Here is a 283,998-nt window from a genome sequence, read left to right on the forward strand (position 1 = left end):
AGGTCAATAGGTGAGGGCATATGAATAGAAATAGCCTGGCTTTTGTTCCCTTTAATTGTATATTGTCTGTTTTTGCATGGAATATGATTCCAAATCCATACCTGTTCATTGTCTTCAATCCAAAACTACTCATTTCCTGTGAAATTGATTTTTTTTAATTCAGGAAGAAGAAGTGTTTGGATTTATATCCCACCTTTCTGTCCCATAATGAGACTCAAGGTGGCTTACAAGCTCCTTTCCCTTCCTCTCCCTTAACAGACACCTTGTGAGGTAGGTGGGGCTGAGAGAGTTCTGAAGAACTGTGACTAGCCCAAGGTCACCCAGCAGGAATGCAGGAGTGCAGAAACACATCTGGTTCACTAGAGAAGCCTCTGCCACTCAGGTGGAGGAGTGGGGAATCAAACCCGGTTCTCCAGATTAGAATCCACCTCCTCTTAACCACTACACCACGCTGACTGATAGATTTTGCCTACCTGGCAACCCTTTAAAAGTGTGATGGCAAAGGAGGGGCCTCTAAGGAGGATGGTCCCTGCCCGAAACTTTGGCAAGGGTTTGGGCTGGCTGTGCCTCCGGAGGGTTGTAGTGCAGGAGGCTGGAGGGGCTGTGGGGAGAATGCCTCCTCTTGCAGGAAGCTCCCTTGGGCTCCCTTACTGAGGCTGGTGCCTGGTTTACTGTTTCCGGCTATGCTGCAAGCTGGTCTGACAAAGCAGGATGAGATGGTTTGATCCCGAGGAGCTGTGCACAGACAAGCGGCTACCAGAGAATCTTCCTTGGCTCAGGGCCAGATATGGGGGGGGGGTGAACCTATAGTGCACCCTGCCTTGGGCTGTGTGATGACGTCTGCTTTTCTGGCACTTGGCATCAACTTCAACCACCACAGACCTCTCTCCCTAGCAATCTCATGCCCTAGTTCCGGTCTTAACTTCGTTATTAATCCTTATTGTTTACTTTGCTCCCCAAGCAAAGTTTGACTTTTTTTTTTTTTTGGTCTTTGTTCAGAGTAGGTGGGGTTGACAGGCTGCCGGATGATTTGCACCAGGCCTTCCGTGCATGACAGTTTTGGCCTGTTGCCTGATCCATTCTTGCTGCCTCGTAAGAATGGCTTTACACTCTTTTTTACCCTCTGTTCTTGAATAATCCACATGTGCTACAGTGACACTTAGAAGACAGAATTAGTAGACAGAATTAGCCATTCTTTGCTTACCAGGTTGTCTTCTGATCTGCTCAGTTTAGAGAGCCGGCGTGGTGTAGTGGTTAAGAGCAGGTTCACTCTAATCTGGAGAACCGAGTTTGATTCCCCGCTCCGCCACTTCAGCTGTGGAGGCTTATCTGGGGAACCAGATTAGCTTGTGCACTCCCAACACATGCCAGCTGGGTGACCTTGGGCTAGTCACAGTTCTTTGGAGCTCTCTCAGCCCCACCCATCTCACAGGGTGTGTGGGGCGGGGGAGGGAAGGGAGAGGAGCTTGTAAGCCCCGTTGAGTCTCATTACAGGAGAGAAAGGGAGGATATAAATCCAAACTCTTCTTCTTCTTCAGTGATCAGAATGTTAGGAGGCAATTTTAACTTGTAGATTGCCATCACAAGTAAGCACCATCCACAGAGTCTTCATATAGTACTTTTCCAACAGGCAATTCATACATTTGCCAGTAAGCTATGCGGTGACAAAACACCAAATGATATACCTTTAAGTGGCACTCATTCCCGTTTGAGTCAACCCTGATACACGTTGACATCAAATTTGTTAGAAACGTGGGTCCAAGGACCCTCAAAATAATCTGGACAAAGTTGGTGAAGCAGGTAACAAAGCTTTTATTGGTTCTCGGTCTTGCAAGCCCGGGTGCCCTCTCAGAGAGAGAGACACAGTTCCCTGGCTGTGCAGCAGCTTATATTTCCATTTTAGGACCACCCAATCCCTCCCTCTCGTCTCCATTGGCAGGAGATAAGAGGGCTCAGCCTATTACAATTCATCTGGACATATTATGTCATATACCAGGTGGCATCTCCTCCAATTAATATTTCTTTATATGGTCAATTCCTGCAATTAGTGTCAACCCTGTTAGTATCTTCATGATATATTTTCTTTCTGTTAGGACATCGTAGGTTCATCCAAGGGTTGCTTATCAGCAGGTGCCTCTCTTGACACAAGGACCCAGGCCTACTAGTTGGAACTTGGATCCCGGGTAACCCACCTTCCTATAACCATATTAGAACTGTGGCTTCAGCAGCATCTTGAAATGTTTCTTTATAAGATTTGTCAAAATATTGGATTAAACTGGTAGCTATCAGTCTAAAAGGCTTAATCGGATTCCTCAATAGAGTTTCTGTGGGTCAGCTGGCATTTAGGGCCCTCTCTAAAGAAGCAAACTGCCTTATGAACTGAGAAAAAGACATTTCCTAAGGAATTATACAAAGATTCTCACAAAGCACACTCAAAATACATATATCCTTTAAGTTCCATTACTTAGTTACAATATAGAAGCATTTTAAACGTAAAAATGTATTATGAACTTTCCCCTACTAAATTCTTAAACCCTTTTTCCTGCCAGCTCATTAGAGCAAGTATACCGGCAAACACACGTTATCATTACACTCCCTTTTTCTACTAACGGACTTCAAAGAAGGAGATATGACAGTCAAGCCATTAATCTCTCCTTCTGTTCCAATTAGTATCGTTCAGGTGGGGTATGATCCCAGAGCAGGTGTGCTTTCCAGGTCACTATGCTCCCCTCCTGACTGACTTCAAAAGAGGAGACATGATAACCGTGGAGTCAACTGGACTTCTAACATTTTTAAAGTGAACTTTATATGAACTCTACATAAACTTTTATAAAGCTAAATTATAGTCAGTGTTCAACAACCTTTGTATTTTCTGTGAAGGCTATATTCTTTGTGACTTCTAACTAACGCCTATATTTGTGCACTAAAATATGTTTATCTGTGAAAATACTTACTATAGTCTTACATTTTAGGAAAACACTTAATAATACCTTCTTTGTGTAAAAGCAACATGTTGCCATCTCTTACAAATTCTCCCTTTGGGGAGCAGCAGTGGCGTAGGAGGTTAAGAGCTCGTGTATCTAATCTGGAGGAACCGGGTTTGATTCCCAGCTCTGCCACTTGAGTTGTGGAGGCTTATCTGGGGAATTCAGATTAGCCTGTACACTCCCAATAATACGCCAGCTGCTGCCAAGTGACCTTGGCCAGTCACAGCTCTTTGGAGCTCTCTCAGCCCCACCCACCTCACAGGGTGTTTGTTGTGAGGGGGGAAGGGAAAGGAGATTGTAAGCCCCTTTGAGTCTCCTGCAGGAGAGAAAAGGGGGATATAAATCCAAACTCTTCTTTGTTCCCACAAACCGTAGTGTTCGTGCAAATCATGTATGACCCCTTTTGTGTGTGTAAAATGCTATCAAGCCACACCAGACTTACGGCCACCCCAGTGGGTTTTCAAGGTTAAAGAGTGATCGTTGGCCTTTGCCTTGTCTCTGCACAGTGACTCCTGTTTTCCTTGGTGACCTCCTGCCCAGCAATAGACAGGACCTGCCCTGCTTAGCTCCTGCAGTTAGATAAGACCGGCCTGGGCTGGGTCAGGCCAAGAGCTCCTTTAGGAACAGAACGAAAGTATCTTCTCCAAGCGATGCATTTCCCTCTCATCTGCCAGCCAGCCTTACTACCCTGTCCTTTCCTGCAAATCGAACTGGTTTGAAGCGAGTGTGCATTATATGTTCCCTTCCCTACTCAAAATCAGATTGAGACAGCGGGTTGCTGAAATGGAGACTTTTGCCTTGAATGTGTACATCAAGTTTTGAGATTCTACTGAGGAATCTCTTAACCAGTACACCACACTGGTATGTATGCTCAGAGATAAATCTCATTTTATTCCAGGTTGCTTACACCTGGGTAAGAGTTATTCCTAGGTAACTCTACAGCTAGTTTCTACTCCCACAGAGTAATCCTTGCTGTCCTTTGAAATGCTTCTAACATATTTCCTTCTCTCTTCCTACCCGCCCCTCCCTGACAGAGCTCTTGAGCAGCAGTGGCGTAGTGGTTAAGAGCAGGTGCATTCTAATCTGGAGGAACCGGGTTTGGTTCCCAGCTCTGCCACTTGAGTTGTGGAGGCTTATCTGGGGAATTCAGATTAGCCTGTACACTCCCACACACACCAGCTGGGTGACCTTGGGCTAGTCACAGCTTTTCGGAGCTCTCTCAGCCCCACCTACCTCACAGGGTGTTTGTTGTGAGGGGGGAAGGGCAAGGAGATTGTAAGCCCCTTTGAGTCTCTTGCAGGAGAGAAAGGGGGGATATAAATCCAAACTCCTCTTCTTCTTCTTCTTCTTCTTCTTCTTTGTACTTTGGCAAATTTTCAACAAGTGAGTTGGATCAGGGCTCTGCAACCTGTGGCTCTCCATGGACTACAGATGTCCATGGACTACAATTCCCTGCCAACACACCCCTGCCAATTGGCCATGCTGGCAGGGGCTGGTGGGATTTGTAGTCCATGGACATCTGGAGAGCCGCAGGTTGCAGACCCCTGATGTTTGCCCAGCCAATTATTCACTATTCTTTTGGTTTCTGTGGTGTTATCAGTGCCGGGCTGGCTACCAGAAGGTACCTCTGAAGGTTCATACTTTATAACATGCAGCAGAGAAAGAGAACCGGCTGTACTGAACAGTTTGATGCAAGTTACAACCTTGTGCTGGGCACAGAGAGATTATGCTCAGGCTTCGGTGGGGTTCGGTTCAGCTCCGTGGAGTGTGCGGCAGGGGGAAGGAACGCCAGGCATCTCGTCCTATTTCCTTGGTTGTCTCGAAATTAGTCGCTGTTGTGTTGATGCCGGGGCGTGTTGGCCCACTTTGTGCTGGGTGGGCTCAGCAGCGCCGTGTTGTGAAAATGAGAGTTTCCATGGCAGGGATCCAGAGCTCAGGCCGGGTGCTTGTTTATGTTCACGGAGTGGAAACAAATAGCATAATGACAGGTTGAAGGAGTGAGAAAAGCTCGCCGCCCTTCTTGCCAGTCTGGATCCTGGCTGGTAGCCATAGGTGGGAACGGTTAGTCAAGCACGGCAGGCACATGCGTAGTAAGGAAGGTGTTTAAGTCCTCTTCCCCTTTCACGGGACCTGCCATCGATGAATAGCTGCGTTGTGGGGAGGCTGAAAAACCGGCTAAACAATTGGAAGGAAATCAGTAATCCTACACAAAACGTCCTCTAAAGGAAATCAGTAATCCTACGCAAACGTCCTCGAAAGTCCTTTTGAAGGGCTTGGGGTTTACTTCCTGCATTCATTAGGACCTCAGTCACCACTCCAAAAGACATCGCTTTTCTACAGCCTGGCTATAATAGTAGGAGGGGAAACTTCCTCGGGTGAATATCTGCCTGCCGTGCAGTTGTCAGAAGAAGAAGAGTTTGGATTTATATCCCCCCTTTCTCTCCTGCGGGAGACTCAAAGAGACTCCTTGCCCTTCCCCCCTCACAACAAACACCCTGTGAGGTAGGTGGGGCTGAGAGAGCTCCGAGAAGCTGTGACTAGCCCAAGGTCACCCAGCTGACATGTGTGGGAGTGCCCAGGCTAATCTGAATTCCCCAGATAAGCCTCCACAGCTGAAGCAGCAGAGCGGGGAATCAAACCCAGTTCCTCCGGATTAGAGTGCACCTGCTCTTAACCACTATGCCACTGCTGCTCAAGAGCTCTGTCAGGGAGGGGTGAGTAGGAAGAGAGAAGGAAATATGTTACAGTGGTAGGAAGAGAGAAGGAAACATGTTAGAAGCATTTCAAAGGACAGCAAGGATTACTCTGCTGGGAGTAGAAACTAGCTGTAGAGTTACCTTGGAGTAACTCTTACCTAGGAGTGAGCGACCTGGAATAAAATGAGATTTATCTCTGAGCATACATGCCAGTGTGGTGTAGTGGTTAAGAGCAGTGCACTATAATCTGGAGAACCGGATTTGATTCCTCCCTTGAGCAGCGGACTCTTATTTGGTGAACTGGATTAGTTTCCCTGCTCCCACACATAAAGCCTGCGGGGTGACCTTGGGCTAGTCACAGTATGGTCAGAACTCTCTCAGCCCCACCTACCTCACAAGGTGTCTGTTGTGGGGAGAGGAAGGGGAAAAGAGTGGGTAAGCCTGCTTGAAAGGGTGGGGGATATTAATCCAAACTCCTCCGCCTTCTCCCTCTGGTTTGGAAACATTATTGATTTATTTGGGTTACTGATCATCCTCCCATCTCACAGGGACTCAAGGCGAAATATACAAAGCCAACCGAAGCAACTGACAAAATAGGGCAGTCGATGAACAGGGCCTTAGGATGACAGAAGTCTGGAACCAACCAGACATCTGGAAGCTAGAACTAAGGCATAGCATCAGTATTAACAGATTAAGCTGTGCAAAAATGGCACAGTCCGTGCCCATTTGGATTTTTCGCAGCCCCTGAAGGGCACTGTTGGGAAGCTGGGGCATAGAACTCTTTGGAGGATGAGCAGGTTGATGGATCTCTTGGTGGGCGTCTCTGGGGTGACGGGGGCCAGTTGCTTGTCTGGATAAGGGGACAGAGGGAGCACCTGGATTTGGAACCTGCCACGGTGAAAGGTCTGGAATCCAGCCAACTGGGTATGTTTCGTTTGGTGAAGAGAAGGTTAAGAGGTGACCTGATAGCCCTGTTTAGATATTTGAAGGGGTGTCATGTTGGTGAGGGAGCAAGCTTGTTTTCTGCGGCTCCAGAGACCAGGACCAGGAGTTCAAGGTGAAGGAAAAGAGGTTCCACCTAAACATCAGGAAAAACGTATTGGCAGTAAGCGGGCTGTTCGACAGTGGGATGCACTACATAAGAACATAAGAACAAGCCAGCTGGATCAGACCAAAGTCCATCTAGTCCAGCACTCTGCTACTCGCAGTGGCCCACCAAGTGCCTTTGGGAGCTCACATGTAGGATGTGAACGCAATGGCCTTCTGCGGCTGTTGCTCCCGATCACCTGGTCTGTTAAGGCATTTGCAATCTCAGATCAAGGAGGATCAAGATTGGTAGCCATAAATCGACTTCTCCATAAATCTGTCCAAGCCCCTTTTAAAGCTATCCAGGTGAGTGGCCATCACCACCTCCTGTGGCAGCATCTTCCAAACACCAATCACACGTTGCGTGAAGAAGTGTTTCCTTTTATTAGTCCTAATTCTTCCCCCCAGCATTTTCAATGAATGCCCCCTGGTTCTAGTATTGTGAGAAAGAGAGAAAAATTTCTCTCTGTCAACATTTTCTACCCCATGCATAATTTTGTAGACTTCAATCATATCCCCCCTCAGCCGCCTCCTCTCCTTGGAGTGTGCTGGAGTCTCCTTCTTTGGAGGCTTTTAAAGAGAGGCTGGATGGCCATCTGTCAGGAGTGCTTTGGTTGTGTGTTCCTGCATGGCAGGGGGTTGGACTTGATGACCCTTGGGGTCTCTTCCAACACTCTGATTCTATGGCGCGTGTGTGTATGTGTGGGGGGGAGATATGAGGAGGGACTGCCGGGCAAGAAATAGGAAGGCAGAGCTTACTTTTTGGCTCTGCTCCCACCAGGCGGCCCAAAACCCATTTGCAACCCCTGGGCAAGCTTTGCAGTTGGTGAGTTAGCAGTAACAAGAATGCAGCTCGACCTGTGCAGAGGAGTGAGTCTTGGCACCTCGGGAAGCGGCAGATCCCGACCTACACGCACGGGCTTGGGCTTGGGGGAAGGCTGACAACGGACAGGGCTTGCTTGGCCGCAAGAGAGGCCACGTGTCCTGTCTGTTCGGGTGCCGGTTCCCAATTCTGTTAACGGGGAGCAAGTCCCCTTGAAAACAGGGCAGCTCGCTTCTGCACGCCCACGTGGGAGGCTGACGATCACTGGATCACTTCTGCGTAAATATGCCCGAGCAGCAGCGTGGCCCTGACTTTCTGGGGAGTAGTAAACCTAAAGTAGGATTTAGGAGCGGGCACGCATGTCAGTTTCCACCGCCGCAGCCTTCTCTGCATCCTTATCGGGAAGCCACTCCTTCGGGCTCTCCGTGATGGATCGTTAAGCGCCCAGGAGCGTCTGCGAGCGGGTTTCCCTCTGGGTTGCGACGGGGGATACTCTCGGGGCGGACGCGGTCCCTTTAAGAGGCGTGGCCTCGGCTCCCCCCAGCCCCCGCCTTCCTCAGGAGCCGAGTCTGCACGGCCGCGGAGCAGCCAATGGGAGCGCGCGGACGGATAGTGTGCTAGGGAGGGGTCTGCCCTCGCCGCTAATAGGCTGCCGGGGGGGCGGGGCTTGCGCCGGGCGATCTGCTTGCTGCCGGGGATGACGGCTCCGCGGAGAGGGGACCGCGCGGGACCGCCGGGCAGGTATGCGGGTGACATCATCCCTGCGCAGGAGAACGTGGGAACGGGGCAGAGGCGCGACTGCGGGTCAGGGTCAAGGGCCGGGATGCTCCCAGGCTTGGGGGGAGGGAGAGGGGCGCTGGTGCCCCCCTCCTAGGGATTGGGGCGTGCAGCCTTTGTGTAGAGTAGACCCAGGGGGCGATGCTGGCTCTTCCTTGGCTTTGGATCTAATGAGGGCACGTGGTTTTGGGGTCCAGTCTCCTCCACCTGAGCGGTGGGGCAGAGGCGGGAAGCTTGGCTTGTGAAGTCCTTTGGGGTCAAGGGGTCAGCACTGAGATCTGGGAATCTCCTGGCGTCGCTGATGCCCCAGCTGTGGACGTTGCTTCTTGACTGTGGGGGTACAGCCGTCTGTTCTGGCGGAGGGGGGGGTGAGCTTAGGAACAGCTGCTTGACCCTGGGGCCAGTCAAAGGTCACAGTGGCCGCACATCTGTGTGCTGGGGAGAGGACTGGGTTTTCAGCCGGGTTGCCAAATGCTCAGGGAAGAGGGATCCCCAAACCCACCCCGGCCAGCTGCTTTGTCTTTTGCAAAGGCTCGGTGGCCCTGAAGCTTTTCAGGCACAGGAGCAAAACTTTTTATTGCTTACCGATCGTGCCTCGTAAAGGCACACCTGCCGGGCCTGGAACCCGTGGATGGCACACATTCCTGATGCCTCTAGTAGCGCAAGGGTGATTCTGCCTACTGGGTCGCCTCCCTCTTAGCTCTGTTGAGTTGTCAGCCCTAGTATAGTTTTTCTTTTCACTTTCCAGCTGCTGCAAAGCTCACCTTCTTGTCGACTGGTTGGGCAGGGCTGATTTTAGAACTTTTCCTGAACTGGCGTGCAGTTTGTAACATCTGTTTGCTTCAACTGTGCCCCCAGGAGAGACCCCCAATAGGTGGGGTGGCGGCGGCCAGAATTATCACCCCTTTTAAAATGCCTTCTCTTTCTCCACAGCTGTCCTGTAAGGCAGGATGGTTTTCTTTAAAAACAATCATGTGTTACTGATGGGGAATCTAAGGCCAAAAGATTCGCCCAGAGCTAGAAGAAGAAGAAGAGTTTGGATTTATATCCCCCCTTTCTCTCCTGTGGGAGACTCAAAGGGGCTTACAATCTCCTTGCCCTTCCCCCCTCACAACAAACACCCTGTGAGGTAGGTGGGGCCGAGAGAGCTCCGAGAAGCTGTGACTAGCCCAAGGTCACCCAGCTGGCGTGTGTGGGAGTGCACAGGCTAATCTGAATTCCCCAGATGAGCCTCCACAGCTCAGGCGGCAGAGCTGGGAATCAAACCCGGTTCCTCCAGATTAGATACACGAGCTCTTAACCCACTACGCCACTGCTGCTCCTGCACTTCTGGGGAATTCAGAAGAGGCCTCGAGGGTCATGTCATCCAATCCCTTGCACAATGGAGGAAATTCACAGCTACCTTCCCCTCTACTGCCTCAGTGACCCCTGCTCTATGCCCACAGGAGGCAGAAAAAACCTTTACGATCCCTGACCGGTTGGGCCTGGAGGAAAATTCTTTCCTGACCCCAAGCGACGAGTTGTAAGAAAGGTCCACGAGGACTGAAAACTGACCGATTCCTTCCTGCCTTCCCTCTCACAATCTGCCTAAATTCACAGAAAGTGGAAGGAAGCCACTACAAGGTACTTAATTTTTGTCAGAAGTGGCCGCAGGTCTACCTTTCCTCTTTGCTGGGAATTCCTTGAAGCAGAATGTCAGCAAGGCATTTAAATTGCTTTTGCCCATGACTGGGAGATCGTGACTTGCTCGGGGGCCACACAGTAGATTGAGGATTTGAATGGGAATTGCACGTCAGGAACATATGGGTATGAGATGCAGGTATGAGATGAACGTACTGGTTTTGCTAGAGGTGTCTGGCTTCCGTTGCATTGACCTCATTTGGAGAGACTGGGAAATATTGACGTGGTTTCCCGATGCTTGTGACCAATGGGTTTTCCTAGGACAGTGATGGTGAACCTTCTCAAGAGCGAGTGCCCAAATTGCAACCCAAAACCCACTTATTTATCGCAAAGTGCCAACCCGGCAATTTAACCTAATACTGAAGTTTTAGTTTAAAAAAAACGGTCGGCTCCAAGGCATGCGTTACTCAAGAGTAAGCTTGGTGGTAGACGGTGGCTTTGCTTTGAAGCAACCGTGCAATTCTTCCAATGGGTGAATCATGACCCTAGGAGAGTTTACTCAGAAGCAATCCCCATTGCCAGCAACCGGGGGTTTAACAGCACTTAACAGGGTTACCTACACTGCTCCCCTAAAACTAGGTCTTAGGTTTAATGCTAATAGTTGAGCCCAGCGGCCCAGGCCAGCCTAGATGTGGGGGGGGGGGACTCTTTGCACTTGCCCACAGAGAGGGCTCTGAGTGCACCCGTGCCAGAGGTTCGCCACCACTGTCCTAGGAAGCAAGAGAGCAGGCTTGCAGATGTGAGCCCAGAGACAGAAGCCCAGAGATCGAGGATTAGTGCCGCGCTGTCAAAACGCACACCTTTCAAATCCTTCAAATTGCATCATATGACTCTGTCTTGGCAGGGAGGGGTGGAACGGCATATCCGGAACCTGTGGGTTCCTTGACATGTCTCCATATACAATCCCGGCTTTGTTGGCGGTAGCAGCTAACGAGTTGCAGAACTAAACGGAGGGGAAGTTTTCCCCTGCTCCAGATTTGTTTATCGCTACCTCGGTGTTTTGATTCTTCCTGAGCCGAGCAGGGAGAGACGGCAGGCGTGCCGAGTTGCATTTTGCCACAGATGCTTTTCAGACTTTTCTGTGTTCACAGTTCTCAGGTGGGGGTTTTGTAAGCACTGTAGCTGGGGAGTTGGGCATCCTTTCTGAGTTTTGCATTTGGCACGTGGCGTTCTGCCCCATCTGCCGCTGGAATGTGGAGATTCTCAGTTGCCTCGTAAGAACATAAGAAAGAGCCTGCTGGATCAGACCAGAGTCCATCTAGTCCAGCACTCTGCTACTCGCAGTGGCCCACCAGGTGCCTTTGGGAGCTCACATGCAGGAGGTGAAAGCAATGGCCTTCCGCTGCTGCTGCTCCTGAGCACCTGGTCTGCTAAGGCATTTGACAGATCAAGAAGGATCAAGATTTGTAAGCACTGATTTGTAGCTGGGGAGTTGGGCATCCTTTCTGAGTTTTGCATTTGGCACGTGGCGTTCTGCCCCTTCTGCCGCTGGAATGTGGAGATTCTCAGTTGCCTCGTAAGAACATAAGAAAGAGCCTGCTGGATCAGACCAGAGTCCATCTAGTCCAGCACTCTGCTACTCGCAGTGGCCCACCAGGTGCCTTTGGGAGCTCTCATGCAGGATGTGAAAGCAATGGCCTTCTGCTGCTGCTGCTCCCGAGCACCTGGTCTGCTAAGGCATTTGACAGATCAAGAAAGATCAAGATTTGTAAGCACTGATTTGTAGCTGGGGAGTTGGGCATCCTTTCTGGGTTTTGCATTTGGCACGTGGCGTTCTGCCCCTTCTGCCGCTGGAATGTGGAGATTCTCAGTTGCCTCATAAGAACATAAGAAAGAGCCTGCTGGATCAGACCAGAGTCCATCTAGTCCAGCACTCTGCTACTCGCAGTGGCCCACCAGGTGCCTTTGGGAGCTCTCATGCAGGATGTGAAAGCAATGGCCTTCTGCTGCTGCTGCTCCCGAGCACATGGTCTGCTAAGGCATTTGACAGATCAAGAAAGATCAAGATTTGTAAGCACTGATTTGTAGCTGGGGAGTTGGGCATCCTTTCTGGGTTTTGCATTTGGCACGTGGCGTTCTGCCCCTTCTGCCGCTGGAATGTGGAGATTCTCAGTTGCCTCATAAGAACATAAGAAAGAGCCTGCTGGATCAGACCAGAGTCCATCTAGTCCAGCACTCTGCTACTCGCAGTGGCCCACCAGATGCCTTTGTGAGCTCACCTGCAGGATGTGAAAGCAAGGGCCTTCTGCTGCTGCTGCTGCTCCTGAGCACCTGGTCTGCTAAGGCATTTGCAATCTGAGATCAAGGAGGACCAAGATTGGTAGCCATAGATCGACTTCTCCTCCACAAATCTGTCCAAGCCTCTTTTAAAGCTATCCAGGTTAGTGGCCATCACCACCTCCTGTGGCAGCATATTCCAGTATTCCATATTCCTCCGTTCTCTTTCGGTTTGCTTTGCAGAAGAACTCAGCTCCTGAGACATTCTCCAATCAGCTCCCTTGTTGCACAGGCCTAGACTCTCTGCCCTGCAAATTGGGGAGGGATTGTTTGGATGAAAGTATTTGTGAGGCCTCTAACAGTCTTGGCATTCTTTGCGTCACTCTGTTACCCGCCTGCCTTTGCCAGTTAGGACAGAATGTCTGATTCCCCTCTCCCTCCTTTTTTTTTTTTTGCTACATTTGGGCCCGTTAATTACTTTTCCCCCCCCATGCTTGCCGAGCGGTTTCTTCTGAATGGAAACTGTGTGCTGTGTGACAGATGCTGGGGAATGAGAGAGGCAAGAGCATCACATAACCTTGAAGTTCAGGGAATGTTATGCAAGGGGAGGGGGGGGATTGTTTGGTTCTGCAAACAGGCTGCCTATCTCTAAACACCTTGCCGAGGCTTTTGGCTCGCCGTCATACGTAGCGCCTTCTTCAGTGGCCGAGTCAAGAAATGGCCTCCTCGTGAGTCAGGGGATGCTTGGTGCGGAACTGTTGCTTCGATGGGCAGCCTCTCCTCTGACCCTCTCCGAACAGGTCTTGGTTTTTTGATTGCACAGTTACGCCGAGATGATAAGAACCTCATCGCTACCCTGTTTCCCCGAATATAAGACATCCCCAAAAAATAAGACATAGTAGAGGTTTTGCTGAAGTGCGAAATATAAGGGATCCCCCGAAAGTAAGACATAGCAAAGTTTTTGTTTGGAAGTATGCCCGACGAACAGAACACAGAAAAATAAGACATCCCTTGAAAATAAGACGTAGCGCATCTTTGGGAGCAAAAATTAATATAAGACACTGTCTTATATTCGGGGAAACACGGTAGATACGCACAGATGGTTTGCTTATGATTCAAAGAAACTCCACAGCTGGCAAAAGTTAAAACTTGAGCAGTCTCTCAAACCGCAGGGGGCGTAATGGCCACCGTAGGTTAAGTGGGGTGGATGCAGTCAACTTTTATTAAGGTAAAAATGTGGGGGAAAGCCCCCCCATCCTTTAACCGTTCCGAAAGCTTTGCTGGGAATCTTGGGACCTGCGTGAACAGCAGTGGCGTAGCGGTTGAGAGCAGGTGCATTCTATTCTGGAGTACCGGGGTTGATTCCCCGCTCTGCCGCTTGAGCCGTGGAGGCGTATCTGGCGAACCAGATTAGCTTGTGCACTCCAACACACGCCAGCTGGGTGACCTTGGGCTAGTCACAGTTCTTCGGAGCTCTCTCAGCCCCACCCACCTCACAGGGTGTTTGTTGTGAGGGGGGAAGGGCAAGGGGATTGTCAGCCCCTTTGAGTCTCCTACAGGAGAGAAAGGGGGGATATAAATCCAAACTCTTCTTCTCTTCTCATCTACATGAGGTGTTGGCTGAGGTTAGGAGAGCGACTGGGAAAAAGTCACAGCCGGAAAAGGTGACTGGAGCCAACCTAACATTTTTGTCTTAAATGGACCTGGTTTCATTAAAATTCATGAGTTTTGGCCAAGTGCTTCCTATTGGCCACTATGTCTATGTATAGATCCTGTATTTATATCTGTCTGTATTGAGCTAGCTAAAAATACCACACAGATGGCTTGGTTGTTAATGCACAGAGGAGTTGTGCAGACTTCCGCAAGTCCACAGCTAGCCCTCAGGTGTGTGTCGAGCACGGCTGCCACAGATATGTATATTTTTTGGCACGACGCTTTTTGGCTTCCTTTTTTTTGCCATGATTAGTATCTGCTTTCCACTTTATGGCACTCTTAGGCAGGCTCCTTGTGTGGAATGGGTTTTAAAAAATTATAATTAAAAAGTAGTATGTGTAAGGATGCACGTGCGTGTGGTGCGTTCCGCGGCTGTCAACCAACAGTGCCCCGCTGTTCATTTTCAAAAATTTCCAGAAGTGAAATCGACCGGACTGGAAACTTTTGCCACGTGGTCCACTGCTAATTTCACTGCGGCAGCTAATGTTCCGTATACTTACAGCGAGGCCACTAGTGGCACGACGGAAACGAAGGGGAAGTCATTCCCGCCGCTCAGTGGGATGAATGAACTGTACACAACCTAGGAAACCAGGTGAACATCGTTCTTGCTTGGAGATATTTCCTGTATGGTGCAGGGCAGGAGATGACTTGCCAAAGGTGAGGTCTTTATTTCAGAACGATTGCTACACCCTGAGGCAGATTCATAGGGAAAAGCTTTAGAAAGAGAGAGCAGGCAGGGCTGGGGGGCAGGACGCAGAAGTGTACGGTGAAGCACCAGGGATGGAGGATAAGAAAAAAATGTGGTGAACTCTTGTGGCTAGTTGCCATGTTGTTTTTTAATTGTTACGCAGGGCATATTTTTATCCTGCCTCCCTTCCAGGGAACGCAGCATAGCGTACACAGATGTCCTCTCTCCATTTTATCGTCCCAACAACCTTGTGAGATAGGTTAGGCTGAGAAGAAACACCTGGCAGAGGCCTGCCGAGTATACTTGGCAAGCAGGCATTTGAACCTAGTTTTCCTCTGCCCTCCTAGTCCCTATTCTAACCACTGTACCACGCTGGCTGCCAGTTTGTTATCTACTCTGGGCTTGGTCCTCTAGCAATTTGGGAAAGACGGGGTAGTAGAGTGTCATTTTTTTGTCCCAAAGACTCGTAGTCTTAATTGCGGCGCATGAGGAGGAACTCGGTACGATCAGGGAGGTAGTTTCTGCCAGTCTGAACAGGCGTCGGCAAAAGCTTGACCTCACACGCTCTGCGTCTTTTTAAGCAGCTTTCTCCGAAACGGTGTGAATCATTTTTGAAACGGAATGCAGGTTGGGCAACGGAGCTGTGCCCGATGCAAGGAAATGAGGTCACTGGAGTTGGAGCAGGGCTACGTCCTGCATTGACGGCTGTAAACCCTCCAGATCTGGCAGGGGCCTTTTGTAGCTGGGGCAACTCTCCGTGTGGAGACCTGGCTAGGGTTTGACCAAGCTTCCCTGCATTATGCCTAGGAGAGGGTGATTTGGAGCCCCTGAGTAAGGGGCATTTTGGAAGAAGAAGAGTTTGGATTTATACCTCACCTTTCTCTCCTGTAAGGAGACTCAAGGTGGCTTACAAACTCCTCTCCCTTCCTCTCCCCGCAACAAACACCTTGTGAGGCAGGTGGGGCTGAGAGAGTTCAGAGAGAACTGAGACTAACCTAAGCAGTGGCGTAGGAGGTTAAGAGCTCATGTATCTAATTTGGAGGAACCGGGTTTGATTCCCAGTTCTGCCACCTGAGCTGTGGAGGCTTATCTGGGGAATTCAGATTAGCCTGTACACTCCCACACACGCCAGCTGGGTGACCTTAGGCTAGTCACAGCTTCTCGGAGCTCTCTCAGCCCCACCTACCTCACAGGGTGTTTGTTGTGAGGGGGGAAGGGCAAGGAGATTGTAAGCCCCTTTGAGTCTCCTGCAGGAGAGAAAGGGGGGATATAAATCCAAACTCCTCCTCCTCCTCCTCCTCCTCCTCCTCCTCCTCCTCCTCCTCCTCCTCCTCCTCCTTCTTCTTCTTCTTCTTCTTCTTCTTCTTCTTCTTCTTCTTCTTCTTCTTCTTCTTCTTCTTCTTCTTCTTCTTCTTCTTCTTCTTCTTCTTCTTCTTCCTCTGTCACCCAGCAGAAATGTGGAAGTGCGGAAACACATCTGGTTCACCAGATAAGCCTCTGCCACTCAGGTGGTGGAATGGGGGATCAAACCCGGTTCTCCAGATTAGAATCCACCTGCTCTTAACCAAGACTCCACACTGGCTCTCTTTTCTATGTGAATCCCCACCCCCCACCCCAAATCATCTGAGCGAAAAGGAGAAAACCATACTCAGTCATGTGTTAAATTGCTGCCGGTGTTCGTTATCCTGCTTTAGAAAATCATTATGTGTGAAGCCGTGCCGAGGGTGCTCCCAAGGTGTCTCTGCGATTTGTTCATCACCTCAAATCCCTTGGCTTGGGCGCTCCCACCCTTTTCCTCTCCCCCTTCCTCTTCGTCACTGAGCTGCAATCAAAGACTTCCCAGTTTAGGAAGTCTTAAGTTCATCTCCTGTTTGTGCCTTCGCCACCCTGCCTTTATTCCTTTGCCGGTTGTGGAGCTCTGCTGGGCCACTGGTGTTTATTTTGTACATTTGTATCCTGCCCATCGTCAGGGTTGCGCATATTATTCTCCACTCCTCCGTTTTACCCTCGTGACAAACCCATGAGGTGGGTTGGGCTGGGAGCAATGACTGGCCCCAGGTCACCCAGCGAGCTGCCACAGCAGGGTGAAGAAGAAGAAGAAGAGTTTGGATTTATATCCCCCCTTTCTCTCCTGCAGGAGACTCAAAGGGGCTTAGAATCTCCTTGCCCTTCCCCCCTCACAACAAACACCCTGTGAGGTAGGTGGGGCTGAGAGAGCTCCGAGAAGCTGTGACTAGCCCAAAGTCACCCAGCTGGCATGTGTGGGAGTGCACAGGCTAATCTGAATTCCCCAGATAAGCCTCCACAGCTCAGGTGGCAGAGCTGGGAATCAAACCCGGTTCCTCCAGATTAGATACACGAGCTCTTAACCTCCTACACCACTGCTGAAGATGCAAACCTTGGTTTTTTGGGGTCCTAAATTCAATATACTGACCACTGCAGCATGCTGGCTATGGTGTAGAGGTGTAGTGAGGGTGGCCAGTTCGAGAAGAGGAGAAGTTTGGATTTATACCCCACCTTCAGAGGTGGGATCCAGCAGGTTCTCACCAGTTCCTGAGAGGGGGTTACTAATTGGGTCTGCTTTTCCGTTAGAAATTCCATTAGGTCCAAAAAATCATAAAGTCCTGTTGTTTCCTATGTGGCTGGTTAACGAAGGTAGAAAACGGGATAATTCTCCCTGTTGTGCTGTTTTAAAAACAGGTTTTAGAAATATGGTAAAGTTCCTTGTTTAAGGAAAGTCTCCTTCTTTTGATTTCTAGAAACAAAATTAAGTATTTGAAAGTATAAAGTATTTGACAGGCAGTCAATTAGAGGAGAAGTAGTTGTATCTGTTGGCAGTAGACAATAGGACTTGCTATAATGAGTTTAAATTATGGACAGAAAGATGCCAGCTGGAAATTAGGAACTTTTTTTTACAGTAAGAGTTTTTTACAGTAACAGAGAAATTATTAATGCCCCGCCCCCAGAATGCCTGGCCATGCCCCTGTCGTGCCCCACCCAGCCCCATTGGCGCTACGCCACTGTTTGAATCCCACCACCATGGGAACCTGTTACAAAAATTTTTGGATCCCACCACTGCCCACCTTTCTTTCCTGTAAGGAAACTCAAGATGGCTTACAACCTCCTTTCCCTTCCTCTCCCCACAACAGACACCTTGGGAGGTAGGGTCCTGCCCCCTCCTGATGCCCCCCTGTATTATACTTTATACTGTCTCTGGCTTTGCTATTATATTTTATACCATCTTTGGCATTGCCGGTTCCCTCCCGGCCTTAGCATGGGATGCCGTCACTTTTTCTGATGCTGCTAGGGTGATGATTTTAGGGTTTTAAATGTTTAATCATTTGTATTGTTTTAATTTATATTTATTGTATATCGTCGTATTGTTTTTATTGATGCACACTGCCCAGAGCCCTTTTGGGATATGAAATATAATAATTAATATTATGGAATATGAAATATAATAAATAATAAAATTATAATGATAGGTGGGGCTGAAAGAGCTCTGGAGGGCTGTGACTTTCCCAGGGTCATTCAGCAGGCTTCATGTGTAGGAGCAGGGAAACAAATCCAGTTCATCAGTTAAGAGTCCCCTGCTCAAGTGGAGGAGCAGGGGATCAAACCCGGTTCTTTCGATTTGAGTCCCCCACTCTTAACCACTATGCCATGCTGGCTCTCAGTGTGCCGGCAGCCTCCTCGGTCATGAGGTCAACAGCTGTTTTCCCTCCGAACCGAGATTATCTTGTTTTCGAAAAAAGAGGGGAAATATCTGCTTTAGTCTAAGCCTCGGTATCCCTCTGCCGTGTTACGTAACTGCGTCACGTTTGGATTAGGGTGGTTTTTAGGGGCTGTGTTAAGTGTTCCAGGCTTGGGATATGCCTGTTCTTTAAAATGCTTCCGCTTATTCATCTTGACTGGCATTGTGGAGAAACTGGGGCAAAGAGAGATGCGGGATGCCCTTGATATATATCTGTTGGTTTGCATAAAAGGGAGTCTGCACAGTTCCAAACGGAAGGGCACAAGAAGGAAGTGGAATCGCAACTGTGCAGGCCCACACATGTGCATGCACATTACGTCACTGGCTGCAACCTGCGGCTCTCCCGATGGACATGCTGGCAGGGGCTGATGGGAATTGTAGTCCATGGACATCTGGAGAGCCACAGGTTGCAGACCTCTGCGTCTAAGCCAGGGGTCTTCAAACTATGGCCCTCCAGATGTTCATGGACTACAATTCCCATCAGCCCCTGCCAGCATGGCTAAGTGGCAAGGCTGATGGGAATTGTAGTTCATGAACATCTGGGGGGGGCATAGTTTGAAGACCCCTGGTCTAAGCCGAGAGTTGTGGGTCTCCATGAGGCAAGCAGGTATGTCCATTTGTGGGCGTGCAAAAAGTGGTGTTCTGGGGTAATAAAAGCACTGCATTGCAGGACAAAGTTCGCAGGGAAGCATCAGGTGGGAAGCTAAAAATATGCGCCGTGGGGGGAAGGATCCGCGTGAGCCCTGTACGGGGAAATCTAGTGCAGGTTGCATCGCGGTGGAGAACGAGGAAGGAAAAGATTCCGGGAAAAGAGGAATGAGACATGGTTCAAAAGTAGCACAGGCAAGGACAGTGTGGGAAACCCACGCGGCTTTCTTTGCTAAAAATGCAAGAGCTAAAAATGCTAATGAGACCAAGCAGAGATATTATTTTTTTTCTCAGGGCCTGTGCTGAGTAATGTCTTGTTCGAGTCATAGCTACTGTAGAGCGAGTTGAGTTGGAAATACCAAGATAACTTGCCGCGGGCCTTGGAAATGGCTTTGATAGTGTCTCTGCTGATTACCGTCATCCACAGCCCGAGACTTCTGCTTCGAAGCCCCTGGGGCCCGGAGATGATTGAGGTGAAACAGAGAAGAGTTTAGATTCATGTCCTACTTTTCTCAGTTGCCAGGTGGCTGACAAACTCCTTTTCCCTTCCTCTCCCCACAACAGACACCTTGTGAAGTGGGTGGGGCTCAGTGAGTTCTCAGAGAACTGTGACTAGCCCAAGGTCACCTGGCAGGCTTCATGTGGGGGAGCAGGGAATCAAACCAGGTTTCCCAGGTAATAGTCTGCCGTCGACGTGGGCGAGTGGGGAATCAAACCTGGTTCTCCATCTTAGAGTCCCCCACTCTTAACCACTACACTACACTGATGGTGTGAGACCAAAGTCCTGAACAATTACAGCTGTATAATTTTCTTTAGGAACACATGATGTGCTTTGGGGATATCACTGGTGTTCATGGGTGACTTTGAAAAGCATACTGAACTTGAAGAAGAAGGAGAAGGAGGAGAAGAAGAAGAAGAGGAGGAGGAGGAGGAGTTTGGATTTATATCCCCCCTTTCTCTCCTGCAGGAGACTCAAAGGGGCTGACAATCTCCTTGCCCTTCCCCCCTCACAACAAACACCCTGTGAGGTAGGTAGGGCTGAGAGAGCTCCGAGAAGCTGTGACTAGCCCAAGGTCACCCAGCTGGCGTGTGTGGGAGTGCACAGGCTAATCTGAATTCCCCAGATGAGCCTCCACAGCTCAGGCGGCAGAGCTGGGAATCAAACCCGGTTCCTCCAGATTAGATACACGAGCTCTTAACCTCCTACGCCACTGAGGTACAATTGCACACCTATCTTTCCCGATTTTCCCTTTGGGGTGCTGGGGGTTGCCCTGGAACATGGGAGAAGAGAGCTAAAAATACGTGGACAGCCAGTGTGATGTTGTGGTTAGAGTGTCAAGCTGGGACTAGGGGAGACTTTTGTTTTGGTTATTGTAGCCACAAAACACATGGTGTGTCTTTGGGTAAGTCAGTCTGCCTGTTGGCCAACTCTGCTGCACAGAGTCATTGCGAGAATAAAATGGAGAAAAGGACAACCACCTAGGCAGTCCTGTGCTAGATAATGGCAGAGGTAAACATGCCGTAAGATTGTAGCCTGCTAGGCGAAGTCTTGCCCTATTTGGCAGAAACCCCATCCTCTAACCCAGGGGTAGGGAACCTGCGGCTCTCCAGAGCTGTACCAGGGTCCATACATTCCTCATCAGCCTCTCGTCAGCATGGCCAATTACTGCCGCGGGTTGGTAGGGGCTGATGGGAATTGTAGTTCCTGAACATCTGGAGAGCTGCAGGTTCCCTACCCCTGCTCTAACCCATTCATTAGAGGAGCAGCAGTGGCGAAGTGGTTAAGAGCAGGTGCATTCTAATCTGGAGGAACCGGGTTTGATTCCCCGCTCTGCTGCCTGAGCTGTGGAGGCTTATCTGGGGAATTCAGATTAGCCTGTGCACTCCCACACATGCCAGCTGGGTGACCTTGGGCTAGTCACAGCTTCTTGGAGCTCTCTCAGCCCCACCTACCTCACAGGGTGTTTGTTGTGGGGGGGGGGGGGGAAGGGCAAGGAGATTGTAAGCCCCTTGGAGTCTCCTACAGGAAAGAAAGGGGGGATATAAATCCAAACTCTTCTTCTTCTTCTATCCGTAAAGAACTAGCGTGGTGAAGTGGTTAAAGTATCAGACTTGGATCTAGAAGACCTGGATTTGAATGCCCACTCTCCCACAGAAGTCTTGACATAACCTACATCTGCAGCGTTTGGGGCTCTTTAGTTTGGAGAGGAGACATCTGAGGAGGAATATGATGGAAGTCTATAAAATTATGCATGGGGTAGAAAATGTTGACAGAGAGAAATTTTTCTCTCTTTCTCACAATACTAGAACCAGGGGGCATTCATTGAAAATGCTGGGGGGAAGAATTAGGACTAATAAAAGGAAACACTTCTTCACACAACATGTGATTGGTGTTTGGAATATGCTGCCGCAGGAGGTGGTGATGGCCACTAACCTGGATAGCTTTAAAAGGGGCTTGGACAGATTTATGGAGGAGAAGTCGATCTATGGCTACCAATCTTGGTCCTCCTTGATCTCAGATTGCAAATGCCTTAGCAGACCAGGTGCTCAGGAGCAGCAGCAGCAGCAGAAGGCCCTTGCTTTCACATCCTGCAGGTGAGCTCCCAAAGGCACCTGGTGGGCCACTGCGAGTAGCAGAGTGCTGGACTAGATGGACTCTGGTCTGATCCAGCAGGCTAGTTCTTATGTTCTTACCTCGCAAGATTGTTGTGAGGATGACATGTAGGAGTGGAGAACAAGGTGAGCTGTTTTAGGTCTCCGTTGGCTAGAAAGGCAAGATGTTAACAAAGTAAATAAGTGTTGTTATCGTATGTTCCAGTGAATACATTTTGATGGCCTTGGATGTGAACTATTCTTCAACCAGTTTTGGCCAAGCGGAGCTGCCTCAAACAGGCCCAGTGACAGCTCCCGGAAAATGCTGCCAGGCTCCCTGCAATATTTATATAGCCAGACTGATGAGACTTGGGGTAGCAACCTGGCATCAGGTCTCTCTGGCCTCTGGCTTCCTGCCCAGGAAGAGAGAATGAACCTTCTGTGTCCCGTGGACTCTACCTAAAAGCCATCACGAGTGAGTGCCGTCCTCTGTAACCTTTTCCAAAAAATACAAGGAACTAGGAAGGGATCCAACAAAATTAATAGGCCCTGAGTTTTAAGCCGGAGAAAAGAAGCAATTTATTATAAATGTTTTTCCCCGGTGGTTTATCCTGTCTGACTACTGGCATAAAATACTGCGGCAGACGATAGCTTGAAAGGGTTTTTTATATGTCGATTCCTTCGTGTGAGACCCATCAGGGATGGCTGGCTGAAATAGCCTGGGATGGAGAGAGGAGGTGGCGTGATACTTGGACTGAGCATACTGTTAGAGAAGGCAGGGGGGTGGTCGAGCATCCATGTTCAGAGGCAGGATACCTTTGAACATCAGTTCTGGAGGCAGATAAGGCTTTGCGCTCTGTGAACCCTACTTTTAAGCCTTCAAGGGTCGGTCCCTTTGGAACAAGAAGGCAGGATAGCCGCTCTCATTTCACCCACCTTGGCTGGCAAGGTCTGGGTTACCGTTAAAAGGTAACCAATTGTCAAATTTGGCTCTCAGTTGAGTTCCGAATCATCTTCAAGGTATGGGTGTTGACCTTTGGCCTTACGCGGCCTGGGATCCTCGTACCTCCGGGACCGCGTTACCCCCTATGTTCCTACTCAGCCTCTGCGTTCTGCAGAGAAGAGTTTGAAGAAGAGTTTGGATTTATATCCCTCCTTTCTCTCCTGCAGGAGACTCAAAGGGGCTTACAATCTCCTTTCCCTTCCCCCCTCACAACAAACACCCTGTGAGGTAGGTGGGGCTGAGAGAGCTCCAAGAAGCTGTGACTAGCCCAAGGTCACCCAGCTGGTGTGTGTGGGAGTGTACAGGCTAATCTGAATTCCCCAGATAAGCCTCCACAGCTCAGGCAGCAGAGCGGGGAATCAAACCCGGTTCCTCCAGATTAGATACACGAGCTCTCAACCTCCTATGCCACTGCTGCCGAGAGGCCAATTTGTTGGTGGTCCCCAGGCCCTCGATGATGCGGCTGGCCTCCACTCGGCCAGGGCCTTTACGGCCCTGGCCCCTGCCTGGTGGGACACTCTTCCTCCAGCTGTCTGGGCCCTGCGGGATCTTGGTGAGTTCCGCATGGCCTGTAAGACTGAGCTGTTCCACCGGGCCTTTGGAGTGTCCAGCCGTTGATAAGTGCCCCCTTTATTCTCCTGCGTTTGGGGTCCCTTTCACATCTATGGGACCCTTCTTTCCCTCCTCCTTGGGAGGGTTTTAATAAGGGTTTTATTGCTGGACGCCGTTTTAGTATATTGACCGCTGTGTTTTAATTTAATGGGTTCTAGTTGTATGTTGTTGTGAAGCTATGTGGTGTACTGCCCGGAGCCCTTCGGGGGTAGCGCGGTATATAAAAACCAATAATAAATAAACTGTTTGATTCATTATTATTCTTTTTGTCCCTACAATGGCTGGGGTTGAAGAAACGGATGTGAATTTTCTTCTTCTGCCGTCCATGCAGCCGTCTCCGAGGGATTCCAGTTTCCTTGTGGGGTTGATGATATCTGGGGACGAAGAAAATAGCTGTCTTTCTGCTCCTGGAGTTGCTGCATGCCAGCGTGGTGTAGTGGTTAAGAGCAGGTGCACTCTAATCCGGGGAACCAAATCGCGGTCACCAGATTAGAGTCTGCTAGGGACTGGAGCACCTTCCTTATGAGGAGAGGCTGCAGCGTTTGGGACTCTTTAGTTTGGAGAGGAGACGGCTGAGGAGGGATATGATTGAAGTCTATAAAATTGCACATGGGGTAGAAAATGTTGACAGAGAGACATTTTTCTCTCTTTCTCACAATACTAGAACCAGGGGGCATCCATTGAAAATGCTGGGGGGGAAGAATTAGGACTAATAAAAGGAAACACTTCTTCACGCAACGTGTGGTGTTTGGAAGATGCTGCCACAGGAGGTGGTGATGGCCACTCACCTGGATAGCTTTAAAAGAGGCTTGGACAGATTTATGGAGGAGAAGTCGATCTATAGCTACCAATCTTGATTCTCCTTGATCTGAGATTGCAAATGCCTTAACAGTCCAGGTGCTCGGGAGCAACAGCCGCAGAAGGCCATTGCTTTCACCTCCTGCATGTGAGCTCCCAAAGGCCCCTGGTGGGCCACTGCGAGTAGCAGAGAGCTGGACTAGATGGACTCTGGTCTGATCCAGCTGGCTTGTTCTTATGTTCTTATGTTCTTATGCTCTTAACCACTACAGCCAGGGGTCTGCAACCTGTGGCTCTCCAGATGTTTATGGGCTACAAATCCCATTTGGCCATGCTGTCAGGGGCAGATGGGATTTGTAGCCCATGAACATCTGGAGAGCCACAGGTTGCAGACCCCTGATTGCTGGCTCTCTAAGATAGGATCAGGACCACAGGGAAAGGGGATTGGAACCTTCTCCGTTCTCCTGACCCGAAACGAGCCCAGGGATTGATCCCATTTGGGAATTGTGTCCCTCCTTAGTTTGCACAGAATCTCTGTTCTCCTTGGCCACCAGCACGTGGGACTCTTTTGCGTCCAGGTTCATGTCAGTCAGTCAAGTATTTATTGTTTGAGCCACTGGCTGTAACAATACAGAGATACATGCATACGTCCAGGTTCATGTGAGAAAAGTTGCCGCACGGCTGGCTGTGAAGGTGGAGTTTGTTTGGACTGCTGCTTGCCGAAGTATCAACCACAAACACAATCTGTGGAAGCCTCAACCACAAACACAATTTGCAATTCTCTGGGCGGAGAGGGAGAGCGCAATACTCTCAACAGATGGAACTGCAGCAGAAGTTGGGCACGGGCCGGGAATACGCAACCTCCAACAACAGGTGGTGTTGTCTTTCCGGGCGGTGTGACTGCAAATTCTTCGCAATCTGCTCCTCTTTATATCCCCCCCCCCCGCTTCTGCAAGCTATTCAGAGCCAAGCAGACGAGCATCTCTACCTTATAACATAATCAGGATGCAGGAAGATTCTGAAACAGATCTTCTTAGTGTCTTTTTACGCTGAGTTGCGCTTTCCCCCGATTCAGACAGATTGCATTCAAGCATCACCCCGGCACCGTTTCACAAACTGAAACCAGGCACATCCCTGTTCTGTTATATCCCCTTAACGAAAAGGACAGGTGTTTAATGTATTGTCAAAGGCTTTCACAGCTGGAATCACTGGAGTGCGGTGTAGTTTCCGGGCTGTACAGCCGTGTTCTAGCAGCATTCTCTCCTGACGTTTCGTCTGCATCTGTGGCTGGCATCTTCTGAAGATGCCAGCCACAGATGCAGGCGAAACGTCAGGAGAGAATGCTGCTAGAACACGGCTGTACAGCCCGGAAACCACACCGCACCTCAGGACAGGTGTTTGCTTCCCCCCCCCCCCCCCGCTTTTGAAAGGTCGGTATCGGCACTGGAGGAGGGGTGGTGGTTTTGATTCGTGAAACCATGCAGGGACAGAAGAGATAAAACCCACCTATCCTCTTTGCATGGCCCTAATCCAAATCGGAGGCCTATAAACAATTGTTAGAGGTCCCTGAATTCAGACCCTTCTGGGAACCCACTACCGTTTTCAATAATCTGAGAGACAGCGTGGTGTAGTGGTTAAGAGCAGGTGCGCTCTAATCTGGAGAACCGGGTTTGATTCCCCGCTCTGCCACTTGAGCTGTGGAGGCTTATCTGGATAACTAGATTAGCTTGTGCACTCCAACACATGCCAGCTGTCACAGTTCTTCAGAGCTCTCTCAGCCCCACATACCTCACAGGGTGTTTGTTGTGGGGGGGGGGGGGGGGAGAAGGGAAAGGAGATTGTAAGCTACCTTGAGCCTCCTTACCGGAGAGAAAGGGGGGATATATATCCAAACTCTTCTTCTTTTTCTTCTCATTGCCGACCGAAAGGTGGCTGCTTTGGTTCAATGATCATATCCAGCAAGCCCCTTGCAAGTTAGGGGAAAGCAGTGGTGGGATCCAAAAGTTTTAGTAACCGGTTCCCATGGTGGTGGGATTCAAACTGTGGCGTAGCGCCAATGGGGCGTGGCGGGGCACAACGGGGGCGTGGCGGGGCATTCCGGGGGTGGGGCATTCCTGGGCGGGGCTGTGGCAAGGACGCAGCCGCTGCGCCAGTCCTTGGGCGGGAAACGAATGCACGCAGGCGCAGGCTGCCACGCACGCCAGTGCACCTCCTGCTAGACTGCTTCAAGTTCTGCGCGCTACTGCTGAGAGGAGGGGCGTAACTAAGGCAAAAATCATGTGGCAAAATCACCAATTAGTAACCCCCTCTCGGCACACACAAATAATTAGTAACCTACTCTTGGGAACCTGTGAGAACCTGCTGGATCCCACCTCTGGGGGAAAGGGTCACAGTGTTGCCAATCCAGAACTCTGATTGGAGCTTCCCCGTTGCTTGTGGTGGCCGCAGGACTTGCACGGCCACCATCCTTTGCAAAGTCACTGACTGGTGGGCCAGCCACTCTGAAGCTTGGGTTAGGGCAGGGGTCTGCCACCTGCGGCTCTCCAGATGTTCATGGACTACAAACCCCATCAGCCCCTGCCAGCATGGCCGAATGGGAATGGTAGTCCATGAACATCTGGAGAGCCACAGGTGGCAGACCCCTGGGCTAGGGAAGTCCTTGCTAGCTGGAGAGCTGCAACTCGCAGAGGATTAGGACGTCCGGGCGGTAGCATTAGCTTGGGATCAGCGCTCCCGGTGATCAGGCACCGGTTCCCTTGATCCTTTCTGCCTCTTCCGTACCAGGAGGAAAAACTGCTCCGCTTCCCAGAGCTTCTGTTCTCTAGCTGCCAGCAGGGATCCTACACTACAGGGAACTCTGGAGGTGCAGGGCTATGGATGCGCTGCCTCGCCTTGCTCAACAGAGAATTCTTCCGCTTGTTTGAGAGCCGCTGAAGGAGATCACCCCGAGGGCTCTAGTGTGACTGCTGGCAATGCTGCATTTTCATAGGGCCAGCTTCCTGCTTCAAAGACGTCCTCCTGCCGGCTGAAGCTTTGCTGAATGAGGCCAGTGTGGGAGGGCCATGGAACAGCTCTCGGCATGGGGCAGGTAAGCGGCGCTTCTCCAAAGGCTCCCCAGTGAGGTATCTTTTCCATCTTCCTCATTTCAGCAGCGTGTCTTAATAGGGAAAAGAGGGAAGGTGGGGGGGGGGGCACTGGAGTGACTGTGTTTTCAGAAGTGCTGAAGTGTTCTGATGTGCTGGCATGGTGGTTAAGAGCAGGTGGATTCTAATCTGGAGAACCGGGTTTGATTCCTTCAAGCATAAGCATTTTATTGTCATTGCGCACGCACAACGAAATTCACAGCAGCATTCCTCAATGCACACAATTTCAGACTCATACTCCATCCTCACTTTCCCCTTCCTCCACCCATCCCTACACAGCCCCAAATACATCAACACGAAGCCACAGAGTTCAGCATAGCCACAGCTCCAGAGTAGAAGCTGTCTCTAAGCCTCTTTGTCCTAGTTTTGATAGACCTGTGTCGTCTGCCAGATGGTAACAGTTCAAAAAGAGAGTGTGCTGGATGAGACGGGTCTCTCAGAATATTTTGGGCTTTCTTTAGGCTTCGGGAATTGTAGAGTTCTTCCAAGAAGGGGAGAGGGCAGCCGATAATCCTCTGTGCAGTAGTGATCACCCTTTGGAGCGCCTTCCTATCTGTAGTGATCACCCTTTGGAGCTCCTTCAACTCCAAACGAGAGGTGCAGTTTAATCTGGTGAACCAGATGAGTTTCCGCACTCCTACATTCCTTCTGGGGGACCTTGGTCTAGTTTAAAGAAAGGGAAAGAACCTGTCTGGCTCTAGTGCGAACTATACAAATCTGTTTTAATGAAAATGATTTAAACATTTATATACCGGAACCACAACTCTTAATCAACAACATATTATAATCAACAACAACAACAACAATAAAACAATGAACAATATATACACAGAGGATCCCAACTAAAATAATATCAAGTCTCTGTAATGGAGTCAGAGATCCACTAATGGTGTTGAAGGATATCAATATCTGATGCTTTTAAAAAACTCGACTTCCGTTGATAGGTTTCATGTATATAACACAAGACATGCTAGCTGGGTGACCTTGGGCTAGTCACAGTTTTTTTGGAGCCCTCTCAGCCCCACCTACATCACAAGGTGTCTGTTATGGGGAGAGGAAGGGAAAGGAGCTTGTCAGCCACCTTACGGGAGATAAAGAAGAAGAGTTCGATTTATATCCCCCCTTTCTCTCCTGTAAGGAGACTGTAAGGAGGGCTTACAAACTCCTTTCCCTTCACAACAAACACCATGTGAGGTAGGTGGGGCTGAGAGAGCTCCGAAGAACTGTGACTAGCCCAAGGTCACCCAGCTGGCGTGCTTTGTCCAAACTCAGTGTGTTTGTTGTGTGGGTGGTGGGGAAGGGAAAGGAGATTGTAAGCCCCTTTGAGTCTTACAGGAGAGAAAGGGAGGGGGCTATAAATCCAAACAACGTGTGAGTGCGCCGCTGGGGAAAAGCAGCCGCGTATGACGGGCTCGTGCCATTCAGCTGTCAGACTAGCCAGCTCATGTGTGGGTTGTGGAGAGTACAGCTTATTCTGCCTTTGAGCCCCTCCCACTCACCTACGCCCGTCTGTGTCTTAGGGTGAGGAAGGCAAAGGTCTGACCCGGCGCTTGTCTCTCCGGCCTGCGCTCCTCCTCGTCAGGAAGCCCACTCCGAAAGCTGCGGAATCCAACCTTTGCCCAGATGGGCAAATCTTTCCCTTATCCTCCCTTCAGAAATCCAGGCTTAAAATGCGTCTGAGCAAATCTGGTCCGGGCAGCGAAATCCACTTAAGGCCTTGCCTCCCCCTCGCTCCCCACCCCCTCTCTGTGCACAACTGCTGGCGGTGCCAAAGGAAAGGGGGGGGGTTGCTTTGTCATGGGGAACAACCAAACGGCGCAGAGCTGGACAGCTGGTACTGTGTGAGCTGGGGCGAGCGTGGTTCACAGGGTTCTTGGCATCTGCAGAGGCACAGAGAGGGCAAGGCACGGAGCTGCTGACTTCCAGGCTCCAAATCTCTTTCCCTCTCGGCATAATTGGGCCTTTTGGGTGGATATTTGGGCCTGGTGTTGTAAGAAGGACCCATCGCTGTCAACTTAGGGACCCACAGCTAGAACAATCACAATGTACCAGAGAGCCCTTCTCTCTGGCGTGCAGGGGTGGGCCCATATCCGATCCCATGTGGAGATGGGGGCAGGCCAAGCCCCACTTGCTGGTTTTCAGCTTCGCCCCTATCCCCAATCGGGCAGGGGTGCAGCTGTGGGGGTGTGCGGCGCCCAGGGTGAGCCCCAAGTGCCTTTGTAACAAGCTAGCGTGGTGTAGTAATTAAGAGCAGGTGCACTCTAATCTGGAGAACCAGGTTTGATTCCCTACTCTTCTACCTGAGCGGCAGAGGCTTCTCTGGGGAACCAGATGTGTTTCCGCACTCCTGCATTCCTGTTGGGTGACCTTGGGCTAGTCACAGTTCTCTCTGAACTCTCTCAGTCCCACCTACCTCACCAGGTGTCTGTTGTGGGGAGAGGAAGGGAAAGGAGCTTGTAAGCCACTTTGAGTCTCCTTACAGGAGAGACAGGTGGGGTATAAATTCAAATTCAAATCCGGGGGAGGGCAGTATATAAATATAATAAATAAATAAACGCTTCCTTCCTTCCTTCCTTCCTTCCTTCCTTCCTTCCTTCCTGCCTGCCTGCCTGCCTGCCTGCCTGCCTGCCTGCCTGCCTGCCTGCCTGCCTGCTGCTGCTGCTGCTGCTGCTGCTGCTTCTTCTTCTTCTTCTTCTTCTTCTTCTTCTTCTTCTTCTTCTTCTTCTTCTTCTTCTTCTTCTTCTTCTTCTTCTTCTTCTTCTTCTTCTTCTTCTTCTTCTTCTTCTTCTTCTTCTTCTTCTTCTTCTTCTTCTTCTTCTTCTGTCACCCAGCAGAAAGTGGAAGTGCGGAAACACATCTGGTTCACCAGGATAAAGCCTCTCTCTCTGCTCACTCAGGTGGTGGAATGGGGGATCAAACCCGGTTCTCCAGATTAGAATCCACCTGCTCTTAACCAAGACACCACTTTCTTTCTTACTTACTTACTTACTTACTTACTTACTTTCTTTCTTTCTTTCTTTCTTTCTTTCTTTCTTTCTTACCTACTCTTCTACTCTACTCTACTTACTCTAATTTCTTTCTTCTTTCTTTCTCTTTCTTTTCTTTCTTTCTTTCTTTCTTCTTCTTTCTGCCTTGCTTACTTTCTTTCTTTCTTTCTTTCTTTCTTTTCTTTCTTTCTTTCTTTCTTTCTTTTTTCTTTTCTTTCTTTCTTTCTTTCTTCTTTCTCTTTCTTTCTTTCTTTCTTTCTTTCTTTCTTTCTTTCTTTCTTTCTTTCTTTCTTTCTTTCTTTCTTTCTTTCTTTCTTTCTTTCTGCCTGCCTGCCTGCCTGCCTGCCTGCCTGCCTGCCTGCCTGCCTGCCTGCCTGCCTGCCTGCCTGCCTTCTTCTTCTTCTTCTTCTTCTTCTTCTTCTTCTTCTTCTTCTTCTTCTTCTTCTTCTTCTTCTTCTTCTTCTTCTTCTTCTTCTTCTTCTTCTTCTTCTTCTTCTTCTTCTTCTTCTTCTGCTTCTGCTTCTGCTTCTGCTCCTGCTCCTGCTCCTGCTCCTGCTCCTGCTCCTGCTCCTGCTCCTGCTGCTGCTGCTTCTTTGTGGCTGCTTTGTGGCTGCACCACCTCCTGTGGCAAAGGAGCCTTCAGACCTCTGCCCCCTGCCTCGTTCGTCTTTATAACTTATTCATCCTTTTCTCCTGCTCTTCTTCCCGAGTGGCTTATCTTACAGGGCTCTTGGAAACCTTGCGAGAGGAGAGTGGGAGCAGCTGACCTTGTGTAACCGAGTGAGGCTCATTCCGCACATGCAGAATAATGCACTTTCAAACTGCTTTCAGTGCTCTGCTCTTTGAAGCTGTGCGGAATAGCAAAATCCACTTGCAAACAGTTGTGAAAGTGGTTTGAAAACGCATCATTTTGCATGTGCGGAAGGGGCCTGAGCTTCATAGCAGAGTTTAGGTTGGAGTCTGCCCTTTCACAGGGTCTGTGACAGAGTCTGGCCGGCCTTATAGCAGCCCTGCCTATTTTCTGAAAAGCTTGGCGTGTTCCAGGGAAAGTATTGGTGGGCCCCGTGATGGTTCCCTCGGGCACCATCTTGAGGATCCCTGTAGTAGACAGTTAATGTTGCTGGTATTGTTCATGTTATTGACAAATGTTTTACTTTAAATACCTCCAGAAGTTTCAGCTGGGAGCAGGAACTGACATTATTTACAAATACTTTGGGACGTAAAAAGCACAGACTGTTGACATTAAACTAGCAAAGGGCGAGTTGCTGGAGGCATCCTTCTGAAACCACAGAGCCCTTCTAAAGGGCAGGTGCTCCTGGCCAAAAAAAAAAATAAGGAACAAAAAAGTCAGCTTATCAGGCTGGGATGTTGTTAACCGAGTTAAGGGGAGGATGTTTGAATGGGTTCTCTCTTCCAAAGCTGCAGGAAGGAACCATTTTTTGCATTTACAGATTGCAACGATTCCCCCAACCCGAGCACTCGCAGTCAACAGTGCTCAATCCCTAGAAACGCATTCCTAAGCTGATACTGGAGTGGCAAACATCACTTCCAAAAATAAATGCAAAGATGAATCCTCAGACCTGGAAACCAGTGTAGAAAAGTTTGACTCTGCCCTCCTGCAAAGCCCTTTTTGGCTTCCTTCATTTACACGTTGTCTTCTCCCAGCGTGTTAGGAAATGGCCACTTTTAGTGCTGTCCTTACCCCATAGCTGAGTTAGGCCAGTGGTGGCGAATCTATAGCACAGGTGCCAGAGGTGGCACTCAGAGCACTTTCTGTGGGCACGTGCAAACAGAAGAAGAAGAAGAAGAGTTTGGATTTATATCCCCCCTTTCTCTCCTGCAGGAGACTCAAAGGGGCTTACAATCTCCTTGCCCTTCCGCCCTCACAACAAACACCCTGTGAGGTAGGTGGGGCTGAGAGAGCTCCGAGAAGCTGTGACTAGCCCAAGGTCACCCAGCTGGCGTGTGTGGGAGTGCACAGGCTAATCTGAATTCCCCAGATAAGCCTCCACAGCTCAGGTAGCAGAGCTGGGAATCAAACCCGGTTCCTCCAGATTAGATACACAAGCTCTTAACCTCTTACGCCACTGCTGCTCTCACTGCTGCTCTCATTAAACAGAGTGTCCCCCCCCCCCCCCACATCTAGGCTGGCCTGGGCCGCTGGGCTCAATTATTAGGAGGAGGAGGAGGAGGAGGAGAAGGAGGAGTTTGGATTTAGATCCCCCCTTTCTCTCCTATAGGAGACTCAAAGGGGCTTACAATCTCCTTGCCCTTCCCCCCTCACAACAAACACCCTGTGAGGTAGGTGGGGCTGAGAGAGCTCAGAAGAACCGTGACTAGCCCAAGGTCACCCAGCTGGCGTGTGTTGGAGTGCATAGGCTAATCTGAATTCCCCAGATAAGCCTCCACAACTCAAGCGGCAGAGCGGGGAATCAAACCCGGTCCCTCCAGATCAGAGTGCACCTGCTCTTAGCCACTACACCACTGCTGCTCTCATTAAACTTAAGACCTAGTTTTGGGGAAGCAGTGTAGTTAAGCGCTGTTAAACCCCACTGATTTTCATGCGAAGAACTAAAGCGCGATCCTTTACCTGGGAGTAAGCTCGGTTGCTGGCAGTGGGGCTTGCTTCTGAGTAAACCCTCCTAGAGTCGTGATTCACCAGTTGGAAGAGTCACATGGTTGCTTCAAAGCAAAGCCACCGACTACCACCAAGCTTACTCCCGAGTAACGTACAACTCGGAGCCAACTGCTTTTTCTAAACTAAAACCTCAGTATTCAGGGTAAATTGCTGTGTTGGCACTTTGCGATAAATAAGTGGGTTTTGGGTTGCAATTTGGGCACTCGGTCTCGAAAAGGTTCGCCATCACTGAGTTAGGCTGAGGAGGAGGGACTTGTCGAAAACCACCCCTTCCCTGCAGGCTGCTTTGAAGCTCCTTGAGGCATCGATGTTTAATTTCCTTACCTCACAGGGCCGTTGTGAGGATAAAATGGATTCCCCCTCAGCTCAGTGGAAGAAACACAAGATGAAGCCGTGCTGAATAGAGGTGATAGTTTTCCACAGGTGCCCATCCTTGGGAAACTGGATTTCTGAATGATTTAATTCGTTTGTACCCTGATTTTCTCCCCAATGGGTACCCAAAGCAACTTACGTTATCCTCCTTTGCTCCATTTTATCCTCACAACCACCCTGTGAGGGCACTTCGGCTGAGAGATTGTGTCTGGCCCAAGGTCACCCAACAAGCTTCCATAGCACAAGTGGGGATCGGAACTCGGGTCTCCCAGATGTTGGTCCCGCATTCTTAACTCTACACCACACTGGCTGTCCACACACATCCATAGAGAGCAGGAACAGGTTCCATGTATTTTGACTTAAAATACACAACTGAACCCTTGGCGTTGTGCAACACAGGAGAGAATCTGGAACTGATCTGCAGTGCTGTGTGGCTTCCATCTTTTGTGTTAGTAGCCAAATGAAGTCTCGTGTGTCCAGATACCCCCATGGTCTTGGTGTAATCGTTAAGAGCAGGTGCACTCTAATCTGGAGAACCGGGTTTGATTCCCCGCTCTGCCACTTGAGCTGTGGAGGCTTATCTGGGGAATGCGCTCCAACTCTTGCCAGCTGGGTGACCTTGGGCTAATCACAGTTCTCTGGAGTTCTCTCAGCCCCACCCACCTCACAGGGTGTTTTTTGTGGGCGGGGGCGGGGGAAGGAAAAAGCAGTTTGTAAGCCCCTTTCTTCCTTCTCAGCACGTCTGTCTCAGGAATGGGCTCTTCTTTGATTTTGGTTCATGGGTGGAAAGGATTGCGTGAGTGTACAGTCAGGGTCCTTTTTGCCAACTTTGCACTTTCCGGGATGACCCCGGCCAGTGGGTGACCTAAAAGCAGCCACACAGCTTGTCCTGAAATAGCTCTAAGAAAACAGCTCAGGGCTCGAGATGAAACGTCTTTTGACCTTTCTCTCTCTGCGTGCTGGAAACTCTATGGAACGCCTGCCAGTCTGGCAGTTCTGGGCTAAGTGGGCCAGTCTCTGGATTGCTTCACATCTTCCTGGATCCTCTCTTTAGCTGTTCAGTCCAATATTATGTTATTTTTCCTCTCAGGAGCTCAGGGTGATGCGCATGGCTCCCCTCTCTTTCACCCCAGCAACCCTGTGAGGTAGGCTAGGCCAGGGGTAGGGAACCTTTAACACTCGAAGAGCCATTTGGACCCGTTTTCCATGGGAAAAGAAAACACTTGGAGCCGCAAATAATTTTTGACATTTAAAATAAAGATAACACTATATATAGGTTTCTTTTAACCTTTTACTCCGCTCATTCTGAGAAGCGCATGGATGCGCCCACCCTGCTGCCTGCAACGGGGCGGGCGAGAGGGGAAGCCTGCGGCGGGGCCTAGCCGATCGTGGGCAGTTGGTGAGCCCGCCCTGCTGCCTACAGGGCGGGCAAGGATGGGGCCGCGGCTCGGCTCGTGGAGCCACAGTGCAAGGGCAGAAGAGCCACATGCGGCTCTCGAGCCACAGGTTCCCTACCCCTGGGCTAGGCTGAGCAAAGGAACTACCGGCCTAAGGTCCCGCAGCAAGCTTCCATGGCAGAGGAGAGATTTGAATGTGGGTCTCTCAGGCCTGACACTAAAACACAACTGGAAAGTACAGATGGAAAGTGCAATAACTGAATATTGTGCTGACACTTCATTTTATTTATTTTAGAGCATTTCTATGCTGCCTGCCTACCCAAATAGGACCCCCAAGGCTGCAAACATCAAAACATTCCAAAATGTTTACCACCTCTCCCCTGTTTTGTTAGAATTCCAGATATGGGGGTCTTAATACCACCGTGTCGAATCCTGAGAGCAAAGATGCTCAGAGAAATGCTTATGAGGCCCACCCACCTTTCATAGTGTGGTGGTCTCTCCGGTTACTGTCTGAGGACCAACTGGAAGAGACTGGCCCAGAGAACTGCAATCCCTGGAGGTTTTAACAATCCATTTTTATTATTGCTGGCATAGCACCTGAGATCTATTTCTGTATTAGCTGATTGACAGCATTTGTACCTGAAAACACTGCAAATAGCTTGGGTGGCCCTTCCCGCCTTCTCTTTTTTGTCCTCCTCTCTTCTTGTTTTCTCCTTTGCCTTTCACTTCCTGGTTCTCTCAGTGTGAAAGTTCGTACCTTTTGTGTCTGAGGGCTGGTGAGACTTGATCTTGTTCAAAAGCCTCTGGTGTCCTTCACCCTCCTCCTCCCCTCCCAGAGTTGGAGCCCGTTTCCTCTCTTCAGCTATTCCCACCTTCCTTGTGTGTGTTTGTTTATATTTTTGCCCGGCTTTTCAGCCGAAAAATTGGCTCCGGAATGGCTCCCGAGTGCCAATGCAAAGGACAATTAGAATCCAGCACAAGATGTTCCGAGGGGAAGGGATTCTGGCTGGAGTAGAGCTCGGGCACAGTGGGGGGTGGGCAGATTCTTGGCTGTGTCCAAACCTCCCTCCAGTAGGCTTGCTGGTGGAGGAAAGACTCAGTGGAGTTGGATCCTGGCATAATGGCCAAATGCCTGGCTGCTGGTTGCCCTTTTCGTTGTGGCCTCCTGGAAGTTGTTGCTCCTCTTTCTTTCTTTCTTTCTTTCTTTCTTTCTTTCTTTCTTTCTTTCTTTCTTTCTTTCTTTCTTTCTTTCTTTCTTTCTTTCTTTCTTTCTTTCTTTCTTTCTTTCTTTCTTTCTTTCTTCCTTCCTTCCTTCCTTCCTTCCTTCCTTCCTTCCTTCCTTCCTTCCTTCCTTCCTTCCTTCCTTCCTTCCTTCCTTCCTTCCTTCCTCTCCTGTATTTCCTTCCTTCCTTCCTTCCTTCCTTCCTTCCTTCCTTCCTTCCTTCCTTCCTTCCTTCCTTCCTTCCTTCCTTCCTTCCTTCCTTCCTTCCTTCCTTCCTTCCTTCCTTCCTTCCTTCCTTCCTTCCTTCCTTCCTTCCTTCCTTCCTTCCTTCCATGTATGTATGTATGTATGTATGTATGTATGTATGTATGTATGTATGTATGTATGTATGTATGTATTTATTTATTTATTTATTTATTTATTTATTTATTACCTATCTGCCTGCCTGCCTGCCTACCTGTTACCTAGCTACTTCAGCACTCTCCCCTCCTTGGCCCTCCTGAGTAAATGTACTGGTTTGTCTATGGGGGCTGCTGGCACCTGCTGCATTAGTTAAAGCCTGCAAATCCAAAGCAAGGAGCAGACCTTAATCCTTGGGGGGTGGATGGGGAGAGGGCAGCACAGAAGAGCTAGAAAGGCACACAGAGTACCAGGCCAGTGTGGAGAAATCTTTGACCCTCGTGCACATGTAACCTCTATCTGTGGGTTCTGTGGGGCAGAACTTGGAAGAAGTTGCAAAGAACTAAATTCAAAACAAAATGGTTTACTTCCTTAACAAATAACACTTTTAACATTAACATTTAACACTAGCGGGACCCGGCCACGTGTTGCTGTGGCTTATTGTGGTGAAATGGGAAAGGAACAGTAGCAGCAAATCAATTGCAGAGGGAAGCAGTACATGCTCATGCAAACACGCAGCCTGATACTGTGCGATGTCAGTGATGTGTGTGCCCGCATTCCTGGGGCGGGGGGATGGAAAGGTGCCCCTCCCACACATCTAGGCTGGCTGGTCATGATCCTTTACCTGGGAGTAAGTTTGGTTGGTGGCAATGGGTGTCGCTTCTGAGGAAACCCTCTGAGGGGCACGACGCAGCCATTCAAAGTATGTCACGGTTGCTGTACTGAGCTTACTCCTGAGTAATGCGTGCCTGGTTTTCTTAACTGTAACTGCAGTATTCAGGGAATCTAGGGTTCCTGGCCCCTCCCTCCTGTCCCTTGCATGTCGCCCCTCACTCTCTTCCCTCCCTCACTTCTCTTCCCTTGCATGCCACCCCTCCCCCTCCCTCCCTTCCCTTTCCCTCTGCTAGGGTGGGTGGGTCATATCAAGATGCTGGGCCCCCTGCCTCCCCTCCCTTGCATGCCATCCCTCACTCTCTCCCCTCTTTCACTTCTCTTCCCTTGCATGCCTCCCCCTCCATCCCTTTCGTCTCCCTCCCTCTCTTCCCTTGCATGCCACCCCTCCCCCTCCCTCCCCTCTCCCCTTGCATGCCTTCCCCTCCATCCCTTTCCTCTCCCTCCCTCTCTTCCCTTGCATACCACCCCTCCCTCCCTCCCTCCCTCTCCCTCCCTCTCCCTCGTGTGTACGTGTGTGTATGTGTTTCACTTCCACTCGAGTTACTGCCTGTGTACTGTTTCCACTGCTCATATCTGGCCGTCTGAGTGAACATTCTAAGCTGCACGAACATTCTAAGGGTGACAGTTACACACAGGCAGCTGCATGTCCTTCACCATGGATCGCCAGGAAAAAGGCGTTTTACCTGGGCCAGGTGTGAAATTTCAGGTATGTGAACATCTAAAAACACTCTCGCCTGGCTGACTATAGTGGGAATTTTCAGAGGAATTGGCCCAGCAGTTACTGAGGTATAGTATCACCAACAAATACACGGTTAGCTTTTTATATATATAGATTAACAATTTACAGTCCTTTTAGGTTGCATTTCAAGTCCTTATATTTATAATCTACTGATAATGCCAAGTCCAATTCTTCCTGCTGGTGGTTGGCTTATGAAGACTTCAGAGGCTTGGTGAACGGGATCCAAGATGATGAAGGTCCCCAAAAGAACTCCCATCAGCTATATACATAAACATTTACAATATAGCAAAAATAAACAACTCCCTTCCCGCTAGTTCCCAACAACTTTGCAGTTACCTTAAACAAGGTGTTAAGAGCTTATAAAGAATTAAATCAAGGTCCCAGCCTGGTAGCCTGGCTTCCTCCAACTTCATCAGTTTCTGCAGCCTTCTGCTGCTTTGAGTCTCCACCCCTTTAAGGGTCAACCCATTCTGAACATAGGGGTTACACACACACGCATGAACACTGCTTGAACCCTCAACAGACTGGTGGTTTGAAGGTGTGACCAACTGCAAGTTGGGGAATTCCTGGAGATTTGGAAGGAGGAGCTTGAGAGGGTGGGGTTGGGGAGAAGAAGAAGAAGAGGAGGAGGAGGAGGAAGAGGAGGATATCCCGCCTTTCTCTCCTATAAGGAGACTCGAGGTGGCTTACTAGCTGATCTCTGTCATCTGGAGATGAGTTGTAATTCCAGATCTCCCGGCCACACCTGGAGGTTGGGAAAGCCAGTGAACTGCCCCTCACTGAATAACGGTCCGTTCATCTGAGTTGCAGGTTCTCCACAGTTCCCGTACGCGTGGATCTGGATTGCAGGGTGATGGAGAAGGGGATCCAGTGCCCCTCCCTTTGCGCTGGGGGAGGGGAGGGGGGGCTCTCATTTGTTCATGCAATTCAGAGAGAGAGGGAGAAATGCTTAACCCTTTCCTGCCAGCTGTTTTTTTTACTGCTCAGTGTCCTCCGACTTATTTAACCTGTTTATCCACAATTGGGGTTCCAGAGCGTTAGATATTGGGGTTCCAGAGCGTTAGAAATGCACTTCTGGGGAAGCCGCAACAAAAAGGATGGTGGGGGAAATGGTGAAGTCACTCCTTCCACCATTTGCTGCTCCAAAATATTGGGAGGGGGGTGTTTTCATTTACAAAGTGCGGGGCTTGGCGTGCATACTCATGCCTGTCTGATTTGTCATTCAGTGTCATTCAGTGACTTAAGCAGAGAAACCCGTGCGAAAAATGCCAACCCGCCAGTCCATCCTACAAGGTATTCCCTCCAGAACCAGCTTCCAGGGTCCCCATGCGAACAGCGTGTGATTCTCGGCAAGTCCAGGCCTGCCTCCAGATTTGTGCTGCAGCTGTGTTTACGGGAAATGTGTCTGAGTGAGCGCGTGTGTTTGGCCCTTCGATCTCTGTACATGTGCAGATGGCTTCAGCCCACACCACTTGAGGCGGGGGAGGCGGTTGTACTTCTCACGCCACAATTCCCATTCTCCTGTTTTTGTACAGTGGCCGCTCCCACTAGAAGAAGAAGAAGAGTTTGGATTTATATCTGCCCCTTTCTCTCCTGTAGGAGACTCAAAGGGGCTTACAATCTCCTTGCCCTTCCCCCCTCACAACAAACACCCTGTGAGGTAGGTGAGGCTGAGAGAGCTCCGAAGAACTGTGACTAGCCCAAGGTCACCCAGCTGGCCTGTGTGGGAGTGTACAGGCTAATCTAGTTCTCCAGATAAGCCTCCACAGCTCAAGTGGCAGAGTGGGGAATCAAACCCGGTTCTCCAGATTAGAGTGCACCTGCTCTTAACCTCCTACGCCACTGCTGCTAATGTGGCAGGTTTTTTCTTGCCCAAAGAACTGCCTGTTTCTCTCTCCCCCGTTTTATCCTAACGACGACCCTGTGGAGTTGAAGTGGCTGAGTGACTGTGTATGTGACTGGATATTTTTGAACACCAGGGCATCAAGCTCTAAATACAGTCCCGTGTTGGCGCTTATCTGACAATGGGAGCTGAAAATCTTGTGGGTCTCTAAAGTGCTACTGGATCTAGGTGCGATGGATCCAGACGTGTCTCTAGGGAAAATGCAGCCCGGTTCCAAATCTGAGTTTTACACACGCCCCGTATGGACAGCCGCCTTCCCCCACCATGACCAGGTCTTGAAGTCAGTGTATGGACTCAGGGGGAAGGAGGAGGGGTGCGGGGAGCGATTTTCCCAAAAAAAACCACCCATGTGACTAAATGGCCGCAGCCCGGGGACATTTGACCCCATATGTCCCCCTGGGTGGTATGCACCTGGATGGATCTCAAAATCCTAGAACCATGGTGGCAAACCTATGGCACTCCAGATGTTCATGGACTACAATTCCCATCAGTCCCTGCCAACCGTAGGCCATGCTGTCAGGGGCTGATGGGAATTGTAGTCCATGAACATCTGGAGTGCCATAGGTTCGCCACCACTGTCCTAGAAATTGTTCTAAGAAATCTGGAGTTCTGTTTGCAAGAGTGGAGGGGGGGGGGGGAGGACCAAGGGAGAAGGTGTATAGATCAGGTGGCCGACTCCGGGAAAGGAAAGTTCTGGTGATTTGGGGGCGGAGTCTGGGGAGGGGAGAGTTTGGTGAGGATGGGGGGGGAGTTCAACAGGGATGTGGTACTGTAGAGCCCCCACCCCCCTCTCCAAAACTACCATCCCTTCAGCTCTATCCATAGTCTGGAGAACTCCAGATCTTTCCTAGATGCTGGCAATGATAGATACAGTTCATTTATTCTAAGGCATGATTCAAGGAAATCAGATCCAAGTATGTGAATCTTACTCCTTTACATTTACCCGATCTCCCCGATTTAATTAGATTATACTACTTGCTGGACAACCCTGATCCTTCTCTCTGTATGATAGTGGCAGACTTTCTCCTGGAAATTACTAAACGCCAGTAGATTTCCTTCGTCCTAACATGTATATCCTGTATTGTATATGCTTTTTAATCCGTTTTTTATTATTGTTGTACTGCTGTCTATGCCAATAAAGGCTTGCTTCAAATATTCTAAGGCACAGGTGTCAAACTCACGGCCCTCCAGATGTTATGGACTACAGTTGCCGTCATCTCCTGCCAGCATCATGCTGGCAGGGGATGATGGGAACTGTAGTCCATAACATCTGGAGGGCCGCAAGTTTGACACATATGTTCTTAGACACTTTTCCTTTAAAAAAAAAATTATTGTATAGTTTGAAATTTCATTACATTTATACAATATATGCATTCTTGTTGACATACTCCAAACCATACTTTCCCCCCCTCCCCACCTCAATTTTCTTTCCCATTTATTTAAGTAAGCAGCAGTAAGCTCATTCTTTGTACTCTCTTCTCCCATATTTCTTCTTTGACTCCAATGTCTTTCATCCTGAGGCACTTTTCCTTTGCACTGGAAGGTGAAAACCGGGGGCCAAGAGGGGAACGCACAGCGCTTATTCATTCCTTTCAAGGTCCTGTGGAACCTAGGATCCCCCCAGAGATATTTTCCGAGCAGACAGTCGGAGCTGATTCAATTCCGCACCTTCTTTTAAAAAAATGACGGTGGAGGGAGAGAAGCCTCGCTGCTTTTTTTTCTTCAGACTTACCTCTTGTCTTGAATCGGTTTACAAGATGCTCTATATTTGACAGGCCCAGTTCCCGGCAGAGACGATGCAGTTATCGGGAGGACCTTTATATAGACAGCCTGTTTCTGTGGGCCGAGAATGGCTTTTATGGTAAAAGATGCCGGTTTAGGGACTTGACGGTCCGGGATCTGAACTCAAAGGCTGCCGGCCACATTAGCGAGGTGCGCTCAATAGGATTTCCCCCTCAAGATACTGCAGATTAATGTAGTGGCGCGTTTCAGTTAGAAGGGATTCTCTCCCACCTTGGGCCAGCCACAACAGAATGCGGGGTTGCGATCAGCCTCTCGCCCGAGGCAAATGCCTTTCACTGTGAAATAAAATGGACACGAGGCTGACATTTCGTGCTCGCACAGAGATTCTCTGGCACTCGTTCTGCGGACAGCCGGGCCAGCGGTGCCGAGAGCCAGAATGCTTTGGGCTCTGGCGGAGTTTTCCATTTTTAGTTTCCTGCTTCTCTCTTGGGACATCCTATTTTAGAGCGGAGGTGTGCGAGAAGAGACGGGCGAGGGATGCAGCTTGAAGACGAGGCAGCCTTCCCCTTTGCGAGGGGCTGCGCGTCTCTGGGTCGCAGTTGGGGTTTTGGGGCTGAAATGGGGCAAGACTGGGACTTCTCCGTTCCTGCCTGGGGGTGGGAGGAGACAGGCTGCACCCCCCCCCCCAAAAAAAATCCTCACATGGAAGAAGAGGAAGAGTTGGATTTATATCTTCCCTTTCTCTCCTATAGGAGACTCAAAGGGGCTTACAATCTCCTTGCCCTTCCCCCCCCACAACAAACACCCTGTGAGGTGGGTGGGGCTGAGAGAGCTCCAAAGAACTGTGACTAGCCCAAGGTCACCCCGCTGTGAACATAATAACAATATAAACAATTTAAACATTGAAAGTGATGCTGTTTCAGGGTGGGGGAAGAATCCACCCCCAAACAGCATCACTTTCAATGTTGTTTGAACTGGGGACCCCAGAATTTGGGCTCTCTAGTTTGAACACCATTGAAAGTGATGCTGTTTGGGGGTGGATTCCAGCATCACAGCGGCCGCCCATGGGGGTGGGGGTGGGCACAAAACTCAGATTTTGCACCGGTCTCCATTTTCCCTAGCTACGCCTCTGGGAATTGGTATTGTCTTGGTAGGCATGGCTTTGTGGAGAAGGACGCATACAATCCTTAGAAGCATTGTTTCCTTTCCTGTAAACAGTAGTTGAAGTGGAGACCTTGTGACTTCTCTTTTCATCAGGCCTGTCTATAGGGTGTGCTCGGAAGCATTCGTCCATGACTACCACAACACTCTGCTAGGCAACAGAGGACTAAGTCTACGGTCTCCTCTACACGTTTCACACAGAGAGACGGGTAGAACGGAACGGTAGCACAACTGAGGAATGGAAGGCTCAGACCTGTCAAATGCTCCTGCGTATGGAAAAACTCCCTGCAAGCAGAAATGCAGTGTGGCAGGGAGTGAGCGGGATTACTAGCCAAGTTTTCCTTTTGAGAGCCAGAGTGGTGTAGCGGTTAAGAGCAGGTGCACTCTAATCTGGAGAACCGGGTTTGATTCCCCACTCCTCCACCTGAGTGGCAGAGGCTTATCTGGTGGACCAGATGTGTTTCCGCACTCCTGCCTTCCTGCTGGGTGACCTGGGGCTAGACACAGTTCTCTCCAAACTCTCTCAGCCCCACCTACCTCCCAAGGTGTCTGTTGTGGGGAGAGGAAGGGAAAGGAGCTTGTAAGCCACCTTGAGTCTCCTTACAGGAGAGAAAAGCGGGGTATAAATCCAAACTCCTCCTCCTCCTCCTCCTCCTCCTCCTCCTCCTCCTCCTCCTCCTCCTCCAGGGGAGCTGACCTCTCTAGTCAGAAGATCAGTTTCAATTCCAGAAAAACTGTAGGCCCCACCTGACGGTTGGCAGGTATAGTATGTGGCTTCCTTGTTTGGGGAGGGAAAGAGGGAAAGGAAAAGAAAGTGTTTCTGTTGAGAGCTCTGTCGTCTAGCAACGGAAGGTAGATCAGACCTGGCTGCTGGCTGGGAAGAGGTCAGCCATTAAAAAGTTCTCCCTGGAACGCAAAGGAGGCCCGTCCTGAGGAGCTGCCTTTCTGCCTGAGATGAAATTCTTCCGTCTGAAGAGAAGGAGCCCTGTGTGAGCCGCAGAGATTGCCTTTGCTTGTGTGTTTGTGGCGGGTGAGGGGGTTCGGCATCCCTGCTCTGAACTCTTCTTTTCTCTCTGCCTTTGCTGAAAGCCCCATTGTTGGAAAGGATGGTTGGTCCCCAGAACCCTATTGGGGCGGCGGCGGCGGCGGCCGGGGGGGGGGGGCAGGGAGAGAGACCTCTGTGTGCACCCCAGGTCATCTGTCTCTTCCTAGGATCATACTTTGCCCCCAAGATAATCCTGACGGGCCTTCATGGAACTGAGGGCTCAAAATTTCTCTCATGCCTTGACCTTGGGAATTGTTTTAGACTGCTTGGCTAATCTTGATGTGTCGCTCCCACCCCCCTGAGGGCCAGCGTGGTGTGGTGGTTAAGAGCAGTTGGATTCTAATCTGGAGAACCGGGTTCGATTTCCCCACTCCTCTCCATCTGAGTGGCAGAGGCTTATCTGGTGAACCAGATGTGTTTCCGCACTTCCTGCTGGGTGACCTTGGACTAGTCACAGTTCTCTCCCAACTCTCTCAGCTCCACCTACCTCACAAGGTGTCTGTTGTGGGGAGAGGAAGGGAAAGGAGCTTGTCAGCCACCCGGAGTCTCCTTACAGGAGAGAAAGGGTGGGGTATAAATCCAAACTCCTCTTCTTCTGCCCCCAAATATAAGGCTTGACTGTGAATTATACGGCAGATACGTGATTAGAACTGGCAGCCACATTTAGAAGAAGAAGAAGAGTTTGGATTTATATCCCCCCTTTCTCTCCTGCAGGAGACTCAAAGGGGCTTACAATCTCCTTGCCCTTCCCCCCTCACAACAAACACCCTGTGAGGTGGGTGGGGCTGAGAGAGCTCCGAGAAGCTGTGACTAGCCCAAGGTCACCCAGCTGGTGTGTGGGAGTGCACAGGCTAATCTGAATTCCCCAGATAAGCCTCCACAGCTCAGGCGGCGGAGCTGGGAATCAAACCCGGTTCCTCCAGATTAGATACACGAGCTCTTAACCTCCTACGCCACTGCTGCTTCCTCACCTACCTCACAAGGTGTCTGTTGTGGGGAGAGGAAGGGAAAGGAGCTTGAGTCTCCTTACAGGAGAGAAAGGGTGGGGTATAAACCCAAACTCCTCCTTTTCTACCCCCAAATATAAGGCTTGACTGTGAATTATACGGCAGATGCGTGATTAGAACTGGCAGCCTCATGTAAAAAAACACACACCTTGATGGAGGCACAGAGGGAGAATACAAATTATTCTGGTTTTTTTCCCAGCGGGGCCAGCAGCAATTTGTAGGACGCGGTTGGTTTTGATGTGCCGAACGGTGTCAGCTGTGAGGAGCTGCAGACTGAGCAGATGTTATTTCAGCAAAAACGTGGGTGGAGTCGAGCCCCATTTATCAGATGCCTGGAGTGGACCTCGCTGGCCACACCTGACAAAGTGGCCCCTTCTTGTCCATAGAAGCCTCACGCCAGAAGAGAATCTGATTAGTTCTACAAGCACATGCAGAATAATGCACTTTCGATCCACTTTCACACTTGTTTGCAAGTGGATTTTGCTCTTCCGCACAGTATAATCCAGCTGTAAAGGGCATTGAAAGTGGATTGAAAGTGCATCATTCTGCATGTGCGGAAGGGATCTCATGTCCGGTGTTTTGCTCTCCCGGTGGGTAAAGTAGTGCTGAAACGCGGCTGAACTGAGACAGCCTAGTGCTGTTGTCACTGAAATGGGATTGCTCTGCTCCCCATCAAACCGGTTGAGCAGAAAGTCCGGGCCGCCCGTCCTTCGTCGGATCGATTGGATGCTTTTGGCGCCGGGGTGTAAGCGCTCTGCTGGCGCAAACGGCCGGTCCTCGTCCACCTCTGGCTAACTTACCTGCCACCCTCGGAGTCCGGCCAGACCTCCTGTTAGCTCTGCCTGAGCCTGGCGGTTTGGTTTCTTGGGCCGCCTTCAGCTCTTTTGCCTGGCTTATCTTGAACGGCTTGTCTATTCTGAGCTGTTCGGGGCTGAGATGGCAGCACATCAAAGACACTGTTGATTTCCCACTCTGGACAGGATAACCTTTTGGCCCGAGCGCTGTTTGCTCAGGGCGTCCCATCAGCTGCCGGCTGAGCTGGTTAACTGATAATCCAGGCCATCAGCTAGATAAAAGACCCACAAGTGGAAGCTGAGGGAAGCCTGCCATATGTTCCCTTTCCATGGCACACTTGTATGCCTCCGAGGTAGAGACCAATGCCCAGATAGCTACTTATCTCTGGCACAACCCAAGGGACACAAGCCATCCTTCTGAGCTACCTCTGGTTCCCCCCCTTCCCACTTAAGCTTGTGCGATTTCAAAGTTCGAGGGCTCTTCTGCCAACTACCGTGTTTCCCCGAATATAAGACAGTGTCTTATATTAATTTTTGCCCCCAAAGATGCGCTATGTCTTATTTTCAGAGATGTCTTATATTTCTGTATTCTGTTCGTCAGGCATGCTTCCAAACAAAAACTTTCCTACGTCTTACTTTTGGGGGATGCCTTATATTTCGCACTTCAGCAAAACCTCTACTAAGTCTTATTTTCAGGGGATGTCTTATATTCGGGGAAACAGGGTACGTGGTAGCAAAACCAAGGTTGTGTTGAGGTGTGCACACAGCAACCAATTATGTCAGGTGTTTGATACAGTCATTACGTGTTCAGGTGACAGATGGGAAGTACTGGCAAGTCGTAGCCAGTTTATGGCAGCCCCGTAGGGTTTTCAAGGCGAAAGATGGTTTGCAATTGCCTGACTCTGTGTAGCAACCCTGGATATCCTTTTCCTTCTCCTCCCCCCGCCCCCCCAACAAACACTTTGTGGGGTGGGTGGGGCTGAGAGAGCTCAGAACTGTGACTAGCCCAAGGTCACCCAGCTGGCGTGTGTTGGAGTGCACAAGCTAATCTGGTTCACCAGCTAAGCCTCCACAGCTCAAGTGGCAGAGCGGGGAATCAAACCCGGTTCTCCAAATTAGAGTGCACTTGCTCTTAACCACTACACCACGCTGGCTCTCCTGGGGGAACGTGCACAGTCATCTCCCATCTGGATCACACCTTCATGTGTAGAAGTCCTGTCTTCCCAAGCACTCAATTGTCAGTGGGTTAGCAGACATTCTCCTAGCAGCCAGTATTTCCATTCCATTAATGCTTAATTGGGTGGAGATGGTGGAGAATGAACTTAACTATAAAGTAGCCTGTTTACAAACAGACAGAGGTGGAGAGTTCACCGGTAATCAATTCCAGACATGGCTGGAAAGAAGGGGTATTCAGCATCGTAAAACTAACCCATTTTGCACTTTTGAGAACGGGGTTTCAGGTGGCTGTCGCAGGGGTTGACTGGTTAGTGTCCATGCTGTTGCTCTCGATTGAGAGGATACCTTTCTTTCCACCAATGGCTTGCCATTTCCAAAGCCGTCTTGTTTGCTCAGAATGCTGTTGCGCCAGAGTGTACCGTACTGCATTAGGATAAGGGGAGAAAATCAGCCTAGCTCAGAAAGAAAGCTCGCACGTATCAACTCCTCAGGTCTTCCCTATAGCAGCTACCAGCCAAAAAAGAGTTCATAGGTGCTCTACCAGTACTTCACAAGAAATCTGTGGTTTGGCACACACAGAAAGCTTCTGCGGATAAATCTCCGCCATTGCAGCGTGGCTGAACGGGATGTCTGCAGTGGTGGGATTCAGCCGGTTCGCACCGCTTCGGCAGAACCGGTTGTCAAAATGGTGCTGGTAATCAATCAATTGTTAAATTATCTGAATCCCACCACCGGAACCGGTTGTTAAATTACTGGATGTCTGTTCCTAGTGGCAGCGGCTACACCCTGGATATCTTGACTTTCAGACAGCCTTCTCTGCCTAGTGGAACCACGCCTATTTTACCTTCTCCCCTTCTGTCTCCCTGCAGCACAAAACCAATGCACGAGAAAACGGGACCCATGCACAGCTCGGACAAGTTGGAGGCACTGAACAGGGAAAAGAGTGTGGAGTCTCCGAACGGCAGGTGAGTGTGGAAGGCTGGGTCTGAAAGGACCCGATATTCCAGGCCAAAGTTCAACCTCGACGCACGCATCTTCTGTTTGCTGCCAGGGTGATATCTTCCAGCCCCCTTCTTGGCGTTCTCCAACAAAATGAGATTAAAGTAGTTTTATAAGAACCGTCCCTGACATCCATCCTTGTTCCCGTTCCTCGTTGTCGCCTGGGTCACACGTAGGAATAGTTTGCCAATCTCCAGGTGACACCTGGCGATCTCTTGGAATTATAACTCATCTCCAGACTGAAGGAATCATCTGCTTTGGAGAAAATGGGTTAATGGGTTGACTGTAGAAGAAGAAGAGTTGGATTTATGTCCCCCCTTTCTCTCCTGCAAGGAGTCTCAAAGGGGCTGACAATCTCCTTTCCCTCCACCCTGTTAGCAGGGTGGGGCTGAGAGAGTTCTGAAGAACTGCGACTAGCCCAAGGTCACCCAGCTGGCGTGTGTTGGAGTGCACAAGCTAATCTGGTCCGCCAGATAAGCCTCTACAGCTCAAGCAGCAGAGCGGGCAATAAAACCCGGTTCCTCCAGATTAGAGTTCACCTGCTCTTAACCACTAAGCCACTGCTGTCTAGCATTATGCCCTCCACTCTCCCAGGTTGACCGCCCAAACCTCAAATAATTCCCCAATCCACAGTTGGACATAAGAGGGTAACGGTTAACATTTCATCATTGACTTGCGTTCTCCCCCATCCACAGAGAACTGAACCTCTGCAGCTGAGAGTCTGAAACTCTTGGTTCCCTGTGATGGGTTGCTTGGCTGCCGGTAGATTAGGGCCTTTTAATCGAATAGACACTGGCTGTATGTCCCCTTCTGATCTGGAGAGCCGTATTTGATTCCCCACTAATTCTAATCTGGAGAACCAGGTTTGATTCCCCACTCCTCCATCTGAGTGGTGGAGGCTTCTCTGGTGAACCAGATGTGTTTCTGCACTCCTACATCCCTGCTGGGTGACCTTAGGCTAGTCACAGTTCTCTCTGAACTCTCTCAGCCCCACCTACCTCCCAAGGTGTCTGTTGTGTGGAGAGGAAGGGAGAGGAGTTTGTAAGCCACCTTGAGTCTCCTTACAGGAAAGAAAGGCGGGGTATAAATCCAAACTTCTTCCTAATGGGGGTCAGCTCTGAGTTACTGGGAAGCAGGAAAGGTTTCAAAGCGAATCTCTGTTTTCCTTTCAGCCTATACTTGAGTGATGCTGTCAAGGAGGAGGAGCTTAAGAAATGTCACCGAGAAGTTGTGAGTTTGGTGAGTCTGCTACTTGTCACAGCATCCAGGGACGTTATATGGCAGTGATGGCGAACCTTTTCGAGACCGAGTGCCCAAACTGCAACCCAAAACTCACTTTTTTATCGCAAAGTGCCAACACGACAATTTAACCTGAATTCTGAGGTTTCAGTTTCGAAAAAATGGTTGGCTCCGAGGCATGTGTTATTTGGGAGTAAGTTTGGTGGTAGAAGGTGGCTTTGCTTTGAAGCAACTGTGCAACTCTTCAAACGGGTGAATCACGACGCTAGGAGGGTTTACTCAGAAGCAAGCCCCATTGCCAGCAACTGAGCTTACTCCCAGGTAAAGGATCACGCTTTAGTTCTTCGCATGAAAATCAGTGGGGTTTAACAGCGCTTAACAGGGTTGCCTACACGGCTTCCCCAAAACTAGTTCTTAGGTTTAAGGTTAATAATCGAGCCCAGCGGCCCAGGCCAGCCTAGATGTGTGTGTATGTGGGGGGGAAGGTGTGATCCCCCCCCCCACATGATGAACTCTGTGCGTGCCCACAGAGAGGGCTCTGAGTGCCACCTCTGGCACCCGTGCCATAAGTTCGCCATCACTGTTATATGGGATCAGGGTGTGGCCACGTCTCTCTACCCCGTAGACCAGGGGTCCCCAAACTACGGCCCGGGGGCCAAATGTGGCCCCCTGAAGGCATTTATCCGGCCCACCAGGCATGGCGGCGATGGCTCCATTCATGTGCAGTGGGGGCTCGAGGGAGAGGAGGAACCGGCCCCAACGGCTGTTGATTGCAGTTACATGATGGCACCCCCAAATCTCCAAGAATTTTCTGACCCAGAGTTGGAAACCTTACATGTGGCAACGCCTGCTCCGCCCTTCCCTCTCAGCTACTCCATGTGTTGCTCTCAGGCTTTCTGTTCCGCCTCACTCCCATTGGCATCAGCCAGGCTGCTTAATGCAGCTTCGCTGGCTGCTAGGAGGAGAAGAAGAACCCAGGAAGATACCTGATCCTGGGTTAGATGGAATGCTTCATTGGGAAAGTTCTGCTTTTTTTTTTACAGGGGAAGGTATTCCACAGCCTCCCCAGCAATATTTGGAGCCCACCCTGTACTTGACATAGTTTGGTCACTGTTCTAAAAATAGACCATGACAGAAAGGCTGAAAGGTGAAATCAAACATTTTACAATCATTTGTGCATAGGAATTTGTTCATAGCTTTTTTTAGTCCGGCCCTCCAACAGTCTGAGGGACAGTAAACTGGCCCCCTGTTTAAAAAGTTTGGGGACCCCTGCCGTAGACCATCTGCTTTGCAGTACCAGAAGCAGCTACCTTGATATCCCTTCCTGCTGTTTCCCTTCCTGCCTTTGGCTTGACGTTCACTTAGTGACATCTGCTGTGTTTTTTTTTTTACCTTTCTTCGAGCACTCTGCATGCGTTGACAGCTTTACTGCAGCGGAATGCAGTTTTCTGCGGAAGGACTAAATGTATTTGCAACTGAATGCCGAGTTCCTGAAAAGCCCAGAATAGCCACCCTTGCATAGAAGAGGGAGGGGCCGATTGTTTGGAAACGGATGATTTGATGTCGGGGCCTCAAGCTATTCGTGTTCTTGATGGCTCTGATCAACCTCATCTCATAAGATTTACAGCCTCTGGCACGATCATGGGACTTTGCTTAGGGAGTTTGGCCTCAAAGGTCCGCGTGATTGGGTAGCTTAACACTGGTATCTCTAAGGGGCCCTTTCTGAGTTCAGACTTGGAAAAAGGGGCTTCTTGCATTCTTCACGAAGAGTGCACATTTCGGGATTGCTTAAGACCTGTTACTTTAAGAAGGAAGCCAGGTTGGTCTACTGTAGAAGATCTAAATCAGTGATGGCGAACCTTTTCGAGACCGAGTGCCCAAATTGCAACCCAACCTCCACTTATTTATCACAAAGTGCCAACACGGCAATTTAACCTGAATACTGAGTTTTTAGTTTAGAAAAAAACGGTTGGCTCCGAGGCGTGCGTTACTCAGGAGTAAGCTTGGTGAAGCAACTGTGCAATGCTTCAAATGGGTGAATCACGATCCTAGGAGGGTTTACTCAGAAGCAAGCCCCATTGCCAGCAACTGAGCTTACTCCCAGGTAAAGGATCATACCCAAGCCAGCCTAGATGTGTGTGTGTGTGTGTGGGGGGGGGGGTGATTTTCCACCCCCCTCCCACATAATGAACTCTGTGCAACGAAGAATTGCCTGCACAGAGAGGGCTCCTGAGAGTGCCACCCTCTGGCACACTCCATGCATTACATAGGAGTTAAACGCCACCACTGATCTAAATTTTAATTCAGTAGCACCTCAGAGACAGAAAGATTTTTGGGGTATAAGCTTTTGAGAGTCAACGCTACCTTTGTCAGGTATCTGATGAAGGGAGCGTTGACTCTTGAAAACTTATACCCTAAAAAAATCTCATGGGTCTCTGGGGTACTACTGGACTTGAGTCTAGCTCAGGGGTAGGGAACCTTTAACACTCAAAGAGCCATTTGGACCCTTTTTCCATGGAAAAAGAAAACACTTGGAGCCGCAAATAATTTTTGACATTTAAAATAAAGATAACACTATATATATAGGGGTTTTTTTAACCTTTTACTCCGCTCATTCTGAGAAGCACATGGATGCACCCGCCCTGCTGCCTGCAGGGCAGGCAAGGATGAAGCCGGCGGCTTGGCCTCGCTGGCCGCCGGGAAAGCGGCCACCCTGCTCCAACAGGGCGGGCTAGAGGGGAAGCCCGCACCGCGGCCCAGCCGACCATGGGCAGTTAGTGCGCCTGCCCTGCTGCCTGCAGGGCGGGCAAGGATGGGGTCGGCGGCTCGGCTCGTGGAGCCACAGTGGAAGGGCAGAAGAGCCGCATGCGGCTCTCGAGCTGCAGGTTCCCTACCCCTGGTCTAGCTCTTCCTGCCAGTTGGTTATGCTTTGACAGTTGAGAGGTACCAGGCATGCATTGTCGCTGTACAAATCTAAAATAATTTGGCACACCTTCGGAGTTTTAGTTCAAAAGACGGAAGTAGGACACACAAGATTCCAGTCGGTGAGTCCCGTTCAGTTTGAGAGTCCTCGTAAAGGCAGAAGCGCAGTTTTAGTTGATTCTGAAGTCGCTTCCACATGGGATGGGTTTGTGTGGTTTATTCATTACTGATATGGCTGCTAATAAAAGGCAGCATTTATAAAGCATCCAAGTGGCAGGTTTCCCTGCTCCAGCCCCCACATCAAAGGCCGCCCACCCCCTTCTCCTGGGTCACTGGGGCTTTGTTCTATATATATATCCCCTTCCTTTGTGGAGACATGCCTTTCCCTTTGTATCTCTGCAAGGGAAAGGGCTAGAAATTCTGCTTTTTTAAAAGACAGGAATTGTGCATTCAGAGAAGAAGAAGAAGAGTTTGGATTTATATCCCCCCTTTCTCTCCTGCAGGAGACTCAAAGGGGCTCACAATCTCCTTGCCCTTCCCCTCTCACAACAAACACCCTGTGAGGTAGGTGGGGCTGAGAGAACTCCGAGAAGCTGTGACTAGCCCAAGGTTACCCAGCTGGCGTGTATGGGTGTGCACAGGCTAATCTGAATTCCCCAGATAAGCCTCCACAGCTCAGGCGGCAGAGCGGGGAATCAAACCCAGTTCTCCAGATTAGAGTGTGCCTGCTTTTTACCACTACACCACACTGGCTCTCCTCTGCCACAGACCTCAGAAAGTGGCTGCCAATAGAACGGGATGCTGCTGAGCTACATGGCTTGATGCAACTTCATTGGACCAGTAAGGTCACCGATGCAACATGGCAACAAAGAAGGCTTCCTGGCAGTGGCGTACCGCCCATTGGGCAAAGTGGACAGTTGCCCAAGGCGCAGAAATTTTAAATCACATGGGGGCACCTGATTTCTAAGCCCCACCCACTCTGGCTAAGCCCCGCCCATTCAGTACAGTGGCCCACAAGCCACCAGAGGCAGAGCAGGAGGACGGGGAGCTCTGCCTCCAGTGAACTTGGGCTGGTGGGGCTGTCCGGGAAGGGTGAGTGCTGCGACTGGGCTACTCCGCCTGGGGGGGCTCAAACTCAGGTTTTGCCCAGGGCGCCAGTTTGCCTAGATCAGGGGTAGGGAACGTGCGGCTCTCCAGATGTTCAGGAACTACAATTCCCATCAGCCCCTACCAGCATGGCCAATTGGCCATGCTGACAGAGGCTGATGGGAATTGTAGTTCCTGAACATCTGGAGAGCTGCAGGTTCCCTACCCCTGGCCTAGATACACCACTGCTTCCTGGTCCACGTCACCTCTCTCCCAAACAAACGTGGGCTACTTCAGTGTCAGCACAAGTGCCACAGAATCCCCAGTTCCTCCAGATTAGATACACGGTACAGTGATATATTGAGCTTACAATATTCTACTGCTGATTTTTTTTTTAAATAAAAAGCCTGTCAGTGGTGGGTGTGAAAAATGGGTGCCGCAGGACAGTATCAGGGACCAGAAAATGTCTGTCTTGTGAGCAGGAAAATCTGAATTTTCCCACCTGCATGGCAGCCATCTAGGCTTCACTGAGATCTTTCTCAAAACTGTAGCAAAACAGACTTGAAGAAGAAGAAGAAGAGTTTGGATTTATATCCCCCCTTTTTCTCCTGCAGGAGACTCAAAGGGGCTTACAATCTCCTTGCCCTTCCCCCCTCACAACAAACACCCTGTGAGGTAGATGGGGCTGAGAGAGCTCCGAGAAGCTGTGACTAGCCCAAGGTCACCCAGCTGGCGTGTGTGGGAGTGCACAGGCTAATCTGAATTCCCCAGATCAGCCTCCACAGCTCAGGCGGCAGAGCTGGGAATCAAACCCGGTCCCTCCAGATTAGACACACGAGCTCTTAACCTCCTACGCCACTGCTGCTCAAAAGATCAAAAACCAGGGGAGCATCTCGACGCGCAAGAGTTCTTTTTTGGGGAAGCACGGAAAAACCCTTCTGCCCAACAGCATTGAGCCTGGGACAGAAAACCCCTCTGGAAATGACCTCAGTTGGGAGAGACTTCTCTCATCAGTATTCTCCTTCAGGTACGATTCAAGGTAGATCACGTGCCGTGGGCCAATTGGTAATGGGGTCACTTCATTCCTGCTTCTCAAATTGTGAGGCAGGCCTGACTTGTGGCGTAAGGAAGATCTGGAAGGGCACCGGGGCGGGTGGAGCCTCCTTTCTCTTGCCAACCGAGACGTCCCGCTTGGCAGAGATTCCTCCTGGGTTTAAATTGGACCTGTGGGGGCGAGCGCTCTCTATGACGCACTCCGTCATCAAAATGCAATTAGCTTCTGCTTTGCTATCGGGGCGGCTCCCCGCGAGGAGGAGTCAGAGACGGCTTGCCCTTTCCTTTGTAACGCTGTCGCTGGAATCGTTCCACGTAGCCGCGCACACGAGCCTCTGCACGTTCCGGTGAAGAATGGTGTCCTTGGAGAGGGAAGTTTAGAAGGAAGGAGAGGCCCCCCAAAGTCACGGATTTGGACTCTGCAAGTTCTTATTCTGCCAACAGATTTTGAGGCCCCTTTTCTGCTCCAGTCCCCTCGGAGCCATTTTCAAAGGAGTTTTCTTCCCTGCAAGATGTTCCCCCATTATTTTCCTCCTCGAGCAGGGAGTCCTCTGTTCGAGGTTTCTGCACTGGATCCACGAGCTGCTGTATTTTGTGTTTTGTTTCATTAAAAGAGTTGCGACTGGGAGAAAAAACCAAAACAGCAGTTGGTTGTGGTGGGTTTTCTGGGCTGTGTGGCTGTGGTCTGGTGCATCTTGTTCCTAACGTTTCACCTGCATCTGTGGCTGGCATCTTCAGAGGTGTATCACAGAGGGAAGTCTGTTACACACTGTGTCCAGAGAGAAGGGAATGTTTGGGGTATATATTGTCCATGTCCCAGGGTGGGGAACCAAGTTCCACCCAAACACTTGCTGATTGGTTCCTCACCCTGGGACATGGACAATATATACCCCAAACATTCTCTCTGGACACAGTGTGTAACAGACTTCCCTCTGAAGATGCCAGCCACAGATGCAGGCGAAATGTTAGGAACAAGATCCACCAGACCACGTCCACACAGCCCGGAAAACCCACCAGAACCAGTTGAATCTGGCCGTGAAAGCCTTCGACAATATATAAAACAGCAGTGTCTAAGATTATCATTTGACGTCCATGTACTGGTGGGATCCTTGGGAGCATGGCTGTGATTTCCTGACTCCTCTTCTCTTGTTTGATTCCTAGGCTCCAAATAAGTACAATTCCCAGTACCACAAGTTATTCAAGGACATCCCTACGGAGGAGAGTGTTCTGAAAGGTGAGTGGGGGACAGTGGGAACAGAAAGTACAAGATGCCACCTTGTGGCAAAGAGGGGAAAGTGCATGTTCCGAGTCATTCCTGGGCTGGAGATATTTTCAGAGAAGGTGAAGGTGATATGGCTGTTGCTTCCCAGGTGCACACTTTTTTATTTCCCCGTGCCATCTTTCTTCAAAAGGGCTTTGCAAGTTTTTAAAGCATGCAAAGAGACCAGAAAAACCTGAGAGCAGAAATGAAAGTCAGAGAGAGTCAGCGTGGTGTCGTGGTTAAGAGCAGGTGCGCTCTAATCTGGAGAACAGGGCTTGATTCCCCGCTCTGCCACTTGAGCTGTGGAGGCTCATCTGGTGAACCAGAATAGCTTGTGCACTCCAACACATGCCAGCTGGCTGACCTTGGGCTAGTCGCAGTTCTTTGGAGCTCTCTCAGCCCCACCCACCTCACAGGGTGTTTGTTGTGGTGGGGGGGGGGGGGAGGAAGGAGATTGTAAGCCCCTTTGACTCTCCTTACAGGAGAGAAAGAGAGGATATAAATACAAACTCTTCTTCCTCTTCCTGAGATCTGGTGCCTGAGATTAATTAACTAGATATGCCAGGACCGTCTACATGAAGGTGCGTGTTCTGCTGTTGAACCACAAGCCTTCTCCTTCCCTTGGACTGGAGGATGTCCCTTTGAGACTACAATGCGCCCAACTCTGCTAGTGGATCATGCCTAGGAATTCACTTAATTTGCAAAATCAAATTAATCTGGAGAACCGGGTTTGATTCCCCGCTCTGCCACTTGAGCTGTGGAGGCTTATGTGGGGAACCAGATTAGCCTGTACACTCCAACACACGCCAGCTGGGTGACCTTGGGCTAGTCGCAGTTCTTTGGAGCTCTCTCAGCCCCACCCACCTCACAGGGTGTTTGTTGTGGAGGGAGGGAAGGGAAAGGGGATTGTAAACCCCTTTGAGTCTCCTTACAAGAGAGAAAGGGCTCCTCCTTCTCCTCCTCCTCCTCCTTCTTCACCACCACCACTCCCTGAGTATTTACATTGTGAAATTCACAGCCAGTGGATGCAGCCATGGCCACAAGATGGTTTAAAAAGAGGGCGTGACAGGTAAATGGTGGAAGGCAAGGTCTGTCGATGACTACTGGCTGAGAGGACTAAAAGCAACCTTCATATTCAGAGGCAGAAAATACCATTGAAGGGAGTAGCATCAGGAAGAACCTTGAACCACCATGCCTTCTAAATCACTTTTTGGGCCATTGTGATACAGGATGCTGGAGCAGATGGATCACTGGGCTGATCTGGCAGGGCTTTTTCATTAGGTGTGTGCAGCACAGGTAAATAGTGCACCTGTCATATCACCTTGGCTCCTCTGAAGAACTGGCAAGCTACTTTCTCACCTTCATTCTCCTTACCAATTCAGTGCTGGCTGAACTGGGACTGTTTCTGCTTATATGGACAAAAGACTCACTGCAGGCTGTGTTGCCGTTGCAGTTTTCTTGTCCCGTGTGGTGATCAGTGGAGGATTTGGGGAGGAGGGGCTTGGGGTGACGGGCAACACTCATTCCTTGACGTTGATGCCCAAAAGCTGCTCCGTTGGAGCTGAGCAATTGACTTGGTCCGTGTCTGGGATTTTGGAGTCTGGTTTAGAGATTAAAGCTGCCGCAATCCTCCTGTTTCGTTGCAGTCTGCTCCTGCGCCCTCCAGAGAGACATCCTCATCCAAGGCCGGCTCTACATTTCCCCAAACTGGCTCTGTTTCTATGCAAACCTTTTTGGAAAAGATATCAAGGTAAGCTAGCAGCAGCGAGGGCAAAGCAGGTGGTTTGTTACAGAACTTGGTGTGAATTTGGAAGAACTGCGTGGAGGGCAGGCCACCAAAACCTGTATGCACCACCTCTGTGGTGACTGAAGAGTTTGGATTTATATCCCCCCTTTCTCTCCTGCAAGGAGACTCAAAGGGGCTGACAATCTCCTTGCCCTTCCCCCCCCGCCAACAAACACCCTGTGAGGTGGGTGGGGCTAAGAGAGCTCCAAAGAACTGCGACTAGCCCAAGGTCCCCCAGCTGGCATGTGTTCGGAGTGCACAAGCTAATCTGGTTCCCCAGATAAGCCTCCCCAGCTCAAGTGGCAGAGTGGGGAATCAAACTCGGTTCTCCAGATCAGAGTGCACCTGCTCTTAACCACTACACCACGCTGGATGCAGTGACCGAAATTCAGATTCGCTGCTTGAAAATAAATAAATGAGGGACTCTGAAAAGGAAGGTTGAGGGAGAGGACAGTAGCCAGCAAGAGAAACATGGCAGAAGGCTTCTGTCTAACACAGTTGGGTGGAAACCTGTCCGTCTTTGCGGTCAAAAGGTTTGTGCAGCCGCGGTTGGAGGCTGGACTCTGCCATAGGTCATGGGGTGTCAGACCACACCAGCAACTTTCCATGGCTGATTTGAGTGGGAAAGCTCCTAATTCTTGTGCAGTCATAGTCCGGATGGAAAAGGTGTAAGGCAGTGGTGGCGAACCTTTGGCACTCCAGGATGTACACATCAGGACTACTCAGCATAATTTGCCATGCTTGCAGCCCTACCAGCATGGGAAATTGTAGTCCATGCTTGCGAGACTGATCTGGAGTGATCCAAAGCGTTCACAAGGATTCACCACGGGTGTAAGGTCACCACTATCTCTAAGAGTGCAATGTCAACACCAGCCTAAATACTAAGAAATACACACCTTGCACTCTGGCTGTATCCAATCTTATATATCGATCTTACATATAATTAATCAACTTAACACTTCTACTTGTATTTACATTTCCTCCATTTTACTGACAGAGTTCTTCAAGATACAATATAAGTCTTCCAACATTTATAACTAAACATCAATAACCACTTAGTCCATTCAATTCCTGCCAATCCTTTTTTCAGAGACAAAGCTTCAGTTTCATATAGTCCATATTCCATATTCATATAGTCCATATTTCTTAGTATAAAGGTGTAAGGTCACCTGGTGGAAGCAAACACTTTTTTTTTGGCCTGTATGTTTATTTCTCTGTATATTTAAGCCTTAAAGCTAAAATGCTTTCGAGGCAAAGGCCGTCTCTGTGGCGAATGGGAGAATCCACCTCTGCTTTCCAGTCTCCCTACGAGACTTGTACCTTTTTGGAAGTGATCTGCTCAATGCCACAGTTGGATCGGGAACTTCCTCCTATTTTTAGCACAGACTTCCTTTAAAAAAAGCCCAGCTATTCATATCAGACGCTCTGCCTATTTAGATGAAGATAAAACAGGAAGCAGGCTGCTTTAACTCCCCAAATTCTCCCGCTGGTTGATCGAGTTTGGGTGCTGTAGCTTTGAAGGTTGTAAGAAGAGCTTCGACAGCCGCTATCAGGCTGGCACTTTCTGTGGTGATCCTCTGAAGATGCCAGCCACAGATGCAGGCGTAAACGCCAGGGAGAGAATGCTGCTAGAACACGGCCAGACAGCCCCGGAAACCACAGCACTTCCAGTTATTCCGCCGGAAAGCCTTCAGCTGGACAATATTATTATTCGGGGCCGTGAAAGCCTTCGCTTGGCATCCCTGTGTTGTTTTTCACAGCACCCTTGAACTTCTTATGCGACTGCCTGGATCATTTCCTTTGCTCTATCGGAGGCCGATATGTTTGCTTTTCCCGCCTACATCCTGGACACTGAGTACTGACTTCTAACCCCGAGGTCCTTCTTGGACCATCAAACAATCTTTAAAGCTGTGAAGGGATTATTATTTATTTCTGGGGAGTAATCTGGCTGACCAAACACTCATGGTGACCAGCTGTTCTCAACCCAGTCGCGACTTTGGGGCTGGAGACCCTTTTCACAGGGTCACCAAGACTCTCTCTGCCTCAGTGTTCTCCATCTGTAAAATGGATAAAAGGTAGGTTTGGGGGTCACCACAACATGAGGAACTGTATTAAGGGGTCACGTCATTAGGAAGGTTAAGAACCACTGCACTAGACGGATGCATTTTGGCACTAGGAGTGTTCGCTGCCTCGCTTCTGCCTATCTGAGAAAAACCTTTTCCGAACAGGATAATTGTTGACGAACAAACCCTTTGGCTGGGACTCACATTTCCTGGAGAGTGCTTGAGGTTGCAGCCTGGAGCATGTGAAATCTAGGCCTAAAGAAATCAATGTGATTTACATTTAAGTAAAAAGGGTCAGAACATTTCTCTTCTGCAGATAATGGTCACCAGCGCCCCTGGAGCAGCAGTGGCGTAGCAGGTTAAGAGCTCGTGCATCTAATCTGGAGGAACCGGGTTTGATTCCCAGCTCTGCCGCCTGAGCTGTGGAGGCTTACCTGGGGAATTCAGATTATCCAAACACCTCAAGACACGCCATCTGTCTGGTGACCTTTGGGCTAGTCAGCTAGCTAGCCTCGGAGCCTCTTAGCTCCTGGGCTTCACAGGGTGTTTGTTGTGAGGGGGGAAGGGCAAGGAGATTGTCAGCCCCTTTGAGTCTCCTGCAGGAGAGAAAGGGGGGATATAAATCCAAACTCTTCTCTTCTTCTTCTCTGTTGTTCTCTCCTTCCATTTGTGCAGCACCTGCTAGCTTCTATTATGGTATTACCGCTGTTTTTAATGAAATTTAGTATATTTTAACGATGGAGCTTCTATGGGTTGCTGTTGTTTTAATTGTATAGTTTTGCTCCCGAACTTGTTTTGTATTAGTCTGTTGTACACTACTAGAGCTCGGGTAGAATTGCGTTTTCCAGATACCATTAGGACTATATTCTATCAGCTTACCAGCATGGCCAATTGGCCATGCTGACAGAGGCTGATGGGAATTGTAGTTCCTGAACATCTGGAGAGCCGCAGGTTCCTACCCCTGCCCTAGGGGATAGGGCGGTATAAAAATCTAAATAATAAATAAATAAATAAATAAATAAAACGTTTTCTTTTCCATTTGAGGTGGTCATTCCCGTCGTCTCCGTCCAGTTGATCAAGAAGCACAAAACGGCCCGGTTGTTGCCCAACGGATTGGCTATCACCACCAACGCGAGCAGAAAGGTGAGCAACGTGGACCAACTGTGGGACTGACCGGATTTAGATTTTCGTACTCACTACACTGGTGACTCTGTGAATTTAGGACTTTTGGGGGCGGAAGGGGTGCCCCCTGCCCGGCCTCCCATCCTACAAACTTTTTTTCCTCCTTTCATGACTTTCTAAAAACTTCCTTTTTTCTTTCCAGTACATCTTTGTGTCCCTGATCTCAAGAGACAGTGTGTACGATGTGTTACGGAGAGTCTGTACCCACCTGCAGGTAACCCCCACGCAAAAGTCCTAGCCCAAACAAACTATCAGTCACTATCTGGAGAACATTTCATTCCCTTCTTGATAAGCCAGCAAAGTGGCACACGTGGAGATTCCTTTGTTCACTTTTCAGCAGGCTCGCCTTGTCTTATTGGTCAGTCCATAAAGTGGACACAGAGCTGTATTATATAGCTCAGCCACACAACTGTATTCTATAACTGACCACAAGCTTCAGGCCTATGGAGATGGGAGCAGCAAGGGCCAGGCTTCGATCCAGCAGTGACGTAGTGGTTAAGAGCAGGTGCACTCTAATCTGGAGAACCGGGTTTGATTCCCGGGCCTGCCCCCCCTTTGAGCTGTGGGAGGCTTATCTGGGGAACCAGGGACAGCTGGTGCACTCCAACACATGCCAGCTGGGTGACCTTGGGCTAGTCACAGTTCTTTGGAGCTCTCTCAGCCCCACTTACCTCACAGGGTGTTTGTTGTTGGGGGGAGGGAAGGGCATTGTAAGCCCCTTTGAGTCTCCATACAGGAGAGAAAGGGGGTAATATAACTCTGGCAGGAGCTAATGTGAATTGTAGTCCATGAACATCTGGAGTGCCATAGATTTGCCACCACTGACATGTACAGTTTCTAGGGGGGAAATAAAGAAAATGGAACCATTTTGCCTGTGTGGCTTTTATTGACAAGTTGTGCTTATGTGGCGCCTCCCAAATCTCCGCTAGGGAACGCTTTCTCCGCCCCACCGTCAGCTGACAACTTTTTAACTGGGATTGTTGGGGCTCAAACCTCCCCCTTTTTTGCGTGCAAAATGTGTGCTTTTTGACCGAGCCGTAGTTCCTTGTTCCATTCAGGGGCTTGTGAGGCTCTTCCCGGCTTTCTTAAAAGCTCAGCCAAACTCCCATAGAGAAATAGATTCTGGCTCTTGTTTCGTGATGTGGAGCCATTTGTCATTCCCCGATGAAGTGAAGCCAACCTGATTGGAATGCATTGGCCTGAATGGTGCGCCTGGATATTATTTATAAGTTCGCCATGGCAACACTTAAAGTTTTGGCACGAGGAGGGTTCTGTATTGAACTTTTTAGTCTCTGGGATAAATGCCATGGTTTTAAAAAGAACCCTTGTAGAAAAAGAAGCCTCCAGCCTGCTTTGTTGATGATCAATGAAAGTAGCCCCATTACGCCCAGTTCTGTCACCCAAAGAAATCCTCTTATTACATAAATAAACATAGAGCATAGCTGTGACCTACAGCTACGGGGCTAAAGAAAAGTGTAGTTAGCATTTTTTTAATGGTCGTTCTATTAAAAGTACTTCCTTTCTGGACACCAGCCAGATATTAGAACAGTGATGGCGAACCTATGGCACGGGTGACAGAGGTGGCACCTATCTCTGTGGGCAGCACAGAAATAGAGTTTTGTCAAATTGCCCCCCCCCACATCTAGGCTGGCCTGGGCTGCTGGGCTCGATTATTAGCATTAAACCTAATTTTGGGGAAGCAATATAGGTAACCCTGTTAAGCACTGTTAAACCCCACTGATTTTCATGCAAATAAATAAAGTGCGATCCTTTACCTGGGAGTAAGCTTGGTTGCTGGCAATGGGGCTTGCTTCTGAGTAAACCCTCCTAGGATCATGATTCACCCATTCGAAGAGTTGCATGGTTGCTTCAAAGCAACGCCACCGACTACCACCAAGCTTACTCCTGAGTAACACACGCCTCAGAGCCAAACGTTTTTTCTAAACTAAAACCTCAGTATTCAAGTTAAATTGCCATGTTGGCACTTGGTGGTAAATAAGTGGGTTTTGGGTTACAGTTTGGGCACTCGGTCTCGAAAAGGTTCGCCATCACTGTATTAGAAGCTAACGGGTTTAGTGTGCCAAATTCTATGGTAAAACCATCCCTAACCCTGAGTGAGAATGTTACCATTCTTACTGCACCGAAGACAGAATTGGCTGAGCAAGTACTGGACCCCAAACTGCAAGATCTAAGTTGTTCTGTCAGTCTTTGGGGGGTCGGGCCATTGAAGGTGCCACTTGGCCAAGGGCTCCATATTCCATTCAAAATTTGGGGCTCCCACTCCGATTTTTTGCAGATGGAGGTTGGAACTGCTGTTGTTACCGCGCTTACCTTGGTATTTAAAAATGTCGTTTTATTGATCATGATTTAATGTGATTGTTTTATTGGTTGTACATCACCCAGAGCCCTTTGGGATGGGGCAGTATATTAAATCTGATACATAAACAAAAATAAATAAATCATTGGGGTTCAAGACCTTGAGGGAGGACAGGGTTGGGAGGGTCTTCAGGAGGAACCAGGAATTATTTATTCGCTTCGTTTATACTCCCAACGTCCTCCCCAGTCAGGACCCAAAGGGGCTGACATACTTCTGGTTTTTCCTCACAACGACCCTGCAAGATAGGTTAGACGGAGATCGAATAATTGGTCCAAGGTCACTCAGCAAGTTTCAGTGGCAGAGTGGGGACTCGGACCTGGTGGCCCCACATCCTAGAAGAGAAGAAGAAGTTTGGATTTATATCCCCCCTTTCTCTCCTGCAAGGAGACTCAAAGGGGCTGACAATGTCCTTGCCCTTCTCCCCTCACAACAAACGCCCTGTGAGGTGGGTGGGGCTGAGAGAGCTCCGAGAAGCTGTGACGAGCCCAAGGTCACCCAGCTGGCGTGTGTGGGAGTGCACAGGCTAATCTGAATTCCCCAGACAAGCCTCCACACCTCAGGCGGCAGAGCTGGGAATCAAACCCGGTTCCTCCAGATTAGATACACGAAAGCTTTTAACTCCTAATGCACTATAGTCAAGGTAAGGGCAATCCTATGGCACTCCAGATGCGTTCATATGGACTGCTAATTCCCATCAGCTCTGCAAGTTCACAGATGGTGGTTTGCAGTAGGTGTGGCGACTTTATCTAGTTAGCAGGGCTCATAACCTCCCATCAGCCCCTGGCAGCATGGCCAATTGGCCGTGCTGGCAGAGGCTGATGGGAATTGTAGTCCATAACAGCTGGAGTGCCAAAGGTTCGCCAACACAGGCCTATAGGTTCGCCATCACTGGCCTAATCTGACACTCTTAACGATGTGGAGTGCAGAACTTTAATTCACTGTGAACAACCCAATCAGGCATCTCTGCTGGGCATGCTCCAAATGTGTCGGCTACACATCCAAGATCCTTGATTCAAGAGTTGCCAGCAGGCCTACCGCAGGCCTTTCGGTCCTCAGAGGACCCGCCTCTGGCCACGGGCAAGTCGCGTCATTTGCATCTTTGTCTTCGGCAGGTCTCGAGCAAAAAGAGTCTGAGCTTGAAAGAGCTGACGGAAGAGCCGGACACGGTGTCGCTGGTAAGACCCAGATCCCCACGTGCAGAAATCAAACCACCCCAACTTACATCGGTGTCCGCAACGGGATGGATAATTTCTACCCCAGTGGTATGGCTTAATCGGCGTGATGGCACGGTGCCAGAGGTGGCATCTAGGGAGCCCTCTCTAGGGCACGTGGGTAAACAGAAGCCCCCCCCCCCCCCCCCCCCCCACATCTAGGCTGGCCTGGGCCACTAGGCTCGATTATTAGCATTAAACCTAAGACCTAGTTTTGGGGAAGCAGTGTAGGTAACCCTGTTAAGCGCAGTTAAACCCCACTGATTTTCATGCGAAGAACTAAAGTGTGATCCTTTTCCTGGGAGTAAGCTCGGTTGCTGGCAATGGGGCTTGCTTCTGAGTAAACCCTCCTGGGGTCATGATTTACCCATTAGAAGAGTTGCACGATTGCTTCAAAGCAAAGCCACCGACTACCACCAAGCTTACTCCTGAGTAACGCACGCCTCGGAGCCAACCGTTTTTTCTAAACTAAAACCTCAGTATTCAGGTTAAATTGCCGTGTTGGCACTTTGCGATAAATAAGTGGGTTTTGGGTTGCAGTTTGGGCACTCGGTCTCGAAAAGGTTCGCCATTACTGCCCTACCCCGTCCTTTAGCTCCATCTTGCAAAATTTGGCGCTTTCCTCCGGCTTGAGTCGCTCTTCCGTTGGTGGGCTGACGGTTCGGTTAAAGCCTTGTCGCTTTCCGTGGTCGGTGACTCGCGTCCTGTGCTTTCCACAGGAGGTGATTGTCCCTGAAGTGAAGTGGAGGAAAGGCTCCCCGGCGACGCTCTCGCTGGCCCTCCCGGACGCGGGCTTCCAGTGCATCCACCGGGCTTCCATCAGCAGCCTCAGCACCAAGGAGAGTTCGTGCAACTCTGAAGAGCCTCTGATATCAGGTAGCGGGAGGGGCTGTGGTTCAGTGGCAGAGTGCCTGTTTTGCATGCATGAGGTCCCAGGTTCAATTCCAGGCAGCTCCAGTTAAAAGGATCGGGGATCGAGTGGTGTGAAAGGCCTGTCCCCGAGACCCTGGAGAGAGGCTGCCGGTCTGAATAAAGAATGCCAACCTGGTGTAATCCAGTACAAGGCAGCTTTGTGTGTATTTGTGTGTTATGTGTAGGACCAGGGGTATCGCAGTCCTTGGCTGGGAACTGCTCTCCCCCTCCCTCGCCTCCCTTGCATGCCACCCCTCATTCCATCCCATCCCCTCCCTCACTCCCCTTCCCTTGCATGGCACCCCTCCCCATCCCTCTCCTACAGACATTTCATAGATCAGTGGTGGTGAACCTATGGCACGGGTGCCAGAAGTGGCACCCAGAGCCCTCTCTGTGGGCACGTGCAAACAGAGTCCCCCCCCCCCCCCACAAACACATCTAGGCTGGTCTGGGCAACTGGGCTTGATTATTAGCATTAAACCTAAGACCTAGTTTTAGGGAAGCAGTGTAGGTGACCCTGATAAGCCCTGTTAAACCCCACTGATTTTCATGTGAAGAACTAAAGCGCGATCCTTTACCTGGGAGCAAGCTTGGTTGCTGGCAATGGGGCTTGCTTCTGAGTAAACCCTCCTAGGGTTGTGATTCACCCATTGGAAGAGTTGCATGGTTGCTGCAAAGCAGAGCCACCGACTACCACAAAGCTTATTCCTGAGTAACACACGCCTCAGAGCCAACTGTTTTTTTCTAAACAAAAACCTCAGTATTCAGGTTCAATTGCCGTGTTGGCACTTTGCGTTAAACAAGTGGGTTTTGGGTTGCAATTTGGGCACTCGGTCTCGAAAAGGTTCGCCATCACTGTCATAGATGAACTATTTATGGTGGTGAAGGATCACACAATAGTGAACTCCCTGCTTAACTGACTTAATTCTTTACATGACACTATCCAATTTATCAGTTTGAAAAATTCTAATGGATTACCATTCTCTGGGATGTTCAAATGCATTGCCCGGCCTGACCACTCTTTCTATTTATTTTTATTTATCTTCAAATTTATATACCGCCCCTTCCCCTAAGGGATCTAGGCGGTGAACATCAAAATTAATAACAATATGTGAAACAATTAAGAACATAAGAACTAGCCTGCTGGATTAGGACCAGAAGTTCATATCCGTTCAGCACTTCAGTTAGGCTCGCAGGAGTCAGGTGCCTTTGGGATTATCATTTGTAGGAGGTGAAAGTTAGGGCCTTTTGCAGCAGCTGCTCCTGAGTTATCTGGTGCCTGTTATAAGGCATTTGCAATCTCAGATCAAAGAGGATCAAGATTGGTAGCCATAGATTGACTTCTCCTCCACAAATCTGTCCAAGCCCCTTTTTAAAGCTATCCAGGTGAGTGGCCTCCTGTGGCAGCATGTTCCAAACAGCAATCACAGGTTGCGTGAAGAAGTGTTTCCTTTTATTAGTCCTAATATTATAAACAATACATAAATAACATGGGCTCCTTAAGCCATAACAACAACATTAAAACCGTAAAATACAGCGTTATCGCCTTTTGGATTCACCCCCCCCCCCCTCCTGTACGGAGATTCAAGGCGGCTTACAAACGCCTTCCTTTCCTCTCCCCACAACGGACACTGTGCGGTAGGTGGGGCTGAGAGAGTTCTGAGAGAACTGTGACTAGCCCAAGGTCACCCAGCAGGGATGTAGGAGTGTTGAAACACATCTATTTCACCAGATAAGCCTCCGCCACTCAGGTGGAGGAGCGGGAGAACAAACCCAGTTCACCAGATAGGTGTTCGCCACTCGTGTTGGAGGAGTGGGGAATCAAACCTGGTTCTCCAGATCAGAGTCCACCTGCTCTTGACCACTACGCCACGCCAGTTGTCCTGTTGTGCCTATGATACATACATCTTTCTGTCTCTGCTGTTGTTCCAGAGAGTGCAATAAACACCGAAGAGGAGGAGCTAGAGGTGGAGCAGAGCTACAGAGCCGAGCTGAGGGCGTCGGATTACCAGTTGCTGAAAGTCTTCCTTGTGTTGTAAGTCGGTTAGTCTGGACCCAGCGCCTGCACCGAAAGCCACAAGCAGAACGCTAAATGTAAACTAGTTCAGCTCCGTTTGCAAAATGGAACCTGGTGTGGTTGGGGGAGGAGTCTGCTTTTCTGCCAGTCCAGGATTTTCTAGTCTGATGCTGCAAAATTATTCTCCCTCCTTTGTCCCCACCAGGTATGTGTGTGTTTAAAATTCCTTGCTCGGCTTTTATGCCAATTGGCCGTGCTGGCAGGGGCTGATGGAAATTGTAGTCCATGAACATCTGGAGAGCCGCAGGTTGCAGACTACTGATCTAAACACTGTCTTTGCTCTCAGGATCTGCCTCCTGGTCGTGTCCTCCTCCTATCTGGCATTCCGCATCTTCCGCCTGGAACAACAGCTCTGCTCTTTGAATCGGGACTATCTCTCCCGCGTGCCCCAGAGGTAGGGAGGCTCCGAAAGGGCTCAGAGGACCCATTCTCAGTGCCTGGGAACTGGGGAGTCTGTGTTTACACTGTAGTAGCCCACGTTTGTTTGGGAGGGAGGTGACGTGGACCAGGAAGCAGTGGCGTATCTAGGCAAACTGGCGCCCTGGGCAAAACCTGAGTTTGAGCCCCCCCAGGCGGAGTAGCCCAGTCGCAGCACTCACCCTTCCCGGACAGCCCCACCAGCCCAAGTTCACCGCAGGCAGAGCTCCCCGTCCTCCTGCTCTGCCTCTGGTGGCTTGTGGGCCACTGTACAGAATGGGCGGGGCTTAGCCAGAGTGGGTGGGGCTCAGAAATCAGGTGCACCCATGTGATTTAAAATTTCTGCGCCTTGGGCAACTGCCCACTTTATAAAGCAGTGGTAAGCGATCACATTCTGGAGTCTCGTGTCCAGTTCTTGGTCAGCCTCCGATCTCAAAAAAAGGATATTGAAGAGATAGAAAAAAGTGCAGAGAAGGGCAACAAGGATGATTGAGGGACTGGAGCACCTTCCTTATGAGGAGAGGATGCAGCGTTTGGGACTCTTTAGTTTGGAGAGGAGACGGCTGAGGGGGGATATGATTGAAGTCTATAAAATTATGCATGAGGTAGAAAATGTTGACAGAGAGAGAGAACTTCTTCTCTTTCTCACAATACTAGAACCAGGGGGCATTCATTGAAAATGCTGGGGGGAAGAATTAGGACTAATAAAAGGAAACACTTCTTCACGCAACGTGTGATTGGTGTTTGGAATATGCTGTCACAGGAGGTGGTGATGGCCACTAACCTGGATAGCTTTAAAAAGGGCTTGGACAGATTTATGGAGGAGAAGTCGATCTATGGCTACCAATCTTGATCCTCTTTGATCTGAGATTGCAAATGCCTTAACAGACCAGGTGCTCAGGAGCAACAGCCGCAGAAGCCATTGCTTTCACCTCCTGCATGTGAGCCCCCAAAGGCACCTGGTGGGCCACTGTGAGTAGCAGAGAGCTGGACTAGATGGACTCTGGTCTGATCCAGCTGGTTTCTTATGTTCTATGTTCACTTTGCCCAATGGGCGGTACGCCACTGCCAGGAAGCCTTCTTTGTTGCCATGTTGCATCGGTGACCTTACTGGTCCAATGAAGTTGCATCAAGCCATGTAGCTCAGCAGCATCCCGTTCTATTGGCAGCCACTTTCTGAGGTCTGTGGCAGAGGAGAGCCAGCGTGGTGTAGTGGTAAAAAGCAGGCGCACTCGAATCTGGAGAACCAGGTTTGATTCCCCACTCTGCCATTTGAGCAGTGGGGGCTTATCTGGGGAACCAGATTAGCTGGTGCACTCCAACACATGCCAGCTGGGTCATCTTGGGCTAGTCACAGTTCTTTGGAGCTCTCTCAGCCCCACCCACCTCCCAGGGTGTTTGTTGTGGTGGGGATGGGGAGGAAGGAGATTGTAAGCCCCTTTGAGTCTCCATACAGGAGAGAAAGGGAGGATATAAAGCCTTCCCCTTCCCTTGGACTGGAGGATGGCCCTTTGAGACGACAATGCGCCGAACTCTGCTTGTGGATCACGCCTAAGAATTCACTTAATTTGCAAAATCAAATTCCACTTCTGAACATATTGTTCTTTCACAGGATTGGGGTTTGGGACTTTGAGACACTTTAAATCAATTGGGAGATGCAAGGGAGTTTCCCATTCTTTAGCTTGATAAAACTCTCCTCAGCCCCCACCCACCTAATCTACAGGGAAAAGAGTTTGTTAGCCCCTTTGAGTCTCCTACAGGAGAGAAAGGGGGATATAAATCCAAACTCTTCTTCTACTGAATCAATTTTTTAAAAAACAAAGAGCCGGGAGAGTCTGCAATTTTAGGCTGCATTTAAATACCCTGTTTCCCCGAATATAAGACATCCCCGGAAAATAAGTACTGATAGTAGAGGGTTTCTGCCGGTAAGTGTGTGGAAATATAAGGCATCCCCCCTAAAAAAAGTAAGACGTGAAAGTAAAAGTTTTTTTTTGTTTGGAAGCATGCCCACTCTGACCTAACAGAATGTACAGAAATATAAGACATCCCTCTAGGTGAAAATAAGACATAGCGCATCTTTGGGAGCAAAAAAATCAATATAAGACACTGGCTCCTTAGTATTCAAAACACGGTATGCACTCTTCCATGCCAGACAGAAAGCCAGTAACATGGCTTAGATGCAACTTCATTGGAAGTTGACAAGGTGTCCAGTTCCTAGGTCAGCCAGATCTCAAAAAAAGGATATTGAGTGAGATAGAAAAAAGTGCAGGAGAAGGGCAACAAGGATGATTGAGGGACTGGAGCGCCTTCTTCCCAGCGAGGGGAGAGGGCTGGGCAGTGCTTTGGGACTCTTTAGTTTGGGAGAGGAGTAGGCTGAGGAGATGGATAAGGATTGAAGTCTACAAGTGGGGCTCAATTCATGCATGAGGGTAGAAAATGCCTAATGGAGAGAACTTTTCTCTCTCTTTCTCACAAATTTTACTAGAACCAGGGGGGCATTCATTGAAAATGCAATTGTGGGAAGAATTAGGGATCGTTAATAAAAAGGAAACACTTCTTCACGCAACGTGTGATTGGTGTTTTGGGAATATATGCCGCCACAGGAGGTGGTGATGGCCACTCCACTAAACCTGGGAGTTAGGGCTTTAAAAGGGGCTTGGACAGATTTATGGAGGAGAAGTCGATCTATGGCTACCAATCTTGATCCTCCTTGATCTGAGATTGCAAATGCCTTAACAGACCAGGTGATCGGGAGCAACAGCCACAGAAGGCCATTGCGTTCACATCCTGCATGTGAGCTCCCAAAGGCACCTGGTGGGCCACTGCGAGTAGCAGAGAGCTGGACTACATGGACTCTGGTCTGATCCAGCTGGCTTGTTCTTATGTTCTTATGACCAGTAAGGTCACCGATGCAACAGGGCAGTCAGATTTCCCTGCGGGATTGGTCTACGTCCTGCTAACTTGAGCCTTCTCTGTTTCCAGGTGACTGTGGTTCCAGCAGGGGCACTCAGAACCTAGCCCACCCCAAGTAGCTAGCCTGGCCGCCGTGAGTACAGGGCAGGCGTATTCCTTGTCCGCATCACTCCTGGACCAAAATTCTTTGTTTCCGGCATCGTAGAAGTGTCTCTGTCTGAGTCCCTGTACTTGGCCCGGAATGCAAACTCTGGGACAAATTTTCCCAGACAGCCGTGGTGCTCGCAGTTGTTGCCAAGAGCTCGACTGTCCAGGGAGGGCGGCCCCTCATCCCATCCCTGAAAGTCTTTTCAGCCACCGAAGACCTGGGAGCTGTTTGTCTTCTGGCGCCAAAAGAATCGGAGGGGGGGATGACCAGCGTTTCTTCTGAGGCGCCCACAGGTGTTGCGGGACGGCGGCTTCTTCCTTGAACCTGCGTTCTCCTCTAGGGGCACTCCCGCTTCAGACTGCTGCCGGTTCTCTCCACCTATCAAAAAAAGAAGAAGACGAAAACACCTGGATCTTGGTTTTGGTGCAAAATGCCAATAAACGAAGCACAGATCGTTTTTGCCAAGGATGGAGGTGCCGGCTGGGGCCTGTCCCCTCTCTCCGCTTCCTGACAGAAGGAAATTGTTTCCATCACGAGCGATCTTCTTGCACTAACAGGATTCCTGTTCCCTGCCCAGTGCACGGCTGAGAAACGCCGCTGGGCTGACTGTCCGTGTACCCCCCAAATTGCCACTTTTAGCACTGTTCCGGGGGGGGGGGATAAAGAGGGGTCCTGGGAGCTGCCAGGCAGGCCTGAGCTCTCGTGGATTGGGACCTCCCCACGTACTCAAACATGGGAGGAAGTTACACACGCAGCACTTTCCGTGGGTCGTCCTGACTGGGCTCCAAAAACCAAGGCGGGGAGGATATAAATGATTGCTGCTGAACTTTGTATTCCCGGAAACGTCCTCCTGCCCTGAAGATAAGGCAGTTCTTCTAGCTTCAGAGGTGAACTCATGGCTCTCCAGGATACTGAACGAGCCACATACCTATCAAAGTTCTTCTACCAGCATGGCCAATTGGCCATGCTGACAGAGGCTGATGGGAATTGTAGTTCCTGAACATCTGGAGAGCCGCAGGTTCCCTACCCCTGTTCTAGCTGAAGGCGACACAGGAGGAGGAAAACAGGCGAGCGCGGCAGCTAGGTCCCGTTCTTGTGTTCCAGGCATCACTCTCTGGGATATCAGTAGAAGGAAGAACACCCCAGCCTACAGAATCCACTGGAGGGTCCTTGTGCACTCTCTGAGAGCCAGCTTTTGTGGGGGGGGGGGGGGGGCTCCCAAAATGGATGGATGGATGGATGGATGGAGTGCAGCGAACTACCGCTGCAAAATGGGTGCAGTGAACTACCGCTGCAAAATGAATCTGCTAGCTGAGCGAAAGACGGGCACCAAAAAATGGATTGTGTTGGCACACAAGAAAACACCCGGGGGTGAGGGAGAGCAGCCTGCGTTGACAAGCTGAAATCTCTGAGCATTGCTGTGGAGAACTGAGGCACCTGAGTGAAAGATCTCAGGGCGTGGCTTAAGGCAGTAGGGGGCGCGGCCCATTGGCAGAGCGCACAGTTTGCGCTTGGAAGCCCCCAGCAATTTTGGCCCTCCCGCTCAAAGGATTTTGGGGTAGCTGGTGTGGGGGGTGACGGTTCTCTGCCTGAGACCCAGGAGAGCCGCTGCCAGTCGGAGAAGACAGTCTCGAGCGTATAGAGACCAGCAGTTGGACTCAGTAAGGCAGTTTTATGCATCCATGTACGGTCACAGGCCCTGCAGTGGACAGCAACGTACATCTTTCTCCACCAACTTGGGAATGGTCCTTCGTGGGACCACTGAACCAAGGCTCGAGGCAAGGGCTGGGCTTCTGGGCGGGATCCTCTTGGAAACAGAAGTGTTTTTTCTCTCCCCCCCCCACATTTTCTGTTTTTAGGGAACTCTTTTATTTCTGCATTGGCTTGCACACACACCTCCCATGCGACTTCTGCATTGCTTACGTTGGTGCAGGAGAATCCCGCAGCATACGTGCCAAGGCAGGCAAGCTGCCGAACCCTCGTGCTGGTCGCGGGGCCTGGCTGGTGTCTTGGGGGCACTCGGAGGATACCCAGGAACACATCTCAACACTCCCCTGCGTCCATCAGGAAAGACCAGTAGCAGCAACCAGGCGGTCTTTCCTGGTAGGCCTTTCCACCATTGTCCGGACCTCTCGGACAAATCCCAGTACTGTGCCAGCGTTCCCCCAAAACACAAAAAACCCTACCGAGTGACAGGGACCCAGGCTTGCATGAGCGGACGTCGAGAGACGCAGGCCAGGTGGGTGCGGAAGAGTTATTCCGGAAAAGTACCCTGCCTTTGAACCTCTTCAGTTCTGCCCTACCTGTGCCAGAAGTCTACTGAGCTGCGGGCCGGCCCAGTTGACTTCGTATTTAGCAATAATGTCTCAGGTGTTCCGTGTCTGGCTTTCCAGACTTCCCACGCTATGTGTATGAGTGAGGGGTAAATGTCATATTTGTTGCTGATTTTGGGGGGTGGGGTGGGGGGGTTGAAGCACCGCTAAGACAGAGTCCCTTCTTCACTGGTGGGTTGTCTTGACGGAACGGTCACAGTGCCCCGGGCAGCAAGGGTAAATAAAGGGGTGGGGCGGGGGGAGTTAACCCTTTCTGGGAGCTCCAAGAGAACCTGGTTGTGGCTAAGGTTGCTCTTTGGAGCATTTTCTGTCACTCCCACGAGTTTGCGCTCTGGTGCGGGACGTGAGCGATGAACCAAAGCTCCCCCCCCCCCCCCCCAGTTCAAGCCTTGGCACAGCCACGGATTCGCTGGTTGGCCTTTGGTGAGCCGCTGACCCTCTGCCTGGGGGGGGGGGAGGGGTCCTCCGCCTGCGATATGGAGATAAGTACCGGCCTACCTTACAGGGTTGTTGTAAGGATCGCTGAAATGCTGTACGTGAAGCGCTTTGAACCTGTTGGGAAAGCGCTATAAAAATACCAAGTATTATCATTAACGTTGCAAGTATGTGAGTGCTGCTTCTCCCTTTTCTCCCCTTAAAATACACGCCTCTTCAGGAGACTGACAAGAATCGTTATGTCCTGCCTCTGTCTAGTAAGGGACTCATGTTGGTGTATGTGTTTGTGGGGCGGGGGGGGGGGGGTTCTCCTAGGACCTAGTGGAAGCACAGGTTTCCACACTCCTGCTGGGTGACCTTGGGCTAGTCACAGTTCTCTCCGAACTCTCTCAGCCCCACCTACCGCACAGGGTGTCTGTTGTGGGGAGAGGAAGGGAAAGGAGCTTGTCAGCCACCTTGAGTCTCCTTACAGGAGAGAAAGGTGGGGTATAAACAGTGGTGGGATCCAAAAATTTTAGTAACAGGTTCCCATGGGGGTGGGATTCAAACTGTGGCGTAGCGCCAATGGGGCTGGGTGGGGCACGACGGGGGCGGGCATTCCGGGGGCGGGGCATTCCTGGGCGGGGCTGTGGCAAGGGACTTGCGAAAGCCGCCATACGCTCGGTCTCCATGGGCGGGAATCACGTAATGCACGCAGGCGCAGGCTGCCACGCACGCCGGTGCACCCCCTGCTAGACTGCTTCAAGTTCTGAGCGCTACTGCTGAGAGGAGGGGCGTAACTAAGGCAAAAATCACGTGGCAAAATCACCCATTAGTAACCCCCTCTCGGCACACACAAATAATTAGTCACCTACTCTCGGGAACCTGTAAGAACCTGCTGGATCCCACCTCTGGGTATAAACCTGAAACTCTTTTTCTCTTCCACCGTGACTTGCCCAGCTTCTAACTGGAGCCCAGCTCCACGATCCCGTACTTTTGACGGGTTGCAGAGGCCTGGCCGGAGCGCCTTGGCTTTCAGCCACTCAGGAATCCCACAAATGTCCACTGCAGGGCAACCGACCAGTCGAATCCCTCCATGACTAAAAAGTGTGGCTAAAGAGGTTAGGGGGTTCTGGGATGTTGCTCCAGCAGTCTGGGGCAGGCAAGGAAATCGCTTTGTTCTGGCTGCCCTGGTCCCACGGCTGGGGCGCCAAGGGAGATAAATCGTGCCCTGGAGCAAATTTGCCCATTGGATGCAGTGGAGGAGAGGGGCCGGTGGAACTCTGCTCGCTTAAAAGCCCTGTCGGAAGAGCTCATTCCGCAAAGCAGGAAAACGGTTCCGCAGCCGTTTTGCAAGCGTCTTGTGTGCCTGCAGCTCGTTGCGCTGAACCCAATGGTGGGATCCAAAAATTTTAGTAACAGGTTCCCATGGTGGTGGGATTCAAACTGTGGCGTAGCGCCAATGGGGCTGGGCGGGGCACGATGGGGGCGTGGCCGGGCATTCCAGGGGCGGGGCATTCTTGGGCAAGGACGCAGCCGCTGCGCCAGTCCTCGGGTGGGAAACGAATGCACGCAGGCGCAGGCTGCCATGCACGCCGGTGCACCTCCTGTTAGACTGCTTCAAGTCCTGCGCGCTACTGCTGAGAGGAAGGGCGTAACGAAGGCAAAAATCACGTGGCAAAATCACCACTTAGTAACCCCCTCTCGGCACACACAAATAACTAGTAACCTACTCTCGGGAACCTGTGAGAACCTGCTGGATCCCACCTCTGGCTGAACCTCTGGAATTTTTAACAGCTGCTGCGGGTTCAGGAGGTCGCGCTTCAGCTGTTGCAATCCTCAGGCCGAGGGCCAGGAGGAACAGGCGGCTGGTGGTTCGGCTGGTCCTCCTGGGGGAGAGGAGAAAGGATTGCTTCATCAATGGGAGGTGAGCCCAGCGCCGTGGGTCAAACTGCTGCTAGGCAAAGGTGAGCAGAAGGGGACGGCGGCGGGACTCCAAGGGCTGTGGTCTGAAAGTCAAGGGCCAAGGAAAGCACTGACCGGACCAGCTTTGCTGCTCTCTGCTTGCCGTGTTGCGCAGCTGTGTGTTTTTGCGGCGCCTTGTTCGTGTGGTGTGTGCTCGTGTGTGCCTCCCGAGGAGGGAAAACTGTAGGAGAGACGTACTAGCCATTGCACCTGCAGACACCGCCAGGGCACGCTGCCACGAATTCCAGCAGCGGCTCAGCAAAACGGGAGGAATCTCTGCTGCTTCGCGCCTCTTAGATACGCCGGCGAGATTGAGATCTCCCAGTCCTGACCCTGTCTAATCCTTTGTGGTTCTGTAAGACTGAGAACGGTGCCAAATGGTCGGTTTCCAAGCGGGGGAACGAACCGACACCGTCTTGGGTTGCCTTTTCCCAGGACTTCTCCTCTCCGTTCCTATTTGCAGCCAGAAAACCGACAGCTGGCTGAGCTCTGTCACTTTGGACCTGTTGTGTGTGTGAAAAATGAAGCTTAACTGGTTAGGGTTTTTTTTAGGGTAGCAGGGACTCTGCTGTGAGCACCAAATCATAGCTTCCTCTGGTGTGTGAGGTTGAGAGCTCGTGTATCTAATCTGGAGGAACCGGGTTTGATTCCCAGCTCTGCCGCCTGAGCTGTGGAGGCTGATCTGGGGAATTCAGATTAGCCTGTGCACTCCCACACATGCCAGCTGGGTGACCTTGGGCTAGTCACAGTTCTTCGGAGCTCTCTGAGCCCCACCCACCTCACAGGGTGTTTGTTGTGAGGGGGGAAGGGCAAGGAGATTGTCAGCCCCTTTGAGTCTCCTGCAGGAGAGAAAGGGGGGATAGAAATCCAAACTCTTCTTCTTCTTAACTGATTTACCAGTTATGTAGCTCACTAATCCAGCTGTGGCTGAGCTGTCTCACTGTCCATCATGCTCCCACTGGACAACCTCTGGTATTTTAAGAGGCCTGCCTACCAGGTCGTCGTGCAAAGGCATTCGAGGCCTGTGGTAATAATCGTGTGTTTGAAAACGGGGCCCCTTCCGAGTTGGCGTTTGCCTTCCCAAGATTTTTCAGCGCCGAGGAAGTTTTCCCGTTTTGCATGCAATCACGTATGCTGCGGTCGGTGCGATTGTTAAAGAGTGTCAGACCAGATTCAAACCTCCACTCTGCAATGAAATCTTGCTGGGCGACCTTGGACCAATCCGCCTAACCTACCTTGGAGGGTTGTTGTGCGGGTAAAATGGAGGAGAGAACATTGAAAGCCGCCTTGGGTCTCTCTTGGAGAGAATGGTGGGGTATAAATGAAGTGAATACATAAGACGAGTCCAAATTCTCTCCCTCCATCACCATTCAATTTGGTGTTTGTTTCCAGAAACTGACATAATCCGCTTCCACGTTACGTCCTTGAAATCACTTACGAGAAACTGGAGTTGGACACCCTGTTCTTTGGTGACTTTTTGAAAGTGACGGCTGGGTCCCTCTTCTTCCTTCCTTTTAAGTTAAGTTAAACCAAGTTGAAAAGCAGGAAGATGGCAGAATGGACGACAAAGAGATTTATCATATAGTGGTTTGGCTGCCTTCGCTATTATTGTTAGCCTTCACGGTTTTCTCTCTTGGCTTTTGTTCTTTATCTTTCCACCCCCTATTAATTACCTTGTATACTCGTGTATAAGTCTACTTTTTCAGCACATTTTTTGTGCTGACTTATAAGCGAGTGAGGGTCTCACTTAATTTTTGTATGGCATTCCCCCTCTCCCGTCTTCGCTCTCTACTGCCTTCTTATCTGCCTCCCCCCTTTCAGCCGCTTTCTCAGCCTCCTTCTCTGCTTCGCTCTCCTCTGCTTTCTTCTTGGCAGCGGCCAGCCCCTAGCTCTTGGCGGGTGACAGCCAGTTGACCTGGGTGAGCTGGACAAGCTGCGGGATGGAGAGGTCGGTGGCAGAGACCTTGGGATTGGTGAGATGGGGGGGGGGGTCAGTGGCAGAGACCCCCAAATAGCACCCGACTGTATCTATTTTTATTTTTGAAATTTACCAGTAGCTGCTGCATTTCCCATCCTAGACTTATACTCAAGTCAGTAAGTTTTCCCAGTTTCCTGTGGTAAAATTAGGTGCCTCGATTTATATTTGGGTCGACTTATACATGAGTATATACGGTACACTGCCATGTGTAGCTTATTTAGGCTGACGCACTGGGATTGTTAAAAGCTAAGCCGGGCTGGAAGAAGTGAGGTGGTGGGTGTTTGGGACTAAGAAGACATGAATTTGAATCGCTGGATTAAGAGAGATTAAATAGAAAAAGCACTTGATCCATTTGATGCCCACTAGAGGGCAGCACCATCCAGTGCTGCATGAGGGAAAGGAAACGCGTACAGATTGTTCCTGCTGTCCAGACATCATATCCGACCTTTGAAGCTGCTTTAACTGTGGCGGAAAGTAAAGGCCCAGGATGCTCAGGTAACAGCTGGAGAATCTGTCCCAAAGGGGATGGGGGGAGCTGCGTTTTGTGTCGTTAAACGACTGCACCCACATCACAAAACAGTGAACTGTCCCTGTGAAGCATAGGTGTCAAACTCGCAGCACTCCAGATGTTATGGACTACAGTTCCCATCAGCCCCTGCCAGCACTGCTAGCAGGGGATGATGGGAACTGTTGTCTATAACATCTGGATGGCTGTGAGTTTGACACCTATGCTGTGAAAAAACTAACTAAAAGGGCAAGAACCAGAAAGAAGAAAAACAAACATTTGAGGTAGGCCTCAAATGTTACTGAAATCAGAGACACACAGGTAGACTGTTGTGCTATCCATGGATTTCAATGAGCTACTCGTTACCTGCCTGGGGTTGTCCTTTCCCCCTCCTTACCCTTCAGACAGGACAAGGGGATCCCCAATTTGCTATTGGGTTCACCCCCATCCTGGCATCATCTGTAACAATAAGAATTACATTGACAAGGAAAAAAAATATGGTTGGGTTGTCTGTTTTCACAGGTTGCAGAAGCTTAGTTGCTACGCCTGCCTTAGTCTGGGGGCCCAGCAGGACTATGGGTAATTCTGCCGCCAGGGGAAAGCAACGCCTCCAGAAGACATCCAGGGCCAGAGATGTCTGATCTCGATCCACTGTGTTTTCTGTCCCCTGCACTACATTTGTACTTATAGTCCACTCAGATGCCCACCCTAAGGCACTCCAGATGTTCATGGCCAATTGGCCATGCTGGCTGGGGCTGATGGGAATTGTAGTTCATGAACTTCTGGAGTGCCACAGGTTCGCCACCACTGCCCTATGCTCTCCCTTCTCCTGGGATCAGCTGAGGATAGCCGGAGAAAACCCCCACTGTCATAAATCAGGACACAGCTCTTGAGTGAGAAATCTCTTCATTTTCCCCCCCACAAAAAAACAGAACAAAAGTTATTCATGCCTCCTCCCTGTGCAAACGAGAACACGATCAACACTCTTCTGTCCCAAGCTGCTGCTAAAACAGCTGAGAACTGATTTGTTCCTGAAAGTCTATTGGATGTCTTCCTTGACCCGTGTTAAAAATAGGGCTGTGTGGTTTAGAATGCATCCCTGGGCAACAGCAGGGGCAATGAACTAGGGCCAACGGGAAAAACAAATGGTTCAGCCCACCTGGTCATAGACAACCCAATAGGACTGGGTACTTCGGCAGAGCCGTGCAGTTACTGAAAGGGAAGGAGTTCTGTGTTCTCCAGCAGTGCCAGGATTCTACACTAGGTTGATTAGGTGTTAGAACACCATGCGCACCAGATGTTGTGGATCCAGACTAGCGAGTTCTTCCATCATCCCCTGCCAGATGCTGGCAGGGGGTGATGGGAACTGTAGTCCACAACATCTGGAGGGCCGCGAGTTTGACACCTAGGGGTTAGACGATTTTCCCCGTCTCTTGAAAATGTTAACAAGTACTGATAAGCTGGGAAGGGAAAGCGAGAAGTTTAATGAGCTCGGTGCCTCCTCCTGCGGCTGATCTACAGCTTATCAAAGATCCAGTTAAAGTGGGGCACAGGTGAGGCGGAAGAACGTGCCCATGTGCCTTTGTGCCTCCATCCGGTTTCAACTGAGTCATGGGCATGCAATCCCACTGAGAGGGGCAAGGTTAGGCCAGATGGGTGCTGTGCTGGCATATTATGGATCTCTGGCACTGTACAGCACAGGTGTCAAACTCACGTCCCTCCAGATGTCGTGGACTACAGTTCCCATCATCCCCCGCCAGCATGATGCACAGGTGTCAAACTCGCGTCCCTCCAGATGTCATGGACTACAGTTCCCATCACCCCCCTGCCAGCATCATGCTGGCAGGGGATGATGGGAACTGTAGTCCATAACATCTGGAGGGACGCGAGTTTGACACTTGTGCGGTACAGTGTCTGAGAACACATGCATGCAAGGTAACACGAGAAAGTTCTCCTCTCCTACACGCATCACATTTAAAAATCAGATTTCAGGAGCTGTGACCAGGTTCCAAATTGCCTTTGCTGTGGAAACGAATTTCCATCTGAAGCCGGCAGCCGGACCGGGCTTCAGGAATCTAAAAGCCGCGCGACTCTGCAGTGCCTCCAGGGAACAACGTCAAGTCAAGCTTCCCGCCCGTAAGCAACATCGGGTATTAGTGAAGCAAGTTTCCTCCTGCTTGGCTAAGCAGGAGCAAAAAAAAAAAAAAAAAGGTGAATGACGTGATCACAGGCACCGTCGGGAAGAAGGAAGTCCTGCCGGCCTCTTTGGAACTAGCCTCTCGCACATTACATTCCAGATGGGTTGTGCATTTAGTGAGCATTGCAGTCATTTTTTTTCCAGCGCAAAGGTGTTCAAAGTGATGTACAGAAAAAGAACCACACTCAAAACGCACCCGTGTTCAGCCCCTACAGATTCCCTGCCATTCTCTCTCTCATTCTTTCCTGCCATTCTCTCTCACCGACGTGCCCCCCCCCCCCGCCGCCACCTGTGAGTTCCGTCACAGTCTCTATGAAGAGGTGCTGGAATGGATAGATGATGAGATAAGCAGCAACTGGAAGCTGCTGCAATTATACACAAAACCACCTTCCTTGAGCTGCCAAGATCTGCGTTGACCAAAGTTTGCTCTGTCACGTCTTCGGGGGTCAGCGCTGTTTTGCAAGGTCGCCAAAGCGCTATGTACAACCAAGCAGTCTATTTTCCTACAATCCTTCCTCAATTGGGGGCGGGGGGGGAGCAATAACCAGAATCGTTCGGTTGCTTTTTCAGAAGGCTTCGTTGCAGCGGCGTAGCGTTGTGCCGCCTCATTTGGCTTCCAGAGGCTCGGGCGTGATTTCAGGGCTGCCAAAAATCTGCTCAGCTAAGTCGAAGCAGAGATATGCTCTGGCGTTGCTGAATCCGCTGGTACAGTTTGCACAGGCAGACAGAGAAAGAGAAGTTACGGGGAGCCTTTCTGGCAAAGGGGATTTTTAAAAACGGCCCAAGCGACGACTGTCCGCCTGAGAGAGGACATTTAAGCTTCTTACAGCTCGGCTCGGAACAAGGCGGGGTAAACATTCAAAGGCAATCTCTGCTTGAGCTTTTTCTTCTCACGACTTGGCTCAGAGCAAGGCGGCGTAAAAACCCAAAGGCAATCTCTCTGCTTGAGCGGCTTCTTCAGGCACTGGGGTAGGGCAGAGGCCAGTCACTTCTGGGAGAGCTTCGCAACGAGATCCTTCCATTCTTCCCTCTTCTGCGTGATGTAGGAAGGAGTCAGGAGCTGCAGCAGCGGCTCTTGCTTGGCCTGGAAATAAGCCCGCGTCAGGGCCTCTGTGTTGCAGATGACGTACATCCCGCAGTCGTAGCTGTTCTGCTGGGCGGGAGCCTTCTCCTCGACAAAGGAGATTCTGCCTCTCTTGCCCAGAAAGGCCTCCAGCTTCCCAGCGACCTGTCTGGCGTGAGCGGAATTGCACCTCGTGTGGGAATCGTAGTGGGCAAAGCAGTTCTGGTCCCGGAAGTAAACCAAGAGGCTCCAGTGGGTGCCCCCGGCGGCCTGGTTGGAGTTGTCGTTGATGGCCAGGAACACGACTTTCTTTTGGGGCAGCTTCAGGGGCTCCAGGAAGAGGCCCATTTCCTCCTGGCCGGTCGCGCACTTGATGAACTGGGCCACCTCGGGCCCGATGAAGCACACCTGGTCGGAGAAGTCGCGGAACTGCTCGGTGGCGAAGTACTCGAAGGCGAACCCGAGGATGTGGTCGTTCAGCCAGCAGGGGGGGTCCAGGAGCAAGACATCCGATTGTCTCAGCAAACTGTCCATGTAACTGAGGACAACCGGGTCCATCCTACGCCGGCAGAGTCACCGAAGCACCGGGGAAGCCAAGGCCTGGAATGATCAGGGGTGAGAAAAGGGCAGAAGACGGTCAGAATGGGTCACTTCCTTTTCCGCTGTGGACAACAGAGTCACGGAATGAGAAGACGACGACTTTGGATTTATATCCCCCCCTTTTCTCCCCTGTAAGGAGACTCAAAGCGGCGTGCAAACTCCTTTCCCTTCCCTCCCCCCACAACAAACACCCTGCGAGGCGGGTGGGGCTGAGAGAGTTCAGAGAGCACTGCGACTAGTCCAGGGGTAGGGAACCTTTAACACTCAAAGAGCCATTTGGACCCGTTTTCCACGGGAAAAGAAAACACTTGGAGCCGCAAACAATTTTTGACATTTAAAATAAAGATAACACTATATATATAGGGTTTTTTTAACCTTTTACTCCGCTCATTCTTGGAGAAGCTGCGATGAATCGCGCCCGCTCTGGCCTGCCTGCAGGCTGCTGGTGCAAGCGATGAAGCCGGGCGTGCTCCAGCCTTGCCGGCTGCTGGGAAAGCGCCCGCCCCGCTCCAACGGGGCGGGCGAGTGGGGAAGCCCGCGGCGCGGCGCGGCCGACTGTGGGCTATTGATGCACCCACCCTGCTGCCTGCAGGGTGGGCAAGGATAGGGCCGGCGGCTCAGCTCGTGGAGCCAGAGTGCAAGGGCAGAAGAGCCGCATGCGGCTCTTGAGCCGCAGGTTCCCTACCCCTGGACTAGCCCAAGGCCACCCAGCTGGCATGTGTGGGAGTGCACAGGGTAATCTGGTTCCCCAGATAAGCCTCCACAGCTCAGGCGGCAGAGCGGGGGATCAAACCTGGTTCTCCAGATTAGAGCGCACCTGCTCTTAACCACGACACCACGCTGGCCTCCCGATAATGTTTCAGAGGGTAGCCGTGTCGGTCTGCAGAAGAACAGCTAGACTGAAGTTCCCCAGCATCTTCGAGACCATCTTTTGCAGTGTGAGCGTTAGAGAGTCAAAAGTTCATACCCCCAAAACCTTGTTGGTCTCTAAAGTACTACTACCCTGTTTCCCCGAATATAAGATATCCCCTGAAAATAAGATGTAGTAGAGGTTTTGCTGAAGTGCGAAATATAAGGCATCCCCCGAAAGTAAGACGTAGCAAAGTTTTTGTTTGGAAGCATGCCCGACGAACAGAACACAGAAAAACAAGACATCCCCTGAAAATAAGACATAGCGCATCTTTGGGAGCAAAAATTAATATAAGACACTGTCTTATTTTCGGGGAAACACGGTAGACTCAAATCTAGCTGGCTTAATTTGTTGGGGGTTTTTTTTAAGGAGAACTGGGTTGCTCAGGAAGAGCCCTCCGCAAAGGAGCCGGCTTTATGGACAGGAATATGATTACCATTAAGGCTTCCTAAACCAGCTTTTATCTCTGGCAGCCCAATGAACAAAGGCTAACGGTCACAGTCAATAGCAGGATCTGACAGATCTCCCCAAAGTTTTTGCTACTGCGTGAATGTGTAAGGCTGTGAGGGTCTATGGGGGGGGGAGTATCCAAAATACCATCTGTTCTTTTCCTACCGCTAAAGAGAAAAGTAGATCAAATTCGTGACTAACGTCTGCCTCAGCCCCCGAATAAGCCTGCTCAAGAATCCGCTGGCCTCTTTAAATACTCAAGGACATTTTTGAAAATCTGAGCTGGCAGATAACAAACGTGCTACAGAAATGTACTCCCGGCAAGTAACGACTTCTGGCGGTTCTTTTCTGAGCAGCTCTGAAGAGAACTGCCTGTCTTTCTTCTAGGAAAACCCACGGGAAAGGGGGGGGGGGAAATTCCACAGCCGCCTTCTGCTTGATTCAATAGGGCTGTTTGATTTCTTCGGAGCTCGCTTCCAGGATGGAACTCGGCAGCATGCTGGAGTCGTCAGCAACATTTAGGAATTCTCGTCAGCAACAGCTAGGAATCCTTATCTGTATCCTTTCCCCCTTGTTTTTCTGCCCCTACCAGGCCCAGGAAACGGGGAACATACTCCAACGGGCAAATGGATATTTGCAGAGAAAAACAGAGGGGAGAGAAAAGTGTACTGGGCACGGCTGCAGGTCTCGGCAGCGCTCTCATATCCTTTGCAATTTTCAGAACTGAATCCCATCCACCCGCCCCATTTCTCCAAACTGGACTATGATAAACTGGAAAGGATCACAAGGTGCTTATTTTACCAGGTGTGCAACAGACAGTCATTCCACCCGCTGTAGGAAGCCCAATCATCTATTGTCGATTACATTTAAAAGAGGGCTGCTTTCTAACCGGCTGTCCTGAAGATAAGTGGGCAGGGCTCCACTGCAGCCCTTCAACTAGCACAGGGGTCTGCAGCCTGCGGCTCTCCAGATGTTCATGGACTGCAATTCCCAATTGGCCATGCTAGCAGGGGCTGATGGGATTTGTAGTCCGTGAACATCTGGAGAGCCGCAGGTTGCAGACCCCTGGACTAGCAGGCGAACAGCTCTGGAAACTAGAAGGCAATTTTCCTCCTCACCCTTTGCAGCAGCCGGGTTTGGAGCTGGCTCTGAAGCAGGCGGGCACAGAAGTGCAGCCCTGAAGTTCTGTGGGGTCGTTCCTATTGGCCAAGGCCAGGCCTCCGAAGGGCATCAAAGGCACCGACAACCAACATTCTCACTCGGGTTAGACTCTGTGCAGCTTCCATCCACTGCAGCATTAAAAACAACAAAAACTTGCTGGGTTTTTTTCCCTCATCGGGAAGGAGTGGCCCTGAATTCATATCTGAACAAGCACAGCACAAAGCAAACTCAAACACTTTTCCGGCTCAGGTATGCGCCTCTGAGGAGTGTCAACCTTGTCAAAAATGAAACAACGCAGCTTGTAAAAGTATGATAAAGGGAACTAAAATGACACCTATAGCAGGAGGAGGAAGTTCTGCCATGAAGACGGGCCTTCCCCTCCCCTTTCTGCATTCAGGATTTTCCTTAAGTCAACGTGAAATGCCTTATGATCCAAAACACACGGGGCTGATTATCCCTACAAAGAGTAAACCACCACGGTCATTAACAATGGAAGGGGAGCAGCTTTGGTTACATCAGTTGTTTAGTTATCTGAGCATAATCTGCTTTACAGTCAACCAACCACTAATCATTAACTAGGCCATTTTTATCTTGTCCTTCCCCCCATGGAGTTAAGGGCAGACAGATCAAATTAAAAAAAAAAACCTTTAATGGCACCAACAAACACCCTGCGAGGTGGGCTCCGAAGAACTATGACTAGCCCAAGGTCACCCAGCTGGCACGTGTGGGAGCGCACAGGCTAATCTGGTTCCCCAGATAAGCCTCCACAGCTCAAGCGGCAGAGCGGGGAATCAACCCCAGTTCTCCAGATTAGAGTGAACCTGCTCTTAACCACTACACCTGGCTCTCTGAGCAGCACATTGTAGCTAAGCCTCCCATTTTCGGTCCTCGGACATGATTCCCTCAGACGCCATGAGTTCCATTAGCCAACAATGGGAGAAAACCAGCCAACTCCACCACCATCTGAGAGTGACATCATATTTTTCTAATGGTGACAGAAAATAAGATCCAAGGGCGCTAGTTTGAAGCCCTTCGCGTTAGTCCCAGATGCGAGGGAGATGCACGGAACCACTCGCGGGGGAAGGAAAAGCTATCCTCAGAGCCACAAGGTTTACTGACATGAAATGCTGCAGAATTGTGCCTCCGTGTTAAGAGACCTTGAACAATACCTGAAAACACTGAAGCAGAACAAAAGCGGCAGGCAGGTGCAAAGCGCGGCCCCGATCCCAGCCCAGAGAAACAGCCACCGGCATCGTCTGTCTCAACAGGTACCGAATTTCCGGCTATTATCTGCTCATCTGTGAGGCTATCTGGAAGGAGAACGGCGGCTTTGAGTTTTCAGGAGATTATGGTGCCGCTCGGTCGTGCCAGCAATCTGTCCTTATCTCTTTAGATTGCAGCGGAAAATATTACCGTGCCGGTCTTGCAGAGATTAATCGCTGCAGAGTGAACTTTACCCTCTGCGCTTTCTGAGTTTCCCTGCGACTCTCAGCCAGGGGGTTGCTGCTGTTATTGTTTTTCTGCTTTTGTCCAAGAGCCAGCCGCAAGCAGCCTTCTGTGCAGATTATGCCTTCCCCACAGCAAATAAGCCCAGCTCGTTTTTACTGTCAGCTGTGACTAGGACACTCTTGATGGGGATTCACTGCACGGAGCCCTGTTCCTAAAAAGAATATCCCCAGCTCTTTTTCCTGGGAGCTGCTCTGCCCAAGAGCCATCCTGTACATTTAACACATCCAAACACGGCCTCCCACTAGGCAAGGTAATCAAGAGTTTTTATTTAGGCACGGCAACTTTCCCTTCAAGCCACAGTGGTGTAGGGGCTAAGAGAAGGCGCACTCTGATCTGGAGAACTGGGGTTGATTCCCTGCTCTGCCACTTGAGTTGTGGAGGCTTATCCTGGGAACCAGATTAGCTTGTGCACTAATTGTGCACTAATCTGCGCCTTGGGCAACTGCCCACTTTGCCCAATGGGCGGTACGCCACTGCCAGGAAGCCTTCTTTGTTGCCCTGTTGCATCGGTGACCTTAATGGTCCAATGAAGTTGCATCAAGCCATGTAGCTCAGCAGCATCCCGTTCTATTGGCAGCAACTTTCTGAGGTCTGTGGCAGAGGAGAGCCAGCGTGGTGTAGTGGTAAAAAGCAGGCACTCTCTAATCTGGAGAACCGGGTTTGATTTCCCGCTCTGCCACATGAGCAGCGGAGGCTAATCCTGGGAACCAGGTTAGCTTGTGCACTCCAATACATGCCAGCTCAGTGACCTTGGGCTAGTCACAGTTCTTGGGAACTCTCTCAGCCCCACCCACCTCACAGGGTGTTTATTGTGGGGGGGAGGGAAAGGAGATTGTAAGCCCCTTTGAGTCTCCTTACAGGAGAGAAAAGGGGGATATAAATACAAACTCTTCTTCTTTTTCAAAATGGAAGCCACAAGGTGATGGGGGGGTGGGTGCGCAGAGCAAGGATATGCTAACTTTTAATCGTTACAGGAATAATAAAAAGGGCTTGGACAGATTTATGAAGTCAATCTATGGCTACCAATCTTGATCCTCCTTGATCTCAGATTGCAAATGCCTTAGCGGACCAGGTGCTCAGGAGCAGCAGCAGCAGCAGAAGGCCATTGCTTTCACATCCTGCATGTGAGCTCCCAAAGGTACCTGGTGGGCCACTGCGAGTAGCAGAATGCTGGACTAGATGGACTCTGGTCTGATCCAGCAGGCTAGTTCTAATGTTCTTAATTTTGTAACTTAGAGCAATTTATTTAGAATTACGGCGGCCCCATTTCAAAGGCTTCGGAAGGGAAGGAGAAGGGGAACGAAAGGCAAAAGCCACCAGTGGAAGGGAACCAAGTGGCATTAGAGCCACTGACATTTCTGTGAGGTTGCTTTACACTGTCAGCCTCTTAAAATATTCTCTGCTAGGGCTGGCTGGATTATTTCCAGTCGGGGAACTCTTTCTCAGCTACAGCCATGCCTCTAGAGCAGGGGAGGCCAACCTATGGCACCCCAGATGTTCATGGACTACAATTCCCATCAGCCCCTACCAGCATGGCCAATTGGCCATGCTGGCAAGGGCTGATGGGAATTGTAGTCCATGAGCATCTGGCGTGCCATTGGTTGGCCACCGCTGCTCTAGAGTAGCCCAACAGCCCGCCTCACTATGTTGTCTTGAACGCGGTCACCAAGGAACGCAAAGCTCCATGCCGATTAAAGTCCTGCATAGAAAGGATGCTGATGCAGGGGACTCCTCATCCGTTTTCTTGCACCACCTCAAAATTTTTGAAGCAAAGCTGTTCTGAAACTTCCTATCAGGAAGCCGGGGGGAGGCTTTCGGTTCTTGTTTCACAAGCACAAAGAACATGCAATGATTCTGACCAGAAAGGGCACCATCGATCAGAATAGTTTACCTTTGGTTAATTTCAGCATGGTGAAGAGGTTAAGAGCAGGCGCGCTCTAATCTGGAGGAAACGGGTTTGATTCCCCGCTCTGCCGCTTGAGCTGCGGAGGCTTCTCTGGGGAACCAGATTAGCTTGTGCACTCCAACACATCCCAGCTGGGTCACCTTGAGCTAGTCACAGTTCTCTCTGAACTCTCTCAGCCCCACCCACCTTGCAGGGTATCTGTGGTGGGGAGAGGAAGGGAAAGGAGCTTGTAGGCCACCTTGAGTCTCCTTACAAGAGATAAAGGGGGATATAAATCCAAACTCTTCTTCTTCTTCCTCAGTGGCTCAGGAACCACAACGCACCTCTTCTGAGCACTGTTCACCAACGTGTCACCTGCACTATGTTTCAGGAAAGTGGGGAAGGTCCCTGCTCGATGGCCTTGTGGTTTGTAAGCGGTCCCCGCTTTGAAACAGCCATCGTCTAAGCAACAGGCAAGCTGTGGGCCTCCCTGAGGTGAAAGCGTCATGCCAAGGGACGGAAACAGCTGCGGCTCTTCTGGTTGCTGGTAACGGAGAGCGTGGCGCTCTGTGAGTTGTGAAATGAGTGTCACTCATTCACTTTTAGGAAGAAAGAGGACATACAGACCTTACAAATCTTTCTCCATGCAGTTGTTATTATGCAAATTATCATCAAGGGTTTTTTTTTGGAGAATTAAGGTACAAAGGTCAGTTGAAAACTAGCAAGTTTTTGAAACACAAAGCCTTGTGAAAGGCCTTCCACAGGTGTCAAACTCACGTCACTCCAGATGTTATGGACTACAGCATCATGCTGGCAGGGGATGATGGGAACTGTAGTCCATAACATCTGGAGGGCCACGAGTTTGACACCTGCGAAGGGAAAGGAACAAGGGGAAAAGAATCATCTGAGACGCAGCTGACTCACGACATGTCCATGGAGTTTCCCAGAGAACTGACAGGCAGAAATGGTTAGCCATAGCATTCCTCTGCTTAGCTAACTGTCTCCCTTATGTTATGAGCAATTCAAGCTAAACTGACCTACTCAGGTTGTCGGGGGGTCCCCACGAATGGAAGCGCGTTGCTTGGCTGGCGTCGTTCCATGTTGATCCTTCACATGGAGATATATATGAACCTGTTGGACAGATACCTGTCTTGAAGTTATTCATTACGCTGGAGCAGCGCCAGGGGTATAAAAAGAAGACAGTTCCGGCCCGAGGGCCTCGGTGCAACGAAGCGGAGACAGCCATAAGGTTGCCTGCTCGGAAACGGCTTGATTGGGTCCCTCCTAAATTATCATCCAGGTATGCTCTATAAAATGTGTCAAATTCCTGAGGAAATAGGAACATTACAACTGGCAAGGAACGGAGATACTGTGCATGCCTTGAGGGTAACCTCTCCCTTGCAAATCTTGTACGGAGGTGCCTTAGCCATATCTAACTACATGCGGACTCCAGGAGGGGTTGCAGCAAAAACTAAACTACCGTATATACTCGTGTATAAGCCGACCCGTGTATAAGCTGAGGCACCTAATTTTACTGCCCAAACCTGGGAAAACTTATTGACTCGGGTATAAGTCGAGGGTGGGAAGCCGGGAGGTAGAGGGAGCTCCTTATTTGGGCAGTGACATCCGGGGGAGTCACTGCCCAAATAAGGAGCTCCCTCTGCCTGCCGCTAGCTGGGCTTTGTCAAACCCAGCCAGCAGGCAGAGGGAGTTCCTTATTTGGGCAGTGACTCCCCCTGATGTCGCTGCCCAAATAAGGAGCTCCCTCTGCCTCCGGGGGTTTGACCAAGCCCAGCCAGCCAGGGTGCCTTGGGGTTTCCCCTTCACCCTCCCAGGAGGGCAGCAACAAGCAGCTTCCGGGTGGTGGGGAGGTTGTCCCGGCCCTGCCCCCAGCCTCCTTGTGATGGATAGAAAATGGTGACTCGCTTATAAGCCGAGGGGGCTTTTCTCAGCCTTTAAACAGGGCTGAAAAACTCGGCTTATACGCGAGTATATACGGTAATGGCGCCTTCTAGACGAATACATTTATTGTAGTGTAAATATTTGGGGGCTGGGGTATATGAAGTGTATCCTGTATTTCGAGAGATTTGTACAGATAAATAGAGACAGAGAGAGAAAGAGAGAGAAAATGCAGACAATGGAAACAGAAGTTTATGAAATGGAAAATGTTCAGCCTGTGACATTTCTTGGCTGTATCGCTTGCATTGCAAAGACTCCCTTCACCAAGACTATTTTATCTCCATGCCCAAATCCATGTCTCACTCACAGCCACACTCACGAACCAGTGTTGAACGGCGACAGTCTCAAGACAAGGGAATCCTGGTTCAAAGGTTTGCTTGTCCAAAGACGACGAGTTTGGATTTATACCCCACCTTTCCCTCTTGTAAAGTGTCCCAAAGTGGCTTACAAACACCTTTTCACTTCCTCTCCTCGCAACAGACACTTTGTGAGGCTGAGAGAGTCCAGAGAGAACTGTGACTCGCCTAAGGTGACCTAGCAGGCTTCATGTGCAGCAGCAGGAAAACAAACCTGGCTCCTCTGAAATCCGTCACTCAAGTGGAGGAGTGGGGACTCAAACCTGATTCTCCAGAGTCCACGTGCTCTTAACCACTACACCACGCTGGCTCTCAACCATACAACCCCCGGCAAACTACTGTCACCACACAGGATTATTGTGGCGATAAAAAGAAGTAGGTAGAACAACATACAATACCCTGAGATCCTCACAGGAAAAAGCATGATGAACACATACACACACAGTACACTGCAAGGGAAGAAAATACACAAATTTGCCAACCAAGGATGACCCTTCAATAAGCAGGCACCACAAAAATACTTGTGCCACAATTAATCAGTTACTCTTCGAAGGCACCACAACTCTGTTTTTGTAATAGTGTATATGTTGTCACTCCAAGGCTCAAAGCTCACTACTCAAAATCAACCAAAGCCAAAATAAAACCAACTTAAGTAAATGACAGACTGGCCAATCACCATTAACCAGAAAACAGACAAATCTGGTGGCTGCAGGCCTTAAGCGGAAGCAGCTTTACTGATACCAGGGGAGTAGGGAGAAAATACCCAGCCCCGGTGCTCAGACAACCACGTACGCTGTCACAGGCAACTTGGCAGAAGGGTGAAATAAAAGTATCCTGAAGAAACAGTATAAAGGACATGGGTCTGCTGACTGGCCACCTGGTTAGGCTGCCACAGACAGGAGGGGCTGATACTTCCACCGCCTGCAGAAAATGAGGTCGTAAAATGCTGAAGGAGTATCATTTATTATCTTAATTCCTAGACTGCCCCCCCCACCCCCCATGCTGGGATTCAAAACCTTTTCAGCCATTCAGTGTCACGAGCGACAATAACATTTGAATCTAAGCAGCCGGATTCCTAGTGAGCCAAAATGATGCAGCTGCACTGGTGTCAGGCCTGGCCTGACAGGCCTTGCCTTACATCGGCTGGCTGGAGCCAAGATCACACCTGCACTGACTATTACCTACATATATCAATGGGCTTCCCTGTCTTAATCATTAGACTTTACAACTTAATAATCATACCTCCCTCACTCCTGCCCCCCCCAACCAGAATAAAGACTATCACTCATCCTTGAACACTTGGGACACACAACAAAACTACTCTCAACCTTTTACTCCACTATTCATTCTACTGTAGGAACGAGGGAATATTTGAGAACAAAGGGCCAAACAGAAGCCATGATCATTCAATCTGACTTCTGATCATTTTAATAACTAACAGAATTCAATAAACGACTGCTAAGACACATCTACATTCTCAATTATTGATTATTGTAAAGTAAAGTTTCCCCTTCAGTCGTGTCCGACCCTGGGGTACCACTGCAAGCAGTGATTTCATAGGCAAGCTGTTTTTGTGGGGTAGTTTGCCATTGCTTTCCCCGGCTATTCTTTACCCCCTAGCTATGTGCTAGGTACTCATTTACCGACTAAGGAATGGATGGATGGCTGAGTTGACCATGAGCCAGCTGCCAGGATATCTGACCCACAGGGGGCTCGAACTCCTGACCATGTGAATAACAGTGCAAGCACTTGACGACTACGCCACGCTGCTCCTATTGATTATTATACCGGAACCTTACAACTGGGGGGGGGGGGGGGGGGGGAGAGAGATCCCCAGAACAATGCAACTCCAGAGGCAAAGTTTCAGCCCACCTTCTCAGCTCCTACACCTGCCACTGCTTCCCAGTACTGAATGGGCTCGCACCTCTACAGACTGTAGGCGGGACCCTCCTGTTTCGATTGCTCTTTAGCATTAAAAGCACACCTCTCTGCAAGTAGAAAGCTAGCACCGCAGGGAGAAAAGACGTTTCCCTTCCGTTCCTTTCGCAGTTTGCGTGGATAAGATCGGCCAAAGCTGCCTTGGCACAGAAAGCGCAGAGTTGAGGGCACGGGGGGGGGGTCGCCATCATCATCTCCCCCTCCTAATTTCTGCCGTTTTGTTTTTAAATATCACCTATAAAATCCCCCTCTGCGTTGCTCAGCGTGGCCGCTGACGCCACTCCGCACCCTTACCTGTCGCGCCCGCCTCATCCTCCCTCGGTTGCTAAGCAGCGCCGTAAAGAGCCTCCGCTCTACGCGTCGTAAACGCCCCTCGCCGTCCCTTCACGCCCCGGCCGTTTATCCCTTCAGCCAATGCAGGGAGAGGGAAGGGAAAGACAGGCGGGGCGTCGACGGGCTTGCTCACGCATGCGCACGCGAGTCAGCGCAAACAGGGCGGGTTTTTTGGGGCGCGTCACTCACGTCAGGATTAGGGGGCGGGGAGGGGGCTGAGGAGGAGAGGGACCGAGGATTGAGGCGGGCCTGGCGCGCATGCGCGGGGGGAGCGCCGCGGCGTTTCCTCAGAGAGGAAAGGAGCGGGGCGGGCGACGGAGGAACGGGCGAGAAGGCGGAGACTGCGGCGGTCGCCGTTCCTCCTCCTCTGGTCGGTTTCGGGAAGGGAGAGCGAGCGATGAGCCGAGCAGGGATGCGGCGGCCCCGCCCGACCCGCAGGTGAGCCGCCCCCCTATCCCGCCGCCTCGGAGCCCGCCGTTTCCCTCGCCCGCCTCCTTCCCTCGCCCGCCCCAACGGTCACTCGGCACCTGCGGCTCGGCTGGACGGACGCCCCTCCTTCAGAACCTGGTGGGCGGGGCGAAAGAGGGGGGCGAGTGCGCGCGCGCGTCTCTGCGTGTGACAGTTCCAGAGAACAGCCCCCGACCCTGGTACTCTTTCAGGGTGGCAACCGCAGGATGCTCATTCATTCCCATCCAGACCCAGCTGCTTCCCCTTCTCTTTTTTTTCACACACCCCTTCCCTCCCTCCCATTTTATTTTTTATTTATTTATATTTTGCATTTCTACCCCGCCAATCTCCCAAGGGACCTTGCAATGATCCACTCCCGGGGAGATCTCTGGGATCTCCTCCCAGCAAGCCCAGCTAGCTGGTCCATCCCCTCCTTCTACCCCCACCCCACCCCTTTCCACAGACCCTGCAAGGTCATGTCGAGATTTCTGCTTCCCTTTCTCTCCCTCCACCCCTGTCTCTTTGCGGTGTTGAATGTAGCATGAGATCATCCATTTTTGGAACCCCGCTGCAGCCTCTTGTGTTTCTGGCACTGGCCCCCTTCCCTTTTGCTGAAATAAATGACGGTTTGCTGCTGCCTCGCATGTGTCTGGGAGCTGGAAATCTGCGCCGCAGCTGCTCTTTTGTAAGGGGAACGAAGACCGCCCCGATTAGGAACAACTTTTCTTTTTTCTTTTTGCATTGGCAGGTTCAGATCGCTTTTGCTCCCAGGCTGCCCAGGCTCGCTGCTTCCTTGGTGAAAAGGAACGCCGCTGTCTAAATTTAGGGGAAAAGAACCAAAACTCGGTCCTCCGTTTTTTTTTTAATAGATGGGCAGGATTTGGGAGGTTGCAGACGTTGTCTTTGCCGCTCTAGGTTCCTGGTTGCAGCCCCTTGCAAAAAGGTATGCTTTCCCCTCTGCTAGGTGCTGTCTGTGCTAAAACTGCATCGCTGCAAAGCTTGTCGCGAAGGCTACACTGGATCGGTTCTGCCTGTGTTTTCTTTATGGGTGGTTTTCGCCCGCTGCACCACACATACTGGATTTGTGGTGGAGCCAGGTTCCACTGGATCAGCATTGGAATCTCTGAAATCTTCAGTGTAAGAATCTGTGGTTGAGCGAGTGATGCTTTTGAGGCGGAAATGTTGTTTTCTGATTCGGGCTTGGAAGGCTGCAAAGCGGAGTTGACCAGCTTTTGTCTTATCTTGCCCTGACGAACTCAAGGTCTCCGTTTCTCACCCGTTGAGACCTTTTAAAAAAGAGCTATCTAAAAAGTCTTGAGTACCTTCCTGATCTAGTTCTTAACTCTGATCTGTTCTTAACTGGCTGAAGCAATACTTTCCTCCCCCTTTTCTCTTCTTCCCTCTCTGCTTTCTGCGGATCTTTGTGCCGCTCTTGTGTCGCAGTGACAGCCCATCTCCCTCGGCTTGTCTTTTTTGAAAAGGGTCGGTTCCCCCTTCATAATGCAAATGAAATTGACGATGCCCCCCTCAAGACAGGGGGGATGGACAAGTGGTACAGCGGCAAAAGCGATGCAGCAGCGTGACTCGTTCCCCTCCCAAGCAACAGGGTGTCTACCACAGCACGGCATTCCTTCTCCATTCCACACACACTCACACACACACACCCGCCCTCTGGGGATAAAACACAGTGCTTGAAGGAGGCTGCAGGTAATTCTTCCCCAAAAGAGGGGCAAATGTGCTATATGCATGCCTTGCGGGATTGATAAACCCACACCTTTATTTACATGGCATTTTCTCAGGGTTTGTGGTGGTGGTTAGCGAAAGTAGGAATCAAGCCAACTGTGACCAGTGTGCTGCAGAGCTCATTTGCATATTTTTGTCTTTGAAAAAGCACACAGGGAAAACCTCCACAAGCAAGGAAAACAAACGGCTGGCAATATGTTTGTAACATCAGAAATTATGAATTTCTTGGTCACACCATATCTTGATTTGATTCTATGTGTCTTTCACTTTTTTAAAAAAACGAGAAGTTTATTTCTGATTTGTACACGCTGAGTTTTGCAGTTCTTATCGTTTGTTGAGAACGCGCTAAACTCCTCTTGCATTGATTAAAAATAGGTTTCCTCCAGTGGATTTTAGCTCAGCAGACTGAATATCAATTTTCGCTATGTTTTCGGCAATATCTTTTAGAGAAGCGCTTGTTGCAGGGAATAAGAGAATTGTACATCCAGCTGTTGCTTTAACTTGTAGGACTTTCAGCCAGCCATGCCATTGTGTGATGAAAATAATCTTTTGTGTCTGCGTCAGGTCCAGATTTCATCCATTTTATTGACAGCAGGTAATTCTGTTCATGTTAAAACAGAGAAAGAGAAATCAGCATACATGGTTATGAAAATATTGGCTGAATTATACAGGTGTTTTTGTATGTTCAAGGGGGGAGTGTTTCTCAAGAACAGCTCCACCCTTCCAGTATGACTTATAGTAAGCCAGACCTTGGCAGATTTTCTCTGGCGGTGGGAGCTAGCCCAGGAACTTCAGAGCCAGAATCCTCAGAGCTTTGTATGATCACATGTTATTGGTACCCCAATACCTAATCTCTTCCATTTCTTGTAATTTTATTAACACTATGATGAAAGCATTTTTCATAAGTCCGTTATTTCTTTAGAATGCTCCGTTTTTATGGGAACAGCATATCCAGTACATGAGGCTATGAGCTAGCATGGCAGAGCGGTTAAGAGCAGTGGACTCTAATCTGGAGAATCGAATTCCCCATTCCTCCAATCAAAGGCCCCTTCTGCACACGCAAAATAATGCGTTTTCAAACCACTTTCACAACTGTTTGCAAGTGGATTTTGCCATTCCGAACAGCTTCAAAGAGCACTGAAAGCAGTTTGAAAGTGCATTATTTTGCATGTACGGAATGAGCCAAAGTTACGCACCTCTAAGCTTTGTTGGTTTTGATGAGAAAAACCAACCATGTTTGTACTAGTTCGGTTAAGTTATTAGGATTTAAATGTGCTTAACATGGACTAGATTGCGGTTCTGTGCTCGCTTCCCTCCTATATAACAAATCAACCATATATCCTTACATGGTACCAAAATTATTCATACAGTGTTTTAGCTTGTGGTTCAGACTTCATTCTGAAACTGTTTGGGTCATTTGTGCTGATGGTTGGAAAATATATTGTTGCTTTTATGTCGATCTTTGAGTTACTGGCTCTTAGAAATGATTATAGATGGTGGATGGATCTAGCTTTCTCGGGGGCAAAAGTACTGAGGGCAGTAATTTAGATCAAGACTACGCAAAGGCTTTGTCATGCTTTTGTGCAGTCTGCATACTGCTGTGGCTACCAGATTAAAGCGCCGCAGTTAAACTTTTTGAAATGACTCAATCATGAAGTACCATTGATTATTCACAGTTATTTTTGGACTGTTGCTTTTATAGTGTCGTAGGGCGGCGGCAGCGCCAGTGAAAGCTGTGGTGGAAGGATAAATACAGAAATTAGATTAAAAATATTTACTTAAAAGGAAACGGAATGCTTTGTTAAATACTCGGGGTGGGCTAAAGCAAGTTATCCTCCAGGTCTTCTTTGCTTTGCTAACATAACTGGAACACTGCTGCAGAGACTTGAGGTGTCTTTTTACCTTTGGTGCAGTTTTCACAGGTCATCTTTAGAGAGGGAGTTATGGCTTCCCCACCTTCTTTGCCAGTTCTGCCAGCCCTTAAGTAGTGGAGATTCTATGCAGATCTGTCTTACGCTGGAAGATCTCTTTTATTCTATATGCAGATCTCTTTAATGTTTGGCGCATAAATGGTGGGAAAGGGGCAAAGCGGACGCTAATACTTTAATTCTGGAAAATATGTCGTAAGCATCTATGCCATCCCCGTGATGGAGTCTGAGCATCTTTATGAAGGATAGAACCATGGTTAAATTCAAAATGACCCCGGTTCAATTTTAGTTAAAAAGCATCTGTTAGTGATGATAGCAAAAACTCTACCTGAAATTTTGGAAAACTGTTTGTACTCAGAGCTGACAGTGTTGGCCTTGATAGACTGATGATCTAATTAGGCCAGGGTCTGCAACCTGCGGCTCTCCAGATGTTCATAGACTACAATTCCCATCAGCCCCTGCCAGCATGGCCAAGGGGCTGATGGGAATTATTGTCCATAAACATCTGGAGAGCCGTAGGTTGCAGACCCCTGGATTAGGCAGTTTCATGTATTAATGTCATGGCATCCACCTTACATTTAGCCATCTAGAGTAGTTGTTTAAGCGATGCATAAGTTGCAATACAGCTTCACGTTGTATCATTGCAACCACTCTCTGAACTTAGAGCATAAGTTTACGTATTCGATGCGGATGTCTATCTGAATCCTTTACCAAGAGCCGAATTATTCAAATATGCTTCACGGGTAGGAATGTTTTGCGTGTGCGTATTATAAAGAATGTACTGTGGTTTTGACGCTGAGCTAAAAAGTAGCTTGGTCATTTAAGGAAAGAGACTGAATTTCTTGCTTCAGGTTTCCAAGATCAATAGATTTTGCAGTGTTGGGTTTCTGTTTCTGAACTAGCTATGGGAATTGCAGCGACAGTTAAATTGTGTCATATTTATTGGAAAAGGGATAAAAATTTAATCAAGTCCCGGTAGTTAAATTACCAGCTTCTGTAATGTAGATATTTATATATTTTCGAAGTATTTAATTTTCTTGGCTGTGTTTCCCCCCCATGTGTGTTCTTTCTGAATGATAGTGCTTTTGATGTGTTCTGCAAGAATGATGAGCATTTCCATCCAGTGTACATTTTTTTCACACGTGAGATGCTCAAAGAATGTTCTGTAAGGGGTCCAGAGTCGTTTAGATGCTGAAGCCAAGTGGATCTCTCCGGTTGACATACAGATCGGATCTCTAGTTTACAGCTCTGAGCATCTTGGAGGAGTTGATTGATTGATTGGGTTGTGGAATATAAACCTAACGTGCCTCCGATACTGATGGAAATGTTTCCCTTAAGAGAAATTACTTTGAAAGGGTACATTCTGATTATATTTTTATGCGGTAGTCTATTTACTTTACAGGCAGCCCAGTCCAGGGGGCGCTGGACCCCCTGTGGAGCCGGTGCAGCTCTGTGCCGACATGGGGGCCTACCCTACTGGTGCAAAATGCCAATGCTCTGGTGGGCAGAGGTTTACTTACCCAGTGGCCAGGCACCACACAACTCTGCTGTGTCTGACCCAGAAGCCACCGCCCTTGCCTAGGCTCACCAGCACAAAAAGTTGTGCCAGCGTGCCCTTTTGGGTGGCATAAGCTGATAAAGCCCAATGGAGGGCTCTTCAGCAGCATGGAGGATGTTGTTGTTGTTGTAAACGTTTTTAGCCTCCCTGTACTGTGGAGAAGCGTTCCTGGAGGCAGTGGGGCAGAGCCCTGCCTCTCCACAGGGGCTCTAGATTGGGCTCTTATACTGGTCTCCACAAATGGGAACCCAAAATGGCTTATATCACTTTTTTTCCATTCATTGTATACTCACAAACCTTGTGAAGTAGGTTAGGCCCAGGGTTACACAGCAGAATTGCAATTTGACCCTGGGTCCCCCTGATCCTAGTCTGACACTCTAACCCAGGGGTCTGCAACCTGTGGCTCTCCAGATGTTTATGGACTACAATGCTGGCAGGGGCTGATGGGAATTGTAGTCCATGAACATCTGGAGAGCTGCAGGTTACAGACCCTTGCTCTAACCACTGCACCAGGCTAGCAATCATAATTGGGTTTATTTCCTCCAAAACCAGTGTCTTGGGGGGGGGGGGGACCACGTTGTCAAGCCTCATTATTATTATTTTCATCAAGGTGTGTGTTGGAGAGAGGACAGTCATGTGATTATATTAAAATCTTTCATTAGAAATATTTTCCCATCCTTCTGGTTATGAAGAAAAGCTAGATATGCGGGTAAAGTTTCATTTGACTTTCTTTGAGTTCGAGTCATTTGACCACAGAGGGATTGCAGTTTCAATTGCAAAAGAAAAAACTGGTCCAGACCAAGAGCTTCTGCCATCAGCTCCTGAAGTCTTCCGTGGCCAGAGAATTCTATTCATAGAACCTTGGAAGAGACCCCAAGGGCCATCCCAACCCCCTGCAATGCAGGAACACACAGTCAAAGCACTCCTGACAGATGGCCATCCAGCCTCTCTTTACAAACCTCCAAAGAAGGAGACTCCACCCCACTCCAAGGCAATGTATTCCACTGTTGAATAGCCCTTACCGTCAGGAAGCAGTTCTTAATATCTAGGTGGAATCTCTTTTTCCTGTACCTTGGATCCACTACTCCTTGTCCTAGTCTCTGGAGCAGCAGAAGACAAGCTTGCTCCATGTTCATCGTGACATGAATATTCTTTTATTCTGCTTAATATACCTTTATTTTATGGGCTGACGTTTTAAATTGTCAGCTGCTTTGAGTTACTTGCTGAGAAAAAAATAAATACCTCCCAAATATCTATTCAGGTTGTGAGTAAATATCGTTTGGATCTTGCTGGACATCTGTCCATCCCTCCTGAGAGCAGCCGTGGCCCTCTTCCTTTGTTATTACATTACTAGAGAATTAACGATAAGGGCTCATGATGTGTTCCCAAATTAAATTGTCTGCAACTCGAAAGTAAAATGGAGCACTGCACCACCTAAATTATGGATGAGCTTTCTCAAAAAAAAAATGCTGTCTTTTGTCAGACGAATATATATGACCGAGTCAGCCTTGATCTTCAAGCAAAGAAGCGCAGGGCAATTATGAAAATGTGAAACATTTCCCGTATGGAAGTGAACTTGCAGTCTAAAAGAGGAAATCGATGTGCATTAAGTGTGTGTTGCAGGGGAAAGGATTTGGAAATGGCCGGCTGCCATATCGTGACTCATCTCCGCAAGCAGAGCCGGCCCCAATTAATATCAATGGGAGATTTGCCACAGGTCCAAGGCGTGGTTAGTCGTTGGATCATGATGGGTGCTCAGAATAGTTCATTCATTTTATCTGCCAGGTCGCTCTTGAAGCGATTTCCTATTTAGGGATGCAATTGTAAGGAAGAATTAATCAAATATGCAGTGTCTACGAAGAAACAGGAAGTAAAGGTCTCTGTCCCACATTCTTTCCTTGTATGCTGTCCACATTCACCACAGGAGGCAGAGCTGAATCAGAACTTCCTGTGCCATTGTGAGTTGCTAAACTGTGTTCACAAGACGTGCTCATGTTTAGGACTACAGGGTATTTCAGCCTTGTGAGAACAGGCAACAGTACTCTTCCGTGTGGGATCCCCCATCCTAAATTTTAATCCAATGTGTATGCTATGCTACGCCCCTGTTCCAATGCTGTGGAACAGTCTTCCTGTGCTATTAAAAGATCTACTTCCCTTTTGCAGTTTAGGACAGGATGCCTTTTGAAGAGAAAAAGGAAAAGTGGTTTTCACTGCACTTTTAAGCGTTTGTTATCGCTGGCTATTTCAATTGAGATTTTGAGGGTTTTATGATACATTCACTTTATTGTTATCTGCCTTCGGTCCCGCTGTCCTAGCAGACAGGCAGTTTTCTAAATGTTAAATGCTATTTTTTTTTGCATACAAGGAGAGAAGCACCATTCTCTCGATTGAGGCCTGAAGGATTCTTGCCGGGAGAAAGATGCGACCCCAGCATCGGCAAATCTATCAAGTGCAGGTTGCTGTCGGTGTCCATGTTTCTGCAGTCAGCGTCGTGGGCAGTTCTACGTTTTTCTGCCAGCAGCAGAAAATGAATCTACTAGCCCAAAAATGTAATCCCTGTTCTAAAATGAGTCCTGCCTCATTTATTTTGCTTAAACCTCCGAGAAACATCTGCAGTAGAACCCTGGGACTGTACTTCCACCTACATTCCTGCCTACGTTTCTTAACTTGTGGCTTCATGCATATGGAAAAGGGCCTCTTAGATGCCCATCTTTGAAATAAGCCTTCTGGGAAATCGTTGTGCTAGTTCCCACTCGGTCTGATACATCTGAAACTGTAGAGGCGGGGGCGGGGGTTGTTTTAGGAAATGGTAAAGAGTTATAGGATTGATTTTTCTTTCTCCAGGACTGGCTGAGCTCTTATGACCATTATCTGATTCGACGATCCACCTGCACTTCTGTTCGGACTTGACAAAGGTATCTCAAGTTCAGCTAGCTCTGGCATACTAAGAACGTACAGAGCTTCAACTGTATCACATTCACTACTGTCCAGGGTACTTGTGCTTTTTTTCATCACCAGCCATTATACCCAGTCCTAAGAAATCCTCAAGGAAAAGAAAACCCTGCTTGGTTGGCAAAGTCAATTCTCTGTTGTCGGCAAGTTCCCACTATGTGTCTGCAGAGGCATAGCAAGAGGGGGAGTGCCTGGTGCACCGGTGCATCCTCCCACCCTGGAACGCCCCCTCCGTGCCCCCGGTGCATCCCCCCCGCCCTCTTGGAGCTACGCCTCTGGGTGTTTGGGTTTCCCTAAACTTCATTCCTACTGTAATAGCAGGGTTGTTGTTGTTTTTTTTAATGATTGTATGGCTTCATATGGTGGCCCTGCTTCATTTTGGATGTCATGGACCATAAGTGTCAAACTCATGACCCTCCATGTTATGGACTACAGTTCCCATAATGTGCTGGCAGGGGATATGGGAACTGTAGTCCATAACATCTGGAGGGCCGTGAGTTTGACACCTATACCATGGACGGACATTTTTGGGCCTCTGGAAATACAGGCGTGTGCTTGCTGATAGGGTGGTGGGGGGCCCTGGTTTGCCGTTGGAAAGTGGGGTGCTTGTCTGACAGAATGCTGTGTTTGTGTTTTTCCTCCTTGCCTCAGCCAACAGCTCATGCACCCTCCCAGTGGGTTTCTGCGTGCACATTTACTCCCTCATCAGTTGCACAGGTATCTTGTCTTCCCAGGAAGCCGGTCATTTCCGGCATACCTGTTGAGGAAAATAACGACATCGGCAGGCCTTTGTTTCTCCCAGCGGCGCTTGCTGCATCGGAGCGTCGGGGCCTGCTTCATCCGCCGCCTGTTCTGCTTCGTTTGGTTTTGCAAATTGCACGTCTGCCTTACCTGTGCGTCTCCCGGCTCCTTTCACTTTTCTGCAGGGCTCGTTCTAGCGTCATGTTTGCCTTGAGAGAGTGTTCTTGGCGTGATGCCCATAGAGGCTTAGGTTGGGGGAAATCTTTTTTCCTCAGGAAGTATCTGTGAGCAGGCTGCTAGATTCCTGCCAGCTCCCTTGCATGTCCCTTTCTTGGAAAATCCTTTTGAGTGACTGGTTCCATTCATTATGATGTTGGTGCAGTTCCGTGTGGAATAATGTGGCAAAACAGAGTATTTGCCACTGCCCTAATCTTTTGCTGATTGTGCTGAGTCCTTTCTTTTCCTGGAGAAAAGCAAGATAAAATTGCTTAAATTTTTAATAATGCTATCCTAAGGAAAGTTACCCCAATTCAACCCATTGAAATTAATGTGCTTCGACTGCAGTAGCTGTCTTTAAGATTGTACTGCAAGTTAGTTAGATATTGGGTAAATAGGGGAAATTGTCTACACGGATTTTGTTTGGTGGAGGAATTGGTAACCAAAGGAAGCTAGACTGCACTGTTTGTTGCCAACTTCCAAGATGAGTATCAGCTGTGGTATCGGTTATAATGGTCTTGGTTAAGGGCCGGGATCTGACTTTAAAGGCACCTCCCAGCCCCAAACCCTATGATTCAAAATGCGGTGGGTTTCAGGCTGTTCCTCACAGTATCACAGTAGTTTGTATTCATTGGATGCGTGCCATGAAATTTTGTGTGCGAGGAGTAGTGGATGACATAATTGTAGAAGAATGTAGTCCCACTATTGTTGGAAAAATTCAGCCGCTACTAGCATATGCAGCATCATGTGAACTGCAACATTCGCTTTGTTGACATCAACTAATTTGAACTTCAGAAATGTTGCTTTTGCTTACGGGATGGACAAAGGGCCTCCTGTTTTTGTCTGTTTTTAAAAAGACCAAGTTCTGCTATGTGTTGACATTGTTCGAAGACGCGTGATGATACCTGAAATGATCCCACTTGGGGTTTCAAGATGTGCAACTTTGGGAGATGATTCCCAAGCACTGTTCTTCGGCTGTTTTGTCGAGCCTTTTGAAACAGTTCAGTCTCCTGGAGGCGGGGAACATCTTGCTGGGTGGTTTCCCAACCCCTTCCTCAGGGAAGCAGGATCTTGAATTCTGTCATTTCCTGTGATGGGCTTCCTCCCCAGTATTTTTCCTGCCTCAACAGGTAGAGTAGCCTTTTTCAGCGAGCTCCAGGACTGGAGCCCCCTCATTCTTTTCTTTTTACCATTTAGCACCTAATCCTTGAGCGTTTCTCTCCTTTTTCCTCCCCCATCTGAGCCTGTGCTCAGGAGGAGAGGAGAAGGCTCCAGCAGCCCTTCACAGCCGCTTTTGAATTTCGCGCCCTTTTCTTTGGCGCCTGAAAGGAGCTAGGAAATGGAGTCCCACTCTTTCTCCCCCCCCCCCCCCAAGAGACCTTTGCCAAGTCCTTGGTGGAGGCCACGAGGGGCGCGACCCGGAAGGCCTCGCAAGCTGCAAGAGCCCAGGGCCCGAAAGTATATGTGCAGGCAGTGATCCAAAATGTCCTTATGACTTTCTGAATGTTTTGTAACTATAAGCTATCGAACGTATTAGATTCTTGGAAACAGAACATAGAGACTTACCCAGAAAGTTTCTTCTTATAGGTAGGGAGGATATCCTATATGGACAGACACTTCCATCCAACAGTAATTAGAACCAGAAAGCCGGGTACAGCACTGACTTTGTCACCATGGAGCGCCCTTCCTCTGCAGCTCAGAAAGTTGCACACCTGCCCACCAAAATATACATTGCACACCTATTCCATCAGATCCCAAGAAGTATTGAGAAGCTACAACTGAAATGGGTAAACACCAAAAAAAGGGGGGGAAGGTGTGTGTGGGGAGGGGGAATTGTTCAATAATTCTTGTGTCGGCAGTAATTCCTGATGGTGACCTGTCTCCCTGTAAACCGGCAGGGCTGGATCCAGACTACATTTTCCAGTGGCAAAGAGGGATTTTCCTGTCTCTCCCGACCCACAGCTGCCCACTTCCTTAAGTTCTGCCCCTGACAATAGGGGGCCAGAGGAATTGCATAAGGAAAATCCACAGTGGGAAGGAAGGGGATCAGTGGAAATGGCCAGTTGAGTCTGGACCTTGCAGAAATTTCCTCTGTTGCCACTTCTCCTGTTTTAGTCCTCAAGATGAGCCCTTTCAAAGACTTTTGGCCTATTTGTCAACAATGAATTGGCCATGTGGCCATATACATATATATTTTAACGGGCCCAATTTATTGCAACAGAATCTATGTTTTTGTTTGTTTATTTTATGCCAGTAAAGGTACTGGGCTGATCTGAGTCTGGATCCGGCCCACAGGGTGGACGCAGGATGTCCTACTTGCTTTCAGGCAGAAGGGCTCTTCTCAGTAAGTGTTTTTGTTCAGTTCTTACTCGGAGATGGAGACATCTTGTGCAAATAGGACGCTGTAAAGCTATGAAGCCAACTCGAGAGAGAGAAGTTGTCGGCTAAAACATATTTAATTAGACCGCTCCGCGCTTGGAGACTGCATCAGCCGAGTTAATGGAATGCAGCTTGGAGCGCCTGACAAATGTGGAGGCCGAGGCCTTGCGTACATCTGTGAGGGATGCGTTTGTGTCAAAAATTGCTGACTTGGCTGCACTCCTAACTGAATGCGCTGTAATCCCCTCAGGGGGTCCAGTTTGTCACATAAGCCAAACTAATACATTCCCTCAACCATCTGTTTAAGTCGTATTTGAGACCTGTTTGCCCTTGAGAAGACAATAGAAAAGCCATGAAGAGAGTCTCAGACTTCCTAAAGCAGACTGCGATCTCCCACTGTAAGTGCGGAGGCTCTGTGCCGGTCCTGCATCTGCCGTGCTTTTTCCTTGGAGTGATTTTTGGCAGAGGAAGAGAAGGTGGATCTGGGGTGGGTGGGGGTTAAACCAAATTTGTCTTTGGCTTGAAGCTAAGGTCTGTTCTCAGGACTACTTTGTTTTTATGGAAGAGGCCTGTCCTAGCACTGATAGAAATGAATATGTCCCACGCCGGTCTCTGCGTTCTGCGGAGGCCAATCTGCTGGTGATCCCCGCCCCCTCTATGATGCGGCTGGCCTCCACCAGGGCCAGGGCTTTCACGGCCCTGGCCCCTGCCTGGTGGAATGCTCTCCCTCCAGCTGTGCGGGCCCTGCGGGACCTCAATGAGTTCCGCAGGGCCTGTAAGACTGAGCTTTTCCACCGGGCCTTTGGGGAGACCAGCCGCTGATGTGTGTGCCCGAAACAAACATGCTGAGAAATACTCTAGACCCACTGTCCCTCTCTTAAGAGGAGGTTTTAATAGTCGGATGCCATCTATTTTTAAACTTAAATAAGGTTTGATATTTGAATGCTGCATTTTAAGTCTTAATTTATTTTTATCTTGTTTTATTGTCTGTTTTGTTAGTGTTGTACACCGCCCTGAGCCCTCCGGGGAAGGGCAGTATAGAAATGCAATAATAAATAAAAATAAATTTTAAAACATTTATTTATTTGCTTGCTTGCTTTGCAGTCTGCCTTTCTCATTGCGACTCAAGGTAGATTACACAGTCCATGCAACCAACAGGTTGGAACATCCAGTAAACAATAAAATAGGAGTTGGTTGAATAAATCTTCCGAGGCGTAGCCCTTGGGGGCGGGACGAGGTGTTCCAGGATGGGATGGGGGCGGAGGACGCACCAGCGCACCAGGCGCTTTCCCCTCTTGCTATGCCTCTGTAAATCTTAATATGGTACTTTGTGGCCTGCCCACAAATGCCCTTTATTTGGTGCGATTCCCGCCACACTCCTCTTTTGCCTTTACAGTGAAAGTGCAAAGGGGGCCTGGTTTTGACCTACGGGCCAAATTTCCTGCCTTCTCAAGCCGATCTCATTCGCCTGTCTGGGGCTTGTGACCTGGCCTCCACGCTGATGCTTCAGCTCTGCAACCTAATGGGTTTAACCGGCAAATAAGGCTTTGGAAGCAACGGGATACAATAACTCTGGGGACCAGCTGCAGCAGTGAGGTACGAAAATGCTTTCCAGAAGGTCTCGGCAGGCAGATCGGAGGGCTGACTTTATCTTTTCAGAGTCCAGATGAGGAATCGGGGTAATGAATTGCCTGAAACCTCTGTGACTCATTGTTTCTCTTAAGTAAAATAGTAAGCTTTAAAAAAAATGCACGCACACACGCACAAAACACCACATGATTAAAATAAGGCGCAGATGAAATTGTTTTGAGTGCTATATAAGGCCCTGGGCCATCATCCATTCCTAAATTTTAAAATCAAAGCAATCATAATGATTTACAGCCCAACCCAGAGCTGACGGGCGGCGACAGAGTCACTCCAGCACTGCTCCGCCAAAGGGCTTTCTCATAGGGCGGGAAGCCCCAAAAGGTCAAAACAATCCCTCCACCCCAGAACTCTCCCGTAAGGGAGAAGAGAGATACATTATGAAAACTGTGGCACACGGGACCCAGCTGGGTACTGGGGGCCAACTAAGATCGGCCCCGCTGCTCATAAAGTGCCTGGCCACGTCGGCACAGCATTTTGCACTGGTGGACTGGGCCACAGAGGAAATTTCTGGGCTGATGGTTGTGGAGCCGTGTGGCACCCAGCCTCATAGGCTGATTCCACATGGGCCAAAAACAGCGGTGTGAAAACGGTGTGAAAACAGTATAAACCCTTTTACACCGTTTTAAACCCTTTTACACCATTTTCACACAGTTTTCACACTGCTGTTTTTGGCCCATGCGGAATCAGCCATAGATAAGTTGCCCCTCGCGCCTGCGAAATGGGCACTCGCACCGACATCGGGGTCCTCCGGCTCCAGAAGAGGTTCCCCCGGGATTGGACTCTTACACTTGCAGGCTACTTTTGAGCGATCAGAAAAAGCCTGTATCTTGAGTCCCCTGCAATTTAAAACTAATTTTTCTCCCTTCCTTTCCCCAGGTATCTTAATGTAATCTAGAGACTTCAATTGGCAAGTGTATTGCTAGTCTGTTGTAAAAGTCCTCATTGCAGAGGAGTTGTAATTTGATTCAGGAATGGATGAAACGAATTCCTCAATTCCGTCTGTGTCATCAACGCTGCATTAGTGGCGGTATCGTGAGCGGCATTGGGGGGTTGGAATCTCCTCGGGTTTGGTCTCGCAAAGGGATCAAGTCTTCTGCGTGCCTTGATATGGAGAAATGGTCTGAAACACTGGCAGTAGTCTGTTGGGTGTGGCTCCAAAAGGGCTCGTTTCTGGTAGTGTGTGATGGGCTGAGTTAAGTCTAATTATAGACACAAACAGGGAAACAAGAGGACGGGGTCAATTAGACCATCCAGCAGCGTTTCCTTTAAATTGCTGGTTGGGAGTAAACCGAGAAATATAGCTGAACTGTGACAAAAATATTCCAGTTTGCTGCCAGCGGACAACGTTTATTGTTTGCTGCCGTTAAGGATTTTGAAATAGACATTACGCTAAATTTGCTGTTTTACTTTAATGCCCAGAGGGCTACGCCACTGTTGCTTCCTCGGTCCTTGTTTCTGTATTGCTTCTGATTCTTTAAAGGCCTTATCTCTGTCCCTCTCTGAATACTTTCTTAAAATTGTACGGTCTTTGAGGTCCGTTACGGTCTCGTTGTTGGGATGTTTTCCCAGCTGACTGGGAGCTTGCAGAGGGGCCTACCTTAACCTTTGTCTTGTCTTTTGGTTGGTTTGTGGGTCACCTCCATAGGGATTATGTGGTCTGTAATCTGAGCCCATTGCACAATGCCAGTGCAAAATAAGTATTTTAGCAGCAGAACTAGAAATCTCTCCCTGTGGGAAATGGTATAATATTAATTCAAAATGAGAGAGATGGCTAGCCGAGACCCAAATAGCTTCATTATTGTATCAACTTTTTTATTTTGCCATTCCATCCAGTCAGGATTCTCAAGGGGGATCTACTTTACCTTAACAGCAGCAGTATGGTTATCCACAGGTGTCAAACTCGCGGCCCTCCAGATGTTATGGACTACAGTTTCCATCATCCCCTGCCAGCATCATGCTGGCAGGGGATGATGAGAACTGTCGTCCATAACATCTGGAGGGCCGCGAGTTTGACACCTCAGGACTGAGTCTTTGTGAGAAAACAGCTTGTTTCTGACGTTTTGATGCTTTGGGGCCCACGTTTGCTCACTAAAGAAAGGTGTAGGTTTTCTTTTCGTACATTCCACTTTAATCCCACGCTTTCTTGATGGGGCTTAGGGCGGTGCCGTCGATTTTCCTGTCCTCTGTTTTAGTCCAACAGCATCTCTGTCCGCTCTGTGAGCTTCTTGGCAGAGCAGGGATTTGAACCTGTGTCTCAGCCAGATAGGTCTGTCACTCTAACTGTGCTGACCTTGAGCAGACTGCAAGCATCGGTTTCGTATACTTTCTCTCTTGCCTCCCAGGTGGCCTGGATGTGCAAAACATGCCGAGGAAGGTAGAAGATTGCAGCATATTCATTCCAGTCCACCAGTTTGCAGAATAAAAGATCTCCAGTCCTTCACTTCCTAACTATCACCAGTGTTTCCATTTTGCCTAGCCGATTTGGCCTTGGGGTCTTGTGGGTTCCCACTCTTCAGTTTCCTTCCCATATCATCTGGGTTTTTCCAGTGGTCAGCAGGGACAGTTGTCCTGTTTCTGAACAGATCTGTGATTTCCCTCTAATCTTCAACTGAGATTATTCCTGAAACAAAAAACATCCACGTTTAATTCAGGGCGGAGAGCGCCCGTGCCTCAGAGATTATTCAGAAGTTCCGGTTGTGGCTAATTCCCTCTTTGTTGCTTGAGAATAGAAGCCCGAGTCTTGAAGGACCAGTTTATGAAAGTCGCTGAGCTGCGTAATGATCCCTTTAGAGAAAACCATTTTTTGTTGGTCTTGCTCATGATTGCAAAGAGGTCGTCTGAGGAGGTGGAGGAAAAGTTAGTCCTACTAGAGCTAACCTCGTAGGTGTGTTCAAAGCAATTTTTTTTAGTTTTTAATCAACAGAAATGGTAGTGAGGAATCAGTTGAAGTCAGACAGCCTTCTTCTGAAACCTTACAAGGACCTCATGTGTCAAAATAGCAGCACAGCAAAAAGCAACAAAAATTAGCCTCTGTATGTGGCGGCTGGAAAGCAGAATGCACAATAATTTCTTTAGACACACCTGGGAGTCATAGTCTTGTTGTCTGAAGGCCTATTCAGGTTTACCAAAAAGAAGCTGCTAAGGGCAGAGTGGTTGGAATTTTATTGGCAGTGTGGAATTTTATTGCCCACGTGGCCAATGGTGGGATCCAAAACTTTTAGTAACAGGTTCCCATGGTGGTGGGATTCAAACTGTGGCGCAGCGCCAATGGGGCTGGGCGGGGCACGACGGGGGCGTGGCCGGGCATTCCTGGGCGAGGCTGTGGCAAGGACGCAGCTGCTGCGCCAGTCCTTGGGCGGGAAACGAATGCACGCAGGCGCAGGCTGCCATGCACGCCGGTGCACTCCCTGCAAGACTGTTTCAAGTTCTGCGCGCTACTGCTGAGAGGAGGGGCGTAACTAAGGCAAAAATCACGTGGCAAAATCACCAATTCGTAACCCCCTCTCGGCACACACAAATAATTAGTAACCTACTCTCGGGAACCTGTGAGAACCTGCTGGATCCCATCTCTGCATGTGGCTGCTTCCACCAAAAGATTCTCTGGGATTATAGAAGCACGAGTTATCTGGTAGCCCTTGGTCTTAGGAAACTTTGGCCACAGATCTCTGAGGAAGTGTAGCAGCCACGGGATTACGGGCAGGGCTTTCTTTACTGACTGGAATCTAGTTAAAAATCAGAATGGGATATGGATGGGGGAAATTGTATGGTGCTTACAGGGAACAAGATGGTAGAAAACCACGAGGCAGAAAGCTACCTATTATTATATAACCGGGAGCTTTTTGTAGGTGGTCGGGCAGGAATGTTTTACACATTCATTTGAACCAGCTGCTCGCTTATTTGTCTCCATGGGCACTTTTGCACAATCAGAATAATGCACTTTCAGTCCACTTTCAATGCACTTTGCAGCTGGATTTGACTGTGTGAAATAGCAAAATCCACTTGCGAACAGTTGTGAAAGTGCATTGAAAGTGGATTGAAGTTGCATTATTCTGCACGTGCGAAAGTGCCCCAGGTCTCCGGTGTTCTCATTCAAAATGCTTGTACTCTTTTAAACATGACAGCAGCAGCCGTAAAGGCGTTTATCTAAAATTTTGGATAATTGGAAAACTTTTCTTGGGAAAAACAGAAAAAAATGAACTGACAATGCTTTTGAAGGCTAGTAGATGATCAAAATAAGGCCTAACAGAAAAGTGGGACGCATATCAGTAATAACTATAAAGATCCCATTCTGCTTATGTTATTTAAGAGCAAGTAATAATATTGTTTGTGTTAACACTTGGTGCAACCAAATATTCCTGCCCAACCAAGTTCTTACGGTAAGTGTCCTTTTTGAGTTTTTGTGTGCTTTTCTGTGTTGTCAAGTCATTTAAGTCCCAATAAAAAACTTCCCGCACTGACAGAAAGAAGCTTGTACTATGATTTTGAATACTTGGGGTGGGTAGGATTGGCTGGTCACCCAAACTAGCGTCACTGAAGGACTAACTGGAGGGTGGACTCCATGAGATTTAGTATCCATGGAATAGTATTCATTATGCAAATAGGATATGCAAATGGCCATGCAGATTTCCAGAGCCACCCTCTTTTTTCATTATGTCTTTCAAGTAACGTCTTTGTGTGGAGCAAGTCGATAGCCGCCTTTGTTAGGGGATTGCTGGATCTCTGGTTCTTTCCCTGTTGTGTACTACATGTAGCCTTCTGCTTAGTCCAAGGATCCACGTTTGCTGTCTGCTGTGACTTTGGGGAGGTTTGGCTACCTTGGCGATTAATGTGACAATGCAGAATTTTATTTCAAGGCTGCTTATTGGCCAAAGGTCCTTTTCCTGCATGGAGATTTTTTCTCCGTAAAAGGTAAGTGTTGGTTCCACTCCTGTTTCTAACTTCTTATTTAGTTTTTGTGGGGTGGATATTCAAGCTGCCGCCGTTCACCAACTTTCTGACGGGGAGGGGGCAGGAGAAACGGAACCACACGCTTTTTTTAAAAGTGCAGGTTACTCCCTTAACGTGTAAAAGGAAAGTCTGTTTTTCCACCCCGTTTCCAACCAGTTTTGAAAAGATGAAAACAGTTCTAGATGCCAATCCGGTAGGTGTGACGCTTAAAATTTGACTGTGGATGAAGCAGGGGAACGGAATAACTGAGTCACAAAATATACTTTTTAGTCGCTCTATCTGACTGATATATCACAGTCTGGTATTCCTCTGGGTTTCTACTTCAAAAGGATTGGTGGTGTGCGCCGCAGTTTTTGTTACACTGCTGAACTAAGCTTGAATTGCTTTTATTGTCTTTTTGCGTTTATACTTCCATCTCGCTCCCTTCCCATGAAGCGGGACTTCCAAATATACGTTGCCCTGTGCTTCATGCCCACAATTTCTTTAACTCCAGTCGCTTATATATGGAAGCCTATTTTACCAGTAATCTTTTTGTCTGACCTGCACGATATCTTTTCCTTTATATCAGAAGAGGAAGACGGTCCCCATGTGGCTATATTTCATTTGCTTGTTTCATTCCTTGGCCTCTGAAGTGTCCATTTTGGATACGATTGGGTGAATTTTTTAAATGTCTTGTTATGATTAAGGACACTAGCATTTTTCTCCATTGGAAGCTAATCGCCTGAAGATAGAAGATAAATCCACCAAGAGGACTGTGTACACATCAGTGATGACGAACCTTTTCGAGACCGAGTGCCCACATTGCAACCCAAAACCCATTTATTTATCACAAAGTGCCAATACGACAATTTAACCTGAATATTGAGGTTTTAGTTTTGAAAAAACGGTTGGCTCCGAGGCGTGCGTTTCTCAGGAGTAAGCTTGGTGGTAGTCGGTGGCTTTGCTTTGAAGCAACTGTGCAACTCTTCCAACGGGTGAATCACGACCCTAGGAGGGTTTACTCAGAAGCAAGTCCCATTGCCAGCAACCAAGCTTACTCCCAGGTAAAGGATCGCACTTTAGTTCTTCGCATGACAATCAATGGGGTTTAACAGCACTTAACATGGTTACCTACACTGCTTCCCCAAAATTAGGTCTTAGGTTTAATGCTAATAATCGAGTCCAGCGGCCCAGGCCAGCCTAGATGTGGTGTGGGGGGTGACTCTGTGCGTGCCCACGGAGAGGGCTCTGAGTGCCACCTCTGGCACCCATGCCATAGGTTCGCCACCACTGGTATACATGAACAGTTCCCAAGACTATGCCTTCTTGCCTAGAAAAGAAACATTATTATTGTCATTGTGACTTTCTGCATTGTGTGTGTTTTAAGCTCATCATTGCTCTTAGGTCTGGCCACAGTTTTCTGCTCAATGGCTTCTTTTCTAAAGTTGACCCTCTATATCTAGGGGTTTTTTAAATTGTCTTGTCTTCCATGTTTTTGTGGGCAGTTAAATGGTATTGAATGTTGTCAGTTCCAAACATCATTCATTCTATTTTAAGGTTTCTAAGCAGGGTTCGCTGAACCCTGGGAGCCCAAAGAATGAATGATGCGTTGTGTATCTCCAGGTTTCAAGTAATTTTTTCTTCTTCTTCTGGGGATGTAATTGATATAATTTACACTGACATATGACTTTGGTTCTTGCCTTGCCACTGTGGCGTGGTCTTTGACGATTCTTCGGATTTTATTTCCGAAGCATGACTCTCTTGTATTGGTAGGCCTCTTAACTTTAGAGTGGTGCAGTAATGGATGAATTTAGTTTTAGCTGTTACTCAGCACAACAATCCTTGACAGCACAGGGGAAGGAATTTCAGGGTGTTTCCGCCGCAAGACCTTTGATCCTCTTGGATGGTTGCGTGCTTCACTCAATTCTGTAAATAAGAAACATCCCTTCTGTTTACATGAGTATTTAGAAGGATTTTTTCTCTCTCTCAAAAACGGTTCGTGAACCAGCTGGTGTTTTCCTAGAGTTAAGTCATGAGTTCATCTTTTGAATGTGTGAATAAATGTTAAGCCCGGGTAGTTATATTGTAAAAGCAGATTGTGTGTTTGATCTGTTAATCCAAGTTATTCCATAGACATCCACTTTTTAATCTGGGTTAGCTTGGTTTTAGGTGCTTATTTCAGTTCTGTTTAAATTTATGATGGTAGCTTATTGCATATAGGATGGGTGGCTGGTCTTTGAAGTCCTTAAGATATTGGCATAATCTGGGACTGCTTCAGTCTGTTTGGGGTGGACACTATTGTTAAACCGTATGCCCCACCAGAGACCTTGTTTCTGTAAGCTGGTCTGCGAACTGAGAAGTGGCTAGGAATTTCCAGAAGTTATGTACATATTCTTTTCAACCAGGGGAGGGATTCAATTGAGTCTTATCTCAGCATCATAATGCAAAGAGGCACTCCTCAGTTTGTCAACAGGAACAAAAATTAAATGGGCTAAAAGGGAGAAGAATTGCATAACACAGCTTCTGCTCAGGACCAGTTCACCCATGAGCTTTCTTACACAGGTATACTTTGTACCTGGAGAAGATGCTCGCTAATCTGTGAAGTGCGATGTCATTGTCTACCCTTTGCACTAGCTAAGTGGGCAACTCTTGTGTTTCATTAGCCCTGCATTTATGTTCATGGTCTTTGCTGGAAGATCACGCGAAGGTTGTGCAGACTTTGTGCATCAATCCAACTATATTGATTCCCTGTATCAATATGGGGTGGCACGCAGTCTTACCAAGGAGGTCAGCTTGGCCTTTTCAAATATCGCGGGCCTTGAGTAGGCAGCAAGGTAAGTTAAGGCAAAAGCCATTTCTCATAGACTTCAGGTGAAGCTGAAGGATATAAACAGACCATTCAGCAGAGGAGAGGTTATTCTGAGTATTGTCAGAGGCTTTCACGGCCAGAATCACTGCGGTGTTGTGGGGTTTCCAGGCTGTATGGCTATGTTCCAGTGGCATTTTCTCCTGACGTTTTGCCTGCATCTGTGGCTGGCATCCTCAGAGGATCCTCTGAGGATCCAGGCACAGATGCAGGCGAAACATCAGGAGAAAATGCCACTGGAACACGGCCATACAGCCCGGAAACCCCATAGCACCCCAGTGATTCTGAGTGCTTCCGTGTTTTCCCTAACTGGCTGCAGTTGTAGTAAAGGCCTGTCCTGTTCCTCTATTTGTCCTGCTGATCAGTCATCTCCGTAACTGGCAAAATCTGTACTTCCCCTCTATAGAAGAAGCAGTTTGGATTTTTTACCCCACTTTTCTCAACCTTAAGGAGACTCAAAGCGACTTCTCCCCACAGTAGACACCTTGTGAGGTAGGTGGGGCTGACTAGCCCTAGGTCACCCATCAGGCTTCATGTGGAGGAGCAGGGAAAGAAACCTAGTTCACCATATAAGAGTCTGCCGCTCATACGGAGAAGCAGGGAATCAAACCAAGAGTGGAGTCCACTGCTCTTAAGCTCTACCCCAGAGGTCTGCAACCTGTGATCTCCAGATGCTCATGGACTACAATTCCCACCAGCCCCTGCCAGCATGGCCAATTGGCCATGCTGGCAGGGGCTGATGGGAATTGTAGTTCATGAACATCTGGTGAGCTGCAGGTTGCAGACCCCTGCTCTACTGCATGCTGGCCCTGTTGTTCATCCATAACTGCAGCGGTATTGAGATGTAGTGGCACCACTGGCTCATCCCATTATCTCTCCCACAACACCCTTTCACTGCGGGCCCCTCTCCCCCTCGCATGTCCACCAGGCACCTGAAATCACAGCCCGGCTCTTGTACTCTCAAACAGTTTACTTGAGACTGGCCGTTTAAAACGATCTGATGACGGCCCCGTTTTTAATCTGTTCAGAGAAGTTTCTGGTTCTTGTTTTTGGAGAACTGTCAACCCTGCTGCGTTTCAGAACTCTGTGTCTCGCGTATGTGTCGGAATGTACGGCAACATTTACACAAGGTGGGCTTTTTATAGCAGCGTATCTGCTGTATACTTCCAGTCTGTCCCCTTCACTTTTGCTTTGAGCTCTTCCTCCCCCCCCCCACGCCCCCCCACCAGCTCCTGCCAGTGGTAATTATCTCCCTTCATGTTTGCACTGAGAATGCAGCAGGCCGATCGGTGATAACTTGAATGGGATTGATTGAAGGGCCAGGTTTCTGCCCGTGCTTGGCAAATATTTGTTCAACAGTGAACTAATTTATTAACCATTGTAAGCTTTCAGCCAAATTGGCTCAGAGTCAGTTTTTAACTTCCACATTAAGGCAATAAAAACAATAGCGGCCAGTTAAAACCAGCACCAGTAGCCACGTTGAAATACTGATAGAATTCAAGCAGCATAAGATTTTAACGTGACTCTGCTAGTGTGATGGTGAAATCATCAGTGTGCAGTTTTTAAGAGAGGGATGAGAAAAGGCACCCCAAAAAGCTGGTGGAGCTGCTAGCATTTTGCAAAGCGTTTCAAGAACCAGGTAGTTGAGCTGTCTATAAAGGTGGCAGAGGATGACCTTCCTGAAGAAAATGTTTCTTCTGTTATCTTCTCCTGGATGGTGTAGGCCATCTTGTTTGTTCTCCACCATCAATCAAGGAGGCAGGAAATATACTTTGGTCACTTCCTGTAGGCTGGTCGTAGCCATCTTGCTCCAGTCTCTTTCCTGCCTCGTCAGGGAGTTCACCAGGTTCAACAGGCTCTTTGCTTATGGATAGGCTTCGTGTCCTTTGGATCCCAAAAACTCCTTTCTGTGTCTGTGAGAGTTTGTAGTCTTTTTTCCTTGTAACTCTGTGTCTGTGGTCCCTGCCCTCCTTGTGTTCCCCTCTTCCCGCCAAAAAAGCCTTCCCTTCAGCGGCTATGGCGTCGGCGCCATCTTCTCCTCACAAGGAGGGATTCTGCCGCTCGGCAGCGGAGAACACGGAGGGCAGTGACCAGGTCTGCCAGTCGAGCCTCCCGCTCTTCCCCGTGCAGCCGTGTGGCTGAGAGGGAAGTGCGTGCCGGCCGGTCCCAGGGGAGCCCGGTTTCTTTCTGAAAATCTGCCAGAAAAAAAAACAACGAAACAAGACTCTTGTTTTAGTGTGTTGCAGGCTGGGGCTTTTTAATTAAGACTGGAGTCTCTCAGGGGGTATGTCCCAATCGGATGGTCACGGAGCTGCGTGTGCTGCCTTGGACCTCGCCGAAATGGACCGACAACAGTCGCGTGTTGCTGCCAATAGGAGTCGATGAATTCTTTGGCATCTGCGCCAGAAACAACTCATGCTAGGTGGAGCCAGGGCCCAGTGTCGGGTGGAAAGACGTCTCTGTGCGAAAATGTGTATTATGCATGCAGTCCTGTTTATAATATCACATATTCTACATCTCCCGTGTGTGCTTCCTTCCTCGAGAATATGTGTGGGAAGTAAACATGCTGCAGGCAGATGTTGAACGATAAAGGATGAGCAGATGAGGCTTTAATTCAGTGTCTTATAGTTATTAAGTTCGGTAGGGAAACACGAACTTGCATTTAAGCTCTGCGTTACAGATGAAAAATAACCCTGTCGGGCTAAACGTGTGAATTGTCTTTTAGTCCCACAATGACTGGATTTGGAGTGGCTGAGATGGAGGACAGCATCTCTGTCGATTACTGGAAGAAAGACTTCAGCATTGTCTGGCTGTCTGATTCATGGGGCTTGTGCCACACCGTAAATCCAGTTTATGCTTATTGTCAACAGGAAGGGACTCGGGTGATATTCTGGTGCCACCTTCTTTGTCAAGGTGGGAGGTCCCGTGACACTTATGCACCTGTGGCTGTACAGACAATGGGGTGGACCCAAATATTCCCCAAAGAGCCTTCAGCGTAAAGAACCTTCATGTGGTTCTTGCTTCAATGAAAAGAGCCACTTAAGTTGGAGGAAGACTCCTTAGTCTGGAGGAAGGCTTCGAACTTGAGCCAGAAGGAAAGGTGGGGGGGTAAATATTTTGATAAATAAACTTTGCTCAGTGGGAGGAGCAGGGACTAGAACTACTCCGGTAACTTGAAAGGTGGTGTGGTGAGACTGTTGTTACCTGTAGCCCAGTTGTTACCTGTAGCCCATTCAGTTAGTTTCTGTGACACTCCGTGCTTTCTTATTAAACCGATTTTAAGTAGTTTTGTAACACTGGTTGCTAAAGCTATGTGCAGGGGGAAAGGAAAGTGTCCTTCGCCCCTTCCAACAATGACGGCTACTGTCATCGATTTACCGTTTGCTGTGATGGAGGTAATCAGTAACAATTCTCTGCAGTATCTGAAGCGGTTTTCAAACCGTTAAAAAACTCTGCGGAGGGGGGCTTGATATATCCAGCAGCACGATGGTGCGGCCCATTAAAAGTTGAAAACGGGAAAACAAAACTCGTCTGGAGTGAAATTGACTATGCCAGAAACTGCCTCTCTCTCAAAAAGGTCAATTTCGTACAATTTGCTTGTATGATTCTTGTGCACATAATAAGGTAAGTAGCTAAAATTTGGAAACCAGGTCTAACAGGCGCCCCCTTCAGGCAGTGAGTATCTTCCTGCATTTATATGGTTATCAAACTACTGATGCAGGAGAACTTGGTACCAGTGCAGCCGTCCATAGATTCCATTCCCATGACTTTCTGTAGAACAGGGGTCTGCAACCTGCGGCTCTCCAGATGTTCATGAACTACAAGTCCCATCAGCTCCTGTCAGCACGGCCAATTGGCTATGCTGGCAGGGGCTGATGGGAATTGTAGTCCATGAACACCTGGAGAGCCAAAGGTTGCAGACCCCTTCTGTAGAACAATTGTTTGTGTGCCGCCTGTAATAATACCTTCCCAGCTTTTGGTCTGAAAAGCTGAGTGGATGTTGAAAGTGGATCCTAGTTCTGGGAAAAAGATTACCACTGTTTGAACATCCTTGCTGCTAAAACTGAAGCCCATTTTTCCTACGTTTTCAGGGGACCAGTTTGTTGAGCTGCAGACTCTCTCCCTTGAAGCCCTTTCAAACGGGCTTAGTTTAAACTACCGGGCCACTTCTGTCTGTCTCTTTTTTTAAAAAAATTACAACCTAGGAAAAATATTCCAAGTTCTTTTATTGCCGGGTTTATTGGCCATGGGCTCAGACTGCTGCCATCCCTCCCGGAGTCACTGAATCCGTGCAAACAAGCAAACAAACCCCTGCACGCTTGCTGCAGCCTAAGAACTTCTGACAGCTCTTTGCCTTTTGGTCCTGTCTCCTTGGTGCCATCAAAACTTGGCTTCTTTCTAGCGTTTGTTCCCACAACATCCCTGCAAGGTAGTTTAGGCTGAGAGCAAGTGACAGGCTGTGGGTTACCCCGGTCAGCATCCATGGCAGAGTTCTAGGCCAAAACGTGGACCCATCACACCACACGGACTCACACTTCACTCTGCCTGATTTCAAGGGATGGATCACCACAGCCTCACTGAACAGACATTATTCTCAGGAAGACTGTTTCGTTTTACCTAAATCGATTTCAAACCCTCCTCCTCCTCGTCTCCATTGGAGAGAATGGGAGTTTAGAGACGGTTAAAATATCAAATTACTGCAATCTAAATTTATCTGCTGACATGCTTTGATGCCTGTCATATTTTGGGTTTGCTGTGCTTTTTTTTCACAGCATTGTTGCTGTTCAGATGCTTTGTTTTTTTATGAGAATTTTAATTAATGTTGTTCTATAACATCGTAGAAATTTATGTTCCCTTTTTGGCAAACGTAGCAAGTGAGAACTTGGCTGATACATTTTTCAGAAATGCTTGCCCGGGAAAATGCTCTCAATGCTACGCATATGTCCTTCCATATGAAATGGGAACATTTTTGTGGCTAATTCTGGCCATGTCACTAGTCTGTGCTGCGGTCCGGAAGGATCTTGGATCAGCATGGGGTGTGTTCCTGCATGGCAGCGGGTTGGATTGGATGGCCCTTGAGGAGCAGCAGTGGCGAAGTGGTTAAGAGCAGGTGCATTCTAATCTGGAGGAACCGGGTTTGGTTCCCCGCACTGCCACTTGAGCTGTGGAGGCTTATCTGGGGAATTCAGATTAGCCTGTGCACTCCCACACACGCCAGCTGGGTGACCTTGGGCTAGTCACAGCTCTTCTGAGCTCTCTCAGCCCCACCCTCCTCACAGGGTGTTTGTTGTGAGGGGGGAAGGGCAAGGAGATGGTAAGCCCCTTTGAGTCTCCTACCGGAGAGAAAGGGGGGATATAAATCCAAACTATTACTACTACTACTACTACTACTACTACTACTACTACTACTTCTTCTTCTTCTTCTTCTTCTTCTTCTTCTTCTTCTTCTTCTTCTTCTTCTTCTTCTTCTTCTTCTTCTTCTTCTTCTTCTTCTTCTTCCAACTCTGATTCTATGTGTTGGTCAGTGTGATGTTCTCCCAGATTTGCAGAACTGGGAGGTGTGGGAGCGGGGGAACCCCTGATTATTTTGCCCCCCCACCTCCATTCCTCCCGAGAACAGCCCAAGTTCTCTTTGTGCGTCTGACAAATAGCCAAGTGGTCAAGCGTCTGATTGAGGCTGAGAGGGAGCATCTGCCCTGTGACTGAACCATCGCTAGTGGGCTGTGACGGAGCGGCCTGCCGCTTGAATGGATGGCTTGTTCCGCGCTCGGCCCTGCGGCACTTGCCTGCTGTGTCAAGTGCTACTTGCCTGAAGCTTCTAATTCTGCCTGTGAAATGGAGTGAACGTAATATTGGAAAACAGTCGGTTGATGTTCTCAGCGGCTGGTCCTCAACCACCACCACGGTTCCGTAACAACCCTCATTTTTACATTAAGGAGAAATAGGGCTCATTCCGTCCACCTATTCAGGCGCCCTTTCAAAAAAAAGAGAGAAATAATACTGTTGCCCTACTGGCCTTTTTTTGCCTTCCCAAAGAATAAATATTGGGGCTTAATTTGCAACAATTAACATTTGCTGGAAGGGCAAGCTGTAGTGGATGTTTACCACTGCCTCTTTTAATTACTGCTGAATAGTAATAACATTTAAACAGCGTAATTGACATTGTAATATAACGCATGCAATTATGCTTGTGTTAATGCTGCCTGAAATAGAACTGGCATTGAAAGCCAGCTCCGGCGCTGTGGTTAGAACGCCGGGCTTGAACTGGCAAGACTTGGGTTTGAATCCCTGCGTCGGGCGGTGAAGTTCATTGGCTGATCTTTCTTTCTTCGTTGTGTGTGTGAGCGTAAAGTGCCATAGGATCACACGTTACGGTTTACCCCTTGGGGTTTTCAAGGCAAGCTGCAGAGGTGGTTTGCCATTATCTGCCCTAGTGGGGAAAGTGACTTCCAATTTGAATGTGGGACTCGGAGTATCTTCATACAATAGCTTGGGAACTTCCTGGGGATTTGGGGGCTGTGCCTAGGAAGGAGAGGGTTTGGGGAGAGGAGGAAGCTTGGTGGGCATGTGATGCTGTGGGGTCCAGAGGTGGGGCTACCAGGGGGAAGGGGGGGCGCCACGCACCGGGCACATCGTTTTGGGTCATGTGGGGGGCGCAAAATTTCCCCTTCCCCATGGCCCACTCCTTTCCCCCGCCTCCCCATGGCGCCCCCCTTCCCACACTTACCTTCATTCCTTTCCTTTTCCTAGAACTTTTTCAGGCTGAAAAAAAGGCCTGTTCACAGTACAGGCTAAAAACAGCCTGAGGAACTACAGTTCCCAGGAGACCTTGGGGCGTGGGGGGCGGGCGGAAAATATAGACTGCGCAATGGACGCAGTTTGGCCCAGCTACGCCTCTGGTGGGGTCCACCTGCGGAAACTGCCATTTTATCCATTTCTCTCTGTAGTAATTCCTGGAGCGCTGCAAGCCCCTCTTGGGAGTTTAGTAACCTTCTACCTTTACCATCCCACCAGTACTTTTTGCTGCAGTTACCTATCACAACCACTCCATGTATCTCCATTGTTGTGTATTTCGGTCTTAAATGTTTGGAGTTCACACCCCAGAGTCAAGGGGGTGAGGGAAGAAGTGGGAGGAGGGAGCGGGGAAGGGAGAATGCAACTGCCAGTGACTCACGTCAGAGCGGAGGGCTGCAGAGCCGCATGCCCTTTCTCCTCCACGATGAAGGGACTGAATGGTCCTGGGACTCGAATGCCTTTGGCAAGTTGAGTCTTCCAAGGGTTGGGCGGCTGAGCCTTCTCTTAAGTAAATTTACTTGAGGGAGAGGACTGGCATTGTGCAGTGCTAATCTCAAAGGAACAAACAACATAGGGAAACACATTCCTGAAACCGTCAGGCGCAGCGCTGCTGTCCTTCCTCCCCTTGAATAAATTTACTTGAGAGGAAATGGGAGAGTGCGGCTTCTGAAGACTTAGGGTTAGAGCTGCTGCACTTTGTCTGTGGTGTACCAGATGTGTTTCCACATGCCTACATTCCTGCCGGGTTACCTTGGGCCAATCACAGTTCTCTCTGAACTCTCTCAGCCCCACCTGCCTCACCAGGTGTCTGTTGTGCGGAGAGGAAGGGGAAGGAGCTTGTAGGCCACCTTGAGTCTCCTTACAGGAGAGAAAGGTGGAAGTATAAATCCAAACTCCTCCTCTTCTTCTTCTTCCTTCTTCTGGAACAGATGTGTTGAGCAGCAGTATATCATTTAAAGACTTGCAGCCAGAGACAGCCGTCCTTGGTCCACAAACAATGTGTACCTCTGTGGGGGTTAAAGGGAAGAAAAAAAATGACACCCTTGGTCTCTAGAAGCACTTCTTCTTGCCAGAAAGCACACGATTTCCAAACACGGCGTCCTTCGAGCTCCGAATGCTTTTGCTTCCTTGTTTCCAACAGTGTATAGCTCGGATTTTTCTGTGGCACATTTATTCAAACCACCATTGATTGATTGCGCAGCTCTGGCCGCTATTATGCTTTTGGGCCTTAAAAATGGATTGCTGTGCTCCGAAGTACCAGGATTAGCAAAACAATTTGGTTGGTGCCTGTGCTGCCCAAACCTTCTTTTTGGGAGGGGTGTGTGTGTCTGAGCCTTGTGTTGAAGATGGAAGCATTCTTGTTGCTGAATTTGAATCATAAATACCAGGGCTGCAGTCGGGTCATCTTTCAATGCGTTCATAATATTTCTTTTAAAGCATCAAGACTCGTATATCTCTGCCTCCCAGCTTTCCATCTCACAGGCGGGAACGACGACAAAGATTGAAACGCGCCGTGGAAACTCGGTGCCGCCTTAACAAAAACTTTACAGCTTTAGAAGCAAACAAACGTTCGGACCGAAAATAATTTTTCGCCGCCCAGCCTTAACACTGTCGTTTTATCGTTTCTCGTCATAATGTGGAACGGAGCTCTCCTCGCTCTGCCAAGTATGTTGAGGTTACGAGACGTTTGGAAATGCGATGAGGTCCGACACTGCTGGAAACCAAGTCAAGTAACCCAAACCCACTTTTGTGTGGTCATGTGTCAGAACTTGGCAGACATGGGGGCCTTTATGAAAATTTATAGAACCCTTGGCCTTCCTCCTGCGTTTGCTGCTGTATTCCTGGTAAAACAGTGGTGGTTACTTAGTGCTTCGATCCCATACAGGTTTTCTTGCAGGCTGATGCTTGTCAAGGATATTTCCTTAGTCCCTTGTGCATCTGTTTGCTGTCTGGGGGCTGATTCCAATTGGGTTGGGCGAGATCGACTGTTGAGGGTATTTGGGCTTAGTTAGGCTCATGATGAAGTAAGCATTGGAGCAGTGGTTGAACGTGTGAGCTAGGAACTGCTGTACAGTGGAACCTCGGTTTTCATTGCCTTCGGTTTTCATCGGTTTCGGTTTTCATTGATTTTTTTCAGTGAACAATTTGTCTCGGTTTTCATCAGTTTGCCTCGGTTTTCATCGATTTGCAGTCAGGTGCATGAGTTTGTGGAGAAAAATCACCCGGACAACGCTGTTGCAGGCCGTGTCTGCAACTTGTTTAATGACGACGTCTTGCCCCATTTCAGACAAATCTTAAAGAGGCGTCAGAAACAGACCTCTTTGGACAACTTTCTGGTGCGACATTGGTCCACTGGCTCTGAAGGTGGTCCGAGTGTTATTGTTTGTTCCTGTTTTCAGCATTAAACACTATGTTTATTCACTAAAATAATGTGTTTTTGGTATGTTTTTTGGAGTGCCTAGAATGGATTAATTGGATTGACATTGATTCCTATGGAAAAGTTTGCCTTGGTTTTCATCTGTTTCAGTTTTCATTGATTCTTTTTGGACGGATTACCAACGAAAACCGAGGTTCCACTGTAGTTCCAATTATTTTTATTCCTTTTCTTTGGTGACACTCTGCCTCCAAGGAACTGAGACTGGCATGAGCACTTGCTTGCCTTTTTACCCTCTGAACATCCGTGCGGGGAAAATTGGGCCGAGTACTGTTGGCCCATGGTCAGCTATGTGCTTCATAGCGGAGCTGAAATTTGAACCTGTGTTGTCACAGGTGCATTGACTCTTGAGCCTAAAGGTGATGTCTGCCCTAAACTCACTAGGGCCGTGGTGGCGAACCTTTGGCACTCCAGATGTTATGGACTACAATTCCCATCAGCCCCTTCCAGCATGGTCAATTGGCCATGCTGGCAGGGGCTGATGGGAATTGTAGTCCATAACATCTGGAGTGCCAAAGGTTCGCCATCACTGCACTAGGGTGGTCCCATTTTTGTTTTCCTCAGCCTCCCCATCTTGAAATAAGGATGAACTACAGGTCCACCTTACAGGATTCTTGCAAAGATTATTGTATGTAGCAGAGGTGGTTTTTAAATGTAAAATGCTCTGTGTAAGTGTTAGAAGGGAGCCAGTGCGGTCTAATTTCAAACTGGGACTGGGAAGACCTACGTTCAAATCCCCTCTCAAGTGAAGAAGCTCAAGAGGTAATCTTGTATCTCAGTATGTATATCCTATCTCACAGAGCTGTATTGAAAAAGAAGAAGAAGAAAAGAGGGGTAAACACCCACCTCGAGGTCCTTGGAAGAAACACAGCGTAAAAATATAATCTGAACTAATGTTATACTGTGAACACGCCTTCCCATTGCAGTGACATCATGCATCCTGCTTCTAAGAACTGGAAAGTATTTGTTTTGCTGTCGACAGCTTTTACTTAATGTTATGTTGAGTCAAATTATGAACAAAAATATATTGCTACAGGTTCTGGTGGGTTTTCCGGGCTGTGTGGCCGTGATCTGGTGGATCTTGTTCCTAACGTTTCGCCTGCATCCGTGGCTGGCATCTTCAGAGAGAAGTGTGGCTGGTATCACAGAGAGAAGTGTGAAACAGACTTCTCTAGGGTGGTTTCGGCCATCTTGTTGGGTTGTTCTTCACTACTTGCTAGTGAGGCAGGAAGTGCTTTTTGGTCATATCCTGTTGGCGCCAAATTGCCCCAGTATCTTCCTGCCTCGCTAGTGAGCGCAGCAACTTTGACTAGCTCTTCAAGAAATTTTTTCCTCAGAGACGGATCTTCGTCCCTTTTGTCTTCCCTTTGTTCCAGTCAGCCGTGAGTCGTTCCCCTGGGTAGTTTCCTATGACCACGGCACCCTTCCCCGGAGGGAGTGGGATTTTGTCGATCCGGCCAAGAGAAAACAACAGAGGCCGGGCGGCCAGGGCATCCTTTCGCCTCGCGCTCCCAGGGATTTGAGCTGGCAGAGCAGCCAACAGCGGCCTCCCTTGGCCCGACCCATCGGCCCGCCACAGGAACCGCCCCCGGTCTCCGGGAGCGTGAGGAGGGAGGCACGCCGGTTCAGCCGGCCCGTGCACGTGCCGCCGATAACCCCTGCCGACATTGCCGCCGCCGAGTGAGAAAAGCGCCGGGAAAGAGAAGGGTCTCCTAAGCCGGCGAAGTGGCAGCCGCTGGCTGCTTCTCTTGAATTGGCCAAGCGCAGGCCGCAGATCGCCGGTGGATCGGGAAACTGTCGGTTGCCACCTCCGCCCAGTGGCGCAATGCAGAGAGAGGCCCTTCCCTGTCAGTCACAACAGTGAGCTGGCAGCTTCAGGCCCTCAGGCCCAAGCAGGAGGGGACATTCCCTAACGACTGGAGTCGCTTTTTTTCCCCACCAGCTCGTGGCGCTTATGCGCGATCCCTCCATTAGGGGAGGAAGTCTCTCACCAAATTCCACCCAGTTCTCATAGCAGTGACAGCACCAGACGCAGAGTTAGGTCCAGATCCAGATCCCCCAGACACAATAGACCAGATAGGGATTGGCTGGCGCTCCCATATGGGTCAGACATCAGTGAGGGGGGGAGTTAGGGTTCCTGAATCAGACCACCTCTCCTGACAATGACACTCCCAGCGAGATTAGTGACCAAAGCAATAGGTTTTTTTTCAGATGGAGCAGTTCCCTTAGCTTTCCCAAGAAGAATGGAGACTCCTAGCCAGAACCATCTCCACCTTAGCCTTGCACAATTCCGCAGGGAGGCAGAGGGACCCCAACTCCACCCTCCTCCAAGCCCATCATAGGGCTGTCCTAAGGGGCTCCTTCCATTTTCCCCGACAGAGGAGGGAGGATTTGCAGTTTTTGTTTCCCCTGCCAGAGTTTTTTTGAACAGCTAAGTTCAAGAATGAATGGAGTCAACCCCGCTACCAATAAGGGTTTTTTTCCATCTCTCTTTAAAAGCTATATCATGCCCCTGACCACCTCCACAGCCTCCTTAAGATCCCACTGGGGATGGTCCCGTCTCCATGCCCTCTACATTCTGGGGGGGCTTGCCCGCAATGAGATGGTGAGGGTAACATTAGCGAGTCCCATAGACAGGGAAAGCTGAATCCAGCCTGTCATTGGGTCCATGAGAGCTTTGCCAGGGCTGCCAGGATTTTTTAGTCCCTTTGGCTACGGGTGGCCAGGGCAGCCTTGGTCTGGCTCCAATGCCTGCTCTCCTTTTTTCCCCAAGACCAGGGGAGTTCGGCAGGGGGTGGAAAGAGTCATTATGGCAGTCTCCCTTCTGGCTTAGATCTCTCACGCACCTTTTTGACATCAAGCTGCCTCTATGGCTCAGATGCTTCTACACAGCATTAGGCTGCTGTGTAAGAGGCTGCTGGTTCCTGAGTCCAGCCAGAGACAACTAATTTTCACATCATCATGGCATATGCAGCTCATAATTCTTCTTTCGGAAGAAGGCAGGAGTTTCTCAGAGGTTCATCTAGAGGAGGAAAATCCTTTTGTCCTGGACTCCTTCACAGGGAAGCAAGGCCTGACTACCTCGATGTGCCGTCATTGAGGTCAGCTTGTTGCAGTTTCAACATCACTTTCTCCTTTTCCCGACTCAACGGATCCTGTAGAGATCGCTTCTTCCTGCTACTCCTTAAAGTTCCTGCTGTTGTTGCCAAGGGGCCCGCTTTTCTTCCGGTCACCCATCCGCTCAAAACCGGAAAAAAGTAGCAAGGTCGTAGGATGGCTATCAGCAAGACCTGATGGGCCATCAGGGCAATCAGACCGGGGTGCCAAAGCGAGCAAGTGGGTCTTGGGGTTTACTCCCATCTCTCTTCACCTGTTCCCTAAGAAGAATGGGTAGACACCAGAGCCACCCTCAACCTTCTACGCCATCGTGAATCGGTTCCCTCATGCGCATATTCCGCTTTCAGGATGGAAACCCTCAGGTCGTGAGCCGTTGCAGCCACCCAACAGGGCTTAACTTCCTCACAGCCCTCGACCGAAGGGATGCATACCCTCTGCATGTTCCCATCGACCCGGTCCACTAACGCTTCCTAGGAACGCTTTTGCCTTGGGAAACCTTTCTCTATTTCAGGCCATATGTAGCCCCCCCCCCCTTTTTTTGGTCAGGCTATAGCCCTCGCGTCTCTTCCACGAAGGTTCTTGTGGGTCCCCGATTGCTCTCCCCTGGACAGAAGAGTGCTCCACTTTGCCCCGCCGGGAGGCCAAGAGCATCTAGGTGTGCTCCTTGATCGAACACCACATCACCTGCACCCCTTTGCTCGTTCCCCTCCCCAACAAAGATAAAGAAGATCCAGGGAGGTCTGCCACAAGCCACTACAGGCTCCAACTAGTAGCCCGAGTCTGCTAGGGTTTTCTCCTGTCTACCACTCGATCTCATCCAATGGGGCAGGGCTCATGCGCCATCTCTCTTTCAAGCACTTCCACGCCCCTATGCAAATGCCATCATCCACTTCGCGGGGACCAATATTCTGCCCCTTTCCCCTTCTCGGGTAATGGGTGCAGCCTTTCAGTTGGGTGGACCTCCACCAACAATCTAATGAGGAGGAAAGGTCTTTGCAGCCTGGTGAGCCAGGATCCCACATTTTTTTGGGGCTGGACGCCAGCCTCAGTGCGGGTGGGGAGGCCAAGGATTGCTAGACGAAAGCACCTTGCTCCAGGGAGCTCCTCTGGACGTGCCTCCCAGGCCACCCTTCCCATCCAACGCCCCTTCGGGGTCTGGGCCATCCTTTCTAGCTCTCCAGAGTTTCCTTCCTGGAACCAGATTCTTTCCAGCAACGCTATGTCGTGGGTCCCACACCGGCAATGTCTCCGCCAAGTGCTATCCACTGGAATCATCCCAGGGGGGGATCTCGGTTCTCCCAATTGCACAGGGAGGCCTCCCCTGAGTCCTCTCCTGGGCGAGAGACTCAACTTCGGCTCTCCTGAGAGCAGAACATGTGAAGGGCTGCCTGAACACCCGAGGCGGACTGGCTCAACCGCACCTCAGCATCTCAATGCAGAATGGAAATTGAAGCCTCAGGTCTTCCATCCTGATCCCACGCTCAAGCTTAGGGGAGCCGGTGATAGACGTGTTCGCCACACACCTCAACTCTCTCAAACCAACCAGATTCATGACACGCTTCTTTCCACCCCTCCAGGCGATGCAAGGCGTCAATGCCCTGTTAGCCCGGGATGGCCGATTGCGGAGCCTCCTTCATGCTTCTCCCCACCCCTCTGTCTCTTCTTTTCACAGGTTGTTCCTTGCAGGTTAAGCAGGAGGAGAAGAGGCGGAGGTTTCATCCTGAGTGGCTCCGGAACTGGCCTCCAGGCAAGCCGTGGTACTCCTCGCTCCCTCCAGCAGCTCTCCATAGCGCAGCCCGGTCCCATCTGCCAGTCTCCCACTCGATCTGCTGTCCCAGGGGGCCCCCTTCTCCATCTGGATCCAGGTGGTTGGCTCCGGCTGACCGTGTGGCTCCTTGAGCGGAGAGATCTAATTACATAAAGGCTACTCTGGGAGGCAATTGTAGATGGCCACCACGTGTAGCAGCCAGGCGAAAATCCGAATTCATGGGACTAAGCTTTGCTACAGGTCTCCGTTGTTCCACCCTTATACGACTCCATACAGCTGGCTATCTTAGTCACCTTTCCCTTCCAGCGCGTTGGGTAAATTCCCCATCTTCAGGCATCCCGGACGTCCTTCAGCTCCTGGAAAGGAGTTCAGCAGTCCCAGGCACCTGGCTCCCTCCGGGTTTCCTTCTTGGCGGCCTCTATGCAGTTCTTCTGGACTACGCTCACTAAGTCACCGCTTTGAGCCGGGTCCAGTGCAAATCCATCTCCGTTGGCTGCGCATGCATAGTTTTTTATTTTTGAGTGGCTATCACCTCTGCTAGGGCGGATGTCTGGAAGTTAGGGGCCCTTCCAGTGAAACTCCCAACCTTTGCCAATTCTCCCAGACAGAGTAGTGCTTAAGCTTGACCTGTCCTTTCTGGCCTAAGGTGGCTTTACAGGGGTTCCATCCAGGACAGGAGGTAGTCCTCCCAAATTTTTTTTGTCCCAAGCCATCGCGACCTGCTCGGGCAGAGTGCCTCCGGCACTGTCTGGATATGCGCCGGTCGCTTACAGCGTTCCTCAAATGTAATGCTGAACAGCTCAGAAAAGTCTGGAGACCTTCCTTGCTAATGTAGTGCCCCCTCGGCTGCAGGGGAGACTATGTCCTCCGCGGCCATCAGTTCCCATCTCCAGAGCCTGCATCTCAGAGGCGACAAGGCAAATAGTTTGCCAGTTCCTAGCGGAATTACAGCCCATTCCACCAGAAGCGCGGCGTCCAATGCACTGCCCTGGTCAGGCATGTCCCTGCTAGATCAGGATCTGTAGGGCTGCCACAGCTGGGCTTCCCCTTCCCTCTTTGTCAGGCGTATTAACGCAGCTGACATCCATGGAGCGCCGGGCCCAGGCTTCGCTTCGACAGAAGGTCTCCTTGGAGCATGTTATTGGAGATTAACGGAACCCCACCCTATTTGGGGTACTGCTTGGGAGTCCCAACCAAGATGGTCGGGAAACCACCCTAGAGAACGGCAGCCATTGGATACTCACCGCGGGAAGGGGTCTTCTCTCTTGGGTGGTGAAGGCCATCTTGGCCCTCCCTCCTGTTCTCGTTCTCCTTTGATAATATGCTCCTTCCCCTTCTGCCTGATACAGACTCCTATTTTATACCTTATATCAGCGCTTTGGTTTTTTTTTACCTGTTGGATTTACAGTTGTTTGCCTAAGCCTTTGGCGATGTTCTAATAAGATTTTATTACAGCGTGTTTTCGACTGTTTCTTCTTCGAGTATTCCTGCTTTCAATCGCTCGGCCGGTCAGATACTGGGGCAATTTGGCGCCAACAGGATATGACCAAAAAGCACTTCCTGCCTCACTAGCAAGTAGTGAAGAACAACCCAACAAGATGGCCTTCACCACCCAAGAGAAGACCCCTTCACGGTGAGTATCCAATGGGTCGTTCTCTCTGTGATGCACCTCTGAAGATGCCAGCCACAGGTGCAGGCAAAACATTAGGAACAAGATCCACCAGACCACGGCCACACAGCCCGGGAAACCCACCAGAACCAGTTGAATCCGGCCGTGAAAGCCTTTGACAAGACGTTGCTACAGATTCAGTCCCTGCGTTCTCTTTGTGCTAATTTGGTTTTATGAACGGTCTCCATGGAACTTTTGGGCAAAAGAATCCCCAAAGGTAGATTACAGAATAGCTGCAGAAATGATAGAAGCGTTCCAGTTCCAATCAGCTTTGGAGAGAAAAGCAGGAGAGAAAAGGCCCAAATAATTGTTTTAATAATATTCAGCCAAAGCTGAATGTGCATGGCTGTAGTCAGTGTTTGCATTTCATTTTGCTATTTGTATTTTTTTTTTTTAAAGAAAGCCAAATAGCTCTAGGGGAATGGTAATGCGTCGTCAGCATCAGGGTTGAGCTGCTGTTTGCATCTGATAGAACTATGACTTCTAAATGGAGCATAATGCACCGGACCGCTTCTGCTTTCCCGGTAAGACTTCCTGTTAACGATTGATCGTTGTGCTTCGTTCTGCAGTGGAAGCAGAGAGTTGACCAAAAAAGGTATGCTTTTTGTAGCTCTGATGGGCTTTCGGTAAAATACAGGTGTGAAGCCCTTCGCTGAGAATTAAGGGATTTTAAAAAAGCTGATATTGCTTCCACAGCTGACTGTGCCGGGGGGGGGGGGAGGTGTCAAGGGGACAAAATTGGCATTGCCAATGAAAGATGAAAACTGAAAGATGAAAGATGAAAACTGAAGAAAGGATCAGCTGCTTCATTTCACTGCTTGCTATAGCTGCAAAATGAGGTGAGAAACAAAATTAATATGAGCTTGGTCCTGCTAGCTGATTAATACCTGAATGGTGTGGTAGCAGCCAATACTATAATGATAGATGCGGTCGAGAGTTGGTGACCTTGTAAATCACACACTTAAAAGGATTTTAAACGTTCTTTTTGGGGTGGGGTGGGGTGGGGTGGGGGTGGGAAATACTAAATATGTTAATAAGGAGGTTTTAGTGTAGTTTATTATGGCCAAGTTGCTAGAAACGTTTCTGTGACTTCTGCATTCCGCTTGACTACAAATCGTCGGTCCTGTTTTGTAGGAAAAAACAGTGCTGTCTTTAGAAAGCTCTGCGTGGCCTGTGCTTGTTTATATAATCTATTGTCTCTTATGTCTCGTTGGGGCTCCTCGAAGGTATTGTGAAAGCAGAAACTTAATAGAGCTTAACCTTGAGGTTTGATGTACGAGTTGCAAGTGTCGCTCTGTGCAGATATCATGGGGAGAGGAGACCATTTGACATCCCTATTGCATATATAGTATCGGTAAGGTAATTGCATACCTGTCGATAATAATGGGCGATGAAGTACAGTAACTCCTGCTGGGCAGCGGGTTACTTCATAGTTAAGAGGCTGCAAGTGTTGACTGTTGCCCTTTTCGTAATTCAGTTCTACTTTTGCTTTTCAAGGCTGAATTGTTTCTGATCACATCCTGGTTTATGAGCAACTTCACCAAGAAGGTCAGTGGTCAGTGGTGGCGTCTAGGTCAGTGGTAGCGAACCTTTGGCACTCCAGATGTTATGGACTACAATTCCCATCAGCCCCTGCCAGCATGGCCAATTGGCACTCCAGATGTTATGGCACCACCAATTGGCCATGCTGGAAGGGGCTGATGGGAATTGTAGTCCATAACATCTGGAGTGCCAAAGGTTCGCCACCACAGTTCTAGGTTCTTGCTGGCTGCTGCTTAGGTACAGGTATTTGTCCTTGAAGGAAATAGCAGGTGCAGTTATTCAGTAAAGCGGATGCAGCAAAGATGGGTCTCCGACCTTTACAGGACCTGTATTTCAGCTTTTTTAGCGGGAAAGGTTTAGGTAGCCTTCGAAAGGTAAACTGCATTTTAATCTCTGGTGCATTTTTGTCCGCCTGGGATTGTTTGGAGTTGGATCACGAGTATTGAATGTAGCTTTAATGTGCATTAGTATGTAGGGACTGATGTATGGAAGGGCACATGGAAAATAGGCAAGGCTTAGCTGAGGATGGTATTAATGGAGTGCAGATTTCTCGCTTTGAGAAAGACGAGGGGGGAGAGGTGTCAAGCAGCCCATTGTTCGTGCCTAAAATGTATTCCTTCGTTGCAGTTGGGCTGGTTGTTTTTGCTCCAGGTTACTTGAGAAATCAATTTGTGGGAGAAGCTAATGCTTTCCTCTCACTTGCAACTTCAGAGTTGTAGTTCTGGAGAAGGGGGGAAAAATCGCAGCTGCATTCTCTGACAGCATATTAATGACACTGGTGTCCTTTCGATGATGTGAATGAAACAAGAGAGTTTGAGTGAGTACATGACGTCCTTTCTGCGCTTTGTGTTCTGGTTTACAGTAGTGGGCGAACTGTACTGACAACGGGCGCAACGCCGGAAGTGCGCTTTTGAAGTATGACCCGATTTAGAATATGTGGCTTTCACATTAAAAAGAAGCAAGGGCTTGTTAATGTTTTGACTATTTAGTGTGACTCTGCCCTTTAAGGCTGCTGGCTTGAGCTGACTTCTCGGTCAAAGTTTGCGGTGCTTCTCACAATGCATCAGGAATCCCCGATCCCTAACAAACTCCATTGTATTGACTTTTAAACAGAGTAAAATGTCTGGGATGTTATTTGGTGTCCGGGCTGCATAGCTGTGTTCTACTAGCATTTTCTCCTGACATTTCGCCTGCATCTGTGGCTGGCATCTTCGGAGGATCCTCCGAAGATGCCAGCCACAGGTGCAGGCAAAACGTCAGGAGAAAACGCTACTAGAACACGGCCACAAAGCTCGGAAACCACACAACATCCCAGTGATTACAGCCGTGAAAGTCTTCGACAATACAAAGTAAAAAGTCGCTTTCAAAGAGCGCTTAGATTTTTAATCTGTTTCAGAAAGCTTTAAGAAAAGTTTAAAAGTCCAAGGCACCCACAACGACTGTTTTCATTATTGCTGGCTTTGTGTACTCAGCTTTCAGCTGGTTCTAGGATAAAATTGCATGAATTAAGTGTTTCTCACTTTCTCTGGAAATATTAGTCTATTCCCCACCCCTCCAGATGAGTATCTTGTTGCGGTGAATTTACAGACTAAGAGGAGACAGAGAATGCAAGTGCCAGGGTTAATAAGATGTACATGAAGGCGAATTTGATTGTGGGGGATTCCTTGTGTCACCATGGCTAGTAGCCGCTAATGGACCCCCCCATGAATGTATCTAGTCCCCTTTTAAAGCCGTCTAAACTTGTGGATCATCACTATATCCTTTGGCAGTTAATTCTACGTTTTAATCTCTCATTGAGTAAAGTTTTTCCTTTTGTCTATCCAGAATGTATTGCCTATCAACTGAAGTGGGTGTCCTCGAATGTACCAGAAAGATACTTTTGCTGAGACCTTAGTAATTGTTTAATCACATATCCGTCAATATGATTGCTTTCACTGTTCTCCAACAGTCTATCTATGTGTCAGATCAAATGCTGAACTTAAAAATCCTCTTCCATCTTATCTTATTTAGGGATACTGGGCTGTTGCCGTTATAATGTACGTAGTTGTACCTTTGATGCTTTGTGAACGTTAAATGTAGATTCCTGGCAGTAAGCTGGCAAGCGTAGGTATTTATATAATAACTCTTCATGGGAAATGGCTTTCAGGAAGTATTTCCATTTGTTATTGCACATTAAATATAACAGCAGCAGGCCTGATTGCCTTCATGTGTACTGAATACCTACAGGGTAAAAGACCATCTCACGAAGTTTGTTCTGTGACATGCTGAGTCTTTTGAGCAAATAAGGCCACCTCTTGTGCCCCAAACCTCTGCTTTGCGCTTGAGGATGAATCATCTATACATTAAGAGGTAGGTCACATGGAGCTGCAAGGAAGTAATCCACGCAAACTGAACTGCTGAATAAATCACCAGAGTAGAACTGGTTTTCTCGCGTCGCCGGGACAGCAGTTTGAAACAACTGCGTTCCTTATCAGCGTGACAATTGTTAAAAATGGCTTTGCCCATTTGAAATGGTATAGAACGCCTCCAGGAAATAACGTCTAAGTGTTCTAAATTTAGGTCTTACCTCAATGCGGAACGTCGACGGTGAGATTTGAAAGGGATATTATGAGCAGGCAGCGGAGGCTATTTGACCCAAGCCGCTGTCTTGTCAGAGTGGCCTACTGCCTATGTGTCATCCTTACCTCCGATGCCCTCCCGACTGTTAAAAAATTCTCACTAATCTGAAAGATAATGTAAAATTTGCTCTCATTAAATTGTACTGCTGGAGATAGCTAATGCACTGTATCTTAAAAATCAAGCTAATCTTCCTGACTGTAAGTGCTTTACTTGTATTGTAGATTTGTGGGTGGTGTTGGTGCCTTTGCTTCCTGCCTTTCTGCTAAGCCACTCAGAACTATTTTATCTTATGGTTTTCTTCTTTATCCATCTTCTTCTTTATCCATTTAGTCATGTCTGACTCTTGGATACTCTATAAGCCAATCCTCCTGTGCTTCCCTGTTTGCCACAACTTCTTTCAATTGGTTGATGTTCGTGCCCGTGCCCCGCTTAATGGTTTCCAACCAACGAGTCCTTGGCCTACCCCGTTTCCATTTGTCACTGACCATTCCGAGTAACATCTCTTTTTCCAGCGAATTTGCCCTCATCACATTGACCGAAGTAGATCAGCTTCTGTCTCGTGGTCTTGCCCTCCGGGGACATCTCTGGAGGGCAAGATTTAGCATTCTGCATTTGTACAATTCTGCATTTGTACAATTTCCACAGTTTAAATAATGTTCCCAATTTTTATTTGGAATTGTATATTGTGGTTTTATACTTCGTATTTCATAATTTCTGGTCTTCGACCGCAATAAAGTTGATTGAGTAGACATCAGTTGATACATATTTAGCTTCCTGCAGTTTCTCCTCTGAACCATCAACTGGTTTTTGATTGGGGGAAAAGCCTCGTCCCTCAATTGCCCTGCCTTTAAACGTCTCTTGTTGTCTTGTTACAGTGCCGGCGCCATGATCCGTTATCCCGTCAAGATGGATTGCTGTTACTGATGGGAAGGAATCCAATATGAGTGGAAATGACGTTGGAGGAAGAAGACGCTTTGAGGACAGCGAGCACACGCTACACATCTACCCGGGGAGCATCGCCGAAGGGACCATCTATTGTCCCGTTATCGCCCGGAAAACGTCCACGGCGGCGGAGGTGATCGACTCTCTCATCAGCAAACTGCAGCTGGACAAGACAAAATGTTACGTTTTGGCAGAAGTGAAGGAATTTGGGGGGGAGGAATGGATCCTCAACCCCACGGACTGCCCGGTCCAGCGCATGATGCTGTGGCCCCGGATGGCCCTGGAGAACCGTTTGAGCGGGGAGGATTATCGCTTTCTTCTAAGGGAAAAGAATCTCGACGGGTCGATCCATTACGCCAGCCTCCAGTCCTGGCTGCAGGTGACGGAGGAGCGGCGCCGGATGGTGGAGCGCGGCTTCCTCCCTCAGCCGCCGCACAAGGACTATGACGACTTGTGTGCTTTGCCAGACTTGAACGAGAGAACGCTCCTCGAGAACCTCAGAAACCGCTTTAAGCAGGAGAAAATTTACACGTACGTTGGGAGCATCCTCATAGTCATTAACCCGTTCAAGTTCCTCCCGATTTACAACCCCAAATACGTCAAAATGTACGATAACCACCAACTGGGGAAGCTGGAGCCCCACATTTACGCCGTGGCGGATGTAGCATACCATGCAATGCTGCAGCGTCGGAAGAATCAGTGTATTGTCATTTCTGGAGAGAGCGGGTCTGGGAAAACGCAGAGCACAAACTTTCTGATCCATCATCTCACCGCTCTTAGTCAGAAGGGATTTGCTAGTGGAGTAGAACAGATCATTCTGGGAGCTGGTCCCGTTCTTGAGGTAAGACGAAAGCGTTCTGTAATTTTACAACACGGCTGTTGTTGCTGCTTGTCCCCGTGACGTTGCGCTACCTGGGAATCGTTTGCCCCGGAACTGAAATAAAATTAAAACGGTGGTCAGGATAACCTTTTGTTAACTGCTTATGTGGGTCAGTTTGTATTCCTCTGTGTTCTGTATATGCTTGTACATTTTTGTGGGCGTTACAGCCTTTCTGGAAAAGCAATTTGATTTGAACGTAGAGGCAACTCTGAAAACCCATCTGCCCAGCCTGGAATCATCCTAGTAATGAATTGGCTTTTTGACCGTGGTCAAGCGCTAACCAGCTCACGCTTTTCTTAGGTAGCAGGCATCTCCCTCGGAAGTACCGTTCACCAGTGGTGGGATTCAGCCGGTTCGCACCACTTCAGCAGAACCGGTTGTTAAAATGGTTCTTGTAAATAACCAGTTGTTAACTTATTTGAATCCCATCAACAGAACCGGTTGTTAAATTATTTGAATCCCACCACTGCTTTTCGCCCTTGCTTGAATCAACCCCTTGTGTCAGTTGCCAAGATGAGTTTGCTGCTTATTGAAACTGGTGACTTTTGTCAAGTCTGAACAGGCTTCTGTTGTTAACGGGTGTGAGTAATTCTGGCTCAATATGGGAAAATTCGGTGCCATCGGAGTTCTTCTTGAAGTACGCAACAGAAACGTTTGGCACAAACATGTGCTTATCCAGCGTCCGTGTTGCGATAGGGGAGGTGGTTTCCAAAACTAAGGACTTCAATGTGAGACTTCGATAAAAGGTTTCCATTTCCTCGTAGAAGATCCTTACCGTGATTTTGTTTTGCGCTGCAGTTTTATTAATTCCGATCTGATTTCAGTAAACATCAGCATGGCAAGAGAGCGAAAACTGCACCAGCTAGAAGGGCGTGTTTTTTATCTGATCACTCGACCGAACAGGAGGGTTCAAAAGTGAGATCCCCTGCTAAGGTCAAGGTCGCTTCAAAACAGGTAGCCCAAAAGGCTTATACAGAGATCTCTGCCATCTCTGAGAATTTGTTATGAGAAGGGTTATGCGTTGCAAACATTGTGCAACGCTGACATGTGGCTTGTTGCCTCCTACGCTTCCCTGTATCTGCTGTTCATGATAAATCCTAACTCTGTCAATGGGAAAACTCCACTTAACTTCACAGCGATAACAATTTCATCATATTTTGAAAAGCGGCTTCCCCGCGCCTCAAGTCAGCCAAGATTGCCCGCTTTACCAGTCTTACTGGATTCAAGCTGTGACAAGACCACAGATTTCCCCGTGAACCTGCATAAGTCCTGAGTATCTACTTCAAATCCCCTTCTTCCATAATTCCACACTTTTGGCCTTATTTCTACAGGGGGAACCTAAATCTGTACATCTGGCCACAAGATGTTCTATGGTCAAATTATAGACTAACGTAGCTTCAAGGTTTTTACTTCATTGATCATTTCCATGAAATTTCCGCTGGAAATACCATTTGGTTACCCAAATTCCCACGTGCCACATAACTAAGGCCCCTTCTGCACAGCGGGTTGCAGTCGGGAGAAAGCAACCCGTTTCCCAATCGGCGCATTCGCATGCTTCCGTGCAGGCAGCCAACAGAGACTGCGGAAGCAATGCAAGTTGCCATCACACCTTCACACAGAGACGCACCTTCACACAGAGACGCACCTTTCCCTCCACTGCGTAGCTACATGGGCGGGCAGGCATGGACCCCCACAGCCATGCTGATGCCCCTGTGACCCCATCTGGCTGTGCAGCTGCAAGTTGGGGACTTTTTTAAAAAGGTAAGCGTGGCCAAGTAAAGTGCTTCCCCTTTCCAGCCGTTCACTTGCGAGCGGCTGCAACCTGCGTTAAAACAAGAGAATCATGCTGTCCTCACAAAAAAAAAAAACCATTTGGGGGGAGTTAACAATGGTGGGATTCACCCGGTTCGCACCACTTCGGCAGAACCGCTTGTGAAAATGGTTCTTGTAAGCAGCCAGTTGTTAAATTATTTGAATCCCACCACCAGAACCGGTTGTTAAATTATTTGAATTCCGCCGCTGGGAGTTAACATGGGGCAGCCTTGCTTTAGGGGCAGGAGCTGTGGGAAGTCCACCCCCCCCCCGAAATGGGTTTCTTCCCGTTCCCAGCTCGGGTTTATTGGCCCGTGCAGAAGGGGCCAGAGCGTTGGTAGCAGGCAAGCCACGTTGGTGGTGGCGGCCTCACAATTCAAGCCGAGCGACATGGATTTTGAAATGGGCTGGTCCTTGGAGAGAAAAGAATGTCGACTATTAATGCATGTTCATGGACTACTGAGTCTAACGAGGCTGTTTTGGGCCACGCTGGTGATATTCACTAGGAAGCAGGCCAGGGGCCTGTTTAGACGGTCAAAATGTCCCAGGCATTAGGTGTAAGAGCTCCAGAAATGAAAGCATTTTGATGCTAAATTCCTCAGACATCTGCACTTGGTTATTTCCCTCCTCTATCCTCCGTCACTCATGACTGAGCAAACTTCCCCACTTCCATGGCCACTTGGTTTCTCTCCCGCTGCCAAGTTCCTGTTTGTGTTGGCTGTTTTTCCTTCCCAGCCACGCCACCGTCTCTCTCTTGCCTACCACCCCCCCTTGTTGCTAGCCTGTCCTTGCTCCCCGTGAGCGCCCCCCCAGGTTTTCCCATGCAGTTTCTTATCCACTATCAGCCTATGGCCAGGTGCTTCACCCAGCTGCTTCCCCCCCCCCTTTATACAGTCTCAACCCCCTAATCCTTTCACCTTTAAAACACGAACCTCTTGTCTGACCCCCCCCTCCCCCTTCCTTTCTGTCACTCCTCTCCATCTGTGTATTCTCTGGTGGGAAACGACTTGTCTGACAGCCCTGGGATTTTGCATCTCATAGTTTCCCCGCTTGCCTGGAGAATTCTTTGAGCTATCAAAATAAAGATGAAAATGTAGTGTCTGGCGAGGCAGCATCTGTTTTCGACAGTGCCAGCTATTTACAGAGAGCCAATGGACTTCCTCCAGTGGACTTTTATATTTAGATTGATTAGACAGAGTGTCTGAAACAAAACACTCATTCACTGCGACTCATTCAATAAGCAATCGTTGTGATAGTTGCCGTTTGTGATCTGCTGAAGACAATAGCCTCTTTTCAGGAGACTCCCTTGTTTTTGTGTGTGAATCACCATTATTAGCATCTGAAAGTCCCGAGGCTGCACAGATTTCATTAGGGGAGGAAGCTAAATATTCGTCCTACTCCTTGTTCTCAGAATTTCAAACGACCTTTTAAGGGCTGTCCACGACCTTTTAAGGTCTGTCCCAGAACGGCAGTGTTGGATACCTGAGTGACACTTAGAAGCTTGCTCCATGTAGTATGTGTCATCTGTGCCACAGATGTTGGAGAGCGTTTAGCAAGTCACTTCTCCGCCCGATGGCACTGAAGTATTTTATGTTATTGGCCCAAACTAAAGACCCATCCGACAAAACAGTCTCATCCCAGCAAAATAGCAGTAGCAGTAGATCCTCTTAAAGGTCACGAAAGACCCTATAAAACCATCAGGCGGTTGTGCGGGGGGGGGGGGGAGTGTTGCAGTAAAAGGAATTATAAACTCTGAACACAAAATGAAGCATCCTTATTGTTTGCAGTGTTTGATGCATACTGCCATGAAAAGTAGAATCTGAATATCTTCTCTTCATTCGTCCCCAGGATGACAAGGATGGGGCTGGGCAAGTATCAGTTGGGTAAGGGATTCTTTGGGCTGGCTTCCCAGTGACAAAAGGCCTTACTGCTCACTGTGACACTTTGGTGAGGCCAGAAGCTGCAACAGGGAGAGAAGAAGCACTCCTTGGACCTCAGACAGCAGCAGGGAGTTCAGATTAACCTGCGGCCCTCTGGATATTCATGGACTACAATTCCCATCAGCCCCTGCCAGCATGGCCATTTTTCCCCCCAATTCAGCCAACCAATTCAGCATTCCCAATTCAGCCAACCATCAGCTCCAGTTCATTAAATTGGAAGGGAGCCCAACCCAGGTTAACACATCGCAGCTATTCTGGGTTGAAGTCGGAGCCTGTTCTTTGGTACTGTGAAGCAGTGAAATCAGCCAATTCTTTGAGAACTATCTGAACGCCCAAGCCACGTATGTGCTCAGTTGCATTTTAACTCCTAGGAAATGCGACTCAAAGATTTCGGTGCCTTTTTTCCAAAGGTTTATTTATCTATTTGGAAGCGCAGCTCAGTTTTATCTTCAGAAAATGTATACCGCCACTCTTTTCAGCTCTCAATATTGTATGTAAAAAGTATTAAGTGAAAGTTTGGGGGAGCAAGCACCCCAAAATGTTTGACAGAACGTGCATAAGAGCACAAAATTAAAACAAGCCAGAAGTACTAATCGCAGCATTAGCAATTTAAAAAAAAAAAGGTTCAGAGACATGCTGACTTACTGTCCTTTCAGAGTATTGGTAGCATTTGGGCCGAGGGGGCAGACTTGCAGAGGAGTTGGGACACGGGAATGCACCGCTAGAGTCCTCAAATCCAGGCCACAAATTTGATTTCATGCCGCCTCCGGCAGAGTTTGGAGAGACAGAGCAGAAATCCTCTAAAGGGATAGATGGTAAATATATGACAGGTTCCAGCAGCTGGTGTCCTGACCAACAGTTCAAAAGGTGAGGAAAAAACATTTCACCACTCTGATAGCTCTTATCCAAAGTTCATTCCCCCCACCAGCTCTCGTATTGGTGGACAGCAGACAATCTCCCAATTGGTGTGATTTTCAAGACCTGTTGCAATGTTTACTTTGGCAGCAAGCGCTCAATCAAACCACATTCCAGACTTCGTTTCCTTGTTCCGTGGATGTGTCCAGGGGCAGGAAGAATACGGTGTGTTAACTTGGCTACCAAAGGACTCTATGTGTAGCACAAGCTTTCCAAGTGTTAAGGTACTTAAGACCCTGCCCCATTTCTTCTTCCTCTCTTAATTCTCTCACCTTTTGTTATCAGACTTCTTTGCAGCCCAACCTGTTATCTCAGCTCTGACCAGCAAAGTTATTTTGGGTTGGCCTTGCCAAACACAGGATGTGTTCGCTGTTTGGACCGGAAAAGATGCTGCAAAACGCATCCAAGGATACCTGAACAGCATTGTATCGCAACTACCGTAAAGATTATTTTGTGATCTCTTGCCCTCTTCCTACAGCCACCATCTGCCATGGCTGAGGATATCAGAGAGAGGGAAGAGGAACAACCAGGCATTCCTCTCTTGTGCCTGGATCAAGCTCTGGCTGAGGACACACTCCCCTCACACAAACCTATGCACACATACGGCTCCCATTTGTCCTCACTGAGGCTATTTATTCGGGCATTTCGTTTATTGTCTGTCTGTTTTTCCCCCACTCAAAGTGGATCTAGCAGTGTAAAAAATGCAATCGAAGCCACATATATCCAGCCGCCTAAGCCCACACGGTGTAGTGGTTAAGGGCGCTGGACTCTAATCTGGAGAAGAAGAGGAAGAAGAGTTTGGATTTATATCCCTCCTTTCTCTCCTGCAGGAGACTCAAAGGGGCTTACAATCTCCTTGCCCTTCCCCCCTCACAACAAATACCCTGTGAAGTAGGTGGGGCTGAGAGAGCTCCGAGAAGCTGTGACTAGCCCAAGGTCACCCAGCTGGCGTGTGTGGGAGTGCACAGGCTAATCTGAATTCCCCAGATAATCCTCCACAGCTCAGGCGGCAGAGCGGGGAATCAAACCCGGTTCCTCCAGATTAGATGCACGAGCTCTTAACCTCCCACGCCACTGCTGCTCCAAGTTTGATTCCCCACTCCTCCACACGAAGCCTGCTGGGTGATCTCTCTCTCAGCCCACGTGGAGGCAGGCAATGGCAACCATCTCTTTGAAAACCTTATGGGGTTGCCATAAATCGGCTGTGGCTTGACGGGAAAATCACAGAAGCCGCCTGAATAACCCATCCTGACCCGATCTCATCAGGGCTTGGCAGCAAAGCAGGGTCAGTCCTGGCCAGTGTTTAAGTAGGAGACCACCAAGGAAATTCAGGGTCGCTGTGCCGACAGAAGCAACGGCAAACCACCTCTGCTCACCCCTCAGTCCCGGTGTCACCATGAGTCAGTTGCAACTTGATGGTGCAAGCATCCCCCCGATAAAGGATACAATAAAAGGATTCCAAAAACTATGGCCCCTTCCGCACACGCAAAATAATGCATTTTCAAACCACTTTCACAACTGTTTGCAAGTGGATTTTGCCATTCCGCACAGCTTCAAAGAGCACTGAAAGCAGTTTGAAAGTGCATTATTCTGCATGTGCGGAATGAGCCTATGTTAGGGCATTGAACAGTACACTATATAGAATAAAATAATGTACAGATGGAAAAATGGGGGGGGGGGGAACCCCTACCGCTGGATTACAATATTTTAAAAAATTATTATTTATCCTGCCCTTTCCTAACAATGTCAGACTCGGGGTAGATAACAACATATATTTGTAAAACAATCAGGGAACCATATATCAGAATTTATATAGTTAACAAACAAAGTGGCTAAGATGGTGTACAGATGACCAAAAAAAATTTCCCTGTTGCGTCGTCATTCTCTGTAGCAAGGGAGTCATCATCCCATGGGTAAAAGTTTCCAAGAATAAAAGAAATGGTGCAACAATACGGTGTATGCAGCAAACTGAGCAATGAAAACCGCCGAACATTTCACAGACAATAATTATGACCCTGTTCCCTTTATAAAGATGGCTTCCTGAGTCATTCCATGTGACAAATTCGGCAAAATGATATACAGTGGTGGCGAACCTTTGGCACTCCAGATGTTATGGACTACAATTCCCATCAGCCCCTTCCAGCATGGCCAATTGGCCATGCTGGCAGGGGCTGATGGGAATTGTAGTTCATAACATCTGGAGTGCCAAAGGTTCGCCACCACGGTGATAGAAGCATGGGGGCCTTGCCACCTTGTCCAAAGTGAAGAAAGCAGCAGCCGAGGGCCCCTCTAATATCCCCGTGTCTGGACTCCGCTGCGAACTCTCCTCCCCAGGAATTCCTCCCCAGCTGCATTTTAATTGTTATGTGTATTAGATTTTGACGGGTGCTGATTTTTTTGCCTTAAAGCCTGGATAAAAAAAAAATAGCATTTCTGTGCAGTGCAATATTTGAAATTTGTTTTGAATACTTTAGTTTTACTTTTAAAAATAAATCCCTCGCCCTAAATACGTTGCTGGAGGATTCCTTTGTCGTGCTGGCTTGCACTCACGGTGCTTGGGTTGGTCCGCCCCATCTGAAGCGCTTCCACCAGACCTTGGAATGAATGAGTTAATCCTGGGAATTTGGTGCAGCTGTGTTTGTGATCTGGGGTCCCTTTTATGTTATCATTCCAGGCCTGCCGGAATTTTCACAGAGGAAATATTTTTGGGGTCAGGCGTGTTGTCGCTTGTCGTTTTTCTCCAGTGGCTAGCCACTTGCGCATTTCTTTCGGCTGAGCAGGGAGGGGTCAGCAAACTTCTCTTTAAAAATGCTTACGGCCATTGCCAGTCTATAGTTTGTTTCTGTGTTCGTGGAATCCTTGGCCTTAGAAAAATTGGCCCAGTTTATAGCTAGTTCCTTCGCACAGTCTACAAGGGCAAGCCGCCATATCTGGAGTGCGACTGTCAAGCTGGACTCCCATTCAGCAGATGCCTTGTCGCTGCACTCGTAAGGAAGGTGCACCACGAAGGCCCCTTCCGCACATGCAGAATAATGCACTTTCAATCCACTTTCAGAGCACTTTTGCACCTGGATTTTACTGTGTGGAATAGCAGAATCCACTTGCAAACAATTGTGAAAGTGGATGGAAAGTGCATTATTGTCCGTGTTCAGAAGGGGCCTAGGAAAGCACAAAGTTCATTATAAGGGGATGTCCTCCTACCTGACATCATTTGGTATCTGGCTTTGTCATATGACATTTTACCTTGACAAAGCCCATTAGTTGAGCTTTTATTTCCATACCTGTGATGGGTGACTCCTTTGACCAAAGTCAGGCCAAACTTAGTTATTTCCATACTGTTTCGTTATTATTGTATTTTATAACAGGTAGCTAATATATATTTCTAGATTTAAAATTAGTCCTGTTTAATTATTAGTCCTGTTTTATTCTTAGCCTGACGTCAAAAATGCAGGTTTTTCTTCAATGTCATCAACACAGAGAAGAATTTTGCCACGGCTGAGGGGTTTTATCCATTGCTAGATGCGTATATGTCTCTAGAACCAAGCGGTCTGCTTTTTGTACATTTAACTTTAGTGTGCCAAGTTAAGCACCAGCAACACGCACTTCAGTAGATGCGGGAACAGTCGCTATCCCCGCATTGAGTAAAACGCAAGTTGACAATCTGTTGATTTCACGTAGTGCCAAGATTGTGATACATGTCACTTTAATGGCTGCTGTCCTTGGTACTTTGCTCAGGAGAGCTGGCAGCTTTGGGCTGAAGGCACAATAAAAGAAACCGGATATAATATATATTTAATTGGGTTGGATCATGCAAATTAAATCAGCGTCTAGTGTGCTAGGACCCATGTGATAAGTAGGCTTTTTAAAATGTTCACCAATTCTAAATGGTACCGTTTCATTAGAGTGCATGATGCACAGTTGCATTTCAAATAATCTACATCTCACAGTATATTCTTGGTTCTCTGTATAAATCTAGGCATGAGCGGTGGCAGTTTGCAGACATAAGGTTTCAAAGTCAGCAATTAATCACAGAGAACTTGGTGTAACAGCAAAATCCTCCTTACGCTGTTTTACTCCATGTGATTTTGAACTGGATTGCTATTGGAGTTCCTATGGGCTATCACGTTGTTGTTTTTTGAAACAACCTATCAGTATTGGCAAAAATTTAATTTGGGAAAAGAACGTTTCTAACTTATTTATTAAACTGAAATTTAAGCCATAGTGAAATAATAGCACAGGACTCCAAAGATAGATTTCTGTGCAAAATTGCATTAAACAGAAATATAGAATCAAATGACTGTTGTGGGTTTTCCTGGCTGTGTGGCCGTGTGTGGTAGTTTTAACATTTCCTAGCATTTCACCTACATCTATGGCTGGTATCTTCAGAGGGCATGTCATGGTAAGATTTATTTCTCTCCCACACTGTGCCACAGAGAGAAACGCATCTTTCCATGACATACCTCTGAAGATGCCAGCCACAGAAGTGGGCGAAACGTTAGGAGCTAAAACTACCAGACCACAGAAAACCTACAAAAGCTGGTTGATTCCAGCCACAAAAGCCTTTGACAATACACAGAATCAAAAGAACTTGCCCCTTTTGAGCACTGCTTTTGTGTTTTGCAAGTGCACTCAGACAAGCAGGATTTTTATTCTTGGATGACACTACTGCTGCTTAAGATTGTAAATGAAACATGAATATTGCTTGAAGCACTTCTATTATACTATGCTGTCTTTATCCCTCGCTGCTTCTCATGTATTTTGTTACTAAAACACGTAGTCCAAGAGCAAGACAAGGAAATGTATGCCCCAGCGCCACTTCTAGGTACCTGAACACATACCTCTTCTTTTACTCCGACAGGCATTTGGGAACGCAAAGACGGCGCACAACAACAACTCCAGCCGCTTTGGCAAGTTTATTCAAGTGAATTACCAGGAGACGGGCACTGTGCGTGGGTAAGCCGCATTGAGCAATTACAAAGGGCCTGTGTGACATGGGCAGACATCTGACGGGAATGGGAAATGTGCCATGTAAATCGGGAACTTAGGAACTTGTCTAGGAATGATGTGAGAACAAACCTTTGACTGGTGAAGGATACCTCTGGTCAAAGACTCTTTTATCCGTGGCAGTTTAATCAGAACAGGAGACAGAGAAATTAACAAGACCCACTCTTTATTGACCAGTGTAAGACATTGTTGATCCAAGTCCATTTAGAATTCAGAAGGAATCTTTCCCTATATTTCATTGGGTTTGGGGTCAAGTTGGAGGGCCTGAAGCACTCACTGCTGCTTGAATCTAGGACAGATACATTAGTCAATTTGCTAGGATCTTATGAAAGAGAGCAATGGGCCTCCTGCAGTATGAACGATCTGTCTTCAGCCCAGATTATTCAGCGTTGTTTCCACCCATGCATATGAAACTGAATTCTAGATTTATTTTTTGTTGGAAATCTGTTCCACATGGAAGCTGTTGCTTCTCAGGATACCCTCGCAACACACACAAAGCTGTCTGTGACCTTTTTGAAAGCCTGCAAACATTCAGCCTGCGATAGCTGGGAGACTTCTCTCTTCAGAGCAGCAGTGGCGTAGTGGCTAAGAGCAGGTGCACTCTGATCTGGAGGAACCGGGTTTGATTCCCAGCTCTGCCACTTGAGCTGTGGAGACTTATCTGGGGAATTCAGATTAGCCTGTGCACTCCCACACACGCCAGCTGGGTGACCTTGGGCTAGTCACAGCTTCTCGGAGCTCTCTCAGCCCCACCCACCTCACAAGGTGTTTGTTGTGAGGGGGGAAGGGCAAGGAGATTGTAAGCCCCTTTGAGTCTCCTGCAGGAGAGAAAGGGGGGATATAAATCCTCCTCCTTCTCCTCCTCCTCCTCCTCCTCCTCCTTCTTTTTCTTCTTCTTCTTCTTCTTCTTCTTCTTCTTCTTCTTCTTCTTCTTCTTCTTCTTCTTCTTCTTCTTCTTCTTCTTCTTCTTCTTCTTCTTCTTCTTCCTTCTGCATCATTAACTGGGACTTCTGCTCTTCTTTGTTTCTGAATGGCTCCGTCCAATCTGACGGACGTGGTACAGTTGGAGCCATCTGGAATCTTCCAGTTGCACTTAACCCTCTAGTAAAAGCTCCACCAACTTAAGGAAGACTAAAAAGTAGAAAGGTGTGGCAGCCTTGCTTTTAACTTCAGTTCTTTTCCTGCTCTTGCCTTCTTTAAAAGTCGGGTGCTGTTCTTCCCTGTCAGTGATTTCTTTGTACATCAGCATAATTATTTACGAAGCGAGTCGCGCTCGGTTTTGACAGCGCCTGCCAGCCCGTGGCATGTTCCTTATTATGTAGCTGAGAAGGAAGGAGCCTTGGAGTCCGACAGGATGTAAATATCCTATTGTTGATGGATACACCCTGTGTTTGGGAAAGCTGTATGCACCAGCACCAGCGTGCTGTTACATCCCGGACTGTCAACACCGAAACGTTCTGGCCCCCAAATATATTTGCGGAGAGTGCATTAGCCCGCGAAGAAGATGGTTCCGCAGATGTTTATCTGAGGCTGCCATGAGTAACTGTAAACTGAAGGGTGCATCAAAGATTTCTTTCTTGGACACAAGATGTCCTTGGGTTTTGTTACAGCTGGCAGGTAACCAGACAAGCAGAGCGAAGGCGAGCGTTTTCGGGAGTTCTCTCCCTTGACTGAAAAACGTTCCGTGCATTCCGTAAATGTTCGCTTCTGTGGGGATCCGTGCTGACTTCTTTCCTGCTCACCAAGTTGGAAGCAAGTCCCAGGCAACAACAGGTCTCACAGCAGGTTCTAGGGTTGCACTCCAAAGTCTGAGGTCAAGTGCCCAATCCAGATCACAAGGTTCCCAGAACCAAGCAAGTCTGGCAGCCTCGCAGTCTTGTCAGCAAGGTTGCAGATGAGTTGATCCCACACTGGCTGCAGCCTTATATCTGAAGTTTCCGTACAGGCGCCGCTGCATCCCATGTTACTCTCTTCTACTGGGGGGGGAAGACATCTTGCTGGAGATATGTCCATCATTGCTTGCAGGGAGGCAGGGACCAATCAAATTGTTTCTATCTCACTTCCTGTGACGGTCCTCAGGGGGCTGACCCCCTCAGTTTTGTTCCTGCCTCTGCAGGGTGTGCAGTGCGTTAGCTAGGCTCCGCTTGCTGAACCAGTGTGTATGTGTGTATGTGAATCCGTGTATAGCTATTTTAGCCATTAGTCTGAGTGTTCGTCTGTCTCTGGCGTTTTGTCCTGTGTGCTTGTGCAAACGAGCTTGATCGAAACAACATAGGGCGTTAAGGCAGAGATAGGCTACTGAAATGGCTTCAAGATCTTTCACTCCCCCGAGGGAGTCCTTTACCCGCTCCTCCGCAGAGAATACCAGAGGCGCGAAAGGAAAAAAGAAGCAAACGGAGCGCTTCTCTCCGGAGAGAGAAGTTACGCTCCGGTCAGAGGATAACGCGGCAGGGCGCGAGGAGGGACCTCCCGCGTCCAAGAAAAAGAAGAACGAAACGCCGCGTGGGAGCCGCGCGCCTTCCCAGGGCGCAGCTGATTCAGCCGGCTCCCTGCCGAATCTCTCCGGCCCCGCGCGGGCATCGGAACGATCGGCCGACGGATCGATGCCGCAGCCGGCCATGGCCTCGTCCTCGGTAGAGCACGACGCCGCCCGATCCAGCAGGCAAGTCCCGGGCCCCAGTTCCAACGCAGGGGGGGGGGACGAAACGCAGCAAATGGCGGGAAACGGAGCGATCGGCTCCAACCCAGAAGCCACTGCGAGGGACGCCCAGGTTCCCGCCAATTCGGCCGTTGCAACCTGGCAGGCAGCTCCCCCTGCTGACCTTGCAGAGATACTGCGAGTCGCGATTGATAAGGCACTCACAGCCAGGGAAATGGCACAACAGGGCGACAGGGCGACTAATCAACGTCCCCACTGCTCAAATCGCCCCACCCATCAGGACGTTAGCAGGGGAGGGCGATATAGGAACCCCTTATCCTTTCCAGATGAGGAAGAAGAGGGTTCAGACACTGAAGGCATTGAGGCTAACGACAGGTTTTCGGAAGGTGAAGACTCCCTAGAGGAATCTTCCGAGCAATCCACTAAGCTGTTTAAAAACGAAGACCTGCAAATGCTCATAGTCAAAACAATTTCAGCCCTTGACTTGCAAGATGAGTCAGACGCGACAGAACCAGAAAACCCATTAGGGGAGGATTCTTCCAAGACCGTTAAGGGCTTCCCGAGGGGAAAACAGGTGTACTTCCCAAAAGATAAGGAAGGGGAAAAATTTTTTCCAGTCCCCGAATACTTCGTAAAACGCATCAAAAAAGAATGGCTAAATCCAGCGGGCAGGAAGGGTCTCCCCCCCTCCTATAAAAAGACCTACCTACTGCCTCCCACATTCCATGATATGTTGCAGAACCCCCCAGTTGACTCCCCAGTAGTCTTGCTGCACTCAGGGGGGCTGGTAGCAAAAGAAGGAGAGGGGTCAATTAAGGACCCGTTAGACCGTAGATCAGAGGCTGCCCTACGCAGATCTCACGCCTGGCTGGCTGCCATAACAAAATCCCTCACACCAGCATCCACCGTGTCCAGGGCCGCCATGGAGTGGTTAAAAAGGATCTTGGAGCGACTCCCAGCAGAGGAGTCGGCATTAAGAGAGGGGGTAGAGAGGGTCCTAATCGCCAATGCCTTTATCGCAGATGCCACCATGGACGCCATTACTCTTACAGCCAGAACCATGGCATCAAACATGGTGGCACGCAGGAATGCCTGGATCCGTCCATGGCAGGCAGACCTCCAGTCCAAACATGTGCTAGCCGCTTATTCCTACCAGGGTACGGCCCTTTTCGGTAAAGAACTGGACCAGGTCCTTGTAGAAACAAAGGACAAAAAGAAAGCAATGCCCAAAACACTAAAGCCAGAAAGGGCACAAACATTTACCAGAACCACCTTTAGAACACATAAAACCATGGCTAGGTTTCCCAAGGAAGCGCCCCGCTCTAATTGGCAGAACCAAGGTTCCTTTCGGAACAAACAAAACTTCCGTCCCTTCAACAAGCAGGGTAAAAGCTTCAAAACCGACCGTAACAAACAATGACGGTGCAGACCCCCCGGTGGGGGGTCGCCTTGCAAAATTTCACCAACACTGGCAAGGCGACCATGCGGACAGATGGGTACAGGAAGCAGTCTCAAAGGGTTATACAATAGAATTCCAAAAAATGCCAAAACACCATTACATGCCTTCCCCCCTGTCCATGGACCCCGCAAAGGCGAAGCGAACCTTAGAAGCAATAGACCATCTAATAAAGATCCAGGCAGTGGAGGAAGTCCCAACCCAGGAGAGGTTCTCAGGGGTTTATTCACATCTATTCACTGTCCCCAAAAAATCGGGAGACTACAGAGCAGTGCTGAACCTGAGGCTTCTCAACAAGTTCATCAAACTACCGAAATTCAAGATGGAAACACTAAAATCCATCACGTTGGCACTCAACCACGGGGACTTCCTCACCTCTCTGGATCTAAAGGAAGCTTACCTACATGTCTTAATACACCCGGCTCACAGACGCTTCCTCAGATTCCAGGTGGCGGAACGCCACCTCCAATACAGAACACTTCCCTTTGGGCTAGCTACGGCCCCACGAACGTTCTCCAAAATTCTGATGGCCCCTATCATTCTCCTCAGAGAGCAGGGAATACATATTTATCCCTACTTAGACGATCTCCTAGTCCGCTCCAAATCCTTCAGCCAGGGACTCCAAGATATAGAAAGGGTACAGAAGGTGCTGCTGGAACACGGGTTCCTGATAAACATAGAAAAAAGCTCCCTTATTCCAGCGCAACAATTAAATCACTTGGGTGCCATCATAGACACCAACAGGGACACCCTGTTCATCCCAAAAGAAAAAATTATAAAAATTCAGAAAGCAACCAGAAAAGAGCTAGGTCTAAAACAGCATTCTCTGCTCCAACTAGCGAGTCTGCTAGGCCTATTCATTTCAGTAATAGAGCTCTCCCAATGGGCAAGATTCCACGCCAGGCCCCTACAATTATTTCTGAGAAGATACCAAAGAAACATTATTCTAAAAAGGGACAAAAAAGTAGCGCTTCCCGTCCCTGTCAGGGACAGCCTTCGCTGGTGGACACAACAAGCCAACCTCTCAAAAGGAAAGAGGTTCCTGCACGGTCACAGACCGCAAATATTTACAGACGCAAGCCTGACGGGATGGGGAGCAACCTTAAACCAGCGGTTTGTGCAGAGAACTTGGTCAGGTCAGGAAACCAAACTACCAATAAATGTGCTAGAGACAAGAGCAATCAGACTAGCCCTGGAATCTTTCCTACCACAAATCAGCATGCAGCACATAATCGTGCGAACAGACAACATTTCAGCAAAAATGTACATAAACAACCAGGGAGGCTCAAGATCCCCGCGGCTGCACCAGGAGGTGTCCCAGATCCTCCAATGGGCAGAACACCACCTCCTGTCCATAGAGGCACAACACATAGCAACATAAAAAAGGCAGACTGGCTAAGCAGACAGCAGATTCAGGAGGGGGAATGGCATCTAAACCCGATTGTGTTTCAGCAGATCACCAGAACACTCGGCTACCCAACAGTGGACCTGTTTGCCTCTCCCAAAAATGCTCAGGTGGAGAGCTTCATGACCAGGTACTACTGCCCCAGGGCAATAAGCACAGATGCGTTGACATCCCCATGGCCCACAGGGACAATGTATGCCTTTCCACCGTTCCCAGTGATAGCACGCCTCCTCAGAAAAATAAAGCAGGAGAAGGCGACGGTCATATTAGTGGCGCCAAGGTGGCCCAGGAGACCGTGGTTTTCCACCATACAAGAGATGCTCATCGCTCCCCCTCTCCAACTGACGCCGACCCCGGACCTTCTGTCCCAGGGCCCCATCTACTTCCCCAATCCGGAGTGGCTCAGATTGACCGCGTGGCTTGTGAGAGGAGGCACCTAATCGGAAGAGGCTTCTCTGAAAAGGTAACAAACACTATACTAGCGGCACGCAAAAAATCCACCACCAATATATACAATGCATCATGGAAAGCGTATGTGAGATGGTGTAAATGCCACTCAGTGAACCCGGAACAACCGTCCCTCCAGAACATATTGGAATTCCTACAGAGGGGATTCGACATGGGGCTCCGCAGTTCCACACTAAAAAGACAACTAGCAGCCATAGCCACGGTTTGTCCTTACATTGAGGGCTTCTCAATCGCAAGACATAGGGACGTTATGAACTTTCTTAGGGGGGTCAAGCTTTCGCAACCCCCCACAATCCATAGGTTCCCTTCATGGAGGTTACACACAGTGCTAACAGCTCTTACAAAACATCCGTTTGAGCCCATCCAATCAGTTCATCTGAGATGGGTAAGAATGAAGGCATTGTTCCTGACCGCCATAACTTCAGCTAGGAGAGTCTCGGAGTTGCAAGCGCTATCATCGAACCCGAGGTTGTGTTCGTTCTCAAAGGACAGAGTAACACTGAGAATGGACCCGGCATTCATCCCGAAAGTGAACAGTGCCTTCCACCGGCAACAAGACATAATTCTACCGAGCTTCATGCCAAACCCTCGACATCCTAAGGAATTTCTTTGGCACACGCTTGATGTCAGGAGGGCGCTAAAAGCCTTCCTCATTAGGACAGAGGATCTGCGAAAATCAGAGGCCCTATTTGTCAATATTCAACCTCCAAAGGTAGGACTTCCGATGTCAAAAGCGGCTGTGAGCTCTACGCTGAAAGCAGCAATCCTAGAGGCATACAAGGCCACTGGCCTGCCAGCACCATCAGGAGTCACCGCGCACTCACTTAGGAGCGCGGCAACTAACGCAGCATTCCGAAACCACGCATCGGTGGAGGAAATATGCAAGGCAGCTACCTGGTCTTCGATGTCATCTTTTGTCAGACATTACAAACTCAACTCCATAGCAGCTACAGAAGCAGCCTTCGGTAGGAGAGTTTTGGAAAACATCATCGGGGATTGATAAGACCCACCCTAATTGGGGGACACTGCTCGGGAAGGTCCCCAGCAAGATGTCTTCCCCCCCCAGTAGAAGAGTCCATTGGATACTTACCGTGAAGGGCTTTTCTACTGGAGGGAAGGGAAGACATCTTGGACCCTCCCTGGTCTCTATCCTCATCCGATGATGGAAATCCACAACAAATTTGAAAACTAGGTTGTTAGGAAAACATAGATTGTCGTAAAACGTTTAGTTCGTATTCAGTTCTATGTTCATTGAGGTTGTATGTTTTTGTTAACTTGTTGTACGGTTCATGTGGAGCTAGCATTTCCTGTGGTCCTCATTTATACTACGATGTCAGAATGTGTACTGAGGGGGTCAGCCCCCTGAGGACCGTCACAGGAAGTGAGATAGAAACAATTTGATTGGTCCCTGCCTCCCTGCAAGCAATGATGGACATATCTCCAGCAAGATGTCTTCCCTTCCCTCCAGTAGAAAAGCCCTTCACGGTAAGTATCCAATGGACTCTTCTCCGCAGACTGAGTTAGCTCATCTACTCATGAAGAGTGCTGGGGCCCAGATCCTGTGGTGCTTTATCAGTCTGTCCTAGGATTTCCTTGGCAGGGGGAGCCCTCAGGCCGCCTGCACCAGCCCTTCGCCTCCTTAGCTTCTGGACACTGTGGAGGGTCCGGTCATGAGCAGGTGCATGCTGGATCCTCTCAGCCTGAGGGCCCTTCAGGCTCAGGGGGTGGTGCCATTGCTGACTCAGGGAGGCACTGGAGAATCCACCTCACAGGGATGGTCTGCAGAAGCAGGGCTTGGGGCACGTTGCCCTCTTAATATAAGAACATAAGAAAGAGCCTGCTGGATCAGACCAGAGACCATCTAGTCCAGCATTCTGCTACTCGCCATGGCCCACCAGATGCCTTTGGGAGCTCAAATGCAGGATGTGAAAGCAAGGGCCTTCTGCTGCTGCTCCCGAGCACCTGGTCTGCTAAGGCATTTGCAGTCTCAGATTAAGGAGGATCAAGATTGGTAGCCATAGGTGGACTTCTCCATAAATCTGTCCAAGCCCCAAGCCTCTTCTGTTGAGTGCTCATCTTCCTGTGCTAAACCAGGGCGGTCCATGGCAACTGCTCAGAAGATGTGATGCTAAGCCCACTTTGCGAACATATAAAAGGTTCTTATGCACTATAGTGTTCCCTATTGGCTGATGAGCCTCCTGCCCTTCAGCCGTTGACATCAGTCCAAAAAGACGTACAAACGTATCATCAGCTCAGGGCAAAGTCCTTATCAGGTGAACAACAACAACAGCACGGGTTTTAAGACTTGGTAGTGAGATTTTCTTGTGATCTTCCAGGGGGGTCACAGTGGGTTTGTCCCAACTAGGGCAGGCTTCTTGCTGTCTGCTTTTTTGGTACACACCGGAATGGCAGCACTGTTGAACTCTGTGGCCGTGGGACTCTAAGGTTAGTTTATGCAGCAAGGTTAGTTTCTTCATCGTTACCACAGAGGACACGAAAGCTTGCGAGTGGTTCACTTTGCACAGGATTACCCCACTAAGCCAGCTGTCTGGGAAGGGATAAATTGTGGTTGACAGAACGAATAGAAGAAAACAAACAACATGGGCGGACAGTACACCGTGAGTGCGCACACGCACACACACACTCAAACACACACTATTTCCTAAAAATAGAACATACAAATATATTAAAAACAGAGCACACAAATATATATATTTCCTAAAAATAGAACAGAAAAAAGTATGTACGTCATCACTGTAATTTCTTTAATTCCACAAGTAATGTAACACATTAGTCAAGTGGAGCAAGGTTGTTTTTCAGTGTATTTGCTACCTTCTTCCCTATATCGGAGGAAAGCCTGAAATATTCACCCTGGATAGAAACTATGGGAGCAAACAAGCTGTGTAAAAAATGGTTTTCAATTTCAGAAACTATTTACTAGGAATTGCCTTCAAATCAGCCAGTCCTGCCGGCACATACGTTTTCTTCTCTTTCCTGCTCATCTTTCTCTGTTTGAACATAAAAGGAGATCTTAAAAGACCAAGGGGCTGGACTGTCTTTCTTCCAAGGAAAATCTAAAGGCTTCGGGTGACCTTAATTAAAAAACAAGATCACATTAAGGATTTAGAAAATTCCAAACAATGTAGAAAGTGGGAATAGAGATGTTTCACCTTCTCGTGTGAGGGCGTTCAGCGCAGCACGCAGTTACTTATACATCAGTGCAATGTATGACATCACTGCCCTGGTACTTTCTTTGCCCTGGTACTTTCTTTGCCCTGGTACTTGTCAGTGCTTTTACTGACAAGGGAATAGACGAGAACAGCAGGTTATCTGCTGCTAAGTAACTGAATTAACAGCTGAAACGGTTAAGCGCTGTTGGAAGATTCCCGACTGCCACACAACTGCGATCCAATTCTCTGGTGGTTTTAGCGTAAAGAGGAAACAGGTTAATGTAATGTCATATTTGGATTGGTTTCCAAATTTGTTCACTGGCTGTCACTCAGGAAGCTGGATGTTCTGACATCTGTATTGAAGATTTTGTATCTGATTGTTACCTTCGGGTTACCAGACAATGTCAAGCATGAACATTCGCCTGAAAATTAAATGTCCTCGGCATCCGTCTTCTTGCATGCACAAACTCTGTACGTGCTTGTGGATTCCCGCCCCCGCCCCAGTTGCAGAGCTGTACCTGCTCTGTACTGCATAAAATAAATTGGTTCTTTTCATACGGCGCTATGCAAAGCTAATTCTCTTTCTTTCCCCTGTAGAGCCTACGTTGAAAAGTATCTGCTGGAAAAATCTAGGCTAGTCTATCAGGAACATAATGAGAGGTGAGTAATGGATGAAGTTATAAGCATAAAGTATTTGGGGAAATAATAAAGAAGGGCAAACCAAAATAATAATTTAAAATGTTAATGCGTGTTGTTCGTGTGATGTGCGCACATGAATTTTGTTTTTTGGAAACAGGCGAGGTTGGATAATCTGTTGACTTGAAGCTCCTGTCCTAGATCTGAGCTGGTTCATACATCACTATTCTTGCTTCTCTTGACATTTAACAACTCACCCATCTGTTTTGCTCCTGTGCAAAAGGTCACGCTGGAACACGAAAGTCTTAGGATTCCACAGGTCATCCTCAAAATCAGAAATCTTAGCTCTGGAAGGTAGATTACTCACGTGAGTTCTCCTGCCCTGGTGTGTGAATGGATCAGTCCTGCAAACTATGAAGTGTGTAAGAGAACCTGCAAAACCACACACACCCGGACTTGAAGGGCGTCTGGTTCATTTTCATTGTGCCTTGGGTTGTGCATGGTGGCCCCGTGAAGATGGAGGTTTTTCTCAAGGTCTTTATAGACCCAAGGCTTATGTTGAGAAGGCAACTTCTGCTTCTGTTGCAATGAGTCCAGGATGAATTCTTCCTTTTCAGGACCTCATGATATTTGGCCACAGTTGCGGTCTCTTGCAAAGCCTTCTATTTATAAATCCAATGACTTCTCCATCAGACACAGTTCTGATTTTACCGCTTTGCACCCTGGGTGCACATTTCCTGCTGTAGTAAGGAAAGCGATGCAGGAATAGTGTGTTTTGACTTTATGCTGATAACATGGCCTTGCTGATAAGTCCATACAAGTTGCTAGCCACAAAGCAGTTTGTTAGGCTGTCTGCTCGCACTTGTTTTTGGCATACTGACAGGTTGAGTAGGGGGTAGAGCTCAGAATTCAGAGACCTTTATTAGGCATGTGGGGGTGGGGTTGACTGGTAGTCAGGGAGGGAAGAGACATCTACCATGTAGAGAAGGTTCCTTGCTGGGGGGCACCGGGGGGAAATGGTGCTTGGAGACACCTGTTATCTATGTGCCCCCCTGCTACGCCTGGGGCAGGGTGGAGCCCATCCCCGGCCCCCACCTCCACCCCGAGCCCTGCCCCCTCCCAGCTGCTGGGTCCAAGCCAGCAGTCCCTTCTGCCCTCCCCTCTGTGGAGGACCAGAAGAAACTGGAAGGCTCCATGCTGGGACCTTTGCTTTTATAAGCTTGTGGGTGGGGCCACGGCCCCAGAGCTTATAAAAGCAAAGGCCCCAGCGTGGATCCTTCCAGTTGCTTCCCAGAGGGGAGGGGGAAAGGAACTGCTGGCTGTTGGCTTGGAGCTGGCAGCCGGGAGGGGGGCGAGGCTTGGGGGGAGCAGCCAGCTGGGAGGGGGGCAAGGCTTCGGGGGTCCTCTGGCTTCCTTGGTCCCACCCATGTTGATGACGACATGGGCGGGGCCGAGGGCTGCAGAAGACAACTGCTGCCTTGCCGTCTTCCTGGTCATGCGAGGGGCTGATTTTGCACGCCCCCACGTGATCAGATCAGTGCACCCGGGGACAGAGGGTCCCCGCTGTCCCTAGGCAAATATGCCACTGGCTCCTTGCCCCACTGACTAGAGGCAGCCCTTAAAGGTGAGTGGGTAAGTGGCTATTTACAGTCTCAGAGAGAGTCTCCTAGGATTTAAACATCTGTTGGTCAAAGGAACTGCTTGTTTCCAAGTGAACTGAATTCCATCTTGTTTTCTGTCCAGGTTAGTATTAGTCCATCATATGCTCTTCATTAAGGCCAACATATTTCAATGAGCTAAGTAGATCTTCGTTATTCTGGATGACAGCCACGTTGCGCGAGAAACTTGGTTTCTGCTGAAAGATTGCTCTCGAGCTTTCAGTCCTTGTTTCACTCCAGGAAATAATCCACACTAGGGCACTTTGGAAACTCTCTCTCTTTGCGAGGCCTTTCCTAACATATGTCTTGAATCTGCGCTTTTAGAGGCGTTGGAAGCCAAACCAAATTTTTGCCAGAGACAGTGGCTGGTTCATGACATCATAGCCAAACTGTGTTTCTAATCCTGGTGTGGAGGCAAAAAGTGTGGTTTGCGGTGAAGCCCAAATCGAGTAAAATGTCGGAATTGGTACATATGGGCACAAATCTTCTTTGTGTGAGCTATGTGGTTATCTCAGGCTGTTCTGCCAGGCAGGATCAAATCTTTGTCTTTGCTCATGGGCACTATATCTTTTGTGTAGCTGTTTTTTTGGTTAACCCCATTTTTGTTTGTTTCCAGGAATTACCATGTTTTTTATTACCTTCTGGCCGGAGCAAGTGAAGAAGAGAGATCAGCTTTTCATCTTAAAGAACCTGAAGAATATCATTATCTCAATCAGGTGGGGGATGTACAAGCAGCTTTGTAGAGTGTTTCTCTTCGTTCCTAGTGAGGACTGAGGATACCATTGTCTGTTACCTGCTAATCAATTTCACAACAGGATGAATTCATAGGCATTAGTAACATAACTAAGAAAGGTGACATGTTCAGTTAGTCTCGTCCTAAGTGGGCTGAGGAAAGAAATAACACTGTTCGAGTTTGCCTTTTTCCCTAAGAATGTTTAACTTCCATTTCCTGGTCAAATAAGCATTAACATCTTCTGGAAACCTACGTTCCTGCTGGTATTCCCACTCAAGGACAGACATCCCAGCTAATAACATCTTGCATGTTTTTACACTCCATCTGTCTGACAGCATGATACCTTTGTACCTTCCGCCTAAGAAGGCTAACTAAAACAAAGAGTCCACTAATCCCAGTTGTATGCAGATAATTGCAACCTTGTTCCGGAGATCTTACGGCTTGACTGGATACTTCACAACATTTATATCATTTGATCCCTCGAGGGCGCAAGGGTTCCTGATGCAATAAGGACACAGGTGGCATGAATTGTTGCTGTGACTTCTATGCGCTTCAGGACGGTCGCCAGCGGTAGTGACTCAGTACTGAATCCTAAGCCCTGTTGACTGTCTGGAAAGCTACGCAACGAGTTGTGTCAGTGGAGCAGCACATGGGAGGAATCCCTGTTGTCTTCTAATTACTGAAATACAAGGAAAATGTACTGTTGCTCATAGACCCCTTCCGCACAGGCAGAATAATGCAATTTCAATCCACTTTCAGTGCACTTTGCAGCTGTGTGGAATAGCAAAATCCAGTTGCAAACAGTTGTGAAAGTGGATTGAAAGTGCATTATTCTGCATGTGCGGAAGGGGTCTAACTGGGAGTAGCAGATACATCTCCCTGTGCTTCAGAGTTTCCTATTGAATGCTGTGTATTTTTGAGACTGGAAACTCCAGTTTGTGTCAACAAATGTTAAACGCCTTGTCTGCAACAGGGTGGCAGATCAGTGGCTCTCATACAGGGCAGAAAAATCAAACGTAGGATGTACGGGTGAATGTAGGTGACAGAGTCTAAAAATTGTGGTGTGTCACTATGTAACATCTGCTGAACTATTCTACAGTACTGCAAGCATCCAATTATACCTGTTTTCTGTGGATGCCAGGCAGCCCCATCACGACTGGGCCAGCGTGGTGTCGTGGTTAAGAGCAGGTGCAGTCTAATCTGGAGAACCGGGTTTGATTCCTCACTCTGCCACTTGAGCTGTGGAGGCTTATCTGGTGAACCAGATTAGCTTGTGCACTCCAAACACATACCAGCTGGGTGACCTTGGGCTAGTCACAGTTCTTCGGAGCTCTCTCAGCCCCACCTACCTCACAGGGTGTTTGTTGGGAAGGGGGAAGGGAAAGGAGACTGTAATCTCCTTTGAGTCTCCTTACAGGAGAGAAAGGGGGGATATGAATCCAACTCTTCTTCTTCTCTTCTGCTTAAAATGCCATAAAACCTCCCATTGGGCTGACTAGACCAGGGGTCTGCAACCTGCAGCTCTCAAGATGTTCATGGACTACAATTCCCATCAGCCCCTGCCACCATGGCCAATTGGCCATGGTGGAAGGGCCGGTGGGAATTGTAGTCCATGAACATCTGGAGAGCTGCAGATTGCAGACCCCTGGACTAGACTTATGCCACCTTTTTGGTGGTGTTAAGTCAGCCATTGCGGACACCAACACAGGAGGGAGCGGACTAAAATCGGCTCCTCCTCCAGAAGTGCCCCTGGATCGCCCCTGTCGCAGGGATGCTGGAGCAGTGGCCTGCACTGCATCTCACTGCCACGGAGGGTGGCGGCCACTGAATGCTGGTGAATTTGCCCCTCTGCTGGGGCAATTGCCTCTCCCAGGGAGGGGCAGGATTCTGGGAGGCCACATCCCGCTTCCACCAGTGGATTCACTGCCCCCCCGCCCCCCCAGATGGGGCCATTAATTTAGAGCAGTGTTTTAATTTTGCAACTGAGACAAAAACCCCAACTTTTAAAATTGGGCTGTCCCCTTTGTTTAAAAGAAGGTCTAGATACGGCCTCTGAACATTCCTTGGGAGAGATGGAAAACAGTTAGGTGTCTCAAATCTGTCTCTTTGTGAAAATTAATATTATAGGCTGGGGTGCTATGTGGTTTCGGGGCTGTATGGCCGTGTTCTAGCAGCATTCTCTCCTGATGTTTTGCCTGCATCTGTGGCTGGCATCTTCAAGCAGAGAGGATGCTGAACCTGCGGCCATACAATAGCACCCCAATGATTCTATTCTGATGAAAGCAACCCGACAGAACAATATTATAGACTATTTGCAAATATCAGATTGCTTTAAATTCTAACAAGGTTTGGGATTGGATTCACTGTGAGACTAGAATTCACTGAGTGTCACTGCCCTTTGCTAAGGTCGGCTTTGGAGTTAATGATAACTGGTTTTTTAATGCTTCCCTTGAAATGTGATGCAGTAGCATAAGCTACGCATTCCCATATTGGTTCTCATAAGGCAGGGGTCTGCAACCTGCGGCTCTCCAGATGTTCATGGACTACAATTCCCATCAGCCCCTACCAGCATGGCCAATTGGCCATGCTGGCAGGGGCTGATGGGAATTGTAGTTCATGAACATCTGGAGAGCCGCAGGTTGCAGACCTCTGTCTTAAGGTGAAGAGGAGCTTAACCATCAGTGCTTACTACTTAATTTGTTTTAAATGCTTCAATGTTGCTCTGACGTTAGCACCAGATAATTGCATTGTCTTCCTGTCTGTAAAGGTGAGAAGAGAGGGTTGTGGGACTTTGGGACGCTACTCACCCAATCTGCCTTGCTTTCAGATGTCAAAGAAACCCCCCAAACAGAGCTGGGATGACTGTTACTATGACTCTGAGCCGGTCAGTACAAGTCCATCCATCCATCCATTCTGGGTTGCTGGTGATAGAAACTGCAGGTTCCAGGCCAATACAAAGCCACACAAAGTTGAGTTGTGTTTGGTTAGTGGGCAGGGATGCTGTTCAGTTTCGAATGCAGTTAGCTTTCGCTCGGGCTGAGTGGAAGTCAAGTGACATGGATTTCAAGCCCTGCAAATTAAACGTCCCATGTGTGTGACATATACATGATGAAATAGTATCATATTGAAGTCATGTTCCTTGGTCCTGTTTGGAAAGGAAATTTTGCCTGGAGTAACCACTCAAGGGAATAATTGATATAGCGTATTCATTTTTTAGAAGATTTCAATGTAATTAAAAACCCATTCGGTGCTCCAGTGGTCTTACTAGCTTTTATGGACAATACCGCTAAAATCTTGGGGGGGGGGGGGGGTTTTTCCCTTGAACTGTTCCAGCTAACAGTCTATTAGCAGAATTACCTGACAGGAAGTAGTTTATCAAATTGACGTAAGTGGCTGAAAAAGGGAAAGTATTTTTCTTCTTGGGCGAAGTCAGGAGGTCAGAGTTGGATTTAAAAATCAGCTTTGGTTAGTCTTCATACCATTCTATTTTTACCCTTTCGAAAGCATGACGATTCTAATTGCATGTTAACAATTCTAACTCCGAGTGACCCTTTTCCCATTAATATAAGCCCAGTAAAGTTCATCGTGCAGGAGAAGATTATATTTTGTTGTAAGAAGATGTTCCCAGATGAGACTACAGTCATTTTATTTTACTTGATGATTCGTAAGAAATTTTAAATCTCATTGCTTTGAGCCCCCCCCCCTTCCAAACTTCACATGATTGTGTTTGTGTGTTGGGGAAGGAAGGCATGGCGTATTTCGTTTTAGAAATAAGTGAGAATCTGTGGGATTCGCTTTCGGGCTGATGCAATCACAAACACTTTGATAAATCCAGTCAAGAAAAGCGTTGAAGGAAAGAAGCCTGTCGTGAGCGGTTGAAATCTTATATAATGGTTTTTTTAAGCCTTGCAAACCGCTGTGCTCAAAGATCTGCTTTGAGGTGTCATTTTTTTAGCACTATATGTGCTGCTGACGGTCTGTTTCTCACTGATATAGTGCCTAAGAGTCTCTTGGGTCCCTGATTCTGTCTTGCAGCGTTATTTCTACATGTAGTTCCCTGGTTCCCCACTCTTCCAGTCCATATCCCTGCCACCCCAACCTCTTAGGGTCAAGACTAAGAGACTAAGGAACACCAGTGGCGTAATGGTTAAGAGCAGGTGCACTCTAATCTGGAGGAGCCGGCTTTGATTCCCCGCTCTGCCACCTGAGCTGTGGAGGCTTATCTGGGGAATTCAAATTAGCCTCTGCACTCCAACACACGCCAGTTGGGTGATCTTGGGCTAGTCACAGTTCTTCTGAGTTTTCAGCCTCTCTCAGGCTCACAGGGTGTGTTGTTGTGAGGGAAGGGGCAAAGAGAGGTAAGCCCTTCGAGTCTCCTACTAGAGAGAAAGGAGGATATAAATCCAACTCTTCTTCTTCTTCTTCTTCTTCTTCTTCTTCTTCTTCTTCTTCTTCTTCTTCTTCTTCTTCTTCTTCTTCTTCTTCTTCTTCTTCTTCTTGTCCTTTCCAGGTCATTTCATCAAGTCCTGCAATTTGCACAACTCCAGGAACATTCTGGAGAGCACATAATTTTTTTTAAAAAATCCCCTGACTGGGAGATAGCAGTCTTGGTTGCCATCTTCTATACTTTTTCCAGCTGTGCCGGATCCTTTTTTTTTTTTTTTGAGACCCAGTGGCCAGAACTGCACTCAGCATTGCAAATGAGGCTGCACCGTAGATCTATACAGGGTCATCAGAATATTGGCTGCTTTATTTCCAATCCCTTTCCTAATTATCCCGGGCATAGTTTTGCCTTTTTCACTGCAGTGGCACACTGGGCTGACCTTTTCACTGTGCTGCTGCTCTAAAGCTGTGAGTTGTTGTACGCTACAGGTACTGGCTGTGATAAGGCTCTCTGATTTTCATGCTTCTACTTGGTGAGGGGCGCTTCTGGAGGAGCCAGCTGCCAATGAAACGTCTGCTACTCAGGCCTGCACTGCACAGCTTCGGATGTCACATAGTGTAAGATGACCCCAACCTGCCAATCTCCATCTTTGCTAACGTTTGCTCCCTGTGTTTGGCCTCGGTAGGACTGTTTCTCCGTTGAAGGAGAGGACTTGAAGCATGACTTTGAGCGTCTGCAGCTGGCTATGGAAATGGTGGGCTTTCTTCCCAAGACTCGCAGACAGTAAGTGGAGCTTCCTCATTGTGTTCATGACCGGCTTTGAAACCACTTCCAAGGCACTTAGACCCCTTCCGCACAGGCAGAATAATGCACACTCAATCCACTTTTCTAATTGTTTGCAAGTGGATTTTGCTCTTCCGCACAGTAAAATCCAGCTTCAAAAGTGCATTCAAAGTGGTTTGAAAGTGCATTTTTCTGCATGTGCGAATGGGCCTTAGCGAAGTCATTACAGTGGAATCTGTGAAGCCTTTTAGAGGGCAGACTGAGCTGCAGCTGTGTCAGTGAAACCCACGAGAGAGTTTATCGGTTTATTTTTGCTGCTGAAAAGTCCACTTTTGATGTTATGGTGCGTTGGCTCTGGCCAGACTGTGAATGAATGACAACTGCTTTGACTTTCAGTATCTCCCTTTTAAATATGTTTCAGCCTGCTCAAAAGTTTCTGGGATTGGTGGTGGTAGGAGGAGAGTCCAGACAAATTAATATGGCTCTTAATTATTGATACAAATAGAATCTTCCAGCAAGTGAGACAGAGGTATAATTAGCTGGCTTGCTAAATGGGTAATTGCACAGCTCGCTAAGCAGAGATCCTGCCCTTTAAGATCACGCATTCTTGACAAAAAGCAAAACGTTTTGGACCCGGTGAAAACCTGTTTGGGTTTTCCTGTCGTTTGATTCTTGACAATCTGCAATCTTAGCACCGTAGCCTAAAGCTGGAAAAGCTGGCCTTCCCTTATGAGCCATGATGCCTTGAATACATCACTCGCTTAATTGTGCCCTATGTGTTGCTAATAACATTTAAGGTGATATGAGAATGTGGAGCCCTTTAACAAGTAGTGTTAGGAGCCTTGTGGCGTAGTGGTTAAGTGCTTGCACTGCCACTCACACGGTCAGGAGTTCGAGCCCCCGGTGGGTCAGAGATCCTGGCAGTTGAGAAACAAATCGAAGTCCAACTCCAGTCATATCCATCCACTTCTTGGTCAGTAAATGAGTACCTAGCTCAGTGATGGTGAACCTTTTCGAGACCGAGTGCCCAAATTGCAACCCAAAACCGATTTATTTATTGCAAAGTGCCGGCAATTTAACCTGAATACTGAGGTTTTAGTTCAGAAAAAGCGGTTGGCTCCGAGGTGTGCATTACTCAGGAGCAAGCTTGGTGGTAGTCTGTTGCTTTGCTTTGAAGCAGCTGTGCAACTCTTCCAACGGGTGAATCACGACCCTAGGAGGGTTTACTCAGGAGCAAGCCCCATTGCCAGCAACTGAGCTTACTCCCAGGTAAAGAATCGCCGACTTTAGTTCTTTTGCATGAAAATCCAGTGGGTTTAACAGCTTTAACCTGGGTTTCCTATACTGCTTCCCCAAAACTAGGTCTTAGGTTTAAGGCTAATAATCAAGCCCAGCAGCCCAAGCTAGCCTAGATGTGTGTGTGGGGGGGGCTCTGTGCGTGCCCCCAGAGAGGGCTCTGAGTGCCACCTCTGGCACCTGTGCCATAGGTTCGCCACCACTGACCTAGCTCATAGCTAGGGGGTAAAGAATGGCCGGGGAAAGCATTGGCAAACTCACCCTGCACAAAAAAGAGGTCAGGCTTCTGCCTATGAAATCACTGCTCGCAGTGGTACCCCAGGATCGGACCCGACTGAAGGGGAAACTTTACCTTTTTAGCGTCGGTGCACTCCATCGCTCGCATTTCCTGTTACTAAGGAAACAAGAAAGAAATGTATGTATTTCTGTGTTTAGGATTTTTTCTCTCTTGTCGGCAATACTGCACTTGGGTAACATCTGTTACAAGAAGAAAACGTACCGAGATGATTCCATAGACATCTGTAACCCAGAGGTCCTGCCGATCGTCTCCGAACTCCTGGAGGTGAGCTCTCGACCAGATCCCTCTGGTTCTTTCTATGCTTTTTCCAACTGCAAGCTCTTTGCGGGTTGGGTTTCTTTTGTGATGTGGTGATTGTTGGGTGCTCCAGCGACCTGTGCGGCTCTCTGTACAGCTGCTATTGCACGAGCACTGGGTAAAATTCGAAACAGCCATGTCTTAGAACCCATGCGTGTACTTCAAGCCCTTTAGACACCCTTCCTGCAAGTATAGAAGACGCTTATGGGCCTCGCCTCGTTCTGTTTAATCACATTCTCCCATGAACAAATTGATGAATGAAATGGAATGAAACAGTTCAACAAATATAGTCTGTCCCTCTTATTAGCAGCTGGCAGTCCTTCAGTCAGTGTGGTGTAGTGACTAAGAGCAGGTGGATTCTAATCTGGAGAACCAGGTTTGATTCCCCACTCCTCCACCTGAGTGGCGGAGGCTTATCTGGTGAACCTGGTGTGTTTCTGCACTCCTGCATTCCTGCTGAGTGACCTTGGGCTGGTCACAGTTCTCTCAGGACTCTCTCAGCCCCACCTACCTCACCAGGTGTCTGTTATGGGGAGAGGAAGGGAAAGGAGCTTTTTCTTACAGTCTCCTTACAGGAGAGAAAGGTGGGACACAAATCCAAACTCTTCTCTTCTTCTTCTAAGTCCAAGTTTGTTCTCCAGGCCAGGGTCAATCTGAGCTTGTGGTTCATTAGTCTCCCTCTCATTGCTTCATGGCTGGATGAGGCCCAGAACAGATAAGAGCAAGAATATTTGACCATTTGTACCACTTCTTCCTGTCATGCTATGTGTGTGTGTGTGAAGGAAGGGGGGTTGATCAGATATTGAGCCGGAGCCAGAAAATACATTTCTTTAAGTTTTATAACAGTGATTTTCTCAGCGTCAGGAGAGAGAGAAATCTGTCATTGTTTGCATACATTCTTTTACACCCTGGATGCAGAAGAAGGGAGAATTTTTAAAAATCAGTCATAATTTAAACCTCAGGATCTAAGCCCTTAAAAGTACTGATATAAAGAACAAGAAAAAAGGAAAGATTACTCTTGCATTTCTTAGTGTTTTAAACACAATGGTTAAAAATGTGTTTAGGTACAAAATCCAGCATATTGATCTTGTTTGCTGTGTATAACTATTTTTGTATCAATATAATAATAACAACAACAGCAGCAGCAACAACAACAACAACAATAATAATAAACAGGGTCATTGAAAAAGAACACGAGAAGGTCACTAGATACCGCGATTTGAAAATCGAGCTTCAGCGTCTATGGCACAAACCAGCTGAGGTCGCGCCCAGTATATGTAATCGGGCATAATTTCATCCCCAAAACACTAGAGGCAGTACTTGAAACATCTTCGAATTGACAAAATTAACATCGGTCAAATTCAGAAGGCAGCCCGTGCTGGGATCCAAGATGTAATACTCACGCCAAGAGTATGTACACCTTCCTAGGCCTCTGGGTGAGGCTCGAATTGTAACGAAGGCCAACAACCAGCTAAAGATCTGGCAGCTGTGAAATCTACAATAATAATAATATAGTATAGCCTGTTTAAGATCGTAACGCTCAGCACGTACAGGATATCTGGATTTTTTCTTCCCCAGCATGTAGTTGGGAAGCTGAGATTTTACAAAGTCGTTTGACTGATGCCACACAGCAGCCTCGGGCTTAGTATTTCAGGAGAACTGTGGTTTGTACTAAGGTCAATCCAGGGTACGCAAGGCTGGGCAAAAGTCAGGAGTGCAGCCAGGGGTCATGTTAGAGTCCAGAAACTAGACACCAGCACAGAATGAGTGAGGCCCGACGAAAAGAGACTGGCTTATTTTTATTTTTACTATCCCAGAAATTTGCAGTATTTGGTTTTGTCGGGAGAAAATTGTTTGGATCAAAATATGGGTACAATAGACTTCACGTATTTGTGCCGTATTGCGAGAAGCCTTGGATCATTTCTTCAAGAGGGTAGAGGGAGGGGGGAAATGGCGGCGAGAGGCTGCGACGCTGTGAGCTTGCTCTTTTAACCTTATCTTTTAAACCTTTTAACTTCTTTTTTCGCTTTTATTTTTCACCTTATTTTGGACGCTGCTCGTTTCCCCTACCGCAATTTCAATCTCAAATCTTGAACAAGATACTGCTTACCAGAGAAACTTCATAAATCCTTTCACACTAGCAACTCGCATTTCCTGCCTAATTGCATAACGAAGTCAAGAAGTGCAAAGAAGCGAATTCGTTCTGACTCTGGTTCTAACCTAATGGCAAGTCAAAAGCCTGCAAGCAAACAAAAAAAAATTTTGATTTCTTCAAGAGAAGAACGAACCCTTCGAAAGGGTTGTGCCGTATCATGCACCGCAAGGTGGTGGGTGGCGGACAGTCAGTATTCCCAGGAAACTAATCGAAATGAAAGCTGAACCCAGCTGTTTAGTTCATCCGTTTCCTGCCACGGGGACTGGAGAACATTTAATTTATTGTTTTGCCACAACGTCCTGGTGTGAAGGGTTGTATTCAGTAAGCCAAGCGTGAAAGTCCCGCCTTGCTTATTAATAGCCACTGATAGTTCCATTCACCGTGAATTTGTCTAATACCATTTTATGGGTGCCAAAAGCCAGTAGCCTCGGCACGCTCCTCTGTCGTTCAGTCTTGGAGCATATGGGGTGTAAGACGGCCTTACTCAACTTTGAGTTGGTACCCAGCAGTTATCAGAACTGCCGTGCACGCAGATTCGAGGAAACGGAAGGACAGAAGCCAGGTCTATTCTCAGCATCCAAAATTAGGTTTTGTTTTAAATTTTCTGCATTTTAGCTGAAATAGCATTGTCAATTCTGGAGAAGGAATCTGAGCTCAGTCTTGGCTCCTGACCAGCTTTTGGATGAGTCTGGCTGTCTGATCTCTGTGAGCTGCTTGACATTTATAGATACAGAGGAGGTGCCTGTCTTACTTTTACTAGTCTTCAAAGAATAACTCTCCATCGCACTTCATTATTATTTTGGCTTACCTGTGGCAGATGGCTGGTGTCTACATCTGAACTGGATTCCTAAAGCAAACAGGCATTTATTGTTCTTTAAGCAAGATCTAGCAGGGGGGATTGACTGTAAATCCCCCAAGAAAAAGACCGGTTTAAAGTTTCCCATTTTCAAATGTATATTGGTTTGCAGGAGTTTGCTTCTTAGATCCGAATCGCACGGGGCAATTTCCAGCACCTCCTTTGATTCTGAAGTTGCTTTATTTAAAAACGACAACCCCGACAGCAGCTTTAATTAAGAATCTGTGTACAGGGTGTTAATAAGAACATAAGAACAAGCCTGCTGGATCAGACCAGAGTCCATCTAGTCCAGCTCTCTGCTACTCGCAGTGGCCCACCAGGTGCCTTTGGGAGCTCACATGCAGGAGGTGAAAGCAATGGCCTTCTGCTGCTGCTGCTGCTCCCGAGCACCTGGGCTTCTAAGGCATTTGCAATCTCAGATCAAGGAGGATCAAGATTGGTAGCCATACATCGACTTCTCCTCCATAAATCTGTCCAAGCCCTTTTTAAAGCTATCCAGGTTAGCGGCCATCACCACCTCCTGTGGCAGCATATTATTCCAAAAACACCAATCAATTCAAGTGCGTGAAAAATGTTTCCTTTTATTAGTCCTAATTCTTCCCCCCAGCATTTTCAATGAATGCCCCCTGGTTCTAGTATTGTGAGAAAGAGAGAAAAATTTCTCTGTCAATATTTTCTATCCCATGCATAATTTTATAGACTTCAACCATATCCCCCCTCAGTCCCGTCTCCTCTCCAAACTAAAGAGTCCCAGACGCTGCAGCCTCTCCTCATAAGCGAAGGTTCTCCAGTCCCTCAATTCATCCTGCTGTCTGCCCTTCTGCACTTTTCGTACTATGATATCGGTGCAGGCTATTGAGTCATTCTTATGTGGCGTGGCAGATCTCATTCATTGCACGCTCATTAGCAGCTTTAAGCGATTAATCCGTAGATGGCCCAGAATAGCAGCCAATTTTCAGAAAGTGTAAGATTCAAGGCAGAGAGCCAGCGTGGTGCAGCGGTTATGAGCGGCAGACGCTGATCTTAAGAACCGGTTCGGTTTCCCACTACCCCAGCTGAAACCCGCTGGGTGACCTTAGGCCAGTGGTGGCGAACCTTTGGCACTCCAGATGTTATGGACTACAATTCTCATCAGCCCCTGCCAGCATGGCCAATTGGCCAAGCTGGCAGGGGCTGATGGGAATTGTAGTCCATAACATCTGGAGTGCCAAAGGTTCGCCACCACAGCCTTAGGCCGTTCGCAGCTGTCTCAGAACTCTCTCGGCCCAGTTGGAGGCAGGCAATGGCAAACCATGTCTGAACATCCGTTGCCTTGAAAATTCTGTGGGGTTGCCTTACATCAGCTGCAACTTGACAGCACTTTTCGCCAAGGTTTGAGGCCACCCTGCTTTTCTGCTCGAGTCCTTGCTGGGTAATTTGCCTCCTCTCCAAGCTCTTGTGATGTGCTTATGTACTTTGCAGGTGTGGTAGAGGCAAATTTGCTATGCCAGCTGGCAAACCAATGGGGTGTCATCCATGCCGTAAACATAAGCAGGAGGACAGTACTGAGATAATTCATTAAGGTGCTGTTCCCAGAGAGCAACATCCATCAAATACACCCTGGATCTCGCTGGGCAGGCTCCGGCCATTCTTGCTGTGAAGTGTGCAGTTGTCTAAAGTACAGCGTGTTCATCTTGGCCTTTTGGAAGGGAATCCGAGGTCAAAAGGTTCCAGAAACCTGCTTGCTCGAGCCAGTTTAGAATTTTGGAACGGACTTAGGCCCACGCGAAGAGGGGCCAACTATTTGAGGCTACATTTTTCATTTGATTTTACTAGCCTCCGAGTGTTATGAAGGCAGGGCTCATAAATGGTGCCTTTTACAGATAACTGTGCGAGAGGAATGCGGACTGGTGTCCAAGAGGAATGAAACGCTTTCGGCTGAATCATAACACACAAGGGAGTTGAGCCTCTCCAAATATACAACCCTGCCTCACAATTTCTGCCGTGGCCCTTGAGTTCACGCTCCTTATGTCTGGATGGCTTTGCAGTCAAAGACACACACACACACACACACACACACACACACACACACACACACACACACACACACACACACAATGGATCTCGTTTAGAAGTGCTGCTTGGCGTGGTCTGGCCACACCGTCATTTTCTAACCAGCCTCAACATGACTCTGACTTTTCTTCTCCTCAGGAAATCTGGATTAATCATTTGGCAGGATTATTCATAATTATTGGAGAGGGCCCTGGGTGGAAAGGACACCTCATTTCCTGGTTTTTGTAGACTCGTTTGAGACAACCCGCAACTAAAGCTATGGAGTTTATTTCCTTTGATTCCCCGCTCTGCCGCTTGAGTTGTGGAGGCTTATCTGGGGAATTCAGATTAGCCTGTGCACTCCCACCCACGCCAGCTGGGTGACCTTGGGCTAGTCACAGCTCTTCTGAGCTCTCTCAGCCCCACCCACCTCACAGGGTGTTTGTTGTGAGGGGGGAAGGGCAAGGAGATTGTCAGCCCCTTTGAGTCTCCTACAGGAGAGAAAGGGGGGATATAAATCCAAACTCTTCTTCTTCTTCTTTATTGTTTTTTTTGGGGGGGGGGCTGTGTTCCCCACTGAGGAAGATGAAAAACAACATAGCTTGTCAAGTATGCAAGACAAGAACAGTTGCTTTGCACACAGGATGTTAGGTTCTGTCCCCAGCCTCTCTGGTTAAAGGGGCCTTGGATACCAGGTTTTTGGACGAACGTTAGAAAGCTGCAGGGGTGTCAAAGTCGCAGCCCTCCAGATGTTCATGAACTACAGTTCCCATCAGTCCCTCCCAACATGAGCATTGGCTATACTGGCAAAGGCTGATGGGAATTGTAGTTCATGAACATCTGGAGGGCCGTGAATAGCCAATATTGAGCTGAATTTACCATCTGATTCGGGGAGGCAGATTCGTATGTTCAGTTCTGTTTACGAAAGGTCCAGCAAGAACAGCTGTCAGCCACAGATTCTGTTTCCAACAGCAGCCAGCCAGCTTCTCCTGGAAGGTTACAGGCAAATCATGAAGTTGATAGATAGCCCCAACATCTATTAATCAGATATGCTTGCCATTTCCCCCCTCCCCTCACAATGGGAAAAAAACCCCACCTTCAGCCCCAATCCCCCACCCTTCACAAATTGGTGGCAGGGGCTGATGGGAATTGAAGTCCATGAACATCTTGAGAGCCGCAGGTTGCAGACCCCTGGTCTAGTCAGCCCAATGGGAGGTTTTTCGGCATTTTAAGCCTCTCCATGCCATCGGAAAGCCTCTTTGGGGGTGATACAAGAAGAGTTGGATTCATATCCCCCCTTTCTCTCCTGTAAGGAGACTCAAAGGAGATTACAGTCTCCTTTCCCTTCCCCTTTCACAACAAACACCTTATAGGTGGGGCTGAGAGAGCTCCGAAGAACTGTGACTAGCCCAAGGTCACCCAGAGAAAAAATGGCCTCCATATTGCTGTTGTTGGAATTTCCATGTATCTCTTGGTCTTTACCATAGAGATTTGGGGAGTTCTTAGATGGTCACCTGGAATTAATGTCACATCCTCCGCAAACCCTCTCAAAACCTCCTGCCATTTGCAGGGACAGTGTTTGCAGCTGTATAACCAGAGAAATTCTGCCTCTGTACAGGGAGACTTCATTTAGATCTGGAAATGGGTGTGATAGCTAGGTAACATGACCCTGTTTGGTCTTCTAAAGCCGTCCAGGGGGCAATTGCCACATCTTTGAAATAATTCTATTCATCTGTTACAGAGTGCTTGAAGTACTGTCTCTTATCTGTTGTCGGCCTCCCACAAAACAACTTTTGGGGTAAATTAGTTACTTGAGTGTAATTTTGACTTAGCTGAAGGACACCTTGGCTGAAATCTGAGCAGCCCCATATTCTTCTTGGCTGACCATTGGCGTGCTTCCTACGTGTGTTTATTCATTTAATTTTAGAAGATTTAAAACCCCACGCCTGTTATAAAACACCAGGCAGCTTATGACAAATGAAACACCCAGGAAAATTGGAACAATAAACCTAGTTAACAAACAGCAAGCAACAGTCATGAAAACCGAAAGCCAAACTTTCAAAATAACAGCTGGTCAACGTCAGTGAAACCATGGAAGTGATTTTAAAAGTCAATAAAACAAGGCGAATGACAGAACCATTAATATTCCTTGAACTCAAAGTCAACCACTTCTGGCTGGCTAACATCAAAAGAGCAAGGTGTGCTTCCTGGGCCGGAGATGTTCACGATTTGGGGGCCACCACGGGAAAAGCCCTGTTCTGAGTTCTCACTGAAAGCATGCAGAGCAGGGCATTAGCATATGGTTTTAGCTCCCGGTCAAGTTCCCATGGGCAGAGGAGTGTGAAGACATGAAGCTGCCCTGTACTGAATCAGACCTTTGGTCCATGGAGGTCAGTATTGCCTACTCAGGCAGGCAGTTGCTTTCCAGGATCTCAGGCAGAGGACTTTCACGTCGCCCATCACCCGATCCTTTTAACTGGAGATGCTGTGGATCGAAGTGGAGATGCTGTGGATTGAACCTATGGTACTCCAGATGTTCATGGACTACAATTCCCATCAGCCAGTTGGCCATGCTGGCAGGGGCTGATGGGAATTGTAGTCCATGAACATCTGGAGTGCCATAGGTTCATCACCACTGGAATAGTGTCTCTAGATCAAGGGAAGTAATTGTACCACTCTACTCTGCATTGGCCAGACCTCACCTAGAGTCCTGTGTTCAGTTCTGGGCACCGCAATTTAAGAAGGACAAGCTGGAACGTGTCCAGAGGAGGGCAACCGAAATGGTCAGAGGTCTGGAATCCATGCCCTACAAAGAGAGACTTAGTGAGCTGGGGATGTTTAGTCTGGAGAAGCGAAGGTTAAAGGGGGACACGATAGCCATGTTTAGATATTTGAAGGGATGCCATGTCAAAGAGGGAGCAAGCTTGTTTTCTGCTGCCTCAGACACTAGGACACGGAGTAATGGATTCAAGGTGCGGGAAAAGAGATTCCACGTAAACATTAGGAAGAACTTCCTGACTGTCAGGGCTGTTCGACAGTGGAATTCACTGCCTCGGAAAGTGGGGGAGTCTCCTGCTTTGGAGGTTTTTAAACCGAGGCTGGATGAACATATGTCGGGAGTCCTTTGATTGTGTGTTCCTGCATGGCAGGGGGTTTGACTTGATGGCCCTGGTGGTCTCTTCCAACTCCTATGATTCCCCCTTCACAAGCAGTCCTGAATCATGTACCTCTTTCACTTCGTGACTCACAAAGCAGGAGGAACTGTGCTCTAATGCGAGCCGCCTTGACAGGGGGAGACAAATTGTAATGCGCTTTGTGTACCAAGTGCTGCATAAATGATCCCTCTGATGTTATTTGAATATGCACGCGCGGATTCTAAAGGTAGCGACCCAGAAAACTGAACGCACCTGTGGGCATGTTTGCACCTCTGCTTTTAATGTTGTAGTCTGGATAACACTGGCACTCTAAGCGCTCAGTCTACATTTGTTTGAAGATCCGACTACTTCCATTTGTTTCTGGAACTGGTATTGATGGTGGATTTCGTTTTTTGTTAGGTCAAAGAAGAAATGTTGTTTGAAGCACTTGTGACAAGGAAGACGGTGACCGTGGGGGAGAAGCTTGTACTACCCTACAAACTGGCAGAGGTATTAAAATTTGCATCTGCAGAATTTCTGGGGGGGCGGGGGGGCGGTGGCAGGCTGGGAAAGAGTGTGTTCTCTGTTCTTCTTCTGGGGGGGCAGAAGCTGTAAGGGACAAATTATGCTCTTCTAACTGTATTAATAACTGAATCATCTTCAAGGTGTTGGTGTTGACCTTTAAGGCCTTACACAGCCTGGGACCTTCGTATCTTCGAGACTGCATCACCCCACATGTCCCTGTACAGCCTCTTCGTTCAGCGGAGGCCAATCTACTGGTGGTCCCTGGCCCCTTGATGATACGGCTGGCCTCCACACGGGCCAGAGCCTTTACGGCTCTGGCCCCAGCCTGGTGGAACGCTCTTCCGCCAGCTGTCCGGGCCCTGCGGGACCTTACTGAATTCCGCAGGGCCTGCAAGACGGAGCTGTTCCGCCAGGCCTTTGGAGGAACCAGCCGTTGATGGTGCCGCTCCCCCCCCCCCCCCCGGCCTTCTACATCTGTGCCTCTTGTCATCTTGGGATTGGCTGCTCTTCCCCCCTGAGAGAGGGTTTGAAAAATGGAATTGTCGGACGCCATTCTGTGAACCAATTCTAGTTATTATGCTTAGTTTTCCATTTTATTGCTGCTTTTAATACTTTTAGCCGTTTTATCTTGTACATGATGGTTATTATGCTGTACACCACCCAGAGCCCTTCGGGGATGGGGCGGTATAAAAACTGAAATAAATAAAAAATAAATAAAAATATTTGATCAATAGCTGAGCAAGGATACATCCAAGTGAATGTTAGAGATGATGCTTTTTCATGATTGAATATTAACCTCTTCTTGTTTTGCGAGTAAAACCAAAACTTGGATTCATCTGCCGAACTTGCTGTGAACAGTCGCGCTGGATTTATTTGCTTGTTAATTGTTTGGGGCAGTGATTCCCAGCCAGGGTTCCGTGGTACCCTGGGGTTCCCTGAGCAAGTCCCAGGGGTACCATGAGAATGCTACCGCCTGCCCCCCCCCCCCCAGAATCAAATGGATTTTGGAGGGGGGAGGGTTGGAAGCCTCATAGGCTCCCTTTAAACAACCTAGATAAACAGCATTGTTTTATTGCCTAAATTCGGTGTGGATTGGGGGGGGTAGATTTAAAGGGAGCTCTCCCCCCCATCCATGCCGAATTTCGGCAAGCAAACAATGCGGCTGTCAACACTGCTTTCCCTCCTCTCCCCCTGCTTGCCACTCCCCCCACCTACAGGCCAAAAACAGAAAAAAACCCTTAAAAATGCAAAAAAAAAAAATTCAAATGAACCTCAAGGGTACCCTGAGACATGAAGAGCGAGGTGAAGGGTACCGCAACGTTGAAAAGGTTGGGAAACACTGGTTTGGGGTATGGCTCGCCTTTGCTGCGTGCTTATAAACATGTGCCTTCAATGTTTCTTTGCTCCTGTTAAGTTTGTTTTCGTGGCGTGTGCCCTTCAGCACAACGTTCCAGTCGCCTTTCCAAGCTGAGCGACGTCTGCTGTCAGCTTTCCCTTCCCATAACTTGTCTTCCGCGACCAGGTTGCCAACCCAATCAGAAATTGTCTCAGAACTATTCCGGGAATGCGGAGTAGATAAAAGAAGCGACATCTGTGTTTGGAGGTTTTGAAAAGGTTAAGGATTGAACGGATCCGTTTCCCCTTCAGATGAACTCTGTTCTTTGTTTTAGTTGGAAACGAGCGGGGTGCTTCAAAAAGGGCTTGGACAGATTGAGGGAGGAGAAGTCCATCTATGGCTACCAATCTTGATCCTCCTTGATCTCAGATTGCAAATGCCTGAGCAGACCAGGTGCTCGGGAGCAGCAGCAGCAGCAGCAGCAGCAGCAGGCCATTGCTTTCACCTCCTGCATGTGAGCTCCCAAAGGCACCTGGTGGGCCACTGCGAGTAGCAGAGTGCTGCACTAGATGGACTCTGGTCTGATTCAGCAGGCTACTTCTTATGTTCTCTTATGCCTGTGAGAAATGGCACCGGGGAGAACGTCTATTTTATTTATTTATGGGATTTCTATACCGCCCAATCCCCAAAGGGCTCTGGGCGGTGTACAACATGGATTCCACATACAGTATATAAACAAAACCCCATTAAATTAAAATGTAAGTTTAAAAGTTTAAATATTTAAAACGCAGCAGTAATTCAGTAAAATGGCGTCAGCAATACCCCAGATTAAACCCTCCCCAAAAGGGGGGAACAAGACAGTAACAAAAGTGGGTCTCCTAGATGACAGGGGGACTCCGAAAACCGGAGGAATAGAGTAGAAGGGGCACCTAATCAGCGGCTGGGCACTCCAAAAGCCCGGTGGAACAACTCAGTCTTACAGGCCCTGCGGAATTCTCCAAGGTCCCGCAGGGCCCGGACAGCTGGAGGGAGAGTGTTCCACCAGGCAGGGGCCAAGGCTGAAAAGGCCCTGGCCCGAGTCTAGAAATCTCTTCCTCAGGATTCTGTTATTTTTCCGGGTCTCGAAACGACTAGTTTCTCTTTGTCACCTTTCTCTGCCTTGCGGAGGCATCCAGGGTCCCAGGCAGCGCAGAGTTCAACCTTTTGTCGACAGCAAAGGAGCGGGAGTAGGGTTGCCAACCTCCAGGCGGCGGCTGGAGATCTCCCACTATTACAGCTGAGATCTAGGCAACAGAGATCAGTTCCCCGGGAGAGAATGGCTGCTTGGGAAGGTGGACTCTCTGGCATTATACCCTACTGAAGCCCCTCCCCAAATTCTGTCCTTTTGAGGCTCTGCCCCCAAAATCTCCAGATATTAACCCAGAGTTGGCAACCCTCAGCGGAAGAAGGATGATGGTAGCATAAGATGGAGCATGTGTGAGAGCAAGGTAGAGAATGAGAGTCCTTCCCTTGTTGCAGGCCGTGCAATCCTTTAACATCCAATAATAATCTAAAATCAATGTAATTTTGGCCAGCAGATTCCTTATCTCTGCCTCCCCCTTCCCCTCCCACCCCCACACACTCAGGTTCCAACTGCAGGTTTTTATTTCTGTCTCGTATGTTTGGCTGGGTGGAATTGAGCGTGGGATGTGCCATGTCACGACGGCGTCAGCTAATTTGGCATTATCCCGTGATTGACGTTTTGGCGGATTTCAAAGGTGCTTGTTTCGCCTGCGTTCTCAGCAGCCGTGTTTCTGGCCTGTCTTAGAATTCAAATCGTTCGGTTTCAAGGCCTGCCAGGCTGGCCTTGCATCTTAACTGGAGCGGCCGGAAGCCACCAGGAAAGCATCCTGTGCAGCTGAAACGGAATTATAAACGTAATGGTTTGACTGCCTGGCTGAGTTAGCACCGCTCCTTCCTAGCTCGTGGTTTTGCACTCTTGATGTTCCATTGCAGAATAGCGGGTGGGGAATAGGACATTTGCACAGCTTTCAGAGAGTTGCATTTTGCACAGCAGTAAGCTCTACTAAGGAGCCGCATAGCACAGTGGTTAAGTGCTTGCACTGCCACTCACAAGGTCAGGAGTTCGAGCCCCGGTGGGTCAGATATCCTGGCAGCTGGCTCCTGGTCAACTCAGCCATCCATTTCTTGGTCGGTAAATAAGAACATAACATAAGAGCATAAGAACAAGCCGGCTGGATCAGACCAGAGTCCATCTAGTCCAGCTCTCTGCTGCTCGCAGTGGCCCACCAGGTGCCTTTGGGATCTCACATGCAGGATGTGAAAGCAATGGCCTTCTGTGGCTGTTGCTCCTGAGCACCTGGTCTGTTAAGGCATTTGCAATCTCAGATCAAATGAGTACTAACACCTAGCTAGGGGGTAAAGAATAGTCGGGGAAAGCAATGGCAAACTGCCCCACTAACGGCTTGCCTATAAAACCACTGCTCGCAGTAATACTCGCAGTCAGATACGACTGAAGGGGAAACTTTACCTTTAAGCTCTACTAAGCTGCAGTTGTGACACAAAATGGCGCAGCCTTTGGATTTACACAATATGGGCTCTTTCGCTCCTTCTCCTTTTCTTTCCATTACATTCTTCCCTTCCTGAGTTCTTTCCAAATGGCACATTCCATTTCTGAAGTCACGTGACTCCCCTGTATATGTGGCACTTCAGTCAAATTCAGAACAGGTCAGCGCACCAAGGGCAGAGAATGTGTGCTCTTGTTTCCTTCCTAACGGATTGTGTGAAAGTCTGCCTTCAAAGATGGCCAGCCTCCACTGCAAAGATGCCATTGTTGCACAAGGCCTTTTGATCACAATGCGGCCCTTTGAGACGGGACTTGTGGGGGAGAGCTGAGTCATCAGAATGTCAAGTCCGGCTCTGTCCTCTGGGAACGAGGGTGTCCTCCCTGCACACGAAAATGCGCACCACGCAAGCGAGTGGTTCTGCATGGGAAGGTATCCAAAGGTTGCGCTAAATACTTGGGGACAAAGAGCAGCCCCCCCAAATGTCACCCGTTGATAATTTGCACACGGTTGGCTTCGGCTGCTACGTTGGTAGCATATGTAAGACATTGCATCAGTATAGGAAACGGAGGAAGAAACCGGAAAGAAGGGGTGGCCAATATGGCAAGCAGCTGCTTCTTTTAAAAAAATTTGGTTTATGGCATGTGCTTAAAATGCTTATCATTTAACAGTCCCGTTAAGCCCACTCCGTTGGCGTTTGAGCTAGTTTGCTTCCTTCGATTCCTTGCTGCTTTTCAAAGGCGGTGGTTTTTCCCCTTTCGTTGTTCTCTGCTGTCAATCACAAAGGAGGGTCTCTGATTTAATAACCAGCAGAGTGCCTAAGTGGAAAAAAAACAACTATTCACCGAGCTTTCAAACATTCCGGTCGAAGTAATCTTTGGATCCCAGGTTCTTGGTTTTGCTTAGCACACTTGTGTGCTTTAAGTTTCCAAGTCGTAGGAAACTAGTGGGTCTAAATCCAAGGATTCCCGGTGTCCACGCAGGTTTTCCTTGAGAGATGCAGGCAGTCAGCTAGGCAGGTTACCTTGGTGACATCTGTTGCCTACAATCCACTCGCATTGTTGCACGTCGATACCAGGGCCAGCACCTGCACAGCAGAGGAGAAACGACTAAGATCTCAGACAAGGGACAGCAACAGGGCCTGCCCTTCTCCCTGTTATGAGTTTTTATAGGGGTCACATGACCTGCTCTCGATTTATTGCTGTTTGTTGGGTTTTGTTACCACCAAGGAACTGAGGACAGTGTGCACGGTTCTCTCCTCTTCTTTCCGCAACTGTCCTGTGAGGGAGGTTAGGCTGGAAACGGTGACTGGCCCAGTGTCCTAGAGCCCTTCAAGGATGAGGCAGTCTATAAAATCCAATAAACAAACAAACAAACAAACAAACATACATCATGGGTAGGGGCTTGAACCTTGGTCCTTGTACGATACACACATGGTACCATACTGACCTCCAAGTTATCCGTCCTTTGGTCAGATTTCGGGGATGCTGTGCAGATGGATTCTGTCCTCAGGCTCCTATTCCTCCGTAGCTACGAGTCCCAGGAATCATTGCTCCATTCCCAAGCACAGTTGACTTAGGAGGTCCGTGCAGGAACTTCCTAGAGCAGATTAAGTTTGCAAACCAGTGCAGAGCTTTCCCATCGTTCCGTCTCCCCACCGATTCTGTCTCCTCCACCCGTTTATGACTAACATCCCCCCTCACTATGGGAAAAAGGTCAGTGTAGGATCGTGGTTTGCTAGCAGAGCACCCAAGACCAACTCTGAGTCTCAGCCTGGGTAGAATCCTGGCAGCAAAGCAACGTACTGGTGGCAATTATGTGTCTCGGGAACTGCGGCGCCCTTAAAACCGTGTTCAGTAACGTCAGTTGGTGGAATGAGACTCATTAAAATACAAGCCTGTTGTAATGATCTGGCTTAATTTCTAATTATTTCTGTTTGGTCTAGGCTGTGACGGTGCGGAATTCCATGGCCAAATCACTGTACAGTGCCCTGTTTGATTGGATAGTTTTCCGAATTAATCACGCGCTTTTGAATACAAGGGACTTGGAAGAGAGCACCAAGGTAACTCGCGTGCAAAATGCTCATGCCTTTCAGCACCGGCAAAGGTCTCTAAAAACGACAACAAGTTTACTGACGTGCCACGTCCCTGCAGCCCAAGAAGGCCATGTTATTTGCTTTGTTAACTGCTACATTATTATTAAGACAGCTAGATATTTTCTAACAGGTGGCAGGTTTGGTTGGAACTTATTCCTCCGTTAGCAGCCTTTAATTCCGTCGCATGCTCTGGGTTGGTTTTTGGATATGGCCCAAACAGTCCAGTTCAGGGGTGATGCCCTCCAGATGTTCATGAACTACAATTCCCATCAGCCCTTCCCAACATGAGCACTGGCTATACTGGCAAGGGCTGATGGGAACTGTAGTTCATGAACATCTGGAGGGCCACGAGTTTGACACCTGTGGTCCAGTTCTTTCCCAGAATTTGCTTTTCTCTTCCTTCGAAGCTTTTAATCCGCAGCATGTACGACGGCCAGCAGACTTCCTGAATTTCTCCTATTTATGTTTGAATAAATATAACTAGTGGTGGGATCCAAAAATTTTAATAACAGGTTCCGATGGTCGTAGGATTCAAACAGTGGCGCCGTCGCACACACGCACCTCCAACGATGACCTACAGTGGCTTACGTCACTCTCGCCTCCATTTTATCCTCACCACAACCCTGTGAGGTAGTTAAGTGTAGAACTGGCCTGAGGGCATCCAACAAACCTCTGTGGCAGAGTGGAGATTCAAACCTGGCTCTCCTAGATCCTATGTACAAAGAGAAAACAACGCAGTGCACCTACCGCATGGCAATATATATTAGTGTAATTCAAACATATACCGTGAAATAGACAATAGACATGCTCATCAACTACAGTGCTCTTATCCTATACATAACATCAACATACTATAAAGTGTTCAAATACAAAATCCCGGGAACATGCAGAATAACCAATAAGAACGTCTTTATAGTGCCCAATTGGGCATCCACAATATAAGCGATAAATCAGTACAATATCAAAGTACTTATTTGTGCGATTGTCCTCACTACTGAATTCTTATGCACTCACGGAGATACCATTCTTGTTACTTTTGCGATGTTTCTCGCTACTTAGTTCACATACGATGAATGGAGATGTTGGTTCTCTATGCCATGAATGAAGATAAGTATGAATGAAGATGATTTTATGAAGGAAGATCATTGAACGGGATACGCGATTTTTCACCGTTTTGGAAACTCCGTCTTCATCAGATATTAAGGTTCTCATCCTTAAACATGCCTCTCATATGGGGTATTTATGGGATGAAACCGCATATGGGGTATATGGGATGAAACCGCATATGGGATGAAACCGCATACAGACGGGAGGTTGAACAACTAGCCTCGTGGTGCCACTGGAACAATCTAGAACTGAACACACTTAAAACCGTAGAAATGGTGGTAGATTTCAGGAGAAACCCTCCCATCCTACCTCCTCTCACAATACTAGACAACACAGTATCAATAGTAGAGAGCTTTAAATTTCTAGGCTCCATCATATCTCATGACCTAAAATGGTCACCTAATATCAAAAATGTCATCAAAAAAGCACAACAAAGAATGTTCTTTCTGCGCCAACTCAGGAAGCTCAAACTGCCCAAGGAGCTGCTGATACAGTTCTACAGAGGAATCATTGAGTCTGTCATCTGCACCTCTATAACTGTGTGGTTTGGTTCTGCAACCCAACCGATCGACACGAACTTCAGAGAACTCAATCAGAACTGCAGAAAAAACAATTGCTGCTAACCTGCCTTCCATTGAGGACCTGTATACTGCACGGGTCAAAAAAAGGGCTGTGAAAATATTTACAAACCCCTCGCATCCTGGAAATAAACTGTTTTCAACTCTTACCCTCTAAAAGCGATAAGCTACAGAGCACTGCACACCAAGACAACTAGACATACGAACAGTTTTTTCCCGAATACCATCACTCTGTTAAACAAATAATTCCCTCAGTGTATTTTAAACTATTTATTATATACTTATTATATAATTACTGCACTACTTTTTTCATCATTCCTATTACCCATCTCCTCCCACTTATGACTGTATGACTATAGCCTGTGCTGACATTTTATTTTATTTTATGATTTTACATTTTATGTTTTCATTACTACTGATTGTTTCCTGATTGCTTACTAGACCTATATGACAATCATTAAGTGCTGTACCTTATGATTCTTGACAAATGTATTTTTCTTTTATGTACACTGAGAGCATATGCACCGGAGACAAATTCCTTGTGTGTCCAATCACACTTGGCCAATAAAGATTCTATTCTATTCTATTCTATTTACTCAGGGTGACAGTCACATTCTTAATATTCCCCTCTAGGCTTATTCTGCATGTTCCTAGGATTTTGTATTTGAACACTTTATAGTATGTTGATGTTATGTATAGGATAAGAGCACTGTAGTTGATGAGCATGTCTATTGTCGATTTCACTTGGTATATGCTTGAATTACATTAATATATCTTGCAGTGCGACAGGTGCATCGCATTGTTTTCTCCTTGTACATATTTGGTCGTTGCACCAACGATTATTGTATATCTCCTAGATCCTAGTCTGACATTCCAACCGCTACACCATACTGGCTATTTCTATTTCGTTATTTCTCCTTTCTGTTGCAGACTTTATCTATTGGAGTGCTTGACATTTTTGGGTTTGAAGATTATGAAAATAACAGCTTTGAACAGTTCTGCATTAATTTTGCCAATGAGCGTTTACAGCATTATTTTAACCAACACATCTTTAAACTGGAGCAAGTAAGTCCGGAAGTATTTTCACATTGTTGCTATATTTTCTTCTTTCTTTTTGTATGACTTATGGAGGAGAAGTCGATCTATGGCTACCAATCTTGATCCTCCTTGATCTCAGATTGCAAATACCTTAGCAGACCAGGTGCTCAGGAGCAGCAGCAGAAGCCCATTGCTTTCACATCCTGCACGTGAGCTCCCAAAGGCACCTGGTGGGCCACTGCAAGTAGCTGAATGCTGGACTAGATGGACTCTGGTCTGATCCAGCAGGCTAGTTCTTATGTTCTTATGTTCTTATGACTTTTCCAGTCAGCTTTACTGCATTATATCCATCCATCCAATATGCTAGTTCTAGTGTTTATAGATCAGTGGGTAATGATAATAATATTTATTGATGGCTGTCCACTGATTAAAAAGCATTTCAAAACCTAATCATGAAAAGTACGTGATAATAAAGTTAAAACAAGCAAAAGAAGGAATTTACAGGATTGATTTGTGGAAGATACAATAAGTTGTCAAGTCATATCGCGCAGTATTTTGCAACCTGGACTGTATTTGGGCAATAATCTCACATAAGTTGCCATCTGTGAATTTTAAATTGTTGTTTAAATTCTGTGAATTTTAAAGTGTATTAGATTGTTTTATTGTTATATTTATATTTGACATTGATGTACACCGCCCTGAGCCCTCCAGGGGAGGGCGGTCTAAAAAATGGAAATAAATAAATGGATGGATGGATGGATGGATAAAATAAGAAACTTTTTAATCAGTGGGTAATTGTGAATATAATCTGAGTTGCAAGGGACTTCTCACAGGTTCAGCAAGGGCTACTTCACATGGGAAATTTGTCCTGCACAGAAAGAACTCCAATGTGCATCTGGGGAAGGGAGAACGTAAGGAAACCCTATGTGTGTCCAATTTTGTTGCAATTGGAAAGATTCAAAAGCCAGATCATGAATAGATCTCGGTTGAAAAGGAATGTCTGCAAGTGATGATGATTGACAGTTTGCTTCGCTTTCCATATGAACGCTGCTAAAAAGTCACGTGGTTTCTCACCTTAACGCCTGTCATCTGTTCCCTCCAACCAGGAGGAGTACAGACTCGAAGGCATCAGCTGGCATAACATTGACTACATAGATAACTCTGGCTGCATCAATCTCATCAGCAAAAAGCCCACCGGGTTGCTCCATTTGCTGGACGAGGAAAGCAAGTGAGTACACTGCCTCCCCCCCCTCCCACCTGAGAGGGATCAGTTTTCAGTTTACTAGGGTACTGTCATTATTGTGAGCAATCAAATACAGTATGGCAGAGGTGTCAAACTCGCGGACCTCCAGATGTTATGGACTACAGTTCCCAACGTCCCCTGCCAGCATCATCCTGGCAGGGGATGATGGGAACGGTAGTCCATAACATCTGGAGGGCCGCGGGTTTGACACCTATGCAGTAGGGAATCGCTGTAGTGATACTTGAAGATAGCATTCTAGAGAGGTAGCACATTTACATAGGACTCTAATACAAGCTTCACATACAAGCTACAAGGGTCAGTCACAGACCAGGAAAGGGATTTAGGCATCTTAGTTGATAGTTCCATGGGAATGTCAACTCAATGCATGGCAGCTGTGAAAAAGGCAAACTCTATGCTGGGGATCATTAGGAAAGGAATTGATAATAAAACTGCAAAGATTGTCATGCCTTTATATAAAGCAGTGGTTCGACCGCACTTGGAGTACTGTGTCCAGTTCTGGTCGCCGCATCTCAAAAAGGATATTGAGGAGATAGAAAAAGTACAGAGAAGGGCAACAAGGATGATTGAGGGACTGGAGCACCTTCCCTATGAGGAGAGGCTGCAGCGTTTGGGACTCTTTAGTTTGGAGAGGAGACGTCTGAAGGGGGATAACGTTGAAGTCTATAAAATTATGCATGGGGCAGAAAATGTTGACAGAATTTTTCTCTCTTTCTCACAATACTAGAACCAGGGGGCATTCATTGAAAATGCTGGGGGGGGGAAGAATTAGGACTAATAAAAGGAAACACTTCTTCACACGTGTGATTGGTGTTTGGAATATGCTGCCACAGGAGGTGGTGATGGCCACTAACCTGGAGAGCTTTAAAAGGGGCTTGGACAGATTTATGGAGGAGAAGTCGATTTATGGCTCCAATCTTGATCCTCTTTGATCTGAGATTGCAAATGCCTTAACAGACCAGGTGATCGGGAGCAACAGCCGCAGAAGGCCATTGCTTTCACATCCTGCATGTGAGCTCCCAAAGGCACCTGGTAGGCCACTGCGAGTAGCAGAGAGCTGGACTAGATGGACTCTGGTCTGATCCAGCTGGCTTGTTCTTATGTTCTTAGGTTCTTAATAGCACCTTAAAGACTAACAAAACACACCTGAGGAAGCGAACTCTGTTGGTTGCGCTGAAATAGACTGTGCTGGTCTTTAAAGTGCTACCAGTCTGCTCTCCTTCTGAAGATAAAATGACTCACTCTTTATTCTGCTTGTCACATTATATTTTTGCTTGCCTGGTAATATCCTCCAGGTAGGTAAAACAGTACCAGTGAAAAGAACAGCTGGTTTCCAGATGATCCCACCAGGATCCTCCATAGACGCTGTGATAGGTCTTCTGCCTTGTAAACTAAGGTGGTCTCCAGGGATGGGGCCTCCTCTGCTGTTGGCCCCTTGACTCCAGAACTCCCCACAGCCAAATATCAGAAGCTGAACTCTCAGTGCTAGATAGACCCATCTCCTCTCTTGCCAATCTGCTTTCTGTACTGGCTTTCGACGTTGTCTTCACATCTTTTCAATTAATCTTTTAAATTGTTATTTTTTTTTTGACGACACCTCCTCTATTTCAGCTGGGTTTTTAACTAACGTTCATGTTAATGTTTTATTGCTTTAAATTATAGAAGGTTATCAAACTGTTTCGCTAGCTAATTTAACGGAGAAGCAGAATATAAATATTTTAACTGAACAACATGTTCTTTATTGTTTGAAACACGTTGCGGACGTGTTCACTTGTGAGTACATTGATCAGGCCACCCCACTGGGACACTGTTTTCTTTCCCCTGCTGCCAAACAGCCCTTAGATGCTTGTGCATGAGTACAGATAAGAAGAATCAAGTGTAGCCTCAAAGACGGCTGTACTATGAATTTTGCTTAGTGTGTTGTTGCGACTCCCTTTTTCCCCCCCTAATTAGCAGGCTCCGGACCTAAATATCCACCTGTCATTAAAAGTTTCACAGGAATGGGTGCTGTGTGGTTTCCGGGCTGTATGGCCGTGTTCTAGCAGCATTCTCTCCTGACGTTTCGCCTGCGTCTGTGGCTGGCATCTTCAGAGGATCCTCTGAAGATCTGCAGCTTTAAATCCCGAAAATACTGCTAGAACCCTTGGCTCTACAGCACCTATCGACGTGAAAGCCTTCGACAATACATTTTCACAGGAATGACAGCGCTACACTTTTTCTTGACAATTAATACCCGATCAAGATTATTAGAGACAAAGCAGCTATTTCACAGGTTTTTTATTTCTTTTCGCCTCTGTTCAGTTTTCCGCAAGCGACAAATCAAACGCTGCTAGACAAGTTCAAGCGTCAGCACGAAGGGAACCCTTACATCGAATTTCCTGCTGTGATGGAACCTGCCTTCATCATAAAACACTACGCTGGGAAAGTTAAATATGGTGTGAAGGTCTGTTTGTTATTCGTTCCCTCCCGATTTAATCAAAAAGGTTTTTGGCGTAGCTTTCAGAAAACTCAGGATAATACCCGTAGACTCCCTGATTATTCAGTAAGGTGTGTTTCTCAGGATATGTTTATCACTTGCAGGACATACATTTGGAGCCTCTGCTTTACCATGCAAGGTTGTTCCTCTTTGCCTGGGCTGGGTTCCAAACACACATTTTAACTGCATCACTGACTGCCATTGTTATTTCTTATTCTCTTAATTAAAACAACCAGCTGGGGACGGCTGCATTTGTTGCATTGATTTTAGCAGTGCTTTATCGTGTGTGTATAGTCATGAGGTTGTGCCTTAACTTCTAAATTAAAATGTTCTATAGTACCGCCTAGTTCAGTGGTGGCGAACCTATGGCACGGGTGCCAGAGGTGGCACTCAGAGCCCTCTCTGTGGGCACACGCAAACAGAGTCGCCCCCACCCACCCACACACATCTAGGCTGGCCTGGGCCACTGTGCTCGATTATTAGCATTAAACCTAAGACCTAGTTTTGGGGGAAGCAGTGTAGGTAACCCTGTTAAGCACTGTGAAACCCACTGATTACTAATGTGAAGAACTAAAGCCGCGATCAGCACTGGAAGTAAGCTCGGTTGCTGGCAATGGTTCTTGCTTCTGAGTAAACCCTCCTAGGGTCGTGATTTACCTGTTGGAAGAGTTGCACGGTTTCTTCAAAACAAAGCCACCAACTACCACCATGCTTACTCCCAAGTAACGCACACATCGGAGCCAACTGTTTTTTCTAAACTAAAATCTCAGTATTCAGGTTAAACTGCTGTGTTGGCACTTTGCGATAGAGTGGGTTTTGGGTTGCAATTTGGGTACTCAGTCTCGAAAAGGTTCGCCATCACTGGCCTAGTTCTATAGTACCGCGCCTAGCCTGCCATAGGACAAGCACATAGTTGCTCTGTGTGGAGCACACAGGAAGAATAGATATGAACATGCACGCACACTGTCTTAAAATATATGGCAGCTTTGTGATTCTTACATGGCAACGTTGTGAGCACCAACGGGGCTCCTGTTGTGAGCTTGTCTCCTCAGGTACCACTGCCAAGGTGATACCTATTATTAATTATTTATTGAAGGTTACTGCTGCTATAGCTTTAAGGTTTTGTATTATTTTTAACTGGAGCTATTTGATTTGTTTTATTGTTGTTTGTTGTTGTACACCGCCCAGAGCCCTCCGGGTGTAGGGCGGTTTATCAAATCGAAATAATAATAAGAATAAGAAAGTGTGGATAGTCGATGTTGCAATTCCTGGTGACAGCAGAATTGATGAGAAGCAACTGGAAAAACTTACACGATACACAAAAAAGTTTAAGGATTGAACTACACAAGACTCTGGCACAAACCAGTAAAGGTGGTCCCAGTGGTGATACGACACACTGGGTGCAGTGCCCTAAAGACCTCGAGGGCTGACGCAAAATAATTGGCGTGACAAAATCACCATATGTCAGCTGCAAAAGGCCACCCTACTCGGCTCTGCACGCATTATTCGTGGATACATCACACAGTCCTAGATGCTTGGGAAGTGTCCGACGTGTGATGTAATACAACATCCAGCATATTGATCTTGTTTGCTGTGTATAACTGTTTTTGTATCAATATAATGATGATGATGATGATGATGATGATGATGATGATGATCATCATCATCATCATCATCATCATCATCATCATCATCATCATCATCATCATCATCATCATCATCATCATCATCATCATCCCAACAACCAGTGGTGGGATTCAAATAATTTAACAACCGGTTCTGGTGATGGGGATTCAAATAATTTAACAACGGATTGTTTACAAGCACCCTTTTATCAACCGGTTCTGCGGAAGTGGTGCGAACCGGCTGAATCCCACCACTGCCAATGACCCATCCCCAGACCACCACTCTTGTGCTTCAGAAAGTCTCCAAGCCCCAATAAAAGGAGGGGACCCAGTAATGGGGAACCCCTGCTCCCATGCTAAATCCTTCTCCCCTCTTCCCCATTCTGTAGGATTTTCGGGAGAAGAACACGGATCACATGCGGCCAGACATTGTCACTCTACTTAGGAGCAGCAAGAGCGCCTTTATCTGTGGCATGATCGGGATCGACCCCGTGGCCGTGTTCCGCTGGGCAGTCCTCCGAGCTTTTTTCAGAGCCGTGGTGGCATTCAGGGAGGCTGGAAGGAAGTACATGGAGAAGAAAACTGGTAGGCGCCTGTTACTATAACTCTCATATATAATATATATGATTTGATATATGATTTCATGCTTCCTCTTGAATCTCTGAGAGGCATGTGCACGCTGTGCGTTTCGAAGCCTCTAATTTCAATTGTTCCATTTGTAAGAAACACTCAACGCATATAAAAGCCGTTTAAGAGTTCTCAACAGCTAGTGGCGCATTAAAGATGGGGGATGCGATACGCTGACTTTAACGAGAAAAAAAACCTCCTGTTTGGCAATTTGGAGGAAGGAGGAAGTTTATGAGTTTTGCGTTTGTGTTCTTTTTTTAAAAAAACCCTCCAAATATGCATGACCGGAATTCTTCAGGTTTTTAGCTGGATTATTGTTTTCTTTAGCAAAGTCTGGATAGCACAGAGCATTTTCAACCCTAGGAAGGATTGATAGATGAGCAGCGATTCACTTCAGGGGAAGTCAGCTATGGCTCGCCTTCAAGCTGAATATGGCTTTGGAAGTTAAACGAGCTCCTTGCGTGAGACAGCGTGGTGTAGTGGTTAAGAGTGGTAGACTCTTAATTTGGAGACTTGGATTTGATGCCCCACTCATCTACATGCATGGCGGACTCTTCTCTCCGAACTGGATTTGTTTCCCCGCTGCTCCGCGTGACTGGCTGGGTGACCTTGGGCTAGTCCCAGTTCTTCAGAACTCTTTCAACTCCACCTACCTCTCAAGGTTTTTGTGGTGGGGAGAGGAAGGGAAAGGAGCTTGGAGGCCGCCTTGAGTCTCAGGAGAGAAAGAAGGGACATAAATCCAGACTCTTCTTCTTCTTAGTGCGTCTTTGCATACTGAAGGGCTTGCCGGGCACGGCTTTCAAAACATTTCAGTAGTGGGAGAATTCCTAAGAACAAGTGAGCCAATCTGCAGTGTTGTACAGTTCTGTAGGAGTGTGGATCCTCTGAACTGAATGGAGTGGAGGCCTTGGGAAAGAGCCCTCGGATCACTCCTTGCGGTGTTGTGGTTAAGAGCAGGCTGCTTGCTACTGCTTTTAATTGCTGTGCTATTTTTGAATGGTGTGCTAAAGGGGTACATCAATATCAGACCTCTGGAAGGATCTGGCAGCCTTCATGCAAATGGCTCACTGATGCTCAGGTTTGCTGCAGTACGAGCAGCTAAAAGACTACATTTGTATGAGCTGGTTTCCCAAAAGGGATTGCCACGCAGACCCCTGTTGGGTAGCAGGGCCTTATTGAGACCCCAGACGTTGTTCTATAGTGCCGTTAAAATGTTCCTAAACTGTTCTTTGAGAGGAAGGGAAAGGCACCTGTGCTGTAACTACTCACTGGTGGTGATGTGGGAAGTTGCCATTCAATTGCAGCCACCTTATAGCAGCTCTGTAGGATTTTCAGAGGTGGTTTGCCATTGCCTGCCTCTGCATAGCTGCCCTGGGCTTCCTTGGTGGTCTCCCTTCCAAATACTAACCGGGCCGCCAACTTGAAAGCTGACAAGATTGGACTAGTCTGGCCATCAACGTCGGGGCCTCTAACCACTACACAACACTGTTTGTCTAGTGTGGGTGTCGAGGCTAAGGGTCTGGAGATCCAAAACTGCAGATGCAGTCTTCCACCGTGCTCCAATGGGACTTCCCATGTGTTGAGAGCCAGCGTGGTGTAGCGGTTAAGAGCAGGTGGATTCTTATCTGGAGGACCAGGTTTGGTTCACTCCTCCGAGTGGAGAGGCTTATCTGGTGAACCAGATGTGTTTCCACACTCCTACATTCCTGCTGGGTGACCTGGGACTAGTCACAGTTCTCTCAGAACTCTCACAGCCCCACCTATCTCCCGGGGTGTCTTTTGTGGGGAGAGGAAGAGAAAGGAGCTTGTAAGCCACCTTGGGTCTCCTTATAGGACAGAAAGGTGGTTGACCTTGGGCTAGTCACAGCTTCTCAGAGCTCTCTCAGCTCCACCTACCTCCCGAGGTGTCTGTTGTGGGGAGAGGAAGAGAAAGGAGCTTGTAAGCCACCTTGCGTCTCCTTACAGGAGAGAAGGGTGGGATATAAATCCAAGCTCCTCTTCTTCATTTAATCAAGATGCTTTTCCATGAGTGCCTCCTGGCTGGGGAGAGCAAGTTGGAAGTTCCACTGGTTAGTAACCTAGACTTCAGACTTTGTCAAATAAATCCCTTTATTGCCTTTTGTATTGTATTGTATTTTCATAAGTCTGTTCTCTCATCCAGGCAGAACAGGCAATAGCACCATACATTAATAGGCCTGGTGTCTCCCGAGAAGCACGCAGCATTGTGTGGGGTTTGTTTTCACTTTTGCAGCATTTGTTTTATTGATTCAGAAAAAAAACAACACATATATTCCGTGTCTTGCCTTATTTCAAAGAATGAAAAGCAGTAAGGTAGATCGTCGTCACGAGAGGGAGGTCCGCCACCCTCTTTAAAGAGCTAGACAACTTGTCTAAAAGGAACGTGCAATAAATATTCTTTGGAGAGGTCCACACAGGATACGGTTACATAGAACAGTTCCAGCTATGAACATTTATATGAAGAGATTCTTGAAAAAGCTCTCTGGCTCTTCATCGCAAGTTGTTCAGGGCGTGCTGGACGGCGCAGTTTTGCGAGTGCACTAGCCAACGGATGCTGCATGGGGTAGCAAACTCTGCGTCGGAGCGCAAAACTGAACTGATGTTGCCTGAGTTGGCCAGTTTCGTTATTCGTGGGCTCAGGGCTTGGCTTGCGCAGGAAACCACAGACGCCAGAAATGGACGTCTTGTGGCCCAGGTGCTTAACATGTCTGTTTGCTACCCGGCAGCAGGCTGCTTCACAAATATTGCTTCTGAGCTGGGGAAAAAATATGCATCCACAGATATGTGCAGACGGTTGACTGTTTTGCTGTATGTTTGGTAGGATGCCACAAGAGGCAGGCACTTCCCAGTGCTTATCCAGGTCGCCACCCTGACGTGGCGTAGGAGGTTAAGAGCTTGTGTATCTAATCTGGAGGAACCGGGTTTGATTCCCAGCTTGGGCCACCTGAGCTGTGGAGGCTTATCTGGGGAATTCAGATTAGCCTGTACACTCCCACACATGCCAGCTGGGTGACCTTGGGCTAGTCACAGCTTTTCGGATCTCTCTCAGCCCCATCCACCTCACAGGGTGTTTGTTGTGAGAGAGCAAGGGCAAGGAGATTGTGAGCCCCTTTGAGTCTCCTGCAGGAGAGAAAGGGGGGATATAAAGCCAAACTCCTCCTCCTCCTCCTCCTCCTCCTCCTCCTCCTCCTCCTCTTCTTCTTCTTCTTCTTCCTCCTCCTCCTCCTCTTCTTCCTCCTCCTCCTCCTCCTCCTCTTCTTCTTCTTCTTCTTCTTCTTCTTCTTCTTCTTCTTCTTCTTCTTCTTCTTCTTCTTCTTCTTCTTCTTCTTCTTCGCTTGTCATGATACATACGTGCTTGGGATGCATTCCTTACTTAAACCCCACTTTTGTCTATAATGCATATAATAGAAGAAACAGATATTTTACATTCAATCCTGCTAGGTACATACTACCTAATTCTGTGAACAGACGTAGCCTTAAAGATGCTTACTTTCAATAGCCAACTATCATCTCTGCCCAGTGGTGGGATCTAAAAATTTTAATAACAGGTTCCGATGGCGGTGGGATTCAAACAGTGGCAGCGGCGCACACACGCACCTCCAGTCCCTATTGGGCAGGGAGGTTGCTTTAGTAACCCCTTCTCGGCATTCAGAAAAAATTAGTAACCACTTCTAGAGAAGTGGTGAGAACTGGTTGGATCCCACCTCTGTCTCTGCCCCCCCCCCCCCCACAAAATAGCATGTATGATATTGACAAGCTGCAATGTGCAACAGGAATGTGCAACAGACCAGGTGCTCGGGAGCAACAGCCGCAGAAGGTCATTGCTTTCACATCCTGCATGTGAGCTCCCAAAGGCACTTGGTGGGCCACTGCGAGTAGCAGAGAGCTGGACTAGATGGACTCTGGTCTGATCCAGCTGGCTTGTTCTTATGTTCTTAATCTGCTAGCAGGTGGCCGTAAATTGCAAAGTGGAGCAGCAGTGGCGTAGTGGTTAAGAGCAGGTTAATCTGGAGGAACCGGGTTTGATTCCCCGCTCTGCCCCTTGAGCTGTGGAGGCTTATCTGGGGAATTCAGATTAGCCTGTGCACTCCCACCCACGCCAGCTGGGTGACCTTGGGCTAGTCACAGTTCTTCGGAGCTCTCTCAGCCCCACCCATCTCACAGGGCGTTTGTTGTGAGGGGGGAAGGGAAAGGAGTTTGTTAGCCCCTTTGAGTCTCCTGCAGGAGAGAAAGGGGGGATATAATTCCAACTCTTCTTCTTCAAAGGACACCCACTGTTTCCTTTCTTACCTCCGCCCCTTCTCCGCTGAAAAGAGTGCCCTTGTTTATAATGTGCATTATTAAACGTGTCCACAGGGTTAGGGTTAGGGTTAGTGCCTTTGGTGGATGGGAGCTGCTTCCTGTGTCCTGCTAAGAGAAAGTGTTTTGAGCATCTCACTGGAATCTTGTTGGTGATGACTCCTGGGAGGGAACGGCGGTGCTCTTGGTCCCTTGTCTTTTATCCTTGCTGTAATGGAGAGCCTGTCGAAAGGCTTGATGGGTGTTGCTGTGGAAGCTTTCTGACATATTAGCGGTTTGTACCTGATGTAGCTTGATTTTCTGGTGCGCTGGATATCGCAGATGGATGCTTAGCAACACTGGCCCCTTCAACGCGCTACTTGTCATTTAGTTGTCTTCACAAAGGTGATGTGTTTGGTAGTTCATCTGTCAGTTTGCCTGGGACCGCTCGATGGCCTTATCACCAAGCGCTGTGGACCTTTTCTTTTAGAATTCCATCTTTCAAAAACAAACAAACCCTGAGTTAACACTCGTGTCCGAGTGAGAAGTATCTCATGCCTTTGCCGAATTGGGTGTGTGTCACTTTTATTTTTTGTTTGTGATTTTTGTGTGTTGACCGAACAGCAAAAATGATCTCTGTGCTCTTTGTAAACGGCTTTGGCTTGAAGTTAGTTTTCATTTGCAGTATCGTCCCCGGAGTTTTTTTGTTCCTGTTATGTAATTTACATCTAAAGTCAACGAGATGCAACTGTCCCTTTTTTCCTTTTTTTGGCGGTGCCGTTTTTCGTCTGACTCAGTAGACGATTAAAATAGCTTTTTCAGCTACATTGGCAGGTGATATTCAGGGAGAATGTAGACACCCCCCCCCCCCCCATTTCAGATTTTCGTGAGGGAGGATCAGCCATCTGTATCCAAACTCTAATCAGACCTTCTCATGTAGAAATTGGGAAGACTGAAAGAAGAATGTCAGTGCAGGAAGGACGCAAACTCCGTGATTTTTTAAAAAATACTTTCAGTTGCCAGATCTTGTCAGCTTCAGAAGTCTAGATGTTGGTTCCAAAAACACCAGCACGATATAATACACCAGTGGTGATGCTCCATTGGAAATGCTGGGGGGAAGAATTAGGACTAATGAAAGGAAACATTCCTTCACACAACGCATGATTGATGTTTGGAATATGCAGCCACAGGAGGTGGTGATGGCCACTAACCTGGATAGCTTTAAAAAGGGCTTGGACAGATTTAGGGAGAAGAAGTCGATCTATGGCTCCCAATCTTGCTCCTCCTTGATCTGAGGTTGCAAATGCCTTAGCAGACCAGGTGCTCGGGAGCAGCAGCAGCAGCAGCAGCAGAAGGCCATTGCTTTCACCTCCTGCCTGTGAGCTCCCAAAGGCACCTGGTGGGCCACTGCAAGTAGCAGAGTGCTGGACTAGATGGACTCTGGTCTGATCCAACAGGCTCTTTCTTATGTTCTTAATGCCGTCAGGTTGCAACTGACTCAATAGTGACCCCTTTAGAGCTTTCAAGGGAAGAGATGTTCAGGGGTGGTTTGCCATTGCTACCTCTGCGTAGCAACCCTGGACTACCTCAATGGTCTTCCATCCAAGTACTAACTAGAGCTAACTCTTCTTAGCTTCCAAGAGCTGATGAGATGGGGCTAGCTCGGGCCATCCAATGCTGGTTCATAATTCTTTTTTTGGTGGTGTTACAGGTGCATATTGGAGGCATACTCTGTTTTGAGAGCCAATGTGGTGGTGTGGTGAAGAGCAGGCGGATTCTAATCTGGGGAACCGGGTTTTGATTCCCCGCTCCTCCACCTGAGTGGCAGAGGCTTATCTGGTGAACCAGATGTGTTTCAGCACTCCTACATTCCTGCTGGGTGACCTTGGGCCAGTCACAGTTCTCTCAGACTTCTCTCAGCCTCACCTACCTCACAAGGTGTCTGTTGTGGGGAGAGGAAGGGAAAGGAGCTTGTAAGCAGCCTTGAGTCTCCTTACAGGAGAGAAAGGTGGGGTATAAATCCAAAACTCATCTTCTTCTTCTGAACATTTGGCTCAGAACTGGGTTATTAAGCAACTCATTTTTTCTGCTTGCTGTGCCAGACCTTGTCCTGGGTATAGAACGTCTTGTGTGTTGTGTGTTGCATTTAGCTTTCCAGCATTTTTGCTAGAATAATTCCTGTTCCCTGTTACGTAACCATGTGTGCTGGCTGTTGACAGTGCAGGCTTGAATTTGCAAGATTAGCTCCCCTGAAAACTGGAAATTAAAACATGATTCTCTGAGAGAAAGAGACTGCCCCAACAAGCACACAAGATAAATACACAACAAACAGCCAAATGGGACTGTTATTGTTGCGGCTGATCATGATGGCCTCTAGGCTGCCATTGACCCAGAATTTTCCAGTCCATCATTAAGCCTGAACCTTTGTTTGTAGAGGGGCTCGAAGGCCACCAGGCTCACATTGTCAAAATGGCTGCATGCTCTGTCTGGTGGCTTCCAAGGCCAGTATGGTGTAATGTAGTGGTTAAGAGCAGGTGCACTCTAATCTGGAGAACTGGGTGTGATTCCCTGCTCTGCCACTTGAGCTGTGGAGGCTTATCTGGTGAACCGGATTAGCTTGTGCACTCCAAACACATGCCAGCTGGATAACCTTGGGCTAGTCACAGTTCTTTGGCGCTCTCTTAGCCCCAATCATCTCACAGGGTGTTTATTGTTGGGGGGCCAGGCCGGGGGAAAGGAGAGGAACTTGTAAGCCACCTTGAGTCTCCTGCAGGAGAGGAAGGGGGGATATAAATCCAAACTCTTCTTTTTCTTCCTCACCCTGGTCTTTTGGCAAAAATTAAACTTTCCAAATATTTTGTGGCATCGATTACCATGAAGGAGACTTGAATGTCCTGGGGAAGAACCTGCCGATATGGTTGTAACTTCCACGATAACATTATCCTGGTAGGAACTGCACGCCCCGCACTAATAATACATCGAAAGCATTCGGAAGTAATTTTTTGACGGGGGACCCTCCCAGGATAAACTCTGCAGACTAAATAAGCCTAGTTTGCATGATGAATTCCCGTTGTGAACATTCAGATTTCTAATGTAGGATTCTAGGTCCACGGATTCACTTTGAAGATTGGATCCCTTACAGCAGGGGGTCTGCAACCTGCGGCTCTCAGATGTTCATGGACTACAATTCCCATCAGCCCCTGCCAATTGGCCATGGTGGCAGGGGGCTGATGGGAATTGTAGTCCATGAACATCTGGAGAGCCGTTGTAGTCCGTGAACATCTGGAGAGGTTGCAGACCCCTGCCTTACAGCTTGTGAGAATTTTTAGTTGACTCTCCTGGTGCGGACCTTTGCAACTCATGCGCACCCGGAACTACCAGGAAATTAATCATTGGAATTACGGAAGACAGGGATGATAGGCGTTGGATTTAAACACTGTAGTCATTACCACCTTATTCTGGTTTGCTGTTTTACGTTTCGGATGCTCCGAACTGGTACATTGTACCAGCTCTTGCATCATGGCCCATCCCAGCTCACGCTGTTAGAACCAAATTTTATCGAGGGCATTGTCTCTTACCGCATTTGAAAGGTAGGACATTGTCAATGGATTGCGTTTAGCTCCTCATAAATCGGTATTCTTGTCAGACAATCAGTCCCGTTTTGAAGCATCAAAGGGGAGTTGCAGGATATATCGTGAGGCTTTGTAAAATGCACATTAATTTTGCAAGGCTGCTTGAATGGTATCCAGCATAAGGGTCCAGGTAAAATATTTCAGGCTAAAGAACAGCTCTCCAAGATGTGGAGGCTGGCCTCTCAGTCCTTGAATATAAAAGGTTTAACCCATCCCCTGTCTCATATGCGCTACCTAGGAAGTCTCAAAACGCCAACGTTATTGTCCGCAGCTAGAGAGCGTGCGACCCCTGACGAATTCTGTGTCGATAGGGCAGTTGTCTGCACTGTTCTTGATTCCTTCCGTGGTCTCTGCTTATGTAATCTTTCTCTTCTCTCCATGTTTTTTGTTTTTGTTTTGCTTCCCAAGGGCATGATGACGTGGTTTTGAAAAGTGTGGATAGTTTTAGCTTTCTCCATCACCCAGTTCACCAGAGGAGCTTAGAGATCCTGCAGAGATGCAAAGAGGAGAAGTACAGTAAGGCGCCATATCCCACCATCTCTCTGACATGACACTCACACAGCAGGAAATGGAAACCAGGAGCATCCTGGGTAGCCAGGATGGGGCAGCCTTGCGCAGAACCTTCTCGTGCAGACGCTGAAGCCATCTTTGAACAGTAGCAACTCACAGCATGGGAGAGATGAAGTCCCTTCCTCCTGGGAATTCCCAGGAAGGATGGGCTTCGAGGTTTGAAACAGATGCCCCGGATAATCTCTTGCCATAATCAAGAAGACATCGCCAGTATTTTATCCTATTGGTTATTGATCTCGGTGTCACACGAACTGGAGGATAAAAGTTTTTGAATGCCAGCCGCTGTTAGGCACCTGCAGGGATATTGTAATGTGCATTCAATCTTCCAGCTGTAATTAGGATCTTTTGGAATTGGAAGCAAGCTCCCCTCCCCCCCTTTTGAATTCTTCATAATACACCTCTGTGTGGATTTTTTAAAAAAAAATGGAATTACCTTGGAGAAGTTTCTCTCAGCTTTTCCGAGACCAGTCAGAACTGCCGTGGCCTCTGAAGAATGTGCCTCACAGATGAGAATAGCAGAGATGCGCTTGGTCTCCATTTCCTTCCGCTCAGTTCTGTTTGTTACATAATAAACTAGTTCTGCATGACAACCAGGCCCCATTTGACTTCGTTACTAATTACGGCCGGATCCCTCTTTGTGAGAGAAGGGGTCCGGCAGCATGAATCGTAACACCCTCTGCCCTCAAACGTAGCGCATGGTGTTCCAGCGCCATGACTACACGATTGAATCCTAACCGAAGGATGCTCGCTTGCTCATGGAACCGCTTCTGCATACGCAGTAACCATTTCACCTTAACGACGAGGCACATCAGCATTGCGGGTTCTTCAAGCAGGAGTTCTCGAGAGCTGTAATTCCCCAGTTTGCCGGACTCCTTGCAGTCAAACCTTCCAGCTTTCCAGTACGCTCTAATAGTTTGGAAGGTTTGAGACTTCTGATTCCATAGACTTCCAACTTAATGTTCGTTCCGCAAGGGTTGCTACATTGCCGCTGATCTTAATCAATGAAATAGCTCTGGTCGTACGTACTTTGAGTATGTTAGGGAACGCCATCCCCCGCAAAGCTCGGGGTTCGTCTTTAAAGGGGGTATAGATGGTAAGTGGCAAAGGAGGGTTTTGGTTTTGAAATCTGACCACAGTGTGTTGAGAGAGGAGTTACATGGTTAAAAGACTGCATTGTGTTTAAGAATAATAATTGCAGATTTAAGCAGAGAATGTGTTGTCGAAGGCTTTCACAGCCGGATTCAACTGGTTCTGGTGGGTTTTCCGGGCTGTGTGGCCGTGGTCTGGTGGATCTTGTTCCTAACGTTTTGCCTGCATCTGTGGCTGGCATCTTCAGAGGTGTATCACAGAGAAAAGTGTGTTATGCACTTCTGGTGAATCAGGTGACTGGACACAGTGTGTAACAGACTTCCCTTTGTGATACACCTCTGAAGATGCCAGCCACAGATGCAGGCGAAACGTTAGGAACAAGATCCACCAGACCACAGCAACACAGCCCAGAAAACCCACCAGAACCAGTTTAGCAGAGAACATTGTAGTTACCTGTTCTGGAGTAGATTTTGGATGGGGGTGCATAAGAACGGCCTTACTGGATCCATCTGCTTTAACTTTCTGCGTCCTGCAGCAATCAGTCTCGGTGTCTCCAAGCGGGGTGTAGTGGTGAAGAGCAGGTGCACTCTAATCTGGAGAACCGAGTTTGATTCCCCGCTCTGCCGCTTGAGCTGTGGAGGCTTATCTGGGGAACCAGATTAGCTTGTGCACCCTAACACATGCCAGCTGGGTGACCTTGGGCTAGTCGCTGGAGCTCTTTCAGCCCCACCCACCTCACAGGGTGTTTGTTGTGGGGGGGGGGAAGGGAAAGGAGTTTGTGAGCCCCTTTGAGTCTCCTTACAGGAGAGAAAGGGGGATATAAATCCAAATTATTCTTCTTCTCCAGGAAGGGCACGTGCAGGACTTGAAGGCAACAGCCATCCATTCTTTGTTCCCTACAGGCGGTGTTGAGACATGAGTTTCATTTGGCTATCGCGGCTAATGTTTTAAACCAGAGCTATCCAACGTGGCGCCCATGGGGTGCTATAGCATCTACTGGTCTTGTCTGCCAAGCCTTTTCAGAAAGCCCGCCAAGCTTTTGAGAAAGCAGATGGGGCCACTGTAAGGCAGAGCTTATTATCAGCTTCCATCTTTCAACTGAAAAGGTTTTCTACTGGAGGATCAGGAGGACTGGTCAGCCTCTGGGCTCTCCTTAGTCAGCGCGCGGTTTCTTCCTTAGACTTGCTAAGGATTGCAGCGACGGGCTCACTTTGGCTGCGAGCTGAACGGCCGCTGCTCGAACGAACCCAGAACCGTGTTTGACTTTTTTTGGGCAATTCTCTGTCAGAGTTGAGCTGTGAAAGGGATCAGATCGTTTTGTGCTGCAGATTGGACGTCTGCGATGCCTTGTGCCTGTTTGTGCCAGACGAGTAGACAGAAGGGCCACATTTCTACGGGTGCCTTCATTTTGCCCCTCTCCTGTTCTCCTGAATGATTCCACGCTTGCTGTCCCTCGTTCTGCAGTCTAGCTTCTACAGCGTTGCCCGCTCTCCCTCTTTCTTAGGGCCCAACCCTGTTTGTCTGCACTTCTTTCCCCTTCCATGTCCAATTTTTTTATTATAAGCTCCTCAGGGAAGGGATGTTTTATAATCTGTAAAGTGCCACCTCCACCTATCTTTGCTGATTTTTGTATTGTCGGAGGCTTTCACGGCCGGATTCAGCCGGCTGTGGTAGGTTTTCCGGGCTGTGTGGCTGCAGTCTGGTGGATCTTATTCTTAACGTTTTGCCTGCATCTGTGGCTGGCAACTTCAGAGGTGTGTCACAGAGAGAAGTGTGTTACACACTTCTGGTGAATCTGGTGACCGGACACAGTGTGTAACAGACTTCCCTAGCTGTGATACACCTCTGAAGATGCCAGCCACAGATGCAGGCGAAACGTTAGGAACAGGATCCACCAGACCACGGCCACACAGCCCAAAAAAACCCACCACAACCGTGGCTGATTTTTTTCGTATTTAATAAAGAAATCTGTGAAATATCTGGTGTAGTTATGCCCGGTACGCTTGAACCGGTTTTATACCACTCTTAACAGTCATGCCTTCCCCCTCCAAGAATGTTATGGATTCTGTGAGGGGACTAAGAAGTCTCAGAATAATGGCGGCCTTTGGATTATAAACCAGTTTTAAGATACTGGCGCTTCCTTCTGTCTTTAAGAGAGCAAAGCCTTTTTTTGAAGGTTACAAGCTAGACTTCACGAACAGCACAAATCTGAGGCAGAAGTTCTTTAACGGGCTCGTGAAATCTAGTGACATAAAAATGTGACTCTGCACAAAATAAGGAGGGTGGGTTGGGTCCAGACTGAATTGGCCATTAACGCCAATTTCCCTCTTCCAGCTACAGACCCCCACCACCCGGGTCAATCCCTCAGGGTGTCCTATCCCCCCCAGGACCGCCATTTCGTGGAGACCAGTGAACTACCATGAGAGGGAAGAGCAGGAAGATCTAGTGTGCTGAGGGGACGTTTAGAATCCAACCCCATATAATCTGTTTGAATAAATAGAATCTTAATTATATTGTCGAAGGCTTTCCCGGCCGGATTCAACTGGCTGTGGTGGGTTTTCCGGGCTGCGTGGCCGTGGTCTGGTGGATCTTGTTCCTAACGTTTCGCCTGCATCTGTGGCTGGCACCTTCAGAGGTGTATCGCAGAGAGAAGTCTACCAGACCCCGGCCACACAGCCTGGAAAACCCGCCACAACCAGAATCTAAATTGGTTTGTCTTTTTGCTGGGGGAACTAGCTCCGTGCAGCGGGGCTTTAGGCAGAACAAAACGATGGGCTGACCTGCTTACGGCCCAACATGTAGAATACTCAGAATTTGTGCCAGGCAAGGAAGACCTTCGAGCTACTGTCGAGCTAATAAAGGTAGTCCCCTGTGTAAGCCTGGATCATTACTGGCCTATGCAGTGACATCACATCATGCCGTTTACTAGGCCTAAGTTTACAGGGTAGTTTGCCATTGCCCTCCCTGGCCATCTACACTTTACACCCAGCAAGCTGGGTACTCATTTTACCAGTCATTGGGCTGCCAGCGTGGTGTAGTGGTTAAGAGCAGGTGGATTCTAATCTGGAGAACTGGGTTTGATTCCCCACCTGAGTGGTGGAGGCTTATCTGGTGAACCAGATGTGTTTCCGCTCTCCTGCATTCCTGCTGCGTGACCTTGGGCTAGTCACAGTTCTCTCCGAACTCTCTCAGCCCCACCTACCTCATCAGGTGTCTGTTGTGGGAAGAAGAAGGGAAAGGAGCTTGTAAACCACCTTGAGTCTTTTTACAAGAGAGAAAGGTGGGGTATAAATCCAAACTCTTCTTCTTTTCCCTAAAAAGCCTGCAGTAGCTTCCAAAAATGCCCTTCATTGCCCTTATTGTGTGTATACCTTCACACCCTCTCGCAGGACAGAGGGAAGGTTTCACACTCCTTGAGGCCTTGTTGGTGCCAGGAGTATGAAAGCTACAGTCTGCTCTTCGTGGCACCACTCCCAGAGTGCAGTGGGAGATTGCATCCCTAATCGAGAGGATTTGCAAGGATTTCCAGCAGCACTCTGCTGCCGTGATCTGGGTTGGCGGAGGTTTGTTTTAGCAAGATAGGAATAAGCAGTTGACACACAATAAGAAGAGAACCATCTCCAGGTGTGGGTCGCGTAGGCTGCCGTTCCATCTAGTAACTGATAGCTGCTCTCTGAGGTTCTTCCCAGCCCTCCTCTTTATCTGGAGATTCTCGGCATTCAAACTGGGATCGTCTGTATACAAATCAGGCTCTGCCACTTAGCTGCAGTCCCTTACTTGAGTGGGAGTTGCTGAGGGACTCTTCAATCCAGTATTTCTTCTTATCAATTCCTTGTTGTGTTTGGACTTGACGGCTGGTGCTTTTAACGCGAGACCATCCCGACTGACGGTTCCATTTTCTTCCCGTTTTTCATTTCCTTGCGAACAGAAGAGCACCTCTGTGTGAATATTTCTGTCTCCTCTGCCGGATTGCAGAGTTTCCCACGGCAAACCGATGAATTAGTATGTAGCTTCCCAGTGTTAAGAGCATGAGTAAAATGTATATCATGTCATTCTCTATCACAGGTTTTCCAATCCTTTCCAATCCTTTTAAAAATATATATTCCCAGCATGTGCCATGTTTAACACATGTCGCAGTTCGGCCTTTTTTTCATCTGCCGCACTGAGCAGTTTTCGCACCGCCTCGAATTCTGAAACTCTTCTTGATGTGCTGCCGCAGGTATTGCCCGGAAGCGTCCGAGAACGCCCCTTTCCGATCTGCAGGGAGTGAACACCATCAACGAAAAAAGCCAACGGTGAGTCGGGTCGCGCAGTGAGCGGAGCGTCCAAAGGGAGGCCTCTGCCGGGCTCCGCTTCTTACCGCTTCCCAGCCCGTTGCGTTCCCGTTCCCCGTGCCGAAACTGAAACACGTGCCTTCTGTCCCCACCTTGCAGCGATGTGTACGGAGTCGGCTGGAACAGCCGAATGGGGGTCTGGCAGAGTAGACTCTCCAGCCACAGCGCCTTGCTTGACAAAGATGGCATATTTGTGAATTCGACCAACAGCAAACTCTTGGAGAGAGCCCACGGCATCCTCATGTGAGTGCCAATGTCTGCTTTTGCTCTTGGGGGAAATTGATCTGACCCAATCCAATCCAAACACCTTTATTAGGCATAAAGTTGTTCCGCCGGGCTTTTGGAGTGTCCAGCCGCTGAAAGTGCCCCCCCTTCCATTTTTATGGAATTAGGGTCTATTACCATCTGTTGGACCCACCCTTTCTTTTCTCCTCTCGGGAGGGTTTAAGAGGGATATTGCGGGCATTGTTATGTTATGTATTAATTGCTGCATTTTAATTTATATTATTTAGAGATTAACTTATATTTGATTTTATGTTTATCTGTATTTGAATGTTAAGTTGTTCACTGCCCAGAGCCCTTCGGGGGTTGGGCGGTATATAAGTTAAATAAACAAACAAACAAACAAACCAGAAGTACCATACATTCCATGTACAATAACAGGATCATTGTTATATATCATGTAGAACATGGATTTAAAATGTAGCAACTGCTTCAGAAATCTCTACATTAGGGCTGTTCAATAGCTTAGACATTTTTAGTTTGTCTGAGAGAAACATAAATTCTAGAGGTAGTAAAGCTCCCAGATTGGTTCTAATATCACGGCATCCTCATGTGAGTGCCAACGTCTGCTTTTGCTCTTGGGGGAAATTGATCTGCAAAGGCAAAAAATAAATATGGCACTGGCCAGGGCAGTAGAAGTCCATGCTGATGGGTCAGTGTTTTCTGATTAGAATGCCCGGGGACTTTTCCAGTCAAGACCTCCCAAGGGATGAAGTCTGCCTTGTGCCGGAACAGGTCACTCTTTTATCATTGCAGATTGGTGGCACACACATACCCCTTGCGACTAATCAATGTACTGGGTCAGTGAATTGCTCGAAAACACTGTGTCGCGACGACCCTTTGAAGTCGAGCGACCAACCCTTTCACGAAGGGTTAGCGCCCTAAGACCATAGGAAAACGCATATTTACAATGGTCTTAGGAACCAGGGCACAAATAATTTTATGGTTGGGGATCACCACAACGTGAGGAACTTTATTAAAGGGTCGCGGCATTAGGAAGGTTGACAACCACTGGTGTAGGTAGAGGCAGTAACACCTCTGCGGCTCTGCAGAAAGGGCTGTTCAATGTATCCGGAGCAGTTGGAGAATGATGTCAGAGAGCTGCCGTTCTCTAACTGGGCTTTCAGTTCGCTAACTGAGCTGTCGTTCTCTAACTCACTCCCCTCCCTTGCATGCCACCCGTCCCCCACCCTCCCTTCCCTCTCCCTCTGCTAGGGTGGGTGGGTCATATCCAGATGCTGGGCCCCCTGTCTCCCCTCCCTTGCATGCCACCCCTCCCTTCCCTCTACCTCCGCTAGGGTGGGTGGGTCATATCCAGATGCTGGCCCCCCTGCCTCCCCTCCCTTGCATGCCACCCTCACTCTCTCCCTTCCCTCACTTCTCTTCCCTTGCATTCCACCCCTCCCTCCCCCTCCCTCCCTTCCCCCTCCCTCCGCTAGGGTGGGTGGGTCATATCCAGATGCTGGGCCCCCTCCCTCCCCTCCCTTTCATGCCGTCCCTCATTCTCTCTCTTCCCTCACTTCTCTTCCCTAGGAGCTGTTCTAGGAGCTGTTCTGGAGCTCTCAGCTCTTCTCCACCACCCCCCACCCCACCACCCCACCATGGGAGTTGAGCTAGATGATCCCAATAAGCAACGGCAAAGCTTTTACTGCAAACATAATGTAGTGGTTAAACTAAAAGCATTCCTTGTGTTGCATAGTACTGTGTTTTTTTTAGACCCTGTAAAATTATAGCATCCATTAGATTCCCCCTTATTGTGCCCACAGCCCTTTTACAGACCCCAGCAAAAGCATTTGGCATCTAGTTAAACTGCTTAACTCAGCACAAGTATATAGCCTTAGGTCGGCTTTTTAAAAAGTCTGTGCCTGAGTTGCGTGGTTTGACTGAAGGCCTGTGAAACTGACCGCACTTTGCCAGTTCAGCGTCTCTGATGCATTTCACTTACATGCTCTTGCATCGTACGCATACCAGGAAATGTCTTCTGAATCCATACACAGCTGCCTACGGCATGTCAGTTATGGAAGCCTTAAAGCACAGGTGTCAAACTCGCGGCCCTTCAGATGTCATGGACTACAGTTCCCATCATGATGCTGGCAGGGGATGGTGGGAACTGTAGTCCATGATATCTGGAGGGCCGCGAGTTTGACACCTATGCCTTGAAGCTTAAAGGAGATGCAGTAGCCACAGGAAAACACACCGTCTTCCTTTAAGCCTGAAGACACTCGCTCTATTTATTTGTATTTATGTATTTATGTATAATTAACTTTATATACCGCCCCTTCCCCGAAGGGCTCTGGGCGGTGCACAACATCAATGCAGCAACAACAGATGGAGCACACAGACAAAATACAAGTTATAAAATAAACAATGTAGGCTCCATTAGCCATAGCACTAAAACCCATTTAAAATACATCGTTCAATACAAATTTATCAGCATCCAACATTAAAACCCTCATTTAAAAACCCTCCCCAAACTTCACTATCCTGCTAAAACAGTCCCCCTGCCCAAACTTCTGTTTTTGCATTCCTTCCGCACATGCAGAATAGTGCACTTTCAAACTGCTTTCAGTGCTCTTTGAAGCTGTGCGGAATGGCAAAACGCACTGGAAAATAGTTGTGAAAGTGGTTTGAAAACGCACTATTTTGTATGTGCGGAAGGGGCCTATGACTCCCACAAACAACAAAGATAGAAACATAGACACCAGGATTGTGAGAGGCAGTGGTGAAACCACCTTCAACCCAAAATGTATGTTCTGTGTTAGTCCTTGGTTTCCAGTCAATTAAGCCCCATGCCGAGATTGTCCCATTTAAAAAAAACTTAAAAACGCTTTGCTTTATATCATCCCACGGCCTGATTTTCTTCCAGTATCTAATAGCACTTGGCTAGTTCTCTGCAAAGTATCCAGCTCCGCAGGCTTTCCCTTTCCATAAATATCCTCACTTGTCATCAGAGAGCGGTTGCGTCTTGGGAAGTTTGTAGAACGAAAAGTGTATTTCCCCTGCTGCTTCAATATGGACCTTCCTGTCGTTTTATTTCCTTTAGGCGAAACAAGAACTTCAAAGCCAAACCAAACCTTCCTAAGGTGAGAGAATTCAAGTATTCGGACCCAAAGCGCGGCTTCTTTACACGATGTTGGACTGCTTCATACAGGATATCAACACTTTTTAAGGGGAGAAAATGCAAGAGAGGTTCCTTGTCCATCTAGAGCAGGGGTAGGGAACCTGCGGCTCTCCAGATGTTCAGGAACTACAATTCCCATCAGCCCCTACCAGCATGGCCGAGAATTGTGGCCACGCTGACAAACTTTGATGGGAATTGTAGTTTCCTGAACATCTGGAAAGCTGGCCCTACTGATCTAGAAACTCAAGGAAGCAACAAGTTTGTCTCATAAGATACACCGTAGTTAAATGATGATTGCTTTTATTAAGGAAGTTGTGCCTTTAATGCTGTTGCCTCAGTTTCTCTACATTCCCTGCCTTGGCGTGCTACACGATAGAAATAAGCTATCTGTTGCCTTAAGACTTCATTGCTATATGTTTGGCGCAGGAGCTCAGGAGAGAAGAACACGGTTCCTTTAGAGCGATGTTCACAGTCCATGCTTGCCGTTGCCATGGCGCTCTAAAAAGTGAATTCCTTCTGTGGATTTACGTTCCTTGCTGGTTCTCCAGATTTTGTATAAACAGAGTCGCCTCTTCTTCTCTTGTTTCCCCAGCACTTACTGGAAGTGAAATCCCTCAAGCACTTGACGAACCTGACGCTGCACGATCGCATCACCAAGTCCCTTCTTCACCTTCACAAGAAGAAGAAGCCCCCAAGCATCAGTGCGCAGTTCCAGGTCACTTGCTGTTGCTACGTTTGAGAAGTTTCATTTCAGAAAAAAGTGCGGTAGGGAAGGCTGAGTGTCCGGGGCAACCAAGGGAGGGAGAAGACGGACCTTCGCAGCTCAAGGCCTGCTTTCTGTTCCCCTTTTAAGAATGCTCACAACTGCCTTGGCCCGGGTTAGAATGTTTTCTGTGGCCACTCCGTCGTGGTGGTGGATCTGGTTGCCAAAAGAGTGAGAGAATCATCTTCCCATGTCAGTTTGGAAGAAATGTGGGGCAGAGGTTTCTCAGAAGAGCCTTTGGCCGAACGTAGTTTTTAAACTGGGCCTTACATGCTTTTTAGGATGGGAAAGTTTGGCACAATGTGCCAATGCGCACCCCCCTGGCCCCCAAATAAATTGCTGAAGAAGTCGATTCTGTGTTTTCCTTTCTGCTTTAGGCATCGCTTACCAAACTGATGGAGACCCTTGGCCAAGCAGAACCCTATTTTGTCAAGTGCATTCGCTCCAACGCCGATAAGGTAAAAGCCTACGTAAGAGGGGGAGAAGAAGAGTTTGGATTTATACCCCACCTTTCTCTCCTGTAAGGAGACTCAAGGTGGCTTACAGGCTCCTTCCCCTTCCTCTCCTCACAGCAGACACCTTGTGAGGCAGGTGGGACTGAGAGAGCCCTGAGAGAACTGTGACTAGCCCAAGGTCACCCAGCAGGAATGTAGGAGTGGGGAAACACATCTGGTTCACCAGATAAGCCTCTGCCACTCAGGTGGAGGAGGAGGGAATCAAACCCTGTTCTCCACATTAGAACCCACGTGCTGCTAACCACTACGCTGGAGGCAAATTATAAATGAATATATACGTCTCCAACTGTCTGGCCTTTGTGTCTTTGGCTTTTTCAGCTTCCCCTGAGATTCAACGACAACCTGGTGCTGAGGCAACTGCGGTACACAGGTATGCTGGAGACGGTGCGTATTCGGCAGTCAGGATACAGCTGCAAATATTCTTTCCAGGTGAGATTACGTTCCCCTGCCAACAGTTCAGGCAGCCTGTTGCTAGGCAGACTGGTCACCGTGGGGATGCTTTTCTTTAAAGGCTAGTGAACGCCCAACCCTAGGAAATGTAGACAAGATGATAACGTTCTGGCAGTCGTGTTGCTGAAGTCTCAAATATGTGAGCTACGCCGAGCTACGTTTTTTGTGAGCACACACCATTGAGCAAAGTGGCGGTGGCTTCCGTGGTTTGATAAGTCAGTGAAGAAAGGCAGGAAAAGGGAAAAAAAAACTTCAGTGTTTCCAAATTTCTGCTACCTCTACTGCTTGAAGAAGAGGGCTCTTTACGGAATCTCCTCTTCTGTTTCAGCAGACGCTGTCGTTCATTTGGTATACAGAGCAGATTCAGTTATTCTGCGCAGGCAGGCATATACAAAATGTCAGATCGGAATGTAAAATCCATATGGATTTTTTTTTGGCATCAGTTGATAACATTTCAGTGGCTGTGCGGCTTGTTTGGGAAACTGCATTTTGCCTCTTGCATTCCAGCATTACATTTTTTCCCCCATGGGTTCTGGGTCAGGCGAGAGAGTAGAACATCAGCTCAAAGAAGAATCACCTTAACGTCTCTGTAGAGCAGGGGTCTGCAATCTGTGGCTCTCCAAATGTTAATGGACTACAATTCCCATCAGCCCCTGCCAGCACGGCCAATTGTAGTCCATTAACATCTGGAGAGCCGCAGGTTGCAGACCCCTGCTGTAGAGCATTTCCAGTTAATATTGTCAGGTATACCAGACAGTTGTGAGTGAATGGGAAAAGGAAACCTGTGGATTTTGGGATGTGAGGCCTTAAGGATTTTATTAATTAATTATTAATTATTAATTAAACAAACAAACATATAGGCCGCCTCATCCCCGAAGGGCTCGAGGTGGCTCACTACATGGCTGTTCCAACGAATAGCAAATCAACAAATCAACAACATAAAAACTTAATCCTTTAAAACCTATGCAGCGAAGTATTTTAAAACGAAAATTAAAGCCCTATTTCAGTGGTGTCGAACCTTTGGCACTCCAGATGTTATGGACTACAATTCCCAATTGGCCATGCTGGCAGGGGCTGATGGGAATTGTAGTCCATAACATCTGGAGTGCCAAAGGTTCTCCACCATGGCCCTATTTGGACGTGTTTCCGTAGATACCATTGACCAATGTAACCTTGTCCAATCAACGGGCAAATCTGTGCTTACCACTTGTGTGTCGATATCTGATTTTCAGGACTTTGTGGATCACTTCCACGTTCTTCTCCCACGGAGAGTCCTGCCGTCAAAGCAAAACATCCAAGATTTCTTCAGGAAAACAAAGATCGGTCTTGACAATTATCAAGTCGGTAGAACAATGGTAAGCTCCAAGCCATAGCCCTGGCACAATATCAAGGCCTTTCCCTTGAGCGCTCACACACAACATTACTTCCTGGTCGATATAGCTGCCGTTGACTGCCTTTTCCAGGGTGTAACATCCATTTGAGCTTAAAAAAAATGATCTGGTTATTCCTCCTTTTTAGCGTGGATGTTTTTTTCTGTGTTGTACCCCTCTTCCTCACCACAGTGTGGGTACAAAAGATGTCACATCTGGAAGCCAGTAATGTGTCAGAACGACGATTTTCCCCCCAATACCCTTTGCCCAGACCGCTTTGTACATCTCCAGGGAACCAGACAGAGTCAGCTATGTTCAATTTCAGAGGGAGCCTGTTCTAATCTGCTGTAGATCAGCTAGATTCCAGTTGAGTACCACCTTAGAGACCAACAGAGTTTTCAGGGTATGAGCTTTTGAGAGTCAAAGCCACGTTCAGGGCATTTTACCATAGCATCTTGCTGGAGGTTTACTTCGGAGGCTCCTACAGGTATAAACACTGGTGCAGGGGAAGAGACATTAGTTGGCCATGAATGACAACTGTTCATTTTTTGTTGCTGTCTGTCCCGGGGCACGTCAGGTGTTCATGAAGGAGCAGCAACGGCAGCTTTTACAAGGCCTTCTGCACCAGGAAGTGGTGCAAAGGATTATCCTGCTGCAGAGCTGGTTTCGAGCGATGCTGTATAGAAGGCACTTCCTGAATCTGAAGCAAGCAGCCGTTGTTATACAGGTAAGTGCAGGTAAAATGCTGTGGGTGAAGTCAGAACTCCTGGCATCCATGGCTGTGAGCCCACCTGCCTCTTCCCTATTGATGCCACTGGCCGAGATCAGGGCTATGTGGGATGATATTATTATTATTATTATTATTATTATTATTATTATTATTATTATTATTATTATTATTATTATTATTATTATTATTGATGATGATGATGATGATGATGATGATGATGATGATGATGATGATGATGATGATGATGATGATGATGATTCGATTTAATAGACCGCTCTATCCCCGGAGGGCTCAGAGCAGTGTACAAGTCAGACAAAAAACAGCAGTAAAAAGGCAAATTGAGCAATTCCAGCAATTCCAGCAATTACGGAGAGCCTGTAAGACCAAGGTTGACTGCGTAGGGTAGGATCAAAGCTGATATGGATCTTCATGAACTATGTTGGCCCGTTTACACCCCTCATTTCACCCAAACAAGACTTTATAAGACTAGGAGAAGTTGGGTTTTTATGTGGACAAGGAGTTTTTTGATCAATTCACGTCGCCATCTGGGAATTTTTGTAAAATGTTTTAACTATTTATTTCTAAATTATTGTTTTATGAATGTGTTAAAAATGTGAATGTTAGCTGCCCTGAGCCCTGTCTTGGGCCAGGGAAAGCGGGCTTTTAAATCCAATGAAATAAATAAAACAAAGGTATTGTTTCCTCGGATCTTTCCGGAAAGGAGCCTGAACCAACTTTGAGTGCTGGAAAATGCTTTCCTTCCCTTTCCCCCAACCCCTGTAGAGCTGCTGGCGCAGTTATCAGAGGAGAAAGCAAACCGAAGCGGAAGATTTGCTGAACGACTCAGCCGTCTTTAGCCAGGCAGCCGTCGTTCTTCAGTCCCACTGGCGCGGCTGCGTCGCCAGGCGGAAATTCCAGCAGATGCGGGTGGCAAGTTTTATTATCCAGAGCTATTGGCGGGAGTGCTTGCGGAGAAGGCACGCCGCCGCGACCTTCATCCAAGCCGCGTGGCGAGGCTACCGCTCCAAGAACCGCTACCGGATCGCGAGAAACAAAATCATTCTGTTGCAAGCAACCTACCGAGGATACAGGGCGCGGCAAAGGTAACCCAAGCTTTGTGGAAGGAGAGCTGGTCTCTGAATGGCGAAAAAGCCTTGAGCAGTTCTGGCGCCTAAAGCTAATGAAAGCTTTGTTTTGTGTAAACTTGAATCCAGTGCATTCAAGCCCGGATGCTGCTGGGCTATAAAATCTAATATTACCCAGTGACAAGGTCACTGTGTCGCTGAAGGTAAAGGGAAGCGATTGCGTAAATGATGTCTTGTGTCCCTTGCTTGGGATGAGCCTATTCTCATAAGTAACTCCTTAAAAAAATCTACATAACCAACCATATTACCTTGCCACAGAACTGGGAATTTCATCAGAGTTGCATCGATTAAGCGTAATGTCTCTTTGTTAAACACAACTTAAACAGCAGTGATCTGTTCCTTCACTGATGCATGAGACTGTAGTAATTTTAGCTACAGTAGAATGTGCAGAGTTGGAGAATCTCGCATGCTTGGTACAACCTTTAAGGCCTTACGCGGCCTGGGACCCTCGTGACTTCGGGACCGTCTGACCCCATATGTCCCAATCCGACCTCTGCGCTCAGCGGAGGCCAGTCTTCTGGTGGTTCCCAGCCCCTCAACGATGTGGCTGGCCTCCACTAGGGCCAGGGCCTTTACAGCCCCAGTCCCTGCCTGATGGAACACTCTCCCTCCAACTGTCAGGGCCCTGCGGGATCTTGGTGAGTTCCGCAGGGCCTGTAAGACCGAGCTGTTCCACAGGGCCTTTGGAGAAGCTGGCCGCTGATGGCGCCCCCTTCCTCCCTCTTTTAACTTCTGCAGCCCTTACTACATCTATAGGCCGCCCAGTCCCCCTCTCGAGAGGGGTTTGTAACTTGTCTGGACGCTATATTTGGTATGCTGTATTTAACTGGTTTTAATTATTTTAACGCTATAGAGTCTATATTTTTATTATATTTAGATTTGACATTATGAGAGTTCTCTACTTGTTACTTTATTTATGTTGTTTCTGTTGTACACCGCTCAGAGACCTTTGGGGGTGAGCGGTATAAAAGTTTAATACCTACCTACCTACCTACCTACCTACCTACCTACCTACCTACCTACCTACCTACCTACCTACCTACCTACCTACCTACCTATCTGCATGCATGCCTACATAAACCTCTTTCTTCGGAGGTTTGTAAACAGAGGCTACCTGACTATCTGTTGGGAGTGCTTTGATTGTGTTCCTGCATGTCAGGGGGCTGGACTGGATGGCCTTTGGGGTCTCTTTCAACTGTATGATCCTGTAGGAAACACACAGTGTGGCAGGGATCTTGTCAGGGGGTGTCCTACCATCTTGTATGTAGAGTAGTACCCTAATGTTAGAGACAAGAGCTTTAAAAGGCATGGGGAGGTAGTAGTGGAAACAGCCTTTCTGCAAAACATTCAAAATCTGCTTTTGTGTTTGCTTACGCAGGTATAGAACTTTAAAAGAGCAGCAGTTTCAAGCTGCACTATTGAGAAATGGACCAACTGTTAAAAGAACGGAGAAACTGGAGCCAGAAGGTAGTTTGGATATCAGGGGGTCAGACCCTTGCGAATGGGAAGATCGTTCCTTCGAAGAGAGAGAGAAGGCAGTCGGAGAGCGTAAATCAGTGATGGACAATAGGGGCAGCCAAACAGATCCCTCAGATAATTCTGGGAACCTATCGCACAAACATTACGAGAGAGCCAACAGCCAGGGCGGAGTGAATGCGGAAGAGCAAGTTATGGTGAGAGAGAGACCCAAGTCGCTGGAAGACCTCAACCCTAAAAAGGGAGTCCGTGCGAAACGAGAGAGCCGGCGGATGCGCGAGTTAGAACAGGCGATCTTTAGCCTGGAGCTGCTTAAAGTCCGGTCCACTGGAGGGATATCTCCCTCAGAAGAGCGCCAGGGGTCCCTAGAATTGGGCTCCGAGGATATGCAGTCTCCCAGGGGAACCCCAGAGAGCGAGAGCTCTCAGGGAAGTCTAGAGCTGCTAATCCACGAAGAAACTCAAAAGAACCAACTGGACCCTGTGTTGCCCCAGGACTACAGTCTCCATTCTGCTCCTCGTGACTCGTTGCCGAACAGCCCCAAATCGGACGACGATCAAGGCATCACCTTTTCTGCTCATGTAAATAGAAACGTGCCCGATCGGAACAGATCGATGCCGAGTTCTGAATTGCCAGAGTGCCTTGCTGCGAAAGAGCAGCTGGCCTCTGATTCCCAGAGCAGCGTCTATCATGGGCACCCTAGAGAGCCCCTCATTTCAACCAGCCTCCCTACTTTTTACCTCCCGCCCCAAGACAGTCTGAGAGCCGGCCATTCAGTGCTGGCGAATAACCTGAGGAACAAGTGGATGGACGTCTCTTTGGAAGGCAGGCTGGACTCTGAGTTGCAGAGAACAGGTCAGATCCAAACCTCTCCCAAGGCTGGCCGTCCTCCTTCGGGTGTTGAAGATGGCTTCCTTGCAGCTTCCGAAACGTCTTCTTCTGACCCTGTCATCAAGAGGCTGGAAAAGCTGAACGTGGAGAAGGAAGAACGCCGGAAACAGAAGCAGCTGCAGAACGAGAAAGAGATGATGGAGCAGATCCGGCAGCAGAAGGAGATTTTGGAGAAAGAGCGCCGAGCGTTCGAAGAGCTCCAGAGGCAGGAAAATGAGCAGAACAAGGCCAGGGAACCGGGCCAAGGGACTTCTGTCAGGTCCCCAAAGAAAATAGACGGGACAGCGTCTGCCTTCGTTGGGAGTCCTCCGAACAAAGGAGAGCCTCGCCTGGCCAAAAATACAGCGCTCGCCTCGTTGGTGGACATCAAAGGTCTCACCGTCTCGAAAAAAGGAAGCCCGCCCGCTCGTGTGGCCCAGAAAGAAAGGACGACGGTTGCGGCTCCGGAACGAAGGGAAAGTCAGACTCCAGTTGTCCGGGGACCTGCCAGATTAGATAGGCCAAACTCACAAACGGCGGCCGGATCTCAGGAAGGCTCAAGCAACCAACCCGCAAGAAAGGAGAGGTTCCGGCTGCCCCGAATTCCCAGCCAGGGCACTGAAAGCGCTTCTAGCGAGGCCAGAGTTGGCCCCATTTTCTTCAATCCAAAGGACAGCCACAAGGGCATTAAGTGAGTATCATATGGGGCATTTCCTGTATAATATGAGAACCTGGGCTGCGAAACAGAGCCCTCCTGGCGTGGTTAAGAGCCTGGAAGAAAACTAAAGAGAATCGATATTGCCCAAGAAAGGGACACAGGAATAAGTGCCAGTTTGCAAATCCCTAAAACAGAAATCGGTTGACTTCTCCAAAGAAGAAGAAGAGTTTGGATTTATATCCCCCCTTTCTCTCCTGCAGGAGACTCAAAGGGGCTTACAGTCTCCTTGCCCTTCCCCCCTCACAACAAACACCCTGTGAGGTGGGTGGGGCTGAGAGCTCCGAGAAGCTGTGACTAGCCCAAGGTCACCCAGCTGGCGTGTGTTGGAGTGTACAGGCTAATCTGAATTCCCCAGATAAGCCTCCACAGCTCGAGTGGCAGAGCGGAGAATCAAACCCGGTTCCTCCAGATTAGACACATGAGCTCTTAACTTCCTACGCACCTCCCCCGTGCTGTGAAGTGGTTTGTATTCACGGCAGGTGTCTTTATCCGGGTTTTTCTTCATTTTCTCGTTTCAGCAAAGAATCGTCTGCCCGCCCGTTCCTTCCAAAAGAGGACCATAAAAAGTCATTCAAGATTCCCAGGCCAGGCCGGGCAGAGGTAAGCGGCAGCGTTTTTTCCCCTTGACCCAACGTCTTCTAAACGGTGTTCCAGTTTGTGCTTCTTAATGTGATAGCGAGTCTTGGTAAAAGCTGGGATTTTGCGGGGTGGGGGCGCAACTGACAGCATTTAGGGAAGCGCTCCCCGCGCACTGTACAATAATTGCTTTATTGGGGTCGGCAACTCGCATCCGGATGGTCCCATTCAAGGCTGCTGGTGGAGGCTCCCACGGAGAAGCGCTTCTCAGTACAAAAGAGTTCCTTGGGTGTTGAGAACAACCGTGGGCCGGGAGAAGCTGGCCTCAGAGCCCTTAAAATCTAGTTTTCTATGCTGCGGGAAGTTTTTGCATGGAGAAATTTATATACAGGCTTCCTCGCCCCCACCCCCCACCCCATCTGCAGACTAAAGTCGTCCAATCCAGAAATACCCTCCCCACCCTGGCAAGAAGTAAACCTAACATTCTGCCATGATTAATTAGATAAGCGACATCAAAAAGTACTCTTGCTGTCTGTTTCTGTTTTCCATTATTTTGTATCCACTCCATTGCAATACATTCCCTACATGCTCTCTTTCCTTTTTTTTTGGTTGTTGTTGTTTGCTGCTGATGGAATGACGTTTTTCTTTAAGTCCCGGTCGCGTTTGGAAACGACCGTTCTTTGAAACGAAACGAAAGGATTGCACGTGCCCTGTTTTCTTTGGCTTCGGAGACCAGCCCAATCGCCTGTTTCTTTTCTTTCTTTTCTTTTCTTTTTTTTTTTGAAGCATTTTTCATGTTATCTGTTTTTTTTTATCATTTGGTATCAAGCAGGTCGCCCGACCGGCCCATAAAAAGAAAGCCCGCATGGCCCGGACCCGCTCCGATTTCTTGACTAGAGGTGCTCTGGCTGATTGGGAGGGGGATACGGAGGAAGAGGATTGCGATGACACTTTTGAATTCCTTCTCTCCCTTGACCAACCTCCTGACCCCGGGCCTGGGTGTGCAGCCAGACTGGGGCAGCCTTGTCACAGTGACTCTGAAATGGTAATTTCCCCCCAAGGAAGGAGCTGGGCCGGGAGCATTTCTTGGCTAACCCTTAGCTGTACTGACACCTCCCGCTGCTGTTTCTCCAACTTGTTACGGGACTGTTGGTGGCTGATCTCCAAGAACACAGGCACGAGGCGATAACGTCAAAACCTGCTTGCATGGAAGGAGCCGTGGGGAGGGCTGTCGGAGGACAAACTCAGTGAAAAGTAGCTTCTGCTGTCTCAAATCACTGTCTGCAGTCAAACCAGAGCACGCTGAAGGGCCTGAGAGAGAGAAAGGCCCCTTCCGCACACGCAGAATAACGCCCATTCAATCCACTTTCACAATTGTTTGCAAGTGGATTTTGCTCTTCCGCACAGTAAAATCCAGCTTCAAAGTGGATTGAAAGAGGATTGGAAGTGCATTGTTCTGCATTTCTGGAAGGGGCCAAAGAGAGGCACTGTACTCTGTTTCGCATAAAGATGTTAATAGATTATATATGTGGATGAGAGCCAGCGTGGTGTAGTGGTTAAGAGCAGGTGCACTCTATTCTGGGGAACCGGGTTTGATTCCCCGCTCTGCCACTTGAGCTGTGGAGGCTTATCTGGGGAACCAGATTAGCTTGTATACTCCAACACATGCCAGTTGGGTGACCTTTGGCTAGTCATAGTTCTTCTGAGCCCTGTCAGCCCCACCCACCTCACATGGTGTTTGTTGGGGGGTGGGGGGAAGGAAAGGAGATTGTAAGCCCTTTTGAGTCTCCTATAGGAGAGAAATGGGTGGGAGGGTATAAATCCAAACTCTTCTTATTCCTCTTCTATATTCCTCTGCCACAGAACAAAGCATGCCAGACCTTGTAGAATGCTCCACCTGGGTCCTAGTGCCTACCTATCCCGGCTCCCACCGTCTGTTGGAAAGTAAAAATACAAGTACAATAATTTATCAAAGTTCTTGAACCAGAGCCCTTTGGGGGTAGGGCAGTATAAAAAACTCAAAAATAAATCAAATCAAATCAATAAAAGTTCAACAATGCACAAAATAATGGTTTGGACAAAGGCAGTGCGTAAAAATGAATAATAATTCTCATATCTGTGTGGGATTATATTCTAATGCGGAAGCACACGGTTTTCTGAAGCGCTGCATCTCCATTGACCTAACTAACCTGGACAGCTTTAAAAGGAGCTTGGACAGGTTTATGGAGGAGAAGTCGATCTATGGCTCCCAATCTTGATCCTCCTTGATCTGAGATTGCAAATGCCTTAGCAGACCAGGTGCTCAGGAGCAACAGCAGCAGAAGGCCCTTGCTTTCACATCCTGCCTGTGAGCTCCCAAAGGCACCTGGTGGGCCACTGCGAGTAGCAGAGGGCTGGACTAGATGGACTCTGGTCTGATCCAGCAGGCTCTTTCTTATGATCTTATGATCTGTATGTGAAACAGAGTATAGTTCCCAACGTCCCAACCCATTTTAGAGTGAGCAAAAAACAGAATCCTAGGGAGGGGCTGTGCATATGGATACAAGGCAGAGTCTGAATAATTGACGTGACCAGACACAGTGAGCAGGATTCATGCCCTGTTCCCACGGCTTCCAAAGCTGCCATTCAAAACCTAGGGCTGCATCAATGTGTCTTCTGTTTGGCAGCATCAAACCAAAATCCTATGAGCTGCAGACATCTCTGTTTCAGTATATCAGTTTATTTCACTAAGCGCCAGTTCACACCAACAGCGGAGGTAGGGCTTGTGGTAAACCTATCGCCGATAAAGTAATAAGAGAAGTGGGATGATTTATAACACAAATTTGCAAAGGAGTAAACGCATAAACTTTCTCCCGAGGCTTTTTTAAGCTACCAAAGCGCTCCGTCAGCAAAGATGAAACGAATGTTTTATTATCGGAGCCATTATCCCTAACAACATTTGCAGCAGGGTGGAATGAAATCAGTAGATGGACATAATTAATATGCGTAAATGCGCCATTACATACAAGGTAGTCCCCCCCCCCTCCGTTCTGACAGCAAAGCAGCGTGCCGATGAATAAAAACTGATCTTAGCAGCCACCGCTGCAAACAGGGACCGCTTTAGGCCCAATGTTTAATGGAAGGGTTGTTTCCTCTGGACAGAACGAAAAGGGGTTATTGCTCCAGCCTGCCATCCAAATATCAACTGCAACAAATGAGCATAGCACATCCCAGAAGTAAACAGGATCTGGGCTTGAGCACAGCACAGCGTCCCGAATTATTCTGGATGCGAAGATGAGCAAGTGCCTTCCTTTGACTTCCTGCAGAGCTCAGATGCGCGTGCCTCCTTCAAAGTCACGACCGCTTTTAAGCACCAGGAGCCTCCGAGCGAAATGTGGTGCTTTGGATAGCAGCCAGCGGCGTAATCACTGCTTTAGTCCTTACCTATTGGAGCTTTCCTTGCTGAGGCTTCATTTATAGCAAAAATAATAATAATAATAATACATACCCTCAGGATTCATAACAGCTTTAGAAACAAGGAAGGAATCCTCAAGTTAAAGCTGGTTTTTTAAAAAAACCACGTTACTAAAGTCATGTAATATGGACAGTTTGGCCTAGAGATGGTTGATTTGCCTCTAGTTCCTGCCCTGAGAAAATAAGCCAGGAGAATTGGGGTGGGTATTGGGGGGGCGGGGGTCAGAGACCTGTTCTAAAGCTGGATACCCTGCGTTAAAAAGCAGCCCCAGAGTTCCTTCCCATGCATAGTTTAGGGTTTTACACTCTTACAGTGCAGAACCAATAAGAAAGAAGAGAAAAAGAAGAAGATTTTGGATTTATTCCCTCCCCCTTTCTCTCCTGTAAGGAGACTCAAAGGGGCTTGCCTCTTCGTCTCTCTCCTCCTCTCACATCCACCAAGCAAAGAAGAGCACTTCCTGTAGAATCAGGTGGAGACTGAGAGAGCTCTAAAGAGGCTAGGCTAGTCCAAGGTCACCCGGCTGGCATGTGTTGGAGTGCACAGGCTAATCTAGTTCCCCAGGTAAGCCTCCACAGCTCAAGCGGCAGAGCGGGGAATCAAACCCGGTTCCCCAGATTAGAGTGCACCTGCTCTGAACCTCAATGCCACTGCTGCTCTTCTTCCTTCTAAGTCCATTGAAGTTGGCTTGGAAAGGTGTAACCCTGCTTAGGACTCACTGTTCATAAAGGTAGTTAGTCAATGCAGGACCCCAAGGAACAAAGATGGTGATGGAGCACCAATAAGCAGCGCAGAAGGAGACAGAATATAATACCTGTCAAGGGTATTATATTTGGAGGGTTTAGCTGTTTGTCATGTGAGCAGAAGAAGCGTTTGGATTTATATCCCACCTTCCTCTCCTGTAAGGAGACTCAAGGAGGCCTACAAGCTCCTTTCCCTTCCTCTCCCCACAACAGACACCTGGTGAGGTAGGTGGGACTGAGAGAGCGCCAAAGAACTGTGACTAGCCCAAGGTCACCCAGCAGGAATGTAGGAGTGCAGAAATACATCTGGTTCACCAGATTAGCCTCCGTCCCTCAGGTAGAGGAGAGGGGAATCAAACCCGGTTCTCCTTAGAACGGTCCTTAGAGCCCAAACATGCCACCTGAAATAAGATCCAAGACACAAATATGAGGGAGATTCTTCATTTCAAAAGGAAGACTCTTTGTTTCAAAAGGTCCTGTAGAGCAGGCAGAAATTCCACAGCACACTGACGGGTGGGTGTTCCACTGGTCATTAGCTTAGTCAGTCAACACCATAGGCTAGTCCATCCGGCAGGATGGTAGTCCCAAGATCCTGGCCCATTGAACAGCACTAGTGTATGGATTCATCCCCCCAGTGTTTGGCTCCCTGGGAGGAGGCTTGAAGCTCTGGGGAGAATAGGGTGGCTTGCTAACTCGATCCCTGGAAATAGGACAGTTTAGTCAAGTAAATGGTCAGTGCATCGAGAGAGGTCTGTCGAGAACAGGGGTCTGCAACCTGTGGCTCTCCAGATGTTCATGGACTACAACAACACAAGCCTTTATTGCCATATAAAACAGGACAAAATTTTAAAACAAAACAAGGTTAAGAAATACAGTTAAAATTACTAATTTCCAGTATAAAATTTGCAACAGTTTCACAAAAGAGCACATCAGAGCTGTTCAGGAGATTGGGTATCTTATAACACTCATGCCACTGAGAACATTGCAAGAAAATGGAATTCATGTATTTCATGCGTATCTTATTGTATTTAGGGCATAGAAACGGAGAATGGTCAAGTGTTTCAACCGTAGTCATATCACATGAACAAACTCTTTTAGAATGTTCATGGACTACAGTTCCCATCAGCCCCCTGGCAGCATGGCCAATTGATGGGAATTGTAGTCTGCGAACATCTGGAAAGCCACAGGTGGCAAGCCCCTGGTCAAGAAGCTGTAAACTTCCTCCCTTGCATGGGCAGGGAAGTGCTGTGTTCCTGGAGGTTGACCCTATTGCAAAGTTCCAGTCCAACTAGCCGTAGAAGCTCTTCATACCGGGTACTTCCTGCTGAGGGGCAGAGGGTGGCGGGGGGCGGTCACTCTTTGGCTTGGAGCGCTCCATATCTTCCAGAGGGAGCCTTTATTCGCACCCCTTTTCAACATCCTCTGATTCTGCTGGCACTAATTCTTTTTTAACCAATGACATTTGCATGCAAGTAGCCCTAGTCTTCGTCTCCCTGTCCATCCTCTCTCCTCCTGTGTTTCCTAGTGGTGCTCTATCACCTCTTTTGCTTGCCGTTCGGCACATCTGCTTTGGCACCTGCTTGCACAAGCGGCTTATTTTGGCTTACACCGAATTGCCCGCACCTGCTGTCCTATCTCAATACCGTGCGGTGTGACCCTGGACTTCCGAATTTCCCCCGTGTGCATTTTTTTAATTGCAGGACGTAAACTACAGGCTGCTTTCCGGGAGATAGCGGCTTTGGATGCTGACATCTCGGGAGTCCCTTTGTCTTTCTGTCTCGGCTGTTTTGAGTGGGACGCGTAGTGTGGGCAGCTGATATTTTTTTTCCCCATCCGTGCATTAGTGGCAACGGCTGGCCTGCGCAGAGGTTGTTTAAATCAAGCGGGAAAGCAACCTGCAACGCAGCAGCCATTATGGGAGGTGACACAGCGCACCAGCGTTTCAGATGTCTATCTCTGAGCTTTCAGTGCAAGAGGCAGCCTGGCCGTGCGGTCCCCTTGGCACAGGGCTGATCCTTTTCATGAGAAAGCAAAATAGATTATCACCCGCGCACCATTTCGTAGGGAACACAAAGTCCGGAGAGTCCATTACCCAGTAGTTTTGAGTGCATTAAAGCAATCCTGGCCATTGTAGTGGTTTAAAAACAAATAAACTGAACCATGCTATCCCAGGCAGAAATACTGTCACCTTATGACCGTGGTGGCGAACCTATGGCACTCCAGATGTTCATGAACTACAATTCCCATCAGCCTCGGCCAGAATGGCCAATTGGCCATGCTAGTCCATGAACATCTGGAGTGCCATAGGTTCGCCATCACTGCCTTTTGATTTCAGTGGAGTTAGACAGGAGTAACTCTTTGTACAATTTCTGTCTGAGGGGCTTGGACAGATGGATGGAGGAGAAGTCGATCTGGGGCTCCCAATCTTGATCCTACTTGATCTGAGATTACAAATGCCTTAGCAGACCAGGTGCTCGGGAGCAGCAGCAGCAGCAGCAGCAGCAGAAGGCCATTGCTTTCACCTCCTGCATGTGAGCTCCCAAAGGCACCTGGTGGGCCACTGCGAGTAGCAGAGAGCTGGACTAGATGGACTCTGGTCTGATCCAGCAGGCTCTTTCTTATGTTCTTAGGGGCCGTCCTTTGTCCTCCAGATGGCTTTGGCCAACTGGTTGACTAGAGCAGGTCAGAGCCCATTTTCCACTCTGTATGGAAACAGAAGCCTGTACCTTCCTTTGTGCTGAGCAGCCCAGTGTTTTGCAGAGCAACGAGATGCCGACTCACCTTGGGGGTCTACATGGGGATGATTTCATAAATAGGCTTTTACAAGGTGAAATTAAGAGCATTCCTGGCACGGCATTTACAGGGCTCCCTCTGTGGCCCCTTCCGCACATGCAGAACACTGCACTTTCCACCCACTTTCAATGCACTTTGCAGCTGTGCGGAATAGCAAACTCCACTTGCAAACAGTTGTGGAAGCAGCTTGAAAGTGCATTATTCTGCACGCGCGGAAGGGGCCTGTATCTCCTTTCACGTTTTGCATCAGAAATGACATCGTTTCCGAGTAATGTTAATTATGATAAAGAACGGAACATTCCGCATTTGAGCGTGGCAGGAAACGTCGGCAGTCACGCGCCCCCCCCCCCCAACCCCCCCCCCCCCCCCCCCCCCCCCCCCCCCACCCCCCCCCCCCCCCACACCCCCCCCCCCCCCACCCCCCCCCCCCCCCCCCCCCCCCCCCCCCCCTCCCCACCCCCCCCCCCCCCCCCCCCACCCCCCCCCCCCCCCCCCCCCCCCCCCCCCCCCCCCACACCCCCCCCCCCCAAACGCCCCCGCCCCCCACCCCCCCCCCCCCCCAAAACCCCCCCCCCCCCCCACCCCCCCCCCCCCCCACCCCCCCCCCCCCCCCCCCCCACCCCCCCCACCCCCCCCCCCCCCAACCCCCCCCCCCCCCCACCCCCCCTCCCCCCCAACCCCCCCCCCCCCCACCCCCCCCCCCCCCCACCCCCCCCCCCCCCCACCCCCCCCCCCCCCCACCCCCCCCCCCCCCCACCCCCCCCCCCCCCCACCCCCCCCCCCCCCCACCCCCCCCCCCCCCCACCCCCCCCCCCCCCCACCCCCCCCCCCCCCCACCCCCCCCCCCCCCCACCCCCCCCCCCCCCCACCCCCCCCCCCCCCCACCCCCCCCCCCCCCCACCCCCCCCCCCCCCCACCCCCCCCCCCCCCCACCCCCCCCCCCCCCCACCCCCCCCCCCCCCCACCCCCCCCCCCCCCCACCCCCCCCCCCCCCCACCCCCCCCCCCCCCCACCCCCCCCCCCCCCCACCCCCCCCCCCCCCCACCCCCCCCCCCCCCCACCCCCCCCCCCCCCCACCCCCCCCCCCCCCCACCCCCCCCCCCCCCCACCCCCCCCCCCCCCCACCCCCCCCCCCCCCCACCCCCCCCCCCCCCCACCCCCCCCCCCCCCCACCCCCCCCCCCCCCCACCCCCCCCCCCCCCCACCCCCCCCCCCCCCCACCCCCCCCCCCCCCCACCCCCCCCCCCCCCCACCCCCCCCCCCCCCCACCCCCCCCCCCCCCCACCCCCCCCCCCCCCCACCCCCCCCCCCCCCCACCCCCCCCCCCCCCCACCCCCCCCCCCCCCCACCCCCCCCCCCCCCCACCCCCCCCCCCCCCCACCCCCCCCCCCCCCCACCCCCCCCCCCCCCCACCCCCCCCCCCCCCCACCCCCCCCCCCCCCCACCCCCCCCCCCCCCCACCCCCCCCCCCCCCCACCCCCCCCCCCCCCCACCCCCCCCCCCCCCCACCCCCCCCCCCCCCCACCCCCCCCCCCCCCCACCCCCCCCCCCCCCCACCCCCCCCCCCCCCCACCCCCCCCCCCCCCCACCCCCCCCCCCCCCCACCCCCCCCCCCCCCCACCCCCCCCCCCCCCCACCCCCCCCCCCCCCCACCCCCCCCCCCCCCCACCCCCCCCCCCCCCCACCCCCCCCCCCCCCCACCCCCCCCCCCCCCCACCCCCCCCCCCCCCCACCCCCCCCCCCCCCCACCCCCCCCCCCCCCCACCCCCCCCCCCCCCCACCCCCCCCCCCCCCCACCCCCCCCCCCCCCCACCCCCCCCCCCCCCCACCCCCCCCCCCCCCCACCCCCCCCCCCCCCCACCCCCCCCCCCCCCCACCCCCCCCCCCCCCCACCCCCCCCCCCCCCCACCCCCCCCCCCCCCCACCCCCCCCCCCCCCCACCCCCCCCCCCCCCCACCCCCCCCCCCCCCCACCCCCCCCCCCCCCCACCCCCCCCCCCCCCCACCCCCCCCCCCCCCCACCCCCCCCCCCCCCCACCCCCCCCCCCCCCCACCCCCCCCCCCCCCCACCCCCCCCCCCCCCCACCCCCCCCCCCCCCCACCCCCCCCCCCCCCCACCCCCCCCCCCCCCCACCCCCCCCCCCCCCCACCCCCCCCCCCCCCCACCCCCCCCCCCCCCCACCCCCCCCCCCCCCCACCCCCCCCCCCCCCCACCCCCCCCCCCCCCCACCCCCCCCCCCCCCCACCCCCCCCCCCCCCCACCCCCCCCCCCCCCCACCCCCCCCCCCCCCCACCCCCCCCCCCCCCCACCCCCCCCCCCCCCCACCCCCCCCCCCCCCCACCCCCCCCCCCCCCCACCCCCCCCCCCCCCCACCCCCCCCCCCCCCCACCCCCCCCCCCCCCCACCCCCCCCCCCCCCCACCCCCCCCCCCCCCCACCCCCCCCCCCCCCCACCCCCCCCCCCCCCCACCCCCCCCCCCCCCCACCCCCCCCCCCCCCCACCCCCCCCCCCCCCCACCCCCCCCCCCCCCCACCCCCCCCCCCCCCCACCCCCCCCCCCCCCCACCCCCCCCCCCCCCCACCCCCCCCCCCCCCCACCCCCCCCCCCCCCCACCCCCCCCCCCCCCCACCCCCCCCCCCCCCCACCCCCCCCCCCCCCCACCCCCCCCCCCCCCCACCCCCCCCCCCCCCCACCCCCCCCCCCCCCCACCCCCCCCCCCCCCCACCCCCCCCCCCCCCCACCCCCCCCCCCCCCCACCCCCCCCCCCCCCCACCCCCCCCCCCCCCCACCCCCCCCCCCCCCCACCCCCCCCCCCCCCCACCCCCCCCCCCCCCCACCCCCCCCCCCCCCCACCCCCCCCCCCCCCCACCCCCCCCCCCCCCCACCCCCCCCCCCCCCCACCCCCCCCCCCCCCCACCCCCCCCCCCCCCCACCCCCCCCCCCCCCCACCCCCCCCCCCCCCCACCCCCCCCCCCCCCCACCCCCCCCCCCCCCCACCCCCCCCCCCCCCCACCCCCCCCCCCCCCCACCCCCCCCCCCCCCCACCCCCCCCCCCCCCCACCCCCCCCCCCCCCCACCCCCCCCCCCCCCCACCCCCCCCCCCCCCCACCCCCCCCCCCCCCCACCCCCCCCCCCCCCCACCCCCCCCCCCCCCCACCCCCCCCCCCCCCCACCCCCCCCCCCCCCCACCCCCCCCCCCCCCCACCCCCCCCCCCCCCCACCCCCCCCCCCCCCCACCCCCCCCCCCCCCCACCCCCCCCCCCCCCCACCCCCCCCCCCCCCCACCCCCCCCCCCCCCCACCCCCCCCCCCCCCCACCCCCCCCCCCCCCCACCCCCCCCCCCCCCCACCCCCCCCCCCCCCCACCCCCCCCCCCCCCCACCCCCCCCCCCCCCCACCCCCCCCCCCCCCCACCCCCCCCCCCCCCCACCCCCCCCCCCCCCCACCCCCCCCCCCCCCCACCCCCCCCCCCCCCCACCCCCCCCCCCCCCCACCCCCCCCCCCCCCCACCCCCCCCCCCCCCCACCCCCCCCCCCCCCCACCCCCCCCCCCCCCCACCCCCCCCCCCCCCCACCCCCCCCCCCCCCCACCCCCCCCCCCCCCCACCCCCCCCCCCCCCCACCCCCCCCCCCCCCCACCCCCCCCCCCCCCCACCCCCCCCCCCCCCCACCCCCCCCCCCCCCCACCCCCCCCCCCCCCCACCCCCCCCCCCCCCCACCCCCCCCCCCCCCCACCCCCCCCCCCCCCCACCCCCCCCCCCCCCCACCCCCCCCCCCCCCCACCCCCCCCCCCCCCCACCCCCCCCCCCCCCCACCCCCCCCCCCCCCCACCCCCCCCCCCCCCCACCCCCCCCCCCCCCCACCCCCCCCCCCCCCCACCCCCCCCCCCCCCCACCCCCCCCCCCCCCCACCCCCCCCCCCCCCCACCCCCCCCCCCCCCCACCCCCCCCCCCCCCCACCCCCCCCCCCCCCCACCCCCCCCCCCCCCCACCCCCCCCCCCCCCCACCCCCCCCCCCCCCCACCCCCCCCCCCCCCCACCCCCCCCCCCCCCCACCCCCCCCCCCCCCCACCCCCCCCCCCCCCCACCCCCCCCCCCCCCCACCCCCCCCCCCCCCCACCCCCCCCCCCCCCCACCCCCCCCCCCCCCCACCCCCCCCCCCCCCCACCCCCCCCCCCCCCCACCCCCCCCCCCCCCCACCCCCCCCCCCCCCCACCCCCCCCCCCCCCCACCCCCCCCCCCCCCCACCCCCCCCCCCCCCCACCCCCCCCCCCCCCCACCCCCCCCCCCCCCCACCCCCCCCCCCCCCCACCCCCCCCCCCCCCCACCCCCCCCCCCCCCCACCCCCCCCCCCCCCCACCCCCCCCCCCCCCCACCCCCCCCCCCCCCCACCCCCCCCCCCCCCCACCCCCCCCCCCCCCCACCCCCCCCCCCCCCCACCCCCCCCCCCCCCCACCCCCCCCCCCCCCCACCCCCCCCCCCCCCCACCCCCCCCCCCCCCCACCCCCCCCCCCCCCCACCCCCCCCCCCCCCCACCCCCCCCCCCCCCCACCCCCCCCCCCCCCCACCCCCCCCCCCCCCCACCCCCCCCCCCCCCCACCCCCCCCCCCCCCCACCCCCCCCCCCCCCCACCCCCCCCCCCCCCCACCCCCCCCCCCCCCCACCCCCCCCCCCCCCCACCCCCCCCCCCCCCCACCCCCCCCCCCCCCCACCCCCCCCCCCCCCCACCCCCCCCCCCCCCCACCCCCCCCCCCCCCCACCCCCCCCCCCCCCCACCCCCCCCCCCCCCCACCCCCCCCCCCCCCCACCCCCCCCCCCCCCCACCCCCCCCCCCCCCCACCCCCCCCCCCCCCCACCCCCCCCCCCCCCCACCCCCCCCCCCCCCCACCCCCCCCCCCCCCCACCCCCCCCCCCCCCCACCCCCCCCCCCCCCCACCCCCCCCCCCCCCCACCCCCCCCCCCCCCCACCCCCCCCCCCCCCCACCCCCCCCCCCCCCCACCCCCCCCCCCCCCCACCCCCCCCCCCCCCCACCCCCCCCCCCCCCCACCCCCCCCCCCCCCCACCCCCCCCCCCCCCCACCCCCCCCCCCCCCCACCCCCCCCCCCCCCCACCCCCCCCCCCCCCCACCCCCCCCCCCCCCCACCCCCCCCCCCCCCCACCCCCCCCCCCCCCCACCCCCCCCCCCCCCCACCCCCCCCCCCCCCCACCCCCCCCCCCCCCCACCCCCCCCCCCCCCCACCCCCCCCCCCCCCCACCCCCCCCCCCCCCCACCCCCCCCCCCCCCCACCCCCCCCCCCCCCCACCCCCCCCCCCCCCCACCCCCCCCCCCCCCCACCCCCCCCCCCCCCCACCCCCCCCCCCCCCCACCCCCCCCCCCCCCCACCCCCCCCCCCCCCCACCCCCCCCCCCCCCCACCCCCCCCCCCCCCCACCCCCCCCCCCCCCCACCCCCCCCCCCCCCCACCCCCCCCCCCCCCCACCCCCCCCCCCCCCCACCCCCCCCCCCCCCCACCCCCCCCCCCCCCCACCCCCCCCCCCCCCCACCCCCCCCCCCCCCCACCCCCCCCCCCCCCCACCCCCCCCCCCCCCCACCCCCCCCCCCCCCCACCCCCCCCCCCCCCCACCCCCCCCCCCCCCCACCCCCCCCCCCCCCCACCCCCCCCCCCCCCCACCCCCCCCCCCCCCCACCCCCCCCCCCCCCCACCCCCCCCCCCCCCCACCCCCCCCCCCCCCCACCCCCCCCCCCCCCCACCCCCCCCCCCCCCCACCCCCCCCCCCCCCCACCCCCCCCCCCCCCCACCCCCCCCCCCCCCCACCCCCCCCCCCCCCCACCCCCCCCCCCCCCCACCCCCCCCCCCCCCCACCCCCCCCCCCCCCCACCCCCCCCCCCCCCCACCCCCCCCCCCCCCCACCCCCCCCCCCCCCCACCCCCCCCCCCCCCCACCCCCCCCCCCCCCCACCCCCCCCCCCCCCCACCCCCCCCCCCCCCCACCCCCCCCCCCCCCCACCCCCCCCCCCCCCCACCCCCCCCCCCCCCCACCCCCCCCCCCCCCCACCCCCCCCCCCCCCCACCCCCCCCCCCCCCCACCCCCCCCCCCCCCCACCCCCCCCCCCCCCCACCCCCCCCCCCCCCCACCCCCCCCCCCCCCCACCCCCCCCCCCCCCCACCCCCCCCCCCCCCCACCCCCCCCCCCCCCCACCCCCCCCCCCCCCCACCCCCCCCCCCCCCCACCCCCCCCCCCCCCCACCCCCCCCCCCCCCCACCCCCCCCCCCCCCCACCCCCCCCCCCCCCCACCCCCCCCCCCCCCCACCCCCCCCCCCCCCCACCCCCCCCCCCCCCCACCCCCCCCCCCCCCCACCCCCCCCCCCCCCCACCCCCCCCCCCCCCCACCCCCCCCCCCCCCCACCCCCCCCCCCCCCCACCCCCCCCCCCCCCCACCCCCCCCCCCCCCCACCCCCCCCCCCCCCCACCCCCCCCCCCCCCCACCCCCCCCCCCCCCCACCCCCCCCCCCCCCCACCCCCCCCCCCCCCCACCCCCCCCCCCCCCCACCCCCCCCCCCCCCCACCCCCCCCCCCCCCCACCCCCCCCCCCCCCCACCCCCCCCCCCCCCCACCCCCCCCCCCCCCCACCCCCCCCCCCCCCCACCCCCCCCCCCCCCCACCCCCCCCCCCCCCCACCCCCCCCCCCCCCCACCCCCCCCCCCCCCCACCCCCCCCCCCCCCCACCCCCCCCCCCCCCCACCCCCCCCCCCCCCCACCCCCCCCCCCCCCCACCCCCCCCCCCCCCCACCCCCCCCCCCCCCCACCCCCCCCCCCCCCCACCCCCCCCCCCCCCCACCCCCCCCCCCCCCCACCCCCCCCCCCCCCCACCCCCCCCCCCCCCCACCCCCCCCCCCCCCCACCCCCCCCCCCCCCCACCCCCCCCCCCCCCCACCCCCCCCCCCCCCCACCCCCCCCCCCCCCCACCCCCCCCCCCCCCCACCCCCCCCCCCCCCCACCCCCCCCCCCCCCCACCCCCCCCCCCCCCCACCCCCCCCCCCCCCCACCCCCCCCCCCCCCCACCCCCCCCCCCCCCCACCCCCCCCCCCCCCCACCCCCCCCCCCCCCCACCCCCCCCCCCCCCCACCCCCCCCCCCCCCCACCCCCCCCCCCCCCCACCCCCCCCCCCCCCCACCCCCCCCCCCCCCCACCCCCCCCCCCCCCCACCCCCCCCCCCCCCCACCCCCCCCCCCCCCCACCCCCCCCCCCCCCCACCCCCCCCCCCCCCCACCCCCCCCCCCCCCCACCCCCCCCCCCCCCCACCCCCCCCCCCCCCCACCCCCCCCCCCCCCCACCCCCCCCCCCCCCCACCCCCCCCCCCCCCCACCCCCCCCCCCCCCCACCCCCCCCCCCCCCCACCCCCCCCCCCCCCCACCCCCCCCCCCCCCCACCCCCCCCCCCCCCCACCCCCCCCCCCCCCCACCCCCCCCCCCCCCCACCCCCCCCCCCCCCCACCCCCCCCCCCCCCCACCCCCCCCCCCCCCCACCCCCCCCCCCCCCCACCCCCCCCCCCCCCCACCCCCCCCCCCCCCCACCCCCCCCCCCCCCCACCCCCCCCCCCCCCCACCCCCCCCCCCCCCCACCCCCCCCCCCCCCCACCCCCCCCCCCCCCCACCCCCCCCCCCCCCCACCCCCCCCCCCCCCCACCCCCCCCCCCCCCCACCCCCCCCCCCCCCCACCCCCCCCCCCCCCCACCCCCCCCCCCCCCCACCCCCCCCCCCCCCCACCCCCCCCCCCCCCCACCCCCCCCCCCCCCCACCCCCCCCCCCCCCCACCCCCCCCCCCCCCCACCCCCCCCCCCCCCCACCCCCCCCCCCCCCCACCCCCCCCCCCCCCCACCCCCCCCCCCCCCCACCCCCCCCCCCCCCCACCCCCCCCCCCCCCCACCCCCCCCCCCCCCCACCCCCCCCCCCCCCCACCCCCCCCCCCCCCCACCCCCCCCCCCCCCCACCCCCCCCCCCCCCCACCCCCCCCCCCCCCCACCCCCCCCCCCCCCCACCCCCCCCCCCCCCCACCCCCCCCCCCCCCCACCCCCCCCCCCCCCCACCCCCCCCCCCCCCCACCCCCCCCCCCCCCCACCCCCCCCCCCCCCCACCCCCCCCCCCCCCCACCCCCCCCCCCCCCCACCCCCCCCCCCCCCCACCCCCCCCCCCCCCCACCCCCCCCCCCCCCCACCCCCCCCCCCCCCCACCCCCCCCCCCCCCCACCCCCCCCCCCCCCCACCCCCCCCCCCCCCCACCCCCCCCCCCCCCCACCCCCCCCCCCCCCCACCCCCCCCCCCCCCCACCCCCCCCCCCCCCCACCCCCCCCCCCCCCCACCCCCCCCCCCCCCCACCCCCCCCCCCCCCCACCCCCCCCCCCCCCCACCCCCCCCCCCCCCCACCCCCCCCCCCCCCCACCCCCCCCCCCCCCCACCCCCCCCCCCCCCCACCCCCCCCCCCCCCCACCCCCCCCCCCCCCCACCCCCCCCCCCCCCCACCCCCCCCCCCCCCCACCCCCCCCCCCCCCCACCCCCCCCCCCCCCCACCCCCCCCCCCCCCCACCCCCCCCCCCCCCCACCCCCCCCCCCCCCCACCCCCCCCCCCCCCCACCCCCCCCCCCCCCCACCCCCCCCCCCCCCCACCCCCCCCCCCCCCCACCCCCCCCCCCCCCCACCCCCCCCCCCCCCCACCCCCCCCCCCCCCCACCCCCCCCCCCCCCCACCCCCCCCCCCCCCCACCCCCCCCCCCCCCCACCCCCCCCCCCCCCCACCCCCCCCCCCCCCCACCCCCCCCCCCCCCCACCCCCCCCCCCCCCCACCCCCCCCCCCCCCCACCCCCCCCCCCCCCCACCCCCCCCCCCCCCCACCCCCCCCCCCCCCCACCCCCCCCCCCCCCCACCCCCCCCCCCCCCCACCCCCCCCCCCCCCCACCCCCCCCCCCCCCCACCCCCCCCCCCCCCCACCCCCCCCCCCCCCCACCCCCCCCCCCCCCCACCCCCCCCCCCCCCCACCCCCCCCCCCCCCCACCCCCCCCCCCCCCCACCCCCCCCCCCCCCCACCCCCCCCCCCCCCCACCCCCCCCCCCCCCCACCCCCCCCCCCCCCCACCCCCCCCCCCCCCCACCCCCCCCCCCCCCCACCCCCCCCCCCCCCCACCCCCCCCCCCCCCCACCCCCCCCCCCCCCCACCCCCCCCCCCCCCCACCCCCCCCCCCCCCCACCCCCCCCCCCCCCCACCCCCCCCCCCCCCCACCCCCCCCCCCCCCCACCCCCCCCCCCCCCCACCCCCCCCCCCCCCCACCCCCCCCCCCCCCCACCCCCCCCCCCCCCCACCCCCCCCCCCCCCCACCCCCCCCCCCCCCCACCCCCCCCCCCCCCCACCCCCCCCCCCCCCCACCCCCCCCCCCCCCCACCCCCCCCCCCCCCCACCCCCCCCCCCCCCCACCCCCCCCCCCCCCCACCCCCCCCCCCCCCCACCCCCCCCCCCCCCCACCCCCCCCCCCCCCCACCCCCCCCCCCCCCCACCCCCCCCCCCCCCCACCCCCCCCCCCCCCCACCCCCCCCCCCCCCCACCCCCCCCCCCCCCCACCCCCCCCCCCCCCCACCCCCCCCCCCCCCCACCCCCCCCCCCCCCCACCCCCCCCCCCCCCCACCCCCCCCCCCCCCCACCCCCCCCCCCCCCCACCCCCCCCCCCCCCCACCCCCCCCCCCCCCCACCCCCCCCCCCCCCCACCCCCCCCCCCCCCCACCCCCCCCCCCCCCCACCCCCCCCCCCCCCCACCCCCCCCCCCCCCCACCCCCCCCCCCCCCCACCCCCCCCCCCCCCCACCCCCCCCCCCCCCCACCCCCCCCCCCCCCCACCCCCCCCCCCCCCCACCCCCCCCCCCCCCCACCCCCCCCCCCCCCCACCCCCCCCCCCCCCCACCCCCCCCCCCCCCCACCCCCCCCCCCCCCCACCCCCCCCCCCCCCCACCCCCCCCCCCCCCCACCCCCCCCCCCCCCCACCCCCCCCCCCCCCCACCCCCCCCCCCCCCCACCCCCCCCCCCCCCCACCCCCCCCCCCCCCCACCCCCCCCCCCCCCCACCCCCCCCCCCCCCCACCCCCCCCCCCCCCCACCCCCCCCCCCCCCCACCCCCCCCCCCCCCCACCCCCCCCCCCCCCCACCCCCCCCCCCCCCCACCCCCCCCCCCCCCCACCCCCCCCCCCCCCCACCCCCCCCCCCCCCCACCCCCCCCCCCCCCCACCCCCCCCCCCCCCCACCCCCCCCCCCCCCCACCCCCCCCCCCCCCCACCCCCCCCCCCCCCCACCCCCCCCCCCCCCCACCCCCCCCCCCCCCCACCCCCCCCCCCCCCCACCCCCCCCCCCCCCCACCCCCCCCCCCCCCCACCCCCCCCCCCCCCCACCCCCCCCCCCCCCCACCCCCCCCCCCCCCCACCCCCCCCCCCCCCCACCCCCCCCCCCCCCCACCCCCCCCCCCCCCCACCCCCCCCCCCCCCCACCCCCCCCCCCCCCCACCCCCCCCCCCCCCCACCCCCCCCCCCCCCCACCCCCCCCCCCCCCCACCCCCCCCCCCCCCCACCCCCCCCCCCCCCCACCCCCCCCCCCCCCCACCCCCCCCCCCCCCCACCCCCCCCCCCCCCCACCCCCCCCCCCCCCCACCCCCCCCCCCCCCCACCCCCCCCCCCCCCCACCCCCCCCCCCCCCCACCCCCCCCCCCCCCCACCCCCCCCCCCCCCCACCCCCCCCCCCCCCCACCCCCCCCCCCCCCCACCCCCCCCCCCCCCCACCCCCCCCCCCCCCCACCCCCCCCCCCCCCCACCCCCCCCCCCCCCCACCCCCCCCCCCCCCCACCCCCCCCCCCCCCCACCCCCCCCCCCCCCCACCCCCCCCCCCCCCCACCCCCCCCCCCCCCCACCCCCCCCCCCCCCCACCCCCCCCCCCCCCCACCCCCCCCCCCCCCCACCCCCCCCCCCCCCCACCCCCCCCCCCCCCCACCCCCCCCCCCCCCCACCCCCCCCCCCCCCCACCCCCCCCCCCCCCCACCCCCCCCCCCCCCCACCCCCCCCCCCCCCCACCCCCCCCCCCCCCCACCCCCCCCCCCCCCCACCCCCCCCCCCCCCCACCCCCCCCCCCCCCCACCCCCCCCCCCCCCCACCCCCCCCCCCCCCCACCCCCCCCCCCCCCCACCCCCCCCCCCCCCCACCCCCCCCCCCCCCCACCCCCCCCCCCCCCCACCCCCCCCCCCCCCCACCCCCCCCCCCCCCCACCCCCCCCCCCCCCCACCCCCCCCCCCCCCCACCCCCCCCCCCCCCCACCCCCCCCCCCCCCCACCCCCCCCCCCCCCCACCCCCCCCCCCCCCCACCCCCCCCCCCCCCCACCCCCCCCCCCCCCCACCCCCCCCCCCCCCCACCCCCCCCCCCCCCCACCCCCCCCCCCCCCCACCCCCCCCCCCCCCCACCCCCCCCCCCCCCCACCCCCCCCCCCCCCCACCCCCCCCCCCCCCCACCCCCCCCCCCCCCCACCCCCCCCCCCCCCCACCCCCCCCCCCCCCCACCCCCCCCCCCCCCCACCCCCCCCCCCCCCCACCCCCCCCCCCCCCCACCCCCCCCCCCCCCCACCCCCCCCCCCCCCCACCCCCCCCCCCCCCCACCCCCCCCCCCCCCCACCCCCCCCCCCCCCCACCCCCCCCCCCCCCCACCCCCCCCCCCCCCCACCCCCCCCCCCCCCCACCCCCCCCCCCCCCCACCCCCCCCCCCCCCCACCCCCCCCCCCCCCCACCCCCCCCCCCCCCCACCCCCCCCCCCCCCCACCCCCCCCCCCCCCCACCCCCCCCCCCCCCCACCCCCCCCCCCCCCCACCCCCCCCCCCCCCCACCCCCCCCCCCCCCCACCCCCCCCCCCCCCCACCCCCCCCCCCCCCCACCCCCCCCCCCCCCCACCCCCCCCCCCCCCCACCCCCCCCCCCCCCCACCCCCCCCCCCCCCCACCCCCCCCCCCCCCCACCCCCCCCCCCCCCCACCCCCCCCCCCCCCCACCCCCCCCCCCCCCCACCCCCCCCCCCCCCCACCCCCCCCCCCCCCCACCCCCCCCCCCCCCCACCCCCCCCCCCCCCCACCCCCCCCCCCCCCCACCCCCCCCCCCCCCCACCCCCCCCCCCCCCCACCCCCCCCCCCCCCCACCCCCCCCCCCCCCCACCCCCCCCCCCCCCCACCCCCCCCCCCCCCCACCCCCCCCCCCCCCCACCCCCCCCCCCCCCCACCCCCCCCCCCCCCCACCCCCCCCCCCCCCCACCCCCCCCCCCCCCCACCCCCCCCCCCCCCCACCCCCCCCCCCCCCCACCCCCCCCCCCCCCCACCCCCCCCCCCCCCCACCCCCCCCCCCCCCCACCCCCCCCCCCCCCCACCCCCCCCCCCCCCCACCCCCCCCCCCCCCCACCCCCCCCCCCCCCCACCCCCCCCCCCCCCCACCCCCCCCCCCCCCCACCCCCCCCCCCCCCCACCCCCCCCCCCCCCCACCCCCCCCCCCCCCCACCCCCCCCCCCCCCCACCCCCCCCCCCCCCCACCCCCCCCCCCCCCCACCCCCCCCCCCCCCCACCCCCCCCCCCCCCCACCCCCCCCCCCCCCCACCCCCCCCCCCCCCCACCCCCCCCCCCCCCCACCCCCCCCCCCCCCCACCCCCCCCCCCCCCCACCCCCCCCCCCCCCCACCCCCCCCCCCCCCCACCCCCCCCCCCCCCCACCCCCCCCCCCCCCCACCCCCCCCCCCCCCCACCCCCCCCCCCCCCCACCCCCCCCCCCCCCCACCCCCCCCCCCCCCCACCCCCCCCCCCCCCCACCCCCCCCCCCCCCCACCCCCCCCCCCCCCCACCCCCCCCCCCCCCCACCCCCCCCCCCCCCCACCCCCCCCCCCCCCCACCCCCCCCCCCCCCCACCCCCCCCCCCCCCCACCCCCCCCCCCCCCCACCCCCCCCCCCCCCCACCCCCCCCCCCCCCCACCCCCCCCCCCCCCCACCCCCCCCCCCCCCCACCCCCCCCCCCCCCCACCCCCCCCCCCCCCCACCCCCCCCCCCCCCCACCCCCCCCCCCCCCCACCCCCCCCCCCCCCCACCCCCCCCCCCCCCCACCCCCCCCCCCCCCCACCCCCCCCCCCCCCCACCCCCCCCCCCCCCCACCCCCCCCCCCCCCCACCCCCCCCCCCCCCCACCCCCCCCCCCCCCCACCCCCCCCCCCCCCCACCCCCCCCCCCCCCCACCCCCCCCCCCCCCCACCCCCCCCCCCCCCCACCCCCCCCCCCCCCCACCCCCCCCCCCCCCCACCCCCCCCCCCCCCCACCCCCCCCCCCCCCCACCCCCCCCCCCCCCCACCCCCCCCCCCCCCCACCCCCCCCCCCCCCCACCCCCCCCCCCCCCCACCCCCCCCCCCCCCCACCCCCCCCCCCCCCCACCCCCCCCCCCCCCCACCCCCCCCCCCCCCCACCCCCCCCCCCCCCCACCCCCCCCCCCCCCCACCCCCCCCCCCCCCCACCCCCCCCCCCCCCCACCCCCCCCCCCCCCCACCCCCCCCCCCCCCCACCCCCCCCCCCCCCCACCCCCCCCCCCCCCCACCCCCCCCCCCCCCCACCCCCCCCCCCCCCCACCCCCCCCCCCCCCCACCCCCCCCCCCCCCCACCCCCCCCCCCCCCCACCCCCCCCCCCCCCCACCCCCCCCCCCCCCCACCCCCCCCCCCCCCCACCCCCCCCCCCCCCCACCCCCCCCCCCCCCCACCCCCCCCCCCCCCCACCCCCCCCCCCCCCCACCCCCCCCCCCCCCCACCCCCCCCCCCCCCCACCCCCCCCCCCCCCCACCCCCCCCCCCCCCCACCCCCCCCCCCCCCCACCCCCCCCCCCCCCCACCCCCCCCCCCCCCCACCCCCCCCCCCCCCCACCCCCCCCCCCCCCCACCCCCCCCCCCCCCCACCCCCCCCCCCCCCCACCCCCCCCCCCCCCCACCCCCCCCCCCCCCCACCCCCCCCCCCCCCCACCCCCCCCCCCCCCCACCCCCCCCCCCCCCCACCCCCCCCCCCCCCCACCCCCCCCCCCCCCCACCCCCCCCCCCCCCCACCCCCCCCCCCCCCCACCCCCCCCCCCCCCCACCCCCCCCCCCCCCCACCCCCCCCCCCCCCCACCCCCCCCCCCCCCCACCCCCCCCCCCCCCCACCCCCCCCCCCCCCCACCCCCCCCCCCCCCCACCCCCCCCCCCCCCCACCCCCCCCCCCCCCCACCCCCCCCCCCCCCCACCCCCCCCCCCCCCCACCCCCCCCCCCCCCCACCCCCCCCCCCCCCCACCCCCCCCCCCCCCCACCCCCCCCCCCCCCCACCCCCCCCCCCCCCCACCCCCCCCCCCCCCCACCCCCCCCCCCCCCCACCCCCCCCCCCCCCCACCCCCCCCCCCCCCCACCCCCCCCCCCCCCCACCCCCCCCCCCCCCCACCCCCCCCCCCCCCCACCCCCCCCCCCCCCCACCCCCCCCCCCCCCCACCCCCCCCCCCCCCCACCCCCCCCCCCCCCCACCCCCCCCCCCCCCCACCCCCCCCCCCCCCCACCCCCCCCCCCCCCCACCCCCCCCCCCCCCCACCCCCCCCCCCCCCCACCCCCCCCCCCCCCCACCCCCCCCCCCCCCCACCCCCCCCCCCCCCCACCCCCCCCCCCCCCCACCCCCCCCCCCCCCCACCCCCCCCCCCCCCCACCCCCCCCCCCCCCCACCCCCCCCCCCCCCCACCCCCCCCCCCCCCCACCCCCCCCCCCCCCCACCCCCCCCCCCCCCCACCCCCCCCCCCCCCCACCCCCCCCCCCCCCCACCCCCCCCCCCCCCCACCCCCCCCCCCCCCCACCCCCCCCCCCCCCCACCCCCCCCCCCCCCCACCCCCCCCCCCCCCCACCCCCCCCCCCCCCCACCCCCCCCCCCCCCCACCCCCCCCCCCCCCCACCCCCCCCCCCCCCCACCCCCCCCCCCCCCCACCCCCCCCCCCCCCCACCCCCCCCCCCCCCCACCCCCCCCCCCCCCCACCCCCCCCCCCCCCCACCCCCCCCCCCCCCCACCCCCCCCCCCCCCCACCCCCCCCCCCCCCCACCCCCCCCCCCCCCCACCCCCCCCCCCCCCCACCCCCCCCCCCCCCCACCCCCCCCCCCCCCCACCCCCCCCCCCCCCCACCCCCCCCCCCCCCCACCCCCCCCCCCCCCCACCCCCCCCCCCCCCCACCCCCCCCCCCCCCCACCCCCCCCCCCCCCCACCCCCCCCCCCCCCCACCCCCCCCCCCCCCCACCCCCCCCCCCCCCCACCCCCCCCCCCCCCCACCCCCCCCCCCCCCCACCCCCCCCCCCCCCCACCCCCCCCCCCCCCCACCCCCCCCCCCCCCCACCCCCCCCCCCCCCCACCCCCCCCCCCCCCCACCCCCCCCCCCCCCCACCCCCCCCCCCCCCCACCCCCCCCCCCCCCCACCCCCCCCCCCCCCCACCCCCCCCCCCCCCCACCCCCCCCCCCCCCCACCCCCCCCCCCCCCCACCCCCCCCCCCCCCCACCCCCCCCCCCCCCCACCCCCCCCCCCCCCCACCCCCCCCCCCCCCCACCCCCCCCCCCCCCCACCCCCCCCCCCCCCCACCCCCCCCCCCCCCCACCCCCCCCCCCCCCCACCCCCCCCCCCCCCCACCCCCCCCCCCCCCCACCCCCCCCCCCCCCCACCCCCCCCCCCCCCCACCCCCCCCCCCCCCCACCCCCCCCCCCCCCCACCCCCCCCCCCCCCCACCCCCCCCCCCCCCCACCCCCCCCCCCCCCCACCCCCCCCCCCCCCCACCCCCCCCCCCCCCCACCCCCCCCCCCCCCCACCCCCCCCCCCCCCCACCCCCCCCCCCCCCCACCCCCCCCCCCCCCCACCCCCCCCCCCCCCCACCCCCCCCCCCCCCCACCCCCCCCCCCCCCCACCCCCCCCCCCCCCCACCCCCCCCCCCCCCCACCCCCCCCCCCCCCCACCCCCCCCCCCCCCCACCCCCCCCCCCCCCCACCCCCCCCCCCCCCCACCCCCCCCCCCCCCCACCCCCCCCCCCCCCCACCCCCCCCCCCCCCCACCCCCCCCCCCCCCCACCCCCCCCCCCCCCCACCCCCCCCCCCCCCCACCCCCCCCCCCCCCCACCCCCCCCCCCCCCCACCCCCCCCCCCCCCCACCCCCCCCCCCCCCCACCCCCCCCCCCCCCCACCCCCCCCCCCCCCCACCCCCCCCCCCCCCCACCCCCCCCCCCCCCCACCCCCCCCCCCCCCCACCCCCCCCCCCCCCCACCCCCCCCCCCCCCCACCCCCCCCCCCCCCCACCCCCCCCCCCCCCCACCCCCCCCCCCCCCCACCCCCCCCCCCCCCCACCCCCCCCCCCCCCCACCCCCCCCCCCCCCCACCCCCCCCCCCCCCCACCCCCCCCCCCCCCCACCCCCCCCCCCCCCCACCCCCCCCCCCCCCCACCCCCCCCCCCCCCCACCCCCCCCCCCCCCCACCCCCCCCCCCCCCCACCCCCCCCCCCCCCCACCCCCCCCCCCCCCCACCCCCCCCCCCCCCCACCCCCCCCCCCCCCCACCCCCCCCCCCCCCCACCCCCCCCCCCCCCCACCCCCCCCCCCCCCCACCCCCCCCCCCCCCCACCCCCCCCCCCCCCCACCCCCCCCCCCCCCCACCCCCCCCCCCCCCCACCCCCCCCCCCCCCCACCCCCCCCCCCCCCCACCCCCCCCCCCCCCCACCCCCCCCCCCCCCCACCCCCCCCCCCCCCCACCCCCCCCCCCCCCCACCCCCCCCCCCCCCCACCCCCCCCCCCCCCCACCCCCCCCCCCCCCCACCCCCCCCCCCCCCCACCCCCCCCCCCCCCCACCCCCCCCCCCCCCCACCCCCCCCCCCCCCCACCCCCCCCCCCCCCCACCCCCCCCCCCCCCCACCCCCCCCCCCCCCCACCCCCCCCCCCCCCCACCCCCCCCCCCCCCCACCCCCCCCCCCCCCCACCCCCCCCCCCCCCCACCCCCCCCCCCCCCCACCCCCCCCCCCCCCCACCCCCCCCCCCCCCCACCCCCCCCCCCCCCCACCCCCCCCCCCCCCCACCCCCCCCCCCCCCCACCCCCCCCCCCCCCCACCCCCCCCCCCCCCCACCCCCCCCCCCCCCCACCCCCCCCCCCCCCCACCCCCCCCCCCCCCCACCCCCCCCCCCCCCCACCCCCCCCCCCCCCCACCCCCCCCCCCCCCCACCCCCCCCCCCCCCCACCCCCCCCCCCCCCCACCCCCCCCCCCCCCCACCCCCCCCCCCCCCCACCCCCCCCCCCCCCCACCCCCCCCCCCCCCCACCCCCCCCCCCCCCCACCCCCCCCCCCCCCCACCCCCCCCCCCCCCCACCCCCCCCCCCCCCCACCCCCCCCCCCCCCCACCCCCCCCCCCCCCCACCCCCCCCCCCCCCCACCCCCCCCCCCCCCCACCCCCCCCCCCCCCCACCCCCCCCCCCCCCCACCCCCCCCCCCCCCCACCCCCCCCCCCCCCCACCCCCCCCCCCCCCCACCCCCCCCCCCCCCCACCCCCCCCCCCCCCCACCCCCCCCCCCCCCCACCCCCCCCCCCCCCCACCCCCCCCCCCCCCCACCCCCCCCCCCCCCCACCCCCCCCCCCCCCCACCCCCCCCCCCCCCCACCCCCCCCCCCCCCCACCCCCCCCCCCCCCCACCCCCCCCCCCCCCCACCCCCCCCCCCCCCCACCCCCCCCCCCCCCCACCCCCCCCCCCCCCCACCCCCCCCCCCCCCCACCCCCCCCCCCCCCCACCCCCCCCCCCCCCCACCCCCCCCCCCCCCCACCCCCCCCCCCCCCCACCCCCCCCCCCCCCCACCCCCCCCCCCCCCCACCCCCCCCCCCCCCCACCCCCCCCCCCCCCCACCCCCCCCCCCCCCCACCCCCCCCCCCCCCCACCCCCCCCCCCCCCCACCCCCCCCCCCCCCCACCCCCCCCCCCCCCCACCCCCCCCCCCCCCCACCCCCCCCCCCCCCCACCCCCCCCCCCCCCCACCCCCCCCCCCCCCCACCCCCCCCCCCCCCCACCCCCCCCCCCCCCCACCCCCCCCCCCCCCCACCCCCCCCCCCCCCCACCCCCCCCCCCCCCCACCCCCCCCCCCCCCCACCCCCCCCCCCCCCCACCCCCCCCCCCCCCCACCCCCCCCCCCCCCCACCCCCCCCCCCCCCCACCCCCCCCCCCCCCCACCCCCCCCCCCCCCCACCCCCCCCCCCCCCCACCCCCCCCCCCCCCCACCCCCCCCCCCCCCCACCCCCCCCCCCCCCCACCCCCCCCCCCCCCCACCCCCCCCCCCCCCCACCCCCCCCCCCCCCCACCCCCCCCCCCCCCCACCCCCCCCCCCCCCCACCCCCCCCCCCCCCCACCCCCCCCCCCCCCCACCCCCCCCCCCCCCCACCCCCCCCCCCCCCCACCCCCCCCCCCCCCCACCCCCCCCCCCCCCCACCCCCCCCCCCCCCCACCCCCCCCCCCCCCCACCCCCCCCCCCCCCCACCCCCCCCCCCCCCCACCCCCCCCCCCCCCCACCCCCCCCCCCCCCCACCCCCCCCCCCCCCCACCCCCCCCCCCCCCCACCCCCCCCCCCCCCCACCCCCCCCCCCCCCCACCCCCCCCCCCCCCCACCCCCCCCCCCCCCCACCCCCCCCCCCCCCCACCCCCCCCCCCCCCCACCCCCCCCCCCCCCCACCCCCCCCCCCCCCCACCCCCCCCCCCCCCCACCCCCCCCCCCCCCCACCCCCCCCCCCCCCCACCCCCCCCCCCCCCCACCCCCCCCCCCCCCCACCCCCCCCCCCCCCCACCCCCCCCCCCCCCCACCCCCCCCCCCCCCCACCCCCCCCCCCCCCCACCCCCCCCCCCCCCCACCCCCCCCCCCCCCCACCCCCCCCCCCCCCCACCCCCCCCCCCCCCCACCCCCCCCCCCCCCCACCCCCCCCCCCCCCCACCCCCCCCCCCCCCCACCCCCCCCCCCCCCCACCCCCCCCCCCCCCCACCCCCCCCCCCCCCCACCCCCCCCCCCCCCCACCCCCCCCCCCCCCCACCCCCCCCCCCCCCCACCCCCCCCCCCCCCCACCCCCCCCCCCCCCCACCCCCCCCCCCCCCCACCCCCCCCCCCCCCCACCCCCCCCCCCCCCCACCCCCCCCCCCCCCCACCCCCCCCCCCCCCCACCCCCCCCCCCCCCCACCCCCCCCCCCCCCCACCCCCCCCCCCCCCCACCCCCCCCCCCCCCCACCCCCCCCCCCCCCCACCCCCCCCCCCCCCCACCCCCCCCCCCCCCCACCCCCCCCCCCCCCCACCCCCCCCCCCCCCCACCCCCCCCCCCCCCCACCCCCCCCCCCCCCCACCCCCCCCCCCCCCCACCCCCCCCCCCCCCCACCCCCCCCCCCCCCCACCCCCCCCCCCCCCCACCCCCCCCCCCCCCCACCCCCCCCCCCCCCCACCCCCCCCCCCCCCCACCCCCCCCCCCCCCCACCCCCCCCCCCCCCCACCCCCCCCCCCCCCCACCCCCCCCCCCCCCCACCCCCCCCCCCCCCCACCCCCCCCCCCCCCCACCCCCCCCCCCCCCCACCCCCCCCCCCCCCCACCCCCCCCCCCCCCCACCCCCCCCCCCCCCCACCCCCCCCCCCCCCCACCCCCCCCCCCCCCCACCCCCCCCCCCCCCCACCCCCCCCCCCCCCCACCCCCCCCCCCCCCCACCCCCCCCCCCCCCCACCCCCCCCCCCCCCCACCCCCCCCCCCCCCCACCCCCCCCCCCCCCCACCCCCCCCCCCCCCCACCCCCCCCCCCCCCCACCCCCCCCCCCCCCCACCCCCCCCCCCCCCCACCCCCCCCCCCCCCCACCCCCCCCCCCCCCCACCCCCCCCCCCCCCCACCCCCCCCCCCCCCCACCCCCCCCCCCCCCCACCCCCCCCCCCCCCCACCCCCCCCCCCCCCCACCCCCCCCCCCCCCCACCCCCCCCCCCCCCCACCCCCCCCCCCCCCCACCCCCCCCCCCCCCCACCCCCCCCCCCCCCCACCCCCCCCCCCCCCCACCCCCCCCCCCCCCCACCCCCCCCCCCCCCCACCCCCCCCCCCCCCCACCCCCCCCCCCCCCCACCCCCCCCCCCCCCCACCCCCCCCCCCCCCCACCCCCCCCCCCCCCCACCCCCCCCCCCCCCCACCCCCCCCCCCCCCCACCCCCCCCCCCCCCCACCCCCCCCCCCCCCCACCCCCCCCCCCCCCCACCCCCCCCCCCCCCCACCCCCCCCCCCCCCCACCCCCCCCCCCCCCCACCCCCCCCCCCCCCCACCCCCCCCCCCCCCCACCCCCCCCCCCCCCCACCCCCCCCCCCCCCCACCCCCCCCCCCCCCCACCCCCCCCCCCCCCCACCCCCCCCCCCCCCCACCCCCCCCCCCCCCCACCCCCCCCCCCCCCCACCCCCCCCCCCCCCCACCCCCCCCCCCCCCCACCCCCCCCCCCCCCCACCCCCCCCCCCCCCCACCCCCCCCCCCCCCCACCCCCCCCCCCCCCCACCCCCCCCCCCCCCCACCCCCCCCCCCCCCCACCCCCCCCCCCCCCCACCCCCCCCCCCCCCCACCCCCCCCCCCCCCCACCCCCCCCCCCCCCCACCCCCCCCCCCCCCCACCCCCCCCCCCCCCCACCCCCCCCCCCCCCCACCCCCCCCCCCCCCCACCCCCCCCCCCCCCCACCCCCCCCCCCCCCCACCCCCCCCCCCCCCCACCCCCCCCCCCCCCCACCCCCCCCCCCCCCCACCCCCCCCCCCCCCCACCCCCCCCCCCCCCCACCCCCCCCCCCCCCCACCCCCCCCCCCCCCCACCCCCCCCCCCCCCCACCCCCCCCCCCCCCCACCCCCCCCCCCCCCCACCCCCCCCCCCCCCCACCCCCCCCCCCCCCCACCCCCCCCCCCCCCCACCCCCCCCCCCCCCCACCCCCCCCCCCCCCCACCCCCCCCCCCCCCCACCCCCCCCCCCCCCCACCCCCCCCCCCCCCCACCCCCCCCCCCCCCCACCCCCCCCCCCCCCCACCCCCCCCCCCCCCCACCCCCCCCCCCCCCCACCCCCCCCCCCCCCCACCCCCCCCCCCCCCCACCCCCCCCCCCCCCCACCCCCCCCCCCCCCCACCCCCCCCCCCCCCCACCCCCCCCCCCCCCCACCCCCCCCCCCCCCCACCCCCCCCCCCCCCCACCCCCCCCCCCCCCCACCCCCCCCCCCCCCCACCCCCCCCCCCCCCCACCCCCCCCCCCCCCCACCCCCCCCCCCCCCCACCCCCCCCCCCCCCCACCCCCCCCCCCCCCCACCCCCCCCCCCCCCCACCCCCCCCCCCCCCCACCCCCCCCCCCCCCCACCCCCCCCCCCCCCCACCCCCCCCCCCCCCCACCCCCCCCCCCCCCCACCCCCCCCCCCCCCCACCCCCCCCCCCCCCCACCCCCCCCCCCCCCCACCCCCCCCCCCCCCCACCCCCCCCCCCCCCCACCCCCCCCCCCCCCCACCCCCCCCCCCCCCCACCCCCCCCCCCCCCCACCCCCCCCCCCCCCCACCCCCCCCCCCCCCCACCCCCCCCCCCCCCCACCCCCCCCCCCCCCCACCCCCCCCCCCCCCCACCCCCCCCCCCCCCCACCCCCCCCCCCCCCCACCCCCCCCCCCCCCCACCCCCCCCCCCCCCCACCCCCCCCCCCCCCCACCCCCCCCCCCCCCCACCCCCCCCCCCCCCCACCCCCCCCCCCCCCCACCCCCCCCCCCCCCCACCCCCCCCCCCCCCCACCCCCCCCCCCCCCCACCCCCCCCCCCCCCCACCCCCCCCCCCCCCCACCCCCCCCCCCCCCCACCCCCCCCCCCCCCCACCCCCCCCCCCCCCCACCCCCCCCCCCCCCCACCCCCCCCCCCCCCCACCCCCCCCCCCCCCCACCCCCCCCCCCCCCCACCCCCCCCCCCCCCCACCCCCCCCCCCCCCCACCCCCCCCCCCCCCCACCCCCCCCCCCCCCCACCCCCCCCCCCCCCCACCCCCCCCCCCCCCCACCCCCCCCCCCCCCCACCCCCCCCCCCCCCCACCCCCCCCCCCCCCCACCCCCCCCCCCCCCCACCCCCCCCCCCCCCCACCCCCCCCCCCCCCCACCCCCCCCCCCCCCCACCCCCCCCCCCCCCCACCCCCCCCCCCCCCCACCCCCCCCCCCCCCCACCCCCCCCCCCCCCCACCCCCCCCCCCCCCCACCCCCCCCCCCCCCCACCCCCCCCCCCCCCCACCCCCCCCCCCCCCCACCCCCCCCCCCCCCCACCCCCCCCCCCCCCCACCCCCCCCCCCCCCCACCCCCCCCCCCCCCCACCCCCCCCCCCCCCCACCCCCCCCCCCCCCCACCCCCCCCCCCCCCCACCCCCCCCCCCCCCCACCCCCCCCCCCCCCCACCCCCCCCCCCCCCCACCCCCCCCCCCCCCCACCCCCCCCCCCCCCCACCCCCCCCCCCCCCCACCCCCCCCCCCCCCCACCCCCCCCCCCCCCCACCCCCCCCCCCCCCCACCCCCCCCCCCCCCCACCCCCCCCCCCCCCCACCCCCCCCCCCCCCCACCCCCCCCCCCCCCCACCCCCCCCCCCCCCCACCCCCCCCCCCCCCCACCCCCCCCCCCCCCCACCCCCCCCCCCCCCCACCCCCCCCCCCCCCCACCCCCCCCCCCCCCCACCCCCCCCCCCCCCCACCCCCCCCCCCCCCCACCCCCCCCCCCCCCCACCCCCCCCCCCCCCCACCCCCCCCCCCCCCCACCCCCCCCCCCCCCCACCCCCCCCCCCCCCCACCCCCCCCCCCCCCCACCCCCCCCCCCCCCCACCCCCCCCCCCCCCCACCCCCCCCCCCCCCCACCCCCCCCCCCCCCCACCCCCCCCCCCCCCCACCCCCCCCCCCCCCCACCCCCCCCCCCCCCCACCCCCCCCCCCCCCCACCCCCCCCCCCCCCCACCCCCCCCCCCCCCCACCCCCCCCCCCCCCCACCCCCCCCCCCCCCCACCCCCCCCCCCCCCCACCCCCCCCCCCCCCCACCCCCCCCCCCCCCCACCCCCCCCCCCCCCCACCCCCCCCCCCCCCCACCCCCCCCCCCCCCCACCCCCCCCCCCCCCCACCCCCCCCCCCCCCCACCCCCCCCCCCCCCCACCCCCCCCCCCCCCCACCCCCCCCCCCCCCCACCCCCCCCCCCCCCCACCCCCCCCCCCCCCCACCCCCCCCCCCCCCCACCCCCCCCCCCCCCCACCCCCCCCCCCCCCCACCCCCCCCCCCCCCCACCCCCCCCCCCCCCCACCCCCCCCCCCCCCCACCCCCCCCCCCCCCCACCCCCCCCCCCCCCCACCCCCCCCCCCCCCCACCCCCCCCCCCCCCCACCCCCCCCCCCCCCCACCCCCCCCCCCCCCCACCCCCCCCCCCCCCCACCCCCCCCCCCCCCCACCCCCCCCCCCCCCCACCCCCCCCCCCCCCCACCCCCCCCCCCCCCCACCCCCCCCCCCCCCCACCCCCCCCCCCCCCCACCCCCCCCCCCCCCCACCCCCCCCCCCCCCCACCCCCCCCCCCCCCCACCCCCCCCCCCCCCCACCCCCCCCCCCCCCCACCCCCCCCCCCCCCCACCCCCCCCCCCCCCCACCCCCCCCCCCCCCCACCCCCCCCCCCCCCCACCCCCCCCCCCCCCCACCCCCCCCCCCCCCCACCCCCCCCCCCCCCCACCCCCCCCCCCCCCCACCCCCCCCCCCCCCCACCCCCCCCCCCCCCCACCCCCCCCCCCCCCCACCCCCCCCCCCCCCCACCCCCCCCCCCCCCCACCCCCCCCCCCCCCCACCCCCCCCCCCCCCCACCCCCCCCCCCCCCCACCCCCCCCCCCCCCCACCCCCCCCCCCCCCCACCCCCCCCCCCCCCCACCCCCCCCCCCCCCCACCCCCCCCCCCCCCCACCCCCCCCCCCCCCCACCCCCCCCCCCCCCCACCCCCCCCCCCCCCCACCCCCCCCCCCCCCCACCCCCCCCCCCCCCCACCCCCCCCCCCCCCCACCCCCCCCCCCCCCCACCCCCCCCCCCCCCCACCCCCCCCCCCCCCCACCCCCCCCCCCCCCCACCCCCCCCCCCCCCCACCCCCCCCCCCCCCCACCCCCCCCCCCCCCCACCCCCCCCCCCCCCCACCCCCCCCCCCCCCCACCCCCCCCCCCCCCCACCCCCCCCCCCCCCCACCCCCCCCCCCCCCCACCCCCCCCCCCCCCCACCCCCCCCCCCCCCCACCCCCCCCCCCCCCCACCCCCCCCCCCCCCCACCCCCCCCCCCCCCCACCCCCCCCCCCCCCCACCCCCCCCCCCCCCCACCCCCCCCCCCCCCCACCCCCCCCCCCCCCCACCCCCCCCCCCCCCCACCCCCCCCCCCCCCCACCCCCCCCCCCCCCCACCCCCCCCCCCCCCCACCCCCCCCCCCCCCCACCCCCCCCCCCCCCCACCCCCCCCCCCCCCCACCCCCCCCCCCCCCCACCCCCCCCCCCCCCCACCCCCCCCCCCCCCCACCCCCCCCCCCCCCCACCCCCCCCCCCCCCCACCCCCCCCCCCCCCCACCCCCCCCCCCCCCCACCCCCCCCCCCCCCCACCCCCCCCCCCCCCCACCCCCCCCCCCCCCCACCCCCCCCCCCCCCCACCCCCCCCCCCCCCCACCCCCCCCCCCCCCCACCCCCCCCCCCCCCCACCCCCCCCCCCCCCCACCCCCCCCCCCCCCCACCCCCCCCCCCCCCCACCCCCCCCCCCCCCCACCCCCCCCCCCCCCCACCCCCCCCCCCCCCCACCCCCCCCCCCCCCCACCCCCCCCCCCCCCCACCCCCCCCCCCCCCCACCCCCCCCCCCCCCCACCCCCCCCCCCCCCCACCCCCCCCCCCCCCCACCCCCCCCCCCCCCCACCCCCCCCCCCCCCCACCCCCCCCCCCCCCCACCCCCCCCCCCCCCCACCCCCCCCCCCCCCCACCCCCCCCCCCCCCCACCCCCCCCCCCCCCCACCCCCCCCCCCCCCCACCCCCCCCCCCCCCCACCCCCCCCCCCCCCCACCCCCCCCCCCCCCCACCCCCCCCCCCCCCCACCCCCCCCCCCCCCCACCCCCCCCCCCCCCCACCCCCCCCCCCCCCCACCCCCCCCCCCCCCCACCCCCCCCCCCCCCCACCCCCCCCCCCCCCCACCCCCCCCCCCCCCCACCCCCCCCCCCCCCCACCCCCCCCCCCCCCCACCCCCCCCCCCCCCCACCCCCCCCCCCCCCCACCCCCCCCCCCCCCCACCCCCCCCCCCCCCCACCCCCCCCCCCCCCCACCCCCCCCCCCCCCCACCCCCCCCCCCCCCCACCCCCCCCCCCCCCCACCCCCCCCCCCCCCCACCCCCCCCCCCCCCCACCCCCCCCCCCCCCCACCCCCCCCCCCCCCCACCCCCCCCCCCCCCCACCCCCCCCCCCCCCCACCCCCCCCCCCCCCCACCCCCCCCCCCCCCCACCCCCCCCCCCCCCCACCCCCCCCCCCCCCCACCCCCCCCCCCCCCCACCCCCCCCCCCCCCCACCCCCCCCCCCCCCCACCCCCCCCCCCCCCCACCCCCCCCCCCCCCCACCCCCCCCCCCCCCCACCCCCCCCCCCCCCCACCCCCCCCCCCCCCCACCCCCCCCCCCCCCCACCCCCCCCCCCCCCCACCCCCCCCCCCCCCCACCCCCCCCCCCCCCCACCCCCCCCCCCCCCCACCCCCCCCCCCCCCCACCCCCCCCCCCCCCCACCCCCCCCCCCCCCCACCCCCCCCCCCCCCCACCCCCCCCCCCCCCCACCCCCCCCCCCCCCCACCCCCCCCCCCCCCCACCCCCCCCCCCCCCCACCCCCCCCCCCCCCCACCCCCCCCCCCCCCCACCCCCCCCCCCCCCCACCCCCCCCCCCCCCCACCCCCCCCCCCCCCCACCCCCCCCCCCCCCCACCCCCCCCCCCCCCCACCCCCCCCCCCCCCCACCCCCCCCCCCCCCCACCCCCCCCCCCCCCCACCCCCCCCCCCCCCCACCCCCCCCCCCCCCCACCCCCCCCCCCCCCCACCCCCCCCCCCCCCCACCCCCCCCCCCCCCCACCCCCCCCCCCCCCCACCCCCCCCCCCCCCCACCCCCCCCCCCCCCCACCCCCCCCCCCCCCCACCCCCCCCCCCCCCCACCCCCCCCCCCCCCCACCCCCCCCCCCCCCCACCCCCCCCCCCCCCCACCCCCCCCCCCCCCCACCCCCCCCCCCCCCCACCCCCCCCCCCCCCCACCCCCCCCCCCCCCCACCCCCCCCCCCCCCCACCCCCCCCCCCCCCCACCCCCCCCCCCCCCCACCCCCCCCCCCCCCCACCCCCCCCCCCCCCCACCCCCCCCCCCCCCCACCCCCCCCCCCCCCCACCCCCCCCCCCCCCCACCCCCCCCCCCCCCCACCCCCCCCCCCCCCCACCCCCCCCCCCCCCCACCCCCCCCCCCCCCCACCCCCCCCCCCCCCCACCCCCCCCCCCCCCCACCCCCCCCCCCCCCCACCCCCCCCCCCCCCCACCCCCCCCCCCCCCCACCCCCCCCCCCCCCCACCCCCCCCCCCCCCCACCCCCCCCCCCCCCCACCCCCCCCCCCCCCCACCCCCCCCCCCCCCCACCCCCCCCCCCCCCCACCCCCCCCCCCCCCCACCCCCCCCCCCCCCCACCCCCCCCCCCCCCCACCCCCCCCCCCCCCCACCCCCCCCCCCCCCCACCCCCCCCCCCCCCCACCCCCCCCCCCCCCCACCCCCCCCCCCCCCCACCCCCCCCCCCCCCCACCCCCCCCCCCCCCCACCCCCCCCCCCCCCCACCCCCCCCCCCCCCCACCCCCCCCCCCCCCCACCCCCCCCCCCCCCCACCCCCCCCCCCCCCCACCCCCCCCCCCCCCCACCCCCCCCCCCCCCCACCCCCCCCCCCCCCCACCCCCCCCCCCCCCCACCCCCCCCCCCCCCCACCCCCCCCCCCCCCCACCCCCCCCCCCCCCCACCCCCCCCCCCCCCCACCCCCCCCCCCCCCCACCCCCCCCCCCCCCCACCCCCCCCCCCCCCCACCCCCCCCCCCCCCCACCCCCCCCCCCCCCCACCCCCCCCCCCCCCCACCCCCCCCCCCCCCCACCCCCCCCCCCCCCCACCCCCCCCCCCCCCCACCCCCCCCCCCCCCCACCCCCCCCCCCCCCCACCCCCCCCCCCCCCCACCCCCCCCCCCCCCCACCCCCCCCCCCCCCCACCCCCCCCCCCCCCCACCCCCCCCCCCCCCCACCCCCCCCCCCCCCCACCCCCCCCCCCCCCCACCCCCCCCCCCCCCCACCCCCCCCCCCCCCCACCCCCCCCCCCCCCCACCCCCCCCCCCCCCCACCCCCCCCCCCCCCCACCCCCCCCCCCCCCCACCCCCCCCCCCCCCCACCCCCCCCCCCCCCCACCCCCCCCCCCCCCCACCCCCCCCCCCCCCCACCCCCCCCCCCCCCCACCCCCCCCCCCCCCCACCCCCCCCCCCCCCCACCCCCCCCCCCCCCCACCCCCCCCCCCCCCCACCCCCCCCCCCCCCCACCCCCCCCCCCCCCCACCCCCCCCCCCCCCCACCCCCCCCCCCCCCCACCCCCCCCCCCCCCCACCCCCCCCCCCCCCCACCCCCCCCCCCCCCCACCCCCCCCCCCCCCCACCCCCCCCCCCCCCCACCCCCCCCCCCCCCCACCCCCCCCCCCCCCCACCCCCCCCCCCCCCCACCCCCCCCCCCCCCCACCCCCCCCCCCCCCCACCCCCCCCCCCCCCCACCCCCCCCCCCCCCCACCCCCCCCCCCCCCCACCCCCCCCCCCCCCCACCCCCCCCCCCCCCCACCCCCCCCCCCCCCCACCCCCCCCCCCCCCCACCCCCCCCCCCCCCCACCCCCCCCCCCCCCCACCCCCCCCCCCCCCCACCCCCCCCCCCCCCCACCCCCCCCCCCCCCCACCCCCCCCCCCCCCCACCCCCCCCCCCCCCCACCCCCCCCCCCCCCCACCCCCCCCCCCCCCCACCCCCCCCCCCCCCCACCCCCCCCCCCCCCCACCCCCCCCCCCCCCCACCCCCCCCCCCCCCCACCCCCCCCCCCCCCCACCCCCCCCCCCCCCCACCCCCCCCCCCCCCCACCCCCCCCCCCCCCCACCCCCCCCCCCCCCCACCCCCCCCCCCCCCCACCCCCCCCCCCCCCCACCCCCCCCCCCCCCCACCCCCCCCCCCCCCCACCCCCCCCCCCCCCCACCCCCCCCCCCCCCCACCCCCCCCCCCCCCCACCCCCCCCCCCCCCCACCCCCCCCCCCCCCCACCCCCCCCCCCCCCCACCCCCCCCCCCCCCCACCCCCCCCCCCCCCCACCCCCCCCCCCCCCCACCCCCCCCCCCCCCCACCCCCCCCCCCCCCCACCCCCCCCCCCCCCCACCCCCCCCCCCCCCCACCCCCCCCCCCCCCCACCCCCCCCCCCCCCCACCCCCCCCCCCCCCCACCCCCCCCCCCCCCCACCCCCCCCCCCCCCCACCCCCCCCCCCCCCCACCCCCCCCCCCCCCCACCCCCCCCCCCCCCCACCCCCCCCCCCCCCCACCCCCCCCCCCCCCCACCCCCCCCCCCCCCCACCCCCCCCCCCCCCCACCCCCCCCCCCCCCCACCCCCCCCCCCCCCCACCCCCCCCCCCCCCCACCCCCCCCCCCCCCCACCCCCCCCCCCCCCCACCCCCCCCCCCCCCCACCCCCCCCCCCCCCCACCCCCCCCCCCCCCCACCCCCCCCCCCCCCCACCCCCCCCCCCCCCCACCCCCCCCCCCCCCCACCCCCCCCCCCCCCCACCCCCCCCCCCCCCCACCCCCCCCCCCCCCCACCCCCCCCCCCCCCCACCCCCCCCCCCCCCCACCCCCCCCCCCCCCCACCCCCCCCCCCCCCCACCCCCCCCCCCCCCCACCCCCCCCCCCCCCCACCCCCCCCCCCCCCCACCCCCCCCCCCCCCCACCCCCCCCCCCCCCCACCCCCCCCCCCCCCCACCCCCCCCCCCCCCCACCCCCCCCCCCCCCCACCCCCCCCCCCCCCCACCCCCCCCCCCCCCCACCCCCCCCCCCCCCCACCCCCCCCCCCCCCCACCCCCCCCCCCCCCCACCCCCCCCCCCCCCCACCCCCCCCCCCCCCCACCCCCCCCCCCCCCCACCCCCCCCCCCCCCCACCCCCCCCCCCCCCCACCCCCCCCCCCCCCCACCCCCCCCCCCCCCCACCCCCCCCCCCCCCCACCCCCCCCCCCCCCCACCCCCCCCCCCCCCCACCCCCCCCCCCCCCCACCCCCCCCCCCCCCCACCCCCCCCCCCCCCCACCCCCCCCCCCCCCCACCCCCCCCCCCCCCCACCCCCCCCCCCCCCCACCCCCCCCCCCCCCCACCCCCCCCCCCCCCCACCCCCCCCCCCCCCCACCCCCCCCCCCCCCCACCCCCCCCCCCCCCCACCCCCCCCCCCCCCCACCCCCCCCCCCCCCCACCCCCCCCCCCCCCCACCCCCCCCCCCCCCCACCCCCCCCCCCCCCCACCCCCCCCCCCCCCCACCCCCCCCCCCCCCCACCCCCCCCCCCCCCCACCCCCCCCCCCCCCCACCCCCCCCCCCCCCCACCCCCCCCCCCCCCCACCCCCCCCCCCCCCCACCCCCCCCCCCCCCCACCCCCCCCCCCCCCCACCCCCCCCCCCCCCCACCCCCCCCCCCCCCCACCCCCCCCCCCCCCCACCCCCCCCCCCCCCCACCCCCCCCCCCCCCCACCCCCCCCCCCCCCCACCCCCCCCCCCCCCCACCCCCCCCCCCCCCCACCCCCCCCCCCCCCCACCCCCCCCCCCCCCCACCCCCCCCCCCCCCCACCCCCCCCCCCCCCCACCCCCCCCCCCCCCCACCCCCCCCCCCCCCCACCCCCCCCCCCCCCCACCCCCCCCCCCCCCCACCCCCCCCCCCCCCCACCCCCCCCCCCCCCCACCCCCCCCCCCCCCCACCCCCCCCCCCCCCCACCCCCCCCCCCCCCCACCCCCCCCCCCCCCCACCCCCCCCCCCCCCCACCCCCCCCCCCCCCCACCCCCCCCCCCCCCCACCCCCCCCCCCCCCCACCCCCCCCCCCCCCCACCCCCCCCCCCCCCCACCCCCCCCCCCCCCCACCCCCCCCCCCCCCCACCCCCCCCCCCCCCCACCCCCCCCCCCCCCCACCCCCCCCCCCCCCCACCCCCCCCCCCCCCCACCCCCCCCCCCCCCCACCCCCCCCCCCCCCCACCCCCCCCCCCCCCCACCCCCCCCCCCCCCCACCCCCCCCCCCCCCCACCCCCCCCCCCCCCCACCCCCCCCCCCCCCCACCCCCCCCCCCCCCCACCCCCCCCCCCCCCCACCCCCCCCCCCCCCCACCCCCCCCCCCCCCCACCCCCCCCCCCCCCCACCCCCCCCCCCCCCCACCCCCCCCCCCCCCCACCCCCCCCCCCCCCCACCCCCCCCCCCCCCCACCCCCCCCCCCCCCCACCCCCCCCCCCCCCCACCCCCCCCCCCCCCCACCCCCCCCCCCCCCCACCCCCCCCCCCCCCCACCCCCCCCCCCCCCCACCCCCCCCCCCCCCCACCCCCCCCCCCCCCCACCCCCCCCCCCCCCCACCCCCCCCCCCCCCCACCCCCCCCCCCCCCCACCCCCCCCCCCCCCCACCCCCCCCCCCCCCCACCCCCCCCCCCCCCCACCCCCCCCCCCCCCCACCCCCCCCCCCCCCCACCCCCCCCCCCCCCCACCCCCCCCCCCCCCCACCCCCCCCCCCCCCCACCCCCCCCCCCCCCCACCCCCCCCCCCCCCCACCCCCCCCCCCCCCCACCCCCCCCCCCCCCCACCCCCCCCCCCCCCCACCCCCCCCCCCCCCCACCCCCCCCCCCCCCCACCCCCCCCCCCCCCCACCCCCCCCCCCCCCCACCCCCCCCCCCCCCCACCCCCCCCCCCCCCCACCCCCCCCCCCCCCCACCCCCCCCCCCCCCCACCCCCCCCCCCCCCCACCCCCCCCCCCCCCCACCCCCCCCCCCCCCCACCCCCCCCCCCCCCCACCCCCCCCCCCCCCCACCCCCCCCCCCCCCCACCCCCCCCCCCCCCCACCCCCCCCCCCCCCCACCCCCCCCCCCCCCCACCCCCCCCCCCCCCCACCCCCCCCCCCCCCCACCCCCCCCCCCCCCCACCCCCCCCCCCCCCCACCCCCCCCCCCCCCCACCCCCCCCCCCCCCCACCCCCCCCCCCCCCCACCCCCCCCCCCCCCCACCCCCCCCCCCCCCCACCCCCCCCCCCCCCCACCCCCCCCCCCCCCCACCCCCCCCCCCCCCCACCCCCCCCCCCCCCCACCCCCCCCCCCCCCCACCCCCCCCCCCCCCCACCCCCCCCCCCCCCCACCCCCCCCCCCCCCCACCCCCCCCCCCCCCCACCCCCCCCCCCCCCCACCCCCCCCCCCCCCCACCCCCCCCCCCCCCCACCCCCCCCCCCCCCCACCCCCCCCCCCCCCCACCCCCCCCCCCCCCCACCCCCCCCCCCCCCCACCCCCCCCCCCCCCCACCCCCCCCCCCCCCCACCCCCCCCCCCCCCCACCCCCCCCCCCCCCCACCCCCCCCCCCCCCCACCCCCCCCCCCCCCCACCCCCCCCCCCCCCCACCCCCCCCCCCCCCCACCCCCCCCCCCCCCCACCCCCCCCCCCCCCCACCCCCCCCCCCCCCCACCCCCCCCCCCCCCCACCCCCCCCCCCCCCCACCCCCCCCCCCCCCCACCCCCCCCCCCCCCCACCCCCCCCCCCCCCCACCCCCCCCCCCCCCCACCCCCCCCCCCCCCCACCCCCCCCCCCCCCCACCCCCCCCCCCCCCCACCCCCCCCCCCCCCCACCCCCCCCCCCCCCCACCCCCCCCCCCCCCCACCCCCCCCCCCCCCCACCCCCCCCCCCCCCCACCCCCCCCCCCCCCCACCCCCCCCCCCCCCCACCCCCCCCCCCCCCCACCCCCCCCCCCCCCCACCCCCCCCCCCCCCCACCCCCCCCCCCCCCCACCCCCCCCCCCCCCCACCCCCCCCCCCCCCCACCCCCCCCCCCCCCCACCCCCCCCCCCCCCCACCCCCCCCCCCCCCCACCCCCCCCCCCCCCCACCCCCCCCCCCCCCCACCCCCCCCCCCCCCCACCCCCCCCCCCCCCCACCCCCCCCCCCCCCCACCCCCCCCCCCCCCCACCCCCCCCCCCCCCCACCCCCCCCCCCCCCCACCCCCCCCCCCCCCCACCCCCCCCCCCCCCCACCCCCCCCCCCCCCCACCCCCCCCCCCCCCCACCCCCCCCCCCCCCCACCCCCCCCCCCCCCCACCCCCCCCCCCCCCCACCCCCCCCCCCCCCCACCCCCCCCCCCCCCCACCCCCCCCCCCCCCCACCCCCCCCCCCCCCCACCCCCCCCCCCCCCCACCCCCCCCCCCCCCCACCCCCCCCCCCCCCCACCCCCCCCCCCCCCCACCCCCCCCCCCCCCCACCCCCCCCCCCCCCCACCCCCCCCCCCCCCCACCCCCCCCCCCCCCCACCCCCCCCCCCCCCCACCCCCCCCCCCCCCCACCCCCCCCCCCCCCCACCCCCCCCCCCCCCCACCCCCCCCCCCCCCCACCCCCCCCCCCCCCCACCCCCCCCCCCCCCCACCCCCCCCCCCCCCCACCCCCCCCCCCCCCCACCCCCCCCCCCCCCCACCCCCCCCCCCCCCCACCCCCCCCCCCCCCCACCCCCCCCCCCCCCCACCCCCCCCCCCCCCCACCCCCCCCCCCCCCCACCCCCCCCCCCCCCCACCCCCCCCCCCCCCCACCCCCCCCCCCCCCCACCCCCCCCCCCCCCCACCCCCCCCCCCCCCCACCCCCCCCCCCCCCCACCCCCCCCCCCCCCCACCCCCCCCCCCCCCCACCCCCCCCCCCCCCCACCCCCCCCCCCCCCCACCCCCCCCCCCCCCCACCCCCCCCCCCCCCCACCCCCCCCCCCCCCCACCCCCCCCCCCCCCCACCCCCCCCCCCCCCCACCCCCCCCCCCCCCCACCCCCCCCCCCCCCCACCCCCCCCCCCCCCCACCCCCCCCCCCCCCCACCCCCCCCCCCCCCCACCCCCCCCCCCCCCCACCCCCCCCCCCCCCCACCCCCCCCCCCCCCCACCCCCCCCCCCCCCCACCCCCCCCCCCCCCCACCCCCCCCCCCCCCCACCCCCCCCCCCCCCCACCCCCCCCCCCCCCCACCCCCCCCCCCCCCCACCCCCCCCCCCCCCCACCCCCCCCCCCCCCCACCCCCCCCCCCCCCCACCCCCCCCCCCCCCCACCCCCCCCCCCCCCCACCCCCCCCCCCCCCCACCCCCCCCCCCCCCCACCCCCCCCCCCCCCCACCCCCCCCCCCCCCCACCCCCCCCCCCCCCCACCCCCCCCCCCCCCCACCCCCCCCCCCCCCCACCCCCCCCCCCCCCCACCCCCCCCCCCCCCCACCCCCCCCCCCCCCCACCCCCCCCCCCCCCCACCCCCCCCCCCCCCCACCCCCCCCCCCCCCCACCCCCCCCCCCCCCCACCCCCCCCCCCCCCCACCCCCCCCCCCCCCCACCCCCCCCCCCCCCCACCCCCCCCCCCCCCCACCCCCCCCCCCCCCCACCCCCCCCCCCCCCCACCCCCCCCCCCCCCCACCCCCCCCCCCCCCCACCCCCCCCCCCCCCCACCCCCCCCCCCCCCCACCCCCCCCCCCCCCCACCCCCCCCCCCCCCCACCCCCCCCCCCCCCCACCCCCCCCCCCCCCCACCCCCCCCCCCCCCCACCCCCCCCCCCCCCCACCCCCCCCCCCCCCCACCCCCCCCCCCCCCCACCCCCCCCCCCCCCCACCCCCCCCCCCCCCCACCCCCCCCCCCCCCCACCCCCCCCCCCCCCCACCCCCCCCCCCCCCCACCCCCCCCCCCCCCCACCCCCCCCCCCCCCCACCCCCCCCCCCCCCCACCCCCCCCCCCCCCCACCCCCCCCCCCCCCCACCCCCCCCCCCCCCCACCCCCCCCCCCCCCCACCCCCCCCCCCCCCCACCCCCCCCCCCCCCCACCCCCCCCCCCCCCCACCCCCCCCCCCCCCCACCCCCCCCCCCCCCCACCCCCCCCCCCCCCCACCCCCCCCCCCCCCCACCCCCCCCCCCCCCCACCCCCCCCCCCCCCCACCCCCCCCCCCCCCCACCCCCCCCCCCCCCCACCCCCCCCCCCCCCCACCCCCCCCCCCCCCCACCCCCCCCCCCCCCCACCCCCCCCCCCCCCCACCCCCCCCCCCCCCCACCCCCCCCCCCCCCCACCCCCCCCCCCCCCCACCCCCCCCCCCCCCCACCCCCCCCCCCCCCCACCCCCCCCCCCCCCCACCCCCCCCCCCCCCCACCCCCCCCCCCCCCCACCCCCCCCCCCCCCCACCCCCCCCCCCCCCCACCCCCCCCCCCCCCCACCCCCCCCCCCCCCCACCCCCCCCCCCCCCCACCCCCCCCCCCCCCCACCCCCCCCCCCCCCCACCCCCCCCCCCCCCCACCCCCCCCCCCCCCCACCCCCCCCCCCCCCCACCCCCCCCCCCCCCCACCCCCCCCCCCCCCCACCCCCCCCCCCCCCCACCCCCCCCCCCCCCCACCCCCCCCCCCCCCCACCCCCCCCCCCCCCCACCCCCCCCCCCCCCCACCCCCCCCCCCCCCCACCCCCCCCCCCCCCCACCCCCCCCCCCCCCCACCCCCCCCCCCCCCCACCCCCCCCCCCCCCCACCCCCCCCCCCCCCCACCCCCCCCCCCCCCCACCCCCCCCCCCCCCCACCCCCCCCCCCCCCCACCCCCCCCCCCCCCCACCCCCCCCCCCCCCCACCCCCCCCCCCCCCCACCCCCCCCCCCCCCCACCCCCCCCCCCCCCCACCCCCCCCCCCCCCCACCCCCCCCCCCCCCCACCCCCCCCCCCCCCCACCCCCCCCCCCCCCCACCCCCCCCCCCCCCCACCCCCCCCCCCCCCCACCCCCCCCCCCCCCCACCCCCCCCCCCCCCCACCCCCCCCCCCCCCCACCCCCCCCCCCCCCCACCCCCCCCCCCCCCCACACCCCCCCCCCGCCACCGTCCCCCCCCCCCACCCACCCACCACACCCCTCCCACCCCCCACCCCCCCCCCCCCCCACCCCCCCCCCCCCCCCCCCCCCCCCCCCCCCACCCCCCCACCCCACCCACCCCACCCACCCCCCCCCCCCCCCCCCCCCCACCGCTCCACCCCCCCCCACCCCCCTCATCCTCCCCCCCCACCCCCCACCATCATCCCCTGCCAGCCTAATGCTGGCAGGGGATGATGAAGAACAGAAGTCCATAACATCCTGGAGAGCAAGGAACTGACACACCTGTAACTTAAGAAGCATTTCTGGCTAAACCCCAGCCCTGGATGGCATATTCGCCGAGAGCATCTTTGAGCAGGTGAGCGTGCTTCCAGCCCTTTCTCAAACTGGAATTAGAGGGAAGGCATTTCTGGTTGTGTGTGTGTGGCTCGGGCGGATATTATTTTGGAAATGTGGCCGTGCTTGGGGTTCTTCGGAGTTTAGGTGCCAGTGACTTTGCGAACTGTGAATTTTTTTCCAGGCTGCATAGGATCATCCAGCCATCGGGTTGAGAGTGAAGAGGGGAACAGGGGGGGGGGGGGGCTGTCTCCCTAATCCCGGTCATCACCTTCACCTTTGAAATGGGGGGGGGGGAGTGTCACGGAAAGGGGTCCGTCCCTCAGAGGAGCAGGTCAGTCTTTGAGCATGTCGCAGAGCAGCTTTTCCATGGGGGTGTTCCCGATGGTTCTGCGGAAGAAAAGCAGCTCCATCCGGTCCGAAGAAACGAACTTCAAAGCGGGCAGGAGCAGCAAGAGTTTCCCAAACCTTGAAGAGCGAAGAAGAGGTTGACTGGGGTTGGTTGGAAAACAGGACTGTCGGCCTCCCTCGAAGTCAGGGGTAGGCCCTGTGCATAAGCTGTGCTATGGACTTGTGCCAAAACAACGTACTCTGTAGGAGCAGCAGTGGCGTAGGAGGTTAAGAGCTCATGTATCTAATCTGGAGGGACCGGGTTTGATTCCCAGCTCTGCCGCCTGAGCTGTGGAGGCTTGTCTGGGGAATTCAGATTAGCCTGTACACTCCCACACACGCCAGCTGGGTGACCTTGGGCTAGTCACAGCTTTTCGGAGCTCTCTCAGCCCTACCCACCTCAAAGGGTGTTTGTTGTTGGGGGGGGGGGGGGGGAAGGGCAAGGAGATTGTAAGCCCCTTTGAGTCTCCTGCAGGAGAGAATATATAATATATATTGGATATAAATCCAAACTCCTCTTCTTCTTCTTCGCACCGCAACAGAAACGCAGTCTGGCTAACCATTTCATTTATCCCTCTGATTTTTTTAGCCTGCTCTCCCTCCAAAGCATTCATTCAGGGTGATATGTCTGACTCTTGCTTTACCCTCCCAGGAGCCCTGTAAGGTAGGCTAGCCTCAGGATCTCCTAGTGACTGTGAATTGTGAATGTGGACAGTGCCAGAATGTGCTTCGTTTTGTGCTCTGCCACTTCTGCTGGAGGTTCTATCTCCTGGGAGGGAATGGGAGAGCGGCCCCGTGCCTCCAGCTGGTAGGTAGACCTTCTGCTGAGAAGAAGAGGAGGAGTTTGAATTTATGTCCCCCCTTTCCTGTAAGGAGACGCTAAGGGGCTTACAAACTCCTCCCCCCCCCCACAACAAACACCCTGTGAGGTAGGTGGGGCTGAAAGAGCTCCAAAGATCTGACTAGGCCGAGGTCACCCAGCTGGCATGTGTTGGAGGGCACGAACTAATGTGGCCCACCAGATAAGCCTCCACAGCTCAAGTGGCAGAGCGGGGAATCAAACCCGGTTCTCCAGGTTAGAGCGCACCTGCTCTCAACCACTACGCACGCTGGCCCTAATGCCGAACTTACTACTGATACAAGGAAGGCATAAGCTCTTACACTGCCAATGAAGGTCTTGCTTTTCCAGCCTTCCATCAAAACGAGGCTACAGCCCTAGCGTAGCATCCCATAAAACGGGAAGGATTTAAAGCTTAGAAGGGAATGGGCTGTAGGGAAGGCAGGGCTGTGAATGCGGACAAGGGAGAAACAGGCCAAGAGAGAATGCAGTTTCTTTCACATTTCTATTAGATTGTATAACGGATAGTGCGGAGGGTAACATCTGGGAGCAGATTTGGGTACCTGACAGGCTGGCTGGGGTAATGCATCTGGTTATGTTGGCCCAGCATCACCTGGGACTGATCCTGCAAATTCTCCACCTGCTCCGGATCCTTCAGGCCTCGTGTTTCTGACAAAAACAACAACAACAACACAACAACAGAGGGATGAAGTGAGTCTGCCTTGGGCCTGGCTTCTACAAGAAGGCGTTCTGGTTGGTGCCAGCTTGCCACAAGAAAGTATGACAGTACAAAGCATGGCAGGATCTTTACTCTCAGCAGTGTGATGCGGCGGCCAAGAAAGCCAATGCGATTCTGGGCTGTATCAATAGGAGTATAGTGTCTAGATCGAGGGATGTGATTGTACCTCTCTGTTCTGCATTGGTTAGACCTCACCAGGAATATTGTGTACAGTTCTGGGCACCGTAATTCAAGAAGGATACTGACAAGCTGGAGCGGGTCCAGAGGAGGGCAACCAAAATGGTCAAAGGTCTGGAACCCATGCCCTACGAGGAGAGACCGAGGGAGCTGGGGATGTTTAGTTTGGTGAAGAGAAGATTAAGAGGTGACCTGATAGCCATATTTAGATAGTTGAAGGGATGTCATGTTGGTGAGGGAGCAAGCTTGTTTTCTGCTGCTCCAGAGACTAGGATCAGGAGTGATGTGTTCAAGGTGAAAGAAATGAAATTCCACCTAAACATCAGGAAAAAACTTCCTGACAATAAGGTCTGTTCGACAGTGGAATGCACTACCTTGGAGTGTGGTGGAGTCTCCTTCTTTGGAGGTTTTTAAACAGAGGCTGGATGGCCATCTGTCGGGAGTGCTTTGGTTGTGTGTTCCTGCATGGCAGGGGGTTGGACTTGATGGCCCTTGGGGTCTCTTCCAACTCTGTGATTCTGTTTTGCAGTGAAGAGCTGAGTCCAGTGTAGGGGGGACCCGTTTCCTAGGTTATGGGAGGAAAGAGGTGTGTTTTCTCAAGGAGTGAGATGGGGGGATCTGACACCTCTGACGAAAACAAAGTAGGAATGCTGAAGGAATTGCAGCCGTCTCATCTAGTGTGGTGATGAACAGCAACAGAGTCAGCGCAGCTGTAGTTTAAAAGGGTGTAGGGGACGGTGCCAAATAAAATGTTTAAATTGGTAAGGCTAGTGGTTTTGTTGCGGGTCTGTTTAGTTTGCCTGTGGTGTCCAAGAGGCAAAAATCCTGAGATCTTGCAACTGGGAGTCTGGACTTGTCTCCTTTTGCATACACAGCCGGTGCTCTACTGCTCAGCAACTCCATAACCTTTGCTAGTTTGGTTGCCTTGGAAGCTGCTTTAACCAGAGAGTTCCTCTGTGTCTATGTGTGTACACACGTGTGTGTGTCCTGATTCTGCAGTAGCACACAGTAAACACAGAATATAGCCCCGGGGGCAGAATTCAGGGACAACTTGCATTTGGAAAACAAAGAGCAAGCGTCTAGCCCAGGGGTCTGCAACCAGCGGCTCTCCAGATGTTCATGGACTACAATTCCCATCAGCCCCTGCCAGCATGGCCAATTGTAGTCCATGACCATCTGGAGAGCCGCAGGTTGCAGACCCCTGGTCTAGCCCTTATGGCGTCAAAAATAAATGTGACATATTTGCATTTATTTGTTTCCTGCTTTTCTCTCCACAGTTGGGACTCAAAAAGACTTAGAATATCATTCCCCCTCCTCCCTTTTCTCACAGCAATCCTGCGAGGTAGGCCAGGCTGAGAGTTTGTGACAGTCCCAAGCTTCCATGATAGAAGTCAGGATTCAAAACCAGGTCACCCGGGGTCATAGTCCAGCACTCTATCAGCTCTACCACATGTCAGACCATGGGGCAACATCTGTGATCATCTCAGAAACTGGGCAGGGGGGCACTGAACAGTACAGTGTCGAACAACTGGAGGCCAGGAAAGGAATGCCCTTCATTATTTCTTATTCCTCTCCATGACTGGTAACACCGGCGGGAGTGATGCATAACAATGAAGATTTGCACAATAAGTTGTATAAAATACTAAACTGTACAGAAATGTGCATAATTCAGGGATGTTGTCAATTCTCCATGGGCATTTCTGCATTTTCATTTTCTTGGTAAGTTCCTGTTTCTTCAGAAAGGGCGGCGGGATTATCTTCGGCATGTGTTTTGCGCCCTCTAGTGGCCAATTCTATATTGCATTGGTTTATGCCCAGTATAAATACCTCCAGTTTAAATCGACAGGGGAGATATGCCGGACGTAAATCGAGATACTAGTGAATTGACCACTGAAGGGAGCAAAACATGTGTGGAATAGAAAACACCGCTCCCCCAAAAAGCAGGAGCTTAAAAGTGCGGAAAATGAGAATACGGAAAAGCCCTTTGTCTTGATGCAGAATTTGAATTGTCTGCCTACATAACTTAGTACCAGTCACACACAGCCCTGTCTTTATTACAAAAAAAAAATCACTGTCCGCTCTGCTATTTTACCTGGTTTGAAGAGTACGATCGCCTTCATGCAAGCAAACTCGGTGGGATCCACCGCCATCACTTTGTAGCGTCCAATTATTTCCTGCAGAGAGCGGACGTCCACGCTGGCAGACGCCAACTTCCCATTGAGGGCTGGGGCCAGCTCTGAGACCGAGAAAAGGGGGCAGCTTTCCAGGGGCAACGCCCATTGGATGGCGCAGAGAAGGAAGAGTTCACTCCAGGCTTCTTCCAGTAAGATCACCTGCAACAAACAGGACAATTTTGGGCCCTAGACGCTCTGGGAAGCAACAGGATCCCTCCCTCGGCTCAAGCCTGCAGGTAGTTTAGCAAGCAAATGAGGACCCTTCCTTTTTATTATCAACTTGGGTTTTTCCCAGACTCATTTCTAGTAAATTATAATGGACCATACAGGACCAGCACTTACCAAAAGATGCATTTTACTCTTCAAAAAAAGTGATTTCTAATGTTCACAGCATTGTGCTGTCTTCCTTAGTTCTTACACAGTTCTAACCTACCCTGTTTCCCCGAATATAAGACATCCCCTGAAAATAAGACGTAGTAGAGGTTTTGCTGAAGTGTGAAATATAAGGCATCCCCCGAAAGTAAGACGTAGCAAAGTTTTTGTTTGGAAGCATGCCCGACGAACAGAACACAGAAAAATAAGACATCCCCTGAAAATAAGACATAGCTCATCTTTGGGAGCAAAAATTAATATAAGACACTGTCTTATTTTCAGGGAAACACGGTAGCTGTAATGATATACAGTGGAACCTTGGTTTTTATTGCCTTCGGTTTTAATCGATTTCGGTTTTCATCGTTTTTTTTTCAGTGAAAAATTTGTCTCGGTTTTCATTGATTTGCCTCGGTTTTCATCGATTTGCAGTCAGGTGCAGGGGTTTGTGGAGAAAAATCACCCGGACAAAGCTGTTGCAGGCCATGTCTCTGCAACTTGTTTAATGACAATGTCTTGCCCCATTTCAGACAAATCTTAAAGCGGCATCAGAAACAGACCTCTTTGGACAGCTTTCTGGTGCGACATTGGTCCACTGGCTCTGAAGCTGGTCCTAGTGTGATTGTTTGTTCCTGTTTTCAGCATTAAACACTATGTTTACTGGAGTGCCTAGAACGGATTAATTGGATTTACATTGATTCCTATGGAAAAGTTTGCCTCAGTTTTCATCGGTTTCGGTTTTCATTGATTCTTTTCAGACGGATTACCAACAAAAACCAAGGTTCCACTGTATTTCTACATCCTGTCTTTCCACTTGTCTAGTGTAGGTATTCTCCGTGCAGTCTCCAGCACATATCTTTGCCATTGTATTGATGTAGGACAGTAATTCTTGGTAGCTTCTTAACGTTTGTTAGAAATCCATTTTTTAAAAAATACCTTCTGTGTTCATACCCATGCCCGGCAATTCTATAAACTGTGGCTTTTACAAAATGTATTTACTTAATTCATTCTCCCAACTGCCTCGCCAATTGAAATGCCTTTTCTCCATTTTATCCTCAAATCAACCCTGTGAAGTAGACCAGGCCGAGAGTGTGTGTGACTGGCCCATAACAGAATGGTGTTTGGGCCCTAGGGCTCTCAGATCCTAGCTCAGCACTCTAACTTCTATCGTGCCTCATACCTTACCTTACCACTCTACCCAGCCAATTTTAATGCCGTCCTCTGGCTCTAAGAATGCTGCGCATCCACGTCTAATTTTAAACCAATTATTTATTTCCCAGATGGGCCCTTCCTAGTTCACTGGCTCACCCCATCTGAGCAAACTAAACTTCTGAGAACACGCACAACACAACACAAGCCTTTATTGGCATATAAAACAGGACAACATTTTAAAACAAAACAAGGTTAAGAAATACAGTTAAAATTACTAATTTCCAGTATAAAATTTGCAACAGTTTCACAAAAGAGCACATCAGAGCTGTTCAGGAGATTGGGTATATTATAACACTCGTGCCACTGAGAACATTGCAAGAAAATGGAATTTGTGTATCTCAAGCGTATCTTATTGTATTTAGGGCATCCAAACAGAGAATGGCCAAGTGTTTCAACCGTAATCAGATCACATGAACAAACTCTTTTAGAACGTTCCATATTCTTGAATCTTCCCTCCAGCAGAGCTGATGGCAGCACATTACATCTTGCAGTAGCCGAAGCTCTCCTCTGAGAATGCATTGGCAAAGCAGCCGCTAGCTCTGACTCTACGCCCCACCCCCCTTTATCTAGCCAGGGCTGAAGTTGCCCACCAGTAGGCCTGGCCGATACCCTCACCTGGTCTCGGAAGGGCAGGTTTGAAAAGACCGGCAGGTTCTTGGCCCACTTGACAGCCATGAAGAGGAGGCGGGCGGACGTTTCGTAGATGCTCTCAGCGCTGGTGGCCGGGTACAGGGGCGGCTGGGACTCCCCCGCAGCGTGTTCCGGCTCATTGCTCGTCACGTCGATGTTCTCATCTGCTGCAGAAGGGAGAATGGTATCTAGTCCCACTTCTTATGCCATTAAAGGTTATCTGCATGTATATCTAGCCCCACTTTGGGGTTGCCGGATACAGAACCTACCAGCTACAAGGCGAAGCCTGAATATACTATATTCACTAGGGGGCAGCAGAGAGCAATCACAGATCAAAACGGGTGTCTTATCTCTTTTTTAAACTGGGGGTTCATTTGCCCTCTTGGCATTTGGCTTGCAAAACCCTTCCTTGTTTTCTTTGCAGGCATGAGGAGAAGGAGGAGGAGGAGGAGGAGGAGGAGGAGAAGAAGAGTTTTGATTTATATCCCCCCTTTGTCTACTGTAGGAGACTCAAAGGGGCTTACAATCTCCTTGACCTTCCCCCCTCACAACAAACACCCTGTGAGGTGGGTGGGGCTGAGAGAGCTCCGAGAAGCTGTGACTAGCCCAAGGTCACCCTGCTGGCTTGTGTGGGAGTGTACAGGCTAATCTGAATTCCCCAGATAAGCCTCTACAGCTCAGGTGTCCGAGTAGGGAATCAAATCCGGTTCCTCCAGATTAGAATGCACCTGCTCTTAACCACTACGCCACTGCTGCTCCCAAAACCATCCTTTTTTCCCCTTCCACTCTTGCAGAGACCCAACTGGCATCTCAGCGTACGTTGCAATTGAAGGCAGTGACTTGCAAAGAGCCGGGGTGACTTTGTGTAGCCAAAATAATAGTTAAAAGAATGTTTTCAGGCTGGAAATGAAACATTTCTTCCGTGGGGTTCTACGTTGTTATCCCCCCCCCCCCCTTTGGTGCTAAAACATTTCCAAGGAACTTTTTCTCCATCTGTGAATTGTCGAAGGCTTTCACGGCCGGATTCCACTGGTTGTGGTGGGTTTTCCGGGCTGTGTGGCCGTGGTCTGGTAGATCTTGTTCCTAATGTTTCGCCTGCATCTGTGGCTGGCATCTTCAGAGGTGTATCACAGAGGGAAGTCTGTTACACACTGTGTCCAGAGAGAAGGAAATGTTTGGGGTATATATTGTCCATGTCCCAGGGTGGGGAACCAATCAGGAAGTGTTTGGGTGGAACTTGGTTCCCCACCCTGGGACATGGACAATATATACCCCAAACATTTCCTTCTCTCTGTGTGTAACAGACTTCCCTCTGTGATACACCTCTGAAGATGCCAGCCAGAGATGCAGGCGAAACGTTAGGATAAAAGATCTACCAGACCACGGCCACACAGCCCGAGAAACCCACCACAACCAGTTTTTCTCCATTGTTTTTAAAAATCCTTCTATAACAATGGATTTAGATGAAACGGGTTTGCGCCCGCTTCCCTTACAATGCAGCAATATTTAAAATGTGTTTTCTTTCCCACTGCTGTTTCCCAATCCTCTGTGCCATTGCCCAAATTCCCCCTTTTTTCATGTCCCTGACCTCATTTCTCCCCCCCTCTTTATTTTCATCATTTCATGTGTTTTTGATGTTGTTGGGTTGAATCCAAATCCAAAACCTTTATTAGGCATAAAACCGGAGTGTGTCATGAGTTCCAAATACAATAAAAAGATCATTATTGCACAACTTGCAGTACACTGAGTAAAAATGTAGCAACAGCTTCAGAAATTTCAGCATTGGGTTGAATCAATGAAGTATTGATTGAACAGAGCTACAGAGCATGAAGCAATGAATAGATGAAGATTGTTTCAACAAATAAACAACAAAATATTAACCCCTCGTGGGTCTGCGCAAATGGGTGGAGTTCTGTAGCCCCCTTAGGAACGCCCGAGCAGGTCCACTCCTGCAGATCCACGGGAGGAAGCCACGTCTTCGAGCCACTTACCATCCTCGGGTTCCAGCTTGGCACAGGTCTCAGCTGTCATCAGGCTGGCCATGAAGCGGTGATTACTGGGGGGTGTCGAGCCCTGGGGTCTGGAAGCCCCTGTCCCAGAGTAGGCGGAGCCAGCGGCTCTGGGGCTGTGCAGCGAAGGGCACTGTTGTGGGGGCACGTCCCGCGTGGTTGTCAGGTGACCAGGTGGCTGATCAGGGTCCAAACCGGCAGCGTCCAGTCGCACCTGCGCAGTGCTTCGGGGCTGACGCTCGTTCTGCACAGCTGGGAGGCAGAAGGGAGTGGAGACAGGCAGCCAAGGTGAAGGGAGATGGCATGAAAAAACTGATGTCTACGAAGTCAGAACTTGGGTCTGTGTAGATTAGTATTGGCTGCTCAGGCTGACAGCATCTCCCCAGGGTCATAGGAGAAGAATTGACCTATCCTATCACTTTCCACCTGAACCTTTTAACTGGAGCTGTTGGGGATTGAACCTGGCACTTCATGCACACAAAGCAGATGCTTTGCCACTGAGCCCCTATGCCTGCCTGCCAGCCACTGCCAGCAATTCCCTCCATGCAGTCCTTGCTTACATACCTGATCATCCTGTATCCTTCAGAGCATCCACTAGCTCAGGGGTCTGCAACCTGCGGCTCTCCAGATGTTCGTGGACTACAATTCCCATCAGCCAATTGGCCATGCTGGCAGGGGCTGGTGGGATTTGTAGTCCATGAACATCTGGAGAGCCGCAGGTTGCGGACCCCTGCGCTAGCTTCTCCACATCAGTGCCCTCAGATGGGGAAGAAGAAGGAGGAGGAGGAGGAGTTTGGATTTATATCCCCCCTTTCTCTCCTGCAGGAGACTCAAAGGGGCTTACAATCTCCTTGCCCTTCCCCCCTCACAACAAACACCCTGTGAGGTAGGTGGGGCTGAGAGAGCTCTGAGAAGCTGTGACTAGCCCAAGGTCACCCAGCTGGTGTGTGTGGGAGTGTACAGGCTACTCTGAATTCCCCAGATAAGCCTCCACAGCTCAGGCGGCAGAGCCCGTGAGTGGGAATCAAACCCGGTTCCTCCAGATTAGATACACGAGCTCTTAACCTCCTACGCCACTGCTGCTCAGAGACAGAAGAACTCCAAGGTCTACCCGGAGGTTGGGAACCCTTCTCAAATGCAGAGGCTGGTGAAACTGTCACTCACGGGCCTACCTTGCAGGATTATTTTAAGGGCTATCATGATAATATACTGTATGTAAAGGGATTTGAGCGCCAAAAATGGTTCACAGATGCCGACTAGAACTGTGACGCCTCATTCCCAATTCAGATGAAGCTTCTCTGAGTTCACTGGACATTAAGAACATAAGAACGAGCCAGCTGGATCAGACCAGAGTCCATCTAGTCCAGCTCTCTGCTACTCGCAGTGGCCCACCAGGTGCCTTTGGGAGCTCACATTCATAGCCTGATTCGAACCAAGCATTTGAAAACATACATCTGTTCTAGAATTATTACTCATCTCCAAACTACAGAGATGACGAGTTCCCCTAAAGAAAATGGCGGCCTTGGAGAGTGGAATCCTTGGCATTTTACCTCACAGAGGTGTCTCTCCATCCCAAATCCCGCCCTCCCCAAGACTCCACCTGCAAAACTCTAGCTATTTCCCAACCCAGAACTGGCAGTCTTTCGTCTGAGTCCACCCACCAACCCCCCCACGCCAAGTCTGTGCTCACCATCTTTGTTCATCCCGGCTTGGAGGCATTTCTTCAGCCGGCAGGCTTGGCATTGGTTCCTGTGAGCTTTGTCCACCGGGCACATCCCGTTGCCCGCCTGGCACCTGACAAGGGAACAGCACTTATGGAGTCGCTCTGCCAAGATGGCGCCTGCCGGCAAGGACGGTTCCCGGACCCCTTCAGCTCCATGAGTTTCGTAGCGCCAAGTTTCCCTTGAGTGCTATTCATGGGATGCCTTTGCTGTAGGGTTCCTCAACGTGGCACCCAGGGGGCATGGGGACACCCACCAACTCCCTTCCCACCCACCCTTACCATCAAGAAGAAGAAGAAGAAGAAGAAGAAGAAGAAGAAGAAGAAGAAGAAGAGGAGGAGGAGGAGGAGGAGGAGGAGGAGTAGTTTGGATTTATATCTCCCCTTTCTCTCCTGCAGGAGACTCAAAGGGGCTTACAATCTCCTTGCCCTTCCCCCCTCACAACAAACACCCTGTGAGGTAGGTGGGGCTGAGAGAGCTCCAAGAAGCTGTGACTAGCCCAAGGTCACCCAGCTGGCGTGTGTGGGAGTGTACAGGCTAATTTGAATTCCCCAGATAAGCCTCCACAGCTCAGGCGGCAGAGTTGGGAATCAAACCCGGTTCCTCCAGATTAGATACATGAGCTCTTAACCTCCTATGCCACTGCTGCGTAGTTGGTGGGACCAGATAGAGCTCTTGAACGTCTGCGCTTCTGACTGGCTGCGCAAAAATTTCTAAATGTTGCTTTTGCAGCTACTGTTACCACAAACATTTTCGCTGCCTAGCTGGAGGTATGCTGCTGTGTAGGCCCAAAAAACCTCCCAGAATGTTAAGGTCTGAAATGTTGAATAATGACTATTAGAGTTAATAGTTTCTCTCACATTTTGCGGTTGCGTTCTGTGTCAGCTGCCGAGTTGCGCACAAGCTTGGAAAGGATGGGAATCCCAGCTTTACTAGGACTACCTCGATGATCCGTTAACTGTGTGCAAACCTTCGAGTTTTGCACAACTCATCATCAGACCACGAATTTACCAACCCAGAGTGGGCAACCCTGCTTCTGCTCCTGTCATACAACAACCTTGCAAGGTAGATCAGACTAGGAGGGAGGGACCTGAGGACGTCACCCAATAAGCTTTGTGGCTGAGAAAACAAGAAGAGGAGGAGAAATTTAGATGTATACCCCACCTTTCTCTCCTGTAAGGAGACTCAAGGTGGCTTACAAGCTCCTTTCCCTTCCTCTCCCCACAACAGACACCTTTTATATTTATTTATTTATTTATTATATTTATATACCGCCCTATCCCCTGAGGGCTCTGTGAGGTAGGTGGGGCTGACAGAATTCAGAGAGAACTGTGACTGGCTCAGGGTCACCTAGCAGGAATGTAGGAGTGCACAAGCTAATCTGGTTCACCAGATAAGCCCCAGCCACTCAGGTGGAGGAGTGTGGAATCAAACCCGGTTCTCCAGATTAGAATGCACCTGCTCTCAACCACTACACCACGCTGGCTCTCAAGTTTGGAACCCGCCTTCCCAAGAGGGCAGCCTCACCTGTAGATGAGCTTCCTGCGGACGCTGCGTTTGAAGAACCCGCTGCAGCCATTGCAGGCGTAAATGCCGTAGTGCTTGCCGCTGCTGGTGTCACCGCAGACTTTGCACAACAGCACGGGGCTCCTGGCTTTGCCGGGGGCCGGGCTGAGCCCTGTTAGGAACAAGCGAGACAGGTAGGGGGCGGACCAAGATGGAGCTCTTGGAAGTGATAGCTGGAGAATGGAAAGTTCGGCATACAAAGGGCATTAGAAGAAGAAGAAGAGAAAAGTTTGGATTTATACCCCACCTTTCTCTCCTGTAAGGAGACTCAAGGTGGCCTACAAGCTCCTTTCCCTTCCTCTCCCCACAACAGACACCTTGTGAGGTAGGTGGGGCTGAGAGAGTTCTGAGAGAACTGTGACTAGCCCAAGGTCACCCAGCAGGAACGTAGGAGTGCAGAAACACATCTGGTTCCCTAGGTAAGCCTCTGCCCAGGGCCGTAACAAGGCAAACTGGAGCCCTGGGCAAAACCTGAGTTGGATCCCCCCCCCCCCATGGGCGGCTACCCCACCAGGACCAAAAAATTGTTTTTGCACCAGGCCATTGGTGCCTGCAGGGGGTGCATTTTAAAACGTATCGGCACCAAAATTTCAGTGTATCATCAGGAGACTGTCCTGATGCTACTCCTCAAGTTTGGTGCAGTTTGGTTCAGAGGGGTCAAAGTTATGGACCCTCAAGAGGGTAGCCCCCATCTCCTTAGCTCCCCTTGGAAAGAATGGGGGATGGGGGCACCCCCTTTGAGGGTCCATAACTTTGGCCCCCCTGACCCAGACTGCACCAAACCAGGGGGGTATCATCAGGGCAGTCTCCTGATGAGACCCTGAAATTTTGGTGCTGATATGTCCAAAAATACACCCCCTGCAGGCTCTGCCACTCAGGTAAGGGAGTAGGGAATCAAACCCAGTTCTCCAGATTAGAATCCGCCTGCTCTTAACCACTACACCACGCTGGAAGGAAGTCATAGTAAAATAATACAACGAAAAATGTTGATTTACAGCATCACAGATGTCCATAGAATGTGATTTTGTCCTGCCTTAAGATGAACGTGTATCTTTGTACCTTCCATGGTTTTATAAAAATTCCCTCTAAGTTTATCTGAGGGCAGTATAGAAAACTGATCAGCTGAATTTTGATTTGGGAAAGCTGATACCGGAATGATACCTCGAATGTGCCGCCGGACTCCTATTTTATTTTGCTGCTACAGACGAACGGAGCTAGCTACCCAGCTGGATTTTTGCAGGCAAAGTTTCCCAATTCGCTTTGATTATTCTTTTGTTCAACTATTCAGCTTTTAAAAAACAACAACCCTCAATATCGTTCCGACATCGACCGGCCGCTCAAACTCTGTAAGCATCAAATGAATGAACAGAGGGGAAGGAACAGATGCGTGCGTGGTTCCTCCGGAAACAGTGAATTGACTTTTAAGGCTTAGAGGGTCTCTTCAGGTGGATTCTAGCAGGTTTGGGGGTGAATTTTGAGTAATATCTTTTGTGTGCATTTTCAGTAGCGTCTCTCGGGGCTCTCGGGACTGGCAGTTTCAAGGAAACCTCGACTCGGGTTGCTTCCGTGGGCTTTGCTGTCTGGGCGACCCTGTTCGTAACTCGGTAGGTCCCAAAGCCCGGCTGGGATGCCTCCGCGGCTCTGGCTTGTGGAACAGAGGATAAAACCGCATCCTCTGCCAACTCCAGCACCTTTTGCATCCCACAAGGAGATCCTCAACAGCCTCCAGCTCTCTTGGGACCTGGGATTGTGGCCGGCTGCAGCTGGGTTTGAGAAGGGAAAGGGAAGTCCGGTCTGAGCGCCACTTACCTGCCTGGGTGCCCTCCATCACCTGATTACTCGCAGACTCAGCAGGGGAAGTTGTCATGGTGAACATCAGACCCTGCAGCTTGGTGCTCTGGGATTTGCAGTGGCTTCCTTCGCTTTGGCCTTGAAGAACGTGCCCAGAACGGTGGCTAGACTCGCGGGGAAGGTCCTGGAACCCGTGGAATCCGGGCCTTTCCCGGTCAAAGTGTCCTGCCCTCCGCCTCTCAGCTGTCCCCAAGACCACCGAACACCCTGCTTGTCCCCAAGGGTCTCCGGCCACTTCTGAGCCCCGCGAAGATCTCTGCTCTTCAAGGCTCCCACGACACAGCAGGAAAGATTAGCCCTTCACGCTGTGTAAGCAGATGCCGCCCCGTCATCCTCTTTAATCTTTAGCCTCTCCGCGAAGGTGGAACCACCAGCCACACGGCGAAGGTGCCGAGCCCTGGACGAGGCCAGAACGTGTAACCCAAACCCCGCTGACACCAAATCTGTCACCACCCTTTGATCGTGGTGACTTGACAAAATGGCCTCCATTACCCTCTGCTTTCTCACTGCTCCTGCCTGGGAGGATGGTTCGGGCTCATTTGTTGGCAAGGATGCCAGAGGTGGAGGCTGCCTGTATCTTCGAGACACCTGAGCTCCCTCGGCCTTCGACCCTAACCCACCCCCCTGTCAATTTTCCTCACACCTTCAGTCAGAACAGCACATATTTTGGGAACGGGAGAGAGGCGACCAACGTACCTACACAGGCAGCTGCTAATCAGAGTTGAATATTTCATGGGGTGCATTTTTCAGGCCAACTCCACGAGTAGGCCTTGTATTATTGATGAAGGGAAAGGTGGAGCGTGGTGAGCGACTGCAAGGACGTCACAAGGGCTTTGGGGTTGCCCTCCTGAACTTTTAGTGAGCTTGCAGAACTTCTGGAGTTGGACCCAACTATTAAGTTGGCTTGGTCCAATGGTGTCTGTTGGGACTTTGGTGCCGCCGGCACCTTTCCTGGCGCACACCAATTGTTTTCAGACATTGGCACAGCTAGGGGGCATGGGGAGGCTGGAACCCTGGGCTTCACTTCATAGGGGGCACTGCAGGGCCACACACACACACACACACACACACACACAGCACCCAGGTCCCAAACCCTGGGGAATTTGAGGCAGGGGTGCAGTTGAGTGCTGGCAAGTAGGGTTCACCTCTCCCCCAAACTCCATGAGGATTTCAGTGCGGGGCCAGCCAACTCACCCCCCAATCTCCACTAAGAGGTTGGGAGGGGCACCGGCTGAGGCCAGGCTTAGATCGAGCTCTTTAGGTGCAGACGGCTGGCCCCGCTCCGATCTCCACATGGAGATTGGGGGAGTGGCGAGCCTCACTCAACTGTGCCCCAGTTTCGGACCAGGGTGCAGTTGGTGCGGGCGTGAGCCTTGGGCGCCATTTTGTAATGCCAGGCCCCCACTTTCAGAAAGTAGGCAGAGCCAGGTGGGGCTTTTGCCCAGCAAGTCTTCCGATTGGCCACTGGACATTTGATTGGCTGTGCAGATTTCTTAAAAACCGTGCTTTGGCAGCCGTTGCTATCACTGTGTGACTGAAGTTAAGCTGCGGCAGCCATTTTGTCGTTGGCTCCGTCTTCAGCGGCTGCCATTTTGTAGGTGGCTCCGTCTTCAGCGGCAGCCATTTTGTAGCTGGCTCCAGCGGCAGCCATTTTATAGCTGGCTCCGTCTTCAGCTGCGGCCATTTTGTAGCTGGCTCCGTCTTCAGAGGCAGCCATTTTGTAGCTGGCTCCGTCTTCAGAGGCAGCCATTTTGTAGGTGGCTCCGTCTTCAGCAGCTGCCATTTTGTAGCTGGCTCCGTCTTCAGCGGCAGCCATTTTGTAGCTGGCTCCATCTTCAGCGGCAGCCATTTTGTGGCTTCGCCCACTGCACTGTGTCAGAATTCCCAAAATACCTTCTGTTTCAACAAGGCAGAGAACCCTTCTTTGCCAGTCCGTAGTACACCATCAGGCACTATTTGTGCCCTGTGATTCAGACAATGTACTCTATGCACACCCGCCTCTTCCCCTCCCCTCCCCCAGGTATTGAGTCAGACTACTGAGGCATCCAGCTTACGTGGTCTCCCGTGACTGGCAACCCACCCGACTTCCGTGTCTAGCCTCTGCAACCCCCAACTAATCCATTTACTCTTGTTTGTGGAAGGGCCGCTGGTGGGGAAGATAACAGCAGAGGCTGCTTTAACAAAAACGATTAGCCCCTAGTCGGAGAGAGCAGCTCTGAGTCAGTCAATCCCTTTGGGCAGTCAGAGGCCAGATGGTGACGGATGCTTCATCAACCATTAGCGACGAGGTCGTAATGAGTCTGATCTCTCTCCGGGAGACCCTTCCTAAGAAGGGAGAAGGCCAGACAGACAAGCCCTCTCTTCCCCTTTTCCCTTCCTGGCACCTAGGCAAAGCAATTCTCCCCTCTCCAGTCTGGGGGTGCCATGAAGGGCAGATATACGGACCAGGAAGGGCCTGCTGTGATTGATGGGTTCAGAGATCAAAGAAGAGAAGAAGAAGAGTTTGGATTTACACGCCACCATTCTCTCCTGTAAGGAGACTCAATGTGGCTGACAAGCTCCTTTCCCTTCCTCTCCCCACAACAGACACCTTGTGAGGCAGGTGGGACTGAGAGAGCTCGGAAGAACTGTGACTAGCCCAAGATCACCCAGAAGGAATGCAGGAGTGCGGAAACACATCTGGTTCGCCAGATAAGCCTCTGCTACTCAGGTGGAGGAGTGGGGAATCAAACCCGGTTCTCTAGATTAGAATCCACCTGCTCTTAACCACTACACCAGACTGGTTCCCACAACTCTGCATAGATTCAGGTGGGGGCACTCTTGGAAATTTGAGGATGGGGCCTGTAGAAGACCAGGACCTCCATGGGAGAACGGCGCCATAGAGTCCACCCTCCAAACCAGCAATTATCTGCAAGGGAAGTTTGTTTGTTTGTTTATCATTCTTATATACTGCCCCTCCCCCAAAGGGCTCTGGGTGGTGAACAACAAGATAAATAAAACGGACCAGTGTTGGAGCAAATAAATAAATGCAAGTTACAAGAAGATAGGCTCCACTTAGTCGTAACATTAAAACCGATTAAAACCTCATTAAACAGCGCCTCATTCAAAACAATCAAAATTATGCATAAGTATACAAAAGTATTGGCATCCGACATAAAACTCATAGAAACCCTCCCAGAAAAAGAGGAAGGGGAGTGGAGGGCCCCATAGTTGTTATGGGCCCAGAGTGTACAGGAGAGCAAAATGAGGGGCCGCATATCAGCCGCTGCCCCCCCCTCCCCCCAAACAGCCCGGTGGAACAACTCAGTCTTACAGGCCCTGCGGAACTCACCAAGAACTGCGGAACTCACCAGGGCCCGGACAGCTGGAGGGAGAGAGTTTCACCAGGTAGGGGCCAGGGCTGTAAAGGGATGGTGACAGACCCATCCCCCCTCCCACCACACCCATGAGAGGCCAAGAGGTTGCCAGTTCTGGGACATTCTTGGAGATTTTGGGGTGAGAACGGGTGTGGGGATGGAACGTGATATCCTAGAGATCACCTGCCAATACAGCCATTTTCTCTTTGGGTAACCGACCTCTTCAGCCTGGATATCAGTTGTAATTCCAGGAGGTCTCCCGACAACCCTATTTCATAAAGGCACAGGGTTGTGGGCAGTGGTGGGATCCAAAAATTTTAGTAACAGGTTCCCATGGTGGTGGGATTCAAACTGTGGCATAGCGCCAATGGGGATGGGCGGGGCACAACGGGGGTGTGGCCAAGCATTCCAGGGACAGGGCATTCCTGGGTGGGGCTGTGGCAAGGACGCAGCCGCTGCACCAGTCCTTGGGCGGGAAACGAATGCACGCAGGTGCACGCTGCCATGCACGCCAGTGCACCTCCTGCTAGACTGCTTCAAGTTCTGCACGCTACTGCTGAGAGGAGGGGCGTAACTAAGGCAAAAATCACGTGGCAAAATCACCAATTAGTAACCCCCTCTCGGCACACACAAATAATTAGTAACCTACTCTCGGGAACCTGTGAGAACCTGCTGGATCCCACCTCTGGTTGCGGGTCCTGTTGTATGTGTTGGTTTTACTGCACTGTTTCTGAAACACTGCAATCCAATTGCTGCATTAATCACAGTATACCTTAAACTGTTTTCTTTATTACTTTTTAAAAACTGTCTTGCCGTCCGCTCAGAGTCTTCTCCGCGAGAAAGACAGACTACAAATAACGCTAAATAAATAATAACAGTTGCTTAGCGGGAGTTGCTGCGGTTTGAAGGCGACACTATTAAATGCGGCAGCCCTGGACAAAAGGGACTCCCAGGCGCTTACTCACTCGGCTGGCTTTTGTCCTTAGCAGTTAGTGTTTTGAGGTGAGCCAACTCAAAGACAGGAAAGAGGAACGTCGGAGCCAAGAGATCTCATATCCCTGCTCTGTCCCCAGCAGTCCTGAGCTCCGTCCAATTGCCAATAGCAGCAGGCCTGTTTTTCCAACAAGCTAAAACCCTCCAAAGCTGGTAAATCTGAAAATGTGCTGGGCTATCACACCTAGTGTTACTGCCATAGCCTGTTACGTAATCGTCGGGTGTACGTGTCTGTGAACGGGGAGAGGGAGAAGAGCCACCGGGCTGTAGCAGATCATTTGGGAAAGTGCTGGGGTCAGCGGTCTAGAAAAAAAGCCCCTGGCTGTTGTGTGCGGCTCCTCTGCCTTGGCAAGAATGCCGAGACATCAGGCACGACAGCTTTGCCTTGCCAGTATGCGGTGTCTATTCTACACCCTGCTAATATGACCCCAGAAACCAGGAGTATTTACCTCCCACCCTACGTCCTGCTCCCAGCCCAGATCCTCAGCTGCCATCTGTAGCAGCAGCTACCTTCTTGCTCCTCCATACTGGGAAGAGAGGTTACACAACCACAAGGTAAATAAACCAAAAATTGTACCACACAAGGCAACAGATTGTTGGGGACAATAATAAGGCTCCCAACTGGAGTGCAGAAAAAGAACTTATTATACTATAAGTTATATAGTTATACTAGCGGGGCCCAGCCACGCGTTGCTGTGGCTTATTGTGGTGAAATGGAAAAGGAACAGTAGCAGCAAATCAATTGCAGAGGCCAGTAGTACGTGCTCATGCAAACACGCAGCCTGATACTGTGCAATGTCAGTGATGTGTGTGCCCGCATTCCTTGGGGGGGGGGGGGAATGGAAAGGCACCCTTCCCACACATCTAGGCTGGCTGGTCATGATCCTTTACCTGGGAGTAAGTTTGGTTGGTGGCAATGGGTGTCCTTTCTGAGGAAACCCCCTGAGGGGCACGACGCAGCCATTCAAAGTATGTCACAGTTGCTGTACCGAGCTTACTCCTGAGTAATGCGTGCCTGGTTTTCTTAATTGTAACCACAGTATTCAGGGAATCCCTAACCCTCCCGTCCCTTGCATGTCGCCCCTCACTCTCTTCCCTCCCTCACTTCTCTTCCCTTGCATGGTACACCTCCCCCTCCTTCCCTTCGCTTTTCCTCCACTAGGGTGGGTGGGTCATATCAAGATGCTGTTATATGGATTCTATGCCTAATAAAGGTTTATATATATATATATAACCTACAATAGAAATGTAAAAGAATTATGTAGTATAATAAGTTCCTTTTCTGCGCTCTAGTTGGAGGCTTATTATGGTCAGCAATCAGCTATAGCCTTGTGGTACAACTTTTGCTTTCTTTACCTTCTTGTTCCCGGCAGAACAAAGACGCTAGCAGACTAATTTGGAAAAAGTTTCCTATCCGGTCAGTTTCCTGTCCTCCAATCCTTCTGGCAGGACTTAGGTGCTCTAAGAGCATCGATCAACCCAGAGACACCTTAGCCTCAAATGTATGAGGTTGGTGGTAAGGAAGCCACAGTCTTTCTTAGGGTCTGATTTCTGAAAGAGCTCGGTGTGTTCCAAGTCATCTATCAATTCATTTCAATACCTTTATTGGCATAAACAAAGAAGTTAATAAAAGTATAAATGAATAGATTGAAAGAAAAAAATAGAGAAAGGTTTTCAAAAAGCAAGGCAGTCAATAAAGGGTAGTTAAACCATATAACTGGAGCGGGTCTGCTGAACCAGTGCCAAAAGTTTTGCCATGTGAAAAGTCCTATGTGGACAACATCACACAGCAAGGAATAAATCTTCGCCTTCTCAGAAAATAAGGGGCAATTCTCAGTGGCGGAGCTACAAGGGGACATGGGGTGCGCCGTGCACTGGGCACATGCCTGGGGGCGGAAAATCGCCCCCAGGCCCCTCCCCCTTCCCCCTGTGGGGGCCCCCACCCCACCCCCCTTCCCACACTTACCTTAGTTCCTTTCCTTTTCCTAGAACTTTTTCAGGCTGAAAAAAAGGCCTGTTCACAGTACAGGCTAAAAACGGCCTGAGGAACTACAGTTCCCAGGAGACCTTGTGAGCCCCGAGGTCTCCTGGGAAGTATAGTTCCCATCAGGCCGTTTTTAAGCCTGAACTGTGAATATACCTTTTTTTCAGCCTGAAAAAGTTCTAGGAAAAGGAAAGGAACTAAGGTAAGTGTGGGAAGGGGGGAAGGGGGAGGCGCTGCAGGGGGGAGGACATGGGGGGCGGAAAATATAGACTGCGCACCGGATGCACTTTGGCCCAGCTACGCCTCTGGCAAGTCTGGATGTGAGGATCGATGAAGAGCCTTCTAAGCGAGGTATACATTTCGCAGGCTAGTAAAATACGTTCAACCAACTCAATTGACCTCTGGGAAGAAGAAGAAGAAGAGGAAGAAGAGTTTGGATTTATATCCCCCCTTTCTCTCCTGCAGGAGACTCAAAGGGGTTTACAATCTCCTTGCCCTTCCCCCCTCACAACAAACACCCTGTGAGGTAAGTGGGGCTGAGAGAGCTCCGAGAAGCTGTGACTAGCCCAAGGTCACCCAGCTGGCGTGTGTGGGAGTGTACAGGCTAATCTGAATTCCCCAGATCAGCCTCCACAGCTCAGGCGGCAGAGCTGGGAATCAAACCCGGTTCCTCCAGATTAGATACACGAGCTCTTAACCTCCTACGCCACTGCTGCTCCTTGATATAGACACTGCGTATATCAAGAGGGGCATGTTCTTTTGTGGGGAGGGATCTGTAGGAATCTGCCCCACAGGTAAGTGGAAGGAAGAGCATTCAAACGGGCCAGCATAAATATGCGCCTTAGTTGGGGCGAGGATCTATTTTAAAAGTACGATGGCAGGGCTTTATTGGGAGAAGTCATCTGTCGATGCATTTTCTCCAGTGAGTCCAGGGGAGCATACGTGGCTCTTCCCACTATATTCCCACAACAAGCTTGTGGGGTAGATCAAGAGAAGGGAGAGCATTGCAACATCAAGGTCCCCCAGGGAACCCTGTGGCAGAGCAGAGGCAGGAGTCAGGGTTCAGTGCACGTTGCAGCTTAATTTCAACCAGCGAGCCAGCGTGGTGTAGTGGTTGAGAGCAGGTGGATTCTAATCTGGAGAACTGGGTTTGATTCCCCGCTCCTCCACACAAGCAGCAGACTCTTATCAGGTCAGGTGAGCTGGATTTCTTTCCCCACTGTTACCCATGAAGCCTGCTGGGTGATCTTGGGCCAGTCACAGTTCTCTCAGAACTCTCTCAGCCCGCACCGACCTCACAAGGTATCTGTTGCGGGGAGAGGAAGGGAGAGGAGCTTGTAAGCTGCTTTGAGACTCCTTACAGGAGAGGAAATTGGTGTATAAATCCGCAATCCTCTTCTTCCACCACTACCCCACCCCTCAGCATGTCGGGAAAGGCTTGACCTGTTGAATTTTCGCCTGCCGCAGAGTTGTTCAATCTACCTAAGTGCTTTGGGAGGGGATGATGATGATGATAGATTACATCAGCCGACAGCCGAGCCCACAACTACCTGCTAAATTCCTGGCTGACCAGGAACAGCTCCTTCTGCCCGGAACAGCTTCTTCTGAGATGCCGATTTGGACGGGTTATGCTGGTCTGATCTCCCTACTGCCCAGTCAGTAAAAAGCCAGCTCTGGCGGGGGGGGGGGGAGGGATTTGGGAGGGGGTAGAGGATTAGCTAGGCTACCATCTGTCACCAGGCCAATAATCATCGCCCTGCGCCAATCCAATCATCAGGGAAAAATATATAGATGTGGTTATCCTCCGCCCATCCCAAACCATTTAGTTAACTCTGCTAAGCACGGATGTGCGGCTCTGGCAATCTGGTGGGGCGAAGTGGTGAGGGGGGAGCAGAGAAAACAGCACTGTTTGCAATTGAGAAGCCAAATTATAACAATATTTGGAGTTAGAGATCAACAGAAAGCAGGAATAAGGGAGCACATTTGCAGAGTTGGAAAAACGCCACTAAGCATTCTTGGTCATTGACCCATGAGTGATAATCTGTAAGATTTCCACAAGAAGAAGAAGAAGAAGAGTTTGGATTTATATCCCCCCTTTCTCTCCTGTAGGAGACTCAAAGGGGTTTACAATCTCCTTGCCCTTCCCCCCTCACAACAAACACCCTGTGAGGTAGGTGGGGCTGAGAGAGCTCCGAGAAGCTGTGATTAGCCCAAGGTCACCCAGCTGGCCTGTGTGGGAGTGTACAGGCTAATCTGAATTCTCCAGATAAGCCTCCACAGCTCAGGCGGCAGAGCGGGGAATCAAACCCGGTTCCTCCAGATTAGATACACGAGCTCTTAACCTCCTATGCCACTGCTGCTCCCAAACACTGATCTCTGTGACTCCTTATCAGAAAGCACTGTTAACCAGCGTGGTTCAGTGGTTAAGAGCAACGGACTCTAATCTGGAGAACCGGGTTTGATCCCCCACTCCTCCACGTGAGCGGCAAACTCTAATCTGGAGAACTGGGTTTGTTTCCCCCCACTCCTGCAAATGAAGCCTGCTGTGTGACCGTGGGCGAGTCACAGTTCTCTCCGAACTCTCACAGCCCCCCCCCTCCCTACGTCACAAGGTTGCGGGGAGAGGAAGGGAAAGGAGTTGGTGAGCTTCTTTGAGGCTCCTTACAGGAGAGAAAGGTGGGGTATAAATCCAAACTCTTCTTCTTCTTTCAGTCATAATAAAGGTTGACGTTGCGGATGTTGTCAAGAAGCGGCATACGCAGTGTCTCACCATAAGAAACGTACACAGGAGCTTGTGTATGGGTGCGTGTGCATAAGTCTGTGTGCGGTTTGTACTTATTTATTTATTTCATTGATTTGCCTTTCTCCCCAACGGAACCCAAAATGGCTTATGCATCATGCTTCATGTTTGTCATGTGAGATGACTCAGACTGAGGGTATGTGATTGGCCCCAAATCATTCCATGGTTGAATCCACACTACCTTCTTAGGCAGGTTTCAGGACGCAAAGTAACCAGGTTTCAGGGACGGCCTCCCCATTGCTTGCGGCGTTCATTCTCCTCCTTATCCCGCTTCCCGGCCAAACCTGCCTGCAAGTGGGACAAACCACATTGGCACGGTTCAGAGACAGATCCGAGGGGAGGGACTGGGTTTCGTTTCCCGCTGCGGAGCGTGACGCAAAAGTCAGGCAACCAATCAGCGCTCTGCCGGCGGCCGGGCGCTGAGCAATGTGCGCGGGGCCTGTTTCCGGGTTTCAATTTTGCTGGTGTCAGCGCGCATACGCAAGGAGATGAAAAAAGATCACCCATTCCCCGAGAAAAGGTTTTAACGAGAAAACGTTTAAAAATTACTGTTCACCCATTAAGCCGCATAAACGTTCATCCCAGTGAAAGTTAAACTGAAAAACGTTAACTTTTTTTTTGCGGTCCCGCCCCAACACGGCACGTTTTCACGGGGTCCCGCCCCAACAAGGCATGCCAACCAATCAGGGTAGACCAGCGAAGCGAGATCGCCTGGTAGTGGGGATTGCTACATTTCTGGAACCCAGGATAGGCCTCCGTGTGTCTGCTGTGTGCACGCTGCGGTGGGGAGGTTGAAACTCCGGTGAAGAGCTGCGATTTCACTACGAACTGGTTTTGATCTGCGTAGAGTTTTCCAGTGGGGATTCGACCCATGTCTGAGGGAGGATTTGAACTCGGGTCTGCTAGATCCTAGTCCATCAGTCACAAACATGGGGCCCAGTAACACCTTTTCTGGTGCCCTGCACTTATCTTCCATCACCCTAGTCCCGTGGTGGCGAACCTTTGGCACTCCAGATGTTATGGACTACAAGTCCCATCAGCCCCTGCCAGCATGGCCCATTGGCCATGCTGGCAGGGGCTGATGGGACTTGTAGTCCATAACATCTGGAGTGCCAAAGGTTCGCCACCACTGCCCTAGTCAGTCTAGCGATCCTACCTCCAACATGCCTTAACTTAAGCATTTCTTTCCTTTTTAAGAAGCCATACTGGGTTCACATTCAGCTCCAGATCGCAGGTCGCCGAAACGGCGCCCAGATTTTGCCGGCTGCAATTAGAGAGTCGAGTCGTCAAGCCACGTAAACCCAGCAAGAGGACAGGAGAGCAAACGTTAAACTCAGGGGTAAGGTCGCCTCGGAGATTTGTGACAGACTGCGGGGCAGATGCCGTGGGATTACTGAGCCTAAAACTTCCGAATCGGCTCCTCCGCAGCACATTTAATTTGCTAATTACCAGAAGCTCCCGCCGTCAACTTATTTCAAAAATCAATGCCTGAGTCTGTGTGGACTGCCTCTGCCAATGAGCAATGCGTCTTCCTTCCGTCCCTCCCGGAAGATGGCGGACCCTGTTGCAACCTCGGTTCCGGTTTCACAGATAATTAGCTCTCCCTAACGGCCAGGATCCTTTTCCCTTCGTGCGCTGGCTGCGCAACCAGAGCACGGCTCTCTGGCATGATCATTGGTCTCTCCTGCTCCAGGGTCAGGACCAAACAGAGGGGTGAAGACGGGTGCTGTCAGCTGGCCTTATGCCTCTCATGGGATCGCCTGCTGCCAGACCTAACAAAGGCATCAGTGATGCCCGTGCGGCTGGAAATTAAAGTTTCATACGGCCCCGGGCATGACCCGGTGGCATGAAAGCTCAGCTCTGAAGGCCGTCAGCTCCTCTCTTGACAGCGTGACCCGGGCCTCACACAGGTAACTCCCTGTCATCCTCCAGCCTAGCAGGTGGCAAACAGCTGCCGGGCCTTCAACCAGCGGTTGCCAAATGCCAGGAGGGGCTGAAGATCTCTCAGGATTAGAACTCATTTCCAGGTGACAAAAATCAGTCCTTCTGGAGAAAATGATTGCTTTGGGGATGGATATATACTGAGGAGGAGGAGGAGAAAAAGGGGGAGTTTGGATTGGAGCAGCAGTGGCGTAGTGGTTAAGAGCAGGTGCATTCTAATCTGGAGGAACCGGGTTTGATTCCCCGCTCTGCCACCTGAGCTGTGGAGGCTTATCTGGGGAATTCAGATTAGCCTGTGCACTCCCAACACACGCCAGCTGGGTGACCTTGGGCTAGTCACAGCTTTTTGGAGCTCTCTCAGCCCCACCTACCTCAGCCCCACCTAGCCCCACCTACCTGTTTGTTGTGAGGGGGGAAGGGCAAGGAGATTGTAAGCCCCTACAGGAGAGAAAGGGGGGATATAAATCCAACTCTTCTTCTTCTTCCTCTTCCTCTTCCTCCACCCCATCTTCCTCTCCTGCAAGGAGACTCAAGGTGGCTTACAAGCTCCTTTCCCTTCCTCTCCCCACAACAGACACCTTGGCCCTTTCCCCACTTACCTTAAGCCCCGCGCTACTCTACTAAAGTGGCACGGGGTCCAGCTGCACTCCCCACTTCAGGGGCGGTGAGAATGCAGCCGCCCCGACGCTGCCTCTCTCGCGCCCCCTCAGCGCGGGTAATTCCGGGCACCTTTTCAAATGGCGCCTTTTGATCACAGCGCGCAGAGTGCAGGGTCGTGGGGAAGCCAGGGCACGCGCCAGGAATTGCGTGCGCTGCGAATTGCGCGCAGCAGCCCTCCGACAAGGGTAAGTGGGGAAAGGGCCCTTGTGAGGTAGGTGGGGCTGAGAGACTCCTGAGAGAACTGTGACCAGCTCAAGGTCACCCAGCAGGAATGTAGGAGTGCAGAAACACATCTGGTTCACCAGATAAGCCTCCGCCACTCAGGTGGAGGAGGGAGGAATAAAATCAGTATGACATTCCACACAACGTGCAAAAACAGGGTTACCAGCATGCAAAGGCAGTGCAATTTTTAAAAAGTCAGACACGCAATTTGCAGTGCTATAAAGTACAACCCGGTTCCCTTTATAAAAGGACCCACCTGAAACAATTGCAATGTTAAAGTTGAATCAGCTTACAGGCACTTGAAGAAGTGGTCTTGATGAAGGCCATGAATGTTTGTGCTGGAATAAAATTGTCTTTAGCATTTCAGCTGCTGAAAGATTCCTGTTTCTTGTAATGGATCCGGTTGACTCAACTCACTGTTGATTTTTTTTTTTGGGGGGGGGGGGGGGGGAGGACAGCGCCCTCTGCTGCTTATGGCAGCCACAGTCACACAACACACAAGCCTTTATTGGCATACAAAACAGGACAAAATTTTAAAACAAAACAAGGTTAAGAAATGCAGTTAAAATTACCAATTTCCAGTATAAAATTTGCAACAGTTTCACAAAAGAGCACATCCGAGCTGTTCAGGAGATTGGGTATCTTATAACACTCATGCCACTGAGAACATTGCAAGAAAATGGAATTCATGTATTTCATGCGTATCTTGTTGTATTTAGGGCATAGAAACAGAGAATAGTCAAGTGTTTCAACCGTAGTCATATCACATGAACAAACTCTTATAATAATAATAATAATAATAATAATAATAATAATAATAATAATAATTTGATTTGATAAACCGCCCTACCCCCGAAGGGCTCAGGGCGGTGTACAGCAAACAAAAACAAACATAATAAAACAAATCGAATAACCCCAATTAAAATACAAAACCTTAAAACTATAGCAGCAGCATCCATCAATAAATAGTTAATAATTAATGATAATAAAGGGCATCTGGCATCACACCCCAGTGATCAAATCCTGGGAGTGGTCAAATTCTGGGAGGGGGCTGGCGGATGGTCAGATACACAGCCAGTGGGCAGGGCAATGAGAGGGGTGGAATCAGAGGCGTTCCATATTCTTAAATCTTCCCTCCAGCAGAGCTGATGGCAGCACATTACATCTTGCAGTAGCCGAGGCTCTCCTCTGGGTGGGATTGATCAGCAGACGAAGATATGGGCAGCCACAGTCTTAAAGGGTATCCCACAATTCTAATTTATATGAACCTATTGCATTGCCAATTTTTTCCTCCGTAGAGGAGAATATGTAGAAAACTTTCCTTTGCAAAGGAAGAGCCATATACAGGAGCAGGCAAAAAGACTCATGATTTTTTACTGCAGTTCGTCCTTGCAAAAGCCAGCTCAGTTTTGATTTCTCTCCTATTTCCCGTGCCTTCTTCTTATGTGAAGCCTCAGAGCTGACAGCAACGTCACGCGGAGAATCATTGTCGTATAGTGCTTAGCGTTGGGCTGAGATGCCTGCTTCTTTCTGAAGTAATCTTGGACCTCTCTCTCTCTGACCTACCTTACAGGGTTGTTGTGAGGGGGAAAGGGGAAAAGGAGAGAGCCCTGTGTAATAATTTTAGTTCCTTGGGGCAGGGTTAAAAGAACAGACATCTCTCTCACATCAAACAGCGCCCTCTTTTCCCTTTAAAGGTGCAGAGTAGAAGAAATAAATAGTATAAATACTATAAATAAATAGTAGTGGAGATTAATTTCAGATGAGGCACTAGATAGAAAGTCAGTGAAAGCCAATTTGGGTAATATCTAGTTTTTTGGGTGGGGGCAAGCAGGAGTGTCCCACTCTTGAAAAACATCTTGACCAACCTGGGGGCGGCTTCGGCTCTCACAAGCGGGTGCTGAGATCGGTTGTGTCAAGTTTCTCAGAGACTGCACACAGACAATTGCCTTTTCAGACACAAGTTGAGGCACTGAAGAGCAGCCATTGTCCAGTATATACAGATCTTTCCCCCCTATTCTGTTGTGGTTGCTGGTCAAACTAGTTCGCCTGGTTTCTGTGCAGCTTAAAGTGACACTTGGGAAAAAAAGCTGAAACGAGCCGTCCCAAAGTAGAACCTTCCCCCCTAGTACAGAGGTAGTGTATGAAGAATCGGTCCAACATGGGTTATTACATTGTCCGATTCATAGCTTAGCTGGAAATAAATTTCTAGACCCGTGGCTGAGAACTTGCATTGATTATACTAATTTATTCAATTATGGTAACTCTGTTAGATAAAGAATCTGCGGAAGTGTTGGAAGCGTTGGCTAACTTTTTGTGCTCTGTGATTAGCAAACGGTCTTAACTGCATTGGCAATTGTATTTATAACACTGTATTTTTCTTAATTATGCCATTAAACGTTTGTTGTTATTGTTATACAGAGGTACATATGCACTTTTGTGCGTTGTTGTGGCATGATAGCATTTTGTGAGAAATCAAGGCAGATTTTATGTATTATGTACGCTGTATTTTAATGGGGTTAGTATTTTAATATTATAGAGCCTATATTTATTTATTTATGGTTGTTTAATTACCTTATACTGTGCTCTATCTATCATATTCATGTTGTGCACCGCCCTGAGCCCTCCAGGGGAGGGCAATATATAAGATTGATTGATTGATTGATTGATTGATTGATTGATTGATTGATTGATTGATTGATTGATTGATTGATTGATTGATTGATTGATTGATTGATTGATTGATTGATTGATTGATGGTGATGATGATAAAATTGAGCTTCAGCATCTAT

The 283,998-nt window shown here is 54.1% G+C and overlaps 4 protein-coding genes across 17 annotated transcripts; 2 read left to right on the forward strand and 2 right to left on the reverse strand.

Moving 5' to 3' along the window:
* Nucleotides 1-8,261: 8,261 nt before the first annotated feature.
* GRAMD2A (GRAM domain containing 2A) lies at nt 8,262-70,993 on the forward strand. 4 transcript variants are annotated; one of them, XM_048481962.1, is made up of 13 exons: nt 8,270-8,333; nt 27,064-27,162; nt 47,345-47,440; nt 48,647-48,713; nt 54,936-55,008; nt 56,682-56,785; nt 59,929-60,027; nt 60,209-60,280; nt 63,556-63,618; nt 64,374-64,530; nt 66,499-66,601; nt 66,930-67,037; nt 70,043-70,993. In XM_048481962.1, the coding sequence occupies exons 2-13, from the start codon at nt 27,137-27,139 to the stop codon at nt 70,044-70,046; spliced, it is 972 nt and encodes a 323-aa protein (XP_048337919.1). In that variant the 5' UTR covers nt 8,270-8,333; nt 27,064-27,136; the 3' UTR covers nt 70,047-70,993. The 4 variants fall into 4 exon arrangements, with proteins under 4 accessions (XP_048337917.1, XP_048337919.1, XP_048337920.1 ...); XM_048481960.1 differs by lacking the exon at nt 27,064-27,162 and having other exon boundaries at nt 8,262-8,333; XM_048481963.1 differs by lacking the exon at nt 8,270-8,333 and having other exon boundaries at nt 26,900-27,162.
* Nucleotides 70,994-79,655: 8,662 nt separating this feature from the next.
* On the reverse strand, nt 79,656-92,225 carry SENP8 (SUMO peptidase family member, NEDD8 specific). Of its 6 annotated transcripts, none has more exons than XM_048481788.1 (3): nt 91,639-91,684; nt 84,867-85,007; nt 79,656-81,176 (listed from the first exon to the last, which is right to left on the reverse strand). In XM_048481788.1, exon 3 carries the CDS (start codon nt 81,132-81,134, stop codon nt 80,499-80,501), a length of 636 nt encoding a protein of 211 aa, XP_048337745.1. In that variant the 5' UTR covers nt 81,135-81,176; nt 84,867-85,007; nt 91,639-91,684; the 3' UTR covers nt 79,656-80,498. The 6 variants fall into 6 exon arrangements, with proteins under 6 accessions (XP_048337745.1, XP_048337744.1, XP_048337748.1 ...); XM_048481787.1 differs by lacking the exon at nt 84,867-85,007 and adding an exon at nt 88,129-88,222 and having other exon boundaries at nt 91,639-91,658; XM_048481791.1 differs by lacking the exons at nt 84,867-85,007; nt 91,639-91,684 and adding an exon at nt 92,205-92,225.
* On the forward strand, nt 91,919-214,309 carry MYO9A (myosin IXA). 5 transcript variants are annotated; one of them, XM_048481780.1, is made up of 27 exons: nt 91,919-92,115; nt 133,900-134,807; nt 144,372-144,466; nt 154,273-154,335; nt 156,586-156,685; nt 159,530-159,586; nt 161,772-161,869; nt 163,601-163,727; nt 172,357-172,446; nt 178,307-178,423; nt 181,072-181,206; nt 182,286-182,407; nt 184,742-184,883; nt 186,931-187,126; nt 195,505-195,612; nt 200,975-201,050; nt 201,189-201,332; nt 204,415-204,454; nt 205,085-205,207; nt 205,633-205,713; nt 206,089-206,199; nt 207,453-207,575; nt 208,168-208,317; nt 209,104-209,423; nt 210,844-212,502; nt 213,048-213,129; nt 213,935-214,309. In XM_048481780.1, exons 2-27 carry the CDS (start codon nt 133,965-133,967, stop codon nt 214,292-214,294), a joined length of 5,562 nt encoding a protein of 1,853 aa, XP_048337737.1. In that variant the 5' UTR covers nt 91,919-92,115; nt 133,900-133,964; the 3' UTR covers nt 214,295-214,309. The 5 variants fall into 5 exon arrangements, with proteins under 5 accessions (XP_048337737.1, XP_048337740.1, XP_048337742.1 ...); XM_048481783.1 differs by having other exon boundaries at nt 213,938-214,309; XM_048481781.1 differs by lacking the exon at nt 91,919-92,115 and adding an exon at nt 93,710-93,831.
* Nucleotides 214,310-255,539: 41,230 nt separating this feature from the next.
* NR2E3 (nuclear receptor subfamily 2 group E member 3) lies at nt 255,540-267,486 on the reverse strand. 2 transcript variants are annotated; one of them, XM_048482031.1, is made up of 8 exons: nt 267,361-267,462; nt 265,803-265,906; nt 264,222-264,364; nt 264,095-264,176; nt 262,089-262,270; nt 259,811-260,051; nt 257,366-257,471; nt 255,540-256,042 (listed from the first exon to the last, which is right to left on the reverse strand). In XM_048482031.1, exons 2-8 carry the CDS (start codon nt 265,885-265,887, stop codon nt 255,910-255,912), a joined length of 972 nt encoding a protein of 323 aa, XP_048337988.1. In that variant the 5' UTR covers nt 265,888-265,906; nt 267,361-267,462; the 3' UTR covers nt 255,540-255,909. The 2 variants fall into 2 exon arrangements, with proteins under 2 accessions (XP_048337988.1, XP_048337987.1); XM_048482030.1 differs by having other exon boundaries at nt 264,095-264,364; nt 267,361-267,486.
* Between the last annotated feature and the right edge of the window lie 16,512 nt (nt 267,487-283,998).

This window comes from Sphaerodactylus townsendi, linkage group LG17 (genome assembly GCF_021028975.2).
Source record: "Sphaerodactylus townsendi isolate TG3544 linkage group LG17, MPM_Stown_v2.3, whole genome shotgun sequence".
Taxonomy (NCBI): Eukaryota; Metazoa; Chordata; class Lepidosauria; order Squamata; family Sphaerodactylidae; genus Sphaerodactylus; species Sphaerodactylus townsendi.

Bases quoted from the DNA above. Each gene is read 5' to 3' on its own strand.
- SENP8 (XM_048481791.1), bottom strand. From the start codon at position 81,134: ATGGACCCGGTTGTCCTCAGTTACATGGACAGTTTGCTGAGACAATCG.
- MYO9A (XM_048481780.1), top strand. From the start codon at position 133,965: ATGAGTGGAAATGACGTTGGAGGAAGAAGACGCTTTGAGGACAGCGAG. The intron at 206,200-207,452 runs GTGAGATTACGT...TCTGATTTTCAG, and splicing joins GCTGCAAATATTCTTTCCAG to GACTTTGTGGATCACTTCCA. The intron at 209,424-210,843 runs GTAACCCAAGCT...TTGCTTACGCAG, and splicing joins GGATACAGGGCGCGGCAAAG to GTATAGAACTTTAAAAGAGC.
- GRAMD2A (XM_048481960.1), top strand. From the start codon at position 8,290: ATGACGGCTCCGCGGAGAGGGGACCGCGCGGGACCGCCGGGCAG. The intron at 47,441-48,646 runs GTGAGTGTGGAA...TTTTCCTTTCAG, and splicing joins GTGGAGTCTCCGAACGGCAG to CCTATACTTGAGTGATGCTG. The intron at 56,786-59,928 runs GTAAGCTAGCAG...TTTCCATTTGAG, and splicing joins TTTTTGGAAAAGATATCAAG to GTGGTCATTCCCGTCGTCTC.
- NR2E3 (XM_048482030.1), bottom strand. From the start codon at position 265,887: ATGTGCCCGGTGGACAAAGCTCACAGGAACCAATGCCAAGCCTGCCGG. The intron at 264,365-265,802 runs GTGAGCACAGAC...TCTGCCTCCCAG, and splicing joins AGCCGGGATGAACAAAGATG to CTGTGCAGAACGAGCGTCAG. The intron at 260,052-262,088 runs GTGAGGGTATCG...TGTTTGTTGCAG, and splicing joins ACCTGCCCTTCCGAGACCAG to GTGATCTTACTGGAAGAAGC.